Source organism: Pogona vitticeps, chromosome 2 (assembly GCF_051106095.1).
Source record: "Pogona vitticeps strain Pit_001003342236 chromosome 2, PviZW2.1, whole genome shotgun sequence".
NCBI lineage: Eukaryota > Metazoa > Chordata > Lepidosauria > Squamata > Agamidae > Pogona > Pogona vitticeps.
The window spans coordinates 180,960,538-181,196,342 of NC_135784.1; the positions used below are offsets into that span (position 1 = coordinate 180,960,538).

General features: G+C 45.0%; 6 protein-coding genes and 1 long non-coding RNA gene across 21 annotated transcripts; 3 read left to right on the forward strand and 4 right to left on the reverse strand.

Moving 5' to 3' along the window:
• The first annotated feature begins 10,140 nt into the window (after positions 1-10,140).
• On the forward strand, positions 10,141-60,648 carry SLC25A23 (solute carrier family 25 member 23). 3 transcript variants are annotated; one of them, XM_072991503.2, is made up of 10 exons: positions 10,141-10,875; positions 30,035-30,161; positions 41,472-41,559; positions 43,422-43,533; positions 51,091-51,249; positions 52,379-52,531; positions 56,341-56,448; positions 57,391-57,558; positions 57,821-57,971; positions 59,418-60,648. In XM_072991503.2, exons 1-10 carry the CDS (start codon positions 10,636-10,638, stop codon positions 59,600-59,602), a joined length of 1,491 nt encoding a protein of 496 aa, XP_072847604.2. In that variant the 5' UTR covers positions 10,141-10,635; the 3' UTR covers positions 59,603-60,648. The 3 variants fall into 3 exon arrangements, with proteins under 3 accessions (XP_072847604.2, XP_020654384.3, XP_072847605.2); XM_020798725.3 differs by lacking the exon at positions 10,141-10,875 and adding an exon at positions 10,886-11,245; XM_072991504.2 differs by lacking the exon at positions 10,141-10,875 and adding an exon at positions 41,110-41,153 and having other exon boundaries at positions 30,050-30,161.
• Positions 60,491-67,186, reverse strand: LOC144587122 (uncharacterized). The gene is made up of 2 exons (XR_013542308.1): positions 66,983-67,186; positions 60,491-65,784 (listed from the first exon to the last, which is right to left on the reverse strand). It is a non-coding gene; the product is annotated as an uncharacterized LOC144587122 (long non-coding RNA).
• Positions 67,187-72,379: 5,193 nt separating this feature from the next.
• On the forward strand, positions 72,380-103,778 carry KHSRP (KH-type splicing regulatory protein). 3 transcript variants are annotated; one of them, XM_072991505.2, is made up of 20 exons: positions 72,380-72,689; positions 88,012-88,108; positions 88,557-88,595; positions 88,829-88,874; positions 89,461-89,510; positions 90,658-90,729; positions 91,876-91,933; positions 92,300-92,471; positions 92,761-92,859; positions 95,530-95,628; positions 95,820-95,922; positions 96,681-96,781; positions 97,424-97,565; positions 97,647-97,807; positions 97,932-98,047; positions 98,952-99,040; positions 99,187-99,387; positions 100,359-100,436; positions 100,656-100,816; positions 103,044-103,778. In XM_072991505.2, the coding sequence occupies exons 1-20, from the start codon at positions 72,483-72,485 to the stop codon at positions 103,050-103,052; spliced, it is 2,100 nt and encodes a 699-aa protein (XP_072847606.1). In that variant the 5' UTR covers positions 72,380-72,482; the 3' UTR covers positions 103,053-103,778. The 3 variants fall into 3 exon arrangements, with proteins under 3 accessions (XP_072847606.1, XP_072847607.1, XP_072847609.1); XM_072991506.2 differs by having other exon boundaries at positions 100,659-100,816; XM_072991508.2 differs by lacking the exon at positions 89,461-89,510 and having other exon boundaries at positions 72,646-72,689.
• ALKBH7 (alkB homolog 7, RNA demethylase) lies at positions 103,524-170,579 on the reverse strand. Of its 4 annotated transcripts, none has more exons than XM_078386589.1 (8): positions 170,176-170,579; positions 165,932-166,105; positions 161,262-161,386; positions 115,082-115,146; positions 111,052-111,251; positions 108,265-108,378; positions 106,639-106,786; positions 103,524-105,486 (listed from the first exon to the last, which is right to left on the reverse strand). In XM_078386589.1, the coding sequence occupies exons 1-8, from the start codon at positions 170,491-170,493 to the stop codon at positions 105,428-105,430; spliced, it is 1,203 nt and encodes a 400-aa protein (XP_078242715.1). In that variant the 5' UTR covers positions 170,494-170,579; the 3' UTR covers positions 103,524-105,427. The 4 variants fall into 4 exon arrangements, with proteins under 4 accessions (XP_078242715.1, XP_072847610.2, XP_078242716.1 ...); XM_072991509.2 differs by having other exon boundaries at positions 106,592-106,786; XM_078386590.1 differs by lacking the exon at positions 108,265-108,378 and having other exon boundaries at positions 106,592-106,786.
• On the forward strand, positions 117,080-130,522 carry GTF2F1 (general transcription factor IIF subunit 1). Of its 5 annotated transcripts, none has more exons than XM_078386588.1 (14): positions 117,080-117,362; positions 118,728-118,790; positions 120,082-120,128; positions 120,642-120,714; positions 121,938-122,131; positions 122,694-122,864; positions 124,237-124,418; positions 124,736-124,880; positions 125,332-125,393; positions 126,924-127,052; positions 127,723-127,796; positions 128,722-128,860; positions 129,605-129,737; positions 129,955-130,522. In XM_078386588.1, the coding sequence occupies exons 2-14, from the start codon at positions 118,779-118,781 to the stop codon at positions 130,157-130,159; spliced, it is 1,566 nt and encodes a 521-aa protein (XP_078242714.1). In that variant the 5' UTR covers positions 117,080-117,362; positions 118,728-118,778; the 3' UTR covers positions 130,160-130,522. The 5 variants fall into 5 exon arrangements, with proteins under 5 accessions (XP_078242714.1, XP_078242713.1, XP_020654400.3 ...); XM_078386587.1 differs by having other exon boundaries at positions 117,089-117,370; XM_020798741.3 differs by lacking the exon at positions 117,080-117,362 and adding an exon at positions 117,771-117,837.
• A 936-nt stretch (positions 170,580-171,515) lies between the features above and the next one.
• On the reverse strand, positions 171,516-192,519 carry LOC110081750 (afadin- and alpha-actinin-binding protein B). Of its 2 annotated transcripts, XM_072991510.2 has the most exons (14): positions 190,880-192,519; positions 190,520-190,596; positions 188,742-188,914; positions 187,265-187,480; positions 185,525-185,635; positions 183,338-183,476; positions 182,318-182,393; positions 181,353-181,488; positions 181,167-181,251; positions 179,427-179,575; positions 177,270-177,443; positions 175,915-176,041; positions 172,606-172,786; positions 171,516-171,956 (listed from the first exon to the last, which is right to left on the reverse strand). In XM_072991510.2, exons 2-14 carry the CDS (start codon positions 190,566-190,568, stop codon positions 171,827-171,829), a joined length of 1,746 nt encoding a protein of 581 aa, XP_072847611.2. In that variant the 5' UTR covers positions 190,569-190,596; positions 190,880-192,519; the 3' UTR covers positions 171,516-171,826. The 2 variants fall into 2 exon arrangements, with proteins under 2 accessions (XP_072847611.2, XP_078242711.1); XM_078386585.1 differs by lacking the exon at positions 190,880-192,519 and having other exon boundaries at positions 190,520-190,717.
• Positions 192,520-205,003: 12,484 nt separating this feature from the next.
• CLPP (caseinolytic mitochondrial matrix peptidase proteolytic subunit) lies at positions 205,004-219,909 on the reverse strand. Of its 3 annotated transcripts, XR_013542309.1 has the most exons (8): positions 218,602-219,909; positions 215,716-215,817; positions 214,427-214,498; positions 212,377-212,473; positions 210,992-211,179; positions 210,693-210,798; positions 205,175-208,516; positions 205,004-205,125 (listed from the first exon to the last, which is right to left on the reverse strand). XR_013542309.1 is itself a non-coding variant. In XM_078386592.1 (7 exons), exons 1-7 carry the CDS (start codon positions 218,767-218,769, stop codon positions 208,344-208,346), a joined length of 906 nt encoding a protein of 301 aa, XP_078242718.1. In that variant the 5' UTR covers positions 218,770-219,909; the 3' UTR covers positions 205,004-208,343. The 3 variants fall into 3 exon arrangements, 2 of the variants coding, with proteins under 2 accessions (XP_078242718.1, XP_020654409.2); XM_078386592.1 differs by having other exon boundaries at positions 205,004-208,516; XM_020798750.3 differs by having other exon boundaries at positions 205,004-208,516; positions 218,619-218,751.
• Positions 219,910-235,805: the final 15,896 nt, after the last annotated feature.

Genomic DNA, 235,805 nt, shown 5'->3' on the forward strand with positions numbered 1-235,805 from the left:
GTGTATCCCCCTAATAGCTATAGCAGGCTGTGTTAAGAATTTAGGTATTAGCCTGTTCTACAAGGCTACACAGTTGCCATGCATGAACCAAGAACAAACCTGTTCCACACAGAAAGTTGTCTTTCACCAAGTCACACCACTGGCTTGCCTACCTCAGTATTGTCTACATTGTCAAGTGATACTGGAGTTTTTCCCAGCTGTGGCTGGTATAGCTGAAGGCTGAATATAGGTCATTTTGTGTGTCTAATGATATGTGCTCAGCCACTGGGCTACAGACCTCTGCTAACTCTCTACTAAAGCTTCTCATTGCAAGAGAAGGTCAGCAGTCCCTTTCAGGGCGGCATGTCCCTCAGCAGGCACTCGGAACTATTGTTACACGTGAACATCATTTTATTATATCTGTCATGGTTCATCTCTTCACAGTGGGTGCTGAAATGTTAGGAGGAATTTAATCAGATCTGCAGTCATTAATTTCAAAGCTAGACACCTAGCAAAAAGAAAGGTCACATGCCTTTTAAATAATATTATCAAGATGCCAGACACATACAAATTTGTATATAGTTCAAGATCTAATACAAACTAAGCACCACATTGGGGTGGGGGAAGAGAGATCATAGCTGCAAGCTGGACTGCTACAGATCCCTTGTAACAATTTGGATGGTATGACCTGGAGGCCTAACAATTACTGTATTTAGATTATTTTATCCCAAGCACAATCGCATGGAAGTACACTGTGTGTTGAAATCAGTGGCACTTAAGTTCCTTATAAACATGGCCAGGATCAGGCTGTAAAGCTGCAAACATAGCAGCCAAGTTGCCTGAGAGTAAATTCCTTCTAGGGACTATGTCCCATTCAGCTCCACTGGACAGAAATCACATACTGTAACTCCATCCATTCCCTCTTAAACTGGAATGCTGAGACAAAGGCCAACATGTTACTGCCAGGGCAAATCTATCAGCATAAATTGCAGCAATTAATTGTCACTATTTAAGAAGTCAGCAGTTTTGCATTTGTTGTCATGCTCCAAGTTATGGGACTCCTGTGTGAAATCAAACACAAAAAACACTGACTGCTTAACTAGTGGCAATTTGCTGCTGATACTTAAACTGAGGGTGAATACAAGGATTCTGGCCAGAGACGGGAAAGCAATTTCTTACAAAGAACTCATTCCTGTTACTTTTATAAGTGCTTGTGGTCGTAACTTGTAACAATACTGAAATAAGTAAGTTATTGCATTACTTGCATTGTTCACTCCTTTTTCATTACTTTCCATACTTTATTTGTGCAGTAGCAGAGAGTAGGATCAATTAAGAGTATAATCTAGAAGCTGAAAAAATTCCTGTCAAAAAGTCTTTAAAATGCTTTAATACATCCTTTGAAGGTAACTGCTGAAAGTAACTAGAAAATATTACATCAGTAAAGTACCTTTGAGCCTGCTCTTGTTACTACTTAAATGTAAATCCTCACTCTTTTTTTTTCTAAAAAAAAGAGAGCAAAGTTGCTGCTTATATCCTGCCTCATAGTGCTTAAAACATTTCCTAAGTAGTTTACATTTCAACTATCTAGGCTACACATTGCTCCCCCTGCAAGCTTAGTACATATGTACTCAATTTGCTGACCTCAGAAGGATGGAAGGCTGTGAACCATGAGCCGGCTACCTGCGATTGAACCCAGGCCATGAGGAGAATTTTGGCTGCAGTACAGTACTTTAACGACTGCACTTTAACTACACCCCCATTACAATAAGATAGTCCAAGCACCATACTGAGTTCTACCAACCAAAACCAAATATAAAATGTTGTGTGTATGTGTGCAGATTCAGTTATAGTACTCCATAAAACATCACACTAAGGTATGTACAAATCTATGTGTAAGTTACTGGATCAGGGATTCTAACCCACTGGTTCTTAACCTTGGGTTACTCAGGAGTTTTGGACTGCAACTCCCAGAAGCCTTCACCACCAGCTGTCCTGACTGGGGTTTCTGGGAGTTGCAGTTCAAAAGCATCCAAGTAACAAAGGTTAAGAACCACTGTTCTAATGCACCATTCTAAAACTGGTTGTCAAAAGCAAACAGAGCTTGGGAGAAGTTGTTTTGTGGGTGTGTGTGTGTGTGTGTTTTTTCAATTCCCAGAATGCTCCAGGCAATATGCTAACCAGTCAGGGAATTCTGGGAGATGCAGTCCAAACACGTAACATGAAACCAACACCCGAAGCAACCAATTTGGTGCTCCTGCTGTACAGATAAGGAACACTAATGCCCTGAAATGAGTGATTAGTACAGCTAGCCATGCCGGAATTTTATTTCTTGAGATTTTACTTGCTCCCATTAATATGTATATTGGGAATCGAAACCCTTGGAGATCTATTCCAGATCAGCTGCTACAGGACTACCAGTGCGAGATCATAGTGTGTCTTCTGCCTACCCAAGCAGTAGGATATTATCTATTTCCAACAAGCCAGAGTTTCAGGCACCCCACCATGGAACGAACTCAACATTGAATCAGGCTGCCCTGCAGCAATCTCATGGAGACTGCTTGGCAGTACGTCCCACTGACATCCATGGGGAATAAATATGCAAAGAGAATGGTTGCTGAGGCACCTGAAACACGGTCAAACCAGGTTTTGTGGAGCATAGTCCACTTGATGAGAAGCTTCTGATGAAGTCCGTGTTTGTGTATGGAAAAACTCATGCCACCATGACTACGTTAGTCTGCAGGACTCTTGGATTCACAGCAAGAAGCTATAATGGAAACTTTCCGGAATTGGCCCTCAGGCTGCATTCCTCAGCACCCTGAACTTACTCATAGGACTGGGCTGTAAACACACTTGATGGCCAACTGGAGGTCACAACGACAAGGTATAACGTGCATTCCTGATGGATACTCGACCAGGTGGTTCGCATGAGGGTGCAATTTCTGATTGAGATCTCAGGCATTCACAGGTTATTGCTTCATATTGGACAGATATGCGATTCTCTATCTTGGGGAGTACAAAGGAAAAAAAATGCTATCTGATGTTGCACAAAAGGAAAGCTGGTATCATTAAATAGTTAGGGGTGTGCATGTCTCCCAGGCCTGCTTGCAGCTCTCAAGGCTGCTTGTGCAGCTCCTGTGCCACCTGAGCCCCGCTTTTTCAGAGGGAAAAAAATGGGAATGTCCCCCCTGCATTATTTAACACCCGCAAATAGCAGTTTTTCAAATGGGAAGTAGCCTGGAGGCAGAAGAAGGCCCTCCCCATGCCCAGCTCAGCATCACTGCTAACCAACCAAGCAAACAACCAATCTGGGTTGCAGCGTTTTTGTTCAATATGTTCAAAACAGTTTACAGGTACGGTATTCTTGTCGTCCCTGCAACAACCCTGCCAGCCTTTAACAGTAGGAATGAGGAGTGTTTGGCTCCTCAGAGTACTGTACGGGGTCCCTCTATATTGCTGAGCTTCAGCCCTTCATCAGCCCTAGCTACTCTGCCCAGCAGTAAAGGCACAATGCAGCCACGAGACTGAGAAATGAATTTACTTCAGAGCTGCCCAATAAAGGTCATGAAGACTGGCTGGATAGGTTTAAGTGTCTGGCGGAGGTTGGGAGTTTGATTCTGTACTTGACAGGGACTGGACTGGACTGGGAGTGTAGGGTCCCTCCCAGCTCTGCAGTTTTGAGATTCTTTTTTAAGACAGACACACGAATCAAACTTGTGACTTGCTGATCTGCAGTGAAGTCTCTTCCACCACAACACGTGCTCACTGGCCACCGCAGCAGAAAGACAAAAGAGTACAAGCTCCAGTCATTTTTGACATGACATGAAGGTGGAGAAAAAAAATTGACATGTGCCCCCCCCTTAAAACTGTCACCATTCCCACCAGCACAGCCAATGGTAAAGAGATGGCACCACTGCCAGGGTTGCATGTATTTTAGATCCTGTTACCATGCCTTGTCTAGTTTGGGACAAAAGGTAAAATGGGATGAGATATGATAATTTACAACTACCCATTATAGAGAAATACAGTGAATAAATATGTGTGTTTTTTTAAATAGGTTTATATTTTTAAGAAAGGAATATAAACCTGGAAATAGAAATAGAAAAGTCAAGTTCACACCCAAATTAAAAACTCTCCTCTGGTAGCCTCATTTATTATGAGAGGAGCTGACGCACTGAAAGCTCAGATTGGGTTATTTATTTGCCAATCTCAGGAGTAAGTTCTTCTCAGCACAAGGCAGCCTCCCGTAGAAATAACGGGCCACGGAGGCAAGGTCGTTTACGGACCAGAAGCCAACATGCTCCCCACCTTGGCAACGCAGAGGTGGAGAACCACCGGCCCCACATCGCTCGTAGAGTTAATCGCCCTTCCGGGGCTCGTCCGTAGATGGCTCGGGTCGGAAGGCAGGACGCGATCGCGCCAACCCAGAGCCCCAGCAGGCAGGCAGGCAGGCTTCGTGGCCAACGCCGGGGTTGGCGTTTCTCTTTCGGCAGGCACAGCACGGTGGCGGGGGGGGGGGGACGGGAGTGTGGTTCTTGCCAAATCTCAGCCTGATCTGCCCTCCGCTCCAGCCCTGCCCGAGCAGAGGGGAAGAAGGAAACAAACAGCCCATTCAAGGTGGGGGGAGATCGGGAGGCAGGGCATGTACGAAAGCAGGAATTAAAACCGGGACGTGCTTACGACACTCCCACGACAGCAGCAGGCAGGGGGTAAAACGGTACAGGCAGACCTGTGAAAACCTGGGTCGGGCTAATTGTGCGAAACTATTCTCTTTAGCGTCAGTGCACAGAGGGAGGGAAAGGGCCTCTAATGGGCTCAGCCGGAGCGAGGGCTGGATCCAGACTCTCTCCCTCGCCGCTTCCCTCCAAGACGCTCTCGCCCTGCGTGCTCAGGGCCGGTCGTGGGGGTGGGCGTGAGGAGGAGGAGGAGGGGGGGTGTATCATGGCCCTTCAGGTTTCACGAAGCCATTGGATGAGAACCTGGAGATGCTGAGGCAGAGTGGGGTCATAATAACCCTTATTATAACCCATAATAACCCAACCCTTAAGGGCTGGCCCAAGACATTTGGCAGCCTGAGGCAAAGCTGGCTGCTTCCCGCCAACCCACACACAGAACACTGACTTGCAGCTGAACACCGGCAATAGATTTTGTTGCAACACCACAATAGCAACAGCAGGCTAGGTTGTGGTTGTGTGGAGTGCGGGGGGGGGGGGCAGAGAGACACAGGTCTCTTCTCCAACAGAGAGAAGCAGCTTGGGAGTTCAGGAAGAAGAGTTGTGAGGCTGCTGTCACTGCTCCCCAGCATATGTTGTGTGAGGTGAAAGTTTTATTCTGGGGAGCAGTATAGCAAACTCTATAGTAGAGCCCTCAGTATTGCAGGTTTAAGGGATAGGAATTAGGTAGGCTTGGAGATACCCTTATCTGAGGCTTTCAAAGGCTTTGCCCAATCTGGCAAGCTAGTCCTGCATTAGGCGGAGCCAAGTTAAGGCTTTTTTGCTACCTTAGGCACAGCAGCAAAGAGCTCTCCGCTCCCATGTCAAAATTGAAAAGTCATACAGTACTGTGTGCAGGGCTGGCCAAATTATTTTGGAGCCTGAGGCCAATTTAAAAAGGAAAAAAATCAAGAGTTTGGCAGGAACAAATGCTTTTAATTAATTCAGTTTCCCAATATGAAGAACATACGTTGGGCTACTATTGTAATTTACATGCCAGAATCATATTACAGTACTTATGTATGCTGGTGTAAGTTAAACAATGTAACTCTCAGTAATGAAATGTTGTTATTTAAAAATTCAACAGTTGTATTTCTCATGCACCAGACAAGAAATGCAAGTGTTGATTACTTAACTGGTGGCAGTTTGCAACATCAGGGTCTGAATTGAATTCACCCATTCCTATCCATTTTAGTTCACTGACGCCCTGGATGTCAATGTTTATTCTTGCCATCTCCTGTTTGACCACATCCAGCTTCCCAAGGTTCATAGATCTTACATTCCAGGTTCCTATGTGGTACTTTTCTTTGCAGCATCGGACTTTCCTTTCACTTCCAGGCACGTCCACAGCTGAGCATCCTTTCGGCTTTGGCCCAACCACTTCATTAGCTCTGGAGCTACTTGTACTTGTCCTCCGCTCTTCCTCAGTAACATGTTGGACGCCTTCCAACCTGAGGGGCCCATCTTCTAGCGTCATATATTTTAGCCTTTGGTTTCTGATCATGGGGCATTCTTGACAAAGATACTAGAGTGGTTTGCCAATTCCTACTTCAGGTGGATTGCGTTTAGTTGGAACTCTCCACTATGTCCTGTCCGTCTTGGGTGTCCCTGCACGGCATAGCCCATAGCTTCTCTGAGTTACTCAAGCCCCTTCACCACGACAAGACAGCAATATGTGAAGGGGCAACAACAGCACCATTAAGTTATCTTTAAAATTACAATGGTGCAGCCTTACTAAGGAGTAGAGAAGAAATATTAGCTGGTTCAAGTGTTTGGTTTGTGGGGCTATCTTGGGCTCTGTATCCAACTGCTGACAAGGTTTAGAAGAGAACAGCATGTACTGCACGCAGTGGCTTGTAACACTGAGGTCTTTTGGGAGAGAAAAAAAAGCTAAAAGTGACAAAGATATACCATGTAAATGCTCATAACAACTAACTACTCGGGGGGGGGGGCTTGTAACTGTAATTAAAGTAGTTTTCCAAACATAATGAAGTTTAAAAACCAAACAACTTGCTACCTTTCCAGAGCTGCTTCATTTTGCTCAGCGAGAGCTATTTTACGCCCTCCGGGGATCTCAAGGCTGCCCATTAATTTTTCACTGATCATGAGATTAGCTCCATCCAGGAAGAGCTTGTTCCAAATATTTTGCTATTTGAAGAAGAAAAGACTGTAGAGTACATGCATTCTTTTACTGTACTTAGCTAATTTGCTTAAAGTATTCAAGGAGTCAAATTTGGGAGAATAACTTGGATGGTACTAAGAGAGTAAATGGGAGGTGATATATCAGCAGCTACCAAAATAGTATCGATTGTGTAACATTTTCTTTTGGAAATGTTCTGAAATAATTAGACAGGTGGTTGATGGAAAGAGCGATAACAGTTTATTATTCAGAGGTGGGATGAAGGCAATAGGGCAGGTATAATAACGTCACTGCCTCCCTTTCTCATTGGCCTGGTGCCTAGAGCTCTCAACGCAGTAAATTACTTCCCATCAGCCACAGAACACGGCTGGTCTGGAAAGGGAAGATGAAGGACATGTGATGCAGGCCAGCTCCTCCTGACTGGGTGGTAACAGCCAACAGGGGAGTCTATCTGAACAGTGTAATTCCAGCAGAATTGTCCTCAAATGTCCGCAACCAGTGCTGAACTTCATGGCAGGTCCTGCCATTAGGCAGAGGGGAGGAACTGCCTCAGATACAAGAGGGTGGAGGGTGGTGGTAGCAGCAGGCCCTCTAGCGCCCCCTGCCTGCTCAGAGGACCCAGCTGTGTATGTCACAGTACCTGTCCTCATACCCAAAACTCGTCTTCTCTTCTCAGGGGAGGTAGGGACATGGGCTGGTCACCATTGCTTAAGAAAGATTCAGCTAGTGAGGTTTTGGTGCATGAAATGGAGACAGTGCCATTTTGTCCTTTGCCTCAGGCAGCAAAATGTCTTGGGCTGGCCTTGTTTCCCATGCCTCAGAACTCACCATCTATCCAGAGTCTGGAATCTGGTTTCACAGATAATTTCTGTATTATAGATGTATCATCTCTCAAAGCCTGGTTTGAGATTTGTGTGTGTGTTAAAGCTGGTAGGTTGTCTCAGGTGAAAAGGGAGGAGACTGCAGGGTCAAAAGGCTGGATGTGGGGGTGGATCAGCTAAAGCAGTGGTTCTTAACCTTTGTTACTTGGATGTTTTTGAACTGCAACTCCCAGAAACCCCCCAGCACAGTTGGTGGTGAAGGCTTCTGGGAGTTGCAGTCCAAAACTCCTGAGTAACCCAAGGTTAAGATCCAGTGAGCTAGAGTAGCCATTCTAGAAAGCAAGGGGGGTGCTGCTCTGAAGGGGGACAGAGACTGGAAACTATTCTTCAAATACCACCTTATAAGGCTGGTTATGTGACTTATACAAGATATTACAATCTTGATTCAGCCTGTATTTTTTTCATATTGTGTTTATGGCTCTGGCTAAAAAAGAAGGTTGAGAGTGGCTTTGTTAGATGGTTTTGGGGCACTTGCTCATCTGTTCAAAGAGCTGTGAACTGATTCCGAAAGTAACTGCCTGTCCAGGTGTTGTGCTCCCAAGAGCAGCTTTCACAAGACATGACCACCAGAACATCCTCTGCCAGGCAGCTGTGCCATCAGGAACCTTAAAGGGTCCGTCCAAGCATGTAGTTGACAACAGCTGAGAAAAAAAAAAAACCCACAACACGGGGTTGCTCCTATTCTTTTAACGGCAACATGGAAATCCAGGCCTTTCACTCACACAGGTTCTTCACCCCACAGAGTGGGGATTGGGCAGGTTTGACCCTCCAGATGTTTTTTGGACTGGACTTCCCCTTGGCGGTAACTATCCCAGCCAGTGGGGGGAGGGATTGCTGGGAGCTGCCGTCCAGCAACAGTGGCAAAGCTGCACACCCCAGTCATAGGGATAAAAATGCATCTACCCTATTTCCCCTAAAATAAGACCTAACCTGAAAATAAGCCCTAGTAGGATTTTGCAGGATGCTCGTAATATAAGCCCTACCACAAAAATAAGCCCCAGTTAAGTGAAACCCCGCCCTCCACCCTCGTGCAGCAACCAGAAGATGACATGACTGTATTTGAATAAATGTAGATTGTTGTACATGAAAAAATAAAACATACCCTGAAAATAAGTCCTAATTTTTATTTTTATTTTATTTTATTTTATTGGAACAATTCATATAAGACCCTGGCTTATTTTTGGGAAACACGAAACGCTGTACTGCAGCTAAAACTGTGCTCACGACCTGGGGTTCAAATCCCAGGTAGCCGGCTCAAGGTTGACTCAGCCTTCCATCCTTCCGAGGTCGGTAAAATGAGTACCCAGCTTGCTGGGGGGGGGGGCAATGTGTAGCCTGTATAATTAAAATTGTAAACCGCCCAGAGAGTGCTTGAAGCGCTATGGGGCGGTATATACGTCCAATAAATAAATAAATAATAAATAAATTCAACATTACTGTTAGCTCAATGGCAGTGCATGTGTTGTGCAGGCAGAAGGTTTCTGGTTCAGTCCTGGGCATTTCTAGGAAGGATCAGGAAAAACTCTTCCTTGAAACTCTGGAGATCTACTACCATTGAGTGGACACAAATCAGGGTTGCTGGCGGATCGCGCAATTCCACAATGCAGTTCCTTCTTGCTAGACATAACGCCCAGCCCATTTACACCAGCATACTGTAACTTTGTTACACTGGCATGAACAAGGTACAGGTCAATGTTTCACTAGGCGACTGACTCAATATATAAGATACTTGTGGTGGGGCCAGCCCTGCTGTTAGGGGGAGTGAGGTGGTTGCTCCAGGCAGCAGTCAATGGGAAGGCATAGTAAAGTGGTGGTGGGGGGCATTCATCTTGCTTCCTCTAAGTTAGCCTGCAGCCTTCAAGTGTGGCTGAGGATGTTGGTTTCTCCATGTAGCACGGAGAGGGCGCCTTTTAAAAAGCTTTTCTATTTGGCCTGAGGACCGAAATATCTCGGGCCGGCCCTTTCAAATGTACAGTATCCCTCAGGGCTCCTTCAAATGCATCGCTACAGGGGTTGGTTGAAAAGTTGGCAGCCTTTCTCAGGCTTTAGTTTACTGCACAGCCCCACGGCTGGTTTCAGGTGTTCAGAATAACGTACACACCAACGTTACCTTGCCATCGTTGCAGCCGCCTTGTAACGCTGAGCATTATGAATCCCCTTCCCTCGCAGATCAGGAAGGGGCCGTGGCTCAACCAGGTTGCATTCACGTGGGGACAGACAGTAGCCGGGACAGACCCGAAGGGCCCCAAGATCTTGCCAAGCCGGCCTCTGCTCGGAAGGCAGCTCGGGACGGGAAGGGAACGAGTGGTTTTCTCAACCCTCCGCTGAGCTATACGAGGTGACGCGGGGGGGGGGGGGAGGGAACAGAGGCTTCCTAATTCTTTGCCACTACGCACAACACAACGCGGGGCGAACGGATTGCAGGAGGGAGCGGGGGGGGGTCTTCCGTAACGCCGGTCCGATCGGGTCATCCCGTCGTCTATCCTGACACGTAACGCGATTCGGCCGAACTCGAGATCTGCCCGTCTCTCCGCTTCCTCCGCCTCCTGGAGGACGGGTTAACCCTTCCGCCGCCCGGCCCGAGGCTTTCCTTCGTTGCTTCCTCGGGCGGAGGGAGGAGGAAATTGCGGTGGGAGGCGACGCCAACCAGCACATTGTTATATGCCCTGGCGCTGGCGGGGTGCTGCGCTTTTGCAAACCGAGCCTGGGGGAGAGCGGGCGGCCGCCAGAGTGAGGCGATGGAGCCTGGCCCGGGCTGCGGGGCAAGCCGAGACGCCAGGCGCTGCCCTGCGGGCATGGACTTGCTGCCGCTTCTGCCGCCGCCGCCCTTCCCGTTGTTGTCGCCGCTGCTCCTGCTCCTGCTGCCGCCGCCGCCGCCGTCGCCGATCTTTGCAGGGGTGTAAGTGGGAGAAGGCGAGCCGGTGCCATGCCGGGGTCCCGTGCAGGGTCCTCGGAGCCCTCCCGGCCGCGGCGACAAGAACCGGAGGAGGAGCAGCCGCGGCAGCAGGTGTCCTCCCCGGAGGGCTCCCGCGATCCGGATCGCCGCCAGCGCTGGGCCCGGCTCTTCGAGCAACTGGACACCAACAAGGATGGGCGCGTGGACGTCAACGAGCTGCGCGAGGGCCTGGCCCGCCTGGGCATGGACGCCGGTTCCCACGCCGAACAGGCGAGTCCGGGGCCCGGCGGGTGTGTGTGTGTGTGTGTGTGCGTGCGGGGCGAGGGTGGCCCCGAAGGGCATTCCTGGCAGCGAGGGCTGCTGCTCTCCGGCCCTCGCAGGGGAGCCTTCCGCGAAGCGAGGGGGAAACGGAGGCACGGAGGGGGCGAAAGGGGCAAGGCTGGGAAGGAAAGAGGGACGTTTATAGCCCGCCTGATTTCCGCCCCCCCGGGCTCCATTCTTCTTTTGCATCCTTTAGAGCCGGTTTGGACGGCCCGGTTGGACTGCAACTTCCAAAACTGGGGACGCTCAGCCAGGAATGATGGGACCTGGAGTCCGTCCATTTTTAGAGGACCACAGGTTGCCCTGTTTTAATTAGGGGGTAAGAAGTATGATATTCAGCCACCAGCTTTGGCTTAAGATGACCAGGGCGGCCACCAAGTCCTCGGCCACCGAGTTCTCACTTCGTTGTTCTGTGCTGACCATCTGCTCTCCTCTTACACAATATCCCTAACAGGGTTTTTTTTTTTGAGGTATGTGAGGCGGTCCAAGGAGTGCTTTGCCATTGCCCCCACAGCAGGCTTCCATGGCTGTGGTGGGGATTAGAACCCACGTCTCCTGTGTCCTAGTCGGTCCCTCTGTCCACCTCACCATGCTGGTTCCCATCAGGGTCTTCTGCTTTCTCAGTTCTCTTTCCCAAAGCTGGAAGAGTGGCATCTGAGGCTAAGGAGTATCTGCTTGAAAGGTCCACTGTCCCTTGTGGGGGGGGGAGTGCGGGTGAGGGGGGAGCGCCTTTGGTCACTCTCCAAGGAATGGACGGACTCCTCGCTCCTTGCTCCGCTGTCAAAAGGGGACCTTTTTGCACCATGCATAGCAGAGTGCATTAATGGTAGAGAGAATCCCCTCTTACCCGCACAATCCCCCGCCTTAAAAGGAGGCTTTATTAATGAGTCACCCTCGCTCCCACTCTGGCAACTAGAAAGCTCTCTGCCTCCACACATGCTCTGCACACACACACACACAAACCCCTTGTCAGAACAGTCCAACAATGTAATTATCCTGTTTAACTGAAAATGGCACTAAGGTGCAATTGCTAAGAATGAATCATTCTGAGCACAGGTATAGTCGCAGGAAGGTGCCTCTTCTGAGAGAGAAGATGCCAGGAGGGGGGATGCTGGAGTGGGCAGCTATAAAAGAGGAGACCCCCCCTCTTGTGCCCTTTTTTTAGCAGCTCTCTCCACCAGTAACTTTCAGTTGCCGCAGCTTCTCACCCCCACCTGACAAAGAGGAAGTCTCAACTCTTCCTCGCTTAGAGACTTCGTCCCTTCCTTGCACTTCATCAATTTGAGAGTAATGAATGGAGGAAAAACAGGGACATGAAAATGCCAAGTTTAGCACAGGGAGAAGACGTGCAGGCAGCCTCTCATCTGAGCCTTGGGAAATACGTTGCAGGATAAGAAAAATTTTGGTATAAATATGTGTGCAGCGGGTGACGGCATGGGGGCCTTAACGCACTGGGGGATTAGAAGCGGGCCTTTTGGGGTCAGCTGGTACTTCTTTCAGACAGGCTGCTGGTTTCGGGCGCAGGCTTCTGGAGGGGTGGCTGCTTTAAGCTTGTAGTGAAACCAGCAGCGAGTCTTAGGGCACCTTTGAAGAATTAAGAGATTTATTGTGGCGTAAGCTTTCTGTGGACTGGCGTCCACTTCACTGAGTGTACAAAGCCTTATCCTCCATTGACATATCTTGCGTGGGTGTGTGTTTATGCATGGGGGAGTAGGGGGAAAGAAGACGGTGGAGCTGAATGGCAGTGAGACAGAAAATATGATTCAATGAAAGTGGGGAAGTTTGGGAAGTAAGCACAATCATCATGAATGTAGCAGAATAAAGAGAATGGGGGTGGGAGTCCATACATTTGCCTAGCTCTGCTCGACTGGGTGCTTGCAGACGGCGGGCATCTGTTGTCATAATTAAAAAGCATGTGGAACTTGTCCAACTTTTCTGCTTTAATGGGAGGAAGAAGAAAGCATAGGAAAGCACTGAGGACAGATCTAGAGATTGAAGACAATCCATCCGTGTAAGACCTTCATGAATGAGGCTGTACAATTGCACTAGGACAATTCCTCTAGAAACACTCCTCATGTTCTAGTACTATCTTTTCCTCCCCGGTGCCTTAAGAGATTTCGAATGAGAACTTCCACAATCTTTATCCATTGGTCATATTGGTTGGGGCTGATGGGAGTTTACCAGGCAAGAGAAGCAGGGTATATTACCTCCACTCACAAAGAAGCCTTGATTTAACTTAATGGTAGTCTTAGAGCTTGACTGTTCTTAGTATTAGTCTCGAGGCATTATAATGCATAATCTCATTAATTTAACAACAAAGTCTATGAGTCTGATAAAGTGATCCGTAATCCATGAAAGCTTTTGTCACATAAAACTTGTTTGTCTTCAGGACTTCACATAACTTTTTATTGTTTTCCCTGTAACAGACCAACACACAGCTAGCTGGCCCTTGGAAGTGTCATTCAAGGAGCTTCTCCCCCAGCTCCAGAGCCTTAGAAATATCCATAGGAAGGCATGTGTTCTGGTGAAAAGTATAATATGTGTTTGCTGCCTGCCTTCCTTCCCTCTTCTTTCACAAGGATAGCTCCTTTTTGGTGCTGTGAAAGAATTGCATTGTTTGGTGGTTTCTGAAGGTTCAACTCAAAAGCGCATTAGGCTGCCCCCCAGGGCAGAATGTAAATTATTCTGGGAGTGGCTCTAGAATGAAGCTTTGTTTAACTCTAAGATTAAAAAAGTCATGCGGAATTAATTCTATATCTTTCTGGAACACACACACACCCGTGAAACAACTAGAGCCCAGCGTGAAGATGTGTCAGGGGTAGATGGATGGAACCATCCATTTCAGATTAAGATCAATTTGTGTTTTCAATATCACAACTGAACCCTTAAATCTGTGACACTAATTACTATCGGTTTAGTTTGGTTTTTCATTTTAGCAGCCTAATTAAGTATGTGAGAGAGCAGAGTGAGGAGCCTTTTGAAACAAACTGGAAGTTAGAAATCCTTGCTGGTCTTGTCTGAATCAACTAGAATCTACTAATAGTTCCAGGTCCACCTTTTGTCCAGCCCTACTGTATGAACATAAGAAGCTGGATTAACTGTGAGACCTTGGCTTAAACTCTCAGAAATCTTGGCCCAGCACAGCTGTGGGGAAGGCTTCTGGGAATTTCAGTCCAAGAACATCTGGAGACTCAAGGTTGGGAACCACTGCTGCAGATAAAAGGGACAGTCAGGGAATAGCAGAAACGGAAGTGCCATTATAGCAGAGAAAACCGTATTTATGCTCCTCCAAAAGGAAAGCAACACTAAGCCTTGTGCTACTCAGTACAGTCTCTGTCAAAAGTAGTTCTCCACTTTCAGGCTTCATAGAGCCCCAAACAGTGTGGCCAATGGCCAGGGTTTCTTAGAGCTAAATCTCAAAGCATCAAACTGAGAACTGCTGAAAAACAACTTCCTGTGTGTCTTTAAAACAAACAGATCTGACAGTTATGGATTACAAATGTCAGAATTATTAGGAGATAAAAAGAGTGTTTAAAGTTGAGGATTCATACCTGAATTGCCCTGTTAGAAAGAGGGCACATAGGGTCTGAATGTGCAAACGATGAAAACTTTTATCCAAGCATTGTAGTCCCAAAATATAATTTGAACAACAGTCCTGACAAATGTGAAGCCCACGTAAGAAGTTTTGCATTACAAACTCAATTGACCATGAACCACAATCACTGTGGATTAGCATCAGGGATAGTATTAGTGAAGAAGGCAAAAGGACAATTTCTGTAGTAAAAATAAAAGAAAAACCTAAGCAGATTACAGATGAAACATTAAAAATTGTAAAACAAAGATGAGAAGCAAAAGTAGAAGGTAACAGAAATAAGGTCAGCATTCTGAATGCAGTTTTCCAGGGACTGACATTTAGAGACAAAGATAGCTACTATAGTTGCCAGTGCAAAGGCATAGAAGAGAACAACAAAAGAAGAAAAACAAGATATCTCTTCCAGAAGAGTCAATAAATTAAAGGAAAAGTTAAGCCTGGGTTAGGAATGCTGAATGATCAGCAGGGAAACACACTGTCTAACCAGGAGAATATAAATACAGTATAAGGTGGAAACAGTATACAGTATATGCAGTACTGAAAATCTATACAGGATAACATAGCAGATTATGAAGAACCTAAGAAGTGAAGTGAAAGTTGCTCTGAAAGCAACTTTCTAGAAAGTGGAGTGAAAGCTGCTCTGAAAGCACCAAAAAGAAATAAATCACTAGGGGTAGTTGGGATACTAATAGAACTCTTTCAAGCCACAAATACTGAAGCTGTCAAAAAAAAAAAAAAAAGAATATGCCAACAAATATGGAAAACAGAACAATGGCCCACAGACTGGAAATGTTCAATATACATTCCAATACCCAAGAAAGGAGATGCCAAGGAGTACAATAATTCCAGGATCATTGATTTCATTTCCCATGCAAATAAGCACAGTATTGCTTTATATGGAATGATAAATGCATGATGTTTAAGGTGGATTCAGAAAAAGGAGAGACACTTGAGATCACATTGTAAACATCTGCTGGCTGCTGGACTGCATGCACCAAAGAATTTCAGAAGATTAGTTTATGTTTTATAGACTACATCAAAACCTTTGACTGTGTGGATTATGAGAAATGGTGGGTTGTTCTGAAAGAAATGGGTGTGTGCCTCAGCACTTGATTGTCCTGATGTGGAAAAGAAGCTATTATTAGGACAGAATATGGTGAGACAGAATGGTTTCCAATAGGCAAAAATTTTAGATAAGATGCACTCTTCTGTTCAATCTGTACACAATGCAAAGCATACAGAAAGCCAGACTAGATTTAGATGAAGGAGGGGTGGCAATTGATGGAAGAAACAAACTGATGTGCGGATGCACCATCTTACTAGCAGCAATGTCTTTTTGGGAAAGTGAAAGAAGAAAGTGCCAAAGCAGGGATGCAGATTTTTGAGAAGACGATAATCATGGCTACAGAAGAACTACACAGCTTTAGCATTGACAATAAAGAAATTGAAGTAGTGGGAGATTTTTGTATACCTCAGTCCAGTCGTGTATCCCAATGGAGAATGCAGCCAGGAAATCAGAAGAAGACGGAGACTAGGAAGGGCAGATGGGGACAAACGGAATCAGAACCAGAAAAATGGAGGAACCGGGTTGGTTCACAGTTTGGTTTGGGGATCACGTTTTGCCAAAGCAAAATCAAGCACTGAACTTTTTTTGTGTGGGTGTGGGCGTGCACTTTGTTTTGCTTTAGCATCCACTCCCTCCTCTGTGCCCCGGTCACCTCCCTCCCTAGTCCCTATCCTCCAAGGCAGCGGGCCCAGCTTCCCTGCCAGCTGGGTGGTGGCGCATACTTAGAGGCAGCAGCTGTCTGCAGGAAGCTGGGGGCCCTCTGCCTCGCAGGAAGGTGTCGGAGGTGGTGGCAGTGGTGGCAGAAGCAGGAAGGGAGGCGACGGATGCAGTGGGAAGGCGGTGGGCAGACAGCAGAGAAGTGAGAGGGCAGGTGGAGAACAGGAGCAGGTAGCCACCCCCCCCAGGGATGAAAGAAAAACAAACCACGAACCTGTTCGTTTTTTTCCAATGTTTCCGCTGGTTTCTGGTTAGTCACAAATCATGAACCATCATGAAGCACTAATTTTCCAGTTTGTGCCCATCTTTAATCATAAAGTGTAAGGATCTGTCACTGGAGCTGAAGACCAAGATCATCCATACTCTTGTATTCCCGATCACCGTTGTCTAGGTGTAAAAGCTAAACCATAAAGAGAAGTTGATAGAAAAACACTGATTCGTTTGAAATACTGTATGGTGTGGAGGAGAGCTTTGTAGATATCCTAGACTGCTAGAACAGGTGGGTCCTGGATCACATCAAGCCTGAACTCTCTCTCTCTCAAGGCAAATATATGAAATGTAGGCTTTCCTTCTTTGGGCCCATCATGAGAAAGCAATATTGTCTGTTGGAAAAGACAACAAGGCTGTGGAAGGTGGAAGGCAGCAGGAAAAGAGGAAGACCAAATATGAGGTGGATTGAATTCTTAAAGGAACTCACAAGTTTGAGTTTGACGGAGCTGTGCAGGACTGTTGAAGGCAAGGCATTTTGGAGATCTCTCATTCATAGCGTTGCCTTAGGTCAGAGGCAACTTGATGGCACAGAACAACAACAAGAAAAGCAACAACAGAGTCTGGATCCGGAAAGATGGGCTAGAATCCACAGATGTTTATCTTGATTCAAGACTTGTTCACCGATAAGGTGCCAGAAAACCCTTTTGGGATTTTCTGCTGCAACAAACTGATATAGCCATCACTGTAGAAATAGGATGTTGCTCGGACCATCCGTTTGAGACTCTTGATTGCGAGGTTCAGCTCATTCACTTGATGTTCCTGTTATGAACGCATGCATGAGCTGTTTTTTAGATAAAAGCCTAAAGTTACTTTAAAAAAAAAAAGATGCAAACATCATACAGAAAATCTTTATCAACTGCCCATTTGATATGGGTTGGGATGCCAGAATAGAACAGACTTAGTCATGAAGAGGATTTCCCTCAGACTAGAGAACTAGGTAGAAGGCAGCCCAGCAGAATTCCACTATCATAGTTTGAAGCCAGACTGTTTTTGGGCGAAGCTGCTCTTTGATAGCTCGTATTATTTGTTTTGCATTTAATATTTAAAGTAAGCTGGAGATGGTTGCCATGGAAACTAGTGACTTAAAAATGAAATTCAAGAATGCCTAATCCAACACATGCATAGGACCAACACCTATATCTTACCATGTGGCACTGTTTAAAGTAAAATACAAATTGGAATCTAAAATTGTAAATATAAGCAAGTTTTCTAGAACTTTCATTTCAAGAACAGGCAGCTTTGTGTGTTTTGGGCTTCAGGAGGAAGCAGTGGCTAGAAGAGACATACAGTTTTCCAGTTCTGCCAGTTCATCTAACAGGGCAATCTTGTTTATTCAAAAGTGCATGTGTTTAGGGTTTCAGCCTAATGGTTCAATTGTATATAAACCTTCTGCGATGATGGTACCATTTAGCTCAATGGGATTTATTCTTAGGACAATTACGTAGTATCTTGAATTACTTGGAGATTTTTACTGTTTTCTGTGTCTCTGTTACTGTAGCTTAGATACACACACACACACACACACACACACACACGTATATATATGTGTATGTATGTATGCATGTATGTATATGTATATATATGTATATATGTATGTATATATATGTGTATGTGTGTGTGTGTGTGTGTGTGTGTGTGTGTATTTATATATATATATATATATATATATATATATATATATATATATATATATATATATATATATATATATATATATATATATATATATATATATATATATATATATATATATATATATATATATATATATATATATATATATATATATATATATATATATATATATATATATATATATATATATATATATATATATATATATATATATATATATATATGTACACACACACACACACACACACACACACACACACACAAAATATCCCCAACAGTATAAGAGAGCTTTATTTATCCTTGTAAATGTTTGCAGCAGTCATCAGTAGCTAGAATTTCATGTCCCAGGAACGTGAGAAATTTGTGGTGGGACCTGAGCTGTTAGAAAGGGGAAGGAATGTTAATGGTGTTTATCCTCAGCATGTAGTCAAAGGCTGCAGAAGTGGAACTCAAGATGAGCTAAAACATCACCCTTCAAGCACGCTACAAAATCTGAGATGTAAGTTCCAGGGGCCCTCCTGTGCAGCAGTGTGCAGACCAGTGCAAGCGTACAGGCTGAAATGCACATGCTGTGTGGATGAATATGGACACGCCCTGCAAGTGGTACAGTCGGGAACTGACTTACACTACAAAGAGGATTTCCTGTTTACCAGATATACTTCATATCATCCCCAACAGATCCTTTCTCTCTGCTCGGACTATAACGTGGAACCAGTAAAGAAATCAGGGAACTGGACCAGGATTGTTAGGCCAGATAGTAAAACTACATGCTTCAAGCAGGGGAAAAAAAACATTATAAGGATTTTCCCTATGTTCTGTCCTGAATTTTTCGTGTGGTTGGAAAGGAGCCCTTTATAAAAGCACAGGAATGAATAAATTCATGTTCTGTATGCTCTGGCACAGTGGTTGCCAACCTTGGGTCCCCAGATGCTCTTGGACAAAAACTCCCAGAGGCCTTCACCGCTACCTGTGATGGCCAGTGTTTCTGAGAGCTGTAGTCCAAGAACATCTGGAGACCCAAGATTGGAAACCACTGCATCGCCAGAGATCTTGTGGTGCCCCTATCTACTAAAAGATTTTGATCCACAGAAGCTCACGCTGAAAGAATTATGTTAGTCTTTGGAGTGCCACAGTATTTTGCCCCCCATCCATTTCCCTCTTTAGTTTTACCAGCATGCAAAGAGAGATGAACACAGCTGCCTCTTTAGAGACTGTGGCACTCTGTATGCTGTTGGTGTACTGTTTGCATCAGCCACTGGTGAGAGGTGATGGAGTTGCAGTTCACTAATATCTGGAGGGCTGCAGATTTCCCACCCATGGGGTACAAACAGATGTTTTCCTCTGGACAGAGTGTCCTGGAACCTAGCGACTTTATGTTGGCAGCCTCTACTAAGGAAAAACTGCACAGTCCAATCTCGTGTTTTCTGCCTTAAACGTTAAGTAATAATAACAACTAGCAATGTTATGGTTGGCTGGGTGTGCAACATTTTCTCTTAAGCATGATGCCACAAATGTGTTGCTCAGCCCTTAGAACCTCCTATATATATCTTAGAAGTAATTATATAAAGGAAGCCTGCTGACAGGAGAAGTGCGGACCGATTAACGGCATGCAGTGCACAACAGGCAGTGTTTGCTCTCGCTGATGTTTATAAAGCCTGTTTGGGGCATTTGAACTCCAAATGACATTTCAGCCCAACTTAATGGAGAAATCAGATTAGTTTCTTTAGTAGGCATGGAAGGAAGACGTGTTAACCACATAGCTGTTCATTCTTTTCCAGATCACTAGATCCCACTTCTTCCCCTAAGTTTCAACCAGAAAGAACTTCTGTAGAGGTTTACAGTGTCCAGTGATCAAAAATAAGTATGGGATCCCACACCCACACATCCCAGCTTGCCTTTCCAGTTGGAAAGGCAAGGGCAAGGGGGGGGACCCTGCTGCTCGCCTGGGTCACCAGCTGGAGAAAACAGTGGGATTCTTTCAGTGACTGGTTCGACTTTCCAGTTGGAAACATGAAGTGGCACATAGAGATTATTCCATGGCTATAGCTGGGGGTGGGGCTGAACAGAGGCATTCCAGGACCCTCTACGGGCTAGAATCAGGTGACGCGGTAGTTCTCTCCCTGGTTTTAACTGAGACATTGCTGAAGAGGACAGAACCTGCCTTTAAGGCCTTTAACACAGAAAGTAACATAGCCTTTAACATACAGTAGAAAATAAGAGTAAAGTGGTAGAGGCTGCAGTCTTTACTCATTTGCTGGTAGGCCAGGCTGTGCTCAGGGCTCTAAGTTAACACATAAGTACTGTATAAAATGTGTGTGTTTGTGTTGTGTCACGTGGGTGTTTTTCCCCTTGCCGGTGAATAATCTGTATAAATCCCTTGTTTCTTGGAGTGGGAGAAGACGTCCCATGCTAGTTAGACAGCATGGCTTTCACAGCCTTGAGGCAAGAAGCTTTTTCTTCATTCTATCCATGTGTAAACACTTTCCATGCATGCCAACCTTTTCCGAGGTTATGTTTTCTGCGGGCGAGAGGGGTTGCCAGCTTTCCCCAGCCTGGCGCCCATCCAGATGGGTTGTGCTGCAAAGCTCACGCTGGATACAGATCATGGGCCTCGTAGTACAGCAAGCTGGAGGAGACTGCCCTACACCTAAATTTCCAAAAGGCTGAAGAGCCCCGAGCTAGCATGCCAGAAGGGCTGGACACGGAGGAATGAAACACCCAAACCAACCCAGGAAATTATAAATAGAGGGACGCTAGTGGCTCTCAGAGTTATTTTTAACCTGTCCCTAGTGGTGGCCTTATAAATACAACAACAACATCTTGGATTCCAAGATGACAAATGCGGAAATGGCTTGTAGAACTCTGGAATATCACTTCCTACTTAACAGAGACATTGACACACAAATGGCAGTTCATGGCCAGAACTTGAAAAAGTTACTTAGTTTGAACCACAACTCTCAGAATCCCACAGCCAGCAATGGGGTACTGGAGTTACAGTCCCAACAAACTCTTATGGCCTTTTATTATAACAGCAATAAACATGTAACAGGATGCAAGAGTACCTCTCTTTTTTATAACACTCACCCCTAGCTACTTCATCTTAATGTAAATGATTCCCCCATCCCAAGTGCATTTGGGGCTACATCCTGCATTTTTCCCTGAACAAATTAGGGTGTTTGTGTGTAAAATAGAAGAAAGTTGCTCTACCTTTAGTCCTTGGGATAAGGAGGGAATTTCAGGAGGTCTAGCTTGTCAAGCAGCAATGACCTGAAACAATTACTGTGGCGATCTACCTTGTTGCCTCTGTTTATTTTGGCCCTCACAAGAGATCACACCCTTTCCTTTCACGCTGCCACCAGGTATTTTCCTAATACCAATTGTGTTATAAAGTACTTGTGTGCTGCCTTCACTAAGGGTTATTGAACATAGGACAGAGGTTGAATTAACAAAGATTCTTTTATTGATAAATAAATCATAAAAGTAAATCAAGTAGGAACTGTATCAGGTCTTAACATGGATTGGATTAACTGCCTGTCTAACTCCGCCCCTCCTGCCCTATCCTTGGCTCCTCCCGCTTGGGCTTCTGTGATGGACAGGCAGGAATGACATCACCTTTCGGCATTTCGTTAAAATTACTTAAAACCGTTAAAGGAGAAAGTGCAAAAGCAGGGTTATGGCTAACCAGTAAGAAGACAAAAATAATGATTACAGAAGAATTACACAACTTTAATGCCGGCAATGACAACATTGAAATAGTGAACAATTTTCTACTCAATTAAAAATGGAGGCTGCTGCCAAGAAATTAGAAGACTAAGACTTGAAAGGACAGCAATGAAAGAACATGGGAAAAAATCCATAAAAATAAGGATGTGACACTACAGACAAAAATAAAGAAAATTTGCACTATGGTAATTCCTGAATACTATGTACAGATGTGAAAGATAGACAGTGAAGAAAACTGACCAAAAAAAGGAAAGCCATTAATCTTTAAGGTGCCATGCTGTTTTTGCCTTCTTAATTTTTTATTTTTCTTTTGTTTTTGCCTGATAAGAACAAAGTCAACTGATCTGAACTGTAATATCGGAGGAGAGCTTTGTAGATACCATGGACTGCCTGAAAGGCAAATCAATGTGGGCTGTATCAGATCAGTGTGGCAGAGTGGGTAAAGTGTCAGACTAGGACTCAGGCCTTGGTTCAAATCCCAGATTGACCATGCAACTCACAAGCTGGGGACGGCACTGATAAAACCATTTCTTGAACATCTCATGTCCTTTCAAAACCCTATTAGAGTTGCCGTAAATTGGACGCAAGCTGACAGCACGTAACAACATAACAGATCAAATGAAATCTTAATTATCTCTAAACTGAAACTGTTGTATCATGAGAAGAGAAGACTCATTAAAAAGCGAATTAGGATGGGAAAGGTTGAGGACAGCAGGAAAAGAGAAGGAACAAATGTGAGATGTGTTGACACAGTCAAGGAAGCCACAGCTTTGGATTTGCAAGATCTGAGCACAGCTATTCATGATGGGTCATTGTGAAGTTTATTCCTGACAGTGCCCATAGCTGCCAAACACACTTCCCCCCCCCCCCCCCGTAAGGAGAGTCAAAATATGTAGACTGCTAGATTGGTGCACATCAACAATTCAGAAGCAGATCTTTTGTAAAGTTAATGAATCTGGACTCCCCATTCAGAGCAACTCATCCTCAAATACTTTGAATTACAATATGGATGGCATGCAAAATTATACAGATCTTGGGAAAATCCAGCCCCACCCCACAGCTAAGGTCAGGGGGATCAGGAATTTCATGAGAGTGGCTAGCAAATGATGCTTGCATATTTAGAAAGTCCCAGGTCTTCAATCCTGTCTGTCTTGAGAGATGCAAGAGTGTTTTCCAGCCTTACCTGGAGATTGAGCCTAGAACCTACAGCGTACAAAGCATATGCTCTGCTGCTGAGCTCTGCGGTCTCCCATACATAGGATTCCTGGTCACCTGTGGCTGGTGCCTCAATACAAGGCTGGCTGGCTGGCTAAGAGAATGGTCCGTGTGCATGTTATTTTCAGAAATGAGCCTCACTAGCTTTGGTGGGACGTAATTCTGTGTGTATAGCATTGAATTCCTAGTCTCTAAATAAGCCTTGAACCAAAGCTGGAGTGTAGAAATTGCTTCCCCTCCCCCAGCACCTTTGCTGAGCATGATGTCCTCAGAAGACCTTGCCAGAACAAAGTAGAACGGGAAGCTGCCAGACAGCGCTGTCTCATAGATCCTGTTTTTCTCCACTCACGTAACATTTGGGCCAGTGGGGTAGATTTCTGTTGGTGTATCCTTTGGCTACTAGCTGGTTCTGTACTATAAGCCAAAAGCGGTCTCCTCCCCTACCCCGTTTCCTTTTCTTGTGCTCTTACCAGAGTGTGTTATCTCAGGAATACGTGCCAAACGATGCCATTTAAATCTTACTGCAGATTTTGCAGTTCTAAACTATTTGGTTTTGCCTGTGGTGCATCATGGAGACATTAACAGTGTGATGTTGTTTGTTTTGATGACTTCCTGTGTCTTAAGTCAGTCTGCAGGATAAGCACAGCTTGCAGCTGTGTCTATGTAGCACCCTTCTCTCTATGTGGCAACCTCACACATCCATGTGTGTTGATTTAAAATCTTTTAAGGGTTTCATCGACTCAGCTTGTGTGCCCCTTTTTATTTCTCGCCCCTTCCTTCAGTGATACTAAACCTTGTATCCAAGTATTAGCAGAGTTTTTTAAAAAAAGGACTAGGTACTCTTGGTAGGGATGTGGGTGGGTGATGGGAATCAGCCTCAATCTATGTTCTGTCTCTCCATTCATTTCAAAATATAGTAGCATGTGTCACAAGGTTAGGCAACCTGGTAGTCTTTAGAATAGGGGTGGGTAAAGAGCATCCGTCCAGATGTTCATCGTCATCATAGAACTGCAGAGCTCAAAGGGTTCACTGAGTCCAGCTCCTGTCAAGGAGACACAGTGGGGAATCAAACTCCCAGCCTCTCATTCCAGAGCCAGATACCTAGACCACTGAGCTATATTGTTGGAGTGTAGCTCCCATTAGGCCTGGAGAACATAACCAGTAGCAAGGAATCCTGTGAGTTGCGGTTCAGTAACATCTGGAGAGCTGCATTCATTGCACGTGTGTGATATTCAGTGGCTTATATCCAACTGTAAGTCACAACGAGAGTAGAACCATTAATTTGGTGAGTCAACATCTATGTGAGTTCCACTGATTCAACAGGCCTACTCTCATTGTAACTTACAGCTGAATTTCAGTCAATATGTAAGTCAGGGTTAGGCAACCTGGTACCTTCTAGAGCAGGGGTTTTAAACCCAATTTACCTGGGGGCCGCTAGAGACAGAGTCTGGGTGAGGCTGGGCCGCATCAGATTTTCCGCCAAGCAGAGCAAAAGCCCGAGGAAGCCGCCCAGGAGTTTCCTTAGCCGACAGACAGGTGGGCTGGCTGGCAGGCTGCAGTTCTGGATGGAGGGTGCAAGCGGTGCTGTCTTGGGAGAGAGCCGGCGAGCGAGGCAAGGCTTTTTTTTTTACTCTTGACAGCAGAGGATGTGTGGGCGCTTTGGGGGGGCAGGAAAGGCGAGGGCCACAAACTATCATCTGGGGGGCCGCAAATGGCCCCTGGGCCGCATGTTTGAAACCCCTGTTCTAGAGTCTAGGTGTTTTGCACTACAAATTCCATAACACTCGGGGAGCATGGACAGTAGCCTAGGAGTCTGGGCACTGTAGTGTAACAACAATTGAAGATTAGAAGCTTGCCTGCCCAGATGTACAGCAGCTTGCTAAGACTGTGGGTTAGGGCAAGGCTACATACAGTTTTATCCCAGGTTCAAGCAAACTTCTGTATACAGCACCCAGGAATTAAAACCATAGTTGCTGTTCACACAGAAATGTTTAATTATCGCAGGAAAGCATATTTCAACTGTACACACATCACACAGTTCCTCTTCCCCCTCCTCCTTCTCTACCCACCCCCTCTGCTGTCCTTCACACACACACCCTTTTATTTGGGGTAATGTTTAGCAAGTGAAATAGTGCTGAGCTGAAAAGACATGGTAAGCACTATACCATGCTGGGACAAAAAAAAATTTAAAAATACATTTACAAGTTGTATTGCAGTTTTTGTCCTTACCAGTGTGAGTGGGAGGTGAGCAAAAGGAGAACGTAACATTCACTCCCCACTTTGCATGTCCTCAGGGATGTCACCTGGACATGTCCAGCAGCTGCCCCAAAGGACTGATGTAGAAAATCACACAATCCAAAAGCAAGACTAAATAAAAGGACGACAAAAACAAAAACAAGCCTTGCTGGCTGAATAAACCGTACCACGTGCTCGTGCCGAAAGATCAGATTTACTTGTGATTAGCTCTAGAGTTTTGTAGTTGACACAATAACTATAAAAAAAACAGCAGCGAGGAACTTTGCACAAAGAGTGGGGCAAATAGCTGTCTAGTCACTCCGTTTTGTCAAAATATGTCTGTTATACTTACACAGACAGGTTTTAGATGGGTCCATCATCAATTGTGTTCAGCAACAGGATTTTTCAGAAAAATGTGGAATTTGAAATCTTCTAGTACCCTTAACCAGAGGCTGATCTGATTAAATACATATATATTTTTACTGAACAAAGTGCAGGTAGGCAAGGACCCATGCATTGTTACAACTGTATTTTATGAGACAGTGAACTTTTTAGAAATGGAAAATTAAATGCAGGAAGAATTTCCAGAAATTTGTCATTGTTGTTTGACCCTATTTGGCACCAGAACGGAGGAAATTACTTCCTGCATTCATTCACAATGTGCTAATCCAGATCACTGAATGTATCAGAAATTGTAACAATGCACATGATGTGATGGATGCTGTACAAATGAGAGCATGTTCAGGAACTGGAATGGAAGAATGCATGGAATCTGGATACCTAGCTTGGAAATTGTTCAGTCCCCAATGTTTTAAGGAATTTGTTTCAAATCATGTGGCGCTGGGCTATTTTCATACTTATGTGTTTACATTCTTGAAGTATGTCTGGCTCCTTTTCCTGTCCTAGTTGGTCATGTGGTCAGATCAGAAGTGTGTGATAACACTCTTAAAGGAAGAAAACTTTGAAATAAAGACCCTTCGTTTCAATTTGTGATTCACATACGGGAATCAAGCAGAAACACAACTTGAGGTTAGCCATGGAACTTTAGAGCCAGATTCTCAGACTGCATTCTTCACCTTTCTGTTTTGGAACTGGTGATCCCTGGATCATATCGACCAAGTTAGGCTTTCTCATGGCGATCCATCCTTATGAAACATAGAACTCACAGCCTCTGAATGAGGTTCAAAGATTCTCCAGCTAAGGGAGTAGTGTTATGGATTAAGTCAGTGGTTCTTAACGTGGGCAATAATGCCCCCCAGTGGGCGATTTCATTTTTCAGGGGGGCGGTAGAACGAAAAGGGGCGGCATGGGGGCGCTGGAGCAGAAGGGGGCGGTAGGGGGGCGCTGGAGCAAGCCAAACCTGTGAAGATGGCTGCAGCCTTTTTACAGTGTGCATGAATATATATTTTCCTCCAATTTTAATTTAGTTTCAGACTTTTTGTCTTGAAATTTTTAGTTCCTGCATTTGTTTTTATGCCCTTTTTATATTTCTTTTTGCATCTTAAAATTCACTTGCAACTAAATCATTAAATGTTACTTTTTGGGGGGCATTTCATTTTCTTGGAATTTAATTTTGTTTTCAGGGGTCATTGGATTTAAATAAATAAATAAATAAATAAATAAATAAAAAGAAAGAAAGAAAGAAAGAAAGAAAGAAAGAAAGAAAGAAAGAAAGAAAGAAAGAAAGAAAGAAAGAAAGAAAGATATCACCGTGGGGAGGGGGGCGATGATAACTTCCTCAATGGCTCAAGGGGGCGTTTCTTTCAAAAAGGTTAAGAACCACTGGATTAAGTGATGCCCTTGCTACTGTCCTGTATGTTCAACCATACTTTCTACGGTGCTTAGTAAGAATGTGCACACGAGGGCTGGGAAGACTTTAGCCCTTCAGATGTGTTTGTACATGGTTCTTCACCATGGCCCATGCTGGCTGGAACTTCTGGGAACTGAAATGAAAATTTCTGGAGAACCCAGTGTTGCCACATAGCCTGCACAACGTCACCTTTTGAATCTAGAAGAGAGCTTAACCTCAGAGGTTAACCTAAAAAAGGGGGGGTTTATATAACTGATGCCTCTTGCTAATTGTTCTTGTCTACCAGAGGTTCATTGAGCAAAATGGGGATGAGATTATGATTGTGGGGAAAGACTCCCATCACTGTTGTTGAGGGCTCTGGCAAATGCCCAAGTTTGCCACCCTCGGAGGCTGGCTTTGTGCTGTCTGACTGCAGTCCAAAGATTGGTAATTTGCATAACTACTTAATTTTGGGGTGGGCGGGTGTGAGGACAGTCGTCAGACAAGGCTGAGGCATGAAATATTAAAGAGGTGAAGAGGCAGATAGTGGCAGTTGGTGGGAGGCGGAGGCAAAGATATAAAGAAAGCAGCATAAAACTCCCAAGTAGACAGGATGCTCAGGAGGAGCTGAAAGCTCTAGCATCCATATCCCCTCAGTTATTACTGGGGAAAAGGATCAGAGAAGAAGCTGGTGGCAGATGAAAATATATCCCAATATCCAGGCCAAAAAAACCCCCCACAGTTCCAATAAAGAGGTATTGGCTGGAGAGAACAAGAGAGGGCAAGAGAGAGATTTACATGAATTGACATTTGGTGGTAAAGATATGGTCCTTGATGGCTCTCTGTTTATACATTCTAATTAGCAATTTACTCTTAATTGTTTTGATTCAGCTTGTATAAAGCCAGTGCCTAAGTGTTCCTGGCAGTCTTAAACACCACGACTGACCTGTCTTTCCTCACATCCACGTCCGGAGACCTGTATTAATTGCATAATAAACTCTTTTGCACAAGAGCTGCCTGCCTGTTTTGGTTTCATAAACAGCAGTTTATGTAATATTGCCTTTTCCCCTGGTGTTCTTTTGAGAGCCACAAAGTAGGTGAAGTCTTTCATTGGCCCACATTGTCCAGAATATTTCGCAACATTTTCAGTCTCCATCTTAAGTCTTATTTCAGTAATATATTGTGTTAAGCAGTGAGGAGGCAGGTTCCGTAAACCCATTTTCCCCTCTCCGAATATGTTCATAGCCACTGAGATGTGTTTGAATTGTCCTCCAGTGGAATTCGGAACATCTGGTGGCATCCTGAACTGCCTAAAACAATAGAAGGGAGCGTGTTACCTAAGCTTTGTTTGGAACAAAATGAAATAAAAATAGAAATCTTGCCATATAAGGCCAAGAAGAAGGGTGGCCCCTCTGTGAGGCTAGATGGGGAGAAGAAAAGGGGCAGTCTGTGGGTTTTTCTTTCTTTCTTTTGTATTGGCTTGTTGTCTCACCCAGCAAAATCACTTAGGGCTCAGGTTTCTTTACACTGTCCTGAAAGCAGTACTGTACTCTGAAGGCATGCCACAAGTGAACATGACACTTGCCTAAGCTGCCTAGATTGTCAGTAAATGAGTGGAACTGCAGCTAAATTTGGCTCCCGTAGGATTTACCATCTAGCCCTCAGCAAGATCCTTGAACCCAAGGATACCACCCTCTCTCCTCCAGCCTTAGACATCAGGCTCCTCTCTCCTGACAAGACAGGGAAAGGCTCTTTGACCTGTTTCTTCCAATGGAGAAAAGCAGCCGTGGGCACTCTAATAACAGCATCATCTCTTAACCCCAGGCAAAGCTGTGATCATTCCTCTGTGGACACCAAGGCAGAAGTAAGCCTAGACACTTCAGATTGTGTCTAAGGTATCATGGATTACGTGCACATCTGCCTGGAGGTGGTCTCAGGGGTTCACAGGGCCTTGTACCACAGAATGCTCCTCTGTGTAAAAAAAAAAAAGAAGTTCCTTGCACTTAGAAACTTAGCATGTTAGAAAGAAGGCCTTTGGCCCCAGTGTTTCCTTGACATTTTTGTGAACAGCTTTTCCTTAATACTCTCCTGTATCCATTGCCCAAAAGCCCATTGCATCATAGGGTGTAAGACAGAGCCATGAGCCAGAAAGTCCCTGGTCTGAATCTTGCCCTTACCATGAACTCACTTGGTGAAACTGGGCAAACTGTTCTCTTTCTCCGACTCACCTTCCCATCTGGATTATGGGGATAATAGTAAAGTTCTGATCTACTGTGTAGATTTGTTGCTGATGATATCAAGGTGTGACACACACAAAATTCTGAATGCTGTCGGGCAAGAAACTGGTAAAACTCTGTCCCGCCAGATGTTTTCGACCAGTTCCCACCAGCCCCAGACATCAGGATCAATGGCAGGGGATCATGGGAGTTGTAATTCAGAGCTTGGAGAGGACCAAAGTTTCTACATCCTTGCTCTGAAGTGCCACGTAAATGCTACGTATCATCAGTGTTTTCATAACCAGTTACGGAGACACCCTAATTCATGGTCGTGTTCTTTAGAGTGTGTAACTTTGGATCTCCAGAGAAGAGTTCAGAGACTTGATATGGAATGCAGGCATGCGCTAGCAAATCCAAATCTCCCTTCCCAATAGATTAGTCCTCAACTACACTCACCCCGCTCTCCCTGAGCGGAAAAGGGGGAGCATATCTTTTATAAGCAATGGGGTGGCTTGTGAAGGGAATGGTAACCTAGATAGAGGGCTCTCTCTTCCTAAAGCAGTGTCTGTGCAACAGCTCAAAAATTGTGCCCCATAAACTGCAGTTTTGCAATTGCCTTCTAAAACCCACTTTGCTTCCACTGCCTGCAGGATATCCTACGTGCGGGGGATACAGACCGTGACGGGGAGCTTAATTTTGAGGAATTTGCCCGCTATCTCCAGGAACGCGAACGCAAACTGCTGTTGATGTTTCACAGCCTGGACCGCAACCACGATGGTAGGAAACGTTCCTCAGTTGCTTTTAGGGCATCTCTTTGGGTTTCTCTCTGAGATGGTTCCTAGCTTTTGGTTTCCCTCAAACGCAAAGTGTGTCCTCCCCAAGGCTATAATCATGCAAGCTGCCCTTTCCTGATGTCACCTCTTCACTGTGGCTGAAAACCTACTCCCCTCAGCTCATCTGATGTGCCTCATCTGGTTGTCTGTGGAGCCTTCTTTCTCTGCAGGCTATGAGGCCTTAAGATCAGATCTCCCCGTTTTCTCTTCTGCGATCCTGATGCTTTTCATGCCTTTTTTTAGTTGGCATTAGCCCATCGATGTTGGGATCTTTGTTGCTCCAGCAACCTGGGCCGTGGACTTGCGGGCAGAACCCTCCCTCCCTCTGCGCCCTCAACCTGCATGGCAAATTGTGTCACAGGTCTTGCTGCACCCATCTTTGCTCTGCACCCCCAGGGAGCACAAGCACCAGAAAAGCTTAAACATCAAAAAAGCCTTCTGGCACTGTGTTTGCTGTTGTTTTTGCTGCTACAGGACTAAATGCAACAACCTCCTTGCAAATCCCTGGAAAAAGGCCAACTTCTTCCAGCCTCATGCTGAGATTTGCTAAGCCAGTGATCAGCATAGCCCAGTTTCTACAAGTGCTGTCCACCCAAGTCTGGCCCTGACATTAGGCAGGGTGAAGCAGTTGCCTTAGATTGGAGATGCTGCAGAGCAGCATTGAGATCCTGGAAGGCTGGCATGCATGTGCAGCATTTACTGTAGTATGTCCTGGACAAACTCAGCTGGCTTGTTGCCCTCGGGTGTGGTGGTGAGTACTGTCCCCTTGTCACTGTCAGAATGAGATTTCAGCTGCCAATCTTGCTGGGGTTTGTACATGCTGTTGGGAAGGGTGACAACTTCCCAGGCAACAAGAAGTCTCAGGCCAACTCTATACCCTCCCCACAAATTTGGCCCCAAAGTGAGACCAAGATAGATCTCCCTGGCAGTCAACCGTTGAAGAACAGAGCTTAAAGAATGCCCAGGGAATCTCTCTAACCCATTCTACCTGGGCACACCTGAAGACACCTGCACTTAGGACTTCAGTTGTGCTTTCTGCTAGTTACAGGAGAGGAACCTCTGGGGACAGGGAGTTTCTGTTCCTTAAGAGAGCCAGGAAGTATCTGTAGTGTTCCACTTCCTTAAATAAAGCATGTCTGGTTAGCAGCTTCTAGACAGGTCCAAGATGAAATCCAGGCCTACTTCTCGTTGCTCCTTGGCAGATTCTGCCCAAGGGAGTGGGTGGCCTTTTCCTCCTGCTTTCATGCTCCTGGCTCTTTCCAATTCCTACCCAATGACTGCAAACCCTTCTAGCTGGCTCTGGGCTCTTTTTGTACTCCAGGACAGTCTGATGACCTTCACAGCCTAGCTTTCCTACTATAATCTTGTTACTACAGACTCTCCAATTTTGAAGTCTCCTTTAGTGGTCATAGGGATGGTGTATATCTCTGTGGCTTTCCTATCAGTTTGGATATTTTCTCTCCTTTTTTTTTTTTTTACTCCAGCAATGTCCTCACATAAAGCTGGGTTGCCAACTCTTTACTGGTGTTTCTACTGCGCCTTTGAACATTTGCCTGCTATGCAGACATTAAGCAGGCAAAACATTTCCTGGCATTCAAATAAAGTGAAGAAAAAAGCAGCACTGTGACAAGGAGAGATAAAAGGATGGCGGGGGGGGGGAGGCCTGTTGGCAATCTGCCTTTCTTTTTCCTGGGCTGCTTTTGGGGAATCGCTGTTCTGCACATCATGGTGTATAAGTTTGAAAGCTGGTCAGATTTGCATACATGAGGCAGAAAATCCCATCCACACCTCACCTGGCCTTGGCAGAATTGTTTTATTTTTTTACAGTTGCCACTAAGTAAATAAAGAACAGTTTGCTCCCCTTTCATCACACGCCATACTTCGCAGCCTGTCCTGGCTGCCTTACTCTTTCTGGTGGTAGGGCCAGCCCTGAATGTGTATCAGTAAACAAAGGAATGTTGGTGAGGAAGGAGAACGCTCCGATTGTCCCCCACGATGCAGGCTGTAGCTTCCCACAAGCCTGGAATATAGCAAACTGCTTCTGCTAAGACCCAGGTCTAGTACAACCTGTTCCAAAATGCTCTGTCCTTCCCTCGCTCTGCCCTGGATCATATCTGCCCTGCTTTGCCCGCTTATGATACCTCTAAGCACTCCCTCCAGCTGATCACCCAAGACATGTTTGAAGAGGCCTTGCTTCAGCAGAATACCCTCTGAATGAGCCTGTTTACCCTAACCAGTGGTTTTGTTCTGCAGAGTCAGAAATCCAAGTTGAGGACATTTTCTCAATGGAGAATCAGGGGGGACGACAGCAGGGGAGGGGAGGGGGAGTAACAAATTGCAAAGGAGCACAAAAATCCAATTAAAAAGTTGTGGGTCAAATGACTTAGTGGAACAACTTCTGTTAAAACTTCAGTTTAATCAAAAGCGTAAAAGGTGATCCCCACCTGTGACCTGACAGTTTTTAGTTGACTCTGCAATAGTTAGAAGAAGGGAACCCCAAATCATTTCTAAGTTCCTCTCTATCTAGAAAACCTTGGAAGGGCAAGTTGCCCGAAGTCAGTGTTGACTTGGTGGCACATAATTATTATTCTTTGTCTGTCCAGACCAGAGCTGAGAAATATGTGGGTATCTATGTATTCTTGGGGACGTGGTGGCGCTGTGGGCTAAACTGCAGAAGCCTGTGCTGCAGGGTCAGAAGACCAGCAGTCGTAAGATCGAATCCACGCGACGGAGTGAGCTCCCGTCGCTTTGTCCCAGCTCCTCGCCAACCTAGCATTTCGAAAGCATGCTAATGCGAGTAGATAAATAAGTACCACCTCGGTGGTAAGGTAAAACGGCGTTCCCTAATCACACTGGCCACGTAACAATGGAAACTGTCTTCGGACTAGTGCTGGCTCTTATGTCTTGAAAAACGGGATGAGCACCGTCCCCTAGAGTCGGACACGACTGGACTGAAAATGTCAAGGGGAACCTTTACCTTTACCTATGTATTGTTGGACTCCAGGACTCTTCTCAGCTTTGGCCAACAGATCCCATGGTGAGGAATTAGAGAGTTGTATTTCAGTAACGTTTGGAAGATCAGGGCTTCTTGTCCTGGTGTAGCTCCAAAAGTTTTAACTATTTGGGTGCTGTTTTTTATTCTTTTCTTTTTTACTATACGTCATAGTCCATATTTATATTGGAAGCATATTTGTGTTTATTTCATTTTTTAAAAATTGTTATCCACTTTAAGTCCAGTTAAGAGCGTTGTAAAAAGAGAATCCGCAGGGCCAGTCAGGATCTTCAGTTTCCCAGTTCAATAACAGGACCGATTAGGTGCCTCTCGCTATGTACATGGTTAATTGACAAAGGCACTCACACATGGGCCCCCAAAAAGATAACTTATCAATAATTTATATGGATAAGACAAATTTAGAAATAATTACTGTAAATAGAATTTCATTACATTTTAGCAGAGTAGTAGGGGAGACTGTGACCAAGAGAACTTGTGTGCCTCTGCTTGGTCTCTTGTCCGGATGATAACGGTGGACAGATAATATGAGAACCCCTGCTCTTCCTTCAGAGAGTTCTTAAACGTGGCTTGGCCGAGAGATATTTTCAGATAGATTAATGGTGGGCAGTCCTGGAGTGTGCAAGGGCTGTTTCCACCACCCTAGACCGCCTGGGGGCCACCCCAGTCACTTCTGGCAAAACTGAAAATGACCAGGATCCCTATTTTTGTTAAGGCAAGCAGGCAAAAAATAAGATGTGAGGGGATCCTCATGACACGTTTTAGAAGAGATGTCTGGAGCTATGATTCTTCAGAAGAAGGGGGGGGGGACATTCTGATTTCTACCCATGAAATAGAGAATGACAGTAATATCATAGGACACACTGCCTCCAGACACTTCGCGTATGTGCATCTGACTCCTTGCAAGGTGCAGGAGGAGATTTTTGAAATAGGTTCTCTGAAGCTGGAGACAACAATTGCAAATGGCAAAGGATTTTATAGATTTTTGAAATGTGTACTAAACTTGGTTGTGAGCCAGAGGCTAAAGGAGAGTCAGTGTACACAATGTTAGACAGCATTCCCTTTTTCGAACTGCCTTTGGCGGTCTGGAAAAAAAAACTTGTCTCCAGTTGGAGACGAGAAAGAGGGAATGCGTTCTGGAGACTGAACATGTTCAAGGAAGTGGCGCTTATGAATCCAGCACAATGAATTCAATGTAAATGTACAACTGATTGTGTGTGTGTGTGTGTGTGTGTTAGCACCCCTTCCTCCTAGGTTATCTATTATTAATATCCAGAACACAGTGAACACATTTTGTGCTTCCAGTGTTTGAATACGGGTTTCCTTCCACTGTCTTGAGGGAAATCTGAGCATTCTACCTAAATGCTACCTAATAACCTCTCTTAGATAAGCACGGTCAGCTTTTCCATTTTAGCACCACAGTGTACTTTTTCTTCCACCTGAGGTTTTATGAGGTATTGTTTCTAGCTAAAGCAACCAATTTGCTTTTTTATTTGTTAACCTAATTTTCCTTTTACTTTGCTTTGGGCCAGCAGCTGAATGAAGTCTGTCTCTCTGGCCCCAACATACAGATGCTGCAGGAACACTTTAAATCAGGGCCGATGTTTTCAAACTCCAGATCCCATTGTGGCCAGACAGCCTGCTGAAGGAAGTAGTCGTTCAGTAACATCTGGAGGGCTAATGATTCTTTATTCCTTCTTCAGCTAGTTCTTGGTACAGTGTCCAGTCCTTTTTTTAAAAAAATGCTCCTTCATTATCTCATTGTTAATATTATTTATTCCTTTTTCCATTCTATAGGTCTGGGGAGAGAATTGCACAGAACTAGAGAATGGAAAAATCAGACTGCAGAGCACTGTGGGTATCCCATAACAGTCACTTTCCAGCACATTTTTGGCCTTGCTGTTTTGCAGGTCTTAGTTGGCTGTGGTGGGTTGATGCAGATGCAACACCTTTAATCTTTAAACCATGCACGAGAGATTGGGAACTGGTTGATGGACTGCCTCTTCCTTCCCCACTCTTGTACAAATCTCTTTCCCCTGACCAGCCCATCTTATCTGCAGCAAAGAGGTTGCATCAGCACAGCCGACAACTGCGGTCAAGGCGGAACAGACTGAGACTGTGGGCTCTTAAGGGCCTGGGAAAGTCCAGCCGCAACATGTAGGTGTGAAGATATCCTAAGCTGGCCCTCCCTAACCTCTTCTTGTCTACATGGGTTGAGCTACAACGTGTGTCCTCCACATGATGGGATGGGCCGTCTGGGCCATCTGAAAGGCAACAGCTTGGGAAAGGCTATTCCCCTCTCTAATTCAGTAGGGAGCTTGTGGAGTGGTACTCCGTGGCTTCCTGCCGGACTGATCTTCTATTTTTGTACAAAGAATGTCCTTTACCATTGAGCGAATTACCTTTTTCAGAGGAGCCTTTGGGGGAAAGTCATGCGTTTATAAATATATTTTTTAAAAATACTTCTTTTTTGGAAAAAAATTAAGTTTGCTAAGCTTGACATCTTAATCTATAAAAATTCAGAGATACGCCATGAATTGGATTATAACCTTGTCTGGGATATTCAGGGAGTTGTAGTCCTAAAAAAAATAGCTTTTCCAAGTTCTGGCTTGTACTACAAACACACTCTCATTGTGCAGTGTGTGAATCCAGCATTCACAGTCTAAAATAACTGGTACAGAGTGTGGCTTTGCTTTATTTGTAATCTTTGGCTTGAAAGTTCACTCACAGTTTGTGTAGGCATCGGTCCAAGCCCACTCCCCCTCCTCCTCCTTTTGCCGGTGTTTAACTTCCAGAGAAAAACCCCCACCTCAACAATTCCCCCAGTTGCTTTTATTCAGTCCTGTAGTCTCGAACAAACAAAACTCTGCTCTCGCCTCTCAGCTACCGGGGTGGTGGTGGTGGTTCCAGGGAGATTTTGTACCTGCCAGGTGGCTGGTTGCCAAAAACAGGTGGAACGAATGGGTGCCCTGCTTAGAGGACGTTGTCACCTTAATCAGCTTCGGGTTTTTCCTCTGAGGGTAGCGGGAGCTCCAGCGCAAAAGAAAGCTCGGACTTTTTGGCCCTTCTTGCCGATTTTGTGGCTCACGGGTGGGCCAAAAGGTTTCACTCCCACATTCTGCTAGGAGAGCAGAAATGTATGGGAAGGAGTCCTCTTCTGTGCTGTTCTTGTTGAAGGTTGACCCCTGGAAACAGGGAGTGGTTGGCAGGGGGAAGAACAGGTTCCTGCAGGAGTTTCCTTTGTGATGCTGAGGTGCATTTGTGCCTGTGAGAAAGAAACTCCCACGCTTAGCGATGACCCAGGAGCTGCCGCTGTGTCCATATACCCAACAGCGGCTAGTAAGAGGGCAAGATTCGAACACTTTGTTCAGAAGCATTGAGGAGGGTCCAGCCAACCGAGAAGCGAGGCAGAAGGGGCTAGATGATGACTCCATGTGCACCTGTCTTGCACTTTCCTTACACTCCTCCAACCCTTCTTGCTGTTTTTAAATGCATCGGTCTTTATCCCTTCCACCGACCGACCGTTTCCTTCCGTTGGATCCTCCGTGTTCCCTTCCTTCTTCCCCCTTTGTGTCTTGTTTAATCTTCTGGGGAAGTTCTGAGCAAAGAGGCTCTTTCAAATTATGGCTGGGCTGGGGCCCGTTTGTAGGGTTAAATTTTCTGGCGTTTTGCCCGTTCGCCCCATGAGCACACTGTCAGAGGTGTGCGCCAGGGTTCGTGCAAGGGCGGTTTGTAATTTTTTTGGAATGCGAGCCGCTTGGAATGGGTTTGGCCCCCTTTTGTTCCCGGGTGCTGTGCAAGAGACGTCTTGGCTGAACATGTCACAGCTGTGAGCTGCACATCTAGGTCAGCAACATAGGAGATTATAGGGAGCTCTCTTGCAGTAGCCTGCGGAGAGAGGCTATCATCTCTTTCTTCCCGCTCCTCTCTCTGAGTCATCATATGAAGTTGGGGCATAATCATCAGTAGCGTTATGCTGGAAAACTGCATAGAAACCATAACCTTTTAAAGTTTTGTAAACGTGTGCAAAACCCCTGCCCCCCCATGTTTCAAAGATTGAAATAACCCACCCACCCTGTCCTAAAGCAAGGGTGGACAACTCTTGGCTCATCGTAGGACTTTGCACTCCGAAGTGGTGAACGATGGCAGAGGCAGTCCAGCAATATCTAGAAGGCCACAGATCTTCTGCCCCTCTCCTAAAGACACGGATAAGCGACTCTATATTATTGCATTTTTATTTTGGCCTCCCTTCTTAGGGCATTATCTAGCTAATTAGGCTTGATCTTCACACCATCCCTGTGAGATAGATTGGACTGGAGGGAAAGATTGAGTGAGTTTTCCAGGCCCACATTATTCTGAGAATAATGTGGGGGGAGTGGGAGAATAATGATTTCAATTTGAATCTTCCCAAGTGATGTTCAGCATTGTGGTACTGGGGGGTGGGGGCATAAAACTGATCTATTTCCCTGGGCAGTGCTGTGGAGAAGGGTGACACGAGGGCCATGAGAAGCAAACAGCTGATCATGTGCAGGCATTCATATTCTTCAGAATGGCAAACTCTGCTCCCACATAACCCATCTGATAAGGCAGGTCCTTTTTTAGTGCCAATTCACCGTGGAGAGCATGATACTGTACAACACCGGTTCTCAGTCTTTTCTTAAAGGTAAAGGTAAAGTTTCCCCTTGACACTTTAGTCAGTCGTGTTCGACTCTAGGGGGCGGTGCTCATCCCGTTTCCAAGCCATAGAGCCAGCGTTTGTCCGAAGAGGGTTTCCGTTGTCACGTGGCCAGTGCAGCTATACACGGAACGCTGTTTACCTTCCCATGAGGTGGTACCTATTTATCTACTCGCATTTTTACATGCTTTCGAACTGCTAGGTTGGCGAGGAGCTGGGACAAAGCGATGGGAGTTCACTCCGTCTCGTGGATTTGATCTCACAACTGCTGGTCTTCTGACCCTGCAGCACACAAAGGCTTCTGCGGTTTAGCCAAAAGCGCCACCACGTCCCCTTGGTCTTTTCTTAAGCCCCACCCAAGAACCTGGATCCCAATACAAACCCTAGTGTTTCTGAGAATTATATTTATACCCCTGTGGGCAGGAGGAGAAGAGGACTAAGAGTGAAGTGGAATACCCCAGTCCTACTGACAGGTCAGGAGGTCAGAGATGAGCTAGATCAGAGAGAGCTGGTATAGACTGTCCTACTTGCAGGAGGCCATGGGAACGGAGGGAGAGTGAATTTGTAGTAATCAAATAGAAAAGTCTTGTGATCTTCCTAGACTTTCCTGTGGGTCTCGGCAATAGTCAGTGTACCGCTGGTCTGAGAATCTAGAAAACATGAACTGGAATGCTTGGAAGATATTTCATTCATAGGCACAGATCACCAGACAACAGGAATAAAGAAGGCAAGTGGAAGGAAGGGTTTTGGAATATAGATGACGTATCTGTAACTGCTGAGGACATGAGACATACATGGAACCATCCTTCCAGCCTTGGCATATCAAGTGCCTCTCCCTGTAGCTTATCTAGTATTGGGGCTGGGCAGTACGGCCCTGAACACAGGCCAGCAAGAACACCTTCACCCCATGTGTCAGATCCTGTCAGTGGTGTTCAGGCTGATGAAGGCCCATGAAATAGTTTGTGACTTTTTTTTTTTTTTTTTGGTTTAGCCAGAGCAGTATCTAGAAGCAAAAATGATGAAACCGAGGCTACTTTGGGGCACATCATGAGAAGATCCTCTGGAAAAGATAATAATGCTGGGAAAGGTTGAAAGCAGCAGGAAAAAAAGAGGAAGATCAAATATGAGATGGATTGGCCATCCCTTAAGGAAGCCACAGGCTTGAATTAGCAAGAGCTGAGCAGGGCTGTTCAGGACAGGACATTTCGGAGATAACTAATCCATAGGATGGCCGTAAGTCAGAACAACAACAACAACAGTGGCATCACCTGCCCTTGTCCTTTAGGTAGAAGCACCACGTCCTAAGTAAGCAGAGGTTGGAGTGGTGAGAATCTTCCCTTCTTGTTACATCCTCTGCTGATATGGGGAATCTGTTGCCCCCTCAAATATTGTTGGGCTACCGTTCCCATCAAAACTAGCCAATGGTAAGAACTGTGAAGCAATGAGAGATGCAGTCCATGAGCCATTGAAGGGCCACCGAGTTCTCACCCTTGCTCTAAACTCTGGCACGTCTTTAGTTCAGTTTTTTTTCCCAATGTTGCTGCTGCCCTCTGGAGATATTGGGAGGCATTGCCCATGTTGCTCAGGGACGGTGGCAGCTGTAGTCCAGCCAACCAGTCTTGAAGGCACCGTATTGAGGAGAGCTGCCGTCCACGGCTTTAGGCCAGGGGTCTCCAAATTTTTCTTTGTGGGGGCCACATCATATATTTTACACATTTTCGAGGGCTGAAGGAGGGAAGGGGGCCCCAAGCGATCCCGAAGCAAAGACAGTGGAGGTGGGGGATTGGTTAGGTCAGGCTTCCCTCCTCTTCCTACCCCCGCTTGGGCATAGGAAAAGGAGGGAAAGGGGACCCAAGTGATACCCCACCCCTGCTGCCGTTGCAAAGACAGTGCGTGTGTGGGTTGCTTGGGTTCCCCCTTCCCTCTTCCTATACCTAAGCTGGATAAAAAGACAAGGCAGGCCGGATGTGGCCTGCGGGCTGTAGTGTGGAGACCCCTGCTTTAGGCAATACAGTCTTCTTCTCTTTTTGGAGGGAGTAGCAATATATTCTGCATAAAATTTCCTGGCCACATCAATCCCTGGTTCAAAAAAGGGATATAGAGCGGTCAGCTCAAGAGACACATTCTGATGGCACCATCTACCCCCCTTACCTATACATCTTGTTTGTTTTGTTTTGTTCTGTTCTTTCTTGTTTTTTCCCTGTTTCGTTTTGCCTCCCTCTGCTCCTTTTGGTTCCCCTTGTAACTTTGTAAGTGTGCAGTAGAGAGAAGAGCTGGGAAATGAGGAGTGTATGTCATATGGTCTCCAAGACAAACATGTGTCAAAACAAATATTAAACAGGTGGAATGCTCAAAAGAACAACCCATTCACCCTTCCTGTCACTAGGGGTCAGAGTCCAAAGGTGACAGGGATGCATAGGTATTGATAGGTGTGGCAAGCAGGGGAGGGGGGGGCTAGAATGAATGTCTGATTTTTTAAATTTTATTTCATTCATATCCTGCCTATCTGGTCGGGTCAGGACCACTCTAGGCGGCTAACAGTCATAAAAAATACAGTAAAATATATAAACAATTTAAATAGTAAAAGCCATACACAAGGTAAAAGAAACAATGAAAGAGGAGGGGAAAAAAAGGCGTCAGGAATTATCTGATGGGAAGGCCTGCCGAAACATCCATGTCTTTAATTGATTCTTAAAGATACCCAGCGAGGGAGCCCTGCAAATCTCAGGAGGTAGATTGTTCCAGAGGCGAGAAGCCACCGCCAAGAAGGCCCGATTTCTTGTCTTTTCCTTCCGGGCCTCCTTCGGCGTTAGGCTCCTCAGCCTCACCTCCTGGCTCGCACGAGTGACACGGGTAGATCTGATGTGCAATGGTGTTTACTTTCACACACATACACCTCAAAATGCACAAGCACACACGTCACCACCACCAGTATGCTCATTGTCTAGCTGGCTGAGATAAAATAGCTTTCTTCCTTACATTTGCCTCTGCTTTCAGCTACACGGGCTTCACCTGACTCCCACTTCAGGTATCCTCTCCTGCCGCTTCCTTTACCTTACCTTGTCCAATCAATGGCAGCCCTGAAATGCAGATGCTTGGGTAGACGTGGGAGGCTTGGGACATGTCTCTTCTGGACTCTTGCAAGGTGACCCTTCTGACTACTTGGACCATGACGCCCATCTGCAGCCTTCTCTGTCTCTCTTCCAGGTGGGATGCCGGCAGGGGGCTCAGTATGGGAACCCAGAAGGCTGGTATGGCTGATTGCATGGCATCTTCCTCCCTGCTCTTACAGCATGCCCCCCTCCTCAGCCACCACTTAGATTGCTAACCCCCCACTCACTGATCCACTACTGTCCCCTTCAAGACATCCCTCAAGACCAGCCAGACCTTTGCTTCTCCTTTACACACCTCAGGGGCGTGGGCACGCAGACCCCTTTCCTCCCACTAGGGAGCCCCATCAAACCTTCCTGGCTCCTTAGCTTCCTCCGGACCCATCAATGTCCTGGGCTACCTCCTCTTTCCCCCTCACACTGACTGGCATCTTCTTTGTCCCTGTGCTTCTGCTGTAGGCCAGATCGACGTGTCTGAGATCCAGCAAACCTTCCACGGCCTGGGAGTTTACATCTCCCTGCAGCAGGCGGAGAAAATCTTGCACAGGTGAGGCCTTGACGATCTTGACTTTCCATTCCCTCTGCATTTGCTTGATGTTCCTGTTAACCCAGTGCCCAAGAGAAGAGGCTGCATCTCGGCAGCGACATTCAACTAAGGGGCAGTGGGGTGAGAGATTGGAGCTCAGAAGGAGGCCAAAGCTCCTGATTTCTCATGTGAGATCTTGGAGTGTGATTTTTTGTGGAATGTAATTCCCAGAATCCTAGTGTGAGTGGCACGCGCGTGTGCACATGCACACACACACAAACACACAATGTCCATGACAACAAGGAGAGTAATTGCTGCAATGTGTTCTTCATTGAAGCTGTGGAACCCTTAAAGGGCCAACAGGGCCCCAAACATAAAACTAACCACTCAGGGTGCCAGGGAGTTAGCTTCGCTCCCACCGCCTTTGGGGCAGTGCCCCTCAAAGGTCATTGACTGGGAGGAGGGGAGAGCCGCTTCTTCTATGAGTTCTAGGACCCTTTGGAGGTGGGCCAGGCACCTGATGGCGCAACAAGGGTGCTGGATGCAGGCGGTCCCTGGAGGGGACTGGTGAAGGCCCCTTCTCCCACTATACCTCCCTCCATAGTCCCTGCCAGTAGCTGCCATCCCATGGGTGCAGTAATCCTCTTGAAAGGCCTGGCTGACCTCTCCCCTGTAGCCGGGCACGGGGTGGGGAGGAGCTGGGGAATGACCTTCCAGGTAGGTACCCGCCGGCAGGCTGACTGCGGTGTCTCTGCAATGGGGTTGCTTGCCCTTGCTCTTTTCTCTGCCGGCAGGGGGCTCAATGATAGTTTTCGAGCCTCTGTGCCTCTTGGTGCTTGCCCTGGTCCTGACAGACCCAACTGGCTTCCTCTGACAGCACTAGCAACTCAACCCAGTGACCGGATTTGAGATCATGGCGGTGTCATTGCACTTTCTGGTGGTGACTGTACCTCCTTGGCCTCACATGCCTCCCAGTCCATGGTGTCTGCCCAAGAGTCCTCCTCTTCTGCTCCACTTTTCTCCTTCTTGAATCCAAGTCCTGCCATGACAACACTTCTGGCCTCAACACCAGCACCTGCTTTCCCCTGGCCAACGCCCCAATCCACAAGTCAATCTAGCCCTTGCTCTCTGAGAGGTGGTGAACCCACTCTCGTGGCAGGGGGAGGGGGGGAGAGACCTTTTTCCAGACCAGCACCCAGGGATTCTTGGAGCTGTGGTCCAAAAATGGTATTTCTCCCACTCTTAGCCTGCCGTATCCTGATTTATGACCTCATGGGGGCTGCTAGAGCCTCCGTGTCCCAGAAGGACCAAGCATGTGCTGACTTGAGCCCCTCCTAATATGCCCATCCTGGTTGCTCCGATCAGGTTTGGGCAGCTGGGTTTGATAGCTGGCATTTTAATTTTCCCACGATGCTCCTGACACTGCATCACTCTAGGGTACTGTAAGAAATTAAAGTTCTGCACTCTTGTGCAGTACCCAGCACGAACAGGAGTTCTGGGCTGCCTGCTTTTGACATCTATTCCCTCTGTTCTCCCCCCCCCACCCCCAAACAGAAGGATAAACTTGGATTCAGATCTTCCAGATGTGGGGCAGAATTGGGACATGCGAAATGATAGGCCTACCATTAGAATGGGGGAGGTGAAATGCCTCAGACCATAGAGCTGGAGTAGTATTGAGTACAGTTATTTACTTATTGTGTGGCTCTGGTATTTCTACTGCTGGGGAAGGGAGACGTGCACTTGAGGTGGTGTGCCTGAAGTACCCAACATGAATGCTATGGACCAGGATGATTACCAAGGAAGGGGAACTTGTGCTGCTCTTTCTGAAGTCTCTCTTTACTGAACCCTCACTTTACTGTACTATGTGTGTGTGTATGTCGCAGTATCGACAAGGACGGCACCATGACCATCGACTGGCATGAGTGGCGGGACCACTTCATCCTCAACCCATTAGAGAACATGGAGGAGGTTGTACATTACTGGAAACACTCAACGGTAAGCCACGTTGCTCCCCCAAATGTCTCGATTCTGAGAGCGGGCAGGGTTGGAGTCTGGAATTAGGCAGGACATAAAGTAAGTTGGTTCTCATTGCCTTGTGTCCTGTACTGGGGGTGGGCAGGGAATAAACTGTGAGGCAGAAGCATTACTTATACACCCAGCAAACCCCAGAATCTCACAGCCAGCCTGTCCGCGGCCCTTTGTGGCTGGGGGAGTCCTAGTCACAAAAGGGCAACTTTTCAGAGCACTGCTGTCAAGTATTGAACTTCAAACACCTGCTGAAAATGTATTTCTCCACGGAGGCATTCCCTGGGTGGTGCTTATTCTCACAGCTTGTTTCCTTGAATTGACTGTTGGAATGTTTTAAATTATTTTGTTAAGTGCTTTAAATTGTTTTATATTGTTCCTGTGCTTCTGTAGATGGATAGATTTAGATTTCCATTTCAGAAGGGCCCATTTGTATATAAAGTGGCAAATAAATATTTCAGATAAATAACTATCCCTCTGTAGAAAAATACAGTGGTGCCTCACTTAGCGATGTTAATCCGTTCCGGAAAAAACATAGTTAAGTGATTTCATCGCTAAGCGATTTTAAAAAGCCCATAGGAACATATTAAAACATGTTTAATACGTTCCTATGGGCTAAAAACTTACCTTAAAGCGAATTTCCTCCATAGCGGCGGCCATTTTGGGTGCCTCTACAGCAAGGCAAAATAGCGGCAGCCATTTTTTGTGGCGGCCATTTTGGAACCGCCAATCAGCTGTTTAAAAAAGTTTGCTTTGCCATGATCGCTTCGCCGCGATTATCGCAAAGCGAATTTTAGCCATAGGGGCCATCGCAAAGCGATCGCTCTTGCGATGGCCAAAAGTCCATCGCAAAGTGATTTCATCGCTCAACGGAGTGATTGCTAAGCAAGGCACCACTGTACTCATATTTTCCACATACAAACCACACCATTCAGACCAATGCAGATTTTTAAAAATCCCAGCTGAGAGAATACATAAAACAAGAAATTTTCAATGCTTGATTACTTATCCATAAATTAAAATGGTTATGTTTCAACAGAACTATATTAGCCAGCCAGGAAACTGCCCTGTGCTTAATCCCATCCATTCCTGATCCCCCGCTTACCCGCTCACCATTTCATCCAGAAGTGGAATCAAGGCTGAATTGTGTCTTAGCTAGTTGGTCGAAGATCCAACCTGCAGGCTCCTCTGCAGCAGGAAAGGACTGTACCAGACAAGAGGAAAGTGAAATCAGACCTAGTAAATTTGTACTCATTTGCTACCCAAGGTGTGAGGGACAAGTAGCCCTTCAGATATTCTTGGACTCCAGCTCCCATTATCCTTGACTATTAGCCACACTGCTGCCGGAGCTGCTGGGAGGTGGACTCCCACAGCATCCGGAAGACTGTGTATTCCCTGGACCTCTCTTTCTCCGCTAGAGATGAGCAGCCCTACAGCCCATGTGGCCTTTGACCTCATTTCAAACCATCTCTAGTGTAAATGATCAGTTCTGGCTTCTGTAAGCACAAGAGTGCCCTTCCTTCCCATCACCATCTACTCCATTAAGGTGATGAGTGCAGGAGCCAGAGATTGGTGAGGTGAGAAAAAAAGAGGTGGCAGAGAGAGTGAAAAAGGAGGTGGCAGAGAAAATACAAAAGGATTGGCCTCAGCCCGGGGCTGGCTTCAGCTCTGCCTGCTGCTGACATGGTGACCTCAACAGGAGATTATCCTCCAAGGGATTCTGGCCTTGACGGGGGGAAAGGTTGCAGTAAGGAATCCTCCTTGCTCCTGAAAAGCAGTGGGGTCATGTTCCGGATTGGGCTCTGGTTCAAGGTGTCTAACAATAGTTTGCTGGGGGAAAGGACGCTCAGGGTTAAAGCTGCTAAGTCCTTGCCTCCTCTTTGCAGAGGGACACTAGGTCACTCGGGGTTAAGGCATTATTATGGGAACGGCAAGTAGTGGGTTGGTGTTCAGTGACTACCTTTGTTGTAGACAGAGGCACGGTTTTGTAGAGCGATACCTACTCTTCCTTGTAATGCGGGTACCGATGCTCAGCTGAGGGGCCGAGGGACTAGAGTGCAAGTCTTCCTTACCTGCAGGACGGGACACAAACCTCTGCTCTGGATGAGAAGGTGTGGCCGGAAGGAAAGCAGGGACTTTGAATGAGGCTTGTGAAGAAGTCAGAAGTCAGAGGAAGGGGAGGTTTTCAGTCAGTTTCTGGGTGTTGAGGGTGTCTCTCTAAGGGTTTGCTTTAAAGGTTCTTAAAGCCTTCTTCCCCAGGCTTAAGGTGTGAATAAAAAGATCTCCCCTATTAAAGCTGCCTCTCACTAGCACTCTCTGCCCATAAAAAGAAGAAAAAACTTTCTAAAAGCTCCTTGTAGCTCCCCAAAGTGGGACCAGCATGAAACATGCCCTTGCTTTCAACAAACAAGAGTGGTCGCAATGACCAGATAGGTGGGGTAGAAATGAAATGAAATGAATGAATGAATAAATAAATAAATAAATAAATAAATAAATAAATAAATAAAATAAAATAAAATAAAATAAAATTAAATTAAATTAAATTAAATTAAATTAAATTAAATTAAATTAAATTAAATTAAATTAAATTAAATAAACCGAAGGTATCCGGCAAACCGTGATCAAGAGAGAGCCCATTCTGACCATCTCTGGCTTCTGCTTCCCAGCTCTAAAGGAGGTGGGCTTGGGGAAGAGGGGCAGGCCAGTAGGTAGGTAGGTAGGTAGGTAGGTAGGTAGGTAGGTAGGTAGGTAGGTAGGTAGGTAGGTAGGTAGGTAGGTAGGTAGGTAGGTAGGTAGGTAGGTAGGTAGGTGCTGTGAAAGTTCAGCTGCCCTGAGTGATGGGTGTTGGCCACAGCCTTCTTTCCTCACTCTCCTCTTCCAGCCAAGCTAATCTCATCAGCCGATCGGAACAGGGCAGATTAATGTTTATATTTAAACCCAGTGTCGTCCCCCTCCCTCCCTGGCCCCCACCAACCCCTGGTGGGTTGAAGGAGACGGCTATGCCGGTAAAGTTAGGGGTGGGGAAGGAGACGAGGCAGGGTTCGGTTAAGCCAAGAGACCTCATTCCCGCCCCTTTTGGTCCCTGCAGTGCTTTGGGAAAGAAGGGAAGTTGGAATTCTAGTGATTGCACCCACCCACACACACCCACACTCAAACACACCCACATACACCCACCCACCCACACCCACACCCACACCCACACCCACACACACACACTGAGAAGAGGTGGAGAAGTCTCGTGGTTAGAATGGGCCTTGTTGGATTTAGTCCCAGAGGTGGGTGGGTGCCACTGGCACATGCCACCTTGGGCACCAAAATGTTTCGGGTCATTCCCCCCCCCGTCCCCAAGACTTCAGCTTCCTCCTTTGCTCTTGATCCACCGCTTGATTTTGGACTGGATCCCTCTTCCTGCCCTGGGTCTTTAATCCAATGGGTGCCGCATGGGATTGGCTCTTCCACCAAAATCCCTCCCACCCGCCCGCCCGGCAGTCACTACTTAGCTCTTCAATCCCATTAAGACGATTGAAGGAGGGTTTATTCTGTGCCTCCTTTGCAGTACAGTACCTTCCTCGCCTTTCTGCAGAGTCCCAGCATGGAAGAGCTCTCTCCTGTCAGGAAGGGGCCTGAGGCCCAAAGGCCCCCAGGGATCCCTGGGGATGCAAAGCTGCTGGCCCTGGCTGAGTTGTGGGAAGCTGACTTCTGGCACCCCAGAGGCCTGGAGTCCATCTTGGGGGAACGTGACATGGTAGGGCGGATTGCCGTTGCTCCTCACAAGCTCCTTTCCCTCTTTTTTCCCCCCAATCCCACAGCCTGCCTTAAGTGACCCATCATCCCTCTTGATCCATGCTTCTCGTTCTGCCATCTCCTCCTCTTGCTTCTCTGACTGTGGTGTTTGGGAGCCAGAGCTTGGAGGCAGTAGCTCTAGGGCCAAGCTGAGCTGCCGTTCTCCGGACAGGGTGGGGGGTTTGAGGTGAAGAGGGAGGAAGGGATTTTCCCCAACAACAATATATGCTGCTCTAAACAATCCTGTATTCAGTCAAGTTGTTCTGGGGTGGTTTGGCACTGAATGGGCAATTCAGACCCATTGACTTTATGAGAAATGTACTCCTGGTGGAGAGCAAACTGGCTAGAACTGGCTGGATGATACAGATCAACAGAACTGTCTACATTTCTAGACTCTCTTCTTGGGGATGTGTCCACGGGAATGCTTGTAGTGAGTGGCTGCGCTTCAGAACCAGCCACTCAATTTCTCCTTTTTAAGTAACAGGCTCTGTTCCTCTTCTGTAGCCGAGGATCAAATTGGACGCATTGCTTTTTTTTTTCCTTATTCTCATCCTCCATCCAGCAGGTCAGGACGTTTATGGAATCCATGAATCGGCACAGAATGAGTTCTGCAGTTGTTGATATGTCACTTTGTGAGAAATGAGCCATCTCAGAGTGTGGACTTGTTAAGTTTCATAGTAACACACACACACACACACACACACACACACACACACACACACACACACACACACACACACACACACACACACACACACACACACAGAGAGAGAGAGAGAGAGAGAGAGAGAGAGAGAGAGAGAGAGAGAGAGAGAGAGAGAGAGAGAGAGAGAGAGAGACATAACTTTTCACCACCAACTGCCCCTGAAAGGAACCAGGGCTGCGCTATCTGCCTCTCATTGCCTCATCTATCTCTATGCTAATTATCTTTTTCACATAAAACATCCTGCAGAGAGTTTGAACAAATGTTCTGTTATATTTGATATTTCTCTCAGCATAGCTCTTCCTACTCCCATTTCTATCTACCAAACAGCCCTGTGGGGGCCATTTATCTGAGAGAAGCTACCCCAAGTCACTCATGGTTATGAGTGGGATGGAATTTCAATCTGGCTCTTCCTTCCTTCCTTCCTTCCTTCCTTCCTTCCTTCCTTCCTTCCTTCCTTCCTTCCTTCCTTCCTTCCTTCCTTCCTTCCTTCCTTCCTTTTGCAAAGGTTATTGGGTTTTTTTTTTAATATGAGAAATTTTATCTTCAAGGGTGCTTTGCCTGTATGATTGTTCTGGGATTTTTTTCCCTTCCCACAGTTCCATTTCATTTACCATCTCATGATGATAAAGCCTCTCAAGATTTGCTTTTCATCTTTTTGTAACCAGTTGTGCCTACTGTCCTTTGAAAAAGCATTTTGACTAAAACCACTCCAGAGAAGAGAAAGAATGTATATAAAAAGGAAGCCCCCTGAAGATTGGCACTGGAAATATAAGGCTTAGATTTTAACACTGCCTGGGTGTGGGTTTGTTGACCCTGCTCTCTGTTGTCTACAGAAACACAACCCAAAGTGATTGGGGCATTGGTGCCAAGGTTTAGACTACATTGGCATCACCCATGCTGTATGCGTGTGGGTATGTGATGTCTCCTCCATAGTCTTGATTTAATATCATGTGAGTCCTTGAGTTCTGGAATGTTTTCATTTTTAAAATCCAACTGCCCTTGAATAGGATCCATAGCAGGTTGTCAGCTGGCATAGCAAAAAGGCTTGGGTGACTTACTGGCTGTGAGTTACACCCACCATTTTAGTCTAGGAAGGGAGCTGTAGCTGATCTATGATTAAAATTATTGAAAGTGAGGAGGGAGTTGAGTATCACAGCAAGGATTTGGAGAAATGCCAAGAGGTAGAGCGAAAAATGGAAATACTTAGATCTAAGCAATGCATTGCATTTGAAATTATTTCAGTTTGCCAAATAAATTTAGGGAAAAAAAATGTCAAGAGTTCAGTCTGTAACACTGAAAGTCTGGAGCAACTTTTTTAATGATTTGTATTCTCGAAGGCTTTTCCGGCCGGGATCTGATGGCTGTTGTAGGTTTTTCGGGCTGTCTGGCCGTGTTCTTGAGGTTTTTCTTCCTAAAGTTTTGCCAGTCTCTGTGTCCGGCACCTCAGAGGACAGGAGTCAGAACTCTGTCTGTGCTCTGGTGCAGTTTTTGGGGGGTATAGTTGAGTATTTATAGCTGGGGGGTCAGCTTTTTGTCCTTTTCAGGAGATTGGGTGAATATAGTGATCAGTGTGTGGTTGTTGTTGTTGTTGTTGTTGTTGTTGTTGTTGTTGTTGTTGTTGTTGTTGTTGTTGTTGTGGGTGTATTGTTGTGATAAGGGTGACAGATGATCTGTTACTGTGATTGATGGGTGTTGTTAGCTTGTCTTTTGTGTGCAGTGATCATCGGTCCTTGTGGCTGGGTAGAGTTTGTTGATTTTTTGCAGACTGTATTTTTCAGTGCTGGGAGCCAGGCTTTGTTGAGATTTAGACTTCTTTTTTGTTGAAGCTCTGGATTTCAGTGGCTTCCCTGTGCTGTCTAATATAATGATTTCTGGAGTTGTCCAGTACTTCTGTGATTTGAAATAGAATTTCATGTCCAGCTTGTTTTAGGGCATGTTCAGCTTCTGCAAATTTTCCCGGTTGTTTTAGTCTGCAGTGTCTCTCATGTTCTTTGATTCTGGTGTGGATGCTGCATTTTGTGGTTCCAATATAAACCTGGCCACAACTGCAAGATATCCAGTATACTCTTGCAGTGGTGAGGGGGTCCATTTTGTCCTTTGCTGACCATAATATTTGTTGTATTTTTGTGGCAGACCTGAATACTGTTTGTAGGTTGTGTTTTTTCAAAAGCTTCCCCATCCGATCTGTGACCCCTTTGATGTATGGCAGAAATACTTTATTTGTGGGTGGCTGTTTTTCCTCTTCAGTTTGGGGTTGTTTTCTTGGTTTGATGGCTCTTGTCATTTCATTCTGGGAATAGCCATTTGCCTGTAGGGCCCGGTTCAGATGGTTGAGTTCGGTGCTGAGAAATTGAGCTTCACAGTTCCGATTTGCACGGTCTACCAGTGTTTTGATTATGCCTCTCTTTTTTTGTCCTGGGTAGTGGTTGGAGTTGTTTATGATTGTTCTTACTGAGTGGCTGTGCAGAAAGAGTAATCTCCGATTAAGTCTAGCCAAGGTCTCACCCTGTTTAATACCAACATACACAGATAGGATGCACCTGTTTTTTTAATTGCATTTGCCTATCATTACAATTCTGTTGCACAGTCTTCTCTTAAAAATCTGAAAGAAAGAAGGAAATTTTAAGCTGTTAAACCATTTTAGACTGTGTATGAATGTATTAGGTTGCCTTTTACTACGTCAGGGGACCTGCCCTTCCAGTCCAATAGGTCTGGGAACCTTCTTGCTCGTTTATCAGAGGTTGGTCCTGAATGTATGCCCTGAGGCCCTTCCTTGGCAGCAGGTCCGTGAAGAGATGCCAACCAGTCTGTTCTGTAAAAAGAAAGGAAAGAACTTAATCACGATGCTCAAGATATACTGTATGTTTCCTATGAAAATATAATAAAATTCAACCTGTGATGAAATTTGACATTATGGGACTTTGACAATATTTGCAAATTTGTTTTGATTCATCCTACGAGCTTCCCTGAACCAAATGCAAGGGGGGGAGTGGGTGGCTGCTCTTTCCGTTTCCTAATGAGACCACGTTCCTTGGCAGGTCCTAGACATTGGTGAGTGCCTCACTGTCCCAGACGAGTTCTCCGAGAAAGAGAAGAAAACGGGGATGTGGTGGAAACAACTGATCGCTGGAGCGATGGCTGGGGCTGTCTCAAGGACCGGAACTGCCCCCTTGGACCGGCTGAAAGTTTTCATGCAGGTAAGGGCTGCCAAGTATTGTACAAGGCGGGCAGGAAAGGGGTGTGGGGATTTGTTGTGCGGTGATGTTACGAGGGTGGCACTAGTTTTTTGCGTGGGAGCAATGATGCAGTAAAAGGGGCCTTTATTTTATCTCCCTGTATGCCAATTTGTGGGCACTGTGGACTATAGGTGAAGACTACAGAAAAAAAGAAGGCTGTCTTACCTAACATGAAAGGACGAAAGCAAATTCCTGGCACATTATCAAGAAAATTAACAACTAGGGTAGCCTGCCCAGTGTGTTGGACTATAATTCCCAGACAACTCCACCTGTGGCCTGCCAGCTAAGAATGATAGGCACCATAGTCTGACAAATCCTGAAAGCACCACACTCAAGTAGGCTGATGTGGAAGCAGTGATTTATTCTTCGAGACATAAACCAGAGTAGGTTTGTGCTCCTTAAACTGATATTCACATCATAGAGGAGAAGCTGCTGCTGACAAGCTTGGCTTACAACAGAACCATACAGTTTGCTGGAAATCAGAGGGAAATATTTTCCTAGAAAATATTTTCCTATGCTAATTCATAATTCTCCCATTTAACATTGTCTAGAATCCTGTTGCTTACGTACGCTGGCATAAGTGCAACAGCATAAATAGCAGCAGTGCATTGCCACCAATTAAGGAGTCACTGTTGTATTCCCTGTCACATGCCAGGTGTGTGACTTGATGTGCAACAAGAACTGTTACATAGCTCAGGGGTTTAGGTCTCTGGCTGTGGAGCCAGAGGTTGGGAGTTCAGTTCCTGACTGTGCTTCCTTGACAGGGGCTGGACTTGATGATCCATAGGGTTCCCTCCAGCTCTTCAGTTCTCAGATTAATACAAGCGCTGACTCCTTAACCAGAGGCAATTGGCCATTGTCCTAGTATATGTAAACAACAAGATTCTGGACATTACCTCTTTTGAGTCCTGAAAGAGTTTCACTGTTAAGCCTGGAAGAGCTTTTGTAAGGTTGCAGAGGATACTGGATAGCAGACAGTAAAGCTGTGCTTGCTTGTACCATCAAGCCAACCCCTGCTCATGGGAGAGAACGGGACGCTCTCTCTTTGCTAGCCAATTGACACTGACACTGTGATTCCTGCTTGCTGCAGGTTCATGCCTCGAAGAGCAACAACATGAATGTGCTAGGGGGATTACAGGGCATGATACGTGAAGGAGGCCTTCGCTCTCTGTGGCGGGGCAATGGCATCAATGTGCTGAAGATTGCCCCTGAGTCTGCCATCAAGTTCATGGCCTATGAACAGGTAACTATGGGAAGAAAGTGGATGTTGCAGCTTTGCATGGTCATGCCTGTACGTGTGTGTGTGTCAGCTTTTTTCAAATAGTGTTTCGCTAGAGACAGAAGAATCACTTTGCATTTCCCATCACGGTGATGCTGGCCTCACCTTTGGGCATGTCTTTACTCCAAACCTAGCAGTTCAAAAGCATGCAAATGCAAGTAGATAAATAGGTACCACCTCGGTGGGAAGGTAACGGCATTCCATGTCTAGTCGAGCTGACCACGTGACCACAGAAACTGTCTACAGACAAACGCTGGCTCTATGGCTTGGAAACGGGGATGAGCACTGCACCCTAGAGTCGGACATGACTGGACTAAACATCAAGGGGAACCTTTACCTTTATCTTACTCCAAAACCAAACCCATAAATGTCACCGCTTCTCTCCAAAGAACCTTTGGGGATGCTTAACCCAGAATAAAACTATGAGTATACTCCATGCTCCAAAAAGAATGGCTTTTAGGACTAGGTAACTAATTTGTCAGTCTAGTGTAATGGACTGGGACTCAGGAGAACAGGGTTCGAATCCCCACTGGGCCATGGAAACTCACTGAGGGAGTGGAACTGGTAAAACTACTCCATAATACATAACTTACCTTGAAATCCCTACTAGGATCTCTATAAGTTCTGACTTGACAGCACAAACACAACCAATTTGCCTGAATCTTAAATACCAAACCAAAATGTGCCACTTTGAACTGGGTTCAAAGGGGACAGGATTGGTCTGAAGCAGATTTGAGTAGTTTTGAAGTGATATGAACACTGAAATAGACAGATCATCTCTCCCAAGTTGCAGAATGGTACTTTATGGGGGAAAGACCAGAACGATGTAAGAGGGAAGGAGGAGGGCAGCTAGATTTTGCTCATAGACAGTTCTAGCCAAGAGATCTGTTGACGCTTTTCAGTCCCAGTGCTTGAAGAGGAAACATTTTGTTCACTCAGTTCTGTCATGCAGCTCTTCACAATTTGGACTTTATGTTTTCCTGTCAGTAGCAGATGATTGAAAAAGCTACAGCGAGTGTTTTGGTGGCTGTTGGTTCTCTTGTTTAGTCAGAGTATCTGTCTCTCCGAAATCTTTCTGTCTTGTTCATTGGAACCATTAATTCGAGTCATTAATTCAATTAATAATCTGTTTGCTTTATATGAATATTATTGTATTAGGTTGTGATACCTATTCTTTACTCCTTCCCCACCTTTTTAGCTTCCAGTCTGTGTTGGGCAAGAATCTTACCAGCACTCTTCAATTACAGGAACTTTAAGAAAAATTAGCATTTGGTGACAGCCTTGCTTTTACCATAGCTTGTGTTTCTCATTTTTTCAGTACATCAGCACTCCTAATTCTTTCTCAGTCCAGGCCTATCCTTCCTTACTTTCTATATTTATTGTTTATTTGGATAAATCTCTATGCTGCTTTGTGTGTTATTGTAGTATTTTTTTTTAAAGGTAGTGGCTTTTCCTGTATTTCCTTTGTACGGCCTTCCACACATTTTGTCCCTTAAGTTATGGTTGATTTCAGTCTCTGTTGCATAGTGTGTTTGTTCCCTTTTTACAAGGTAACTGTTCTGCACAAGCACTATGTGAAAGTCATAGTCACTATCACAGTGTAGAAAACAGGAAAGGGATTAGCACCCTTAGCATTTCAAATCAAATGTTAAAGTTAGATAGGATGCAGAAGCATCTGAACCTATCTGTGTGAAACTGGTGAGGAACAATCAGCTCTGAAGATACTATAGGGGAACCAAATTTCATATATTTATATGAAAAGAACATTAAAACTGTTTGTATGACACATCACCACCACCACCTCTAAAATCCTTGATCTATTTGTCTGGAATTTGGCAAGAGCAATCCCCTCTGAGAAGACTCCTGTATCTCAATTTCAGGCATTTCATTCTCTTTTTTTTTTTAAGTGGGAAAGAACGGGAGGTATGAAGATTCAGATACTGTGCCTGACCTTTCCAAACCCAAATTGCAACTCTGCATCCAGAAAGACTAAGATTCTGTAAAAAGTACATACAAAGTGGGTCCACCTGTGTCATTTCTGATTTTTTTGTGATTTCTTTTGCAATTATTTGCTACGTTTTCAAGTGCTATGGTAGGTATTTCACACTCAGATGTAAGCCCCACTTTGTTCACTAAGATTTGTTCCCAGCAGTTGCCCATTGGATTATAGCAGTTTTATTCTTGGTTTGTTAAGTCATGTATGGGCAGTGGTGGTAGGAGTATGACCAATGAAAGTCACTGAAACCTTCCCCCTTAATCAAAGGGGATCTTACTCATCTTATCCCTGTGAAATTTTAGTAAGCATTGGCTACGTTGGTTCAAGCTTTCTAGACATAAAGCCTAGAAATTCTTTCCCTTTTAAAATAAAATGAACCAAAAGCTAAAGTTTTTAAGAAGCAGGATTTCTGTGCTCCCTGGCAAACATACAGTGATGGAACTGAAACATGGAACTGAAATCTCCACAGTCCCACAACACTTGGTATCAGGGTTCCTGAAAGTTAAGGACAATTAAAACAATTGATCTGGCTGGAGAGCTCAGTGTTTTGGGTACCCACCTGCAGAGACACTTGTCGTGAGTTTGATTCCCCAGTAGTGTCTCCTACAAGAAGAGCCTTGGGCAAGCTGCCCAGCCCTAGAGCACCCCCAAAAGAGGGGAAATGGTAAACCATTTCTGAGTAATCTATGTCCAGAAAACTTGGCCGTAAATCAGAATCAACTTGGCAACACATAATTATTAATTATTATTAAGCCTTGTTTAGCCTTTATTGAAGATTGCAAAAAAAATCGCATAAATAATTGTTTGTCATTAAACAAAAAAGCTTATGCCAGCTGAAGAAGGAAAGTATAACTGAAAACAAAAACATCCCATTTCTGCAGACACTATTTCCCTCCTCTTTTCCGTCAGTAGTAAAGCAACCCTGCGATCCCCTCGTTCGCTTGCTAGAGCAAGGCCTGCTGGTGTTTCTGGCAAATGACATCGTTGGTCCTGCTCCGAGAAAGGCCCTGGAGCTGCATTCCTCTTGCCCTTCAACACTGGGAAGGCAAGCAACCCAAGCAGATCTTGGCTAGTCAGGGAGAAAGCCCCTGACACTCGGCTTCCCCCCCCTCTTGGCACCCCAGTTCCAAGCCAGGGTTGGAGAAGCATGGACCATTTTATCCTTCTGATTTTCTAGGCATGGAAAGCACTACCCAGACTCCTAACCATCTCCCCACCTCCTGAATATCAGTGTTCCTGCCATATCATTTCCAGAAAACAAGCAAATAGGACAGATACCCTGTCAATGTTCTCCCAAAGAGTAACTGTGAAGAGGCAGGCCTGGGATACCTGTGTCTCTCCAGATGCTCTCGAACCCTGGTTCCCAGCAACTCCAGCCAACCTGGCCAATGATGAGGCGTGGTGAGATAATTCTTCATCAACATCTGGAGGGATGCAGGTTCCCACCACTGTGTTTAGGTGACTCTCCTTAATAACATCTGGCATCACTTTGCTATAAAGCAGTGGTTCCCCACCTTGGGTCCCCAGAGGTTTTTGGACTACAATTCCCAGAAATCCTGGCCTAACACAGCTTAGTGGTGAAGGCTTCTGGGAGTTTTAGTCCAGGAATACATATCTGGGGACCCAAGGTTGGGAACCACTGCTTTAAAGTATTCTTCCCCTGGTGTTTAGCTATAATGCAGCTCCCCTTGCTCACACTCATTGCCTTTACTCTGCCTGTAAAGGTTTGGGAGGGATCCGTATTCCAAGTGTTTGAAGTCGTTATTTCTCCTTGCAGATCAAGCGGGTGATTCGCGGACAACAGGAGACCCTGAGGGTGCAGGAGAGATTTGTTGCTGGCTCACTGGCTGGTGCCACAGCACAGACCATCATCTATCCTATGGAGGTGAGGTCCATCACTCCGCTGAGATCGTATCCGATCTGGGTGGGAAACCCTCAGGGTCGGCCCTGCCATGAGACAGAAAGGAAAGAAAGTATTTGGATGCTGAACACTCTAAGAACAGCCACCCTTAGGTTTTATTTATTTATTTATTTTATTTGTACCCCGCCTATCTGGTCCACCGGACCACTCTTTTAACAGAGGGGGACAACTGTGGCCACAGAAGAAGCAGATTGCAAAGGAGGGAGGTCGCTGGGAAGAGGAGTCCATTGGCAGTGCAGGGGGTGATTTAAAAAAAGTCTTAAGCTAAGGGTTTGGAACAGAGATGAGGATACATAAGCCAGCTTGAGAAGCATGGCATTCCTCAAGCATCCTGGGAACTGTAGTTTCATGAAGGTGCTGATGATTCTCATTTCCTCCGCCTGAGCCCTGCCTCATAAGACTCTAGAACAGTGGTCCCCAACCTTGGGCCTCCAGATGTTCTTGGACTTCAACTCCCAGAAATCCTGGCTAGCAGAGATGGTGGTGAAGGCTTCTGGGAGTTGTAGTCCAAGAACATCTGGAGGCCCAAGGTTGGGGACCACTGCTCTAGAACATCTTGAGCAGGGGCAATGGCCTTTCCATCTGTGTAAACTGAAGCCAAAGCCAGCCGTTGGTGGGGGCCAAAGTGGGCACGGTCACCCTTCCACCTGCTTCCTCTCCCTGGCTTCCGGCTTCTGCCTCTCCCTGTGACGGTCTCCCCCAGTTCCAGAGGAGGGAAAGATGGCCGTTGCTAGAGGCCTGTACTGGGAATGGGCTTTTGGAGCTGGGCTTTCCCCTCAGTCCTTCTGTCATACGTTATATCCTAATTTTCCCTTGGATCCTACTATGTATATCAGGTGCCCGATGAGAGAGGGAATTAGGAGCCTAGGCTCATCCCCCTTTTTCTAACCCCCCCCCCCCCGCTAGGTTCTGAAGACCCGGCTGACTCTCCGTAAGACGGGCCAATACTCAGGAATGGCCGACTGTGCAAGGAAGATCCTTCAGAAGGAAGGGCTGCGTGCCTTTTATAAGGGCTACCTGCCCAATATGCTGGGCATCATCCCCTATGCTGGCATTGACCTGGCAGTTTATGAGGTCAGTATTTGGCCAAGGGTTGGTGCGAATGGGGGGGGCACTCCTCTGCCAGTGGGGCTGAGGATGGGTGCAGCCCTGGCTGTCTCTTTCCTTTGGGGCCCTTTTGAAAGACCACCCCTCCCTCCCTCCCAGTCCTGCCCCTTTGCTCTGCAGCAAGAGGGAGATCCCTGCTTCCTTCTCCTCTCTCATGATGTTCCCCTCCCCACTCCATGCTGAAGACAGGCCATCCTCTCCCCATCTCTCCTTTCTTTCTCTCCTGCAGACCCTGAAGAATACCTGGCTGCAGAAGTACAGCAAGAACACAGCTGACCCAGGTGTTCTGGTGCTCCTGGGCTGCGGCACCGTCTCCAGCACCTGCGGGCAGATTGCCAGCTACCCGCTAGCCCTGGTGCGGACCCGGATGCAGGCGCAAGGTGAGGTGGCCCTACGGTCTGTCTAAGGGAGGTGCTGAAGGGGTCTGTGGGTCGGGGCATGAATAAAGACCTGGGGTGGGGGGAGGGATTAAGTGGGAAATCCCTGAAAAGACATGGGCATGAAGGTAAGAGGAGAAAAGTTGGCATTGTGGGGAGAGAAAAACAGGCGAGGCTGGAAAGATTTTAAAAAACAACAGGGCTGCTTTGTAGGTTCAGAAGGAATAAACTCTGTAATTCCTAATGCTACATATTAGTGGGATCTCAGTTTGGGATGAATATCCATGATTCTACACTCTTTATAGCGTGGTACCGAGTGTGATGTCGTGGGCAGAGTGACGGACTAGGACTCAGGAAGCTTGGGTTCAAATACCTGCTCAGTCGTGGAAACTCACTGGGGGTGTGGAACTGATGAAGCCGCTCAGAGTGGTATAGATTTACCAGATGAGCGGGATATAAATCAAATAAATAAATAAATAAATAAATAATTCACCTTGAAAAGCCTATCAGGGTCACTATAAATCAGTTCGACACACAACAAGAACATGCTCTTTTAGTAGAGTCTCCTGGAAAAGAAGGCATAAATCATGAGTAGCTCTGAGAATCCAGGAGCAACTCCCCTTACCTGCTTGGGGTCAAGCAAAGGCCACGCCAATCCCCCAAAACAGATTTTAAATTTTAAAACTCATTTTAAAAAAAGATAGCACTGCAGCTCAAGAATTTTAGAAAAATTAAATGTTTTGTTAAAATGCTTGACCAGGGTATGTGTGTGTGCTGCAACTTGTTTTAATAAAATCGCCTGCTGTTGTGCTCTGGCTGTCAGTAGCTTGGCACTGTGGTAGGGAACCTTTTGCAGGTCTCATTAGGGTTAGAAAAACATAAATACTGTCCCTGGAACCTTGACCTTGACTATGACCTTCAACACGTTAAAACTCTTGTGGGTGTCAGAAAATACCTGACAACTCTCTTTGTGGGAGGTTTTGGGGTTTTGTTTGATTTCTTTTGTTTTTTTAACTGGTGCATGAAAGCTAACGCTGCAACTTTTGTATTTCCAAAATCTCTTGTGATTTTTGCTCTCTTTTGTTCACTCGCTCATTCTTTTTACAGACGATGTCACTTCCTCCTCCCCTGCCCCCATATTCTCCCCCCCATTTTCCTGGTGACCAAAAAACCCTCACTCCCATCTCATTCCATCCCACCCCTATCCCTCCCTTGGTAAGGATCGCCAGGATAGTCTCAGAGCCCCAGCCATCAGTGGTTCCCAACCTTGGGCCCTCAAAAGTTCTTGGACTTCAACACCCAGAAACCCTGGCCAACACAGCTAGTGGTGAAGGCTTCTGGGAAGTGCAGTCCAAGAACATCTGAGGACCCAAGGTTGAGAACCACGGACTTGACCCATCATGACAGCAAAGTCCCTGATCTCTGTACTGTTTCTGTTTCTCCCCATAGCATCCATCGAAGGTGCCCCACAACTCTCCATGCTGGGACTCTTTAGGCACATTATCTCCCGGGAAGGGGTGCTGGGCTTGTACCGTGGCATCGCCCCCAACTTCATGAAGGTGATTCCGGCCGTCAGCATCAGCTATGTCGTGTACGAGAACATGAAGCGGGCTCTGGGGGTCACGTCCAGATGAAGGGGATGCCCAAGCACGTGGGACCTACCTCTCAAGAAGGCCTGCTCCTCCGGAGAGGATGTTCGGAAGGCGCTCATAGGTGGGGGACGTCCTGCATCCGCTCTGGGGCCTTGGCTGCTGGGAGACGGAGGACTGAAGCGTGTGTAGGCGGATGGGGCCCATGCCATCTTCCTTGTGGCAAGAGCAGGGCATCCGCTCAGCAAGGGGCTCCAGAGGGAGCTGTCTTATTCACTAAACAGCCACATCTCTCCTGAAGAGGGCTGTGGCTGGAAAGTGCCATGGCCCCACTGAGGTGGACCTGTATCCCCCGTGGCTTTGACTACAGCTTCATCGAAACAGGATCGCTTTGAAGCCAGTACTCCTCCTCCCCTGCAGCCCGATGCTCTCGGCTCACATGTCGTCTTCCCTTTTTACAGTCCCAACATCAGAACCAGGGCTTGTTCTCTTGCTCTGCACCTTTCGAGCAGCCCCCTCAGAGCCTGGAGGAGAAGCAAGCTTGATCTGTTGCCAGATCTCAGTGAAAAGCTATCAGTGACCACAGCAGGAGATGCTGGGTCACCTCCCCCGATCTAGCAGCCATTTCTCAACACTGTAGACAAAAGCATTCAGGGACTGTCCATCACACTGGAGACCGTCACATTTTCTGAGTTGAGCACTGGGAGTTTGTGGATGCTGGTGGACAGGTTATTAACTCCCCCATAGTTCTGGTTGCAAACCTGAATCCCATTGGATCCATTTTCTGTTCTTCCTTATCCTGGATTTTGTAGGGGTACCGGAGCCCTATGTGATGATTTCAGCCCAGCCCCATTTTATCTGCCCCATGATATGGAATGTGTCTGTATATTTTGCACATGGACTACTTTTAATTTATAAGACTTTTTTCTGCACTTTCTACCTGGACCTCTAGGCTGAACTGAAGCCTTTTTGATGGCCACCTCATGTCCCCTTTCCCCCTCCCTTCCGAGGAGGTGGTGAATGCAGCAGGACATAGCAAGGGCTACCGTTTCTGTTGTCCTGATCAATAAACTTGGCCTGAGGTTCCTCGATTTCTTGTACGCCACACCTTTCTGCTGGCTGTGAGATATTTTCATTGTCCCTGCTGGCTGTGTTGCTTCAATGGCTGCCACTCTTCAGGCTCCTTGGAGCTGTGCTTCCTGATTTCTGCCTTGGGTCTTCATTGCACAGAAGAGATGGCCTTTCCTGCATCTATAGCTCTCCGTAGTGTGACTCAGGCTGTGCTATCCTAGGCTGTGCTATCACACTGCATCAAAACTCCCATGCCAAGAAAAATGGTGTCTCGTTTTTGCAAAATAATAGGTAAGGAGCTGTTCAGGGCACAAAAGCCTATTCCCCAGTTTAGTTGACACACTAGCTTCTGAGATCCAGCCCACAGATACACAGACACAGACACACAGACACAGACACACACACACAGACACACACACAGACACACACACACACAAAGTCTGGGTCCCACACTTTCATACATATCCCTGCTGCAATACGGACTGTAAGGTGTGGAGAATGAAAGCAAACGTTCTCAGGAAACAAAAGTGTTCCCAGCTCCTGTCCTGTGTATACTGTTTATCCACCCTCGTGTGGTGTTATTGCAGAATACATGTGGTATGAAGTATAACCACTAGAGGGGCCTAATAATGTGAAATGAAGCCGGTCGCTACAGATTGACTGTCATTTCCCAGAATGTCAACACTGGAATATGGGAACATCCTTATTTGTGTCTGTGTGTATTTGCAGTCAGGATTAAAACTGGTCTTGGAGACATGTTCCACCCTCATGCTAAAAATAATATGTCTGTAAATTCACGATTAGCTCCTGCTGTATTGGAACCGTATCCTCATTACTGCCACAGGGTAATTTGGTTAATCCCAGTCATGTGTTGAAGTCTGCCTTCCCTTCTTCTGCCTAGCCAGTCTGAGCTCAGAGGATAAGACTCTGATTTCTGGGTGGTGGCAAGCCCTGGGGCTCCTCTAAATTCGTCTATTTGTGCTGCATCGGGGAATTCATTCTCCTGGGCTGACGTTCATGGCTGTATGTCGGTAGAGAGGGACCGGACTTCTCAGCATGGGTCATGCCTCACCTGTGCAAATAAGCTCCCACCATCTCCAGCCGGCATGGCCCATAGTTCACAGTGGCTTGGGGGGGGGGGGGGGTAGACAGGACCTGTAGCCCAGGAGATGGATCTTCAGGGCACTAGGCGAGAGGAGTGGATAGAAAGCATACCATGAGGAGAGTACAGCATTCCGAGAATGTTGCTCTTAAGAATTCAGCCACGCAACCGCCTTCCTTGTGACTAAAAGTGCAATAAGGGAGGAGGAAGGCTTGTCAAGATGCCAATATGGGAGAGGTTGTGTGCCGTGTTCATTTTCCTGTTGCATGAATCTTCAGGGACTGTCTACACCACCGGTGGTGAGGATGGGAGGGGGGCTGGCTTTGTTGCAGACGGCCTGCAGCCGAGAGAGATCAATTTTTCACTCATCCAATGGGCAGGATGAACCCATTCCAAGCGAGAGGGAGCTCCTGGTTCCTTTTAAGAGCTCCAAGGGAGGCAGCAGGTACCTGGTCTTGGTTCTTTAGCAGCTGAGAGAGGAAGGGGGAGGGAGAGAGAGGCAGGGAGGCAGGCAGCGAAGTCTAAATACTGCAAATATTGTTTTTAAACAAAGGGAAAGCACTGTGTGAGAAACTCTGCCTGTAGGGTAGGGATGGGGAAGGGGGGGGGCTTCCAGGTGTTGCTCAAGTTGGACTGCTCCCTGCTGGCCACTTTGATGAAGGATGAGGGGACAGTACAACACCCATCTGGAAGGGATGTCTTAAACGGGCAAGAAGAGTTGGGGGACTCACTGGTCCAAACCTAAGGATGGAGAAGGATGCTGATTTGAGAATAAAGAAACACCTTTTCTGGGCTGCTTTTGTCTAGATGTTAAGACTGCTTTCGCTAGGTAGATGAAGCAAATGGCACTTTAGTCTGAGTAGGAAGGACAGGATAAAATTCGGGCTGCAGGGACGCCGTTGAGATGAAACTATTTCTAATCCAGGCTGACATCTCCAGTCCAGAGAGCAGCATCTCTCCTTCTGCTGTGTGGGATAACGGGGATGGAAAAGCAGGGTTCCCAAGTTGCTTCCTGTGGTGTATCTCTCTACTTTGTGACATAACGTTGCAGGGAGATATCTGAGTTGCAGTCTGGCCACCCTAATGAGATGTTGAATTGTTGGGTTGTTGTCTGGAGCACAGTGTCAATATAAAGAATCCAGATGCGAAGGCAAGGGAATGTTTGAGATAGCGCTCGGATCCATTTCTGCTGCTTCTGTTGCACAGGAGGGCCACCAACCTGCACAGCTTTAAAAGGAGGTTAGACAAATTAATAAAGGATATATGGGTAGGCAACGAGGGGATTGTAATTGTGACACTAGGCTACATGCTGCCAGCTGGATCAATGGGAGCATGCCTCTGAATATCATCTGCTGGGAAAACACAAATGGGAGGATGCTTTTGCACTCACACCCTGTTCAGGGGCTTCCCAGAGGCTACTGGCTGGCTAGTGTGAGAAGAGAATGCTAGCTTGGATGGGTTGTTGTTGTTTTTTGTTCCAGGAGGGCTCTTCTCATAGCTGAAGAGCGTATTAGCCACCTGAGTTCTGAATTGCCCGCTGGCTGGCTGATGGTGTTAATTTTTGAGCAGTGATAATACATTTGGACCATGATGATTAGATAAGCTCCGACCTAAACATTCTCAGCCATATATTTTAGCACCTTGACCTAGGTGGACAAGTGTGGGCTTCTTTGCTCTTATAGTGTCTTGGTTTTAGGGCCTGGACAAACCAAGAAGGTCTACCCACAGCTGCTGCATTCCTCTTTCTTTATCTACCTTGCCAGCTGTTTCTGTACAGCTGCTGCACTGTGTGTTGGTATTTCAAAGGGAAAACAAAACACAAGCTAATAAATTTTCTAAACCTTTTTGGCCTGTTATTTAAGAAATTATTTCAACCACATAGTGCAATATTTTACTAAAGGGGCCACCATATCTGTTTTGTCTTTGTAACAGGACCTGTCAGGAATGTATCTACCATGTTTCCCTGAAAATGAGACCTAACCTGAAAATAAGCCCTAGTGTGATTTTTCAGGATGCTCGTAATATAAGCCCTACCCCAAAAATAAGCCCTAATTGAGTGAAATCCCACCCTCCACCATTGTGCAGCAACCAGAAGAAGATGACAGGACTGCATTTGAACAAATGTAAATTGTTGTACATGGAAAAAATAAAACACCCCCTGAGAATAAGCCCTAATGCATCTTTTGGAGCAAAAATTAATACAAGACTCTCCAGAAACAGGGTAGCTGGCATTAGTAATGTTATTGAAGGCGACCAGGGCACCTGTGCTTAAAAGGCTACTCGGCTAACATTTTTCTCTCCCCCTACTCCATTTCTTTACAACTCTTGTTCCTAGAGGGTAGAAGACCAGACCATTTGCCAACCTTAGTTAAAAGAAGTAATTGTTTAAATGCTTGCTGTTCATATTTCAAACCCACCAAAGTTATGGCACCACCAAGACTGCAGAAATTAAACAGAGTTTAGATGTAAAAAATAATAGACTGAGCATCAGTAACTACCCGTGTGGCTGTCTGTCTGTCTGGCAGGGATGCTGGCAAAGTCTTTGGGTCTGAGTTCCAAGCCTGAGTCCCTATTAAAAACAAGATTCCCCACCACCACCACCACCACCACCAAGAAGAAAAGGAAGGGCTGGGTGGGTTCCAAGTTGCAAGTTGAGTCTGAGTCATTGGAAAATAACAACCCCTTCCAAGTCAAGTCACCGGTGCGACTTAACTCCAACTTGACAGGGAGTGGCACGATTTGAGTCTCCTTCCCTGTTGGCTGGCTATCCCCCAACGGTAAGATGTGTTTTTTAAAAAAAAACCCAAGAAGAAAGGTTTCTACAACAACCGGCATCAGTCGTGATGGCTCCCAGTCTGACTGGACAAGCCCATGTGCTGACTGTGGGCCTGTTTTGCTGGAGCCCCCATTGTTTCCCACTCTCTGGGTAATCACCGAGCCTTTGACTGCAGGGCCATGGACTTGGGCCAGAAGGCCATTCCCTGGCGGCATCGATTTGTCCCCTGCGTGCTCCATCTCTTTAAGGTTTTGAGAGGTACTGTGTAAGTAATGCTCCAGTTAATTTTCTTCTGAATCAACAAGCACAGGAGACTCATCACGTATGAGCTACAATATTACATAGAAATGTACTAGCAGAGCCTAGTGAAAGCAAACACGTGCTGATACAGAAGGAACAGCAGGGCGTGGGGACCCCACACAGGAAGAAATGGTCTCCTAAACCTCTTTCTTTGCCTTTAAAATTCAGACTACTTTCAGGGCTGGAGAAAGAATGAGAGAGCGTGCAAGCTTCCTTTTGTTAAATCCCAGAAGGCACATCCAGAAATGACTTCCGGGCATTAGCAAGTGATCATCCTAAAAAGAAGGATGAAGTTCTGTCCAAAATTCTATGACTGCCAATTCCATGTAGTATACAGTAATTTGAACTCTTTGGGATTAGGTTTACATCATTCGCGTCAGTGTTCAAGGACTTCCTGCTTAGGGACAGTGCCACGGACTGTAGTGGTTTCTGGGGTACGAGCAGTGATACCAAAATAGGAGATGCAACATTTAAGTGGTAGCAAGGTGAAATTCAGGTATAACAAACAAAACATAAGTCATATTACATGGGGAAATGCCTATGTGTACATGTACTGGATGGGAGAGCTGTCTAGAAGCTAGTACAGTATTGTTGAGATTTTTCAAAATAAAAGGTTGTTCCTTTGAAGAAAATAGTTTTAAAGCACAGCCCATAATGTCCAAGGTTTTAAAATGCCTTGGTTTGGTAAGAACTGAGAATAACATCTCTTCTTCGTGATCTCTGTGAATGCACACTAATGGGTTAATCTGCGCCTCCGCAGAGCAGCCTCGGAACTTTCCAGAGCTGGAGCACATGGTGCCAGGACCTCCCTCACGCTGGCTATAACCCCGACCCTGGCACCAAGTGCCTCAGTTCCTTTTTTGCTGCTGCCACTGCAGCAGCTTCTTCTAGGAAGTTCTGTGCATTTGCAAACTTCTTACCTTACCTTCTCTCCGACCTCCCTGGCATCGTTTCGGACGATCAACCATTCTTCTTTTCCTAAAAGAATAAAAATGGATTGTTAGTTGTATTAACCGGTTGCGGAGTTTATGGCCTCGCCGGGCCTCTTCAAGAGGTGCGAGGTCTGCTCCAACAAGATTCCCCTCTCTGATGGGCATTCCCGGTGCGTATTTTGTCTCGGAGAAGAACACCAACCCAACGGCCTTATGTGCTTTTTGTAAAAGCTTTACCAAGCCAGCCCTGAAACTGAGGCTTCAACGCCTGCACTCCTTCCTTTGGGAGAAGTCCCTCTCTCCGTCTCAGGGAGCCTCCATGGATCCCCCGCAGTCTCAGCAACATCCCTCGGTTGCAGGATCTCCACCTGCTTCTAAGGCCCAAGGGGGTGCTAAGATGGCAGCCAAATTTAAGACATCCTCCTCGAGGTCGACCACCCCAGCATCGACACCTAAGCCGCCCTCAGCATTGATCCAGAGGAAAAAGAAGAGGGCTCTGAAACCAGCGCAGGCGGCAGATGCATCGGCACCGATGCCGGAGGCATCCCGGTGAGATTCGGTATGCCTCAGCTTGCCTTTAGGGGATGAGGACATGCTTCCACCGGTGCCAGAGGTCCCGCCATCCCCGTGTGTCAGTGACTATCCTGACTAGGGGAACACCTCTGTGGAGGTGGCACAGTTGGCACAGGCTAGCCTGCAATCTTCTCCGGGCTCGATTGTGCAGCAGGCTTCCATCTTGCCACTGAAATCCATACAAGTGGAGGCGCCGCGAAAGAGGACCCACAAGGCCAGGCATTTGGAGCCGCCTGTGGAGCCCGAGCCTTACAGGTATCCATCAATGCTGGCTTGTGATTCTGCCTGATCTGCGGCTTTATTCAAGGGCCTACAGTTACGACCCGTACCAGCGGTATCGACATTACCAGCCCTATTCGCCTTCTCTCTCTCCGTCTCCCCCTTGGCACCGACAATTTGACGACTACCCTACAGGGGCTAACGGTGATTTCTATCCTCCGCTTCCACCTCTGCCCCACAAGAGGCATCTGCCTCTAGACCTTGCTGCCGCTGGGGATGCTAAGTAGCTGTCTCGACTGTTGTCGGACCTGCAGAGTGGACAGCCAGGTCCGGAATGTTCATGCCCTTCAGCTTGGGGGGGATGCGGGCACTCCGTGGACCCAGATCGATGTGGGTACTTATCACCCTTCATCTGATACAGGGCACTATTCCCCTTCTATTGACCAGGATACCTTGGACTCGGACTCTCTCGTGTTGGGGGGTGAGGGAGACTCACCCCCTAATGTTCCCACGCCAGCATCGGATGTTGTGGAGAATCATCCTCCTTCGCCGTCCGAGGACTATTCTCTTTTTCATTAATCAACTACAAACAAATATACAATACGAAATAAAAAAAATTAAAAAGAGAAGAAATGAAAACAAAATGGTGAAAAAAATACCACAAACCCTCCCCGCCCCCCTTGAGGACAGAGATTCAGACCTTATTGCATCCCAAATTTCCCAAGTTTCCAGAGAGCATTGAAAGCGAAAGAAGAAAAACAAAGCCCATCAATCATTTTGCCCTATCCTCAGATCTGTCTCTGGGCCCAAAGCATATGTTAAGTTCCAACTTTGTTTTGCATAGTCTCTTGGTTGTTCTCGTAGTGCTTCTGAAAGTGTGTCTAGTTCTGTAATGTCCAACAGCTTCTTCAGGAACTCCTCCATTGTAGGTATGTCTTCACTTTTCCATTTTTTGGCCCAGAGTAACCTAGCCACTATAAATATATACATCAAACAGTATTTAATTTTCTTATCAGTAATTTCTGGCATAATATTTAATAGTGCTATTTCAGGTTTGAAATTTAATTTCTTTTGAGTGATTCCTTTTATTATTTCCCACAAGTGTAACCAATAACCCCTGGCTTTTTCACATGTCCACCACATATGGTAATAAGTCCCTACTTTTTTTTTTTACATTTCCAACAGATATTGCTGCTACCTTCTGACATTTTTGCCAGTTTTGCAGGAGTGTAGTGCCATCTGTAAAACATTTTGAGGATATTTTCTCTTAGATTTACTGGCTTAATCATTTTATAACAATCTTTCCACATCATTGGTGAAAAGATACCCAGATCTCTCCTTCCTTCCCAAGGTGTCATTGTATTTTCACTTGAGCCAGCGAATTGTGCTGCCCACCTTTTTCCCAGCACCTGCCTCACCTCTAGAGGGGGCATTACACTCCTTAGACATTAAGCGGGCTCTCTCTTACTATGTTCATCATACTGCCACCTTCCGCACATCTTTGTAGCCTTCCACGGCCCCTCTAAAGGGGCACCAGCCACCTCTCAAACCATCTCCAGGTGGATTGTGGCCACCATATGCCTTGCCTACCAGCTGGCTCAGACTCCTCTCCCAGACACAGTTAAGGCTCACTCAACAAGAGCGGTAGCTTCTTCTACTGCTTTTCTTCGAGGGGTGAACATAGCGGACATGCGCAGAGCTGCCACATGGGCCGCACCATCCACCTTCGCGTGCCACTATCGCCTTAATGTCCGGGCCAAGTCTGAGGCTGCAGTGGGTCATGCTGTCCTGGCTTCTGTGCTCTCATGACGTCCCTCCTCCGGTTAAGTCAGCTTGCTAGTCACCCATTAGTGTGCATTCACAGAGACCACGAAAAAGAAAAAGGGGTTACTTAGCTGTAACTCTGGTTCTGTGAGTGGTCATCTGTGAATTCACACTTCCTCCCCGCTGTCCATCCCGTGTGCTATTGCATGCTGTGCAGCGGCGGACGTTTCTAAGAAACTGAAGCACTTGGTACCAGGAACGGGGTTATAGCCAGCATGAGGGAGGTTCCGGCACCATGTGCTTGAGCTCCGGAAAGTTCCAAGGCTGCTCTGTTCAGGTGCAGATTAACCCATTGGTGTGAATTCACAGATGACCACTCGAAGAACCAGAGTTACAGGCAAGTAACCTCTCTTTTTTTTTCCTGTAGAGTTCAAGCATGTGATAAGCTCCCACTTGCAGCCTGAAGTCATTCAGCTCATCCAGATGCAAAATTACCCGTCTTCAGGAAAAAAAGAAGCCCTTCTGCTGTGCTCATCACAAGCAGCCTCATATCATACATAGCAAGAGAATCACACTTTCACACCCCTTGTAGAGGTTTTTGGCACTTCAGGAAGCAATGCTATGCCAGATGAGAATACTGTATCAACTATGTTCCCATATTACCGGGTCAGATTTTGTTGGAGATAGATTTGGGTTATATTCCCAGCTCTTTATCAAGCTGTACTCTCAGGCAAATTGATGTACAGGATGTGTGCACACTGATAGCATGTACCCTCTATAGAGTACAGGATCTCATCCAAAACCACCCTCTTGATTTTCAGTAACCATTCCTATCTAACTTGAGGTCAGATGCAAGAAAATAGTCACACAGTTAGAACATCCTTTAACAATTTTTTCATTAACAATTAAACATTATACAGTACAAGCAAAACAAGAAGAAAAACATCAAAACCACACATGCCTTACAACAACTCAATAAACATAAAATTAGTGCGCTCATCACTAGACTCAATAGGAACATTTCCTTCAAACCATTGGTTAGGATGCCCCATATAACCCTTCCAAAATAAAATTATCTCTTGTTTTGGTAAATGGCCTTTTGTTGTTGTTTAGTTGTTAAGTCATATCCGACTCTTTGTGACCCCATGGACCAGAGCATGCCAGGCCTTCCACTGCCTCCTGGAGTTTGTTCAAATTCATACTGGTAGCTTCGCAGACACTGTCCAGCCATCTCATTCTCTGTCATCCCCTTCTCCTCTTGCCTTCACACTTTCCCAACATCTGGGTCTTTTCCAGGGAATCTTCTCTTCTCATGAGATGGCCAAAGTATTGGAGCTTCAGCTTCAGGATCTGTCCTTCCAGTGAGCACTCAGGGTTGACTTCCTTCAGAATGGCCTCTGCCTTCCAATAAATATCTTTTACCTTTACTTTCAGCACAATCTATTTTTGTTAATTGCAAGCCTTGAACAAATAGGTCAGCTATAGATAATAACCTATATTAGTGGGCAGGGGAAAGAGACATGGATATTTAAGGGCTGTTTCTCCCCATACGTTTAAGAGACTTCCATGAGATGGGACCATCGCTGATCTTGCATTGAACTACAAACCCCAACAACACACTTACACTGGTCTTCTAATTAGCATGGCTTTTGTTGAAGAACTTATGGTGTAGATGCTGTACTGATAATTTTGCACGTGACATGCTTTAAACACAGTTCTATCCCAGAACTTTGGAAGCATTACTTTTCTGGACTATCGTTCCCAGAATTACCCAACCAGCAGGGTCATGGGCTAGGTGATTCTAGGAGCTGCACTGCAAAAAATTAACTTTTCCAAGCTTTATCCAAGAGTGTTTCTAGAATAGCAAGTTACACAGATCTCAAGTTGCAGAGTGAAGAAGGACCTGGGCCTCAGACCTTCAGTTGTTGCCGATGTGGACAGCTTTCCTTAGCCTGGTGCACTTCAAATGTGTTACTACAACTGTCAATCATTACACACACACACACACACACACACACACACACACACACACACACACAAGGCAGCAATTAGGCATGTAGGCTCATTGGGATGGGGTTTCTAGTTCAATGCATCAGGAGGGTACCAAGTTGGGGCACAATGCTGGAGATCTTGTCTAGAATCCCTACATTTTGTGCTGAACCTCCTCGTTTCCCCTTCCTGCCTCAATCAATGGTTTTAAACCTACTGCTGGTTGTCGTATTAAATGAGAACTGATTTTGGCTGATGCTGTTGGGATACTTAACTTATCTAAACCACTTGTACTCTGTTCTTTGGCTTACAAGAAAGAAGGCAGACCTTGCTCAAAAGGTTGTTATCAAGGTAAGTAGATATAAGAGGAGGGGAGGCAAAATAAATAGCAAATAAATGTTTAAAATAGGCTAAGCACAGGTGGTGTTGGAGGAGGGCTTTGTGAATACCCTGGACTGCCAGAAAGGGGAACAAATCAGTCTTATACTGTATCAAGCCTGAAATATTGAAACTGAGTCTCTCCTACTTTGGGCACCTCATTGGAAAGCAGGATCCTCTGGAAACGACAATAATACTGGGAACGATAAGAGGACAGCATGGAAAGAGGAAGATCAAATATGAGATGGATTGACTCTTTAAAGGAAGCACATGCTTTGCTTTACAAGAGCTGAGTAGGGCATCCACAGTCCGAGCCAGTTCCCACGCTGAAATCCGAGACTTCCTCGCCGATTTCGATGGGCACCTCTCCTTTCCGCCCCGCGGGCGATGGGGAGCTTCACTGACCCCCGAGCCCCAGCCGATGGTGACGCCCCCCATATAGTCGAGGAACCGGAGGGCGGGAGTGGGTTTTACCAAGAGGTGCGCTCAGGGTTGTGTAGATTGGGATGCAATTCCCCAGAATTTCCCAAACAGCTGGAGGGGGGGGCTGGTGAGAATTGTAGCCCAACAACAGCACAAGTCTTCCTCGTCATCCTCATCTTAGAACTGCTGAACTGGAAATAACCCTTTGGCTCCTTGTCCAGCCGCTGCGGGAATCGAACTCCCCATCTCGAGATCCGAACTAAACCACTGAGCTATCTGTTCAGCACTTCTAAACACCTCCGGGTCTCCCTCTCTCCAGCTATCAATGCGGAGGCAATCCGAGACTATGAGGAATAAAAACATTCATTGGCTCATCCGCTCACCAGCGAGGCAATCACATACTGCAGCCTTACTTACTCACCCCCACCCACCCCCGGCGCCTTTTCAGCCAATAGACGGATAGGTGGCTTCGAGAAAGAGAAGGCGGAAATCATATTTTCATTTTATTTTTCCCGGTCTTCTCGCTACGGGCTCCGTCTTGGGCACGTGAGAAACTGCCTTTAGACCCTGATTCCTTTCTGTCAGTTTCGAGAAGAGCGTGCGCAATATCAAAGGAATTGAATTTATTATTATTATTATTATTATTATTATTATTATTATTATTATTATTATTATTATTATTATTATTATTATTATTATTATTATTATTATTATCATCATCCTCCTCCTCCTCCTCCTCCTCCTCCTCCTCCTCCTCCTCCTCCTCCTCCTCCTCCACTTTGGGTCCCTCCGTTCTCATTTCCCTTTAGTTTGATCCCTGCGTGCTGCTTTGAACCTGAACGGAGTGGCGAACTCCCCTGTCAATCTCATTCGCCTCCCGCCCTTAAAATCCTTAAATCGGAGAGCGGGACTCGAGACAGCCTCCAGGTAGATCTCCTGGATTGGTTGAGAACAACGCAAGCGACGGGAATGTGACGTCCTCCACGTTTCTCCAATGGAAATGTCGAAGCTGAGCAATGGCTGCACTCTGGTTGGCTCAGCTTATACTACCCGTCCCGACCCCTAAGCTTCACGAAGAGAAAGAAAGTAGCCATTGGGGAAACCTCCTGACACTTAAGCTGCGGGTCCTCCCGCCTTCGTTTTTCATTGGACAGGCGGGAAAGCCGCCTATTTCCCTTTCCGCTCATTGGCTTCGTTCTTCTGTCAGTTACCTCCATTCTACGAAGGATTGGCTTTGGAGGGAAGGCGGGAGCCATGGCGGGGAATCCCGCCCCCTGCGTTCCCAGCGTGCAGTGCGGTGCGTGTGTGTGTGGTGGGGTGAGGGGGGACAGGGAGCTTTCGGCCTGGTTCCCGCGTTGAGCCTTCGTTGCCGCCGCTGCCGCCTCACTCTCGGCCGCCATGTCGGACTATACCGCCGGCGGTCCTCCGCCGCCGTCTGCTGTGCCGCCGGGCGCCGGCGGAGGAGCTGGGACGGCCGGGCCTCCAAACCAGGGCGGCGGAGGAAGCGGCGGCGGTGGGGCCGGGCAGGCCGGCGGAGCGGCGGGTCCCGGTCCTGGCGGAATCCGCAAGGACGCCTTCGCCGATGCAGTTCAGCGCGCCCGGCAGGTGAGGAGGACGAAAGGTGCGGGGTGGGGGGCGGGCGAGGGAAGAGCGGCCGGGCCGTGAGGGGAACCGGAAAGAGGGCACGTGAGGGAAGGAGCGCGCGGCATCCTCTCCTCTGCCTTGCGGAACAAGGCCTTGGGAGAGGAAGGCTGGAGGAGGAGGAGGAGGAGGAGGCGGCCGGGTCCTCTGAGGGGAGTGCGTGTGTGTGTGTGGGGGAAACAAATTTCTGGACGGTACCATTTCACGATAAGGAAAGCGGGCGCGGAGGGGTCCTTGCTGCCTTCAAGCAGAAAGCTAGCAGAGCAGGTATGTAACAGCGACTGTCGGCGCCTTCCTCCTTGTAAGAAGAATTCATTTAAAAGTTCGACACGAGGAACTCCTGCTGCAGACTCTGATGTTGAGGGAGACTGATAAGAGAGAGGAGGTGGTGGGGCCACTTCAGGCTGTAGGAAAGGGGAACCAAGATTTTTGATGGTCAATTTTTTTGTGTTTTGTTTTGATCTTTCCAGATAGAAAGGTAGAGACTAAGTACTGTAAATATATTTAGTGTATACTTAAGTCATGATGTACAGTAGAGAGGCATTTCTCTCTCAGGAAGTGCACATGGAGGCCATGCAAGGCTTAAGTCCTGGCACACGAGCTGTTAGGGAAAGCTGAGATGATGGCAAGCCGTTGAAGCTTACCATTAAATGCTCAGTAATTAAAAAAAAAAATCCACACAGCCTAAGCCCCTTCATACAAAAAACAAAAAAAGTACCGTGTTAGGAAGAAATGCTTAACACAGATGCACTAGTTTATGAAATGCAGAAGTATATTTAATAAGGTGGGTCACTGTTTAAAAATACCCATCACTTGCTTTCTGAAATGATCCAGGTCAGAACTCTAGCTCAGTTTGCCCTTTCATTCCTTGGAACACAGGGAGGCTCCCAAGTTTAGTATAAGAACGTGGTGGTAAAAGAGTTTTGTCTCCCAGATGTTGCATGAGAAGTGTGCATACTTCGTGAATGCTTTATCGGTTTCTTTTTTAAAAAAAGCTTCACGCAAGTTTTTTCAGTCTATGCTAGTGAGAAAATCAGAGTTTTTAGTTTACCCTCCCCGCTGCATGCATATTCTGTGTTTGCACAGATTTTCTGTTTACACTGTAGTACATGTAGCATGCCCTTTCCCGCTAATAATTTAAAGTATTTCCTACGAGACAGTTTTCCTGCCCTGGGTTAGATTTAGCTCATTTTGTAGCACACATGCATCCTGGAGAAGGAGATGTAGACGGGAGGTAACAAAGATTGTCTCCCGTAAGACCTGCTGTACAGGATGAGATAAAGAAAATAGCTCGTTCATATGTAAAAATAAATCACGATTTGTGACAGCCCTATATTAAGAGATGCAAACCATATCTTATACTGTACAGTATTTTCCGGCGAGGATGAGCAGTTGTGACATTCATCTTAGACAAGGAATTTCCTGGCATTTTCAATAGAGTTTGCGTATTAGAAGAAAGGTCTTCATGCAGAATTGCTGATATCTGTGTAAAAGTGCCTTTTTTGTGCAGAGCTGCACAGTTTCTGAATTCATGTGCATTTCTTAAAATTAAAATAGTTGCTGCTTTAAGAATTTGAAGGACTGGATGAGTTGTTGCCATTGTTCCTAGTCTTTCTGAACTTGCTATGTTTCTGTGCTTTCTTTTTCAAAATAAAAGTGCAGTGGTGCCTCGCTTAATGGACGCTCCGTTTAGCGACAAAACCGCATAGCGACAAAGATTTTGCAATTGCAAAAGTGATCCCATTGTGATGTTTTAAATGTTTTTTTTTTTCGCTTTCCGATGATCAGTTCCCTGTTTCGCTTACCGATCATCGCAAAGCGATGATTTTTTAACAGCTGATCGGCGGTAGCCTACCTCTGATAACACCTGCATGCGGGTTAAGTCTCCTTACCATTAACAAACAGCAGCTAGACTTGGAGATATAATTTCCTTTACTGGATTGGATTCTCTAGCAGCCCTTTACTGAGTTGAGGTTTGGTTTAATTGTTGATTTATTTTAGTATTAGTTTGTTTGTGAGTAGTAGTTTCCTTGTTATATTTCTTTATATTGTTTTTACTTTGGATGTAAACTGTCCAGACTAGTACTCAGCACAAATTGGGCAATATAATAAATAAATTTAAAAAATGCACTCTGAAAGGATAGAATGTCCTTATACCAACATGCATATGTGGGCACGTTGCAGTCTCCTAGATGTTGTTGGCCTCAGTCTCTCATCATTCGTAGGTAGCACACCATGGATAAGAGGTGTTGGAAGCTACATATAGAAGATGATGAAGTATCCAGCTCTGCACTGAGATGCTCAAGATTCATGTGATATCTTAAGAGAATCTTGAAACAGTCTCCCTTGCTCAAGGCACTACAGCATTTTTCCTTACGTGGGGCCTTCCAGCAGTGTTGGAATACAATATCCATAATCCCTAGCTAGCATAAGCATGATATCTTGGAATGATGGGCACGATAGTCATCACCTCTTGAGGCCACTGAGTTGGGAGAGGCATCCTAACAGCAATCCTAACCAATATCCTCTTGCCTAAATAGATAACATTACATGGTGCAAACAGAATGGCATCCTTATCAGCCAACAGTATTGAATACAAACTAACTCCAGTACAACGTTCCTATGCTCTGAAGCTCCCTAGAGCTCCCTTTTTCCCTAGGAAAGATTTTGGAGCCTTAGGATGATAGGAAGTCTTTAATAGGAAAAAATGCTGACAGATTGCTTGTGGGGGATTTGGATCTGGCAAAGATGTCTTTACTATTAAAGGCTACCCTGTCTCAAGGTTACTAGAGGCTTCCCCAGGGAAAAAGAGCCCTAGGCGTAGGGAACCTCAGAACCTGAAAGTGGTTGATAGGAAACTTTCAGTCTGTTTAAATGAAATGTTTCTGGTGCTGGATGAAGACCTTATCTGGCTTGCACTATGTAACTTAATGCAAGAGGATTTTACTCTTTGCCATATCATCTGTGAGGGTAAAGGTGATCCTTGGGAAGATATGCATGTTTTTTTATGCATTGAATTACTATGGGTTAATTCAGGTGCTCATACCAAATAGCTTATTCTTTTGATTTGTGGCATGTGAGGAGACAGGCTTCCAGATGTATATAAACAAATCCTTAAAGGAGAGGGGGAATAACCATGATAATGATAATTACAGACAATGGATGTGTCAAAATATTTTCTACCGGCTTCTGAGGAAAAATCTAAATTTTACATTTACCTACTCTGTGTCAGTTGCATAGTTTTGACTTTAGAGTTACCGTATTTTTCGCTCCATAAGACGCACCTCTCCATAAGGCACACCTCATTTTTAGGGGAGGAAAACAGGAAAAATATTCTGGCAATTTCGGCCCACTGGGCCTGCAGGGGTGGAAGTGGGGGGAGCCTCAGAAGGGTCTGAGAGTGCCTTCCAGGACCCTTTGGAGGCTCCCTCCAACCCACCCCCGGGGCCAGCAGGGGCAAAATCGCCAGATTCCAGGACTTTCCAAGCCTCAGAAGGGTCCTGGAAGGCACTCTCAGACCCTTCTGAGGCTCCCCCTGCCCCCCGCGATGCCAGCAGGGGTTAAATCGCCAGCTTCCAGGACGCTTCAGAAGGGTCCTGGAAGCTGGTGATTTTGCCCCACGGGGGGTGGGGGTAGCCTCCGAATGTTCCTGGAAGGCACTCTCGGACCCTTTGGAGGCTCCCCCCATCCCTCCACTGGGCCCCGGGGAGCACTGTTTTACAGTATTCACTCCATAAGACACAGACACTTCTCCCCCACTTTTTTGGGGCGAAGTGCGTCTTATAGAGCGAAAAATACGGTAGGTAGCTGTGCCTATTCCATAAAATGGGATAGGTATTCAAATAATTCTTATAGAATTATGGTGACAAGGTTTATTGTTATTACAGTTTAAATTGTGTTTCCTGTTTATATTACTTTAGTGATGTCTGTTAACCACCTTACGTGCTATTTTTGGTGGGATTATAGTGTGCGTAATTATAAATTTTAAAAAATAGAATCATCTGATCTTTTCAGATGCATGGAAAATCAATACATCAGTATTGTGTTTAGCAAGGTTTCAAAATCAGTTTTTATATTTGTATGATCCCATGTTTTGAATGATGAATCCAGGTGGCAACTCTTATGTAACGGTGATTCTCTGTATCGGACACATGCAGACACTCTGAATAAGAAGAGATGTAGAGGAAACAAGGAGGTATAATAATGTGTGCCATCAAGTCAATTCTGACTTATGGCAACCCTTTTCTGGGTTTTCTAGCTAGAGGATACTCAGAAATGGTTTACCATTCTGTTCTTCTGGGGACACAGTGGGACTGTGCAACTTGCCCAAGGCCACAGACTGGCTGTATGGGCAGGAGGCACAATGGAGAATCACACTCCCCACCTCTGGCTCCATAACCAGATATCTAGTGTTTATCTGCAGCCTTGCACATTTGTCAAGTTTGATGGGTCTTTTTAACTCAAGCTGAGTGACAAAATCACAACAGCCCTTTCCTTCCTTAGGTTTGTCTTGAAAGTCTAAGTAGCTTGCTGACTTCCTTGTTTCAGACACTGCCCTGTGAATATTCTTTGTTTGTTCGGCCAAGTCATTTACAGTACTACACTTTATGTTAGTTAGGCATTTGACATAGTTCTGTGTTCTGATTGCATTAGCACTGAACTTGTTGCTATTAATGAGGATATGGTGTGTTAATTTAGATACAGTGCCAAACCATGGCATGTCATCACTGGAATCAGTCCATAGTTACACAGATTGCCTCTCTCACTTCCAGTTTAGTGGTAAACCATAATTTGCTTGCTTGGATGTAAATGGCAAACTATGATTTGTTCCTAAATAGTCAGTAAAGGAGGAACTGGAATGTGAAAGTGGGAAAAGATTGTGTACTTTCATTGGACAGTGATTGATGTTACATTTCAACTGCCTCAGCATCTCTACATTGTTCTGCCTAACCTTCTGTATCAGATCATTGCCAGTTTTTCCTCCAGCATGTTCCACATTGGTTCCATTTTTCAATAGTGGGTTCTGACACTACTGATAAAAAGAAGCTTTACATTGCAAGTAGAACTATTATAATTGGTATTGCTTGCTGTGAAAGTGGTTAAGCCAGCACTTTGCATTCCTTCTTAGTATCCCAACAGTGGGGCTTCTTAAGTTCTGTTATACTGTATCTGGAGATCCACCCAAGTCTGGAATGTTGAGTAAAATACTGTTTGTTGAAAACATTGTTAGTGTCCTCTTGTGGGAAATTCTGAGTGTGATAGTTTCTCTGATTCCAGTCTTATGTTGCGTATTATTTCTTGGCTGTTTCTGTTAGTGGTGTGCTTTCTCTTTCTTTGTTTCTGTCGCTTTTTCTCCTATTTGTTGACACTCTTGTCCTGGATTTCCTTGTAACTATATATTGCCCTGCCGGGGATGTTGATTCTTTTGCATAACAGTGTCACTTAAAGCCAATGACATTTGTGTCAATCTTTTTGGCTTTTCAGACTGTAACAGTTGTTTCTAATGCTTCTATGCAAGAAGCATTAGAAAAAATAAACTCCTTTTGCTTCTTTCTTTTGAACAATTTACTTTTTTTCCTGCCCCCCCCTTTTAATCTTGCTATTACCTTTCATTCTACCTTTCCAACTACAGTATTGACTCTACCTTCTTATATATTGGTCTGTCAAGAAAATTGTTAGAAGCTATCAGATCAGATAAAAATCAAGGAATTTTTAAAAATTGAAATAAATCATGGTGCAAATCATTATTTAAATTAAAAAATATTTAAATCATCAAAAATGATTTTTAAAATTTAAATCATGATTTAAATAAATCTGATTTAAATCAAATCCACCCTGGAAGCTATGTTGAATATAAAACAATGAATATTATGCGTTGTATTTTAAAAATCAGATTTTTTAAATGTCAGAACTATAAATCCTACATTTCTTATGCAGAATAGTTGCCATACTTTTTAATAATCTCAATATGAGCCTGTTAATCTTAAACGTAATCATTTCTTTCTGTCAGATATGTTGAGTTAAAGGAAGGTTTTATTTCTATGTAAACTGATTTAGACAGTGAAGTGCCTGTGGATGCCATTGTACATACTTGTACCTATAAAATGTTCCTTATACATTTTATTATTAAAATACAGTAATTGCTAAAATGAGTGGCCTTTATACCTCAAATTATTCCTGGGCCTTTGTGGACCCAAAGAACATTTTGGGAAGTAAAGGTTGGAAATGATAGAGGTGATGTTTCAAGTTGAAATGCACTTTATCTCCAAAAGGAGGAAAGAAGTAAACCTTATATGGCAGAGAAGTATTCAGGGTGAACTCATTTTGGGGCACAAGAAGGGAGTCAATGAAATGGGCATTTTATAAATGTAAATGCCCACCAAGCCAACCATATTATGGATGTCCCCTTGGGAGCTATTTTGTGGAAATACAATACATGGGCCACTTACTCAAAATTCCAAATGTGTGCATTGGCTTGGAAAGGTTGGTGTCCCTATCTGCTCTATTTGCATCCTTATTTTTTCAATAATCTACTAATTCTGATTTATGTTTTATCTTGGCCATTTGCTGTATCTTCTTTTGTACATATGTGTGCAGTTTATACCCACCACTTGTACAAAAGAAGATCTAGTAGATGACAAAATACGATTGAAGTGTCTGCTTCTGGTCAAAAATCTTATTATCAACATTTTAATTTGTTTTTAATTTTACCTATATTTCATATATATTGTGCAACAAGAATAAAGAAAGAACAAACTTATCTCTTGTCTCTTATGTGATATAGCAGTTAGGTAGTATTCTAAATAGTTTTTTTCTGAATGTACCCATAATTTATTCAGTTTATATTTCTGAATTCTCATTGGGACTTTAAGACCCAATGTCACATTTGAAGATACAAGTCCAAGGAGGTTTCTTCTCATTCACCTCCCTAGACATCTGATATTAGAAAATTTACAACACTGTTAGGGTTGGTCATGAAAGAAACTTGATTCCCACTTGGATTTCTTTTGGGCAAAACTTTGTTAGTGGCTTCCTTTTGCATCATTCCTTTAATTTACTGTAGAAGGGAGTGCCTCTTTTGAGTCATTTTAGTTCCATTCAGAGGTAGCAAGGGAAACTTGCTGCTAGGGTTAGGCCTATTTAAATCAGTGAAACTTGTGGAGGAGTTGACTTACCAAATCCCTACACATTGAAGAGGCACATGCTACTGCAAGTTACCTTGCTGTGTAGCAGGAGTTAAACCTATATCAGTGTTTTCCCTTTGTCTTCCACCCTTAAACTGAATATTTTCAATCTATTCTGTAGTATCTTTGACACTACAGCCACATTGAATATGAATCACGTTGAGAATGTAAACATCATAGGTAATGCTGATTTCGTGTTTAGGAACCATTTATGTTCAGCTTTGACAAATCCTGATTTATTAAGTTGTAATCTTAATATGAAAATGCAACAGATTTACTGCTTGTGTGTACGATGCCAGGATATCTAAGTGTCATAGATATAAAATAATTCTTTAATGTTAGGATTTCTTCTTGCTGTAATATCTGGAACCTGATAAAACAAAAGGATTCTGAGACAACAGATGTCTGGTATTAACTTCAGTGTTGCTTTTTAAACAGCAGAACATTATCTCCCATTCTAGCTGAAAGATTTTCATCAACTGAATCTAAGTGGAATTCCTACAAAACTCAAACTGCTCCAAATGTTTGATTTTAAAAAACCCAGCCTACCCATTTCATCTTGTCAAATGCTTTCCCTATGCAAGACAAAGCAGAAACATAATGACGTAGTCCTTTTTGTCCTCATGGTTGCCAGTTTAGCCTCCATCCTCCATAAATTTCCTCTTATTTTGCAGAGCAGTCCAGTGGGGCTGGGGGAGAAAGAAGGCCAATGGAATTGATGCTCCATTGAGCTTGTAGTGGTAGGGGTTTTGGTTTGTTTGTGGGTTTTTTGGTTTGTTTCGGGTTTTTTATTTATTAAATTTTGGGGGGTGGTTTGGGGATTTTTAACACTTCCTGTCATACCTCTCAGTACAGGGGAACTAAGCAATGCAAAGGTTGGCATGATTCTACACTCTCACACACAAACACTACAGTTGGTTTTTGGAAGACTATTGCAAGAGCCAACCTCTGTCCCCACAGGCATAGAGAAAATATTGTTTTACCTTGTACACCACGTGGATCAAACTCGAGGCCCGTGAGCTGAATCCAGCTCGCCAGGCCATTTCATGTGGCCCTCACAGTGTTGCCTCCTACTGTGCAGTATACAATACGCGGGCATTTACTCGGTCACCCATAATGCTCCACAAGGATGCTGGGAATCCATCTACTGGGACTTCTAATCCCAGCATTCCAAGCAGCGAAGAGTCAGAAAGTGCAGCCACTTTGGCGGCGTACAGCACCTTGGGAATGTAGTCCTCGCTATTGCCCACTCCCGTTCTTACATTTATATAGTCTTACAACCGGCCCTTTGAGGACAACCATAATGTTGATGAGGCCGAAGATGAAATTGAGTTTCACAACTCTGTTGTAGCATTGTTCCCTAAAGCTGCCAAAATTACACTTAGTATTTAGACATGTTTTATTAAGGATACAGTGGGGGCTTGACCTACGGATTTAATCCGTATTGGAACGGAGTCCGTAGGTTAAAAAGTTTGTTGGTCGAAAATGCATTCCTCATAGGAATGCATTGAAAACCTATTCATCTATATCTGGCCCAAGAAAACTCCTCCCCACACACAAAAAATTAAAAATAAATTAAAAAGCAAATACCTTTCTGAAGTCTTCAAGGAGTCCGCCGCTGCCATCGCTGCTGTTGGAGGACTCTGAGGGCTTCGGCGCCGTTGCCAGAGGCCTCTCCAAGGTCCCCCGCCACCACTGATAGTGCTTCGGAGGCACTATCGGCGGTGGGGGGGGGGGAACATCCAAGAGGCCTCCCATGGTGGCAGGAAAGGCCTTCAGAGGTCCGCCGCTGGCGGGAGCTGAGTGTCGCCTGGCTATCCCAGCCATGGTTGGACTCCCGGGAGTCCGACCATGGCTGGGATAGCCGGGCGTGGTGCGGCTCCAAGCGGCGGCGGCAGCATAGGGGGTGTCCGGATGCCTTCCAGTGCTTTGCCTGGAAAAGGCATCTGGACACCCCCCTACCCTGCCCCCGTCGCCGGGAGCCAAGCCGTGCCCGGCTATCCCAGCCATGGTTGGACTCCCGGGAGTCCAACCATGGCTAGGATAGCCAGGTGCAGTGCGACTCCAAGCAGCGGCAGCGGCAGGGTAGGGGGGTCGGATGCCTTCCAGTGCTTTGCCTGGAAGGCATCCGGACACCCCCCTACCGTGCCCCCGCTGCTGCTTGGAGCCGCGCTGCACCCGGCTGGAGTCCAAGCATGGCTTGGCTTGCCCCGGCGCGGCGTGGCTTCCAGCAGCAGCGGCAGCAGCAGGGGACCTGTGGATGCCTTCCAGGGCTTCTCCGCCACCATGGGAGCCATCTCGGAGGTCCCTGCCGCTGCTGATAGTGGCTCCGAAGCACTATTGGCGGTGGCAGGGACCTCCGAGATGCCTCCCATGGCGGCGGAGAAGCCCTGCAAGGCATCTGGAGGTATGACCTACAGCCTACGGACTGGAAGGGGAAAGCGCCAAATTTTAATTTGGCGCTTTCCCTGCCTCCCTGTTCTGGTCTGTAGGTCGATTCTCCAGCTGCAAGTCAAAGTAAAATTTTGCGGCCGGAGAAGTCCGTAGGTCGAAAAGTTCGTAAGTGGAGCCGTTCGTAAATCGAGACTCCACTGTATTGGTTGATAGGGCTGAAGCAATGCTGGATCTTTATCTATCTCGTGCCCCAATAGTTCCTTATGTTCTTCTGGCAGGCCATTATTTGAATCAGTTCCTCACAGTCATTGCCACAAGTAGATATTCTGCCAGGGGACAAAATCTTCAACAGAAGTGTGAGTGGTTTTTAAACAGGCTTCCATGAATGTTCTCACAGTGGCAAGTGATGCAGTTAGGACATGTCTGAGACTGGACTAAGTTTCCCAGTTTTTCCCCCCTGTTTCCTGGCAACCGAGGTAAGTGGGTAGGAGGAGGTTTGTGGCTTCAGTAAAACCACATCCTCTCTGTATCCACCATCCAACCGCAGTATGCCCCTTTGATTGAGGTTGAGTATTTTAGCCTTGAAATGAAGCCATCAGGTGGATGTGTGATGTGTGAGTGAGATATCATATCTTCCTTTTCTGAGACCAGGTGCCAGTGTCCTCAGGATGATGTCTGATGAAACCTGCGGATGCTGTTCTGGAACAATGGGATTATATCTTAACATAAACAAAATATACAGGTTTTTTTTTAAAAAAAAAAAAGCAGGATGAGCAGAGAATCTGGTATGCATCGAGAGAGGTCCCCAATGTACCATGCAATCTGGAGTTAAGCATGTCCACTGCTCTATATTAATTTCCTTCTCTCACCTTTGTCAAATCTATTTAAATTTTAAATAGATTTGACAAAACACTGCTGGTTTCTTTATTCATTGTTGATGGGTGTTTGTTTATTTGTTTCTGGCTTGTGGCTTCTTGGTATTCAACTTGGACATTGTTAATGCATTAAAGACACTTACTAGACAGCAACTGTTTTAACCATCTCTTTTAAAAATAAACCATTTGTATTCTGTATAAAGACAGAAATGCACCTGCCTTTTCTTTGGAACTGCTTTCCCCTGTACTGAAATTGTCAGCTTTCCTAGCATGTTCTGTCCATTGTCGTAATTATTGTACAATATTCCTTTCTTCTGTTCTTTTTATTGGTTTTATTCTGTCAGCACTTCTATTGGCATGCAAGTGTTTGTTTCCATTTATTTAGTTAGCCCCCAATTCTCTCTCTTTCATGTCCTTCCCTATATCCATAAGCTCAACCTCAGCCAGGCCTCCTTACCATTAGAATATTTTTTAAATGTTCATCTGTTTTTGTGCTGTCTTAACACATCATGTAACTCGCTTGATTTTGCTAGTCTTTTTTTTTTGTAAGGCAGAGATCAGAACCCCATGCCCTTCTGTTTGTTGAATGATGAGCATTCAATTTACATAGGTTTGATGGGGCTGCTAGAGCATTACATTTTGATACTGTGTAAGAGCAGTGGTTCCCAACCTTTTTCAAGTCATGACCCCCCTCCCCAAGTAACCTGTGTCCCGTTTATGCCACCTTTTAATGGGGTAAAGTCATTCCTTCTCTGAAAGTAGAGGATTCTTTCTCCCTCAAAGGGACTGTTTCTCATGCATATACATACAGTGGACCCTTGACTTACAGACGGCTTGACTTACAGACTTTTTTAGTTACAGACTTCTCTGGCCGCAAAATTTAGGTTTGACTTGCAGACTGAGATTTGACTTACAGACCAGAAAAAAACCAAAATGGAACAAAAACAGCCTGTTACGGGATTAATCGGTTTTCAATTCACTGTAGGTCAATGGAGACTTGACCTACAGACTTTTTGACTTGAGAACTGCCTTCCAATACGGATTAAGTTCCCAAGTCAAGAGCCCACTGTACATGCCAAGTTTAATATCCCACTGTGAAAGGTCAAGGAAGAAATTATTTAACAAGGGCTACAAGACATATAAGGTGACCCAAGACCCCCCAGAAACACAAGGGGCCACAACCCCCAGATTGGGGAACAGAGGTATAGAGGAAACTCAGTGGATGTATTCTTTGCGTATCCTTACCTGAAACTAGACATGTTGCCCTTCATACCTGACTTGATTTTTGCCGAGCATTCACTGCGTAGTCTTGAATGTTGTTGTGTGTATTTCCCTCCTTTTGACTCGATATGTAATATCCTGACATCTGATCCTGTTGGGTCTAAGCTTAATAACTTGTGGAACTTCAGCAGCTGCTTTGTCTGTTATGGTGCTTCCAGTTTCAGAAGTTTCTTAAAGGAAGCTGAAAGAGAGCCATTCCTAGTCTGTGCACCTCTAGTCTTGATGGAAGTTCCAGATGGAACTGAAAATCCTTAGGGTAAAGTTGTTGGTTACTTCATTTAAGGAATAACAACATGCTTTGTAGTACAGGTGTAGAATAGTTTTTCATGTTAAATGTCTTGCCATTTGAAGCTTGTCTGGGGAATGGTGGTTTTACATTGGACAATTACATGTCCAAGGTGAATGTCTGAAACCAGTTTCTGTTTCAGTGTTGTAAAACATAGCAATCTAACTTTTTGACAATATAAGTACCACTTCTATAAAGAAACTGCTTTTGACCTCTTTTGTAAAGAGAAATGCAAATGTGAATTCTAAGGAACATGAACATAGATTTAGGTAATATGAACTTGCAAAATAGAGCAACATCCAAGGCTCATCCATTCTTTTAGAATGGCTTTTGGTGCTGGAGGGCAAGAAGAGAAAAGCTTAGGAAAAGGACTCAGGCTGCCAGCTTGGTCTAGGCATTAGTCTGTGAAGCCAGAGGTTAGGAGTTCGATTCCCCACTGTGCCTCCTTGACAGAGGCTGGACTCAATGATCCACAGGATCGCTTCCAGCTCTGCAGTTATGAGATTATTATTATGGTCTTATTGCTAGTTTTATGCGCTTTTAAAATATCTTATTTTTCCCTCTGTCTCTTTATTTCTGAGTTTTAGTCTTTCCATGCTTGTGCTTATATAGCAAAACAACACCGTGCATGAGAAAGAAGCAGAATCAGACCCTGGGTAATCTAAATTTTTGTAGATTCCCCACACCCACACACACGAACACCCAAAAAAGCTGAAAACTGCAATAAACAGACTGATTGGCAAGGAATATTTTGTGGTGACAGAAAACAGCAAAATCCTGACTGCTGATTGAGGTTAGGGATAAAATGAAGAGGGTGGAAATATATATATATATCAAAGAGACATGATTATTCTAAAAATACAGAAGAAACATTTATTTACACATGTATAGTCCATCTTTTATAGAGAGCTATGCAAAACAATTATAAAACAAGATAATTAAAACAATTTAAAATCAGTTTAAAAGACACTTTAAAAATTAAAAACATTGTATTAAAACGTACACAATCCTCAACCCCAAAATGCTGTAATAAACAAGTATGTTTTGACTTGGTGCTAATTGAGCCTCCTACTTCATTATCCAGATAAGTCATTCTATCATTCTAACAGCCAAGATATTTGTAAATGTCATCGGGGGGAGGGGGAATGAAAGCTTACCATAATCATCATTGAAGAAATATTTTTTAAAATGTGGGTTGAAATTGATACCTAAGCTACTCCAGCAGCAACAACAGGAGTGAGGAGAGATAGAACAGAGCAGCCCAGTGAGGACTGGCGGTATTGAGTGGAAGAGGAAGCTAACTAACTGTAGGAGAGAAAAAGACTGAGGAGGAGGAATGGTAGGTAGTGACTGGACATATGAACAGAAACATTATGTGTTGCTGTATTTCACTATAGTGACCCACTTGTCCTAAAATATATTGAGAGCAGTTTGCAAGATAAGATCAATAACACATTATAATATACAAATCCATGCTTTTAAAAAATCAGCAGCCACATAACAATTCCAAGGCAATAGGAGAGAGTAGCAAGGCATAATAATAATAATAATAATAATAATAATAATAATAATAATAATAATAATAATAATAATAATAATAATAATAATAATAATAATAATAATAATAATAATAATAATAATAAAAACAGCAGCAGCACTACAGCGAGATTAAACATGAAGAGGTAGGGCACTAATGACACAAAGCCAACTAGCACAGTCAGCTTTTAAATATGTGTCTAAAACAGGGGTCTCAAACTCAATTTACCTGGGGGCCGCTAGAGGCAGAGGCTGGGTGAGGCTGGGCTGCATCAGATTTTCCACCAAGCGGAGCAAGAGCCCGAGGAAGCCGCCCAGGAATTTCCTTAGCCTGGCTGGGGCTCCGAGGAGGAGGAAGAAGAGGGGCGCTTCTTCACTACCACCACCACCGGCAGCAGGATGAAGAAGCAGAGAAGGGAGGGAGTGCCGGTGACCACCTAGCAAAAGGGGGGGGGGGGAGAAGCATGACATAAAAATAAAAAAAACCTCACAGAATTTGCCTTGCCAAAGGAGAAAAGCCCCCACCGGTACCTGTGAAATTAAACAGAATGGGGGGGGCCCACAGGTGCACGCATGCAAACAAACACATGGAGGTCCAGCAACCTTCCTCTGAGGGCCCCCCTCAAAAAAAAGGCACACTCAGCAGCAGCTACCCCCACCACTGCAGGGGAGCAAACTTTGCGAGGCGAGCAGTGCTGTGGTGGCTGCTGGCCGGGCTGGTGCTTGGGGTGCTGAGAGAGAAAGAGAGCCAGAGAGCCACTTCCCTGGAAGAGGTGGTGGCGGGGGCAGTTGCTGTTGGCGGCTTGGAGGATGGGCCGGGAGTGAGCTCTGCTTGGCGGCGCAGGTTGCAGTTCGGATGGAGGGTGCAAGAGGAGCCAGCGAGCAAGGCGAGGCTTTTTTTTTTTTTTACTCTTGACAGCAGAGGGCGTGTGGGCGCTTCGGGGGGGGGCAAGCAATGCAGGGGCCACAAACTATCGTATGGCGGGCCACAAATGGCCCCAAGGCTGCATGTTTGAGACCCCTGGTCTAAAAGAATAAAGTATCAGAACATGGTATGTCTTCTTAGGGAAGGTATCTGTCTTTCTTAATGTTGTTGCAATTGGTGGTGAATTTTTGGCGTGGGCGTAATTGAGCCACCATGGCACTCAGGACAAGAGCTTGGGTGGTAAACAGATCAGCCATAGAGGCACAAAAGAAAGAAAACTTTGGTACCCTGTTCCCAAGCCATGGCAGAATTGAAAGCAAACACCTTTAAAACCCAGAAGAAAATAACAACAGTGAAGTAAAATGGTCCAGTCATCTAATACAGTGGTTCTTAACCTTGTATTACTCAGGAGTTTTGGACTGCAACTCCCAGAAGCCTTCACCACCAGCTGTCCTGACTGGGGTTTCTGGGAGTTGCAGTTCAAAAGCATCTGAGTAACAAAGGTTAAGAACCACTGATCTAATACTAGTCAATGAGCTACTGCAAAATATAGTCAAATTAGGTTTCTGGGTAACTTGTTAAGGGCAGTCCCACATATACAGTATCACATTCCAGTTGTCTAAACGGACGGTAACTAGAGCTTGAATGAATATAATGGGAGTTTGTAACTGGGATATTTATGTAAGCGACATTAGATTTAAGCCACAACCTTTCTTGAATAAATGGCATGTGTTATGTATCAAGCTTGATGTTCCTAGGGCATGCGGTTTCCTTCTAATAAGTGTTGTTTCAATTTTGCTTTCAGATAGCAGCTAAAATTGGAGGGGACTCGGCCACAACAGTGAACAACACTACTCCTGACTTTGGATTTGGTGGTCAGAAGAGGCAACTGGAAGATGGAGGTATGGTGTGATTTGCTCTGGTGTGCATACACTTGTGTGATCTCTCTCTCTCTCTCTCTCTCTCTCTCTCTCTCTCTCACACACACACACACACACACACACACACACCTCTTCCATATACAGTACCAGCTTGAAAAGTTAATGTAGCAAGTTTTGCATGGGGCCTGTCCCTCAAGCATGGCTGCAGAGGTTTCATTTGGGGTTAGCTTAAGAATCCAGAACGGACCACATTGAAATAAACAGAATCTGCACAAATCTGCTCTTTCCACCAATTGCCTATAAACTGCTGTGGGTGCATCAACAGCTGTAGTTATCATATCGTATGACAAAATGAATCTTAATCATACCTGTAGTCTTGGATGTTAAGTGGAAGTCTTGAAGGAGAAAGCTGGCTATCTTTTAATCGCTGAAAGGCATTTAGATGCATTTTTTTCATTTTTTTTAACAGACCAGCCAGAGAGCAAAAAAATGGCCCCTCAGCCTGAACGTAAGTATAATTTCGTTTAAAGAGCTTGAGAGGTATGTGTACTAATGATCTGCAGATTGATTTGCATTTTAATAGTGAAGTGGGAAGAGATATAAAGTTAATTTTTGAGAAGGGATTTAGGGAGGCCAGGACTGTGTTTTAATTTAAAAACAAACAAACAGATTCGTGGCATAGGCTTATACCTTGCATTTTACAATATGAATTCATAACCAAACCCTTGCTTTGCTTTCCAGCCATGCCACCACCCCCTCAGCTTGGACCGATCCATCCTCCTCCCAGGTAAATAAGCCATGCACCCCCACAGGATTTTGCTGGTATGGTTATATCTGAAGTTCTCACCTGTCGTCTGTCGGGAGGACAGTTTTTCAGTGCCTCCCCCCCCCCCCCCAATCCCAAGAGAAAAGGCTGCTTTGTTAGATTTGGGTTGGCATCCAGAATTGTGAGAGGCATGCCTCAGGAAATGTCTCTCATAAATCTCACACTTTATATGACTTGTTAGGTAGTTAAGGGCTGTGTTGCTTGGCCATTACTGAGGTACTTTTAAGGTTTTGTGTAGCTTCTGGTTTCATAGCTCTGGTTTCCAAAACCTGTGCCTGAAGACTCGTGTGTGCAAACTCTGGTATGGTGGCTTTTGGGCCACTTGATGGGGCCACTGGTTTTGCCAGGCTGCAGTGGTGTATGCTGCACTGTTGCATGGTGATTTCCTTAGAGTGGTGTTTTAATTGCTCAGCCACTTTCCTCTCTGCCTTTCCAGGACAAGGAAAGCCCCCCTTCTTTTTTTTCTTGATGGATGCTGGTGAACACCAGGTCCATTTCTGTAACCCTCCCACTCCTTACTTTAAGCTGCTGACCATTTTCCTTGCAGGTCTACAGTGACTGAAGAGTACAGAGTACCTGATGGCATGGTGGGACTCAGTGAGTATTAGACAGGGAGGGGAGAAACCTGCTGCTGTTGTAGCTGGAAGGTTGTCACTGTACCTTTACTAACCCATGCTTTCCTGACTCCTCTTCACCTGTTGCCTGAGCTTCCCACAGGGAAGGCTCAGGCAAGTTGGCTGGTGACTCCTTTGGTGTGGTTTTGAAGAGATTACAAGCATTTGAGTTTCCGCTGAGGGCTCAAAGCTGTTTATGGAATGTAGCTCCAGAGGTACAGGGTGGGAGTTCTGCTCCATAAAACTGCTCAGGCGAGGTTCCCATTCATTAAATGGTAGGGTCTGGTTTCTAAGGTCAACTTGGAGGCAAGTGCCATGGGAACACTTCCCAACATGTCAACAGAACTTGGGGGATTTGAATAGCAGCACAGAGCTACTCTGGACACTTCAGAGTCTCAAGCTAGGAGTGCTGCAGAAGTGTTGAGCTCTTGTTCTGGATTGTTTGTGGTCTCAGCTTTTAGATTAATCAGTTTTGTGTGAATGATCCTGTGTAGGCCTTTGCCAGAAGGAATGGTGGCTGCCAAACATTGCCTGAAGCCGAGTTTTAACTACGCAGGAGAGAATCAGGTCCAAGGAAGGCAGTTTGTTTACAAGCCCTGGTTTTAAATTGGTTTGGTGTTCAAGCTCTGAAAGCTTAGAAGAGACATTGGCTGAAACTAGGGTGCTGTGGTACCTCTCTGACATCGCTGGTTCTTGAACACTATCTTGCCTCAGTGGCCTCCGAGATCCTGAGTATTTTGTTTCCTCTTACTTGAATTGCACATTGAGGAGGAACAGTTCTGTCCCTCCCTCCTTCCTGTTGCATTATATGAATTGCCACTGAATGAATCCTGGATTATTGTTCCACTCAGTTACTGTTCCTACATCATATATACAGAACTTTCACATGTTGAATGTACTGTTAATCTAACTTACAGAATGTCTTATGGCTGCTGTGCAGGGAGCAATTTCTCCATGCTTTGGGGCCTGTCTATTTCTGCCGATTATCCTCCCCCCTCCATAAGTCAGAAGACTCCTACTTGTCTCTTGTGAAGAAGAAGGAGAGAAACCTGCCTTTAAGTCTGCCTGTTAAAGGAGGACATTCCTGTTTTTATCTTGAGTTTCTTAGTGCCCCTCTCCTTACTTTGCAGTCATAGGAAGAGGTGGAGAGCAGATCAACAAAATACAGCAGGACTCTGGATGCAAAGTACAGATCTCACCAGGTATGTGTGTATGGTGGAGAGCAGAGTCTAAGGTGGATTTAGCTGGAACTTCCTGGATATGGAGCCACAGCTGCCCCTTGTTCCTTCCCAGCCTTTATAATAGTGGGTGAGCATACTTAAATTGGTATAGTTGTAATAAAGCAGTCTAGTTTATGGCAAGGAGGGTCAGAAATTAGAGTGGTCAAAGTGACCAGATAGGCGGCGTATAAATAAAATTAAATAAATAAATAAATAAATAAAAATATCACTAGTAAATCTTTGGAGGATTTGAGGAAGATTGGCAGTAATTTCTGACTCCTAGTGGTGGGTTGGAGTGAAAGAAAAAGACTCAGCCATAGGATTGGGGATCCAATGGCCCATTTGATAATGTTCAGCTTTCAAGTCCATGAGTGTTTGCTAGCGTAGCCAGTGTCCAAGCATGACAGGATTTGTAGTTCATCAACAATTGGAAAGGCACAGGTTCCCCATCCCTGCAGTAAATTGCTAATGTGAAGGGACCTTGGGTGGTGGAGATGGTACCTGGCCCATTTTCACCTAGGAGGCTTTTATGTATTGTCTGTAGCACTCATCTAATTTCTGAGCAGAAAATCCTTTAAATTAAAGTGTATTTCTTCTGTGTTTGGTACTAGTTGACTGATTTTAGGCACTTAGCAAAACGGATCCCACAAGCTTGGTCTGTCCTCAGGGATGAACACACATGTTCGCTTATTGAAGGTGTCTTACAGGTGATAGATGGCACATTTTCAACATGCTAAGTCGCTCTTGCTCAATCATTATAAAAGAAAATATTCTGGGACGTGAGTGTGCCAACAGTGTTTGGGTGAACAAGGGAATCCCCCTCAGCTTGGGGCAAGCTTATTTTCTCTTGTAGGGATTTACTGTTTCACCACCTATTAGATTAGGAGGAGTGTTCTATTCGTGTGCTGCTTGCAGGTCATCAACAAGCTCTCGCTGTCAAAAGATGCAGGCAATTCTTTATAGTGTGTTTTTATTTGAAGGACCTGCCCTTCAACCAGTGCCAACTCCTTTAGCCCTTACATATGATGTGTGATTGGAGGGAGAGGTAAAAATCTCTGGGGAAACGTGTTTGTGTGGAGTGAAGTTTTAATAGTCTTGTTTCCTAATGGCCTTTCTTTGCTTTTGCAGACAGTGGAGGATTGCCAGAGCGAAGTGTATCTCTCACTGGATCACCAGACTCTGTCCAGTGAGTAGACTTTTGTCCTTTCTCATGTTGCTGTTCCTAGAGGACATGAGACAGTGGATGATAGAAGCCACCATGTTTCAATAGAACATGTTTGCCAGACAGCGTAATCCAGGGTTGTAGCAAAGAAGCAAGGCATTTGTAGTTCACTAGTAAATGCTGAGATCCCATATTAGAAACATTGGCAGTAAGGTGAGCTGAAGAATACAAACCTGAATCCATCAATGAGAATTTGGCCAGTGAAGTTTGCATCAGGAGACCAGTCATGGCAGGAGACCAGTTGGTCCCTCTCATTCGTCAGATTGCCCCCTCCTCCAGGCTTGTTCTCTTATTTGCTCTCTTGCTGTTTGTGCTTCTACATCTATGCAGAAAAGCAAAAATGATGCTTGATGATATCGTATCTCGAGGGCGTGGTGGACCACCGGGTCAGTTCCATGATAATGCCAACGGGCAGAATGGTACAGTGCAGGAAATCATGATCCCAGCTGGGAAAGCTGGTCTGGTGATCGGCAAGGGAGGAGAGACCATTAAACAGTTGCAGGTGAGATTGTTAAACTGGAACCTGTCTTGGGCTGCAGAGTGAGGTAGAAATTTGCACCAGTGTGCACCACCAATTATGTATCATTTCCAGCTGGATTTCTTACCTTGAGATTGATGCTTGTTTGCTTAGTGTTTCTAGTCATTTGGCCTGCAGAGGGACAACGCCGATCCTCTCCTATCTGTGGTTTCTGCAACTGAGACCTTTTGAAATTCAGATTCTTTTGGACTGAGAGGTTTCCAGGAACACTGAACAGTCAAGCAACTGGACTTTTCTCTTTCCTTTTGTGTAGGAGCGAGCTGGAGTGAAAATGATTTTAATTCAGGATGGTTCACAAAACACGAATGTAGATAAGCCTCTTCGGATAGTTGGAGACCCTTACAAAGTACAGGTAATGTGTGCTGTCCGGTTGATTCTCTTCTTCAGTCTCTCTGAGGCACTGGGGTATCTGCTTAGGTTGCCAAGTACCAGAGATATTCAGGTCCTCTCCGTTTTTAGAGCTGTATGGAACTGAATCAGAAATGTCACAGAGGAAGTATGAGAGGGTGGCTAATTTGGCAAGGCTTACTTTGTTTTAGTTTGTTCATATATATTGCACTGTTTTGACATAACTTTTTGTGGGTTTAGTTGTATTTTTAAAAAATGTAAAACTAGTTGAATAAATATATTCTCTTATTAAGAGCAGGAATGAGTAAGCTTAACTTCTGGTCTTCGTGGTGTCAGGAACAAACTTACTATTTCATAATTTTTAAGGATGTGCCAGTTGGTTTTTTTCCCCACATTTCAACCCTCAGAATTTTGGTAATTCCACTTCACAGACCCACAACCTTCACACTGCCTCAGAGGCTGCATTCTAGACTTCACTTCCTGACACAATGCTTTCTGGGTGTTGTAGTACTGCTGCCCTTTAGATTCTATCAACAGTGCCTCCTGAAGAACTATTAACACCCAGCAAGAATTGCAACAGGAAATGAGGCCTAGAATGTGGCCTCTAAGGGGGGTGGGTGGAGATAGGCCTTGCTCTAGGTGAGGGAAATACAGATGTCTGAAAATGTGGGCCTGAAGTTCAAAAAATCCAAATGGCACATCTCTATTAATTTTACTTTTACTTTTGGGGTGATTGTTACCATGCTTATTTCCATACAACTTTTTTTGTTTGATGATATCTCTCATTGAGCTACAGCTAATAAAAATTGTTTCATATTTTGTTGTAGCAGCTGATTATATTAAAATACAATTAGTCAAGAAACTTAAAACCAGAGGTTCTAATGTGGGTCTCAGATGGGGCAGCATAGGTCAGTTCAGGAAGGCTCAAGTGGAGAGATGTGCCTTCAAAAGGCACTCAAAGCATGTAGCAGTTGGTGCCTCCCAGATACTAGGGCAAAGACTTTCCAAAGGTTTTGGCGGAGGGGCGCACTGTGGAGAAAGCCAGCTTCTCTGTTTCTGCTGAATAGCTGTCTGCAGATTGTAGGGCAACATTTTAACATTACAAAAGTTTCTGTTGGCCCTCTGCTATAGATGAAGGTGACTTAGCAAGGCTACTGCATACAGTTGCCTTTTGCTTCCATTTTGCTTTGTTCTAGAACCAAAAAATGTGTCCCTTGAAATGAAATTAACCAGCTGATTTAAAGCAATCTTTTAAAGCTGACACTTCTTGATGGTTACTGTTCCTCTGTTGGGGAAAAACTCACTGAGGCATGGGTGGAACTGGTAACCACTCTTAAAATATCTCATTTAATATGAAAGGCCTATTAGGGTTCCTGTAAGCTGGTTCCAGGGGAACTGCAGAAGCCTCTGTGCTGCAAGGTCAGAAAACCAAGCAGTCATAAGATCGAATCCATGCAACGGAGTGAGCTGCCGTCACTTGTCCCAGCTCCTGCCAACCTAGCAGTTCGAAAGCATGTAAATGCAAGTAGATAAATAGGTACCACCACAGTGGGAAGGTAACAGCGTTCCATGTCTAGTTGCGCTGGCCACATGACCATGGAAACTCTCTACGGACAAATGCTGGCTCTACGGCTTGGAGACAGGGATGAGCACCGCACCCTAGAGCTGGACACAACTGGACTAAATGTCAAGGAGAACCTTTACCTTTACCTAAGCTGGTTCCAGGGCGACATGGTGGTGCTGCGGTTTAAACCGCAGAAGCCTCTGTGCTGCAAGGTCAGAAGACCAAGCAGTCATAAGGTCGAATCCACATGATGGAGTGAGCTCCCATCACTTGTCCCAGCTCCTGCCAACCTAGCAGTTCAAAAGCATATAAATGTGAGTAGATGAATAGATACCACCACGTTGGGAAGCTAACGGCATTCCATGTCTAGTTGCGCTGGCCATGTGACCACGGAAACTGTCTATGGACAAACGCTGGCTCTACGGCTTGGAGACGAGGATGAGCACCGCTCCCTAGAGTCGGACACAACTGGACTAAATGTCAAGGGGAACCTTTACCTAAGCTGGTTGCAGCTTGATAGCATGTAACACAAGTATTTAAAAATAAGGACTCATTGTGACAACAAAAATTTTGAACAAGATCAGATGTTCTCTGTAAGGGTCATGTTTCAAAAATATTTTTCTGTTAATTTACAATATTTTGCTGGTTAGGTATCCAGATTTTTTAAAAAACATGTCAGATGCCCAGTCCTACTATGCAGTATCATAACAATTGTTTTGCTTTCCCAGTTAAAACTGGTTTGTCCTCCGCTGGGCTCTCCTTTGCAGTCTTCTCTTTGACTTTACCTCACTATATTTCTCATCTCTGTCAAAACCTGTGCCTTTCCTATTTTGCTTTTCTTTGTCTTCTTTTTCCTCATTGTGTCCCATCTGGTAATTTTTGCTCCTTCAACTAATATCAAACTTGGCCATCTAAAAGTCTATTCTGTTGCTATACTGTAGTGGTGACTAGGAATTGTTTTCCTCCTCCTCCTCCATCTTGCTATTGAACTCAGGTCCCTGAAGGATTTAAGCTTTAAAAAAGGCCTCTTTGTTGGAAATTCTTGCATAATCTGAGTACCAGGGGAGATGTTCAAATAATTCAAGAATTCATGTTCATGTTTCTTTGCAGCAAGCCTGTGAAATGGTAATGGATATCTTACGAGAACGGGACCAGGGAGGCTTTGGTGACAGAAACGAATACGGTTCCAGAATTGGTGGAGGAATAGATGTAAGAGGCTACGCTGGGTTTGTTGGGTCAAAGGGACAGTAGTTTGGGGGAGGGGGAACTTCACTGCCCTCCCATGTTAACATGTCAATGTTGGAAAACAAGGAGCTGCTAAAAGCCCCTTGTCATAAACTTCCTTAGTAAATTGTTTTTACCTATTCCTTGTTTAATTTGTCCTTTTCCAATTGGTTCAGGTCCCTGTGCCTAGGCATTCTGTAGGCGTGGTCATTGGACGCAGCGGTGAAATGATTAAAAAAATACAGAATGATGCTGGAGTTCGGATACAGTTCAAGCAAGGTCAGAAATGCAAGTCTCTCCTTTTCCCAAAATGCTCATGCAGCTTTTTCCCTTGTGCTGGCTCGCTCGCTTGTTCCTATTGGCCTGATCTGTTTGATTGCTAATGTGGAATTATTTTCTGCGGAACTGTGTTCTCACAATCTGGTTTTAACATCTTTTCCTAGACATCTTGGTTAAAGGGAGACTTTACACAACCAGAGACCCATGTAGGTTTGTTGCTGTATTTAGATCTGTGCCTTGGCACAATTTTATAATGGCAGTTTTCTGAGCGACAGGGTTACCTGTTTGGCTTTTTTCTTCTTTACTTCTTCGTATAAACGATATATCTTCTTTACCCATTGAACTGGAATGATTTATTGCTGCTGATGGAAAAAGCCACATCAGAGGTTTAATCAATTCCTGAACCTGTTGAGAGTGGGTGTTTATATGTTGTCCATAGTTTCTGTACCCAGACTCAAGAACAAGTGGCTTCTTTCTGAAACTCTAAACCGGGTGGGCAACATGGATCCCTCAGCACCCCCACCTCAAAGCAAAAAACCCTTACAAAAACAAACAAAACAAAACCCCAACGACATTTATTGGAAGGGAAAAAGCTACCCTGAGGGTTTTTTAAAAAAATTGGCCACTAGCTTTCTGGAGTGGAAGGTGAGAAAAATGGTGGCGGAACAGAGCCAGAGGGAGATTCCTGTCAGTTGCCCACCCTTGCTCGAAATGAATATAGAAACATGCAGAATTCTTACTTTGGGTTCTTGTTGTAGATGATGGAACGGGTCCTGAGAAGATCGCCCATATCATGGGTCCTCCTGACAGATGTGAACACGCTGCCCGGATTATCAATGACCTTCTCCAGAGTCTCCGGGTATGAAATGTTCTCTGCGGGTTTGTCTCTAGTGTTAAGGTGCTAGAATTCCCATCTGTCCTCTTGGGCACCCAAGGGTAGCATTGGAAAAATTGAACGAGTTGTTTGGTTGAGCTGGCTGGTTGGTGTCAATCATGTATGGCCTATATGTTGTTAACAGTATCCGTACTTTACCTCGTTGTAAATGTCTCTGCATGTTTTAAAGAGAACTGTTGACCTTGAAAGAAAATTTTTTCCCTTTAAAGTGGTTGAATTCTCTTTCACACAAACGAGAAATCACCTTTTTTCTTGACAGCAGATTTTCAGGCTGTCTACTTTCAGGGAATCCTTGTCATGTTACCTTGTTTGCTGATTCCTTGTACATTATTTTGGAACGTCGTCTTAGCAGATGTGGAGTAGTAGTCAGGCTTCTTGGATGTTGTCTGACTTGAAGTCACTGTGAACACACACAATACTTCTGGAGCTGCACATTGCAAGGAAGCTGATTTTCAGGGATTCATCTACCATTAATTATCATTTCCTTTTTCTGTAGCACTCATCCTTTCCCCAGTACATGGTTCAGAAAAACGCATGTATAATAAAAGCCTTATAAGTGTTCTGATTTGTCTTCTTGTAAACTTTAATTGTGTTCCTGCCTTACAGAGTGGTCCACCAGGTCCCCCAGGCTCAGGAATGCCTCCTGGAGGCAGAGGGCGAGGCAGAGGGCAGGGTAACTGGGGGCCTCCTGGAGGAGAGATGACCTTCTCTATCCCTACTCACAAGTGTGGGCTGGTTATTGGCAGAGGTGAGTGCCCTTTGTTCTTCCTGTTTGCCCAGGCTGGCATAAATCAAGGCCCCAGCTGATCACTTCCACCTTTTCTTTCAGGTGGAGAAAATGTAAAGGCCATAAACCAGCAGACGGGAGCCTTCGTAGAAATATCTCGGCAGCTACCACCCAACGGAGACCCTAATTTCAAACTGTTTATCATCCGTGGCTCACCTCAGCAGATCGATCATGCCAAGCAACTGATTGAGGAGAAGATAGAGGTAGCTACTTGCTGTTCACTACATAGCAAGCCTCCCGGAGAGGGGATCTCGTCTGCCATGATTTTTGTTGTTGAATAAATTGGGGTGCTGCACTCCTCACTTTAGGAATTCCTTCCTTCCTTAGGGTCCTCTCTGTCCAGTTGGACCAGGACCTGGGCCTGGGGGACCTCCTGGACCAGCACCCATGGGCCCCTTCAACCCTGGGCCTTTCAGTCAAGGGCCACCCAGTGCACCCCCTCAGTAAGTACCAAGACTCCTCGATGAGGCCTACCTCTTTGACCAGTTTGCCTTTTTTCTGGAAGTATTTTTATTCCCTTGAGAGAAATTAAAATCAGGAGTAACCCTACGTAAGAGAAATCCAAGTATTATTCTTAGCAGAATGTCCCTGTGATATCTGAGGTAGTCCTAAGCAAAAGCAGGAAACCCTGGAAGGGGTACGCATGTGCAAAGTCTGAATAGTTAATATGGAAACAGCCCACATATCCATAAATCACTATACGAGGCAGCTTTGTTGTCATATTGTTAACATTAGATCAAATACACATTTTTGGGAGGAAAGTAGCACAGAACACTTCCTGGTCATTAGCTCATCCTCATTTAATGAAGGCATGTAAGTTTAGGAGTCATACTCTTTTACTGACCCTGGCTCTTTTCTTCCTGATGGTGTTAGTTCAGGGGTTCCCAAACGTTTTCAGCTCGCGGCTTCCTAGTGCTGTGGTGGCAGCAACAGAGCAGGAGGAATGGTGAGGAGTGGGAGAAGGCCAGGAAGCAAAGGAGCATGAAGGAGCCAGAATAGCAGCAGCAACAGCAGTGCTGGCTCAGTGGAAAAACAGAGAGAAAATCTCCCTGCACTGCTAGCTGGGTTTGGCATCAGCACAGGGTGCCATGCCACACCCTTTGGGTGGAGGCCTTAGCATTAGTTGATGCTGTTCCCTTTACTACTTGGGTTTGGCCTCAGCCTAGATTCTCTTGCTATTTTAATGTGACATGTTATTTTGTTTTTTTCCAGCACTTACTTGCTTTCTTGAGAGTGACTTAGGGTCGTTTGGTGATGTGTTAGGCCACAGATTGCTGAGCAATGCTTTCTTCCATCTTTGCTGGTGCATACACTCCTAGTGACCTTCTCCTTTTTTTCTTTTTCCAGCCCTGGAGGACCACCACCTCCACAATACCCACCCCAAGGCTGGGGAAATGCCTACCCTCAGTGGCAGCCTCCTGCTCCTCACGACCCAAGTGAGTATGGCCTTTATATCGTTCTTTGGCAGTCACCTGTCAGGCTATTTTATGTGGTGCTTTTGTGCATGTGAGTTCAATCGGAGGTGGTGGTGCTCAAGATCCAGCCACGATGATCCGCATCTGCTCTACTGCCTCCCTTCCAGGTAAAGCAGCAGCAGCAGCAGCAGACCCCAACGCCGCCTGGGCAGCCTATTACTCGCACTACTACCAGCAGCCTCCGGGCCCAGTTCCGGGGGCACCGCCAGCCCCCACAGCACCGCCAGTGCAAGGAGAGCCACCCCAGCCGCCCCCCACCGGACAGTCCGATTACACTAAAGCATGGGAGGAATATTACAAAAAACTAGGTAACTGACTTCTACGGGGATTTATTCACCCCTTTTACTGAAGAAAAAGTTGAGGAATTAAAAAATTGACTGAGAAAGCAAACTGGGCAACTTTTTTTCTCAAATCTCCTTTATTATGTAAATAATATAGAGATTTGGGGTATGTGGTGATTTCTTTTATTAAATGGTTGCTGCATTTATTTTTGAACACTTGTCATGAGAAATATTGCTGATTTGGATTGCATGTTCAGCCAGTGCAACTCTTGTTAAGTGGCACTTAAGTGTTCATGAGCAAGCAACATTTCTGCATTGAAATACTAGCACAATGTTGAATTTAGGCCTCTGATTGTATCAGCAATGCCATGCTGTGTGGCCCTAATAGAGCTGTAGCCCCACGGTGGATTCTAGCCCTTTTCTTACAAGCCAGCATGGTTTGCTTCTGTTATATGTACAGTGTGAAGCCTTGCCTGCATAGCATGTTTGTCTCTTTGTAATGGTTTATGGTCGTCTTCAGTTTGGATCTGTTAGCGTGGCTTCTGGATAGACAAGAGCAGAAGTCTTCCCTGTGCTGAAAACCACAGTGCAGGCTGGGTAGGGAGGACTCCTCCTTTGGAAACCCTGTCAAGTGGTTGGAGAGGGCTTATTCTGAAGTTCCTTATTGAGGTGTTCCTTTGTCAAGGGCATGGGGTGCCGCCATGTGGTGATTCATTATGGAGGATTATACTCAGCTCTGATGAGCCTCCCTTCCAGCTTGGCTGCTGAGGCTTGTCAGGCTTTGCAATGTTACACTTCTGAGTTGCTTCAGTTCCTTTGAAGCTCAGCCCTTCCTCAGTCAAGATCCCTCTTGTCCCTCCCCTCCCCCACCAGTTTTCTGCTCACCGTAATTGGTGCCCAGCGGCCACCAAAAAATGTTCTTTTAGAGTTTTGCGTTCTTGTAGATTAGTGGTTAGTTGAGGATTCTACATAAACTTGTCCTTTGATACTATTTACAGGCCAGCAACCCCAGCAGCCTGGAGCTCCACCACAACAGGACTACACAAAAGCCTGGGAAGAATATTATAAGAAGCAAGGTGAGTCAAGAGGGCTGAATTGGCTTGGAGGACCTTGCCTGTATCATCCATTCAATCTGAGTTTGAAGGGTCTCCCTTGAGTATTTCAGGCTGTGGCCTTGTACACATGGACTTGTGACACTGTCTTTCATTGAAGTCCAGTGGGGCTTCCTTCTAAGGACATGTGTATGGGCTTATGTTGCGAAGTCCCCCCCTTTTTTTCTTTTTTTTTTTTGGAAGCAGCTCAGGTAGCTACTGGGGCAGGGCCAGCAGCACCACCAGGACCTCAGCCAGACTACAGTGCAGCCTGGGCAGAATACTACAGACAACAAGCCGCCTACTATGGACAGACACCTGGGGCTGGTGGCCCAGTACCACCACCGACACAGCAGGGACAGCAGGTGAGTTGCAGAATTGTAGCAAAGGGAATATTCTGTTTTGGAATAAGTGTCCACATGTGTGCGCGTGCATGCACGCACACACACAAACACATGAGAGTCCAGCTTTGAGTAAAACCCCTATGAAAACTGTAGATGTATTCTTTTCCAAATAGAGAGTCCCTTGTGTGTAAATTTCTCTCCTGGCCTTTTAATTAAGAGTTTTAAAATGCTTAATTTAGAATATATTAGCCAAAATATTCTTCTTAGTATACTGGCTGGGAACCCATTTTTCCCTCTCAGTAATGTTAGTAGTGTGTTTGCTTCAGGAATACAGCTGGAATTCAAGGGTTAGCATTTTGTTCAATTGCAAGGGCTGCCAGTTCTGTAACAAGGACGAAGGCATGGGTAACAGTTTTCTGCTCCCTGCCTAGCAGAAGTAGTAGTCATCTACTTTCAAGAATGGGGATTGCCCTCTTGTCATTTACTTCTGATTCCAAACACTGTCGTCTTTAGCACGGGTGAGTTGGGAGACTGAGCCATAATCTTTGGCCAAAAGCACTGTCAAATTGGGTTTGCTTCAAGCTGGGCAGCAGAAAAAGACAAATTTGCACAGGATTTGGTCCCTACTTCGCAGCATTTGTCTTGCATTTATTTCACAGTTAAGATTAATTGATAAATGACATGTTTCTGAGCTATGTTGTGAGACGTCTGAGCCCTTTGTCCTCTTCCTCTGTGAACCAGTCACTATAGGGCATGTGATTTGTGCAAATTTCCCGTTACAGAGTTGTGTTAATATTTGTAAATACCGGCATTTTGTGATCAGTAAACAATGCCATTGAATCAGTCAGCAAGTAACCATGACCTAGTGGGAGTTTTGAGCAAAAATATTAAACAGTTCTGCTAGTAACATGATGGAGTACAAGCTAAAGAGCCAATACCCTGCTGTCTTCTGGATATGTATTACATTTCATCACATCCTCTGTTAATTATCATAATTATATGCTGTCAAGTCAATTCTGACTTATGGCCACCTTTTTCACAGTTTTCTAGGTAGAGAGGACTCAGAAGTGGTTTACCTTTCCATTCTTCCGGGGTGCCCTGGGACTGTGCAACTTGCCCAAGGCCACACAGGCTAGCTCTGCTCACAAGAGGCAAAAACCACTGAGCTGTTCAGCCACCTTTCTGTTAAGATGTCAGTTGAAAAAATAGAGTGATACAGTTTTGAATGAAAAATCAAAATATCAGTTTTGTGAACACCTGAGTGGTATCTGTGAGTTACTGAATGCTGAGTCATCTCTGACCATGCAAAACTTTGTTTTTCCTAATTAAAGACAAAAGGGATCAAAACCAAACCTGGGAATATAGGCTACTTAAAAATGTTAAGGAAATTTGTGTTGGCGTGTCTCTCCAGAATTCTGCTCCTGTTTTATTGGAAACATACACACCCCGGCACCTTGTTTAGATTTAAAATCAAAGATGCACTTGCCACAGTACTTCTATTGCTTATATTTTCAGGTTAATTTTCACAATGTAAGAGCTGAAATCCCACCCTGAAACCCCTGCTAGGTTGCACTGTGTTACCTATAGTGAACTCAGTCTGTGTTGACTGTGAGGAATGTACAGTGCCTCCTGTGCTACTAGACAAGTCCAACCTGGCCTGTTCATAACATTACTTCTTGATAATTATTACCGGATCCCTACAGTGGATGCGTTTGTGAAAGTGGTGTTCCTTTATTGTGGTAGTTCTTCAGAAACAAGAAGCCGTTGTCTAGAGAGCTTCCCAAAAGAATAAGCTGTAATAACATTGAGCAAGGTTCAGACTACTCAGTCAGCTCAATAACAAGGTTGGTGGGTCGAGCTGAATGGGAAGTGCTCTCACAGCATGCTGTTTTCATTTTGTTTCCAGGTAGTGAAAGTTTAAACCATGAGGACTAGAGGTTCCTTTAAATGGAATGAGGGGATTGGGGGTTGTAAGACGAGGAGACAGTAACAGGTCAGAAATGCTTAATGAAAGGCACATTAAGGAGACATTTTGACCTCTTCTGGGTTTGATCTATGATTATATACTATTGTATCTAGATAATGATGGATAATATTTGAGTTCTTTAAAAACTAACAACCAAGTGCCAGACAATTCTGTCCCAGAGATCATGTATTATACATCCTTGATGCCTTACCATTTTACTTTCTGTTCTGAACTTCAGTAACCGGCTTCTCTCATGTTTTTTTTTTAATATATTTTCAACAGGCTCAGTGAGTTGAATGTGAACCTCCCCATCTCTGAGAACCTTTTTGTTTTGGAAAGAGAGGTGGCTGCTGCAGGAAGTGACGGGCTGGGAAGAGAGCCGGCCTGTGGCTCTTGATTGCTGGGTTTCTTCTGGAAATCTTGGCCATGCCGCCTTCAAGTCTTTCGTAATATAAATCCAGATCTTCAGACCCCTAATGTTGAGCCTGCAGCTGTAGAAGATACCCAACTAAAACCGCCGCTGCCCATCCTGCCTGACACACACCTCAGTTTTCAGGGTAACACTTCCTTTTTTTCTTTCTGTTTTGTTTTAAAAAGAAACTTTACAAGGAAAAGTCACTCTGCTTTTTAGTTAGAGTTGGAACATTCCTCGGACAAAGGTGTTGGTGTTTCAGACAACCCCTTCCCTGCCCCTCCATTTCTCCACTGCTAGGACTGATCTGTCGTGTTTTTGTCTGTTCAAGAAGAAATTGAAACAAACAATTGTATGCTCAATTTTTACTTTTTACCGCTCGTTTTTAACTTCACAAATAAATGATAACAAAACATCCCCCCGTGTCTGCTGGGTGGTGTCTGTCTTACTCTTTCTGTCCATAGGGTTTTTGAAGCTGATGTTTGTTCACAATATAGCTGTTGTAAAAGCCTGATAATGGTCATGAATTAAGAGCTTCCTGTGTTTTTATAGTTTGAGCAGGCATTTGTGCATTTTTGTTGAATAAAATGCTTTTTTGTTTTAAAGTCTCTTGCAACTGTGTGTGTTTCCAAAGGTAGGACCTCTGAAAATGATTCCTGCAACAAGAGTCAGATTCTTACCCTTGCTTATCAGCAGACTGTACTCATTGACCTTGGGGTGCTTTTAGATTCAGTGCATGCATCACAGCCATGTCACCTCGAATGCCTCTGAAACTACTGCAGTATTTTAAATTTCCAGATCTAGAGGTGGCTCTGTAGGTGGTAAAACATTTTGGTTTACTGCAGCAGCTGCCACCTGTCTTTTGATCATTCACATTTCATAGCTTGATCCAACTATCTGGCTAACTCTTTTGAAGACATTTTGCCAGACCTGAAAAGATACTGAATATCTTTATGCATTTGTTAAGTACCTTTATGGATACTTCAAGCAGAAAGGGTTTTTTTCAGCTTCTTTCTATGGCCTGCTGCCTTCAGGGAGGACTTACTTGAGCAGAAATGTTGCAGATCAGCTTTGGGACTGTTATATCCATACCCAACAACTAACTATTACTCATTGAGCTGTTTTCCAATAATAATAATAATAATAATAATAATAATAATAATAATAATAATAATAATAATAATAATAATAATAATAATAATAATAATAATAATGTGTGAATACTTTGATTGTTGATGCATTATTGTAAGTATTTTTAAACCCACCCACCCCAAAACTGAAAGTCCTAAACCACTACTACCCCCAGTAGAGTTTCTCAATTAATTGGATTCAGTAATTGTCTTACTTCACGAATGGGGGAAGCTTGTGAAGAACAGTTCAAATGTTTTTTTGCTGTACCCCCTCTGGTTGGCTATATTAATTCGCTTTTTGCTCTTGCTGGACACTTACCAAACTTGAATGGGGTGCTAGATAAGTGGTGGTTTGCTGTTAAAATGCTCTATCCTGTGTTTGTCCCCTGATTTCCTGCTTCACATGTTCAATTTTTGAGTCAGCCAGGTGCCCAATTTATTGGTAACAACAGGCTCATTTGTGCGTGCTCTTTCAGTGCCAGCTGTAGACTCAGTTAGCCACCGGGAAGCTTTGACAACTACTTGTCCTGGAGCTCAGTGTTACCATGTAAGAAGGTTACAGAAGGATTTCTGGGGAAAGATAGAATAGACTATTAAAAAATATAGTTACTTTTGGGAGAAGAACCAAAAATAGGAGTGTGTGTTCTTAAGAAAAAGTGAAGGTTGTTAATATTAATAGACACTAAAAAAAAAAATAGAACTTCTGGTATAGATCAAGTCTTCATTTTATAGCGAGGATACTGTTGCCCTCAGGTCTGCCATATGGATTGGGCATTTTGTCATCTGTAACCTTTGGCTTGCACTAGACTTCAGTTGTTCAGGACTATTTACAGTATGCATGTTCATGGATTGATGACAGCACATTAAGTAATACAGTAGTTATGATTATGTACATGTGTGAACGCCCAGTCATACCACAAATGCACCTTCTGTTTTTTCAGGGATGTCAGTTCACATACAAAGCTGTAAGCCAACAGGTAACATGTCTGCATGTAGGAATCAGCAATGAGGCTTTCTTTCTTAAGAGTTTTTGAGGAGGGCATTGTAATGGACCAGCAGATTTAAATCTTTATTTGAATGTAGAACTAAAGGGCTATGTAGTCAAGGCAGCTGTTTTGATCACCTCATCGACAACACTGCAGCATTTGGTAAAGACTGTATCCGGAGGTTCCTCCCCAATGATCTGTAAATATAAAAATACAGTGAAGGACTTTTGAACCATCAAACCCCCCTTCCTAATGCAAAAGAGCTGTGTAAGACAGTCCTGCTGCACCAGTGAAGTTTTGCTTAAATTCACAGATATGTAAAGTGTAAGGCACAAAACCTTTTAAGATCAGTGTGTCTCACCAGTGCTGAACAAAAAGTACTGTACAGTGGTGCCCCGCATGATGATAATCCGTCCCATTGAAATCACTTTTTAGCGAAATCATCATCATGTGAAATCCGTTTCCCGGTTGAAATGCATTGAAACCCGTTTAATGCGTTCCAGTGGGGAAAATACCTCGTCCAGCGAAGATCACCCATAGGGAAGCCATTTTGCAAGCGCTGATCAGCTGTAAAAATGGCTGTCCTGCGAAGTGTGGGTCCAGAAAACACAGGGCAGCTGTTTTGCGAAGCCGACGATCAGCTGAAAAAATTGTCTTGTGAACAAACAGTTCGCGAAGCACGGACCTAATCAAGGTCCAGCAAAAATCCCCCATTTGAATGACTGTTTTGCGAATCATTATAGCGATCGCAAAAAGTCATTGCTATGCGGATTCGTCGTTTAGCTGGGTTGTCTTGCGAGGTACCACTGTACATGGTTAGACCAAAGTATACATGGTGTCCCACAGTGCCCACACAGACCATGTAAATTTGTACACTATACTGGTGCCTGTAGGGATGAAAGTTGATTTAAAATGTTTTAATAAATGGATCTGTTCTAAGCATAATTAAGCCTGAATCCAATCTACTGTACTGGAAGTAGACGCCAAATATCTCATCCTTCCCCTGCTGTAAGTTTTTTCCCCTTGACTTCTTTATGGGCCTAAAGGTCATTCCCAAATGCCATGCAGCTCCAATATGGCCCTACATACAGCTTTAATTGTCTACCTGAGTCTCATCTCTGTGTAAACAACCCTGCAAGTGACCGTGTGAACAGTCTGTCTGAAGACAAATTATACTGGCAGCTTTCAGGACAGAATCAAATTTGACCTTAGTTGCCCTTTGGCAAGGTAGTGAGGCCACCCTGCTTTGGCTTGGTGGATATGGGCAAGGGAGGGGGCCTTGCTGGGTTCACAGGGACCTACGTTCCGGAGTAGGCTCTTCTGGAGGTAGTAGGTGAGGACAAGCTCACACTGTGTGTAGTGTGTCTGCAGGCGTTGCCGGATGATTCTCTCATGGTCGTCCACCCTCTCGCCCATTTGGCTTCGGAGCATCAGTCGCTGGATCATGGTCTCCGTACAGCAGTCAAACACTATAACGATGTTGGGTGAACGCCCCACCTGTTGTACGAAATGGCCAACTCAGCTCTTGTATGATTTGGGTCCTGATCTGGCCTAGTTTCACTGTTTAAAATAACGAAGCATGCTTGCTAAAAGAAACAAGAGCCTTGCTCAGTAGCTTAGATAAGTGGGATTTACGTCCTACATTCCGTTTCCATTCCTGACCAACCATAAGTTTCCAGAAAGTCCAGAAGCAGGGTATGAAGGCTTTTCCTTATTGTTGTCATTCATGCTGCCCAACAACTGGCATTCAGAAGTGTGTTGCTTCTGAACATGAAGGATCCAGTTAGGTGTCATGGCTAATATCCAGTAATTTACTCTTTACTGCATGAAATCTGTCTGCCTCCTAATGCAATTCTAGCTAGAAGTCCCCATCATTTCAGATAGGGTAGGGAATATGTGGCTCTCTAGGTACTACTCGATCAAAACTCGCAGCCAGGAGTTCAGCCCAAAACAGGTAGCTGCTATTATAGTCCAGATTACTGACCAGCCATTCAATCCATCCTGTATCAATTAACAAATTGGCAGAGCAAAGGAACTTCTTAATGTGGAAGCGTGCCTTGTAACAATCCATTTGGAAACATTGGCACCTTTGAGTCAGAATTACTAGGCACACAGTTTGTTTTCTAACTTCACAGGGGCAGTAAGAATGCTTATCACAAACTCAGGGGTGTCAACATTTCAGGGGTTCTGACTGTTCAATATCTAAAAATCCTAGCCACATGGGACCACATTCCAGCAGGTAAGCTGGATATCTGACATTCATACTTTTAGATGGACATTTTATTGAAAATCTGACAAGCAAGCAGAAACAGTGACAAACGGAAATCAGAAAGAGAGTGCTTATTTATAGGTCATTAGAAAATGCCAGTCTCTCTTCAAAGCTTTGAATAACATGTTCTCATAAATAATGTGCTAATTGGCTTACCCTATGCCAGGCTGTTCATGTAATCTGCAACAGTGTTCTGATCAGCCAGCATTAACACTCACTGTCAGTGGTTTTTGCATTTAATTTTCATCTGGCCTCATTATCTAAAAGCACACCCCATGGATGTGTACTTCCAGATGACTGATGGAAATGGACTGTAGTCCACAGAAACAAACTACAACGTATTAAGGCTTTCTGCTGCCATAGGACTCCTGATGTTTCAGTTACAGACTCTGTATTCTTGCATTTCGGCTGCCTGTTCAGAGCCAGTTCATTCCAATCTCTTTCCAGAGTTGGAAAGGGAAGTGACAACCTATGACTAGGCAGTTGCTAGCCAAACTTCAGAGAATGGCTGAGACTGATGGAAGGTGTAAGTGAAAAGATTTAGAGGCATCAAGTTGGGGAAAGCCATGTTGGGTTATTAGCAAGCAAAACCTTCCCCACAGGTTGGTTCAATTAACTCGTAGGGAGCTTTAACTTTCCCAGCCCTTTATAGGGAAAGGCACCCTTCCAGTCTTCACCCCGCCACCCACCCAGGAACTGCACTTACAACTTCTTCAAACAGCTTGGCCTGGTTGACGTCCCGGGGGAAGCCCTCAATTATGAATCCTTTGACACTGTTGGCCTTCAACATGTTGTTGATCAGCAGGTCTACAATGTAGCCCTAGGAAGACAGGCAACTCAATCCTCAAAGAGCTTGATTACACCAAAGAAAAACTGAATACCACCCTTCCTAATGCTATCTTCCCTCCCCCCCCCCCCTTTTCTCTTGTTCTGGACAAATCTTAACCTTTGGTCACATTTCTGCTATTAATTCAAGACTGGCAGGCACAGCCTATCTTGAGTCTGGAAACTAAAACCAGCCTAGAGCAACAGTTTTGTCACTCTTACTGTTCCTCCTAGCTGACATCCTGCTCATGTGCTGCACAAGCAAGCAAGCTACCCGTCATCCCGAAAGCAGAGATGGGAACCTCCAGTTTGCAGGCCCCTTGCAACCCATGGGGTGGGATTTCCACTCAAAAAAATTTTTTCTGCTCTTTGTCCAGCAACAACAATGGACAAGCTGACATGCTTAATCTGAGCCTTCCAAATTCTGTTATTTAGCACAATCCACATTCATTGCTGTTATGAAGCTTTTTAAAAAGGAAAGCAAATGCCAAAGCACTCAAGATGATGCTTTTGCATCTAGGCAGCTGTCCCCCTCTTCCCTGGTCACTTCCAGTACAGTACATGCCACAATCTAGTTAGAGCAAGACAGGGTAGACTAGGGTGGTCCTATGGAAATGAGTGAGCATTGCTCTCTTGTGTGCTTCAGGAAGCATACAAATCTGGGTTGGCTGTGGGTGCCTAATTAGTCCTGATATACCACAGCACAATTTCCACATTTTAGAAAACTATCACTCAGATTTGACTTTTGGAATGATGAACCTCTTAAAGAAGGAGAAAAGAGCCCTTCTGTGTCAGGCTGAAAGTGCTTCTTTCAGCTCTGAGCCTCCAGATGTTTTAGCCTTAAACTCCTAGAACTTCCAGGCAGTGTGGCCAAGGATCAAGGATGCTACGAGTCTACCATCCAAAATATTGTAAGGACCAAAAGCTGGAAACCACTTAGACCAGGCCAGCTATTTCATTTTCCCACAGAGTCCAAATCATATCATTTGGAAAAGTTTTCAGATGATATGATTTGGACTTCATACTACCTCAGTTTGGAGGTTTGGCTGATCACAAGCTTTAATTTTTTTAATTCAGTTCATGCCTAGGGCAGGACTGGGAAATGTTAAAGATGTTAACTCCAGATGTTGAAGAACATTAGTTAGTTGGTTTTATTATTAGATATTATTAAGCATGCTATCCTATTGTATTTTACCATTTATGTAAGCCGCCCAGAGTAGACTTTGTCTAGAGGGGCGGGGTATAAGTCTAAATAAAAGTAAAGTGCTAGTTTCATGATCCTTTGCCCTTGACTAGGCCTGATTGGAATCCCACAACATCTGGAGGGTGGCATGTTCCCCAGGGCTGATGTAAACCAAGATTTGTATATACCAGATTGCTGCAGTACACTTTCTTCCATGCAGAAGCACAAAAAGTCAAAACCTCTACATCATCCATAGTTTAGAAGATGGAAACCATCCAAACCAGAACAGCTTGTGTTTTTTTAATTACAACAAAATCCAGCTGCTGAGAATGAGCTTAGAATCCTACCCACCTCACTAATTCATTCTGCCTTTCCCCCCTGTGTATCTACATATCAGCTACATAAAAAGTGCAAATCATTTGCTGTCTCTGAGGGGCATCTTATTGCAGAATGCTTTGCCTTCCCAATATTTTGGACTTCAATTCCCAGAAGAGGGGGGAGACTCCCTGTGCAAGTCTTGGTATAAGGCATAGTAATGTGGAAGTTTAATTAGAACAGATCTCAGAGGGCAGCAAAATAGAGAGCTGATCCCAACACTTAGAAAAGGAAGTCTTATGGGTGAAACTGCCAAGAATCCCAACATGGTTGTGGATTCTGGGAGCAGTGGTCCAACAATTCATTTACACTCAATGGACCGAACCTCTCACTGGTATGATCATGGCACTGATGGGGAAATTAACAAACAATAATCTAGTTTTGTGAAGAACCACTAGCAGTTTTGTGAAGAACCACCAAGCAAACAGTTTAGAATGAGTAAGAGCATCTACTTAGAAGGAAGTCCTTCGTTTTTAATAAGGCTTATTCCCAAGTAAATGCGAATAGCACAGGCTAGCAACTTAAGGCATTATGGGTATTGCAGTCCAGCAACATCTGAAGGGCCACAAGTTGCCTACAGAACAGCAGCCTTAGCATTGGATGGAAGACATGTCAAATCAAACATATTCAATTGTGAATTGTTAAAATAATTGTGTCTATGGGATTTACTGCAAATGAGCTATATTTGTTCCTTTCCTCTTTCAAGTGTATTACGCAGAATCACATAAAATGCAATGAACATAGCAGACTGAATACACACTAAGTCCTTTCTTAGTTCCACTGAAATCAACAGCATTTAGATGAGTCATGATAAACCAATTCCATTGATCCCAATGGGACTGAAGCAGGAGTTGGTAACCTCTGGGTCTCCAGATGTCATTGAAGTGTTGGGTGACAAGTCTCTCCTACCCTAGCCACGACAGTCAATGGTGAGGGCCAACAGGATCGGTTGCCACCCAACAACATCTGTTGCCACCCAACAACATTTGGAGGCTCTCCTTTTGCCCCCCCCCGAAGCTAGACTCAGCCCTGATCTGACTTAGATGTTATAAAAGCTATCCGATGGAATAAACTTCTGCCAAAGAACGGGTGCAAGGAGAAAAACCTTACCGAGGGCACCAGAGCTCCTTTCAACATGATGTCCCTGATAGCTCTGCCCCTGCGGTTGGCCCTGCTAGCCTCTACCCGCAGCAGATCCCCAATAGCCACATGGGAGAAATTGTACTTCTGAGCCATCTGTCTGCTTTGTAGCCCTTTGCCAGAGCCTGGGCCTCCGATTGTGAAGATGATGATGGGCCCCTGCAGCTTCTCTGTAGAAAAAAAAAAGGTGGGGAGAAGAAGGGGGTGGTGGGGAAGGCAGGTAAGTAACATACCCACCACAGGTTCAGCAACAAGATGCAAACATCCAATATTGGCAATAGTCTTTATTTCCCAGGTCTTGTCTGGTGACCTCAAGGCAGCCCATGGGGCTCCCCCTCCTCATCCTCCTCGGAACAACCCCGCGGGTTGGCCAGAGGAAGAGCGATCAGCCCCTGGTAGCCCAAGGTCAACCAGGGAGCTTTCTGCCTCTGTGAGGACTTCGACCCGAATCTCTCCAGTCCCAGCCCAGCACTCCAACCGCTGCCCTACCATGACTTTCTGACATGGAATCTGACTGGCTGGCCTCCCGGGGTGACCACCTCAGACTCCAGGCTGTGACTGCCATCGCAGGCAGCAGAGCGGGAAACGATCAGATCTGACCCAAGGGGTGGCACAATCCACTGCTATGTCCACCAGTAAAAGCGCCCACAGAGAACAGACAGGAACTGCTTCATAAATCAAGGCTAGACTTCCTCGGCACACTAGAACATACGAAGCTGCCTTATAATGAATCAGAGCATCAGCGTGGTTGGCCCTACCATTAGTCCAAGAAAGCAGATTCCAAAGGAAGGAGTGGCAGCCTCCTGGCTGTGACATCCAGATGCCACAAAGATTTCCCTCTGCCACTCAGTATGCCCTGGGTTCCCTTCCCTTCGCCTGATGCCTCAGGAGTCTTGGAGGATGCTCCCCCATTGTCTGTACTGTCAGCCCAGCTACCACGGGCAGAAGAGCTGCACGTTGGACACACAGACCCTGAAGAATGGGCTCTCCCTTTTAGCCTCTTCCATGCACCATTTTCCCAAATGAACCAGATACTATATTGCAACATCCCTTTTTTGGTTTGTTCCTATTGCAGAATCCAATCTGCTGGGTCTGAATGCTCACCGGCCATTGACTGCAAAGTTTTTACTATAGTTCTCATGGTCCCATTGAGGAACAGAGGTCACAGACCTTACAAAAGCAAGAGCAAGTGGTACCTTTATGGGGCCACTAAAGGCATTACCGGCCTTGCTTGTATATTGTGTAAGGACCGCATGGCTTTGCTTGTGTTTTCAGATCACAGACATAGACTTCTGTGCTCTAGAAGATGGGTTGGGAATGTGTGGGCTTCAGAAGTTGTTGGGCTGCTGCAATGCCCAATCGCCCGAAACAACATAACCAATGGTGAGGGATGACAGGAATTGCCATCTAACAATATCTGGATGGCCACATCTTCCCAATCCCTGCTCTAGAGCAAAGTGACCTGAAATTGTGGTTGATCTACAACTCCCAGAATCCCTTATCATTGCCTATAGTGGCAAGGCATTCTGGGCACTGTCTAGAAACCATTTTTAGAAGGTACAACCTGCAACATTTGGAAGGGGACAAAAAGAATGGTCACTAAGATGAGCTGGAGTCTCTCAGGATGGACCTACCTATCACAGCTTGAGACGTATAAGTTTAGGAAAGCCTTTACTCTGGCTAGATGTGAGGCTTTCCCTTCTGCGGTGTCGGAAGGCAGATTTAAGAAAATCCCAAGGGAACAGAGATTCTGCCCTTGTGGATCTGACGAGATAGAATCTATTGAGCATATGATGCTCAGATGTAACAGGCATAATAAGATTCGAGGGAAATATATTACACCTCTCTTAAAAGATATGGCAGGTCAATTGGATTCGGACAACTGTAATCAATTGTTAATCGACTAAAATCGGACTACTACAGAACTGGTAGTGAAATTTTGGGCGGCATGCTATAGCAGCCAGAATAAACAGCTAAACCCTTAGACCTTGGTCTTACATTGCTATATTTGCTGTTTTAGATATTTTACTTTTTGTACGTCTGGTATGACTGGCATGTAGTGCATGCCCGTCTTTGGAATTTTGTATTCAATTTTGTATGGCTTGATTCTGTAACAATAAAGTATGTATGTATATATGATGGATGCAACTACATTCTCAGTGTGGATCCCAATGGCAGCTTCCCCTCACTGGGCAGTCTTCTTTTGTGGCTCTGATTGAAACAAAGTAGCATGAAAGGCATCAGGAACATGGCTTTCTTTGTAAATAAAAAGATGTCAACAAGATGGTTGCTCCACAGGAGCAACTGCACCACAAACAAGATGGTGGTTTCTTTAGACGGGGTGGGCAAAGTGCAACTCTTCAAAAGTTGCTGGACCGCAACACCCATCAGCCTCACCAGCATCACTAATAGCAAGGCGTGCTGGGTGTTGCAGTCCAAGCCACGCTTGCCAACCCATCTGTTAAGGGGAGCAGAATTGGGGACAAACAGGTCTGACCCACATGGGGCCGTTTATAGGGAAAACTTGTGTGAATGTGAGCCCTATTGGAGGAACTGGAAAGACTTTCATGCAAAGGTTTCTACCGGCTAGGACCATGGAGAGGGGCAGGTGCTAAAGAGCAAACATTACCTTTTAGATCCCGCCTCAAGGGTTTGGTGGTTGTGGGAAGGCTTCCCTGGCAATTCCCCATTCTGAGGGCGACACCCAGGGAACTCCAGGCATGGGTCCAGGAAACTTCAAACTCCTCTACAAAACTAATATGCCCATTTCTGCTTGGCTCACATGTGAACCCCTCAGCTCTCTTTCTGATGTCACAGACATCTGATGTCATGGTTGCTCTGAACCTGACATAGGCAAAGCTGGCATAGGTGGGTTGCTTTACCCTCATGGTGAGATGGTTGTTGGCTTCTTATTAGAGTTGGCAGAGCGCTGGATAAGAAAGAACTCTCACTGTGTCGAAAACAAGAAACCAGTCTTCCACACGTAGGCTGGGTGATTTAATTAGGCATTAAAAAAGATAAGGTAATTGGTCTAATTTAGAGTTTGCAAGCAGGGAAGAAGGAAATCTCTCTCTTCTTTGCTTTATAATTCTTTCAGGAAACAGAAGGGAAAGAGACTGTTAAAGATTCTGGCGATTGCCATCAGTGGGAACATAAGGAGGAGTGATTATAGAGGTAGGTGTCTTGTTGAGGTGACCAAAGCCTTAGCATCCCCCTCAGTTGCTTGTGGCTTGCAAGACTGATCTTTCTCGGGGACGTTTATTTCACCTGCAGAGATTTCTTCCCACATATAATTTTTTTAATTGCCAGGTAACGGAAGCTCCATCCCTCAGGCCAAATGTAGGGGAGTCTTCAACAAGGCCCAAAACTTCTTCTGCACAAGATATTAGGAGTTATATTTAAAGTTTGGGAAGCTGTCGCATGGAAACAACATTAAATGTTCAAGCTGGGAACCTGAATGGATATTCACAAAATTGAGCTGCCCTTTGTATGTGTGAAAGCTATTATGCTGGGGTTTATTCCTGGAGAAATCTGAGCTATACTTTGTAAGCCAGGAGTAAAAAGGCCCAAATTAGCAGATCTAATTCTGTCCAGTTTACTGCAGCCACCACCCTCTGCCCCTTGCTTTGCCCATTCCTATAAGGTGACCCATAACACCTTTCCAAAATTAGCATTTGGTTCCCAGGCCAAATCACCATTCCCCAACCTTGTTGTATAAGAACCAGCTTAAACATGACCAGCTATAAAGGTGACTGAGAATATAGAAATACAGTAGTCTGAAGTAAAATTAGCCTTGAGGTAGGTGTGTGTATGTGTATGCGCGCGCGCATGCACCCACGCACGCACACACACACAGAGGGATGCTTTCCTGCAGGATGTCTCTGTGCACCAAGGAAGACAGATCCCATCTATTTATTAAATTCTTCTCCCCTTTTCACTATGAGTAGCATCAAGGCAGCTCACAGTGAAATATAAAATAAAAAATGAAATTATAACTAACCATCAATGGAGAAAAAACACAGAGCAAGCTTGTCCTTTCTTGGCAAAGAGTCCACAGACAGACAGCTGCCAAAAAATAAAAATAAAACAAGTCAAGCTTTTCCACTGAGTTTCCATTGCTGGCAAACTTGTAATCTTCACATCAAAACACACTCAAGTCCTAGAAAACAAAAAAATTAACATTTAACAGATTGTCATTTGGATTCTTCAGTCCAACAGGTACAGATACAGGCAAAACAGCAAAGCCAATGTGGAATAATGGTTAAAATTAAATCTTGATCTTGGATTGTTTTGAGGATTAATCAGAGTAAAGGGGTCTGGAGGACTAGTACAACAAAAGTATTCTTGAAGGAAAAGTAATTGCACAAATTTTATAATTTGGTTTGATTGTTCCCTTAACTAACAGACAGTAAATTGTTGTAAATAAATTAATTAGCGTACGTAGCCGCTTGGCCTCCTGGGTCTCTTCCACCCCTTCCTCCGGACCAGACCCAGGCGTCCGACTGCCTCCCCGTCCCTCCTTACTGCAAGGTCAGTCCCGGCAGGGGACCCATTCTATCACACAAATGTCAAACTGTGTGATACAATGTAATATTTCACATGACTTATGGCTATCCCAGTGTGGTATAAGTGGACAAAGTGACTGACTAGGACTCAGGAGGCCTGGGTCTGAATCCCTGCTTGGCCATGGAAGCTCACTGTGGGTGCAGAACTAGTAAAAGCACTCCCTAAATGTCTCACTTACCTTGAAAGTCCCATTAGGGTCACTATAATTCAGTTCCAATTTGATAGCACAGAACAATGACTTAAGAACCTTTGACACTCAGTCTTTTTAAGTGAGTCCTCACCTTATCTCCCATATTATACATCCTATTTCCACTGTTTCTCTTTCAAAGCTGGTTTTGTAGTCCCCCCACCCCCAAAAAAAAACCAGTGACATTCAGAGTGTCCAGACAGACTTAAATGTTCTGGAACAGGTTTTTGTGTACTGCCATTCCAGGTGTCAGATTTATGTCCATTAATTATTTTGCACATACTGTACAGCACATTGTCCTGTTTGTCGTATGTAGAATGACATTGTTAGCAAAGGATGGCACAGAATCCACAGAACACTTAAAAACCTGTTTTGAAACATTCCTGTCTATCTGGACACTTTCTGAATGACTTGACAGCCACTGCTTTTATAACAAACACACACTACAAAATGAGACTTGAAAGAGAGAGAGATGCGGTACAGATGCAATCAAACCAGTTACCTCGGAAGTTGGTGAGTGCTCCAACACTGGAGGCATTAAAGAAAAACTTGGATAATCACCTGGCAGGTATGCTTTGATTGTATTCTTGCACTGAGCAGGGGATTGGACTTGATGGCCTTGTAGGCCCCTTCCAACTTCACTTTTCTATGATTCTGTGCTGGAGACTCCTTTAAAAGGACTGAATATTAATCAAGGGTTCTTAAGTCATTACCAAGGCTGAAATGCTACATTCATTCAGTTTGCCACTTGTGTCAACTATGTTACTATTACCTGGTAGACTGACAATTAACATGATTCACAGTCTGTTTCTTTACCAACGAACCATTGTCACTTTGTCCATCTGTATCTCCACATATTCATCAGTCCATGTATAAAAACGTCAGTCACACAATCTCATTCTTCTGTCTGAGGAAACACCCTTGATCCACCAAAGCTCGTATTAAAAAATAGCAGTTAGCCTTTCAGGTGCCACAACCTTTTTGTCCCGTTTTTTGTCTTGATATTATTATTATTAATTATTATTAATTATTATTAATTATTATTAATTATTATTATTAATTAGTACTCATCCACTATGTGGTTTAATGATCTAACTTGGGAGTCCCAATGGAAAGCATCACATCTTCGTAAGAGCATCTTTTCCGACTAAAAATAGATTTTGTCCTGCCCTCCCACCCCTCCTTCGGGAGCGTCAACTGTACGATGACACACAAACCCACCCTCCAACTTCCGGTAAAGGAGACGATATTTCCGCTCTTGCTCGACTAGTGGGCGGAGCTGGTTGACGCTAAAGAGATCCAGCCCCAACAATAGCGCTCCACAGAGTCATGACTGCCGGCTCCTGATCGATTCATCCATCCAACAGGAGACTAATAGAAATACGCAATAATCAACGTTAAGTAGAAATGGGCAGAGGCTTCTGTTGGCGGGTCTTGAAATAATAACGCTGCCAGAATGGCAAGCGGCTGTTTTGTTAATGGAGAAAAAGATCGGACGTAGGACGGCTAAAGTAATTGCGCTTGTGCGGCAAGAGGGTACGAAGAGCTTGATTCCTACGTGGGCAAGAAACGCCGCTGGGCTGCGCTTGGGAGTCCTTCTGGCAGGGTTTTCTGGGTTCCGTCATTGCCGTCACGCCTAAAGCGTTTTTATAGGAGGCTCTCCTCAGTTCTAGCCCGACCAGAAAGTGGCCTTTCTGAGCCGAGATGCCAGATCGGGAGTTCATCGGGTGCAGAGGCGCCTCCTTCGTGTGGCATTGCAGAGCACAAGAAGCCCTGGCCAGAGCGGGTCCTGCTCCTGCTCCTGGTCTCCTTCTTGGAGGCTCGAGGGGCTGGCCGCCTCCGGTCTCGCCTTCCTCTGCCCCTCACATGGAGGATGCCGCCCACGCGGCCGTCGGGCGCCTGAGGTTGAGGCGACGAGCCGGAAAGACCGCGCCCCCTTGACTTGCTCCCGGGTTCCGACGCATGCGCGGGAGAGGAGAGGGGGGCCGCCGTGATCTACCTGGGTGAGAGTGAATGACTGGGGGAGGCGAGCGAGGCGTCCCCGTGCCTCGTGGTGTCGCTGCCATCGACGGAGCCGCTCGGGCTCCTGGGCCTCTTCCACCCCCTTCCTCCGGAGCAGACCCAGGCGTCCGACTGCCTCCCCGTCCCTCCTTACTGCGAGTTCAGTCCCGGCAGGGGACCCAGGCGTCCTGGCTTCCAGCTTCCCTGCCCCACCTCGATGCCTTGCTTCCAGTGAAAAGCCCCCGGGCTCCGCCACCCACCCAGAATATCCTCCTCCTCGCCTGTTGTCAGAAGGGGAAGCAATGAATCCCCGTAACAGTTTTGTGTTTAGCCTGCTGTTATTACTCTGCTTTCTATAAGATGTTCTCTTTAAAAAAAGAAATGTAAAGCTGGGAGCTTTTTCTCTGGAAGGTCTTAAATGTGTGGCCTTCCAGCTGTTGGTAGACTGGCTGTGTTGGTTTAGACAGTGATGGGAGTCACGATCCAGCAGACCGGGAAGTCCATGTTTCCCACCTCTGTTTTAATACAGGGAGCATTCTACACATGATGAATGGCGGTTGTTGTTGTTGCTTCCCTTTTATTTGTACTGTGTTTTTTTTCCTTTTAAAACAAAAGTGCACCTCTGCATCAGAAAAGCATAGTGCTCTGTAAGGATCAGGAGCATTTTGCTCTTTTAAAATAAGCTGTATAATTGCACTCTGCACCAGTGTAGAAACATTATTTGGATGCCACAGTTTGAGCAAGAAAATGTGGCAGGCCTAAGTGGAGGGCTTTTCTTGCCACCCTGGTCCTCAGTAGTTTTAATTTGTCCTTTTCCCCTCCAATGATTTTATTCCTAGAGGTTCCGTTCTTTCTTTTTGAAGTGACATATTTTATCCTTTTTCTCCCTCAGACTAGCAGTTTTACAGAGACTTGGCTGTACATCTCCTCAGCACGTCCAGAAATGACTTCTTTGGTGAGTTCTGGTTCTGTTGGGATTCAAGCAGTCTTGTTCAATTCATGTCTGTGACCCTCTCCAATCCTGTTTCCTGAATCAACGCAGCTGACTCGTTGATTTGTTGGTTTCCCAAGCACAGTACTGAAAAAGCTTTGTAGTCTGTGTTTCTCATCCTCTTACACTGTTACCTGTTCAGAGAAGTGGCCAGGCTAGCTTCAGTGTTGTTACCCCCAAACGAGACTTGGCAAGCCAGATAATCTTTTCTGCTTTTAAGCTCTTCCCCTCACTTCCCAAGGCAGCCAAAAATATTCCTCTGAGCAAGGGCACTAGGCAGTGAGAAGTGCAGCTCGCTTTCTTTCATGCGTATCTTTAAAAAATGTTTCAAAAGTGTTCCTGAAAATTGTGATGTGTATTTGTGTATTTTCCTGAATCTATATTTGGTGTCAGGCTCCACCTGCTTGCACATTAAAATGCCACGTGATGAAACTAGTCCTCGGTGGTAACGCATCCTTCTTGTCTGTTAAGAGTAGCACATAGACTGGGTTGTTTATATGCCTGAGCTGGGAATGCAGAGAGAGGAACATGCGTTGCTCTCTCTTATCACCTCATGATTGCCTTGTCTGGTGATGACTGGAGAGTGTATACTGGCCTGCCCAACACAGGAGCATCTAGATGTTTAGGATTATAATTCCTATCCTCCCCAGCCAGCATGACCACTGGTCAGTAGTGATCAGAGTTTTACCACAAAACATCAGGAAGGCATCACTGATGGTTGTTGGATCATGCTGTTATTTTGAACCTGCACCCACATGTTCATAGTTCCTGTCTTACGAAAAATGCTCAGCCATGCCATAGCTGAATGTATGGTTGTAAGAGGCCTAGGACCACGTAGGTCAGCAGCCACAGACATGAGCTTGCCTTGTGTCTTAATTTGTTGTAATTTTTCAGCTCCTCCTTAGAATTTTTGATGCTATGCAACAAGGGGGTTCACAACCCCCTGCAAGAGGATGTCAGGCAAAATCGGGTGTGCAGCTGTCCTTCCAGATGTTTTTGGACTGTGGCTCCCCTAGGCTTTCACTTTGGGCTGTGGTAGCTAGAGCTATAGGCCAAAGGCCTTTTGAGGGTCACAGTTGCTCCCCTTTGCTCAAAAGAGAAGAGATGCTGCCCTTGACTGGTGCTCATCTTGTTGCTTCCTAGGGCTCTTGAGTCAGACTCAATGCCACGGAGGCTGTGAGGTCATCCCCCTTTTCTCCTTCCTTTCCTTTACTGGTACAAATTCCTATCCTGTTTGTTGTCATTGTCACTATAGGGGACCAGCAGCCAGACAGCAACTGAATATGTGGTCCGTGTTCCCAAGTAAGTGTCATTAGCTTTCTTTCTTTTTAACACATCATCTTGATAATTTTTAGTTCACATCATCTTGATAATTTTTCCAACTGGATATTAAACAATTGAATATTAAGCAAGGCTGCAGATAAGGACAAAAGGGTGCTCTAAACATTTGTAGTGAGAGTGGGTTTCACTGTGGGCCCCACGAGCAGATGGAAGTTTTGTGGGCTGGTCTCCTGAGCCAAGATTGTTGCTTAAATTGTCCAAGTGATGGGGTGGTCCCTGAAGCAGATTCTGCAAGACACTTGGAAGGCTTTTGTTTAATTGGAAGGAGCAAGAAGATCTTGGAGCACGCTGAGCTAATCATGCTTCTCATTGATAGTGGAGTTTTAGCATTGTTGCCCTGGTAATGTTGTATAGCATTGTAAAATCACTGAACAAACCACAGGCAGACAGAGACTATAGGGAAACATTTCCTTTCTTCAGAAACGTAGAGTTTTGGGCACTAATTTGTCTCAAGTCTCCTTGCTTTTTCCACAGAAACACCTCTAAGAAATACAACATTATGGCCTTCAACGCTGCTGACAAGGTCAACTTTGCCACCTGGCACCAGGTAGGACTTTATTTTATTTATTTATTAAATTTATACCCCGCCCCTCTAGACCATGTCTACTCTATCCAGGCTACTGAAATTCATTAAAAATGGTTGATTCATTAAATATTTGTCCCTTCATATTTGTCAGTTCCAGAGACCCCCAACGGATGCGAATACGAAGGGACGAATATTGCCCCATTTTTATTTGTCCCCTATAGGAAAAGGGGGAAGGCTACCCTTACCTTTCTGCCGATAGGCAGCCAGCCAGCCCCACAGCCTATACCCCACCCCCTTCCTCTCCCTACCTTAGCACTGCCACCATCCACCACTGGCCAGCGCCACCATCATCCATCACCGCCACCATCTCCAGCTGGCTTCTGCTGCCATGGCCTGCAGAAAGGGACACTGGCTGCCCTTTGCAAAGATGGAGGCTGTGGCTTCATTTAGGGTAGGGGAGCTGCAGCCTCCATCTTTGCAAAGGGCAGCCTGGATTCCCTTAGCCTGCAGGCCGTTGCTGCGGAAGCCAGCTAGAGACGGTGGCTGTGGCAGCAGTCTGGGGGTGGTGGTGTGGCAGTGGCCACTTTGGTAGGGAGGCAATGGGGCAGGCTGTGGGGTGGGGATCACCTTTGTTTTTCAGACAGCCTCTGGCTGTCTAACTCCCCCCCCCCCCCCCACGAACCAGTGAATAAATTTGTGCTTTTGTGCTTGTCAACTTTGACAGATCACGAAGCGGGACAACTTGCCAAAATGGTGAGTTGTCCCCATCTCTAGTTAAAACCAATGTAAAATAACATCAGCTGTTAAATAAGATGGCAACATCATAAAAACAATGAAATCCAAGGTCAGTTTGTAAAGCCCAGAAAATTGAAATGAAGGCAGGATAAGGGAAATCAATTTTAAACTCATTCACTGGTCCTACAGTTGTAATTGGACTGCAGCTTCCTTAGCTTTAACAACAGCGGCAAATGGAGAAGGATCCTGCTAGTTGTGGTCCAGGAACAACCAGAAGGCCACACATTCCCATCCCTGATCTAAAGCGACATAGCACTGAGACTTGCCGAATTTTGACTAGGGGGTTGTGCCACAGCAGCTGCCTGCCAAGCAGCCAAAGAATCCAGGGCCTTATATATTGAACCAAACAGAACATGAAGGTGGACTTCATTCTGTACAAGGTGTACACAAAGACCCCCCTTCCCTTGACCAAGGACTGCTGTGCCAACATTTTTCTTGCTTCTCCTTAGGCAAAGATGGAGCGAGATCTCAGCAATAAGAAGATCTACCAGGAAGAAGAGTTGCCTGAATCAGGAGCTGGCAGCGAGTTCAACCGCAAGTTGCGAGAGGAGGCACGGCGCAAGAAATACGGCATCATCCTGAAGGAGTTCAAGCCAGAAGATCAACCCTGGATCCTGAAGGTCAATGGCAAGGCTGGACGCAAGTGAGCCCTTGGCAGTGTTGCTATTTTCCAAATGTGTTTGGGCTTTGCAGTTTTGGCTACCCCATTTCTCTTCTATTTTTTCACAAAGAGCCACTCCAGTTTCATGGGTGGTGGTGGTGGTGGTGAATGGAGCAACGTATTCCTAAGGGAATATGACTACACGCTGGGTATGATCACCAGAGAGCAGCGTAATCTAGTAGCAGTTCCAGGAAACTGGAAAGCAGGACACGATAACACCCTTCTGCTCCTGTTCCCTAACAATGGGACGATGGCATTTTTGTAGGGCTTTCGGCCAATTAAAGGTCTTTTGATTAAAAATACCTGACAAATAGTGTGAATAAGTTAATTACATCCACCTATTTTAATTTGACCTTCTGGTTTAGAATGGATGTAACAAATGTTCTGTTACAAGTTTTATTTCTCCATTTATAAAGTCGGGGGCACAGATTCTTCATGGGGTGTCTTCATCCTGATCCTACCCCACTCCTTTCTGGATCTGACTCCTCTTCATGGTGCTTCTGCTTTTAAAGTCAGAGGCAAACACCTGTTTCTCCTTTTTCAGGTTCAAAGGAGTGAAAAAGGGTGGTGTGACTGAGAACACCTCCTACTATATCTTCACACAGTGTCCAGATGGTGCCTTTGAAGCGTTTCCAGTCAACAACTGGTATAACTTCACACCCATCGCCAAGCACCGCACGCTGACGGCAGAAGAAGCTGAGGAGGAGTGGGAGAGGTGAGTGCCAGAGATGCTCATTCCTCCCCAAGATCCATGTTCATTCCTCCTAGGAAGCTAGTGTACTGTCAGAGGGGCAGTTAAATGCATTTCATTGTCATGGGCTACACTGGGCAGCACCAGAAGATGGTGAGGTGTCACCAAACAACTGGGAAAGCAGATGTATGGTTAAATCAGCCACGCTGCTGCAGAGCCAGCCTGAAGTCCAGTCTTTGAGTGAGTGAGTGAGGGGTTCACAGAGTCCAGTGGGCACAGACTTGGCAGGCTCCCAGGATTTCTCCTCTTTCCAGTCTGGTGAGTCTGCTTTTATTACTTCCATGGTGTTTTCATATACAGGAAGCAGTGGCAAGCAATAAAGACAGGTCCTTGGCCTGAACGGCTTTCATTCATAAATGTGCCACCAGGGAAGTGAGAGCAGACTGGGGAAGAAATATAGGTTCAGCATAGTTACATGCACCTTGGTTTACCGTATTAGAGACCCTCTAAGGTTTGAGGAGGGTCCCAGCTGGATGGTGAGCCTTTGATTTCTGTTCTGTTCATACTGCCACTGTACTCTAGGGTTCATGCCCCAGGGAGATCCTTTTAGTCCTGTTAAGGGTTTACATGCACCCAGCGGGCTCTCTTCTCCTCTGAAGAGCAGACTTCTATGTTGTACCATTTCCCTCTGTTTCAAAAACAGCTGACACGAAGGAAGAGGGACGTTCACATAACATATATAGGAGGCTGCTGTGGGCACCCAGGACTAGGGTAATAAATACAGTGGTGCCTCGCTTAACGAGTGCATCATTTAACGACGAATCCGCAAAGCGACTTTTTTGCGATCGCAAAAGCGATCACATTGCGATGTTTTTAATGGTAAAACATTGCTTTGCGGCAATCGGTAAGCTGTTTCGCTTACCGATTTTCGCATAGCAATGTTTTTTCTAACAGCTGATCAGCAGTTCCAAAATGGCCACCAGGTTAAAAAAAGGCTGCCCGCTGTGTTTTCGCGCCCTTTCCTCGCTTATCGGGCAACAAAAATGGCGGCCGTATGGAGGATTTCTGCGGAACGGTGAGTTTTTTGCCCATAGGGACGCATTAGACGTCTTTTAATGCATTCCTATGGGCTTTTTTGTTCCGCATAGCGACAAATCCGTATAGCGACGATTTTTTCGGGACGCATTATTGTCGCTATGCGGGGCACCACTGTACTTGTGCATCTGCATAGCACTTTAGAGTATTCAAAGTTCTTCATGTTTAGGATCATGGTAGTCCACAGTGTCATGCTGAGGCAGATCATAGTTACCCACCTATTACTACTACTACAGGTAGAAGATGGCTTGGCAGGCTTTTTTCCCAGTCAGTCTGGCTGAGCTTAGCTCTTCCTTTGCAGGCGGAATAAAGTCTTGAATCACTTCAGCATCATGCAGCAGCGGCGGCTGAAGGACCAAGGCGAGGAAGAAGAAGAGGAGAAGGAGAAGAAGGGGAAAAAGAAAGGTGGTGATTTGAAAATCCACGACCTGGAAGACGAGCTGGAGATGAGCTCTGATGACAGCGATTTCAGCGATGCTGATGGTGCGCGGGCTTGAGACTGAGAGACCTTGTATGGGGATCCTTGAGAGGCAGTCACCTGATTGAGGAGAGGCACTCCCTTGGGCCCCGCTGAGCCTTCCTTCTTGTACACCTGGAGAATATGGAGAAGTGCCCTGGGGAGGCTTGGTTTGAGTTAACATGTAATGGGAACTTCTGCTCCTCCCACCCCTTGTGACAGGGGCCTCTACCTTTTCCTATATATTATATAAAGCCCTCCCTTCCCACACTCACCCTTTGGATTAAACCTTTTTGCTCACTGAGAGAAAATTGATCGTGCTGTTGTTGCCTCTTGCTGTTAGGTGAGAAGCCAGCCAAACCCAAGAAGAAGGCACCTCAGACCAAGAAGAAGAAGAAGGCCAAGGGATCAGACGACGAAGCCTTTGAAGACAGCGATGATGGGGACTTTGAGGGCCAGGAGGTTGACTACATGTCTGACGGATCAGGGTAAGTCCCACCACAGGTGAGGAGGAGTCTGTTCAGCTGAGTGACTGTTATCTGGCAATTTCCTGTGCAGTCCACCTGCTAGTTCTTTTACTGCTTCCTATTTTTCCTGCCAGTCCTCAGTTTTTTCCTTGTGTTCCTTGCCATTACTTTACCTTGCAGCCAGGACTGGCCTTAAGACCTTTTGCTGCTGAAGCGAAAAGGTAAAATATCCCCACCTACTTGAAGCTGAACATACAGGCTGTGAAAGTTCAACCATGGTGGCAACACAGGATCCTCCATTGCACCGGACAGGAGCAGTCTAGCAGCAGATGGCTTCCTCAGCGGTCCCTTTGCCCCTTTGTACCCCCTGCCTCAGACAGGTGCCTCACTGTGCCCCAAGGTTAGGCCTGGGCCTGGTCATCCCACTAGGCCTCCTCATTCACATCTGGGGCTTCTTTCTTTCCTCTTCCAGAAGTTCGCTAGAAGAAGTGCCGGACAAGCCAAAGGTGTCCAATGAGGAAGACATCCCCAAAGGTGAGCAGGTGGAGAAGACTATTTTCATTCATTCTAGTAAACAAAACCTAAAGGCAAAGCAGCAGCCAGGCAGAGAGCCCCCACCCTAATGCCTGTTGTTGTTTGTAACTCTTTGCTGTGCTCGTTTTGTTTGGTAGGTTGATTGTGGGTTGGGGTTTTTTGTTTTTGTTTTTGGTCTGGTTTCTTTTCAGGCTACCTGGGTTGTATTTTGGTTGCCTTGGGCTTTATTCGCAGTTCCCATGCAGTTGGGGAACTCATAGAACCCTGGAGATGCAGCTGTGGCAGTTCAAAGAAAATGCATTCATGGTATATTGTTGCCCGCACCCACAACATTGGGCAAACCAACAGAGGTGGGCAAAATATACCCTTACAGAAAGACACACAGAGAGAGTTTCAAATCACAGAAGTGGACTTTTATCCACTTCAATCCCCCCTCAATTTTTTTTCCTAATCTTTGCAGCCTTCTACTTTGCCCCCAAAAAGAACCGCAGGGACAAAAACATGGCCCCTGCACCTCCAGTAGCTGTCCACACAAAAAAGAGAGATTATGAACTTAGATGTTGGACACGGAAAATTCATTTTTTAAATTACCAGCAGTCTGTCCTCAAAAACAATGGGCATCTTGTGTAGCTCCATTGTTTGGACTATTAGCCTCTTCTGTGCCCCACCCCCCCGGAGAGAATAAAACAATTACTCAAGCCTAGAATTTCATTTTTGTAGATGGGTCAATTTACTTCTTTCTTATTCCTACTTACTGTATAATATAGATGCACCCTACATCTTTGGCACCAGGCTTGCTTCCTGTTGGAGAATATGGGAGGGAGTAACTCCCATGCAGTTGGGTACTATTCTGTCTTGAGCCCCCACATTAGATAAACAACGATGAAGCAGTAGGTGAAGGTCTACAAGGGAAGTGGCAGAGTTTTCGCATTCCATACAGAAGGTCCCAAGGAAGGCTAGGAGAGAAGCTTGCATGAAGCCCTGGAGATACCCAGTCAGTCAGTTAGAGCCGACAGCTCTGGGTGAGATGACCCAAAGGTCTGACAAGGGCTTTTAAGGTTCCTGTGCTCCAAGGCACAGTTACATTGCAGCAGCATAGCTGTTTCATGTCAGTTTGACTAGCATGACTTTCTCCCAAAGAATACTGGGAATTGCTGCTCACTCTTTGCTATGAAAGAGTCTAGTCTTCCCTCTCCAGAGATGCATTTCCCTGCAGGAGGGAAGCAACAGCATCTCCCACAGAAACAGCCACACCCCTTGACCTGAGAGGTTCCCTTTTTAAGAGGACATGAACAACAACCACTGGGAGACCAGCCAGACAGATCATTGCCAAGAGCAGCCACCCTGCTGAGCATCTGCCCCATTCCTCCTCCCCACCCCCCGAGTACTTCTCTGTCTATGTCTGTTGCTTTGAGGAGGGCACAGTGAACCACCATGAGTTCCTCTGGGTTCTGATCAGACGGTGCAAGTCCTGAAGTAGGTTCTCTGAGAAGAAGAATTAACAAAGGCCTTGGTTTGGGTTTTCTCCAGGTATAGACGAAGCCAACGAGAGCAGTGAGGAGAGTGAGGAGGAGAAGCCGGTGGAGGAGAAGGAGGAGGAGGAGGAGGAGAAGAAGGCTCCGACTCCACAGGACAAGAAGAAGAAGAAAGGCGAAGAAGGTTGGGGTTCTGAAGCCAGAGGTGGTTGGGGAGGGAAAGCATGAGTCAATCGTAGGAAGAACAAAAGACTCAGTTGGGAGGAAGATATGTGTATGATTTCACAAAAGCAGAGAGTATGGAATTAGGGGCATATATTGACTTTTCTAGAGGCCTGTTTTTGACTTGCAAACAAGTAGATGTAGGTTCCAGTCCTTGTAGATGCAGAAATAGACATTGTCAAAGTGTATAAATAGTGTATGTTTGAAGCAGGGCTCAAGTGCCTCTCAAGCAACTTCTTCTGGTAGCTAATACTATAGAATAAATTATGTTGTTGTTGTGCTTTTTAAAGTCACACCTATGTGTCCAGTTTTCGAGAGGTTGCACAATTCTGCTTTCCTTGGTGAGCAAATTTCCAGGGACACAGCAAGCTAACTAAAAATCCAGAATGGTTCAGAGCTTGAGTGCAAAAAGGCGAAGGACTGGCCTTGGTGCTACCTTGGAGAAGACTTAAGTGACTTATTTCAGGAGTTACACAGCCTTGATGTCACTGTGAGGTACAATTCCTGAGAAGGTCAAGGTGATGAAGCAGTAGCCTAACCACATGGAATCCAGGGGTCTGATGGCCCATGTGACTGGTGGCCATGAAAGCAGCCAAGCCCAGATTGATCTCTTTTTCCCCTCTGTGTTGCAGACAACAGCGATGAGTCGGAGACATCTGAGGACAGCGACATTGACAGTGAAGCATCTTCAGCCCTCTTCATGACGGTAATCCCTGATGCAGCTTTTAGCAGAAGAGGCTGGGGATTGAAAAGTGTTTCAGACCAGTTGTTGTTCCTGGCTCAGGTCTGGTCTCCATGTCTGCAGCTTTCTTTGTAATGGGGGCATCCCTTTTGGAAAGATTTTCTGCATGCAGAAGATGAGCACTCAACACAGATGGGCCAGGGCAGTATTGTTCCTCCCTCTCCTGAAAGCAGTCCCGTCTGCATTGCTACCTCATGATACCCTCTGCTTCATGGGGCAATAAGATCTCCATCTCTAGCTATACTGTGTTAAAAGGATCAACAGCATCAGCATGAGGTAGCAAAGTAATTAAAATTCTAGCTAGCCATCCTTTCCCAAAACTGTTCATAGAACAGGGAGGGTTCATCTCATCCTGTCAGGACCCCTCTGTGGAAGTGCTACCAAAAGTTCCCCACTAGACTTGGCTTTCTTGTGGCCATAATCATGCTGTGACTTGCAGAACATGTATTGCAGTGTCCGTTCCTGATGGTTCTGTTTCCAGTACCTCTTTTTTCAACTCTATTCATTACACTTTTATGCTGCCTTCTCTTGGTAAAGGAACTCCAGGCAGCTCTAAGGGCTCGTTATTACCGGTAAAGCCTGGGTCCAGGCTATTTGAAGAATTATATTACCACCAACACTCCCATGGAAGGCCTGTAAGCCCAGAAGGATGCTAACAGGAAGCTTCCACTCATGGATCCTCAACAATAGATATGCAAAGTGCATGTCCTCAAAAATGCCCCTGAAAGGGTGTCAGTACCCTGAGAGAAGGCATATTTCTCTGCTGAGAAGAGAGCTGGCAGATGGCTCTTTTTACAAGCAGACTGCTGGTTTGGTTTCTCTAATTCAGATTCTGGAGCCTATAAGGGGAGATGTGAGCGCTACCTAAGCCTCTGTTTTGTCCTCACAGAAGAAAAAGACCCCTCCCAAGAAGGAGCGCAAGGGATCCGCCAGCAGCTCACAAGGGAACAGCCGTCCAGGGACACCCCTGGTGGATGCTGGCAGTACTTCCTCCACCCTGCGGGCAGCAGCCAACAAACTGGAGCAAGGTATGGCAGAGTGAGGATAACATGACAGGGTCATGCCTGGCCCTGGGGTGGCCTTGTGTATACTGGCAAAAATCTGTGGCACTCTTTACTTAGCAAAGCACTTCCTGAGGCCATCGGTATTCAGAGGCAGATACCGGAAAAAATGCCAGCTGTAAAAGAATCTGGAGGAGGTGACTGTGTGCCAAAGGCTCCCAGTTTGAGGAGCCTCCTTAGTACAGCTGAGGGGAAAAAAGCCGTGTGAGACCTTATGGAGGCTTAGCCTGGCATAGACAAGCATACCGAGTTTAGATAGTCTGATTCAATTGATCAAGCAATAGAAAGGAACATTTTTTAGCCAATGGATAGGATTCCATTTCAGACACATGGTGTGGAGAGGCACATTTCAGTGGTGTGCTGAGAACTAAAGGCAAAAACTTGGAACCAGGTGTATTTTAGCTTAAAGCTCCTCTTGTCAGTAACCAACCTTAGGAGAGGCATTTTGATCTTCTCGAACAAGGAAAAGTCTTGTACAAAAGTCTGGAATGATTATGTAATGAGGAAATTTTGAGGAGGGGGGCACCGAGAGCTCTGAGGTTCCCCACTCTCAGAGGAGGTCACTTACTCTAATTTGTTTGTGTGGTCCAGTTTTCTTGGTTACTTCTGCCACGGGCAGCACAAAGCAGGCCTGGCTTGGGTGCGAGGGATGTGGTGGGCGCGCTCCTCCGACAGTCCTGAAAATAGCTGGCTTTCCTTTCCTTGGGCCAGGTAAGCGGCAAGCAGGTTCTGGGGAGCTCCCGGCAGCGAAGAGGCTGAAACTGGACGCTGGGCCCCAGCCTGCTCCAACATCTGGGAAATCTACCCCGCAGCCGCAGTCGGGCAAGTCAACGCCCAGCAGCGGGTAAGCAGCAGAACACATAGGGTGCAAGCTGTTTGGCACCGGGGAGGGGGGAGGAGGAGTGTGGGGTCTATCCTGACACTGACTTCCCTCTGTGAAAGCTGGGTGTTGTGTGTGTGTGGGTCATAGGTATGACTATCCTCCTTTGTGGGCCTGTCCCCCACACTTAAGGTGTGCTGCTTTAGCTGCCGCATTCACCGGCCTCCTTTCTCCTTTGCAGTGATGTCCAATTGACAGAGGATGCTGTGCGGCGCTACTTGACCCGCAAGCCCATGACAACCAAGGATCTGTTGAAGAAATTCCAGACCAAGAAAACGGGGCTGAGCAGTGAGCAGACAGTCAATGTGCTGGCCCAGATCCTTAAGCGCCTCAACCCCGAGCGCAAGAACATCAATGACAAGATGCACTTTTTCCTTAAAGAGTGAGGAGGGGCCAGGCTGGGCCAGACTGCCATTGACCTTGGGTTCCCATCATCCTGCCGGGCAGCCCTGAACTCTTGTGTTGGACCAGTTAGCAATGGTAGCTAGAATCAGAGATGGGGTTGGTTGGCATTGGCATCCTTGAAGGAAAGAGGAAGAACCACTGTCCTGCCTTCCGCCAGCTGGGTGCTGTCTTCATATTGGGGCTGGTGGATGTAGGCAAAAGACTGGCATGGCCTATAAAGGGGTATAGAAGATAAGATCTGTCTGAGTGGAGGGTGTTGGTGTTTTTTTCTTTTCCCAGTTTAGTCGGGCAATGCACTAGTGAAATGCTGCCATTTTTGGAAATAAATGGGGACATATTTTTTACGCCTTTCCCTGTGATTACTTTTACACTAGAAGACCTTGACAGGCATCCCACTCTCCACTGTGTGTTTGTTGCTACCTGGTCTGTTCTTCTGTCTGTGCTTCTCTTACTCAAAAGCACAAAGATTTGGCAAAAGCTGGTACACAAATACTTTCCCACATAATGTTTTTTTTTTGCACGGTCTGAAATATGCTCTGGCCAAGGAGAAAAGGATTCAGCTCAGAACACCCTGCTGTGACTGGTTCCTTCCAGCTGGAGACACACCATTGTTTTCTGTCTGCCAGGAAAAAAAATTGGTCGTATCTCTACTTTTTCAAACTCAAAATTTCAGTCTCTGGAACAGATGGAAATTCTGCAAATTGAATAGATCTGCATATGTATGTACATAGTTTTCACGTACTATAAGTACTCTGTGCTTAGATATTTTCTCTTGCAGAGAATTTGGGAGCAGAACAGAAATTCTGAGTTAGTTGACAGTTTTGGGCAGGAGGGACATACAGTGGTTCCTCGATTTAAGACCATAATCTGTTCCATAAGATGGACATAACTCGAAATAGTCGTAAGTCAAAGCACCATTTCCCATTGAAATGCATTGGAATGCAATTAATCCGTTCCGCCCTGCCCCCCCAAAAAAACAACCCCCAAAGCCCCAAAAATAAAGCACACAGCAGCCCTGTCGGAAGGTGCTGGGGCTTTAAAAACAAAAACAATAAACAGCACAGCAAGCCCCATTTGGAAGGCGCCAAAAATACACACACCAAAAAATAAATATATCACAGCACAGAAACATAACCCACACCCAGCCCAAACCCACCGTGCAAAACCCTGTAAATGTACTTGCTCAGAACCAGAAATCAGCACCAGGCAGTCCCAAGACGCACACACACTAACCGTTGGGGCGAAAGAGCTACAAAGAAGCTCTTCCCCGACCAGCAGTTAGTCCTCTAATTTGAATTCTCAGCCTTTTTTCCCTGCCTCTTTTGATCGCAACTCGCAGCTCCAGCTGCAGGTCGAAGCAAAATTTTGCAGCCGGAGCTGGTCGCAACTTGAAATGATCGTAAGTCAGGATGGTCGTAAGTAAGGGCACCGCTGTAATTTGCTAAATTGCCAGCCAGTCTCACTAAGACTCGTATTTGCAGCACACCTAGCCCAGTAGTGCAGAAGTTTAAATTCTAGCTTTACATATGAGATTGACCTCATTGCAATTAAGATATCTCTGGATAGGTGGTCTAAATGAGCATAAAGGTGTTATATTTTTATTTTATTTTTATTATTTAAAATACTTTTACCTACCTTCCTCCTAAAAAGGGACCCAAGGCAGCTCACATCATTAAAACCAATATTAAAAGCACAATACAGAAAATTATTCAGATATTTAAAAAGAATTAACATTATATTTAAAATGTTAGGTAAAGCATTACTAAAATTAAATTGGTGTACAGTATGTGTGTTTTGTGCTATCAAGTTGAATCCTCCAGTGCTGCCTGGAGGCTGTACTGCAATGGATGCAGGAAAATGGGCTGAGGCTGAACCCAGACAAGACGGAGGTCCTGAGGGTGGGTGGCCCCTCCATTGGTGGTTTGGGAAACTCTTTCTTTTGGGGGAGTGACTCTCTTTGCGGAGAGTGAGGTTCGCAGCTTGGGGGTCCATCTGGATCCGGTGCTCACTATGGAAACCCAGTTGGAGTAAGTGGTCTGCTCCACCTATTTCCATCTGTGGCAGATTGCCCAGCTGCATCCCTATCTTGATGTTGGGGCACTCACCACTTTGGTACATGCGCTTGTAATCTCGAGATTGGACTACTGCAATGCACTCTACATGGGGCTACCTTTGAGATTGATGCAGAAGCTTCAAATGGTACAGAATGCGGCGGCCAAACTTCTTAGTGGAACAAGAAAATATCAGCTTATTTCCCCCACTCTGGCTGCCTTGCATTGGCTGCCCATTTGTTTCCACAATGATTTCAAAGTGTTAATGATGACATATAAAGCCCTAAATGGTTTAGGATCTCGATATCTAGTAGAACGCCTCCTCCCACCTAGATCTACCCGAATCACTCGTTCTAGTCAGGAAGGGCACTTAAGGGGCCTAATGCCGAGGGAGGCCCGGAGAGAAAGAACAAGAAACTGGACCTTCTCGGCAATGGCCCCTCGTCTTTGGAACAGTCTCCCCTCAGAGATCTGTCTGGCTCCCTTGCTGGGTGTTTTTAAGAGCCAACTTAAGACCTGGCTCTTTTGGCAGGCTTTCCCTCTTGTCATCACTTGATTACTTTTAATTTTTTCCCCATCTTGAACTATATTATTATTGTTGCTTTTTATTTTATTATACTCTTTTTATTCTACTTTTATTGTTGGCCACCCAGAGTAGACATCTCTCTAGATGGGCGGGGTATAAATTTAATAAATAAATAAAATAAACTTGTAGTGACCTTAACAGGTCTTTCAAGGTGAAATATTTAAGGATTGGTTTTATTAGTTCCACGCTCCCAGGGAGTTTCCATGACCTAATGGGGATTCAAACCCTGTTCTCCAGCATCACTACACAACACGGGGAATCTTTTTCTTTATTGCTTCTAAAAATAAATTTAGAAGCAGCAAAAGACAAACCATCCTCTTTTAAAACGTCTCCTAGACAGCTAGTCACTTAAGGCAAAACCAATAACACACCTGTAAAGGTATTGGGAACGAGAGAAAGGCCTCCCTTGATGGTCTGAACACCTGGGCAGGCTCATAAAGTAAGCATTGGCAGAGGAGCGCCTGGATTACACTACTTGTCTCAATTCCCAGTGGCTATAGACCAATTAATAGCGTTTCTACACAGGGACCTGCAAACATAAGCTCCACTGCATATCAGCTCGGAATGGGCATCTATATGTTTTCGGTTGTTTTTTTCCCAGCATGAATAACTTGCTTTTGAAGATTAGAGCCAGTTGGAATCAGTCAAGTTAGTCTAATCTTCATCCCTCCTGCATACGTTTGTACCTCTCGTGACCCTTATGACCCAATGAATTTTTGTGTTCATTGGTTATTTTATTCCATGCTTTAACAAAGCTTTGTAAGCTTTAACAAAAGCTTATAAAAGGAAGCAGCTTAAACATTAGAGCAAGAACAGCTTTTTATTGCAAGTCACATATTTAAATTGAAGTAACATAGCTAAATAAAGTTTATGTTTTTGTATTTATGAGAGTCTGAATGTATGTACTCTACACTGTTATAGCAGGGTGATGCCATTTGAACCGCCATGACTCCCTTCTTTCTGTTTTATCTTAGTTTTTGAGTGTAAAACACCCAGAGTGGGCTTGTATCCAGGTGGGTGGTATAGAAGTAAAACAAATAAATTCTAAAGAATTGTGGGACTTCTAGTTTGGTGAGATGGTGGTAATGAGAATTCTCTGTTGTGATTCAGGGAAGACTCACTAAAACTTTTATCTAACAGAATTTGGCCAACTGCAAACTCCAGGGTTCTGTGGCAGTTCAAAGACAATGCATTCATGGAATATTGTTGCCCACACCTACAACAATGGACAGACCAACAGGGGTGGGTAAAATTTACCCTTATAGAAAGACACACACAGAGAGAGTTTCAAATGGACTCGGTGGCCAGGGGTGCCTTCCTTCAGCTGCGGAAATTATACCAGCTACGGCCCTACCTGGACGAGCGGAGTCTCATGACAGTTACACACGCACTGGTAACATCTCGTATAGATTATTGCAATGCGCTCTACGTGGGGCTGCCTTTGAAGACGGTACGGCGATTGCAACTGGTCCAGAATCAAGCTGCACGGCTGGTGAGTGGTGGGGCCGCTAGAGAGCACATCAAGCCGATTCTGTTTAATTTACATTGGTTACCAGTTGCTGCCCGGGCCCAATTCAAAGTGCTTGTTTTGACATATAAAGCCCTAAACGGCTTGGGCCCTGGATACTTGAAGGACCGCCTCCTTCCATATGAGCCTACCCGGCCGTTAAGATCTAGCCAGGGGGCCCTTTTGAAAGAGCCATCCCTCAAGGAGGTAAGAGGGATGGCTTGTAGACAAAGGGTTTTCTCGGCAGCTGCCCCCAGACTATGGAACACCCTCCCAACTGAAATTCATCTGGCGCCGACACTGATGATATTTCGGCGCCAGGTCAAAACCTTCCTGTTCCAGAAGACTTTTAATTGAAATAACATCAACTGTGGGTCTTGATGATGGCAATTTTAATTGTATTTTAATTGTATTTTAATCATTTTATATTTTATTGTATTGAATTTTAATTGTTGTAAGCTGCCCAGAGACCTTTGGGTAGAGTGGGCGGCATATAAATTAAATCAATCAATCAATCAATCAATCAATCAATCAATCAATCAATCAATCAATCAATCAATCAATCAATCAATCAATCAATCAATCAATCAATCACAGAAGTGGACTTTTATCCACTTCAAACCCCCCTCATTTTTTGCCAAATCTTTGCAGCCTTCTATTTTGCCCCCAAAAAGAATCCCAGGGACAAAAACGTGGCCCCTGCACCTCCAGTAGCTGTCCACATAAAAAAGAGAGACTATGAACTTAGATGTTGGACACGGAAAATTCAGTCTTTAATCACCAGCAGTCTGTCTTCAAAAACAATGGGCATTTTGTGTGGCTCCGTTGTTTAGACTATTAGGCCTCTTCTGTGCTCCCCCACCCCAGAATCTGATACTGTCCTTAGCCTGACATAGAATTCTGCAGAATCTGAAAGCTCTCCTTGTTTGTAACTTTTTAAGGAGAGAATAAAAGTATTACTCAAGGGGGTCAATTTACTTCTTTCTTATTCCTTCTTACTGTATAGTATAGATGCACCCTACGTCTTTGGCACCAGGCTTATTTCCTGTTGGAGCATATGGGAGTGCCTTCAGCATGGCCGCCAGCCACTTGGTGTGACTCTCGTCCGCTTCAAAAGCTAGCTAGCTAGCTGGTGGGCAGTGGCCTTGTTGTGCCAAGACTGGTTTTATGAGCACCTGCTTTCACAAGTGTCACCCAAGCAGGAAAAAGCATTTGGCTGGGAAGACACGCTCTCTGTGCCAAACAGGGAGTCAGGCACATGGCTAAGGGAATTCCTTTTGGTAGCTCTATGACCAATGCTGTCATTAACTTTCACCCAAGCAATTTGCCTCTGAAATTCCTAGCATGTTATGATAATTTTTCTAAAAATGCCAAGCATTGCCTGCCAAGCCACATTTCCCTGCACCCTGTGATTTCCTGTGGGAGGGAAGGATGGCAGTACCCTTGAGCAATGGCTCCTTAGCATCACCATCTATGACAATGGCAGCAACATTAGGAGTTGTCTCCACCCAGTCAGTGGATGAAAGGAGAAAGTCAGACATACCCTCAACTGCTTTGTTACCATCACACTGCCTCGGGGCTTCTCTTAATTATAGCAGCCCAAGTCAAAACATGGCCTCTGTGTATGGGGAGGGGGTGGCTATTTAGGAGGTTCTGTTTTGTGCCTTACCCCACCCACAACACAGACTTGGACACGCTGTAAGTTGTGCAGAGAGAACAAATGCTCTCAGTGGGTCCATACAGTACCAGCAGAAGAATATGAAATACTGTACAGATGACATAAATTCCTTCCTCTATGCTGCTTATATTTCTGAGAAAGGAATGAAACATTCTAACAAGTAACCTGATCAGAATAAGCAGGCACACTGGAAAAGGTTGTAACAAGAAAATTAGCCGCTTTGGTCCAGTAGTTCTCCCTTATTGCAAGGACAGAATTAGAGAAATTTTTGAATGCTGAAACCATCTATTGATTTGTCTAATTCTATCCTTGCAATATAAACTGTGAATTAATTTAAACATTGAGATGTGTGGGGAATGCTTGTTCTTGGTAGCCAGCATGCTACGGTTCAGTCAAAATAAAATGTTAGGCACTGTTTTGTTTCATTTCCTTTGTTTTTTAATATCAGGTTGTCTGGCCAGTTTCATTTGGAATGCTGGTTTCTGAGCAGCTAGAATCCTCTCAGATTCCCAGAAGACAGCTTCCAGCAGTGGATGTTTTTGCCGTCCCAGACAAAGCCTGCTGATATTTCTTGGCTGATCGGGAAAGTGTGAGAGGGCCTTCCCACTCTCCTTACTCAGGGTGCCTCTTGTCCTGAGGGAAATCCTGGCTCACAGTGACCATTTAATCAGATATTATAAATATGGACATTTTCAAGTCCTTTGGGACAAGTTAATAAGTCTCCTGCCACCACAAAATATATATTTTAAGGTTTGGTAGGTCTTTTATTTGATTGTACTGTTTTGCTTAAATGTTTTAAGTTGCTATACAGTGGTGCCTCGCATAGCGAGGCTAATCCGTTCCGGATTAACCTTCGCTATAGCGAAACATCGCTAAACGGAAATTAAAAAGCCATAGAAATGCATTGAACTTCGTTCAATGCGTTCCTATAGCTTTAAAACTCACCGTTAAGCGATCTTCCTCCATAGCGCCGCCATTTTCGCGCCCTCGGTAAGCGAGGGCAGGGCGCGAAAATGCGGCGCGGACCTTCCGGCGGCCATTTTGGAACCGCCGATCAGCTGTTCTCCCACGCTTCGTTATGCAATATTCGCTAAGCGAATCGCTTAGCGAATATCGCAAAGCGAAAAAACGCCATAGGGGCCATCGCTGAGCGAATGCTCCAGCAATGGCCCAGAGCCCCTCGTTAAGCGATTTAATCACTCAACGGGGCGCTCGTTAAGCGAGACACCACTGTAGTTTCTTCTTTAACTACTACTTCACTCAAAGCAAAGCAAAGCAAAGCGTGCTGCTTATATACCGCCCCATAGTGCTTCATGCACACTCTGGGCGGTTTACAAGTTAATTATGCAGGCTACACATTGCCCCCTTCTTCATGGATTGCTGCCTTGTCGTGGCGAAGGGGCTTGAGTAACTCAGAGAAACTATGGGCTATGCCGTGCAGGGACACCCAAGACGGACAGGACATAGTGGAGAGTTCCGACTAAACGCAATCCACCTGGAGTAGGAAATGGCAAGCCACTCCAGTATCTTTGCCAAGAACGCCCCATGATCAGAAACAAAAGGCTAAAAGATATGACGCTGGAAGATGGGCCCCTCAGGTCGGAAGGCGTCCAACATGCTACTGAGGAAGAGCGGAGGACAAGTACAAGTAGCTCTAGAGCTAATGAAGTGGTTGGGCCAAAGCCGAAAGGACGCTCAGCTGTGGACGTGCCTGGAAGTGAAAGGAAAATCCAATGCTGCAAAGAAAAATACTGCATAGGAACCTGGAATGTAAGATCTATGAACATTGGGAAGCTGGAGGTGGTCAAACAGGAGATGGCAAGAATAAACATCGACATCCTGGGCATCAGTGAACTAAAATGGACAGGAATGGGCGAATTCAGCTCAGATGATTATCATATCTACTATTGTGGGCAAGAATCCCGTAGAAGGAATGGAGTAGCCCTCATAGTCAACAAAAGAGTGGGAAAAGCTGTAATGGGATACAATCTCAAAAATGATAGAATGATGTCAATACGAATCCAAGGCAGACCATTCAACATCACAATAATCCAAGTTTATGCACCAACCAGCATTGCTGAGGAGACTGAAATTGAACAATTCTATGAAGATTTACAACACCTTCTAGAACTGACACCAAAGAAAGATGTTCTTCTCATTCTAGGGGACTGGAATGCTAAAGTAGGGAGCCAAGAGATAAAAGGAACAACAGGGAAGTTTGGCCTTGGAGTTCAGAACGAAGCAGGACAAAGGCTAATAGAGTTTTGTCAAGAGAATAAGCTGGTCATCACAAACACTCTTTTCCAACAACACAAGAGGCGACTCTATACATGGAAATCACCAGATGGGCAATATCGAAATCAGATTGATTATATTCTCTGCAGCCAAAGATGGAGAAGCTCTATACAGTCAGCAAAAACAAGACCTGGAGCTGACTGCGGTTCTGATCATCAGCTTCTCATAGCAAAATTCAAGCTTAGACTGAAGAGATTAGGAAAAACCACTGGGCCACTCAGGTATAATCTAAACCGAATCCCTTATGAATACACAGTGGAAGTAAAGAACAGATTTAAGGAACTAGATTTGGTGGACAGAGTGCCTGAAGAACTTTGGATAGAGGCTCGTAACATTGTCCAGGAGGCAGCAACGAAAACCATCCCAAAGAAAAGGAAATGCAAGAAAGCAAAGTGGCTGTCCAACGAGGCCTTAGAAATAGCAGAGAGGAGAAGGGAAGCAAAATGCAAGGGAGATAGGGAAAGTTACAGAAACTTGAATTCAGACTTCCAAAGAATAGCAAGGAGAGACAAGAGGGCCTTCTTAAATGAACAATGCAAAGAAATAGAGGAAGATAACAGAAAAGGAAAGACCAGAGATCTGTTCAGGAAAATTGGACATATTAGAGGAACATTTTGCGCAAAGATGAACATGATAAAAGACAAACATGGGAGGGACCTAACAGAAGCAGAAGACGTCAAGAAGAGGTGGCAAGAATACACAGAGGAATTATATCAGAAAGATGTGGATATCCCGGACAACCCAGACAATGTAGTTGCTGACCTTGAGCCAGACATCCTGGAGAGCGAAGTCAAGTGGGCCTTAGAAAGCCTGGCTAACAACAAGGCCAGTGGAGGTGATGGCATTCCAGTTGAACTATTTAAAATCTTGAAAGATGATGCTGTTAAGGTGCTACATTCAATATGCCAGCAAGTTTGGAAAACTCAACAGTGGCCAGAGGATTGGAAAAGATCAGTCTACATCCCAATCCCAAAGAAAGGCAGTGCCAAAGAATGCTCCAACTACCGTACAATTGCACTCATTTCGCACGCTAGCAAGGTTATGCTCAAAATCCTACAAGGTAGGCTTCAGCAGTATGTGGACCGAGAACTCCCAGAAGTACAAGCTGGATTCCGAAGAGGCAGAGGAACTCGAGACCAAATTGCTAACTTGCGCTGGATTATGGAGAAAGCCAGAGAGTTCCAGAAAAATATCTACTTCTGCTTCATTGACTATGCGAAAGCCTTTGACTGTGTGGACCACAGCAAACTATGGCAAGCTCTTAAAGAAATGGGAGTGCCTGACCACTTTATCTGTCTCCTGAGAAACCTATATGTGGGACAGGAAGCAACAGTTAGAACTGGTCATGGAACAACTGAGTGGTTCAAAATTGGGAAAGGAGTACGGCAAGGCTGTATATTGTCCCCCAGCTTATTTAACTTATATGCAGAATACATCATGCGGAAGGCTGGACTGGAAGAAACCCAAGCCGGAATTAAGATTGCCGGAAGAAATATCAACAACCTCCGATATGCAGATGATACCACTCTGATGGCAGAAAGTGAGGAGGAATTAAAGAACCTTGTAATGAGAGTGAAAGAGGAGAGTGCTAAAAACGGTCTGAAACTCAACATCAAAAAAACTAAGATCATGGCCACTGGTCCCATCACCTCCTGGGAAATAGAAGGGGAAGATATGGAGGCAGTGTCAAATTTTATCTTCCTGGGCTCCATGATCACTGCAGATGGAGACAGCAGCCCTGAAATTAAAAGGCGCCTTCTTCTTGGGAGGAAAGCGATGACAAATCTGGACAGCATCTTGAAAAGCAGAGACATCACCTTGCCAACAAAAGTCCGAATAGTCAAAGCTATGGTTTTTCCTGTCGTGATGTATGGAAGTGAGAGCTGGACCATAAAGAAAGCAGACCGCCGAAGAATTGATGCCTTTGAATTGTGGTGCTGGAGGAGGCTCTTGAGAATCCCCTGGACTGCAAGGAGAACAAACCTATCAGTTCTAAAGGAAATCAACCCTGAGTGCTCACTGGAAGGACAGATCCTGAAGCTGAGGCTCCAGTATTTTGGCCATCTAATGAGAAGAAAAGACTCCCTGGAAAAGACTTTGATGTTGGGAAAGTGTGAAGGCAAGAGGAGAAGGGGACGACCGAGGATGAGATGGCTGGACAGTGTCTGCGAAGCAACCAACATGAACCTGACACAACTCCGGGAGGCAGTAGAAGACAGGAGGGCCTGGCGTGCTCTGGTCTATGGGGTCACAAAGAGTCGGACACGACTAAACGACTAAACACACAACACACACACATTGCCCCCCCATTTTACCGACCTCGGAAGGATAGAAGGCTGAGTCAACCTTTGAGCCGGCTACCTCAATATTTTTTCTGGTATGACCCCACTCACTCGGTCCTGTCTCCATTTTCCTGACAAACATGGATCTCACTGTTGTGGAGTCTTCTAAGGTAGACTAGGGTGGAATAGAGTGATGGCTTCAATTAGTCGGCCAGTGACTTTCATGACTAAGTGAGGTCTACAACTGGGATCTTGAAAGCCTGTCCAATATGCTAGCCACTGCGACCACTAGGTCCATCCCTGTGGGATTTTGAAGAGGAATTAGAAGTGGTGAGCTTTACACATGGGTTAGGTAGTCTTCTTAAAGGCATGTTCGGCAGTTCTAATGGAAATGTTTTATTTAATAATAATAATAATAATAATAATAATAATAATAATAATAATAATAATAATAATAATAATAATAATAATAATAATAATAATAATAATAATAATAATAATAATAATAATAATAATATAATTTATTGTCATTGTAAGTATATACACAGTATACCATACAACGAAATTCACAGAAATTCTTAATTTCTCTGATTTCCTTTTTAAAAGCTTTAATTCAGTGATTGTCTTAATGTGATACCATGTTTTATTGTAAAATGCCCTGTGTTTCTAGCTGTATCTGTTTTTTAAAATATTTTTAAGCCACTTTAGTTTTCCTGGTTTTCCATTTTGGGAGAAAGGTGGGATGTAAAATAAATAGAATGGTCTCCTCGTTCTTAATCTGTGTGTAAGTGGTTCAGAGGAACTAATGCACATTACTTGCCTAGCTCCATAGACATTTTTAAAGGTGTGAGTCCTCCAACTCTTGTCAGAAAAGTCTTTCGCATATACTAAACTGCCCCCCTCTGCCCCCCAGGCTTCGCTTCCTGGTCTTCCAATACCTTGTCCTCATTCATCAGCCATTCAGGAGCACCAAGGGAAGAGTCTGAGGGTGATTTATGTACAGCTGATCTCCCATTGCCCCCTCCACACATATACATAGCTTGGAGCAGACCCAGCATTCTTCAGATTGTTCCTGGCATGCCACTACCCACTGTGGTCTCTTCTGGCAGATAAGAAAAGTCTTCAGATGTCCTAGTTAAAAATAACTTTCATCAGATAACAACGGCCCAGAGGCACTGGCAACCCAACCAGGCTCTCTTCAGGTTTGAGTTGTATCTACAGGCCAGTGGGTCACTGTGCTGTATTTCCCATGATGCCCAGGAGACAGGAGCAGGGGTACAGGATCAGGGACCCCAATCCATATCTGAATCATGCAGAGTTTCCTCAAAGGACAAGGCAGAAGGAGTTTCCTAAACAGAGAAGACCATTTCTCTGTGATCAAGTCATGCTGGCAGTCAGTAGGGAGGGTGTGGAGGAAAATGGGAACTAGTAAGCACCTCCTGTCTCCCACAAGTGGTCTTCAAATTAGCTTAGGCTCTTCTCAGGTGACTATAGATTTTATCCTTACTCCTACTCCTCAGAAACAGGTGAGTCATAGTGACACAAGGACAGTGCCAATCTTAATGATCAACTACCTGCATGCAATTTTGCTCTGATTTCATCTGAAGCTCAAACATTGTACACCATGCATCTGAATAAGGGGACTATAATTTCAAAAACTACTCAGTGTGGTGATTAGGAGTCAAGAAGCCTGGGTTCAAATCCCTGCTCAGTCATGGAAACTTGGCCACAGGGTGTGTGGAACTAGTAAAACCACTCTTAAATAACTCACCTGGAAAGCTTTATTAGTGGATTCTGACTTGATGGCATATATCAATAACGATTTTTAAAAATCCTGGTTTCATACTATAGTAAGTTTATAGTAAGTCTATCTGTTAGTCTTAAAAGTGTCATAGAACACTTCAGAATCTCTTCAGTCCCTCACAAGAACTACCATATTGCATAAAGCCAAATATCCACCAATTCAGCATCTCGCTTCCAGGAGGGATTAGAGATGGTTGCTTCCAAGAAACTTGTAAACAGGGCATGAAGGAATGCACAAAAGGATAAGGGAGGGGATCTTTTTTTAAAAAAAAACAACAAAAGGGAATAAGAATGTTGCATCCCACACATTCTTCTGTTAGTCTCCTCCTTTCTTTTAAAATGACAGCTCTCTCACAAGCATCATTTTACTCCCACCCTGCAGTTTTCACAAATTTCAAAAATGGTGTAAAAATGGTAAATGCTATGTGCAGTAAGAGGGGTTGCAGTCCCATTTTATGGATTACCAGTAGCCAGTCAACAAAGGCTGTGAGAATTCCTCAGCCTTGCTCGTCCTTAGCCCCTGTTTACAGGGCAGTTGATCTCAGAGCTGTAACTAGGGCAGGGCGGTGAGGGCTTCAATCCAGAATGCTGAAATTTAGAAGACAAATGTGTGGCTAGAGGGGCTCAAAAGAACACAATAACCCAAAATTTGCCCTGTGTGCTGCCTATACTTCATCCAACTGCTCCTCCCCAAATAAAACGAAACAGGAAACACGAAACATGCTGCTTCAGCACAGAATATACATGGCTATTGCACACTCAGGCCAAGGCAACCCCCATGGACTCACAATTTCTCCTTCTTCTCCCTGCCCATGGCATTCTCACATAACCCAAGTTTCACCGAGGCTTGGGCACCAAAATGGATAGTTATAGCTCTGCCTGATCCTTCTTGGCAAAAGACAAAAAGGCTGCCAGTCATTCAGCATCTCCCTGCCCGCCACTCCGTTGCCCTATATTGAAAGACAACAGCTCCTTTTTGGCTGAGCATGGGAGCACACAGAAATGTGGCAGACCCCTTATCATAGGTATTGGGATAAAACTGCTGAATAATTAGCAGCCTTTTGGTCTGAGAGGCATTCCAGTTCACACTACCAGAGGTGAAATCCGAAAATTGCAGCCTCCATTTTGAAATGTGCTTGAAGCAGAGAAGCCTGGCCTAGACCTGTAGTTTTTGGACTTTTTTTTTTTGCACCATGTGCACAGACCTCTGGCGCCCAGCCTGATAAAGACCTGTATGAGTCAAAAGCTAACTTCTGTGTATGAATTTTAGTGGTCCAATAAAAGAATCGCCTGCCCTTGCCTTTCAAAACCCCAGTTATTTGAGAATGAAGTCAACTATTCTGGAGACATTTGCTATTTGTCCATGTATGTCCCTGAGTACAGTTCAATGTATTAATGCTAATATGTTTATTTTTCATCTCTTTGAAATCAATGAGGCAAAAATAGGACCAGAAGAAGGCAAACTTGCCAGGGAGAAAGTCAAGAGAAAGAAAAAGCCACCACCTCTTACTTCTTCCATAGCTAGCATATATAGAAAGTGACAATGCCTCTGCTCTCAGCTTTCCTCCCCTCAGGACTGATGCATTTGTTGTTTTTATCTGTCTGTTTTAAGCCTGGGTCTGCTACTGCATTTATGTGCATTTTTATTATATAATGACCCAAAACCTCTTACCTAGCTATCCTGGGTGTAGCATAAACCATGTAAGTATTGCAGACAAATCGCTCCAAGTGAAGAAATTGTTGTAAACGTTATCAATTGCATACACAGTTGCAACAGATACAACTGTCAATGTCTATGGTGATTTCCTAACTTGGGCAATTTTCTTCCAAAATTATCCTATTTGCATCGCTGTGCAAGAGGATTTTGGCCACTATAACATATATAACACAACATATATGTTTGAATATATAACAGTTTTATTTTTCTCAAACAGCTGTATGCAGGTACGTACATTGAACTGTTTTGTAATAAAGTATTCTTAGCAACAGCAACAACAAATACTGTACATGCCTTCAAATTTATTCTGATTTATGGCACCCTTCTCAGGGTTTTATAGATACAAAGTAATAAGAAGTGGTTTACCCTGGGGCACCCTGAGACTATGTAATTCGTCTGCGTCGACACAGGCTGGCTTTTCCTCTATGTCACAGCAGTTCCCAACCTGTTTGGAGCTGCGGACCAGCTGGGGGGAGCGAGCTCCATGTGCAGGGGGGCACCCCCGTGCAAGTGCAGTGGGCGTGTCATGGTTGCGTGGGGGGGGTGTCGCACTCATGGAGGGCATGACACTCCCATCACGCAAGTATGACATGCCCACCACACGATCATGACATGCCCACTGCGCGTGCATGCAGGGGAGGAGATCTGTATCCACGGCCCAGTTCCAGCAAGCCCACGGACTGGCACCGGGCTGCAGACCGGGGGTTGACAACCTCTGCTCTAGGAGGCACAGTGGGAGATTGAAAACTCAGCCCACAGCTATGTGCTTCAACTCATTGAACTATCCAGTCATCACGTTGTTATGTGTGCTCAACTTGCCAGTTGCCTCCAAGTTATAGCAACTCCATGAATGAGATATTTCCAACATGTCCTGTCCTTAACAGGCCTGCTAAGCTCCTGTGTTTGGTCTTCCTTCTTTCCTGCTGCCTTCAACCTTTCCCAGCATTATTTTCTTTTCCAGAGAATCTTGCCTTATGTTGTTGTGCTCAAAGCAGGACAGCCTCAGTTTCATCACGTTAGCCTCCAGAGATAGTTCAAGCTTAATTTGATCTTGTTCATCTTTCTGGCAGTCCAGGGTAACTGCAAAGCTCTCCTCCACCCCCTCCCCATATCCTTAGGCTGTAAGCCTTTGTCTGAGACCCTGCTGCTCAGCATAACAATTCACAACCAGAGTAGGTGTTAGTTATGAATCAGAGGGGATTTGAGGAGTCAGCTTCTCTGTTAAGTTGCACTGATTTTAGTTGTGACTTATTAAACTAAACAACTGGATTACAACCTTTGGGTGTCATCAAAGGGCTGGGTATTGTTAGTTATTTAATTTCACAATACTGTACTGTAGTTTTACTGCCATTACCTAGCTATATATAGCAATTTGTTGCTTTGCCTCTGGCAGCAAAATACCTTTTGCTGAATCTGGTGGGACTTACCAGATCACTGTACAGTAGTTCAGAATGCTGGGAGGAAGGACAGGAAGAAGCCAGGGACCATTTCCCCCCCCCCGCCCCCAGAAAAACAGACTCCCCACTAAACTATCCTCTGTACTATAGGCCAGTGGTCCCCAACCTTGGGCCTCCAGATGTTCTTGAACTACAACTCCCAGAAGCTTTCACCACCAACTCTGCTGGCCAGGATTTCTGGGAGTTGAAGTCCAAGAACATCTGGAGGCCCAAGGTTGGAGACCACCGCTATAGGCTACCTACTGTGAGAACTGGGCCAGGATTCCATCCCCTCACACACACACTTTGTTTTTTAAAAAGGGGAATTAGGAGATTCAAACAAAAAAACTGGAGTTAGTGATAAGAGTTCTTTTGGATGTTAAATACATAAGTAACACTAACAATTTCAGTTTCAAGTCTTTCCTGCTTTCCCCCACAATTAAATCAACTCTGTGTCCCTTATAGCGATATGGGAATTCGTATTACAGTATTTGGAGCATTTGGCCTACTAGACATTTTGGCCTACAATTCCCATCAACCCCACCCACTGCGACACATGGGCAGGGATTGTGGGAGCCAGATGGCCCCATTCCTGTCCTAGTCATTGGCCATCCTCACTTACCACTGGCCTGTTATTCTCCCCCCCTCCCCAGCCCTCCAGACTGTTTCCACTCTTGCTAAGCTTCCACCAGGGTCCTGTTGTGTTGTTCCCCAAGCCAAGTGGAAGGAATGTGCTTGGAGACACCAGGCGCAGACAGCAGAGATCCCTCTTTGTCGACTTGAAGGTGATTTATCAGCTCTGTTGTGCCACATGCAAGCCTTTCCAGCCTCACAGAGGCTCAAGAAGATGTTCCATGCACCACAGGGCTAAGCCGAAAGCCAGACGACGACAGCCTGCTGATCTGCTCAGAATTCCTCTTCTCCCTTTGTTGACCTTTCCCTCGGCATCCCAGGAACGCTAGCATATATGAAGGAAGAGGATGTGGAGTCCCTCACATGCTAGGCCAAAGGCAGGGAAGGCTTGTTGGAGCCATTGGTAATCTGTGATCCCCTGCTGCAGCAGCAGCTTAGCAAAGGCAGTAGATAGCCAGTCATTTGCAGTGGTTGTTGTTCTTGAAATAGTCTCCAGAGCAATGTCAAGCTGCAACAGCCAGAAGGTCCTACATGCGTTCTCTCTCTCTCCTTAATGAATTTCTCTTGCAGCAGTAGTTGCTATTGCTACTTTCTTCTAGCCATTTCTGTCCTCATGTGGGCAGGATGTCTTCCCGCTGTTCCCGGAACTTGTAGTATGGCAACCCCAAGCACTCTGCCCTGAACACACTGAAGGGAAGATAATCTGTATGCCATTTTCTTGTCTTCTTGAGGAATGAACACCCATTTATTCACTGCATGTTCCCATTACATTGCTCTAATGTGGGCATATTCATCAGATGACCATACAGAGATGCATTAATTAGCCAGAATCTAATAACAAGGATGGATTCTACAATTACTGCACCACAAAAATGTCAAAAGGAGGCAAACATTTGAGTCCTGCAAGACTCCTAACCAGGTTAGGTCTTGCAGAGCTTGTCAGTGGAGGGAACAAAACACTTTAAAAACTGTTGTGGCTGGATGGTGAGGCTTCAAGATATGTATTTAATTCTGATTTCCTAAATGAAGACTGCATTCATAAAGAATTAGCCTAATCTACAGTATGCTGGTAGTATCTTTCTGGCCGAAAGCAGCAATGACTTGAAACAACTTTTAGTGTAAGTGAAGAAAGAAAATGGCAAAGTAGGACTGCAGATGAACATCAAGAAGTGGAAAATCATGACTACAGAAGTACACAAGAAGTAGGGGAGATTTGTGTACCTTGGTTCAATCATCAATCCTAACAGAGACTGCAGCCAAGAAATCAGAAGGAGATCAAGACTAGGAAAGGCAGTAATGAAGGAACTAGAAAATATCAAGTGTCAGGATGTGTCATTGGGGATAAAGACAAGATCATCCATGCTATTGTATTTCCAATCATCATGAATGGGTGAGGATAGTGGACAGTAAAGAAAGCTGACAAGAAAAAAATTGATTTGTTTGAAATGTGGTGCTGCAGGAGATCTTTGTGGACACTCTGGGTGGTCAGACAGATGAACAAGTAGACGATAGATCAAATCAAGCCTGATCTCTGGTGGCAAAAATATTGAAGCTGATGCTATCTCACTTTGGGCACATCATGTGAAGACAGGATTCTCTGAAAAAGACAACAATGCTGGGAAAGGTTGAAGTCAGGCAGTAGGAAAAGAGGAAGACCAAGTACGTATGAGATGGATTGACTGCCTAAAGGAAGCCACAGGCTTGAGGAATTGAACAGGGCTGTTTAGGACAGGATATGCTGGAGATCACTCATTCATAGGGTCACCATAAGCTGGTGGTAACTTGAAGGCACATAACAACCAAGAAATACCAGCCCCACTGAGGGGGTCAGCCTCTGCACCCAATACTACTCTATAATTTGGACAGCAGTTAATGAAGCCAACCACTGAAAAAATCAACTGCTTTAGGCCCAAGGTCTTGACCAGGAAATGAAAAATGCCAAAGTTTCTGATAACTAAAGACACGTACACTAAATCTGCTTAATGTTTTCCTAAAACTAAGACATGGCAGAACTTATGAGAAGTGTGAAGTAGGGGCAGCAGATACACAGTTTGAGTTCACTATCTGGAAGGAGGAAAGCATAGTTTTGGGTACACGTGCTTGTGGAGAGAAGCTGTGACATGAACATGGATATGTACACTTCCTTTACTGACTACAAGAATGCTTTTGACAAAGTCTTATATGGTAACCTGATTTAGTTCTTGGTAAACAAGAAAATTAATAAAAACAGGAACCTCTTCTGGGAATGAAAGGCTGCTATGAAAGCTAAATATCAGAGACAGAAGACATGGAGGATAAAGAGAAGTACAACAAAGAACACAGCCAAACAGCCCTAAAAACCCACAACAACCAAAAGATGTTTGCTCTCATCACGGCTTTTGCATTTGTACTCCAAAAACACATTTAGAGAAGCACTTGCAAATGTAAGTGATCTATCAGTGTGAACTGAGAAGTACAGTGGTACCTTGACTTATGAACATCTCTACTTACAAACATTTCGAGTTACGAACAGCTCTGTTCGCAAAATTTTGCTTCGACTTGCAAACGGAGACTCGACTTACAAACAAAAAAAAAACCCCTTTCCTGTCCTTTTTTTGACCTAAGTTCATCTTGGGTCAAAAGAAGAAAAAATTTAAAAAATTCTCCCCCTAGTGGCAGAGTACAGATTAACCAACTTTGCATTAGTTCCTATGGGAACTAATGCCTCTACTTGCGAACAGCGCCTCGACATAAGAACGAAAAACAGCCAGAACGGATTAAATGGTTTTCAATGCATTCCTATGTGAAATTTTGCCTTGACTTATGAACTTTTCGCCATACAAACGCCGTTCCAATACAGATTAAGTTCGTAAGTCGAGGTACCACTGTAATCAACAATGTCTAGTATGCAGAAAATACAGACAAGAATTTAGATGGCCTGTGAACATTACTCTATAAAGCGAATGAAGTAAATAATGAACACTGTTTAAACATGAATTATTTCCTAATAGACCAAAGTTCTGCAGGTTTTCAGCCATGCACTTCTCTCCCATTGCACTACCTTTAAAGATTTAAATATAATTCAGCCTGTATGTAATCAAAATTATCCATATGTTCTCATAATGGCCAGAATCCTATTTAGAGACACCCAGTAGTGCAACTCCTTCAGTGTACATTTCTGTGACAAGTTATCAGAATTTGAATAATCAGCCTAGGCATTTACAATCACACACTAGTTATGTGATGTAGTTACACCAGCATAAATATGTAATAGGGTTCTGGCCAGTGCACTTTTAAGGGTACAGAGATGAGCAGGTGAACCAGAATTGTGCACGATGGGATTCATTCTCAGCCTGCTCCTCAGGGTCTACTTTGAATGCTAAAAGAAAGAGCTTAGTGTGCAGTGAAAAGGACCATTTTGCTCCCTGAATGATGAACAAAATGGATTTTCCTCCTCCATTTTTGTCTGTTTTTGTTCTTTCACTCCTGCCTTTTTCAGGTACAAGTAGGAGAACAGAGTCATCAGAAGACTGGGGTATATTTAAGTACAGTTGGCATGAACAAAGTGACAAACATGAGGATAATTTGTGAAGAAGAGACAAAGATGTATTCTTTTTCAGACACTATTTATTTATTTATTTATTTATTTATTTATTTATTTATTTATTCATTCATTCATTCATTCATTCATTCACTCATTTATTCATTCATTCATTCAATTTACATCCCGCTCCTGCTAATGCCAAGGCACTACAAAAAATGTAATAAAAAACAAAAAAATAAGGATAAAAACATTAAAAGCAACTACAATTAACCCTTAAAACAGATGGCACAGAGTAATCATCTAAAACCAGAGCAAAAAGAGGAAAAGTAGTGTGGGGAGGTGATAAGCTAGGGCTGCTGTGGAGGAAGCCAAAAAAATTACATTGTAAAGGATCTGAGAAAAATTATTTTGCAAAATCTAGAAAGGAACTATTTTTGTGGGGAGCAAATATTGAAAGAATGCTAAGGAAGAGGAACATAAGCTAATGAAGTTGTTCACAGTGCTGAAGCCTAGAACCTTATTTTTTTAAAAAATCATTTTATAGGAAAGCAGGAGAAATTATCCTTTGTATTATGCATGTAATTCCTGTTTCCTGGAACACTGAGGGAACATCCTTTGTCATTAAAATTTTAGGAGGTGTGACACTTTTTTTAAAAAGTGATGTGATTTGAATAAAAAGTGAAATGGATGGATGAGGAATGTGTTTCCTTGAAAGGTTGCTGGACTAAAATCCCCTTCATCCATAACCATCAACTATATTGTCTAGGGGTGAAGGACGCTGCCTTCCAACAATGTCCAGATATATATTCACGAAGGCTTTCATGGCCTGTCCATGCTCTGTTGCCCGAAAAACCCACAACAACCAATGTCCAGATAGCCACATGTGTCCCACCCTGCTGGAAATGAGGGGGTTAAAAAAAAGAGGAGTCAGTACCACATTGCACTATTTTTTTCCTGTGGTCCTCTACACAGTCATCTGTATTTTTCATGTGCCACAACACTCTGGCATTCAGGCAGCTGCAAATTATTGATGGCCAGGACCTAAAATGAGACAAATATCTGCATCATGCCCTGTTGATGGTTAATGCTCTGCTAGCACAAGGACATGACAGAAGACTTTCAAATGAGACATTTCCTGCAGTCTTACGAAGAACATGGCAGCAAAGGTAAAAAAAAACCTCACCTTCCCTCAGACTACACTTCCAAAGGACCATCCCACATCCCTCTGTTTAAGAGAGGACAGCTGGGTGGTCTTCTTTCCAAGCCATGGGAATGGCCTTTGTTCCCGTCATGGTCCCTTCAGTTCTGTGTCCTACCAAAGCCACACTATGGCGCGTAGCACTATTGCCAGAGCAGAAGCCTCACCGCCCACTTCCAGTTCTCTCAAAGAGGAAGTCTGGCTTCCAACTCTAGGCCATCCATCAGCACAGAGAAAGGGAGTCCCCCTTTCCGGACAGCCTGTCAGATAGCTGCAAGCTGGGACATCTCTGAGGCAAAGGCCAAGCCAGTCAGTTCGGCATGTTCCATAAATCTGTAATTTACGGAACTGCCCTTCCTTCTCTCCCCCTGCCCCGCCACTAGTAATTCCTCTTGAAGGCATTTCACCACAGCAGGTCTGGCATAATCAACTCCAAGAATTTCCATTCAAGGATTCTAGACTCTTGAAAGATTTAACCATTTCAGATCGAGAGGCAAGGGCATCACTTCACATAGAGCCACTCTATCAAACCACACTTTGTAGGTTGGGATTTCACTGTCCTGTGCATAGACACTGTGCCATCTAAGGGAGGTGGCCCCAAACCAGAAAGGACACCAGATGAGACATGTCTGATTGTGCACATCTGCAAAGAACCCACGTGATGCCTTGAAAAGTGGAGTGTTGTATAGGAGCCAACTTCTTCATTGACTCCTTCGGAATAATGCCATTAAAAGTGATACTTTGGATTAGTGGTACAATCAGGTTGGCAGAGAGAGTGGAATGGATGCCTGACATCTTCATTCCCCACCCCAGTCCCAGGGAGGTCTCGAGGCCATAGACTGCTGGAAATAGAGAGCAAGAGAGTCCACCTTCTGCCTAGGGATCTAATCAAAGCAACAACTATGATTTATGTGTACTTTCTCAATTGAGCCTTTAAACCCGTAATGCAAGATAGTCCACTAGTGTGATCTGGAATAACTTAAAGGTGCAAGGGTTAATACTATTTTCCTCTTGCTAGTGTACATGCTATTCCCCCTCCCGCCACCCTTCCAAAGAAGATATAAATGAGGGGAAAGGAGTCATCATCCCTATAGAATCTGGCCCTGCTAACTGAGGAAGGGATGGGTACACCTCAGCTTGTCTCCAGCCTCTCTCTCATCGTCTTGATCCAAGTCATTCCTTTCCAGCCCATTGAAGGTGGCAAGAGTCTGATGATACCGAAGTTGAGGACCGGGAACAAAGATGCGTTACAGACGCTGCTAGGTAGGACAACCCTTTGGAAACTTGTTTGAGACTCTTGTTGTCTTATGGCCCAAAAGATGGATTTTGCCATGTCCAGGGATGGGAGCAGTGGAAAAATGGTTGATGTGCTTGAGGACAGAAATGCCCAAAGCACTATCTGGAATTCAACCTTAGTTGATATGCCAGCTCTTTTGCAAACTCCCTGCACGTGTGCTTCCCTCTTGACCATGGGCCTCCCTGCATTGTGCAAAGTAGGGAGCAACCAGAATTTGGGAGTATTAGCAAAGAAGAGTAAAATCCACAAGGAGCATCTCAAGCTTTCTTCCTCTGCCACAAAAGGCACCGGATGGCACAAGTTCTGGGTCACTCACAATAACATGAAAAGTGATCCAAGAGTTTGTCCCATCTGCTTCCACTGTGAATGGTGTCATTTTAAACTACTCCATGGCAAACCTCTTAAATTGTAAGCATTTTGAGCTGAACTGGAATAGCCCTCCCAGGGCTTCCTAAACATACGATGAAGCCTGTTAAATATTCAAGTAATCTAAGGCTGGAAATAACCCTGTCTCTTTAGCATCATGGCTGGGAGCCAAGAGTTAGTTTGATGAGCATCATCATGTAAAAATTTAACTAAAGCCAGGGCTGAAAGAAAAATAATGTTCAGATCAGAATTGGAAGCCTTCAGTGCATCAGATTTTTTTTTTTTTTGCTTCAAAATTTTGTATATCTTTACTATTGGCTATGCCAACTAGGACTGATAGGACTAGAAGTCCAAATTATGCTGGGATCTGATATCATGTCTGGTTTATCCTTAAGAACAATGGTTTAAGTCTCACCCGAATAACAAACATACTGAGTGGCCGGCTTTGAAAAAGCTCTATTTTCTCAAATGCTTCCCTCCCCCAATACAGGGATAACAATACTAGCTTACTTTTACAAGGTTATTATAAACAGCATGATGTGTGAAAGATGCTTTGAAAACTCTACATCATATCAATGGTGTTGCCCTGAGGTCCGAGGACTGAGTCCCCACCTGTTTGTCTTGGGTTGCTTGTGAAGTTGAAGATCCAGGATTGAGGTTCAGAGTCCTTGCCCACCTGCTTGTCATTTCAGAAGGGAAGGGCAAGAGAGAAGAAATGTGGACATTTGACTCACTGTATTAGTTGAAACTGCAGACCAAAAGGATTAGAAGGGGCATATATTACTGACCTCTGGAATACATGGAGATTCAAGGTAAAACTGATTGCTTTTGTTGCTCCTTGATTGATACCTCACAAAATAACCTACTGTGCACATACAGTGGATGTCGGGCCAGAATAAATGGACTGACCTCTCTTTGGGATTTCAAAAAACAGCAGGTGTGATCCTCCAAGGCCATTCAGAATCTTCTTCCCTAACAGCCAATTGAATTTATTATTGATCCAACTGAAGGCTATGCACAAAAATATCCAATCTCTCTGCCACCCTTGTTTTCATTTCAGAAACAAGGACCTTGAAAGGAGCATCTGTAAATGCTGCAGGCCTCCACACCAGTCCCTTAAGTGATCCACCCAGCTCATTCCCAAGTCCATCCAGGAACCGTCCAAAGAGACGCACATGGGAAAGACCTGAAGAGCATGAATGTCACCTACGAAGCCTGCTGGTTCCCATCAAGGACCTGGGCTTAGGCTACAACTCCGAGGAGACCATCCTCTTCAAGTACTGCAGTGGGAGTTGTCCAAAGGCCCGCAGCAACCATGATCTGACACTTTCAGTGCTGCTGCAGAACAGTGAGATCCCTGCCATGGGGGACCCCTGTTGTCGCCCTACACACTATGAGGATGTGGCCTTTCTGGATGACAACCACCAGTGGCATGAAGTGGAGAAGCTCTCAGCCTCTGCCTGCAGCTGTGCAGCCTGATGGCCCATGAAGGAGAGAGGGAAATGGACACAGAGACTTGTAGGGCAACAGTAGAGCGTGGTGTACCTCTAGGTTTAAAGGAAGCCACCTTAATGTTGCTCCAGTCCAGGCTACAGCTCTAACATAAGCTTTTAAGAGCAACCCCTAGTAAGAAAAATGCTGCATCACCAGAAGCCAAGGTCACTTGCATCTTCACACTGTACATACAGAGCAACCTCTCACAATAGCTGCCAACTGGGGGCAGACAAAATTGGGGCGTTTTTGAGCACTGTCATACCCCCACAGTCCCCATCCCCAATCTACACCATGTTACAAACAAACATGCTTTTGGTTTGATTAAATCCTGTCTGAATTAGGTCTGAGATGCTGGGGCAACAACATGAGAGCTGAGCAGTCAGAGATATTTATGGATTGTTCCTAAGTTATTTAATTTATTTCTTCCCTGAATATGAGGAGGGCCTGGCATTTGTGCTACCCCTTTCCTAATCTGAGTTCTCTATTTTTTTCCTTGTGTATTTTTGCATATTTCTCTCATTCCAGCGCTGTTAATTTTCCTGCATTAGTGTTAGAAATGGCAATGTATATATTAATGTCAAAACAATAAAGACCAAGCAAGGACATACACAAGAGTCTCCAGTTCTAATAGCCATTCATTGAAAAGAGGTTCTTTGCTATCTTCACAGCAGCAGGGACTAGATTCTTTGTCACCAAGTCAACTGAGAAGTGTTGCACTTTGACCCAGGAACAGAGGATGAAACGAGATGCTTTATGAGTAATATTGAAGCGCCCAAATCATATTAGACAAAGACAACATCAGAAGCAGGCTCCAGTCAGAATCCCACATTTCAAAAGGAAAAAGGAATACTGAGAGAAAAACTACAGTGGTGCCCTGCATGATGATGATAATCCGTCCCGTGAAAATCGCTGTTTAACAAAATCGTCGTCATGCGAAAACCCTTTCCCCATTGGAATGCATTGAAACTCTGTTTAATGCATTCCAATGGGGAAAATACCTTGTCGTCCAGTGAAGATCGCCCATAGGGAAGCCATTTTGTGAGCGCCGATCAGCTGTAAAAATGGCTGGCCTGCGAAGCATGGGTCTGGAAAACACAGGGCAGCCATTTTGCGGAGCCGGAAAAATTGTTGTCTTGCGAACAAACAGTTCGCAAAGCACAGACCTAATCGATGTCCAGCAAAAATCCCCCATTGGAATGACTGTTTTGCGAATCACTATTGCGATCGCAAGTCATCGCAATGCGGATTCGTCGTTTAGCGGAGTCGTTGTTTAGCAAGGTACCACTGTACAAAACATTTCTCAGTCACCTTCAACAATACAAACAAAATAACCCACTTTTAGTTTTCACAGAGTATATGTGTAATGGTCAAATTCTATGTTTAGAAGTATCATCAGGTAATAATTTAATGCTTCTTTTAAAAAGAGAAGGAAGAGAAGGACAAAATCACACATACAAAAGAAAAAAGATGGCCATATACAATAAATAATTTAAAATTAAATCCTCTGTTCCAGGTTGAAGTTATGACAAAGGTTCCTGGCCAGAATCAATGGAACATAGTTGGTCTGGCTCCAGCTTTTATCTGAATTCTACCTCATTCCAAATCACTCAAGGCTTAGGTGAACCCAATCTGTTTATCTCAATTCTCAGTGCTCTCTTCTTACAGTGAAAATCTCTTATCCATTGCATTTCACTTTTATGTCTCATTTGCTTGCTGTCTTCATACTTTTTTGGTGCTACAGATGAACAGCAGAAATTTTCACCAACTATTTCTACTCTTTGCATATGAATCCAGAGTCAGCACTTCAGTTTGGGGCATCCTGAATTAATATGAGTTATGAACTGTTTTCAAATTGTACAAACACTTAGGCTGTGGTTGAGCAGCTGCCATGCCAGCACTGCCAGAATGTTTAGACATGGAGCACTGCATCTAGTTTAGACCCTGTTCATATCTATGAGGCACCAAGGATCCAGTCTGTGATTCTCTTTCTCAAGGCAGCAACAGTGCAACACTGTCTGGGGATGATGGAAACTCTTCTTCAACATACTTGGAGGGCATCAGGTTGGGAAAGGCAATGTTTGAGAGCTTTTTGACCCCCTTTTAAGAAACATTTATTCAGCTTCCTTTGCTAAGCACTCGTTACTCATGAGAAAACCTATAAGATGGTAAACCAAAGGCAAGGCAGAGCACGTCCATGTTTCATGCCAAGGTACTTATAAGAAACTAGACCTATGTTTCACTCATTTTTCTCAAGAACAAAACTGCACACTTGAGCCTGCCTTGATTTCAGCCCTAACTGCTGCTGCTGCAGCAGCAACAACAAACATTTCAGAAGAAGCATCCAGATTTTATTGCTCTGAGATAAACTGTACTTCAGTTAAGTATAATCAGGTCCATTTCTTCAATTCTGCCTTCTCTTCATCTGTTAACAGCCAACTACCAAGAATCTTTCTTTAGATCTTGAATATCCTTAGATTCCTTCCAGCTCATAAGGGCCTCCATCACTTCCTGCTGGTCGGAAAGCTGAGCCTTAAGGCACAGTAGGCCAGACACACACACCCCTGCTTCACTTCCATTAAAAGAGCAGGTTACTTTCCAGGTGGAAACAAGGGTCAGTCTTCGAAATCTCAACCTGCAATTCTATGATGGGTCTGAAGACAAGGGTAGGTTTCGGCAGATGACAGAGATCCTTCGTTCCCGAGTGATCTTCCTTCCATTGAAAAAGGATTCCTCATCTTTAAGGATCTCATGAGTGAATTCATAACGAGCTGGTCCTCTTCACCGAAAGAAGAAATTACAGATGTCAGTACATTATTATAATTTAAAAGGACTCTTGTTCCAGGAAGAGAAACCCATAAAATTAGAGGCTAGAAAGAAACCTTTGTATTTCACAGTACCAAGATGCTGTTTTTTTCCTATCTGGATTCCTTCTGAAACAGAATCTCAAGTTTCTGACTGCAGATATAGTTTACAGTTAGACATGCTAAACACACTAATTTATATTCCATGCCGTTTCATTCACATGACAGTATTGCTCTTCATAATCTCTTATAAGGTAGTAGAATTATGATTATGTTGTGGTTAGTTTTATTTGTATGCCGCATTTTTCCCAACAAAGGGACCCAAGGCAGCTCACAGCATTAAAATTCACACAATGAAAACACATTAAGTTAAATATTAAAAGACAAATTAAACATATAGGATTTAAAATAAAATTAAAAGATTAAAACATGGAAACATGAAAAGATTAAAATTATATGCTAAAATGGGATTCATTGATTCAGTTATAATTTTGAAAAGCCTGGTTGAAGAGATGGGTCTTGAGCTTTTTTCGGAAGGATAAAAAGGGAAGGGGCCATCCTAATCTCCTAAGGGACAGCATTCTATAGCTTGGGAGCTGCCACAGAGAAGGCCCTCTCCCGTGTCCCCATCAGCTATCCTTGTGCTGGCAATGGGTCCAAGAGAAGGGTCTCCTCTGCTGATCTTAATCGCCGAGAAGGCACATATAGGGAGATAAGGTCCTTCAGGTAGCCTGGACCCAAGCTGTGTAGGGCTTTATAGGTAATGGCCAGCACTTTGAATTGGGCCCAGAAATGGACTGGTAGCCAGTGCAGTTCTTGTAACAGCTGTGATATATGCGCCCTGTAACTGCCCCCAGTCAGTAGTCTGGCTGCAGAGTTTTGCACCAGCTGAGGTTTCTGAACCATCTTCAAAGGCATTCCCCACAAAGAACATGTTACAGTAATCCAAATGGGATGTAATTACATCATGTGTCACTGTAGCCAAATCCGACATCTCAAGGAACGGACACCGCTGGCACTCCGGGCCACTACCGAGACCTGGGCATCAAAACTTAGGGATGAATCCAGGAGTACACCCAAGGTGCGGACCTGAGCTTTCAGGGGGGAGTGTAACCTCATCCAGCACAAGTACCCCTATTCTCTCATCTGCCTTCTGACTAAACAGGAGCACCTCTGTCTTGTCTGGATTAAGTTTCAGTTTGTTTGCCCTCATCCAGCCCATTACTGATGCCAAGGACTGGTTTAGAGTCAAGACAGCTTTCCTGGAATTAGGTGGAAAGGAGAAATAGAGCTGAGTGTCATCCGCATACTGCTGACACCAAACCCTAAAACTCCGGACAACCTGTCCCAGCAGTTTCATGTAGATGTTAAAAAGCATGGGTGACAAAGCATAACTCTGAAGAATGCCACAGGCCAGGGCATTAAGTATGAGTCACCCAGCACTACCTTCTGAGTTTTCCCCTCCAGGAAGGACTGGAGCCACTGTAAAACAGTGAGACAGCCCAGAAGGATACCATGTTCAATGATATCGAAAGCCACTCAGAGCTCCATCAGAATCAACAGGGACACACTCCCCCTGTCCAGTTACTTGCATAGGTCATTCACTGAGGTGGGAAGATGTCTCTGTCCCATAGCCAGGCCTGAAAGCAGACTGGAATGGGTCTAGATAATCCAATTTCTCTAAGAATCCCTGGAGCTGAGAAACCACCACATCCTCCAGAACCTCATGGGGCAGTGGTAAAACTGCTGTACTACAGCTAAAACTGTGCTCACGAGGGGGGGGGGGTTGATCCTAGGTAGCCAGCTCAAGGTTGACTCAGCCTTCTATCCTTCCAAGGTCGGTAAAATGAGTACCTAGCTTGCTGGGGGGAGGGGCAATGTGTAACCTGCATAATTAACTAGTAAACTGCCCAGAGAGTGCTTGAAGCACTATGGGGCGGTATATAAGCAGCACGCTTTTACTTTGCCCAGGAATGGGATGTTTAACACTGGCCAGTAGTTATCTAGTACATTGAGATCCAGGGAGGACTTCTTCAACAGTGGTCTTATTACTGCCTCATTTTAGTAAGCAGGGATCCTACCCTGCAGCAAGAAGGCATTTGCCACTCCCAGTACCCAATCGGCCATTCCTCCTCTGGCTGCTTTTATGAGCCAGGATGGGTAAGGGTCCAGTGCACATGTGGTGGCATTCACCTCTCCAAGAATCCTGTCCACATCATCAGCTGAAAAGTATCCATTAAAACAGGACAAACAGGGGCCAAAATTTCATTCACAGGGTCTGTATCAATTACAGCATCCAAATCAGAGTGCGAACGAGCGACTTTATCTGTGAAGTATTGTGTAAATTCCTCACAGCAGGTTATGAAGTGGTCAATATTTTGTTCTTTTAGTGGGGCATGACCACCCAAAACAACTCGACTGGATAACTTTGTGCAGATGCAATGGCAGCAGCAAAGAATATTTCCTTTGCTGCAGCCACTGCAATGGAATAAGCTTTCAAATGGGTTCTAGCCAATGTTCAGCTGGATTCACCGAGTTTTCCTCCATCATAGCTCCAGTGTCCATCCCACTCGTTTCATCACTACCAGCTCCCTGGTGAACCAGGGGGCTTACCTGCCTCTACATTATGGGAGGGGCCGCTTAGGAGTGATTGTGTCCACCGCCCTCATTTCCCTATTCCAGAGATCAGTCAGAGCTGAATGTTCATTATGTTCAGACATAATTTTTAAAAAAAACGTTTTTGTTCATCAATGTGAAGGGACTGCTTCTGGTGCCCCTTGAGGGTGGTCTGCCCTTGTCCCAGGCCATCTAGAGGACCTGATGGAAACTGTGGCTCCTGGGCCCCTTGGGGATGCAGACATGGGAATATGGGCTACAGGTGGAGAAGAGGAAGTAGAGGAGGATGTGATCTACTTGGGCAAGGAAGTGGGCCTGGAACCCAGGGAGAGGAATCCAGGATAAAGGAAGGGGAGGAGGAGGAAGGTGGTGGCTACAACATATATGACTCAATGAGGTTTGAAGGTGAGGAGTAGGGAGAAGTCAAGGAAGAACTGGACCCCTGTCTTTTGTATTCCTGGGGTTGCGGCTATACGTATGTGCAGGGGTCAGGCTAGAGGTCCCAGTAGCCAAAGAGCACAGCAGCCCCCATCTTCAGCCTGTCAGTGTTGCCCACCCCAATATCAACTCTATAAAGCCCTCAGCATCTTGAGAGGGAAGAGATTGGATTTGACAGGGCGTTAATGGAGCTAATTCAACTCCTCAGTGGACTGACAGGATACAACTGGCACCCTCCTTTTCTTTGCATTCCTTTCCCCTACTTTAATAAAATCAAGTTCAAGTAACTCTGGGAGTTTGGAGTTTATGGATATCATGTCCAAAGAGGGATTCCCAGCTCCCGCCACCTTAGGCAGGGGCAGCAGTACTCTCAATGAACCAACTTTGGGTTTATGCACTGACCTATTTACTCCTCTTGAGTGGCCTAAGCAGGCTTGAAAGCTCTCACTTTTAAGCAAAGTGCAGCTTTCTGTTAAGCCACAAAATCAGGATACTGTGGTCTATTAGAACAAGTCAGGATTCAAAACCACACTTTGATCCTGGTTTGTTCTAGCAAACAGACGAGAATTCCCCAAATTCAGATCTATCAGGGACCTATGGTTTATCTAAAAATAGAAATGGCATTTTAATTGCCTCTTACTACCATGTAACAAGATAAAGTGGAGCAGCACACACAATTCAGGTTTATGCAGGATCTTTCAGGCAGCAGGAAACCGTATCTCTGTTATGTCTAAACGGCACAGGATGGATGATTAACTTATGGCAGCCTAACACAATGTAGCATTGCCCATTTCTTTTGAACTGCACTGCCAGCAACCCCAATTAATATGGTCAATGGTGAGGCATGATGGGAACTGTAGTCTAAAAACACAGAGAAGAATTAGGTTGGGCAAAACTGATATATGGAAATAATAGATACAAAACATTTCTGTAGCACAAAGAATTAGCCTTATTCACAGAGGATAAGCAATCCCCATTCAGTGACCATATGCCTCCAACAAAAGTTGGAGAAACACACTGCCACAGAGAACTGTATTAGATGGCTTTCTGGTCTGATACAGCAGAAAGCAGGACTGGCATCCTTAGCGGCTACTGTACAGAGTCCCCAGTGTTGAGAGCAGGACAGATGCTAAAAAGGGAATGTGTGTTATGCACATCTGGAATGATGGTGGCAGAACTTCCTTGAGCAATAAGTCCATCAATGGTCCTAAATATGATAGCTAAATAGAATGTTGTATAAAAGCCTAGTGCAATGTGCTCTTTCTTTTCAGAAGCAACTGGTAAGCCAGCATCAGATAGAAGATGCTAGATGATATGGACTCTTTCTCATTAATCAAATGATTCTTATCTTGTTTATATTACCTGAGAATGTAGAGAGAGCGGCGCTCCAGCAGTAAATCTAGCCAGTCTTCTGGATTCTGCTCACTGACCAGGTGCATCACACTTGAAGACAGCAGGGAAAGGCCTGCAATGGTGCAGCCACAGAACTAGCAGAGAGGAACGAAAAAATCATGAAGGCCAGAATGGCATGAATAGATATATCTATCAAACTTTACATAGCTGGGTATTAGCCCTCATGTAGCACTAGCACTCCCATGATAACATTTTGTACAAGAAGCACCTCATCATGTGAACCTTAATGCACACTCAAATGATACAGTCCAAACATGAGCTTGCCACCTCAGAGAAAGATCGTAAGCAGTTAGGGACCCATAAAAATTTATGTCTGTACAACAACATATACCATTGCCCTTCATGAAAAGGTAGTATGACCTCATAGTCAGTGCTGTGAATTGTAAGGCTATGCCACACCATCAATTTTCAAAAGCCAAAATGTCCCACAGAAGTACAGAACTCAGGGAGAAGTTTTTAAAAAATGCCTACCAAAACATTTATCTTAATAACGTTAAATGACTAGCTGCATCATTCTGTTGTAACAAAATCTCACAGAACTAATAACAATCCTTACAGTCCTTTTGCTGGCAGGTGAAAATCTTCCTTTTAAAACTGGTCTTTGATTTGTGAACACTGGCAGGACTGAAGTTTTTAGGTGAGGTGACTTTTAAAAATTATCAAGTGTTTTAAATTTGTTTAATTATGTTTTAATCAGTGATATTTTGACATTATTTAAGATTAAATTTAATACAGAGAACTTAATTTATTGTAATTTTCAAGATATGGCTGTGGCCACCTTGAGTCCCTTTGCTGGGAGAAAGGTGGGATATAAACATGGTAAAGAGATGGTAAAACAATAATATTTCATTTGATTTAACCCAGGTGTGGGCAGCTTCTAGAAGTCCAGGGTTGCATGTGTCCACTCCTGGATCTTCCAGGTACACTCACTCCCCACAAGCCAAAACAATTTTTCATATATTTTTTAAATGGAAAGTATCCCCTTATGCCCTCTAGACTAGAGGCAAAAATATTTTGGAATGTGGAGAAGCCCCATGCCTGGCAAAACTGCCCCAAAGTCTTTAAAGGAGCACAAGAGCCTTTTGAATGAAAACAAATTAACCCCCCCTTTTTTAAAGGGCCCTGTAAATATTGGGGCCACATTCAGCCCATGAACCACATTATCTTCAATCCTGATTTAATATTTTCCTTAACTACAAATTCAAGTCTACAGGAATCCCCCCCCCCAACATGGGTATTCTCATTTGCAGGGAGGGACCACAGAAAAGCACTGTGTACACTGGCCTCATGGATTTTGCAAACAATAAACCACCTATGTGGAACAACCGACACAGTACTCCCCTGGGATTCTTCCTTGCTAGTGACAATCATTGTGTGCTGTCAAGTTGATTCTAACTTATGGTGAACCTTTCTAGGGTTTTCTAGGTAGGCAGTGCTCCAAAGTGGGTTATCATTCTCTTTCTCTCTGGGTGCTCTGGGGGACTATGTAGCATGCCCAAGGCCACACAGGCTGGCTCTTCTCCTAGGAACTGAACTCCTGATCCATGGCTCTACAGTTGGGAATTCAATTCACTGAGCTCTCTACAACCTCTCTTTCATACCAATCCCCCTAATTACCGGAGTGACTTTCCTCATGTTGAAGAAGTTGCAAGAGAAGTTGCATAACCGAGACGTGGCTTAATGGGGAGGGTGGACCTCCTCTGGCTCTCATCTGCCCGCCCGGTTATGATGTCCAGCACCAGGGTAGACTGGAAGGGCGGGGGGGGGGGGGAGTAGCCATTGTCTATAAATCCACCTTGGAGGTTACCAGGCGCTCCTCGGCGGTAAGGCCGGGTCTAGAGGCCCTCCACGTGTCGATTGGGGCCAGGGATGGAATTGGGATTTTGCTGGGCTACCGCGCTCCCTGCGGCCCAGCCACTTCCCTTCCGGAGCTGGCTTGTCTCCGCGGCACTGTTGGGATCCCCGAGGCTCTTGGTCTTGGGTGATTTCAACGTGCATGCGGAGGCAGAGGTTACTGGGCCAGCTTCTGAGTTCTTGGAAACCATGGCTTCCTTGAACATGTCCCAACATGTCAACGGCCCCACCCACGTGGGTGGTCACACACTGGACCTGGTCTTTTCCTCCAATTGGGGCGAGAGTGGTCTGATGGTGACGGACCTGGTGTCAGTCCCCTTGTCATGGTCAGATCACCACCTGATTAAATGTAACCTCACAGTGGCTCTCCCCCCTCGCAGGGAGCAGGGGCCTATTGCTATGGCCCGCCCTCGAAGACTACTGGATCCGATTGGCTTCCAAGATGCCATGAGAGGGATTACCGCTGACCTGGCTAGCGCTCCTGTCGACGTCCTGGTGGATAGCTGGTCCACCGCTGCCACCCGGGCAGTGGGCACGATCGTGCCCAAAGGCCCTCTCCGGCGCAGAACTCGTCCGGCGCCCTGGTTCTGCCAGGAGCTCCGAGCGATGAAGCGAATAAGGAGAAGGCTAGAGCGTAGATGGAGGAAGAATCCGACGGATAATAACTAGATAGCCGTTAAGGTCGCAACTAACCTTTACCTGAATAAGGTGAAGGCTGCCAGTAGATCATTCTTCGCTAACCGGATAAGCGAAGCATCCAACCAGCAGGCGGAACTTTTCCGTATAGTGCGCGACCTATCCGGAGTTGGCCCGGGAGATCGGCCTCCCCCTAGTTTTTCACTGGACCAATTTGCGGCATTTTTAAAATCTAAAGTGGAGGCCATCCGCCGGGAGCTCTCTCCCTTTTTGAATACAGTGAATCGAGCTGAGATGTCCAGCGCTCCGTCTTGCCCGGTTATTTTTAATTCTTTTCAGCCAGTTACGCCTGACTCTGTGACCAGAGTGCTTGACCGCTGTCGGGCCAGCACCTCCTCCTTGGACCCTTGCCCGGCCTGGCTAATCAAAGCAGCCAGGCCAAAAACAACTGAATGGGCCACAGCTATAATAAATGGGTCTTTCCTTGAGGGCAGATTCCCATCTGCCCTCAAGGAGACACTCATTAGGCCCATACGAAAGAAACCTAGTTTGGCGGCGGACGAAATTGGCAATTACAGGCCCGTCGCCAATATTTCTTTCATGAGCAAAGTGGTGGAGAGGGTGGTGGCAGACCAGCTTCAGGCACTCTTGGATGAAACAGATGCACTGGATCCGTTCCAGTCGGGCTTCAGGCCACGCCACGGGACAGAGACGGCATTGGTCGCCCTGTATGATGACCTGCTGAGGGAGGCCGACAGGGGCAAAACGTCTCTGTTGGTCCTCCTCGATATTTCGGCGGCCTTTGATACCGTCGACCACGGTATCCTCCTGGGGAAGCTCTCCGAGCTGGGAATCGGTGGCCTGGCGTTAGCCTGGCTCTGCTCCTTCTTGGAGGACCGCCCCCAGAGAGTTCAGCTTGGGGAGAATGTCTCGGCCCCGTGGAGCTCCAACTGTGGGGTTCCACAGGGATCGATTATCTCCCCAATGCTATTTAACATCTATATGAGGCCGCTAGCGGGGGTCATCAGGGGGTGTGGAGCGATGTGTCACCAGTATGCTGATGACACTCAGCTCTACATCTCCTTTTTACCAACTGCAAGTGATGCCGTCCTGACCCTCCAGCGCTGCCTGGAGACTATACTGGAATGGATGCAGGAAAACAGCCTGCGGCTGAACCTGGACAAGACGGAAGTCCTGAGGGTGGGGCCCCCCGTAGCTGGTGGCCTGGTTGGCCCTCTCTTCTTTGGGGGGGGGCGACCTTGGCCCCGGTGAGCGGGGTCCGCAGCTTGGGCATACACTTGGACCCGACACTCACCATGGAAACACAGGTGACGTCGGTCGTCCGCTCCGCCTACTTCCACCTCTGGCGGATTGCCCGGCTGCGGCCCTACCTCGACACGGGGGCCCTCACTACCTTAGTACACGCACTCGTAATCTCAAGATTAGATCACTGCAACGCGCTCTACGTGGGGCTACCTTTGAGGCTGATACGGAAACTTCAGATGGTGCAGAATGCAGCAGCCAGACTCCTCACCGGAGGGAGAAAATATCATCACATCTCTCCCATCCTGGCCAGACTGCACTGGCTGCCCATTTGTTTCCGTATCGACTTCAAAGTCTTAATGCTCACTTATAAGGCCCTAAATGGTTTGGGACCTCGATACTTGGCGGAACGCCTTCACCCACCAAGTTCTACCCGAACCACCCGCGCGAGCCAGGAGGTGAGGCTGAGGAGCCTGACGCCGAGGGAGGCCTGGAGAGAGAAGACAAGAAACCGGGCCTTCTCGGCGGTGGCTCCTCGCCTTTGGAACAATCTCACTCCTGAGATTCGCGCGGCCCCTTCGCTGGGTACATTCAAAACTCAATTAAAAACATGGCTTTATGTCAAGGCCTTCCCTCCTGCCAGCATCTAATTTAATTTAAATTATCTCTCTCTTCCTTTTCTATTTATTATTTATGATTTATTATGTTCTATTATTGATATTTTGGATTTATGTTATTATAACTGTATATTTTTGTGTTAGCCGCTCAGAGTGGTACCGACTTACCAGATGGGCGGGATATAAATCAAATAAATAAATAAATAAATAAAATAAAGAATGCTTTCTAGCTCTTTTGTGACATGTTACCTTGACACTGTCCACATGAGGTTTTATGTAGCCACTTTTATGCAAATCTAGGACATGGACTTGAGTAAGCTGTGGCATGCCTGGGGGAAAAGCTGCATCTCGGACCCTTTGCAAAATCTCATGACTTTCTTTGCTCCAGTGTGACTTTTCTGTCTCACGGTACTTATGGATAGCCTACAGAAGAGAGAAGAGATATTTTAATTTCAGAAAAAAAATGAAACAGTTGTTGACAACAGCAGCCAGGTCACAATTAACAGTGCCACCATTTGGTGATCATCATTACAAGGTGATTTTCACATGTCAATTTGTTACAAACAAAATATCCCTCTGTATCAGTATAAGCACAATATTTTTCAGTGAAATCAGTTCGCATATCAAACACAGAACAATCAAAAGATATGAGATGCATTTCTGGGCCAAACATGGGAGGAAATGAATCTTTAATCAAAGGCCATGTGGGAAGAATGCAGAACTGGTCTTACCATTTGGCAGTCAGGCAACTAATGTGGAACAGAAGGTACAGACCCCAGTTATTCTTACTGAGCCCCTAGCCCACCCTAGTTATTGGCCTTTCATGGAGTAAATAACTATGCATATCACACAACCCGTCTCACTCTTAGCCTAGACTACTGCTCTTAAGACAATTATCCTGTTCCAAGTGTTGAAGTGAGATGTACCTGTCAACCCGGCTGATGCCTGTTCATCTTACCTTTTGTCTTAGGCACCAGAAATCTTTAAGCCAGCCCTGTGGGATGAAGCTAAGCCCCTTAAGAAAACAGCTCAAGGGGAAAGACTGGTTTTCATTTGGAATAGCTTTCATCTAACCAAAAGCCTAAGTAGAGCAGCATCTGGCCCCTTCCAGTGGCTGATCAGAAACTTTGGGGAAACTCCTCAAGCAGAACAGAAGTGCAACAGCCTTCTCCTGCTCTGGAGGCTCAATGACCACTTCTCTCAGGCAACACACAGCCATCAAGACTAGAAATGTTATCCATCACTGTATTTTCAACAGTGTAGCCAGCCAAATGCCTTATGGAAATTCATGTGCACAAAGGCAAGGAGTTGTATCTCAGATAAAGGGAATCTGTCCTGCACAACATTCCCTCTAAAACAGGGCTCTCCAAACTACAGCCCATGGCCCACATCCAGCCCACTTTGCCTTTTTATCCAGCCCCCACCCCCGCTGTCTTTACAACAGCAGGGGTGGGGCATCGCTTGGGTCCCCTTTCCCTCTTCTACCTATGCCCAAACAGGAAGAGTGAATCCTGATCTAAGCGATCCCCCCACCTCCGCTGTCTTTGCAAAGACAGTGGGGGTGGAGGATTGCTTGGGTCCCCCTTCCCTCCTTCAGCCCTCAAAAATGTGTAAAATACATGTGGCCCTCATACTGAAAAGTTTGGAGACCCTTGCTCTAACCCATGTGGACATGTACAGCACTGCACTGGGACCACACAACCAGTATTGCTGCCCATTTGCTTCTGGTTGCAGCCAGAAACCCCCAGGCATAAGATGGGGTTCCCGCTCCAGAAAATTAGAAAGAACTGGCCCTGTTTGCAGAAAATTCCAGGTTCAGTCCATGGTATCTCAAGTTTAAAATTAGGAAGCAGCAAGTGATAGTGAAACTTTAGCTGAGCAGTCAAAATAGATCGTACTGGGGTAGGGCAGCTTTCTATGCTCAAATACTTTCTTCTGAGCACTGTGGCACTGGAAAAGTACACTATATTTAAACATGGAAAAAGACCATAATTCCTCCATAGCTGCTAGCAGCCTTCAGCAGTCTACACCTCTATCCACCCCACGCCCTTTACAGGAAACCGATCACATCTGTGGCAGCAAATTCTGGAAAGAAGTATTTTCTTTTGCTTGGCCTAGTCTAGCACCAACCAAGTACTTACGATCGTCCCAACTTACGACCCGACTCATGACCGGCCGGCAGCGTACAGTAGCCAAGGCGGCAGTGGCAGGGCCAGTCATGGCAGAGGGCGAGGCCAGGGCGACTGGCTGGAGCGCCCCATCCAGGAGGAGCCTCCCCTTCCAGTGCCTGGAGAGGTGGATCGCAGCGGAGGGGGGCAGGCACAGCCATGACGGCGGCCCAGGCCAGGCTCAGTCTCCCGGCACTGGGATGCTGACACCGGCCCACGCTGTCCCCATTCCCAGAGGAGCCCGTCAGGCAGCAGCGGCACTCGCCTGGCCACGCAGCTGCCTTTGGCGGCGCCTCCGCACCGGCCAGTCAGGCCTGGCGGAACCTCTCACCCTAAATGTGGCAGCTGAAGTGTTGCGTCGACGGCGAGGCCCATGGGAGCCCTGACACCAAGGCCCGACACGGCCACCCCAGGGGGCAATGTTGGGCACCCCCGGCGGGTGAACCACCTGCTGCTCTTCCATGGCCACCTAGGAGCCGACCGCCAGCAGAGAAAGGGAGCCACCCCCCACGGTGCCAAGGACTGAGCGCGGCCCCGCCAGGCAGCGGTGGAGGAGGAGGCAGCCTAGGGGGCGAGGCTTTGGCGGCGGCGCTCAACTGGCCACGCGTGACCAAGATCCTTCCTTTCAAACGAAGGGAGTGATGTCAATGTATATAAATTTTTTAGGGGGTAAAGGGTAAAAAAGTTCCCTGACCCCTGGGTTAGAGTGTGCGTTTGGAGGAGGCTTTGGACTGCCTGGTAAGGTGCTGGTTTCTGCTTTTTAAAAACTGCCTGTTCTAGGTGGGTTTTGCAGCGTGGTTTTGGGCTGGGGAGGTTATGTTTCTGTGCTGTGATGGGTCTGGCAATCTTTGTTTTTTTGGTTTTTCCCCCCTGTTTCCGATGGGTCTTGCAGGATTTGTTTGCTTTTTCCCCCCAATGGGTCTTCCAAGGTTTGTTTGCTTTTTGGGTTTTTTCCCATTTCTGATGTGTCTTGCAGGGTTTGTTTGCTTCCCCCCCTTCAGCTGGAATGGATTAATCGCATTTCCAATGGGTCTTACAGTAGTTTTTTTTTTTTGTTTGTGGGTTTTTTGGTGATTTTTTTGCCCAGCCAGAACAGATTAATCGCATTTCAATGCATTCCTATGGTAAATGGTGCCTCAACTTATGACCATTTCAAGTTACAACCATCTTCTGGAACGGATTAAGTTCATAAGTTGAGGCACCACTGTACCTGCAAAGATGGAATTGGGGGTGGGGGAGGGAGTTTACCCACTAACCAATGTTGCTTTTTACAGTAGAAAGTTTCAATGAAAAAGATCTGAACATCAAATGAAGTTATTACTAGGCATGAAATACCACATTAACTCACAGTTTGCAATTTATGTCCACTACCCAATCACTGTCCCTTTATTTTGGAGCCATGTACAAAAATTTGCCATGTAGTCCCACTCTAGGAAGGGGACTTGATCCATGAAAGCTCACATTAAAATATAGCAATTAGTCTTTAATGTACCATGTTTTTTACTTCATTAATTTTGTTTGTTTTTGGCCCAATATACTAGCAGAGATTAACACAACTACTTCTCCTAAAACCACCTCTATTTATGCTCTCTCCTATACAGTGAATGTTTTATAACTATTGCTGGATTCTTCCACTTTGCTAACCTATTATTAATTATTATTAATTATTAATAATTATAATTTATTATTAATAATTATTAATAATTATTAATAATTATAATTTATTATTATTTATTATTATTATTTATTATTATTATTTATTATTATTTTTTATTATTATTATTATTATTATTATTATTATTATTATTATTATTATTATTATTATTATTATTATTATTACTGCTGTTATGTGCTATCAAGTTGCATCTCATTTGTAACGACCTTAATAGGGCTTCCAAGGTAAGTGAGAGATTTAAAGGAGTGGCTTTACCAGTTCCATGCACACCCCAGTGAGATCGTGTGGCTGAGCCCACAGAATGGGAGTTGTGGAGGAGTTATGGTCTTTTTCCATAATCGCGTGGCTGAGCCCTGAGAACTCGAACCCAGGTCTCCTGAGTCCTAGTCTGTCACTCTATCCACCAACAGCACACTATCATGTTTTCATTACAAACTATTAGATCAATTTCTAACCTGCTCTCTTCTCCCTGCTCTTATCTTCCCAACAACAGCCCTGCAGGGTAGGTCAGCCTGAGAGAGATTGACTGTAGTCAAGGTCAAGCAGGGAGTGGCCTGGGTCATGGCGGACTTCAACTTGGGACCTGCCAGCCCTCTTCTAACCACCACACCCGAACCCCCCCCCCACACACACACACAAAGGCCACCCACCCCGTCCCAGTGCCCGTCTTCGTAGCGGCGGCGACGGAAGTGAGGCTCCACTTCCTGAGCCAGCAACGCCTCCTCTGCCTCGCTGAGGAAACCCGGCACCACCGACGCGCCGTCTGCTCGCAGCCTCTGCCATAGCGCTTCACTCGACGCCCGGACCTCCGCCGGCAGGGAAGGCGGCCGTGGCCGTTGCTGCGCTTCCTCGCCGCCGCAGAGCCGCCGCCGCCCGCTCGGCCCCCAAAGCGGCCACAGCTTCTGCCGCCGCCCTGCAAACACCGCGGCCACCACGCAACGGCCGCAAGGGGCCCCGAACAGCCCCATTTTAAAGCCAGAGGGAAGGCCCCGCGAGGCATGACGGGAAGCCGACCTTGGCTTAACTTGGCGTCTCCGGGTGTTCTGCGTCTGCGCGCGCGCGCGCAGGGCCGACACCCCACGTGGTCTGGGAATGGGAGTGACCGTTCTCTGCTAAGACGGGGGCGTGACCGCCCTCCGCCTGGCTTCAGCCGCCCTTACTCTTAGGCATGAAAGGCGGCCGGGGTTCGCGTGAGCTTTCCTCGCTTCCGGTTTCCCTCCACGCGCGATTATTGTAACGTGTGAAGGCAGCCCATGGGCAAGAGGAGGTGGCCTCGGCCTCCTCCTCCTCCTTTGATCCGCAAACACAGCACCTTTTTACAGTTAAATTTCTAAAGCGAAGGCGATGCCGCAGTTGAACCCACTTCGACGTCACAAGAAGGACGAGAGGGGGTATTGAGGGCAATTGTGGTTGTGTTCTTCTAACCACAAGATGCTGAAATTCTCAGGGGGCAGTCGTGTGAATCCATTGCAGCAAAACCGTCAAGGAGTCTTGTGGCATCTTCAGATATCTTCAGATATCTGAAAAAGTCCGGAAAACCTTATGCCAAATACTGTAAAACTTGCAAATCCTGGAGGTGCCACCGGACACCTTACTGGTTTTTTTAAGTATTTTCAGGTAATACTGTATTTTAATACTACACCGCCCCCTAGAGGTGTGCTCGGCAATTACATTCAACACAGGTGGATCTGGGCTCACCCCATTACAACGTTTGCATGTACAGTAATGAAGTCCTAGGACTTGGGGAGCCACACCCTTTTATGAATCCTTGTGAAGGCACTTGGGGTTCATTTCTCCTCAGTTGCACTGTAACAGACATGGCTTCAGCCAGCATCTCAAGAAAATTTGGACATACCGACTCTCGTGCTGCCTGGATCCTACCTGTCAGGATTAATCTTCAATGGGCCAAAATGCCGAAGATTCAAAGAAGACCCTATCTTGGTTGAAAGCATACAACAGCCTTTCTCAAAATAAAGTCAGAGACCACACCTCCTTAAAAACAATTTTTATTTCTGCTCCTTAAAGAGCAGTTCCCAGTATAAATATCAATGACGACAAACAACATTGTATACATAGTTTAACAGAGACAACATAATACTACTAACACCTCCCAAGTACAAGCAATAAATAAATGTTGGAATTCCATATGAAAGGATGTTAATTGAAGTTCCTATTGAACCAACATTTCTACTCCACCAACATTTCAGCTTCCTATTACAACACCACCAAAATAACACTGAAATGGCATTAACAGAATAAAGTGCATTTAAAAACAAAAGTATTCTGGAAGATACTGTATCCCTAGAGGAAGCTGTCCAGAAATTGATCTAAGAGCTCACCCGGAGGGTCCTCTTTCATGAGTGTATCTGTTTGGCAAGCGATTTCTTTGTGGCTCTCCTTAACTTGGCTGAACAGTGGAGGAGAAGCTGGCCTAGAGGAAAGAAATACAGAATAGGTGTGCATACAGGAGGCACACACAATTTCTTTGTTCCTTGTGCATGAGCCCTTTGATATCTAAAGACCCCTTTTGCCAGGTCTGATTTGTGGATAAGCAAGGTTTGATAGAAGATTTTCCGTAACAGGTGCTTTTCCAACATGGAACCCACATTTGCATTATTAAGTCTTTCTCACACTGTTGTTTTGTCTCCCTACCTGCTACAAAGAATCACCTCCTATGGTTTGTTGCTCAGGGCATGAATTACATGACTGTAAAGCCAAGCAAACCCCAGCTTTGTCTTAGGAGCGATAACTAGCAAAATCTTTACACAGAAATACAACATACAGTTTTTGGGAGGCGGCTGTTATGGCCAGTGAGGTTGGGTGCAGCTAAACTAAGGAGCTGGACAAGCATACGGTCTGGAGGGCAAAATATTTTTAAAGAAATCATAATGCCAAGGAAAAAGTTAAAATATGGATAAACTCAGATGACCTATCTGCGCAGACAAAGACTTGTGTGAACGCAGATACCTTGTCTTGACCCACCCAGAAGGGATTCCTAAGCCTGCTTGAAGTAGATCAGGTTTCTGGACCACCCTCACCCTGCCGCCTAAAACATAGTCATGAACACAATAGAGTCTTACCAGTTTTCTGCAAGCAACACTCTCTGCCTACTCGTGGTGGGTGTGGCAGGGTTAAAGGCAAGCTGTCTTCTTCTGAAAAGCTCACCGGAAGTACGACGTGGAGTGAAAATGACCTTTGGCCTTGGGTAAGGGGTACAGACAGGTTTGACCCTCCTCCTTATATTGGGAAGGTCTTCACGCTCTGTGGCCAAGAGAATAAGTTAGCAGTCAACTACAGAACAGCTGAGTGTGTGGGCCGTGTCCTGCTCTTTCAAACAAATAATCTATCCATCTGAGCATCCTGCTATGCTTTAATGGCTAGCAAGATATCTCCAGGAAATCAGAGAATGAACACAATAGCAACCCCTTGATTGCTACCAATCCCCTTCAATTCTCCATCTGTGCTTGTATTCAGAAGCATACTACTGATAGTCGATTATGGATACAGCACCCATAAACTTGACTAATCAAGGTCGCCTAATCCAGTAAATGTCACATCTTATTGTGCCTCCCCTACATAAAATTCTGCACATGTAAAGAACGTTTCTAGAGTTTTGGACTACAAATCCTAGAATCACTCAGGTGGGGTGGCCACTGGCTAAGAAATTCTAGGATTTGTGTCCCAATGGAGTAACTTTTCCAAGTCTACATCAAATTCATTTGCAAAGCAAAGCGTGCTGCTTATATACCGCCCCATAGCGCTTCAAGCACTCTCTGGGTGGTTTACAAGTTAATTATGCAGGCTACACATTGCCCCCCTCCCAGCAAGCTGGGTACTCATTTTACCAACCTAAGAAGGATAGAAGGCTGAGTCAACCTTGAGCTGCTACTTGGGATTGAACCCCAGGTCGTGAGCACAGTTTTGGCTGCAGTACAGCAGTACAGAGGTTTAACCACTGCGCCAGGTGGCTTTGGTGATCCTTATGTGAAGAAAAGCCTTATCTTCCACTTTATATACGCATTGTCCAAAATCCTGCTGCTGCTTAGCATAGTAAATCACACTAGATCAGAGTAGGCCTATTGAATCAACCAGTATTTGCTGAGTCATCTCCTCCATACGACCATTTAATTCAAATGAGCCTACTCTAACCGTGACGTACTGTAAGCATAAGTCACAACAAGAATCAATGGAATATATAGAGGAGTAGACTAACCAAACCCCTATTGATTCAATAGGCTTACTTTGATGCAATTTACTACACTAAACAACAGGATTTTGGCCAATGTGTACTCATTATTTTTTGGTAATTTCCTCTCTTTAGAGTTAAAAAAGCCTCATTCTGCTTTTTTAAAAATTGAATAAAAATATGATCATCGTACACAATCTGCAAACAAGAGTGGGCAAATATCATTATCAGATCACCAAAATCTCACAAACAGGCAAATTTTCAGGTCCTGCAAGACTTGTCATCAGGCTGGGCCTTAAGATGAATAAGACAGTCATCTACAACCACAGCCAGGAGATTTACCCATTGCACATGAAGGAGTGCACCAAACCGAGGACTACATTTGCCTCTAGCCATTGGCTTCTGTACAAGGCAATGGGAAAGCTGCTGAAGGATTGGCAGACTCCTTTGACTCCATTTTGGATCGTACTGTAAACAATAGCCAGGACTCAACATCTGGCCAGGACAATTTGGGGGATTCTTTTTCTGTCTCATCTGCACGCATACCCTCTCCAGCTCTGTAATGTCCAGACTGAGGAAAAGTCCTGCTTGCCTGTTTGTGAGATTTCAGTAGCCAAATGGCTTTCATTTTTCTTTTTCCAGCCTCTTGGTCATTTTGATTGACTAATGAAATTTAAATAAAAACAGTTGTCAGAGAGGTACTTAGAATACAGCAACACGTTAGAAGGGATGGGGAGGAACGAGAAGGGAGGTGATGCTCCAGTTGAAGCAGAGGAAATGAACTGCTGTTGCAGGAGAAGCAGCAGCACTGAGATCAGCAGGGTGTACAAGGGAGAGGAGCCACAAAAATATGTTGGAGACCATATCTGACCCATGTAATACCCCTGGACAATCGCTGACTCTCTGGAGAGAATGGCAGTGATTGTGAACATTCCACAGTTAAATCCTGTGGAAACAGAACCTAAGAAGAGCAGTTCTAGCCCACCGTTCAGCTCCTATCAGCAGCCAACAAGATTTCTGTGGGCAGTCCATAAAAAGGGCATGACTGCCGCTTCACCCTCCTCTTGTGCCCCCCCAGCAACTAGTAAAGGGAAGCTTACTGCCCCTGCTGCTGAAGAGGGTGCATAACTGGTCACAACTAGGCATCACTGACAGTGTTATCTATGGAAGATTTATCTAATCTCTTTTCAAAGCTGTCCAAATGGGTGGCCAGCACTACGTTATGTAGGAAAATGGGGAAGAAAGTAAGCTCAACCGCAGCTAAACCTGTGGGATGGCTGCTGACTTCACAGCATAATCTCGTGCACTTTCAAATGGGACCGGGAGGGGGGGGAGAGAGTAAGTTTTTCAAAGGCAGTCTTTCCAAAAACACTCTTGTCCAATTGTCTGTGGTGGCAGCTTCTCCCTCATGCTGAAAAATGGCCTCATTCAAATTCTCCATGAATTGCAAAAAATATTTTTTTAAAAACCCACAAACCTCTTAGAAAGAGAGAGAGAGAGAGAGAGAGAGAGAGAGAGAGAGAGAGAAAGAGAGAAAGAGAGAAAGAGAGAAAGAGAGAAAGAAAGAAAGAAAGAAAGAAAGAAAGAAAGAAAGAAAGAAAGGAAAGGAAAGGAAAGGAAAGGAAAGGAAAGGAAAGAAAGCAAAGGGCATACCTTGTGATGCTTCTGCCTATGGGAAATTCCATCCCGACAGACAGACACATGTGTGCCACCTGGAGACCCTGAGGGAGGACTGAGGAGTAACTGATAACTAACTAACTAACTAACTAACTAACTAACTAACTAACTAACTAACTAACTAACTAACTAACTAACTAACTAACTAACTAACTAACTAACTAACTAACTAACTAACTAACTAACTAACTAACTAACTGGTCTGGCTATTAAGCCAAGCCAAATCTTCACAGACATATGGAGCTGCTCTGCTTTCCTAGCACTTGAGGAAAGCACTTCCTCTTTCTTTCTTTCTTCTCCCAAGAAATGTGACTCTGTTTCCCGTGATGCGCTGTTGCTCTTCCAGGAAAACAGAAGACCAGAAAAAGAAGACTATTCTTTTGGAGTCCAGTGTTTTCTTCTGAACATTAAAACACACCCTTACTTGACATTCTAGAAACATGTGATAGGCAAGAGTTCGTGTCGCTGCAGCAAAAACACCACAGTCCTCCAAACAAGAAGCTGTTTTCAAGAGGAGGAGGATTACCTTGCTCCTCTCTGGCACACACTGGTATAGAAAACCTACGAATAGGATCTCTAGAAGCTAGCTTTGGAAATGACAAGAGGAATTCTTGCTTCAGGAACTGGGCCTTCTCATCTTCAAACTGCTTTCTCTGTTTAAGGTGGAAAGAGACAGATCAATACTTTCAGAATTCTACTGAACGATCCCAGCCACTTCAAGGGTACTTAGGATTTCTTGCTACAGATCCAGTTCTCACAGAGGCAATAGATCTATCAATTTGTAGCACCTCAAAGTGTAGATGGCAGTTCACATAATTCAATATTTCTGCATTAAAGAAACAAAACCAAAATAACAGTCCTTCACAGACAAAATATGATGATGAGAACTTGGGTTCCAACATAGCCATATGTGTTCGCATATGGAGATGGAATTGGTTTGTTGTTCTTCCTGTAGAAATAAAAATGCATACTATGGGCAAATTCCAAAATCCCCAGTCAGGCAATACCTTTGCTAGGAGAAAATCGAAATATTCCAAATTAGCAAAAAAGTACAGTATCTGAGTTCCCCAGGACTCATTGCCTGAACAGTTGTGAAACAGAAGCATAGGAGGTGGAAAGAAAAAATGTTGTGGCTTCAGGCAAGAGCCACAAAAGCTGCATTTAGTCAAGACAGAAGCCCTGTCAGGCTTTAAAATGTGTGGAGCTCACATGCACTGAGGGGAATGAACCAGCCATGGCCTTTCCATCATGTCATCTCTTTAATCGTGGAAATGTAGTTATCTGCAGAGAAACAAACTACTCTGTCCATGTCTTTTCATGTGATCTGGAAACCTGACTTTTGGCAGGGGTGGGTGGGTTCTGCTCATGTGGAGAAAGGATCTAAGTCCAGCAATCTCTTTCCAGACAGGTACACTTCCACAATTAAAAAGATGATGGGGGGGGGGGTTCTGGCCCAGCACTCTCCCCTCAACTCACATGGGCTCACAGGCTTGAAAGCATAATTGAATTGTGACTGAGTGCAGAAACAGATAAGACATGCCTTCGAATACTGTTAAGTCATATAAAAATGCAATAAAACTCAATTGTCACCTAGAACAGTCATTTCGGTTGGTCCTGACAAACGTATTGCCTGACTTTGGCCTTTTCTCTTATGAATCTCCTTAACTTCTTTTATTTATTTATTTTGTATGCACACAGATATTCTCGAAGTGAGAACCTAAAAAGGCAATTAACCGCTTCCAAGGCAGGATTGCTGTTTTTAATTTTTCAGACTGCTCAGGAGGAAGGATCCTTGCAGGCGGTTTAAATACTGTAACGCACTGGTTGCAAGGAGCAAGAGCCGTTGTTGATTGCTGTTGCGCTAAGAAGCAAACCGCCTACCTCCCATCCCAGCCGAATAGCTGCCTCAGTGAAGTTTTCCCGTTCTCTTTCAAATGCCCGCTTCTGCTCCTCAAACAAATCCTGCTCCTCCTGAAGCCGCTGCTGTTCTTCCAGGAAGTAGGAATCCTTCAGGTGGGCTGGAAGCTCTGAAGTGGTCACAGCAAATAGCTGCTCCTGAAAACAGAAAATGTGTCACTGTGGGTGGACAGAATAATGCAAAACAACCCTGCTTAGAAATCAAGCAGCGGGACTCAGAACATAACCTCATCCATAAGGGGAATAAGAACAAGTATGTCTTGTTTCTAATTCATTTTGATTGCATGCCAAGTTAACGGTCATGGCTCCTCCTCCAACCAAATCTGATATTCGTGGTTCAATCAGGGTGCCAACAATTCTGTAGGAAAAGTCTTTATTTTTTCTCTCCAGCAGAACTACAGCCGCCAGGATTCCTCGGAAGAAGCGAAGACCAGCTACCAGTTTGCAGCACAAACGTGCTCTGGGAGGTTTCAGCCACCAGAGGGAGCCAGGAGGCCAGCAGACAAGCCACAAAACTTTAGGAAAACTTTCCTCTACTGGAAATTCACTAAAAATAAGAACCCGCTTTTGGAGCACTTGGAAGCAGTCGAGGCTGGTGGGTGACTCTGCTTTCTGGGGTGAGGTCCCTGAATCGGATTTGGGTTCCAATTCAGACTTTATGGCAACTTTTCAAGGTGCTGAAACCCCCCTCTGCAAAATACGTCTTGCATGCTGGATAGCTCCATTAAAGTTTGGAGTAAAGCCCAGAATGGCTTCATCAGTCTGTCCTGCCGGAAGCACATTATTCAGAACTCATCCACATCCCATAAGCCTTGGCAGCTTACAATATTCCCCTCCCTGCCAATGATATACTGTACTTTCAGCACCTGCTTCTCTAGCTATTCTGGGTACATTTCAATTTGCGCACCTGGAATTCCTCAGAGAGGAACCAGCCATCGCACAAGCACTCAACAATCATCCTGCCTCATTGATTAGGGCTGCAGGAGAATTGGATGAGAAGGCAGCGAGAGTGGTGAGAATGCCACCTTCCAAGACGGGGTGATTCCTGAAAGTTTGAAAGAGGTGGCAATGAAACCCATAGGGATATATCTCACCACCACCCCAATCCTACCGGACTGCAGAATTTCTAGCCAGTCACCACCCTCCATTTTGCCAAAATGCTCAAACATGGGTTGGCCCTCTCTACTCTCTTCTTTCCTGGAGAGTATTGCCTTAGTTACGTAGATCAGGAATGGTGGAACATCATTGGGCGAGGAGGCTGGATCCCACCACCTCATGGGCCAGGTGACGTCTTGGAAGGAGATAACAGCAGGATTCTTGCTGTGTACTCTCCCAATTTCCCCATCTCAGAGGGGCATGACTTGGAAGCATGGGTTTCGATGTTGTTCTGGGCCACAAAGTTGGAAGTGATTTATCCTGACCCTAACAGGGCTTTCAAGGTAAGAGAGATATTAAGGAGTTTAAAATGCAGCAACCTCTGATAAAATATCTGCACTGCTTCCAGTCTGCTTCCAAGTGCAATGACATCCAGAGCTCTTCATTGTTTGGAGTCAGAATACCTGTGAACCTGCCCATCTACGACGATTGTCCCATATCCTTCCCGTCTGTCCTGGCATTGCTAGAATTACACCTAGCGGAAATGTGAATATCTAAGGGTTTTTCAGTGGGCACCTTTGGACTCCCTCTCAAGGGAAACTCACCTCCTTTCTTCTCAAATTAATCTTGATACTTCTCTTTCCTCAGTATCCTCTCTATTCTGTTTTAGTAGTTTTATTACTGGTTTATTGCTACTGTCAAACAGTTTACAGAGTGCTGTCCTCTGAAGATGCCGGCCACAGAGACTGGCGAAACTTTAGGAAGAACAACCTTCAGAACACAGCCAAAGAGCCCGAAAAACCCACAACAACCAGTTTACAGAATAGTTCAGTTACTGTTTGGTTTTATGTTAACTTGCCTTGGATTTGTTGAGGAAAGGTGGGTATAAATATTTTAAGTAAATTAATTGTTGTTCACCACATCACTGAGTTCTAGACTAAGCCACCAATACAAGTGTTTTGCTTCGGCTGTTAAGCATTAAAACAGGTGAAGGAGGGGGAAACCCGACCAACAGGCATGTTGTACCTGTAAACACTGCTTCAGTTGCGTGATCTGCACTCTGCTCTCCTCAATCTCTCCCTTGAGCTTCATTATTTCCTTGTCGTGATCTGTCACGCTGATGACAGGGTCTTCCCCTTCTTCCTCAGACATCTGGGAAACAAGGGTATCCACAGCTGTGGGAGAACCATGGAGGAAAAGTTTGGCTGCCTTAGGACTGAACTTTTCAGCTCTGTGAGGTCAACTTGGGAAGATTCCTCTGAGAGATACAGCTTCTGGGACATTTGATTGTTGAACGAATTAAACTGCTGAACTTCTACAGCAGTTTCTAATCCGAAAGCAAAACTATCTTTAAACATTTTCAACATTCACAACCAGTGTAGTTTAGTAAAGAGAGATGGAAGTCTCAGTTCCATTACTCTCAAATAAGCCACTCTCTCAGCTTCAATTCCCCCACCTGTAGGACACGAGCAGTGACGTGACTTTGACAGTGGCTGCAGAGACTGCCCAGAAGCAGTAGCTTGTATATTTTCAACCTGTAAACTAAGCCTTTTCATTTGTTGTATATCTAAAACACCACACCTTTGCCTTGCCACAACATCAACTCTGACTGTATCCTCACAAGAATATTTGAACTATGTTTTTGTGTGAGGAGGTGCCTTTGTTTTCAGTAAACTTGGTTAACTGGGAGGTAGTACAGGAGGATTATGATTTGAATTGGGCTCAACTAGAGTTAAAGCACACTAAAGAAATACAGGAGTAAAGCGCTTAACACACATAAACCCAGTAAGTTTGAATCCTTCATGCTCTCCAGGTGCCCACAGAGTCTCACAATTTTTTTAAAAAAAATTCTGGAAGAATATTCAACTCAAAAAGTACTTTTGTGCCCACAAGAAGGTATGGGAAACAATTTTGCGGTGTTTTTTGAGGGGCTCCCAGCATGCTCAGCTGCCCTCTTAATTTTGGGGAGGTGGGGGGGGAATTCAGCTACTAAAACATTTTTGTATGAAAAAAATTGTGGCGGAGGTAACTGGAGTGTCCCTCTGGGGTTCAGGGACAGATGTGTGCAGCCCGTGGACTTCCTGAGATCGCCCCCCTCTCCCCACACCCGCTTTTAGTCCTTCATACCTCCTTTGGAAAATGTAGCTTGAAATAAGTAAATCCTGTGCTCTAGACGAGCTACAAAGGGGCATTTTAAGTGACTAGGCATGAATGACCAAGCTTTGGGTGTTGTGTGCCTCCAGTTTTCACACTATGCCTTCCACGTCTTCTTAGCCCACATTCAGGGGCTCAGTTGTTTAAGAGATCATGACGAGGCTGAACACAGGCAATGCCAGGGAGATTTGCAACACAGAGTTGTAGCATCCAGTGCTACTGCTGAGGTTCTACCCACTCCTATTGGGTAACGCTAGTGTTCTAAGTTATGCAACAACACTAAAATATGAATGGAAGACAGAAAGTCAGGAACCAGTGGATTGAAGATGACTAAGAGGTCATCTAGTCCAACCTTTCACTTCTGGGTGCCTCGGTGAAGTGTCCGAAGAAGTCATGAAAACAAGCACCCTTCATCAACAGTTGTTCTTGTTCGGAGAAGTGACTGCCTCTGTACATAGAAATTCCATTTGTTTACCCTGTTTCCTCCATGAATTTGTACAATCCCTTTTGAAGCCAATGCAAGTTAGTAATAGTGTTTTATCTCCTGTGTCAGAAAAGGATCTGGGAGCTGGAGGAACCAGCAGGAATTTGCAGCAACATCCAAAACCATACCTTGCCAACCAAGCATCTTTATCCTGTTTTTAAGGCTGCGCCACTGTTCCTGAAAGGTCTCGTAGGGACAGGTTTGCTCCATGCCCTTGAGAAAAGAAAGCAGAGCAGGGTCACCAAGGAGGTCAGAGGAGGTCAAACTCAGCTGTTGCTGCCCCTAGGCAGAAGCCCCACCTCAGCGGTGCTCACCTTGATGCGCAGCAGTTCCTCCAGATCATGGCCCACTTCATTCATCAGCTGCTTCAGTTTGGCATTCTCTTCAGCCAGGGCCTGTTCCCGCTGTTCTTGCTTGGCCAACTGGACGCGGTAGAGTTCCTCCTCCTTCCTACCATGCAGGGGATTGGGGGGGGGGAGATAAAGTCAAAAGAAGTAGGATATTTCCTGACAGTATCTTAATATTCCATCTCCATACCAGATTATATACCACCTTCTGATCTTCAGCAGCTACCCTATATACCAGGCAGTTCCCACAGCACCGTGGTGCTGTTTCCCCTACTCAGATGATTCCTGCCTCATTCAGTATCCTCCACGTTCAAACGGCATCTCTTTGCTGGTGTAGCTGGGTGTAGCTGGAATTGTTGCATGCATTAATAGTGGGTATCGTGGGAGGGGTTTTTATAGCCTATGGTGATAGTTCTTTGCCACCCTTTTTACTCTCTTTTTCCTCTGAGCATCCTCTGAGAAGCATGCATGAATGTTCTCTCAATGTCTGGAGGTGCCATCCCCCCAACCTTTTCAACTTCTGACTGTAACTACAGACGGCAACTGAGGGGAGTACTTTTTCTACTTTAAAATGGCTTCTAGAGTGACTTCTAATTTGCAAAGACCTAGCTTTGTGTGCAGCGGGGGGGGGGGGGGGGTTAGTGAGACTGGGCTGATCCTTCCACATTTTTGTGTTTTTGTTTTGTGCTCTGTTAGCTAAAGGAATAACCAGATTCCTACTAGACACATTTTCACCAAAATCTCCATCAGGGATTGGGGAAGAATTGTTGTCTTAAAATCTGGAAAGCTGTCGCCAGTACAAGCGGTCTGACTTGGTTCCTCCCTGTTTTCATACAGAGCTCGCCAGCGTCTGCACAGAATGATCTCTTCAGCCATGCTCAGCCCCACCTGCCTGAATGACACGGGGGGGGGGGGAGAAGCCAACTCCTTACCTGCCAAGAGACTTCCCAGTTTTCCAAGTTCCTCTCCTGCCATCAGCCCGAGGCATGGCATTGAGGATGTCAATTGCTAGGGACAGCAAAGCAGAAGCCTGATCAGGTGTTTCTGCATCCTTCACGTGCCCATCCCCCAGACCTTCCTCAGATACCCCAGTAAAAAGCACGCACACACTTTCAAAATGCTCACAGCTAAATTCACAGGGTGCTGGAGTGGTAAATATTCCCAACTGCAATTACATCAGTTGCAACACCAGGTTTAAAAACTCCAGTCCTGGATAAAACATTGCACTTTCCACCTTTATTATTGTTTGTTATGTTACAATCCATCAAGTTGCATCTAACTTACAACAACCTTTATAGGGTTTTCAAGGTACGTGAGATATTGAAGGAGTGGTTTTATCAGTTCCACTTCCCCAGTGAGATTTCAAGGCCAGGTAAAGATTAGAAACCAGGTTTCCTGAGCCCTAGTCATTCACTCTTTCCACTCTACCATGCTGACTCCTTCATTATCTTTTTCATTATCTGTTTTTAAGAGCCAATTAAAAACTTGGCTCTTTAGGCAGGCCTTCCTTCCTGTCAATACTTGATTTTATTTTTATTAGAGTTTTCTGTTTCCCCAACTTGAGCATTACTTAGCATTACTAATCACTATTGTTTTGAATTGTTTTTAACTGTTCTAACTTACAATGTTTAATGGAACCCGCCCGGAGTAGACTTTGTCTAAAAGGGCGGGATAGAAATCAAATCAAATCAATCAATTTAGTGTTACATCCTCTTTTTCCTCTGCTGATGTCAAGAGGGCATACACAGATCTACTCCTCTCGTACTTTATCTCCCTGACATGTTAGCTTAAGCTCAGAGAGTGTGACTCACTCAAGGTTACCCAGTAAGATTTCTATCTCAGTGGGAACTTGAACCCAGACCTCTTAACTGCTACACAACCCTGGGTCTCTTCTTCAAGCACACTGGCAGTCTCATTGCCACTCAAACCTCCCTCCCCAAGAGGCTGTTTACTTCCTCCTCTTTGGTGCTTCTTGTCCATCGTCAGCTGGTTCATCTTTTCCTTAAGCCGCAGTAGCTCTTGCTCCTTCTTCTTCGCTTCAATGAGGAGCTGGTTCTTCTGCGTTGCAAGGGCATTCTGGAGCTTGGTGATCTATGGGAAGAAAGGATCATTCAATGTTAGGGTAGCAGCTGGAGCCCTGTTCCAATTCCCATAGCCTGATTTTCTATGTTTAGCAATGTGTGTATAAGAAAAAAAGGGTCAACCTTCCACAAGGTCACTTATTTTGACGGGCAAATGTTGGTAAAAACAGATGTATCCAATGTCAGACTGCGGGTACTGTTAGGAGCCCGAAATAATCTAGAAGATGCTTGCAGTCAGAAATCATCACACAGTAGTAGGAGAGGATTTATTTTGTTCCAACTGTACTACTGTCATAATATTTTAATTTGGTCTTCTCTTCCACCTTAGACCATTGTTTTATGGCTTGCATTTGGCTGGCAAATCTCTCTGCTTTAGAGATTCATTAATTAGATACTTTCATCTTTTTACTTTAAATATAAGATTCAAGCTTTTCCTTATCTCTAAATTCACACTGTATTCCACTCCATCCCTTGCATGCTCTTTATTCTTGCTGCTTGTTAAACTTTCTACCTCTTCTCACATTTCATGTTTTCATGCTTTTGCCATTATTGCTCTTTATCAACATAACTCTGTCAATCAATACTCATCTAACTGATTCTCTTATAACTTCAAGACACGTTTATTTCAGGTTTTCCAATGCCCAGCTGTTTCCATCCTTTTCTTTATTCAACCACAAAAAAAATACTTTTTAAAATTATTTTTACTGAAAGTACATTATAAATCCATAGGAATGACCCTGGTTTTACATGCTCTGTACAGTAAAGGTAAAGGTAAAGGTTCCCCTTGACAATTTTTTTTGTCCAGTCGTGTCCGACTCTAGGGGGCGGTGCTCATCCCTGTTTCCAAGCCATAGAGCCAGCGTTTTGTCTGAAGACAATCTTTCCGTGTTCACATGGCCAGTGTGATTTAGACACGGAACGCTGTTTACCTTCCCACCGAGGTGGTCCCTAATTATCTACTCGCATTTGCATGCTTTCGAACCGCTAGGTTGGCGGGAGCTGGGACGCTCTGTACAGTACTGAAGTCATTTTGATGGCTCAGGGCTAGAGATGGGCATGAACCAGAAAACTGGTGGTTCATGATTTTTTAGAGCTTGTGGCTACCTACAAATGGCACACTATCAGAAACACCACCACCACCCCCCAAAATGAACCAGTTTGTGGTTCTTTTTGTTTTGGGTTCATGCCTACCTGTCAGTTGAGCAGTGGCCGCATGCACACAAAGCAGCAGGCCTGGCTTCTGTGCAAAGAGTTAGGCCTGCTGCCTCTCAGGATGGCGGGCGATGGCAGCAGAGGCAGAGGCATCCCGTTTTGTCAAAGCAAAACAAAGCACAAAGGAAAAAAAATTGGCACTTTATTTTGTTTTGGCAGAATGGGATCCCCTAACCACAAACTGAACCAAGAACCAGCTCTACTTATGTTTGTTTCTGGTTTGATTTGTGCCCATCACTACTCAGAACTACTAGTTACCATCTATTAATTATTAAATTGATCTCCATCATCGTCAGATGCAAGTTAGATAAAACTAGGCAGTGATTATATCCCAAAATCCTAAATCACTGAGCTCTCCATCAGTCCTTCATTTCTGTGAGAGAAATGAAATACATCCTAGGGCAGACCTGGGCAAAACGCGGCCCGAGGGACACATACGGCCCGCGAGCCGCTCCTGTACGGCCTACAGACAGTTTTGAACATCAAAACCATTTATAAGCTTTTTGTCTAAAGTTGATCAGTTGCTTATCTATAACATTACCGCAAAAAAACCTCTTTAGTATTTGTGAAGATTAGCAAGTTTAAAATAAAAAGAATTGTAACATCACTGTTTCATTTTATTTTTAAGTAAAGTTGGTTCGGCCCCCGGAACACAGTTCAGATTTTTCATGTGGCCCCCCCTATAGAAATTAATTGCCCACCCCTGTCCTAGTGAGTTGCTCACAGATCTTGGAAAAATGCTATAACTTTTCCACGGGTGGAACTAAACCCTTCTTAAATTTATGGGAAAGGGGATGCCAACTGGACTTACTACCTCCTGCTTCATAGCTACCCCAATTCACTCACCTCATCTTTTTCTTCCTTTAGCATGCTAATTAGCTGCTTGTTCTTACTTTGAAGTTGCTGCTCTTTGTTTTGTACAGCTGCAATTTCCTTTTCACAACCTTCCACCTGGTCCTGAAATTGGGGGACCAGGGAGAGGAAAGAAACCAAACAAGAAATGAGGTACTGTGGTGCTGCTCTCCCTCCCCCCATGCACACACACACACACACACACACACACACACACACACACACCCCTCTTCCCCAAAGAACATAAAGTACCCCATTCATTATAGTATAGAGCAGCACCATCAGGATGATATTAGTTATTAACATATACAGACGCATACAAGCATATCTTATAGGCACCGTTTTTTTTATTGGTGGTTTTTCAGGCAATCACCAGGCTCTCAGGAGAAGGAAAGACAGGGAGGGAGAGGGTGGAATGGAAGAAAAAGAGCTAGATCAAAGGGGCAGGCGTAATGGAGAACATTTGTGACAGCTCCAAGACACAGTATTGTTGGGGAAGGGGTGCTTGCTTCTCACACTGGTAGTCTGGGAAAAGAATATGTGTATGATCCCTGGGAAACAGTGCCCCCAAAAGAAACCAACCCCTTCCCCTTTCTCCCCATAAGATGCAGTGGTTACCTTGCAGTCCTCAAGATACTGGCCATGGCAATGGGAGTTACAATCCAACATCATCTGGAATGCAACAAGTTGCCTACCCCAGTGTAAGACAATGGACTGGTATTTACCGGTATAAGAGCTTTGTGGCACAGTGCTTAAACTGCTGTACTGCAGCCAAAACTTTGTTCACTACCTAGATTCAATCCTAGGTAGCCGGCTCAGGGTTTACTCAGTCTTCCATCCTTCCAAAGTTGGAAAATTGAGTGTCCAGCTTGGGGGTGGGGACAATGTGTAGCCTGCATAATTAAATTGTAAACTGCCCAGAGAATGCTTTAAGTCTTTTGGGGTGGTATATAAGCAGCACATTTTGCTTTTACAGTACTTCATTGTTTTGGCATGAGAAGATGGAAATGGTAAGTAACAGTGGTTAAAAATGAAATCTAAAAAATAAATCTAAAAACACGTTGCGAAAACTGAAATATTGATGTCAAAATCTCCCTTTTGAAGTGTAGTTTCAGAACACAAATCTGATATCAAAACCACCTGTGGTTTTATTGGTTGCATTACATATTTTTAGGTATAAACACAAATAATTTGCCAAATTTTGTAAAAAAAACTGGCTGAAGCTTCTTATCACATGCATCCCACAACTGACTGTCAGACAACACATAAATACTGTCTGTTTATGATGTGCAGCATGTGTTCAGTAGCTGCCTTGAAGTCTAAGGGGTATAAATGGAAAGGACTATTGGCCAGGGCTATGTTTAAAAGGAAGAATTCCTGGCTGGTTGTTCCCAATGGCCAGATCTCTGGAAGGCTGAACACAGACTGCCTTACTATGAAGAGAGGTTCTAAGGTGGGCTGGATACTCTCAAAAAGTAAGAGGGTCAAAAGCAGATAAACCTGCCCAATGAGCAATGGCACACAATTTGCTCCACTCCATTTCAAGAGAGTTTGGAGAAAGTATTTCCAAATGGATTGTTGCCTGTGCTTTTAATGATACCATCTGCATTTTGTTTTAGGGTGTTTTTTTTAAAGAATCAAATGTCAGAATGTCTTGGGTTAGTTCTCGTGAAACTATAACAACTGCACAAGATGCAATGTGGTACAAGCAATATAGAATTGGGAAGCTCTAACCTTGAGTTTGCCATGTCGCATTCTCAGGTAATCCAGTTCTCCAGCCCGCCGCACATCCTCTGCCTCCATGTCACCCAGCTTGGCCATTGCTGCTTGATACAGATTTAGCAGCTCACTAGTGCCATTCACCAAGGCCAGTAGGTCAAATCCATGCTCAGCACCATCTCCAGAACCATCGTCCTTATATAAGGCAGGGATCCCCAGCATCACCAATTCCTAGTCACACAACGAGTAGTTGAAACATAGTAGAGTTACTCGAAGAGTCCAGTGACTCTTTGCCTCAATCCACTTCCTTCTTGTTTCCTGCTCCTCTGAGCACAGATGTGCATTAGAATCTAGCTTTTAAAAACAACTGGGAAAAACTTCCCAGTTTAGGGATACAAGAGGCCTAAGGTACAAAAGAAGTGCATGAAATTATGGGATGGTGTTGAGAAAGTGAATAGGCAGAGGCTTTCTCTATCTGTCTCTCCTAATATGAGAATGGAGTGGGCAAGTGTGGCCTCCAGATGCTGCTTACCCGCCACTCCCAGCATTCCTCATTATTGGCTATGCTGTCCAGGACGCATGGGAGTTGTTGTCCAACAACATATAGAAGACCAAACTTTGCCAACCCCATAATTTAACCTGGGATGAACCAATGTTGTTCATGGTTGTCGGAAGATAGTAGAAAGTAGGCATCTTAAATGACTTTAAAAGAGGATCGAACAAATGCCGGGAGAATAAAGAGGCATCTGGTGGGCCGCTGCACGGACAAAGTGCTGGACTAGACAGGCCTTTAGTCAGACCCAGGAGACCCAGGCCTGACCCCTCCTCTCATATTTAAGGTCCCCTGCATAGTAGTGCCCTTACCTGCAAACCTCTGCCTTGGTTCCCACCATATTCCCTTTTTAACATTTTTTTAAAAGTTAATTTTTGTTGTCAGTAATGAAAGGGAGGTTGGCATGCTGCAAATGGGCATGTCAAGCTCCAAAACTGTCTTTATTTCAAAGACCCTTCCCGGGCACCACAAAGGCATTTTTATAAATGAAAAGCAGTGGGAAAGTTGTAGCTCAAGTCATTGTGTTGAAATGCCTCCTGCCACATCATGCTGAAATGAAATATTTGGTGGCTGAAGGTGGGGTGGGGGGGGTAGCAGTTGGGGGAAGCTCCCTGAGGGGCTCCAGACAGGAGCAACATTTCCATCTCCAGGTCTCAGCAGATTATTATTTCATAAGAGAGACAGAGAGAGCTCAAGCTGAAATTCTGAAAGCTTTCCTAGGTGTCTCGGGGTGCAAAATGAGCACAGGAGCACATGAAACTTGTCTGCTCTAGGCAGGTTTTTAATTATAAGAAATTGCATAGGTTGTGACTTGTGCAGCGTGACTTACTGTAAACAGAGCACCAGCGAAGAGTTAGAGGGAGCGCATCACTGCATCACGAAGGGTCACTCTGTATGCACACATAGGTCAAGCCACCCTGCCCAAAATTACCTGCTCACCTTGTTCAGGTAAGAGATGCAGTGATCCACATTGTCACTCCAACAGACAACATCACCTAGTCCACCAAGACCCCCCATTAGCTCTCCAGAGTCCGTGAAGTAGGCTGGACTGCACCCGCCAGCTGGCGACAAGCCAAGCTCAGAAGCGTAGTTGGCTACAAAGACTTGTGCATCTGCAGGAAGGCAGGAAAGAGCCAATTAGAAGATGCAAGCACGCCGTGCGAAGAGGACCAAGATAAACCCAAGAGACAGAGGTATAGTTGGCGTACATAACCAGTGGGTCTACTGGATTTTTGTAAAACAGGAAAAGTTGAAGCGTATCTGGCCAATTAAAGCAACAACAGGCAACATGTAGCCCTCCAGATACTGTTGGAAAAAACATTTGCCAGGATTCCTCACCATTCACCCGGCAGGCTAGGGCTCATAGGAGCTATGATCCAGATACATTTGGAGGCCAACATGATCCTTAAAAGAAGTATGTTGGGGAGAGAAATGCCAGCCGTTTTTTCTCACACTCCTTGCTCCCTCCTCCATGTCTATGCCCTTTTAAATACAAGTTTGAATGCGAATCAGACATTCAGAGAGGAACAGCCTTTTCAGTGGTAGCTATTGCATATCTCACATAATGAAAGCCAGTCAAAAGGAAAAGCCTAATTTGTTCAGGTTTTAGACAGTGGAACCAGAAATCCAGTTCATTTTAGACTAATGGCTAAAAATTTTCCTTTCATTGGCTGAATCCTGTTGCTTAGCATAGTTAAGTCAGAACTAGATGTGGTGAGTCAACTCCTCTGTAAGTTCCATTCATACAATGAGTCTAGTCTAGTTGTGATTTAAAGTGTGCTAAGCAACAGCATTTCAGCCATTAAGTTACACACATTAGCTAAATAGTTATGTAGTCTTAAAGCAAGCCCTAGGAAAAAAATGGCATAAATCAGCTAAAATCAGCACTGTACCCTCCATGACCTTTCTCTGTTCACTTCTTCAAAGTGACTTTCTCTACCTTTTAAGTTGGTTACCTCATCTTGGAATTTTCTGGACATCTTAACCTAGAAATCCCTCAATTCAACTGATTTTTGTGGACAGTAGGATTTGTAGTCTACATGGAGAATGGCAGCCAAAAGCACGGATCAAAGCACCTGCTGAATTAAGTTTTGCCACTGATCTACACCTCCCTTTCCTTCTCCACCCCCAGCCATTACCACATACTTTGCACTCACTTTCAAACATTTTTGGAATTAAAAATGATTAAGAAAGACAAGTGTCTTTACGTCCAGTAGAGGACAGCCAGCTGCTGCAGTTATAAGGGGCTACAAAGATCCTTAATCAGAATATTTAAGTGCCTCTGAGCACATTCAGAATCCTTTGAATCAAGAATTAAGCATGGGCAATGTTTACCTCTCTTGTATATGCCTCATTCTTTCCACCACTTTACTGCTGGTTATAGCCCCAGCAAAACAGATTGATTCCAACCATTAAAGCTGCATGCAAATGTTGAATGATTAGGACCTAATTATCATGTTAATGGCTTTTGGTCATCATTGGTTTAGAAGTTACAATATTAGACTAAGTACTTAAAATAGTTTATTCAAAGTGCTGGTTGTTTCCACAATGGGCTTATTGTGAAAACCAGAAAATGTAAAGAGAAAAATGTGCTGAGCGTCCCCACCACATGGCGCTGGAGCAAAGCATATAATAAACAAATAAATGAGCAAATATAGTGAAGACCATGGCAAATATTTCTCACTCAATTGCCTTCTAAATTGTGATTACACAGTTACCTGTGAATGGCTCTGCTCCTGGAGTGCCTGGACCAGCCAAGGGTTCCATTTTCTATTGTAAGATCCTTTCAGAAAACCTGAATAAAGAAGCAACAGAAGCCTTTTACAAGCCCCTGAATGGTCCCCAGATTAAATGGGAGAAAGCATGTGATCTCTTCTGCACCCATTTGGCTGTCGGATAACAAGCCACATAGATAAGCTTCCACTTTAATAAATACCAACAGCTGCTATTAGGAATCAAGTCATTTTTAACCTGTACCCAATGCTGAATGTTCTTGTCTGGTTGACTAAACATCATTGCTCTTAGAGTTCGTGTCTTACCCTGTTGCTAACATCCACCAAATTTCTGGCAAACTTTACCGTAGTTGTAGAGAGAAACCTCCTGGAAGCGCTGGGTGCCTTTAGAACAAGCCACATGGCCAGTTTTAAAGCAGAAGTGCTTGTTGCTGGCGGTTTTATCTGGATGTGCTTCCCTTCTGCAAATTACAGGCACAAATCCCATCAGTTGGGGAGTCGGCCATGTGCTCCCCTCAACTCCTGAAGAATCCCCACCTTGTGCTTAAAGATATCCTCATAATATACAAAACAACTGATTTGGTCTCTGTCATGACACCCAAACCAGCAGCCTGAATCGGATGCTGATCAGCCGTTGCTCGAGAAAAACCATCCCTTGATAATCATTGCTTCTTATACTGTACAACCCTTAAAAGGTACAGAAACCCTGTGTTTCCATCCACCCTTCCCCTGACATTATGAATGTTAAGAGGTTATTAAACTAATCTTCACCGGTCCTCATACTTGAAATAAATTACTGATCAAAGGGGTTGTATGTGGATCATACTGTATAGGCACAAATACACTCTCACCCAGTTTTTAAACAAAGTGTCCAGAAATTTTTTTAAAACTTCAAAAATTAAATTTAAAACATTAGCTGGCCTTGGTTGCTGGGTAAGTTTAGTGTGTGGCAAATGGGATGGGATGGGAAGGACTCCTGCAGATACTGATGGCTATGTTCCCTTCCTGCCCCTGCCCCCCCCATCCCCCAGTGATCAGGGCTATCCTCTGTGGCAATTCCTACTGATACTGTACCCTGAGGAACTCCCTCCCTGGATACATCAGCTGGTATCATGAAGAACATCGGCAAACCAGAACATTGATAGAACGCCCCTGAAGATGAATGTCCATTGTTTGAACCACGTGGGTGGGGGTTGCCAGCTCCACAAACCAAAAAAGGTGTCGAAGGTGCTACTGTGTGCCATGCAACATCACTTGACCCTGGAGCACAGGGTGTGTGGCTGTTATCAGCCCTGTCTCCCCCAATGTGTACAATTTGAATGTGAGGGGGAAAGTCTTTCAGGGTTAGGATCCACAGAGGGTAAATTACAGGACCACGTAGCCCATGCATAGTTTGGGTCATGAGGGTGTAGCGTTCTCCATTTATTAGATCTATGGTTCTTGTTGTATTATGTAATGATTTATGAATATTCATATTGCTTTGAGGCGGAGCTGGGAGAGATGCTATAAGATGCGGAGTCAGAGAGAGAAGAGGAGATTAAGTAAGATGGAGTCAGTTAGATAAATGTAAGAGTTAGGCAGGAGAGAAGAGCCAGACTGAGCCAGACTGAGTAATAGAGTGTGCAGTTTGGGAAATTTAGATGTGATTAGTTACTGAAGATATTTATGAATCTCTGTAATCAATAAACAAGTTTTATTTTAAAGAAATTGAAGCATGGACCTGAATCTTTCTGAAGTACAGTAATGGTGATTTAGAGATCACCTAGTGGCAGCAAGTGAGTGCGACAGAAGCACAGTCTTGGTATATCTCAGCCATCTAACTTCAGTTTCATTTAAATGTTCAGGTACCTGTTGAAATAATATTTCTTTTCTTTCTCCCTCATTTATACTCTGTGATGAGCTTACTATTAAAGAGGTATAATTTATCAGTCCAGGTACCAAACATGGATCCTGCAGAGACTGGAGACTCATATATCAAAGTTACATCCTTTCCCATTGTTTTAAACATGTGGTGTGCATGTCGTGCCCAGGAGTTACCATGTGTTCCTGGTCCAATAACTGGTGAGAACAGTATCACTCCCAGCACAAATAAAAGCAGGCAACCCATTTTAGTCTACACTTCTGCGCCTCTTCAGCTTTATCTTGAGAAGATCTGGCGGGTCTTGGGAACACGTCCACTGACTAGAATTCTTCTCTGCTGGAGCTGGCATCAACTTTGTCCATGTGTGGTGGGTCCACCCTCCTTCGGCCTTAAGTAACCAGACCTGGTCATCTGGCATAATCAACGTCTCTTCTCTTAACTGGGCTCCCTGCTCCTCTGCTAGCTCCAGAGCTTCAAGTGACAGAATACTGGGGGAGCCAGTAACTGCAGCTTCTTTGGCTAAGGTATCAGCCATTTTATTCTCTTGAGCCTCCATCGAGTTCCCTTTAGCATGTCCTGGCACATGAATGACAGCCATCCGTTCAGGCAGTAATAGTGATTGTAAAATTTCTTGTAACAGTTTTACATGTGCTACTGAATTTCCTCTTGAATTTATCAGTTCCCTTTCTTTCCATAATTTCCCAAATCCATGTACTACACCAAACATATATTTTGGAGTCTGTATATATGTACAGTATATCCTTTTCCCTTCAGCTAACTGTAGCACTCATTTTAGAGCAAACAGCTCCGCTGTCTGAGCTGGCATGCTTGGAGGTAATGACCCAGATTCAATCTCTTGTCCCCCTTTCTCTTTACATATAGCACAAACATCCCGTTCCCCTGACTTTCCTTCTCTTGATACCATGCCCGTCCTGGTCCCCTACAAATCTTCCTCTCTCTCATCCCCTGTCAGCCGCATTCACCTCCCTCACTGCTTGCACCATCAGCCCAACCTTTCTTTTGTCTTTCTACAAATTCATCGGTTTTTTTCCTCCTTCTTTTGAGGGGCTCCGAAAGCCTTGCTTATATTTATCGCCCTAGGGATAGATTTAACTAGCCCCTCAAGCACTCGAGCTTGATACTCTGCAGATGTTTCTTTTCTTAGGGCAGTTTGGACATTTAAATTCAGGGGTTGTTAGTATGGTATTTCTGTTTCAGCCTCTAAAGGTGTCCTGTTTGCCCCCCTTTTTTTGAAACCCATAATTCACGTGCTTTCTGCACTGCCCCCAAAAACTTCTCATTGCTTGTGACTTGCTTCACTATAAATATAAACTCCTGGATTGAATATGTTGATGTCCCGAGCATTCTCTCCTAGATCTTTTACAAATGTCTACGGGTCTTCTGTTAGTTTAGGTAACTGGTTTCGGATAGCTCTTAGTTCCGTGGAAGTTAAGGGGGCATCTGCATACCCAATCTGTCCTCCTCCATGTGGGACCTGACAGAGTGGATTTACGGCTCCGTCCTCCTTTCCTTCACTGCCTCCAGTCCCACCAATGTCTGTGGGACCTTCTTCCCCAGTTTGGAAGGATTGACCATCTCCATGATGGCCATTTCCCTCTAACACACCTCTAACTTCTCGCTGCCCCACCCGTCCTGATACAGCCATTACTCCCAGTGGATAAGGTTCCATTATCACATTTATCATTGTGGCACCGACCCTGTGGCGCAAATTGCCTCTGGCCCTTCACACGCCCCCCCCCCCCCCCGGTGAGGGCAAAGGCAACCCAAGTAGACATATATGCTTAGTCATATCCTCCGTGGCATATTTTTCCCAAAGCGATGAGGTCAGCCAGCCCAAGGGGCTATCTCGAGGCACCTCTACCTGTTTTCCCTATAAGGAAAACAGGTAAAGGTTTCTCAATTCCACCTTTAAGGGCCTTTTTTTTTTTTTTTTTTGAAAAACATGTTTCCCATTTTCCTCATTATTGTGTTCTAACTTGACCAAGCTACTCAACCTTAATTGGAGATTTGGAGTTTCTCTTCGCCAAACCCTGAACTATAGGTTGCTGTAGTCCCTTTTTTTTCACAATCAGGATTCTTGCAGTACAAGAGATGGGCCTTACCACAGCAAGGGCCAACTCAAACTAGTTGTTGGGGGTGCCTCCCTTCTAACGGCAGCGAAACCTTCCTCCCCTACTCCAATGGTGGAACAATTACTTAAAATCTGTTCCCCGACTCAATAGAGCAATATCCCACCTGTGACACCAAATTGTTATGCGTGGTACTCTTGTTATTAACACACACACCAAAGACTTACAGCAAGCAAGTTTTATTTCATGGAGAGAACACACCTGGGGGGTGGTCTCTGCTATTCAAGCATTCAGCAATACATTTTATACCCAATGCAACACAACCCCTCTCTGTTCCTGTGACCATTCCTGACCAACGCAGAAAGCTCACAATCTACCTGTCACTCAACACAAAGTGCAACTACTACACTAACTCTACACTGACTCATGTTTCTTAACTTTCCCTTTCCACTTTCGTTTCACAATTCAATTCTCTGTGAACTTAGAACTATTGCTTTACCTATCCATATCAGGGGTGCCCCCTGCGCATGGACCCCGCCCGCCAATCGGTCGGGAGAAGGTTGGGAACCACTGTCGTAGACAATGAGCAGACAGACAGCAGAGGGACATGGGCAGAGTGCCTTTGTGTAGCTGTGCTGCACCTGACTCAGAGTTGACTAACCAGACCACTGGTTCTTAACCTTGGGTTACTCAGGAGTTTTGGACTGCAACTCCCAGAAGCCTTCACCACCAGCTGTCCTGACTGGGGTTTCTGGGAGTTGCAGTTCAAAAGCATCCGAGTAACAAAGGTTAAGAACCACTGAACCAGACCATTGCCAGCATAAAGGTGCAAGGCTCAGGCAGGAGTTCTTACTGAGATTCTGTAGCTCCGGTCAGATATGGCTAAGTGGCTTGGGAGCTGCCAGTGGAAAAGAGAGAGATGGGGAGAGACAGTCGTCAAAAACACTAGCATAGTATGGAAAGAAGAGGACAGGAGGCTTTTGCTTCTTTTGAAGTGGTAGTGCGCTGCAAATGGCGCTGCTGTGGGGAAGGCACCGGAGAGGGTGCCAGGGGAGATGGACTGACCATGGGCTTTGCAGTCTCCCTGAAGTCTCTTGGGCACATGAAGTTTCAGCTTTCTCAAAGCAACTTCACTTCAGTTCTAGAAAGCACAGGTGGGAATGGGTGTTTCTTTCTCAGCACAGCTGTTGGCACTCCACTCATGAGTCCAGGACAGGGCTGAGAGGGGAAAAAATCAAGCCTTCTTTCTTGCTAGTGAGAAGCACTCTCATGGGAAAGACAAAGAGTTTGTGTCTTAACTCATGCACCCTTCCAGACACTCTGCCCAGTGGGAGGCTACTTGCCTGGAAGGGGGCTGCTGCTTCTTGCCCCAGTTACTTGTAAGTATATATGTGTCCAGCTGCTGGGAATTAGAAATTTTAAAGTACAGTCTATAGTCCTTTCACAGACATAAGTATCAGATAATTACAACTGGAGAAGGACACAAACTGGAAAACCAGCAGTTAGCAAAATGCAGCACCATGAATAAAAAAGTACAGCATTTTGTTGGGCAAAATTGGATCCCCGAACCAAACCATGAACCAACCCACTGTGGGCTTTATTAAAAGTCCATGGTTTGGTTCATGCCTATCTTTAATAACAACACTGCTGTTTTACTACTTTCTCCCCTTCATTTACCTGGGTGTTCTGTTGGGAGCTGGAAGCCCCTGGTTTCCGGATGTGTTTTAATTTTTGTAAGCCGCCCCGAGTAGACGTTGTCTAGGGGGGCGGGGTAAAAAGTGAATAAATAAAATAAATAAAATAAATGTTTATTTGTTGCTGGCAGCTGTATTCTGAGAAGGGTGCACCTGTTAGGATACTAGGCAGAGAGATGTTAGAAAAGAGGACTTACCTGCTTTGTTGTTTTTTTGCTTTTTGTTTTTGCTAAATCCCTTTGTGGATTGTTTTATGCCACAAAGTGTAATTTCCCATATTGAGCTACCACCACCCAAGTGTCTGTAAGTGCAAATGGTGTATATGTTGTGGACTCAGAGAGAGCCCCTAGTGTGGATGTTGTCATCTGAGTGAGGGCTCCTCTTCCATCTGTGGAACAACATCAATGGGACAGGGCCCAAGACTCTATTGTTTCCGATCTCTGTTGTTTCTAATCTCTCCTGGATAATGTCACTGATTTATTGGTTAGAGAGAATTCAGACAAAGTAAGGGTGTCATCAGCCTTAGAGTGTCTTGTATCCTTGAGGTATGAATTGTAAAGACCAAGACCGATTCTTCACTCTGTTGGATCTGCCTCGGGTTTAGTAAGATCAAAGAGCAGAGGAGGGTTTGGTTGTTCTGATGCATCAATCAGGGCAAAGGAGCCGCCTGCGTTTGTCTTGTCTATAATACATATAGGTGACAAGGCTACTATGGATTTTCTTTCAGAAACTGGAGAGCTATTGATCTTAGCCACAAGCTGAAGGTTAGAGTTGCATGCAATTTCTGAAAGGCACAACAATGGGTTGGGGGAGCTTTGAATAAAATACATTAGTCCATTCAGAGATTTGGAGGGTAGATCAGATGAACCCTATGCTTCTATATCCAGTATAGAGACAGCCAGATAATCTAGATCAGTGATGGAGAACACGTGCCACAGCTGGCATGCAGAGCACTTTATGCTGGCACACGAGCCATAAGTCGCAAGATCACTCCTCTCCCCCTCCTCTCTGCAGCCAAACCTGAGCAGGCGGCTGCAACTGTGGTGCTGGTGTCTGAACAGGCAGCAGGTCAGGATCCAGAGCTGCTGGTGCTGGTGGTGGATCCGGAGTGTGGTCTCGATACACCTCTGTGCCAAGGATTCCCCCTTCTGCAGCCACTACTGGTTCCAGACACACCACCCCCTGTCCCCCCCCCCATGTTGGCACGCGAGCCCAAAAAGATTCGCCACCACTTATCTAGATTATAAGGAGGCAGAAGCAACTGATGTTAACACAGCATTGGGTTTAGGTTCGTTAATGTAATAGCAGACGTGACAGGTAAACTATTCACTGAGCAACTGCTAAAATGTATTCACGAAGGCTTTCACAGCCGGGATCTAATGGTTGTTTTTCGGGCTCTTTGGCCATGTTCTGAATGTTGTTCTTCCTGACGTTTCGCCAGTCTCTGTGGCCGGCATCTTCAGAGGGCAGCACTCTGTGCTCTGGTGTAGTTGGCTTGGGAGTTGAGTATTTATAGCTGTGGGATCAACTTTTGTCCTTTTCAGGAGATGGGTGATTAAAACTTTATCTACAGTGGGGTCTTGACTTGAGAACTTAATCCGTATTGGAAGGCGGTTCTCAAGTCAAATCTGCATTTCCCATAGGAATGCATTGAAAACCATTTGATCCGTATCTGCTCTTTTCTGTCCATAGAAACTAATGGGAAGCTGCTATTCTGCCTTCGACCACTAGAGGGGGATATTTTGTTTCTTTTTTTCCTTAGGTCAAGAAAGGTTCAGGGAAGGCAGGGAAAAGACAGTCTAGGCAGTACCAGGCAGTCCGAAGACTGTCTCCCAATCCACTCTCTAAACGCTGGGAAGAGTGAGGAAGCAGACAGGCACCCTTTTCACTGGCCAACAGTTAACTGAAAGTTCAAATTTTGCACTTTCCCTGCCTCCCACTTGGTTTTTTTTCAGTTCGTAACTCAAATCTAAGTATGTAAGTCAAGTCAATATTTTCCTATGAGAGCGGTTCTTAAGTCAAAATGTTCTTAACTCGAGCCGTTCTTAAGTCAAGACCCCACTGTATTTTAATTTGCTTCACTGCCTTGTTGGGGCGGGGGCGGCCTGGACTTGACCTATGCTGTTTATTTCCCATTATAGTTGATTTTTGGTCTGCCACACAGTGTTGTAAAGCTGTAGTGTGTCTAATTGCAGTTTCCAAACAATTTATATCCTCTCCCCAGCAACTGTCTTGCCTCTGTTGGACCAGCAGAAAAATTAAAGCAAATAAATACGCAAGAGTAGCATGGGATTCCCAGGCTTATCTCAACGACAGTTTCAGTCTGTCTGACAGGCTCTCGGTGCATAAAAGTCTCACTATCAGTTATCTTCTTCCAGAAACAGGAACAGCAAAAAAAAGCTGTCAAGCCTCCCCATAAAAGGTTATTAAGATTATTAAGGTTATAAAAGTTATAAAAGGTTAAAGGATTAAAAATTAAAAGGTAAAAAAGGGAGTTGAGCTCAACACAATTTCACAGCCTATCCTCAGCCTTATTCCAGCGTAGATTTCAAGGAATTCCTCACAAGAAAGATACTGCCCATGTGGGTTGGGGGTACCCAAAATTTTGTCCTATGCTCCTTTACATTGATCAGTCATAATAACATTAAAACCACTTACAGGTGAAATGAATAGCATCGATTATATTCTCACAATGACCCCTGTCAAGGCATGGGATATACAGTATTAGCAAGTGAAAGGTCCGTTCTTGAATTTTGTGTATTGGAAGCAAGCAAAAGTATATGGGCAAGCAAAGAGATCTGAGAGACTTTGACAGGGGCCAAAGAATGATGCCTAGATGACAGGGTCAGAACATCTCCAAAATGGCATTTCTTGTGGGGTGTTCCTGATATGAAGTGGTTAATAGCTACCAAAAGTGGTGCCAGGAAGAACAGCTAGTGAACTGGCATCAGGGTCCTGGATGCTCAAGGCTCATTGATCCACGTGGGGAGAGAAGGCTAGCCCATCTGATCCGATCACCCATAAAAACTACTGCTAATGCTAGCCACGATAGAAAAGTGTCAGAACAGACAGTGCATCCCAGTTTGCTGCATAACTTCAGACCAGTCAGAGTGCCCATAATGGCCCCTGTCCACTGCCGAAACCATCTACAATAGGGACGTGAGCATCAGCACTGGATCATGGAGCAATGGAAGAAGGTTGCCTAGCTTGATGAATCATGTTTTCTCTTAGATCAGGTGGATGGCCAGGTGCATGAGTGTTGTTTACCTGGAGAAGATATGGCAACAGGATGCATTATGGAAAGAAGGCCAGCCGGTGGAGGCAGTGTTATGCTCTGGGCAATGTTCTTCTGGGAAACCTTGAGTCCTGGCTTTCACGTGAGTGTCATTTTGACATGTACCACCTACCTAGAGTTTGTTGCAGACCATGTACATCCCTTCATGGCAATGGTGTCCCCTAATGGCAGTGGCCTCTTTCTGAAAGATAATGCACCCTGACACACTGCAAAAATTGATCAGGAATGATTTGAGGAACATGACAAAGAGTTCAAGGTGTTACCTTGGCCTCCAAATTCCCCATATCTCAATTCAGTTGAGCAAATGTGATGTATGGAGGCCCACCTCACAACTTGCAGGACTTAGAGGATCTACTGCTAATGTCTTGGTGCCAGATACCACAGGACACATTCAGGGTCCTTGTGGAGCATGGGAGGATGGCCATCCATCTTTGCTCAGCTCACCAATCAGATAAGCAGTTTTCCTGGAGGGGAAGCAGCATTTCCAGCAAGGACTATGATAAAGTCCACATGCAATCCTGGGAATCAAAATTAAGCATCAATTCATTTATTTCAAAGCAAATAAATGATGCCATGAACATCCCTGTGGGAACCCTGTTTAGACAGTGTGGAAGTTGTGATTTTTATGGGACTTTAACTTGAGTAAGGGTGGGTTGTGTATGAAAAGAAACAGTTCCTCTTATGGAAATAGGATCTGGTAATCCACCTGACGTCAGTCTTTTCTGCTGTACATAATCCTGGTAGGGACAACAGGGGAGGAGTACAGGAAAGGAGGCAGAGAGAGGGCTGCTCTGTTTCTTCTACATTCATATACGAGTAACTGGCTTACCTGGGTGAAGTTCCCCACACTTCTGATCCTCCTGTATGGCAGGTAATCCCCCTCGGCCAGGGGTGGGGGAAATCCATAATCCATCTTCCTCTTTGGTACTTACCAGAATCCAACGGCCCCTTCCAAGTGCCGCTTTGCGGTGAAGAAACAGCTGCAGCTTGGACACCATGTCTTACAAGTTGGAACTGCCGTGCCTTTTCTTATAGAAGTACATACAGTACCTAACTCACCCAAAGGCTTGAATCATTTTCTCTCTTCATGTTGGTACGATTAGGAGATGCCACCAGGAGACTAGGAGCAATAACTCACACAACAGGCTAGAACACAAAATCTTAAGGCAAGTCATGCTAGATTGGACCATCTCCATTTCCCTCTCCTTATTCCAAAGGTAGACTGAATATAGGAGCTCCCTTTATCATGTTCATAAACTGGGTGCGACACCTGCCACACTAGCTGTGATGAGGTTGACCAAGTGCTACCTATTTTTCCTGTAATGGAGCTAGAAAGGTGGGCAGAAATCATTGGGCACTTGCCAGACAATCCCATCTGTTCCCCAAGTTCTGATGTTGAGAAGTCTGGGGGTGTATGGACTAAACTACGGCATCCTTACTACCCCCCAACCTTTGCATGACAATCTCTGTCATTGCCCTAGGTCTGATGTTGAGGGGACATCTAGGGGTTGTTTGGCAGGTGCGTGGGTCAAATGAGGGCATCCTTTCCTGTTGCTCATCTGAGAAAAGAGTGCCTTTCCAAATCCAATGGAAGGTCAGAAGTCTAGTCCTCCAGGCTGCTACATAGGCTCTCTGAGGGTTCCATATTCATCGAATCCTGTAAATTACAGAGAAGAATGAACTGGAAGTTCAGACACTCACCCTGAAGCCCACCTATCTCTTTAGTCCAAAAGGTGTCCCCATCTATGATTTCTCCCTGGATAAAATTGGTTCTCGCTTTAAAACAAGGGAGGCCTCTTCAGACAAGAGACATCCAGGAAATTAACTGGGAAGACTCTTCCAGTACATTATGTATAATATACAGCAGCTTGGTGTAAATGTAAAGGTAATGGGGCAAATGAGATGGAGGAGCCACAAGAACAAGGAAAAGATGCTTTCATCTTCTCTCAAGAACCCTATTTGCCAGTGGAAGGCCACCCACCGTCCAGTTTCTCTTCCTCCATATGCACGTCGTGTGCTTGAAACAGGCTTCAGAATCCTGCAGTTGGACTGAAGCAACATTTAGAACAGGGGTCTCAAACATGTGGCCCGGGGACCATCTGCGGCCTGCCAGATGATACTTTGTGGCCCCCGTCTTGCCTGGCCCCCCTGAAGCGCCCACGTGTCATCTGCTGTCAAGAGTAAAAAAAAAAACCTCGCCTCGCTTGCCAGCTCTCTCCCAAGACAGCACCTCTTGCACCCTCCATCTGGAACTGGCCTGCAAACCAGCCCGCTTGTCTGCTGGCTGGCAAGCTGCAGTTCCGAATGGAGGGTGCAAGAGGCGCTGTCTTGGGGGAGAGCCGGCGAGCGAGGCGCGTTGCCGGCTCTTTTCCCCAAGTGCTTGAGCCATCACCGAGCGATGCCTGAGAGCGGAGCTCACTCCCGGCCCGTTCTTGAAGAGCGCCGCCAAGCCGCCAAGAGCAGCCGCCGCTGCCACCTCTTCCAGGGAAGCAGCTCTCTGGCGCTCTTTCTCTCTCAGCACCCCCAGCACCAGCCTAGCCAGCGGCCACCTCAATGCACAGCGGTGCTTCCTCCTCCTCCTCCTCCTCTTCGTCCTGCTTCAGCCGCCTTGACTCTGGAGGCTGCCTGGGCTCGCCTTGCAAAGTTTGCTCCTCTGTCGTGGTGGGGGTAGCTGCTGCTGCTGAGTGCACCTTTTTTTGAGGGGGGCCCTCAGAGGAAGGTTGCCGGACCTCTGTGTGTGTCTGTGTGTGTGTGTCTGCGCGCACACCTGTTCTGTTTAATTTCGCGGGTACCGATGGGGGCTTTTCTCCTTTGGCAAGGCGATTCTGTAAGGGTTTAAAAAAAATTTATGTTGCGCCCTCCTCCGCCTCGCTAGGCAGTCACCGGTGCTCCCTCCCTTCTCCGCTTCTTCGTCCTGCCGGTGGTGCTGGTGGTAGTGAAGAAGGAACCTGAGGGGGTCGTGGCTGGCGATGAGGGCTTGCGCGCCCCTCCTCCTCGGAGCCCCAGCCGGGCTAAGGAAACTCCTGGGCGGCTTCCTTGGGCTCTTGCTCCGCTTGGCAGAAAATTTGATGCGGCCCAGCCTCACCCAGACTCTGCCTCCAGCGGCCCCCAGGTAAATTGAGTTTGAGACCCCCCGAAGAGGGGGAAGCAGAGGGTAGCTGGCATTTCTTTGTGGCAATATCTTAGCTGACACTGAGATGAGAAGACACAACAGGTCAGAAACTTGAGGGCATAAGAGCATCACGGGATGAAACCAGGGCTCCACCAACTAGTCCTGACTCTTGTTTTCCAGAAGTTCTCCATGAAAGCCTCCAGCAGACCACGCAATCCACCACTACCTCCCATTCTTTGCTCTCCAGCAATTCATAAGCACTGAGCTCCAGGAATCAACCAACAGAAATGATCACTACATATCTACAACTTCTAAAAGTTACTCTCTTTTTTGGACAAAGATTCCTAGTATTCCCAAAACAGACTGGCAATGAGGTTGGGGAACTGTAATCCAAAAAAGTAACTTTTATGAGCTCTATAGGTAGGGCACGATCACCTTTAGGAATAGAGGAGGGATTTCCTGAACCTGGGATCTCCATTTCTGAAAGACTGCGGAGGGGACATTTTGGAGAGCTGCTGCCAATCTGAAGTAGGCAATCCAAGACTAAACTCCCCACCATGACCCCCAGACAGATACAGCGAAAGGCGAATGTTCACAGCCCCCCTTCAGTTCCTCATGTCACCTGGCAGCCAACCTGAGAGCTTCCCAAGAAAGCACGGGTGATCCTGAACATATTTTCTGTTCTAAAACCTTCTCCTTTAGGGGAGAGACGCTTCGCTGGAATGAGCCACAGTGGACTGGCCACAATCTGGAAGAGCTTCAGGGCTTACTTGGAACTCGGGTGCCAAAGGAGCACCAGTCCATGTCTCTGAAGAGCTGATGAGAGGAGACCCACAACAGCCCAGCCATCTTGAGTCACTCTCAGAGCTGGGAGAAGTTGCTTTGGGGGAAGAGAACTCCCAACAGCCTAAAGACGGCAGGGCCAGATAGGATCTGCTTAGGGTTCTCCGTGTGCCTGGAGTTCCCCCCACCCCACCTTCTCCTTCATCACCCCCAAGTCCTCCGCATCCTCTGAAAGACGAAGGAAGTATGAACGGTCCCGCTTTTTCATTCCGTTTGTCACTTCCTACCCTTGTGTCCTCTCCCTCCCTTTTCCCTGTTGATTGGAAATGCTGTGGGTTTAGACTGGAGGCTTCTTGAGGGCAGGGACCTGGGTTTTGGTTGGCTGTCGGAAATGTCTGTGGCAGCAGCGCATTGGCTTTTTGGGGTCCTGCCTGGCTGGTTCAGGAGCAGGGGCTTCCTCTGTTGGGGTGCCTGTGCGGCGGGAACACAGGCACCTCCTCCTCACACGCTGGAAGAGAGAGAGAAGAGCAAAAAATGAACGTTGTGAGAGGCAGAGCTGTGTAGGCAGGGTTAGTGCCGACCTGGACCCTTGCCAAGAGATATGTAGTCCGGCAGCCACATCCTGGCACAGGTGCTTCGAGCAGTTAAACTGAACCATCTGTACCTTGTCGCTGTTTTTTATTCAGAGGTTTTATGTGCAGTATCTGAAATATCTACGGGCTTGGTATCTCTCTCTCATTCACACACACATACACACAAAGTGTATATATAGTGTTCATTTATATATAAATATATATTTGTGAGTCTGTTTATATGTGTGTATAAACACACATTAAAATGCATCAAGGTCTTTATTTGGATTGGGGGGCTTTCTATGGATGGAGGTTTCTTCACTTTTTTGATTGCTTTATTTTTATTCAATTTTTTAAAAAATGCTTTATTTTCTTTTGCTTTATTTTTATCTGAAACCTGTACCAGCTTGTTATGTTTTCTTTCCCTTTATGGGAAGTGGGGGAAGGTGATACCCTGCATTATAGGTGGGAACAATCCTGCCTCCCTACTTTAAGAAAGGATAGGTGCTTACTTGGCCTAGTAATTTTTTAAAAAACTTTGAAAATGCTTGGATGCATTTTTAAGGTGTTTTTAAAAAAAAACGTGGCTACACTTGTTTTGTAGGTGGTAGTAATCTCCTCCCCCACTTTTATTAAAAAGGTAAGTGGCTGCTTGGCCTAGCCATATTTTTTAATTTTAAAAATGCTCGGGGGTCTTAAAAATATTTTATGGCTTTATTTGCTGTCAAGAGGTTACCCTCCTTAGCCTGGTCACTTGGACTATGACTGACTCTTATTCTTCAGCCCTCTGTTAAAAAAAAACTGCTTTTGAGGACCCTTGGATATACATTGATATTCTTCCCGTGTTTATTAAATAGGTTTTCTCTCTCAATAATACAAATAAAATATATTAAAAATATAATCAAGTTGTGCTTGTAGTGCTCTGTTTCCCTCATTATTTTTAATTTTTAAAGAAATCTGTTTATGTATGTACGTCACAGAGGAGCTGCCACTTCACTCTCATTCACACTCTTTACACGCTGCCACCAACCACACACATATCTGACTCCTCAGACAATGGTATGGATTTTAAAAATAAAAATGATTGTTTATTGATACAACATAAGTAATAGTAAATCACTGTATTAACTAAATAAGGCAATCAATATAATAAAGTATCCCCTCATACACTCTCTCTCTCAGACCTTCACTAACACAGTACCTCATAACATGCACATGCCCTAAGTCCCTAACCAGACCCTAACCAAGTCCCTATCTAGTCCCTATCTGACTCACACATCATTCACTCCCCCTTATATACCTTAGCTCCTCCCTCTGAAGTCCCACCTCTTGTCCTGCTATAGGCAGATGAACTCCAGCCATCGCAATGACAGGCAGGTGACATCATCGCAGCCGTCACAGGTGTGCATTCCTATTCCCACCCCCAAAGAAGCCCCTTTTAATCCTTTGGATTATTAGCACTGGTGCCCTCTCTCTTTCATTCTTTCTAGGGCCAGCACTTGGATTTACACTCCTGTGCACAAGGTTGTTTCAGGATGGTAGGGAACAGGATGGTGCTGGGGAACTCAGAATAATAAATTTTTGATGGTTGAAAAAGGAATTAATTAGAAATATAGTAGTCACAGCAAGAATAATTACAGCAATAAAACTGGAAAGTTAAATATAGCTTTCAATGAAGTGAATGGTATAAAGAAGCATGACATTTTGCCATAATTTGACGAAACGATAAATCGACATGTGAGATTAAAATAAAAAAGGGCTTGTTAAAAATGAATTAATTTAGCAACCTCCAAAAAGCTGACAAATCCACACCAGAAATGGCTGGAACGGGAGTCCCCTCTCCTCCTCCTCTGGTCAGTCTGCTCTCTGCTGGCTGGGGGGCAAAAAGAGGAGCCCCCTTGCCCTCTACTCTCTCTCATAACCCCTCCTGGTTATACTTACTCTGAGCTCTCCAGACATGGATCTCAGCCCCACGGTGGATGTGCTGATGATGCTGGAGAGCTTGGTGGAAGCCAAAGTCTTGCCCCACCAAGAGCCATCAAGCGGGAGAGCCCTGGAGCTGCTTCTGTCCCTGACCTGGTCCAGAGCAGGAATGACCAGTGGCCTTGGACTGGCTTGGAATTGTGTTGCTGCGGCAACCACGTAAACACAGCAGGCTCCGGAATCCAGCAGAGCAACCACCCATTTTTGAATGAAAACTAGTCGAAGCATTCACAGGGCTCAGTGGAGCTGACGTAGGCCGGGCTGCCAAATGCTTTCCTGGCCCGGCTCCTGTGCCTAGAGGCAGCCTAAGGATCATGTTCACTTCTCACAAGCACAAAACACCACTTCCTCTTGGCTTCCCTTCTCAGCATCCTGGGCCACGTTGCTCTCCTTTTCCCCATTCACTACTAGCCCACCTGGGAAGTTAATCCCCCAGCATCTCGCAGAAGGAAGGTTTTCTCTGGTCAGCAGGGGGCGATCGTGGATAGGTGGGCTGGGTTGAGGGGGCGGAGCAAAAGCTTTCCCAGGGCAAGTGGAACTGCCTAAACTTTTCCCCTCTGTCTTACAGCATGAAAGGAAAGCTGAGCTAATTGGGCAAAGTCTGTGCATGAAGAAAGCCATGAGGTACCAGTGGGTACACAAACATTTGCACACTAGTGTATTGGGGGAACAAAAGAAATGATAGAGCAGGACCCACAAGGTATTCCGAGACACTGGTCAGAACCCTGTTGCCCATTCATGCTTATATAAAGAACTATATCTTATATAGAACCATATGCCTCTCTCTGTGTCCTATCTTTCTATTTTTTTCTATTCCACTCTCTCCTCTCTCACTTCCCGCAGAACAAAAGCTTTTTAGGTGAATGATAATTCCTTCTCCGCTCTGCCTCTTCTCTTGGTACCAACCATTCATGAGTCAAGAGGTTCTCCATCCAAATCTATTCCCATCCCTTGGACAACCTACATCCCTCTTTTCTCACTTCTACTATCCTGGCTTCCACTTCTCTCGATTTCCCTTCCTTCTCTTCCCTCCTTTCCCCCCTTATTTATGTATATCACCCCCCTTTCTTTTCCCCCCTCTCTTCCTCAGCTTTTCCTGCCTGTTCTGTTTTCTGTAAATCTTTTTGTCTAACAAGGTCCTTCTCCTTTTCTTCCTTTCCCCCCACTGGCGTGCTGGTGACTTGAGTTCCCTCTACTTTCCATGGGAGAGGGGACAGCACTCGGGCAGAAAACGTGGTCGTTCCACCCTCTTCCACACAATTGGCGATAGGATTCTAGTCATTAACTACCATATCAGAACACGGATGCCTTGCTCCTCTAGTAGCTTGAATTTACCATGAGTAAAGAAGCAGGGTGACCATGCCTGAGGTAGCAGAGCTAGCAAAAGATACAAAGGTGCCTGTGCTACTTTACCTCATGCATGGGAAATATTCTGATCACAGAGGTGCTTTTCCCACCATTAACCTTATCTGTTGTAATCTAGAATACTGACCCTTGTGTTTTTTTCCAAATGTGAGAAATCTAATTTGCAATGGGGGCAGGGATTATACTTGATGCCCAGCATCAAGTATAAAACCATGAGCTGAGGGGACATCCTTGTACCTACAAAAGCACTGGAAAGATGGCTGTGGTCAAACTGTCAGAGTGTTAGAAAGTTATTTTTTGCAGTATTATTCCAGAATATCCCAGACAGCATGACTAATGGTTATACTGGCTGGGATATACGGAGAGAGTTGAAGTAGTCCAGAAAAGTAACCTTCCTCAACACTGGACGACTACAACACTATCTCAGAGAGAGCGTCTAGGCTGATATGGGCAGAGGATGTGTGCATGGCAGGCTGGGCTTTCCCCACAGCAGTTCTGTAGAAACCAAGTTTCCAGAGCAGCTGGAGGGTGAAAGTTAAGGACAATGCAGGATACAAAGTCCAGTTAACTGACCAAAAAAACCCACCACCACACATTTGTGTAAACTGGCCCCTCCTGCAGTTTTGTACCTTGGCAGGTGGCAAACTTACAACCTGCAAACCTGAGCTTCCAGCTGGTTACAAGGGACAGAAGTTAAGGGAAGCTCAACACACAAAGATACGAAAACAGAAATGTCCACATCACAGAGGTAAATGTTTAATTCAAATCCCTCACGCTGCTAAAGAATCCTATATAACTGCGGAAAGAAACACTTAGCTAAAGAGAGGTTAATAATGAGATCCTACAGAGTAAGTGGGAAAGAGGCCAGCTCCTAAGAACACAGCTGGCCAACTACTGGCAGGACCTTTCTTAAGAGATAGTCCGCTGCCACTCAGTCTCCTTAGGCAAATCTAGACCGTCTGATCAGTCAGTCTGCTATTGTCACTTTGCAACCACTGGTGCTGCCGGAAGAATCTCCAACAGGACAGGGATCCAGAAAAGGCTGCAGACCCCCTCAGGGCTCAGCTGAGGAAGATGATGATGGTGGGGCTGTAGGAGGAGTTTCCTTCTGCACTAGCTCTGGTTCATCTTCTCCATCATGTGGAGGGTGGACGAGCACCTTGTCCAAGATGCCAAAGTCCTGGGCTTCCACTGGGCTCATGTAACGATCTCTCTCCATGGCAGCCTCTGCAAAGATGACACCACTCGGAGTTAAATGACTTAACAACGTTTCTCAAGAAAGTGCAGAAAATTACTAGCTACCCAAGGTTTGTACGGTGGCTCCAGTTACCACACAACTGTGCAAAAATGAAAACAAAACAAAAAGTACTGCAGCTACAATTAATAAATGCATTTCAGTGTGAGCTTTCATGGATATAATCCACTTGTTCAGACGTGTGGAACACTCCATAGGATGCAATTATGTTTGATGCGAGGTTTCCATGTTGTCTCCTCAAAAGAAGCAAATCAATCCCAGAGAAACAGAAGTTGTGCCTTTCCCCTCTAGACCAGCGATTCTCAAACTGGAATCCCCAATGTTCTTTGACTGCAATTCCCAGAAGCCTTCACCATTTGCTGTGATGGCCAGGATTTCTGGGAGTTGCAGTCCAAGAAAATCTGGGGGGCCCAAGTTTGAGAATCACTGCTCTAGACCAGTAGTTTTTACCCTTGGATAAGTCAAGTGTTCTTGGACTGCAATTCTCAGAAGTTTTCACCACCAGCTCAGCTACCCGGGGTTTCTGGGAATTGCAGTCCAAGAACAACTGGATTACTCAAGTTTGTGAACCACTGATCTAGATCATTACACCTTGTTAAAAAAGCTTTAAGTTTCTACTTGAACCTTTTTCCCAAGTGGGCAATGTAGCATTGCAACTCTGTGGTGAAAATTGTGGTTTCCTAATACATTCCCCGTATACATATATCCATGCTAGTGCACAATCTTCATCAGGATGGAGTGGGAACTAAAAATAGGAGGGGAGGCAAATTCTCCTCCCATATGAACACATGACCTTCTGCAGACTCATTGTCATCAAGGTGTCTGGCGGCATCTCTTAAAGTCCTTACTACCCCATCCAAAGCACTGGATGGAGCTTTTCTTAAGAGGGAACAACCCACCAAAGACATCTTGAGGAAAACTGAGCAAGCTCAGAGGATGTGAAATGTCAGGATGAGGAGAACTGGGGAAGGGGGGGGGGGAGAAACACTCCACAGAGCAAAATTTTGTTGCAGATTCCATTACGGCCAAGTTCAAGAGTTAACAGCATTTACAAAGCATCAAAAAGTCCAGTAACCTATCAGCACAAGTCCAGTTATGTGCTTGCTCTCCTAACGCTCCTCAAGCTGACTGGAGATATCAAAACATTTTGGGGACAGAAGTTGAGAAAGAAGAATTCTGTCACTGTGGAACAATGCTCTTCAATAAACTCTTTGTGTGTTTTTGCTGCTCATAAACAGACTATAATAAGAGATCAGAGTGATGTACTACTGGACTATGACTAGGGAGAGCCTCATGGTGTGGTGGTTAAACTACAGTACTGCAGCCAAAACTCTGCTCATAACTAGAGATCGGCACGTCTGAATGGGTGGCTGATGGAGAAGGCAGAAAAGGGAAGGGACACTGCAAAGGGCAAGAGAACAGCTGTGCTAGGGAGGTGGGGGAGAGAAGCATGCATCACTCCAGGAACAGGTGAACGTGCAGGGGAGGGAGGAGGGTGCCATGCCCACACAACACTGGTGTGAGCATGGTGATGAATTGGGCCGGACCGCCGAACCAAGGTTTGTGCCCACCTCTACTCATGACCCAGGTTCAATCCCAGGTAGCTGGCTTGAAATTCACATCCTCACAAGGTTGGTAAATTGAGTACCCAGTTTACTGGGGGGCAGTGTGCATCTTGCATAACTGAATTGGAAACTGCCCAGAGAGTGCTTTAAGTGCTATGGGGTGGTATATAAGCAGCACATTTTGCTTTGTACTCCTTACTGAGCCAGGAAGCTCACTGGGTGGCCTCTGGCCACATTCTCTCTCTCACACACAGCCTACTTCAAGGGGCCGTTGGGAGAGATCAAAATGAGGGAAAGCACCATGCATGCTACCTTAAATTCTCTGGAGGAAGGGTGGAAGAAAAATATAACAAGCAAAAAAAAAAAGTTATCAAGGCAGGACTCCTGCTTGATTATATTGCAGTGAAAGAAAGTTACACTCTAAGAAAGAAACAAATTCAAACAAGATGCTAAGCTAGAAGATGTCTTTCATGGTTATCAACCCTTCCCTTACTGTTTGCCACCAACCCATGAGATTTATTCCTCCACTTGCAGTAGGGTTCAAAATCCTACTTTTCTCCTCTTGGGAGCACAGCAGACTTACCAATCACATCTATGGCCTGCTTAGTGTGTTTGGCATAAATGCCATTGATCTGTTTCTTCAGCTTGAGGATTTCCTCTGCCTGGATGGCAATGTCTGTGGCTTGGCCCTAGCGGGAGAAAGCCGGAGTCAGATTGAAAGTTTCCCTGGTCACCCACGGAGACGTTTTTATCTCCTGGTAAAGCACTGGGCAGAGAGACAGATACCAGTGCATCTTTCCCCTTGCAACATTCTATTCACAGTGAAAGCAGCTCAAAAATTAAGACAGCATCCATGATACGAAGCAGCTAGGACAGACTTACCCGTGCCCCACCTGAGGGCTGGTGGATCATGATGCGAGAATTTGGCAAGGAGTGGCGCATGCCTGGCGAACCTGCAGCCAGCAGCAGAGAGCCCATGCTGGCTGCCTGCCCCACACACCAAGTGCAAATGGGGTTCAAGATGTACTGCATGGTGTCATAAATGGCCAGTCCGGAGGTCACCGTGCCACCTATAGAAGGAACAAAGAGCTAAGAGTAACTCTGTGGCTCTCCAATATGGATATAACAAACCTTCCTCATCCAAAAAAAGGATGTGTGTGAACAAACCCTCCTAATCCTAAATCAGGGGTATGGCAAATTGTTGGATGACCCTTATTTTAGCCTGAGAGTATAGCCACTGGTGAAGAATGCTGAAGGATGCCGTCCGGCAGCATCTGGAGGGCCACACTTTGCCCATTCCTGCCTTAAATCATCCCCCCAAAAAGCCAAGCAACTTTGATAATAGCTCAGAAACGGCAATACTGACAGATGCTTAATCCAGAGCCATTACTCCAGAGAGATAATGGAAAGGGGGTAGATCAGTAACATCTGATTTAAAAAGTTATAGCCTGAAAACACTCATACCATAATACATTTCTTAAGTCTCTAAAGTGTCTCAGGAATCCCTGCTATTGTAGACTTCTTGACTCCAGGACGCAAGGATCACATACATATACCATCAACTATTTTCCACCAAGGTCAAAACTAAGGTGCATGCATATAGGGACCAGAAACCAGTCCAATAATCTTGGAGGGAAGAGAGCCTTACAAACCCGTAGAGTTCATAGCAGCATTACTTTTGAAATGTTGTAGTAGTAATGAGATTTAATACCATCTCTTACCAAACGATATTCTGATGCTGCTTATGCTTAGGTAAAAATATGTCTACAATATTGGAAGGGCAAGAAGTAATTCATTCTTTCAGGGGCTACAGCTAACGAACTGAATGTTCAGTGACAAAGATCATGGCTTTTATCCAGTGCAACAAAGGTTCCGAAATAACTCCAGCAGAATGGAGAGTGGGGCAGATCCACCAAAGTATCCAGCAGAGCAACAACACTGGGGACAGGGACAAGCCAAGGCCTTGACGGGAAAAGAACAGATAGGGGAAGGAAACATTAGTTAACCTTTAGTCCTCCAGATGTTTGTGACTTTAATTTCCAAAAGCCCCAGCTAGCACAGCCAATAGCAAGTAGTGGTATAATACAAAATGTCTGGCGAGCAAGAGGTTACCCATGACTACTTCAAAGGGGCAGGTGCCTTTGAAGGTGGGAAAGCTGTTCATATTTGCTTCAAAGCTTCTCTTCTCTGAGTGTAGTGGAGACCCTTCAAAATGCTGAATACCTGCTATGCTCTTATGCTGTTCCTTGCTTCTTGCTGGCACTCACCTGGGCTGTTAATATACATGTGGATGGGCTTCTTGTTGCTTTCTGACTGCAGAAACAGCAGCTGTGCAATGACTAAGCTGGCCACATTGTCATCAATCTGTAGACAAAAAACACAAGGCAGCGCCTGAGAAGTCCTTGTTGCAAGAAACCAGTCTTGTGCTGAAGCAAAGAGCAGGTCCAACACACATACCCCACCACCCACCAGGGTCTTTTCTTTCTGTGAAAAGACTCATCCTGGAGAAAGACAAGAGAATCCTGCTAAATCAAGCCTGCTCTCCCTAGATGTCGAGCTGGACAGACGCACTGGCAAAGCAGCTACCATGTTCTCTAGAGTATGGCTTAGTAATAAGCTGATGACATCTACCAAGATCCAGGTCTATAGAGCCTGTAGTCCTGAGCACACTCCTGTACTGCAGTGAGTCCTGGACCCTTGTGCACGGCAGGAGAGGAAGCTGAACACCTTCCATATGTGTTGTCTCCGACACATTTTTGGCATCACCTGACAGGTAAAGGTAAAGGTTCCCCTTGACATTTTGTCCAGTTGTGTCTGACTCTAGGGTGCGGTGCTCATCCCCGTTTCCAAGCCAAAGAGCCAACATTTTGTCCGAAGACAGTTTCCATGGTCATGTGGCCAGCGCAACTAGACACGGAACGCCGTTACGTTCCCACCGAGATGGTACCTATTTATTTACTCGCATTTTTACATGCTTTTGAACTGTTAGGTTGGCAGGAGCTGGGACAAGCGATGGGAGCTCACTGTCGCATCGATTCGATCTTATAACTGCTGGTCTTTGAACTTGCAGCACAGAGGCTTCTGCAGTTTAACCCGCAGCAGCACCACATCCCCGTAGACACCTGGCAGGACAAAGTTCCAAATAGAGTAGTCCTAGAATGAGCTGGAATTTTTAGCATGTATACATTACTGAAACAGCAACTTCTACATTGGCTTGGGCATGTTGTGAGAATGGCTGTCAGATTCCAAAAGATCTCCTGTATGGAGAATTAGTGCAGGGAAAGCACCCCAGAGGGAGACCACAACTGCGATACAAGGATATCTGCAAGCGGGATCTGAAAGCCTTAGGAATGGACCTCAACAGATGGGAAACCTTGACATCTGAGTGTTCAGCCTGGAGGCAGGCAGTGCATCATAGCCTCTCCCAATTTGAAGAGACAGGCCGACGCAAAGAGGCAGTCCTGAAACCAGCAAAATCAGGGAGCTGGACGGGGGACAGATTGTATTTGTCTTCAATGTGGAAGGGATTGTCACTCTCGAATTGGCCTTCTCAGCCACACTAGATGCTGTTCCAAGTCCTCCATTCAGAGCACGATACCATAGTCTCTCGAGACTGAAGGATGCCTACATATGTACAAGAAAGGGGAGGTGGCTCCATGCCTTGGGCTTTGGAGACAAACAACGCACTTTACTAAAATGCAAGGGAGAGTCAGAACATGGTCAGTTCTTCAAAATCAAATCAAAAACTACTTTGGGCATTTTCTCATATTGTACATAATTTACTCTTTGCTTTACACATTTCTCGTTGTTTAGTTGTTAAGTCGTGTCCAACTCTTCGTGACCCCATGGACCAGAGCACGCCAGGGCACGCCAAAGAGAAATTTCTACATTATGAGTTTTATTTTGATTATGTTGTGTCTTCCTTGTTTTAACTGCTCAAATTGTCTATTTTTAAAATTTACACTATTTTACTGACTATACTACATTACAGGATCTTCAGATATGAGGCAGGACAGAAATATTTTAGTCAATAAATTATTTATACTGGTTTTCTTACCAATGTTCATAGAAGCTTTTTTGGGGGGGGGGGGGCTTCTAAAAGCCCTGCCTCCTGGAAATCTTACTAATTGCTGTTCCAGCGATTAAAGTGTCAATAGGCATGTCTCCCATCCTTTCAGCCATAAGGGTAACTTGTTCCTAAATGTAAGTACAATAATCCTGCATACAAAAACCAATTCAGAATGGGAAGCAGCAGGAATTGGACCCAGGAGAGGCTGGCCCTGTTGTCACATTGGCAGGAGTAGTTTGCGCACTTACCGGACCCATCACGCAGACAATGCGCTCCCTCAGAAGGCGAGAGTAGATGTCATAGGCTCGCTCACCACGACCCTAAATGAAGAGGAAGTCAGCATGAGTGCCCTCAAGGCTTTGGATATAATGGCAGAGGCAAAGCCTCAAGGTCCTATGACTGTCCTCGAAAGGAAACAGCACAGCAAAATTCTGTTTTACACTGACGCTCAACGTACCCTCTAATATTCAGCCCCACTGGCATGGCTCCGCCTCTCTCTCCCACACTGCTTCACCCCTGTGTGCGCCTGTGATTCCAACCCCCGTGCACTAGGTTCCATTGTGACCGGAACCTAAGATGATTGCTGCGTGGAGGAAGAAGACCACTGCACGGAAGGAAGTGGAGTCATGCACGCACCCAGCTTAGCAGGAACCTTGCTGACACTGCATTCATTTAAAGTACGGAACAGAGTTAAACTGTCTTTAAAAGCAAGGCTGGCCTTAGGTATTTTGTTGCGGAGGTGAAAATGCCCATCTCAATTTCGTCTGTTTAATTTGACTAGACCAGCAGCTGAAACTTATTTCAGCACTGGTGATGGAATAACATTCCCTACCACATCTACGGCAAGAGCATTTCAAGGGGTGCAGGACCAGAGAAGGGAAAAGACACAGGCTCAGAAGCAATAGCTCTCAGTAGCTATTCCCTGAAGAAGTTGCCTCACTCTGCCCAGTGGTGCGGCCTACCCTATTAGAAGGGCCTGAGAAGAGTGCTGATGAAAACCAAGGAAAGTAGTGATGGAAGGTTAAAGCATTAAGCCACGAGCACACTGGGGAATGTCCTTTCTTGACATGTCCAGCTTCCAAAATATGCATTACATTATATTAAAACTAAGAAGGGTCTAGGTCAGGGATCTCCAAACTACGGCCTATGGGCCACACCCTTGCCTTTTTATCTGGCCAGGGCACAGGAAGAGGAGGGAAAGGGGTGGGGGATCTGCTAGGGGTCCCCCTTCCCTCCTTCGGCCCTCAAAAATGTATAAAATATATGATGTGGCTCTCATATTGAAAAGCTGGGACACCCCAGGTCTAAGCCTTAAAAAGGCACATATAATAAATTGCAGTTGGAATTTTACAATCATGGATATATAACGTATACACATGTGAGGACATTTGATCTCTCCTCCCCAATTTCTTACCCTAAGTAAAACCATGGCAAAAAAAAAATACCTATCATACTCCCACCCTTTTGCTCCTTAGCCTTTTTCCTTTCATGCCCGTACACAGAGAACGAGGCACCCTCCCCAACATGCTGTGCTTACTGTCTGTTCCACCACAATAGGGATGAGGGGGATGTGACTCCTCGGAGATTGGTGAAGGCTCCGAGAAACAGAGAGGACGTGGCATCTGAGCCGCAAGGGGTGCTGAGGAGAGAAAAACGCTTGGTTATCCCACAAACCCTCAGTCCTCCTGGTAACTGCTAGCACCACCTCTGCTACTTCTGAACTACCCTGCCCCGAAAAGACTAGGCCTCTCCTACCTGAGACAAGTCCGCTTAGGTAAGCTGACATAATTAATTGTTCTTGTGTGGTCTCTTGTTAAGCACACCCGGAAAGCTCAACTGTTATTCACTTATTTGTGACATTTCTGTCCCACCTCTCCTCAACAAGCTGAAGGTGGCTCTCCTGCCCGTTTGTTTTATTCACATGACAACCTTGTGACATCAGTCAGGCTGCAAGACAGGGATTGGCCCAAAGTCGCCCAGTGGGTTTCATGGCTGGCTCTGTCTACATCCAGTACTCTGTCCAGTTAAACCACAATGGCTCTATGGACACCCTGTCACCCTCACATGCTCAGTACACACCGAATACAGGGAGATCGCTCTCCTTTACCATTATAAACAAGAAAACAGAACCCGATTGTTTCAGGTAAGGGAAATGCAAATTAAGGGACAGGCTCTTCATACTGCCATATGTTACTTTTATAACCAGGGCAATCACATTTAGCATGCTTCTGTCTCTTTTCAAGTGTGCAAAATAGTGTGTGCACTATCAGTAACTCCTAAAAAAACAGCCCCCCAAAATGAGATCTGGTATTACCCCTACCAGAAATCAACTGTGAGTGCTCACTGGAAGGGCAGATCCTGAAGCTGAGGCTCCAATACTTTGGCCATCTCATGTTAAGAGAAGACTTCCTGGAAAAGACCCTGATGTTTGGAAAGTGTGAAGGCAAGAGGAGAAGGGGATGACAGAGGATGAGATGGTTGTACAGTGTCATCGAAGCTACCAACATGAATTTGACCCAACTCCGGGAGGCAGTGGAAGACAGGAGGGCCTGGTGTGCTCTGGTCCAGTGGTTCTTAACCTTTGTTACTCGGATGTTTTTGAACTGCAATTCCCAGAAACTCCAGCCAGCACAGTTGGTGGTGAAGGCTTCTGGGAGTTGCAGTCCAAAACTCCTGAGTAACCCAAGGTTAAGAACCAGTGCTCTGGTTCATAAGGTCACAAAGAGTCGGACACAACTTAATGACTAAACAACAAATTACTCCTACATTGGGACTAGCATTACCCCTGTGTTGTTGTAGAAGTATAAAAGGCTGTAGTTTAAGGATAGCAGTTTCCTCATGGCTTCTAGTGAGCTCAGGGTTGACAAACAGGGTTTGTTTTGTGGGCTTCTCCTTTTTGCTGCTATTGCAGCTCTCAAACAAACCGCATCAACCAGCCCTCTTCATCTTGACATCATGTGGCTGCTCATACCACTTTATATTCTATCAGAAATATGTGCTACAGAATCCCTGACAATGTCACAAGCAACAACAGGATGCAAATGTCATCAGGTGAGAGGAACATGCCCCGGACTTCATCCAACTCAGTGGGTTGGAGCATGTGACTGCACAGCCAGAGGTCTAGAGTTCAAATTCTCACTTTTCCTCCAAGAAGAACAACTAGCCTGGGTTGTTTTGAGTAACTGTGTGGTTCCAAAGCACCAAAAGAAGGAGGGACTCGCAAAACCACTTCTAGGTTATTTTATATCTAGAAAACTCTGGGAAGAGTCACCATAATTTATAATTGACTTGATGAGATGTAATTATTAAATATTGGCATCCCCAATAAACCACTTGAGCAGCCTGCAGTATGCATCTTGACCTACTATGTACACCTCTGCCCTTCTCCTTTGCCTTCATTACATCACACTGAGGAGATCACCATTTGAGTGTGGGTGTGTTATGGGCCTCCATAAAGACAGACAAGGCACTGGTTTTAGGAGGCTTCCTAGGAGAGAAAGCTGAAAGCACTGGAGTTTCGCTTAAGTCAGTCAGCTGCAGGGACAAATGGGGGGGGGGGGAGCTAGGTGTGAGGAACATGATACACATTTTTAAAATGACTAACTGCTCACATAATTTGCTAATGTTTAATATTAATTACTCTCCATCCCTATTAACATTGAAACAAGATAACCTCTTAAAACAATCAGGATTACAGTTGATTTATAGCTTAGAAAATAATATTGGTTTACATAGAGCCAGCAGAACGTAGTGGTAAGAGTTACTAGTCTAACACTGGGGAGACCAAACTCTTTACTTGGTCATGAAGCTCACTGAGCAACCAGGGGCCAGGCAGTCCTCTTAACCTTCACTGGTAACATACATCTGATCTCAGGATTAGACCCATGTATGCTACCCTGAGCTTGCAGGGAAGGCAAGATATCAATCCAACAAATAGTAATCTATAGTGTTTAGTGTTAGAAGATGGGATGATGATCAATGACTAAGACAAATTTGCGGGGTGGGAATAATATCTACAAGCTGTGACAGCTCAAAATCGAGCTCCTCCCTCCTCCCCATAAAGACAGATTGGGACAGGGCCTATTGTAGGAAGATTATCAGAAACATCTGACTGGTTTCTCTGCTAGACACAACATGTCGGGGGGTGGGCTTGGTCTACTTTCACAGAGCTTTTTTGTTTGCTTTTTTCTTTTCCTCTTTTCTCGTGTGGCCTGGTGCGGTTGCTTGTTTCCACCGCCTCCCTAATTGAACCTGAGGCCGGGTGAGGAACATGTACCGAGATGTGTCTTTTAAAGATGTACCCCTTTAATCCCCAGACAACCCCATCCCAAGCACCCACGATCACCGCTGACGGCAGCCTGTTCTCCCTCCCACCCAGCCACCCCCATCATCATCACCATCATCATCATGAAGCTCAACCCACATGTGCGCCCCCCTCACCACTATCCTTTGCAGCATTCTGCCCCGGAAGAGCCTTCTTTCCACCTTCCCACGTGGGTTTCAAGCGAATGCGGGTCACATGACAGCACGGGCTGGGCGGGAGCTCAGGACAGTAATTCCCAGCCGACGCCACAGAGCCGCCGCGGTGCATCTTGGGACATGTAGTGCTAGATCCTTCTAAATTCCGCTGGCTACGGGTTTTTCCTCAGGGCGCATTCGCTAACGTTTCACGGATGGGAGTAGGCACGCTGTCACGTACCTCTCACGTTGCTCTTCTCGTGGTGAGGATTACTGCCCGAGCCCCCCGTCATTATGTATTCCTAAGGATTCTGACCTTAATAATCTTTCTAAAGTAGGGGTGATTAACATAATGCATGCTTGCAGCCTGATCCGTATGTTAGTCAGTTTACTCAGAGGTAAACGTGCACCTGATCACAGACTTCGCTTAAACTAGAGCTGCTGTCGCAACTGTCTTTTCATGTCAAAATGTTCTTGAGGAAGCGGATTGTAATCTCCTAAATCGCATGTTGAAATAAGTCTGTTTTTAAAGTACCACAAGGATTCCCTTTTTATTTTCTCGAGGTAAATAAGCAGTGATGCAGGGGGAAGTTGATAGCAGCAGGAGAAGAGGAAGACTAACTGTGAGACAGATTGACTCAATAAAGGAAGCCATGGTATGCAAGATCTGAAAAGGCCTGTAAAGGACTGGATCTTTTGGAAATAACCAATTCATTGGGTCCCCAGAAACCGAAAGCAACTTGAGGGCATAAAACGACAACAAATTAACTAACTGCCATTTTATGATATATACATACTATAGAATGCCCATTGGAAGAAAGGAGACTTGCTGTCCCTTAAAAGGCAGTCGTTGAGTGGATGAGGTTAAATAGGGACCACTGAAAGGATGTTGTAGTATTTCAATCCTACAAAATACAATAGTGTTTAGGTGTCCTGAAGCAAAGTGGTAGGTTATCTAATAATCTGATGTCCCCAGTTTCTAGTCTGACAAGAGTTCTCAAACTGTCCATCCTGCATGGTGCAAATAATACCTGTGACATGGAAAAGCTTTAGCTGCTGATTATATTTTTAGGGTAGGTTTCCTGTACATTTTAACGACTATGTCACAAGTAGAAAGTCAGCCAGTAGCAGAGCTGTTCATATCACTTTGTGTTTTTGCTGAGAAGACTGTTCAACTGTTTGTTGAACAGTTATAAAAGGAATAGAAGTGGTGTCAGTGAAAATAGCTAGCAACCCTTCATTAGCCTGCAAGAATTAATTGTTTACAGAACAGTCATTACAAATACCCACCTTAAAAGTGTGAGTTCTACAAGTAGGATTTCCGGCAGCCAGAAAAAGTTTGCCTTCTCCATGCCTGTGCCTTTAATAGTACAGTAGCTCTATCTACAATATGGAAATAGCAAGTGAAGACTCACAGCACACAGAAAAACCTTACATCACCTGTTCATGTGCCTTTGGGAAAAGAGGCAGCTCATCAAGGTAAGTATAGATCAGATCATGCTGCTGATAAAAAAAAGGCACAAGGGCAGGAGCTAGGTAACATGTTTGCCACCCTTCCAATGGGAGATATATTTCAAGCAGAATAGCGAAATATCTGCCACAGTGTATTATTCTTGTCTCTGTTCTCTGCTCACATTTTGGCACAGAATCAAGTGTTTTTTACAGTTTGTTTTTAATCTTTGTGTGCATTCTGTTGATTTTACTTAAACTTCCTTGTTTGCTTTGCTGTAAAACAGAAAGCATATTTATATGAAAATAATATTAACAGCGAGTTTGTCTTTCCTCCAAAGTTGTTCAATGTGAGTGTGTTACAGGATATACCAGAACCCGGCAGCAAGTATTAGCATTGCCACAGAATCTATGCTGTGACTACTTCTCTGGAATCCAACCCTACCACCCCCCCTTGGCTTTGTCCTTACATGCTTCTGGTGGTTGGCTTTGTTATCCTTGCTTTCAGACTCATCCTGTTATGCTCAAAGGCTGCATTTCCTTGACCATCCACGTTGTGGCAAGAACGGTAGAGAAATGGCCTGTCAGCAACAGCACTGGGAGTGCTTTTTTGTCATCATAAATAGTTAGAGAAGGAGAGCACTCCTTCAATACCCTCCAAGTACACATATCAAGAAATTAGTCATAGCAGAACAGCAATAATAAAACAATCCTGTATGTAGAAATTTCCCTCTTATATCTGGTATTCATTTAGGCATCAGGTGAACCTTTTATTCTGCTAGATCTAAAGCATACCTGATTTTTGGTCCTTGGTCTACTTTCTAAGTTAAATATATACAGTATATACGTATGTGTGTGTAAAATCTATTGGTTGGTTTTTGTTATGTGTTTGAGCTTTTATTTTTCCTTTTTAATTATATTGATGTAAACCACCTGGGGCATCACTGTCCGCAGTGAACAATTGTGATATAAACATTATAAACACAGAAATATGTGCATGAAAAAAGGATCCTATAATGTTTAACGAGAAATTATGATTGCATGCCAGGCAACAAGCCCTTGTAATTGTTTTGTAACAGCAGTTTCCAGTCCACACATTAGCAGAGATAATTAGGACCTGGAAAAATTAATAATGCCCACATTACTGGGATGAATTCTGAACAGTCCAACAACAATAGTTCCTCAAGGCCAATGCCTACAGTATTTCTGTGCGAGCAGAGGAACAGCAGAAGGGCTACATTGTTTTGGTAGGCCGTTCCTGGCAACTCAGTCTCACTGAAATGTATGTACAGTAGTAGGCTTTACAATACCTGATTGTAGTTTGCCAGATAGCTGGCAGTGACAGAAGATGCCAACTCAGCTTGTATACTTTTGGTTTGATGTAGAGGAATCAGCAGATGAAGTTTTTCCGAGCGTGTTATAAAATAAGACTACACCTGCTGTTATCTGCAGATCAAAGTGCCATTAAGGGACAAGTGCACGTGCTACTTCAAAATTTGACAAATATAATCACTTGATGGCAGAAATACTTGACACAAGCAGTTACATAATTCCCTATAGCTATCTCAAACTGGAGAGAGAATCGTGAGATAGCGCCTAGAGTAGCCACTGTTTTTCTGTGGTAAACTGGATATGTTCTTGGAACTGCTGTTAGTCCTAAGATCATTAAAGAAACAGGAGTTCCTAGTGGGGGGAAAAATCTGGCGAACCTACAGTATATGGATTTCTGCTCTTTGGCCAAAAAGTCCTTTTCTTTTCTGAGGAAATAAAGCACACTATGTAGTCAGCACTCACAGCTGTCTTTTTCCTCAGCTTTGAGCTGAGCAGTCCTTTATTGAGATACACTGAGGTGGTGGGGAGTGAATAATTAGTCAGATATGCTGTCACTATATCAGAAGAATACCTGCCACATCTTTTATGGCCTTCCCACCACCCTGATCTGCTATGCTGGCTGGGTTTGATGGGAGTTGCCATCCAACTGCATCTAGAAGGCCACCCTTAAGTCCCAGGTCATTCTCCAAAAATGAAGAACACCTGTGCTGTAGAGATTCACAGAATAAATTGTTTTGTTATTCTTGTTCTGTTGTTTGGATTTTGCCTCTTAACCTGAACTGACTATAATAAAGAGCTGCGAGGAGAAATTTACATGATGCAAACAGGAAGAGAGCAAAATGGCCACCAACACATTGTCAAGAAAAAAGAGGAATTTATTTATTTATTTTTATTTGTTCCATTTTTACCCTGCCCATTTAGATTTGGGAACCTACTCTGGGCAGCTTACAAAATATAAAGATAAAAACAGCATTAAAATAACTTTGATAATGAGAGCAGAAAAATCAATAAAGAAAACAGGATCCAAGATGGGATAAAGAAGCTATGTAATGGGAGGGGGGCAAGGCCTGCTGGAAGAACCAAGTCTTCAACTTGTTATTAAAAATTCCCAGTGAGGGTGGCAGTCAAATCTCCAGGGGTAAGTTGTTCCAAAGATGAGGGGCCACCACCAAGAAGGGTTTCTTGTTCTCTCCTTCTGGGCCTCTCTCGGGGTTAAGCCCCTCAACCTTCCGGTCTGGCTTGTTCAAGTGACATGAGTAGAGCTAGGAAGCTAGCTAATATGCAATAAAGGTAAAGATTCCCCTTGACAATTTGTCCAGTCGTGTCCGACTCTAGGCAGCAGTGCTCATCTCTGTTTCCAACCCATAGAGCTAGTGTTTGTCCGCAGACAATCCTCCGTGGTCATGTGGCCAGCGTGACTAGACACGGAACGTCGTTTACCTTCCCACTGGTAAAGGTAAAGGTTCCCCTTGACAATTTTTGTCCAGTCGTGTTCGACTCTAGGGGGCGGTGCTCATCCCCGTCTCCAACCCGTAGAGCCAGCATTTGTCCGAAGACAATCTTCCATGGTCACGTGGCCAGTGCAACTTAAACACGGAACGCTGTTACCTTCCCACCGAGGTGGTCCCTATTTATCTACTTGCATTTGCATGCTTTCGAACCGCTAGGTTGGCGGGAGCTAGGACAAAGCAACGAGAGCTCACTCCGTCACATGGATTCGATCTTACGGCTGCTGGTCTTCTGACCTTGCAGCACAGAGACTTCAGCGGTTTAACCCGCAGTGCCACCACGTCCCTTGCATGTGCAATAACGTGTTAATTCATGTGGAAAGATACAAATGCGTAAATAATTGTGATAGATTATAGAGCTGCAGTATATAATAGGGAAGATTGTCCAGGCGACCTGTTTACATGCCTGTTCTGTCTGTACCTGGATACTAGATATGAATGGACAATTAAAGGAGGATGCCATCAGGTAGAGAAGATTGTGTTCCAACAGATTTCCAGACAGAGAACTGTCCTCTCTCAAAGAAGGCACAAAGAGGCACACAAGCACCCTATAAAAAAGATGAAGAACCCATAATTCCTGACATTAGTTCTTCCCCCATGAAATCTCCCCAGCCTTTTATTTTATCCCATCTTTCTCCCCAAACTGGCAATCAAGGCACCTTGTGAGAAGATGAAATTTAAAAGTTACAAATAAAACCACACACAGTTATACTATTAAAACACAATTGAACCAATCCAGTACCAAAGCAGAATCAAATAAAAAACAATTTAAATGCACAGCAAGGAAGTATAGCACCAACCTCTTTAAAAACCCAATCCTCAGCTACCCATCAGTACTCAAAGCTCACCTGAAGAAAAAGTTCTTTCCCTTCTAGTGGAAGGACAACAAGGACAGGACAACATCTATGTCTCTTAGCAAATATACACATTTTACAGATAAGAATAGGCCTTGTTTAGTGAGCCAGGTATCTGGGTGCAGAGCCAGAGGCTGGGAATTTGATTCCCCAGGGTTCCTCCTGGGAGAAGAGCCAGCTTGGATCGGCTTGGGCAAGCCACAGGATCCCAGGGTGCCCCCAGGAGAAGGGACTGGTGAACCACTCTGTATTTAGGAAATCCTGGAAAGGGTTCAACTTGATGGCATGAAATTATTATTAATGTATAGTGTTGCCTTTGCTACCCACTGGGAGACATCTGCCTGCATGTGTCTCCATAAATTAAAGGGCTGGAGATTGGTTTTAAAATCAGGGATGTGTGTGTGGATGGGATGACTGTTTCAGGAAAGGACATCCGTTGGTGCCATGGAACATAACCCTGGTTGCACGCTTCATCCCTTGTCCAGTTCCCATCCTTGACAGTCAAGGCCAAAAAGAGCTCAGAAGTTGCTGGCAGCATCCCAGCCCTTTCTTTGGGCTGCAGATTCAGGACAAGGGAAGCAACACTGTAGTGCAGTTGGCTGCCCACACACCATGTAACATCTCCTAGGGAGGGACGCGTCAAGCAGGCTTTTTCAGACTGCAACAATTCCTGCCTGTTCTTGTATGTCCTGTCCAAGCATGGAACACAATGACAATTTAAATTCTGTGTTGATGGGGGTAGGGGCCAGCACCTGTCTTCTAATATGTCACGACTGAATTAAGAACACATGCACAATAAAGCAATATTTATACACCCCTTTTCTGCTCCCCAAGGCCCCCCAAGTGCTAGATAATAAAGTGGTTGAAATCCTGTTATTTAGTGTAATTAAGTCACACAACAGTAGGCCCACTGAATTGGGGGATTTGATGAGTCAGCTTCTTCGTAAGATCCACTGATTCAAGTGGACCTACTCAGGTTGTGACTTATTACACAAACCAACTGGGTTTCAGCCAGTATATCTAAAATATATTCCGTGTAAACTGACAGACAACTATTTAAAAGCCACTTTGAACAACCAGCCAGGCTAATACAGTTTTGATTGCTAACTTGAGAACTTAAGAGGAACCAAGCAAGCCTGAATTCCTTCAGGAAAGAGTCCCACATACGAGGGGTTCTGGTTGTCTAGAAAGCCCTGCCACAGATATTCTCCACCTTCACCTCTTGAGGTGGGGTCGGGGACAGATCACAAAGTCGCAGGTAAAGATCTCAAATTCTGGGCAAAGTCCTACAGAAGGAGGCAACCTTTCAGACAATCGGGACCAACTCGTTTTGTTTGCACACCCAGATTTGAAGGGTTGGCCAAGGCAGTTTGGGTCCTGAGGTGAAGCGCACGAGGGCAACCCCTCCTCTCTCCAAAGGCAGAAGTTGATGAGACTGGCATTTGAACTTTAACTGAATACTGATGATGGGATAGCAGCATCTTCTACCCTGTTTCCCCAAAAATAAGACAGGGTCTTATATTAATTTTTGCTCCAAAAACACATTAGGGCTTATTTTCAGGGGATGTTTTATTTTTTGTCATGTACAACAATCTACATTTATTCAAATACAGCCATGCCATCATCTTCTGGTTGCTGCACAAGGGTGGAGGGTGGGGTTTCACTTCACTGGGGCTTATTTTGGGGGTAGGTCTTATATTACGAACATCCTGAAAAATCATACTAGGGCTTATTTTCAGGTTAGGTCTTATTTTTGGGGAAACGGTACCACACCTGAGGTAACAAGCTGGTGTAATGGACCTCAGACAAGTTACGAGGCATGCACTCTTCTGTAAGAGAGAAGAATGCACCGAAAGATAATGAAAAACAACTAACTAGGAGATTGCCAGTGCCAGTTGTGACAGGTCCATTGGGGCAAATGGGGCACTACTGTACCTCAAGTTTAGGCTGTGCCTGGCGAGGAGGTCAGGGACCCATCTTTGCCTCCAAGTAGGAAAAGGAAGGAAGGTGGAAAGGGCAGCAGCAGGAGGTAGCAGTGGCCTGCCATCTCTGACTCTACTATTAGGCTGCTGTGCCTTACTTCCCGCTAGCCACAATGGGCACAGTCACCGCTGGCCCACGGCTGCCCAAGGCACCTGCCTTATCCTGCCTAATGGCAAGACTGGCCCTGCAAAATTCCCTGCTCTAGCCACCTTGGCTAACTACATGTGATGATCTCTAATGACTCCCCCATGCTTGAGCCTAACATTTACTGTCTAAATATGCTGTTGGGAAAGATGCCATTTCTTATCGATGTAATAACACAAATAATTTAATGGAGCTGATTAAAGACACTAGCCTCGTGGTATTTAAACTTTAATTAAGAAGCAAAGATTGGGGTAAGGAGACTGAGTTAGGAGAAGAGTCCATTTTAGAATGGTTATTATTTTTATTATTGCTTTCCTCCCTCTAATTGGTTATTTCCCATTGGATTGTATTAACAGAGTTTTGATTTTTTTTAAAAAGACATCAGTTTTTGTTAAGTAGCTGGGTTGTGTCCAAAGCAGTATGCTGTGTTTTTAATGGCATAGACAAAATAATAATAATAATAACTGCTACAGTTTGTAGCTGAAGCTGCTGGTACAGGGCAGAGAAACAAGAATTAGCATTACATGATAGATGGTGCAGAACAAAAATAAAGAAAGTTTAATCTTAGATGTTTTTCAGACTTCAGCATCCATTAGCCTTAGATAGCATACCCGATTATGAGAGATGATGGGAGCTATAGTTCAATATCATCTGGGAAAGCCACAAGTTGTTTGCCATTAACTTTGTTGGTCACCAAGCCCTTCTAAGACTATTGGATGATGCAAGGAAGAAAAAGTACAGTAGCAGCACCTTTAGTGCCAAGGAAGAAGGGCAGGAAAAAGCTTTAAAGATGCAAACCACAAATAGCCATTGGTCCATCAGAACATTCCATACAGCAGAAACAAAACAATACCTTTCTGAGGACTCATTTTAAAAAACCCATGAAATACTATGTAAGTCCTCAATGCATCTAAACTCTTCTTCAAATGGGATTCTAACAAAAAAAATAGTTTTAAGAGCAATTTATGGGGGTAGAATCTGTACCTTGTAACCGGCTTAAAAAGGAGTGGCATTTGATTCTGCTGGGCATAGAAAGATCTCAGGTTGCAGAAAGGCAGGACTGGTACAAAAGGGTAATGAACTCTCTCTCGACCAAACTTGAATAGATGATCCTTTTATATTTTCAAACAGAGAAGGGGCTATTGTGCCATTGCAACCGGAGAACTTTTCACACTAGGCAAAATGAAGCAGTGCAATCCTCATCTAGTCAGTTCTTTTGCATTGAATGGGAGCGACTTCCAGGTAAGTCTGTGTGAGACTGCATCCTTGATTCATCTTCAGTTCTATCCATAGTTACTTGGCAGTCAGTCCCTCTATGAAATCAAAAAGACAGTGCAGTGCTACAGTATGTGACTGCAACCTTTCTTTTAAGCCAGTGGTCAGGGAACAGGGGTAAATTACCCCAAATGGGGTAAAAATGAAAATCCTGGGGGTAATGAGGATGAGCAGAGCCCCAATATTGATGCTCTCATATCCAATATGAAGCAACATAATTTCTCCAAAACCTGAAGTTTTCAAGTAAGTTGAAGCTTTCAAAGTAATTTTGAATAGATTCAATAAGATTTTGAATTCAAATAATGTATGATTTCCTTCCTTTCAAATCAAGGGGGTAATGTCGGTGTATATAACTTTTTTTGGGGGGTAAAAGGTTAAAAAGTTCCCTCACCCCTGTTTTAAGCAACTGTGAATAAGATCAAAAGGCCTCATCCCTTTCATTATAACACTCTTATGAACTGCAGACTTTGGACACACACACACACACACACACACACACACACACACACACACACACACACACACACACACACACACACACACACACACACACACACACACACACACACACACACACACACACACACACACACACACACACACACACAATAGCAATGAAAAAGAGTACTAGTGGATTTAAAGCCTGCACCACTGCTTGGTGGGTTGAGAAATGACTTCCTAACACTGTGTGGAATTAATACATCTAACCCTTATTAATTGTAGCCTGCGTTCCCTCTAAGCTGCACACAGAGCTCCGTCGGGACTGCACACCAGCAGCCAGTGTTGCCCCCTGTTTAGTGCTGATTTCGGAACGACACCCCCTCCCCCTGGGGGCACAGGCATGGAGCGAGGCTCTTGTGCAAAGGGGCCGAAAATTTGAGAGAGCATTGATTGTGGCCAAAGTAAATTAATAATAATAACCATAGGCCAAATCCTGTTGCATAGTGTAGTAAATTACACTAGAGTAGGCTCACTAAATTGACAAGAGATTTCTTGGGTCAACTCCTCCATTGATTCACTGGGGCCTATTCCAACTCCATAAGTTGCAGTTAGAGTAGTGCTCTAAATTAAGTTTACGACATAATTAAGCACGGAATACTTGGCTCCCCAGAGAGCGAGATACTCATTTTACGGATGGAAAGCTGAGTTAACCTTGAGATGGCTCCCTGAACTTGTCGAGATAAAACTTAGATCAGGAACAGAAGCTCGAGGGCAGTGCTGCAGTTTAATCAGTAGGGCACAGAGCTCAGTTAAACAGAGTTCTTCAAACAGAGGTTAGAAGGCCACCTGTTAAGGATATTTTAGTTGTGGGTTTCCTGCTTTGTACAGGGGGCTTGACTTGGTGATCCATGAGATCCCTTCCTCCTCTACAGTTCTATGATTCTGTGGATTATTTGTCCACGTTTCCCCATTTCCTCCTATACTATCTGTTAAGGAGGATAAAGAAGCCAACTGTGGTGCAGGTATGCTGGACACCTTTGGGTGAATGCAAGCACCCTTCCTTTGTTTAAAGATCTCCTTGTTTAAACATAGCGTAAGATCATAAAAGTGGCTTGTGTTAGAGCAAGTGGGGAATGCTTTGCCTCACCCAGCCCTGTTTCCTGCCTCATTTGCAGGCCAGGTTGTTTGTTCAGAGGGGGGGAGTAGAGATTGTTTACAGTCTGAGGTTCCTAATGTCAGTCGTCTCCAATACATTTTGCCTTCAAAGAAACAAAAAGGAAGAAAGAAACCAAGAAAGCAGCCATTCCAAGTTATCAATGTGGGTAGAAAAGGTCTTTAAAGGGAGTGTTTGCCATGAGAAATGATGTGGTGTAGTAGTTAGAGCATCCGCTGGGCCTTGGGAGATGCCAGTGCTGTATCCCACCGCCTGACCCTTGGCCAGGTACTCTTTCTCAGCCTAACCCACCTCCCAGGGTTGTTGCTGGGATGAGAAAATGGAGGGGGCAGGAGCCGGGAGTCAGGTTATGTATGACACTTGAAGCTTATTGGAGGAAAGATGGAACAGAAACATAGCTGATAAATTATACAACTGAGTTAAACATTTTGTTCTCAAGCGCTGATGAACTGACCTTCAGAGTGCGTGTGGCTCAAGAAATTCTCCGTGTGTTTATTCTTCTGTACCAGCTTCTGTCCATATTAAGAATTTTATGACCATACTGAATGTCACTCCAGGTAGTTCTGTAAAATACACACCCTCTTATTTAGGTTTCATCTTGAACTGAAACTCATTTTCTCTGTTTGCATCAGTTCTGACTTCCCTGCTTACCTTTGGCTTCATGCACACCCAACCAGTGGTTTGGCCTGTGACAGACGGCAATCTAAGTATGTAAAGGTCACTTCCTGGACAAGAAGAAAAATCTCTCCACTCCCACGAGACCGAAAGTGTGACTACATTGGAGAGCTGAATCAGAACATTTCAGCTTTCTGTGATTTGATTCATCACCTAGATTACACCTGAAATCACAATCAGTGCTTGCACAGCGATTGTGGATTGATCTGAGCATTCACCGTTCATGCTGGTTGCTATGCAAGTGGCATTCCAATCCACAGCCTCCCTTCTTTCTTTGTTCCTCTGGTCCTGCCCCTGTGATTCTTTGTGTGAGAAAACTAGAGCCAGGAAGGGGATGGGAGGTAGGGATGATTCTGTTATTGGCCAATTATGAGATGTGCCTTTTTCGGGGGTGGGGGGAATCCCAATGTATTGTGTGTGTATGAGTGCATGCGCACATGTCAAAGAATGCTAGAAAATGTCTCACAAAGGAAAATAGTTGGGACATTGAAATGCACACACACACACACAAAGAAACACTTTGGAATTCCATCATCCCCATACCTCTCCCTATTTGCAGGGTAAGTCCCTTGGTTCTCTCCATGATCTTTCATCTGAACTTCTGCCAAAGTTACAAAGCATTCAGAGTGGTGGTGGTGGTGGTAATCAAGTCCCAATGTGTTGCGTGTCTCTGTGTGTGCGGGCACACATCCATATTTCAACGCCCCAACTGTTTTCTCTGAGTGGGATATTTGAAACCAGACCCCAACTGTAACACCACTTATAGACTGTAGTGTTCACCCTTATTATGTTAAGTAGTTATGAATATTCATATTTCAGGCTAATGTTGCTGAGAGGCGGAGCTGAGAGATATGTAATAAAGAGGCGGAGTCAGAGAGTCAGTGAGTCAGAGTCTGAGTGAGAGAGTGTGGAGAGATAGAGTGTGGTATTTGGGAGATCTGAGGTGTGATTAGAGTGAAGAGTAAATAAGAACTGTTATGACAAATAGAAGGTTGAGATTGATGATAATTAACCCTGTAGAAGTTACCTATGATTAATAATAACATTTGTAATCAATGAACAAGTTTTATTTAAAAGACAGTGAAGTTTGGACCTGCATCTTCATCCTTCCATAATTAACGTTGATTTAGTGATCAACTGGTGGCAGCGGGTGAAAAGGAGTATTCGTTTGACTTCGTGTGCTCTGTGTTTGGGGAGTCAGGCAATGGGCACAAGGAGCGAACGCCACATAGACTTGTCCCATATTCACAAGAACATCCATGGGGGGGGAGCATAGTTGAATTCTTCCAGCTTGAAAAAGCAGGAGCCCTCTCGAGGCAGAGAAAAAAGTTGTTTTGGCAGCAAAAAGATCTTGGAAGAGTTGAAGCAGTCTTTGAGCTATGGTAAATGTATATTTCAAATTCATCCGTTTTATAAATGGAGCAAATACCACCACATTCAACCATGTAATTGCACTCAAAGACAGCTTTTATAGAGGTTCTGTTTTCATGCCTCTCCAGAAAGGGGCAGTACTGCAAGACTTTGCTTGTTGGGCTCAACTCCCAGTCTAGCTTCTCACTGCAGTCGCTACAAAGCGGGGTGAGGTGGAGTGGAGTGGAGTGGGGTGAGGTGGGGTGGGGGGCTGTTGTAAAATTAACAGGAGACAGGGACTGATGCTTTGGGGTTTAATTAACTCCCTCCCAGCTTTTCCTATGCAATTTGAGCAGTACCTCCTATTTCCAGTACAAGATAATCATAGGCAGAGAAAGCTTGCCCCAGTGTTAAGTGCTGACTATCTATAGCTTTGAAAATATAAGAATACCAGAAAAATCCTGCTGGATCAGCCCAGAGTGTCCAACCAATGCATCAGTCAGATCCCACAGTGGCTAACAGGGTTGTCCGCACAGCAGTGTCCCGTTCCCTGAGCTTTCAAGGTCAACACTTAAGGCTAAGGGGCTGGCCCCTTCTGATGCGATGGGAATGGATCCTTCAGTGACAATTTGCAACATGGGGCGCATGTGACAGAAAATGTAGAAACTCAAGTGATAAATTTAAAGGTCATGTGAAGTCCAGCAGGGGTGACGGTGGCAATGGCAATAACTCTGGAGCATGCAAGGTACGGTAACAAAAAGGACAAGGGTGCTTCTGAACATGTCTGAATGGCATGTCTTGAAGCCATGAGAAATTAACCCCAAAATTGTGAGTTGCCAGATGTGTGTGTTTGTTTCCCTTCTAGATGCCTTTCACCCTGTGAGGTGACCAGAGGCAGTTCACAAACAGTGCCTGAGATTTAAGGTCTAAAAACTGAGAAGAATGGACATGAATGTTGAGTGCCCTGGCCAACCAGATGCACATGAGAAACCTACAACCAGGACATAAGTGCTGTGGCATCTTGCTTCCTGTTCTTTCACATGTTTTATTTTGAGGCTGCCTCCATTTGCAGAGGTAATATGTAGCCATCATGTTGTTTAGTAGCCATTACAGAATGAATCCCTTGCATTAAAGCAGTGGATTTGAGGGGCAGTAACTCATGCTCCCTTGCAATGAGACATGAGGAGGCTCCACAGAACTGGAGGGAGTCAGTGGCGGTGGCGAAGCTTTCTCCCTTCGCTCTGCAGTACAAAGGGTTTTCCGACACCAGCACTCATTACCTTCCAGAAAGTGGTTTTACTAGTCAATCCAGTAAAATGATATTGACAATTCAACTTCTTTTCTTTGCACCCCACACTCCACCGTGATGAAACAAGAGCCTTTTTGCCTCGTTCAGCTAATATTGTTGACAGACTTTTCCCTCTGTTGCTTGAAAACAGAGGACTGAAGAGGCCGAGGCAAAACTGTCAAGGCCAGTAATTCATCCATCCCCATTAATTATATTTTATTGTATATAGCATACCGCATCAAACTCATCAGCATTTGATTGCTTACAGAAGGGAAACCTGTTGAAGGGGATCCTTTGTGAAGTGAATCCTGTTAGTTCATTAACTCATTGCTCATAATAACATTCAGTACTTCCTAAAATTCAGACAGGAGAAGAGAGTGTGTCTACCAGGGCCACCAGTGACTAAAGCTCAGACCCAGCTCCTACTGTGCCCTGTAAACTGGTGCATCCGTAACATACCACCATTACTGTGTCTTTTAGTAAAGTAATCTGTCACAGATTGGGAAACACCTGAAGGAATCCCTGTTGGATCAGTTCCTCTAGGAAGCAAGAGAAGCAAAGAGCAGATGTGTAACAATTCCAACTGTACTAAGCAGAAGAAAATAGCTCAGTAGTTACAACACTCTTCCACACCTCAGGCTTTGCAGTGCCAGCCTCATGAAGCTTCTTATGAGGACCCAAAAGCTGACTTTTATATTGTAGCAGGAACAATAAAGGTATTACACAAGCTTCTTTTAAAGTTTTGCTCATGAAGGACACGCCTGTTAAGTTTCCAAAGTACAAAGCCTAAAGAGCCAGCCTGTTACTGCAGAGATACAAACTGTAATTTTAAACTATGTATTCATTCAGCTAGGCAGCACTGCTTGCTTGCTTAAAGATATTTATACACCTGGTTTTGGAAACACAAGGATAGCCAAATTTGACTTTTTGGATAATGGGATTTTTAAATGTTTTATTCATTGTCAGTTATCAGGACTGTATTGTTCGCGTAACACCTCATGAAGAAAGAGGATAAAAGATCTGTATAACATTTTAATTTATATAAATTCAGTTTTAGAAATAATTACTATAATGTAAATAAAAACACAAAACATTGTGACAAAATGGGGAAAACTAAGGATAGATCACACATTAAGGCAAAGCATTTTTCCTCTTATAACAATAACTTTGCAGGTATGCAAAACTTTCAGAGCAACATACCGGAGACATCAGATGTGAAAATAAATCTGCGTTATCTCTCCCTATGGATCCATTACAAAAGTAACCTAATTTACCAAATGTAGATTGAGGCAGGCTTACATTAGAATAAAACAAAACAAAAGGAACTGGTACATCCACAGAAGTCCAGGTTATAAAAGAGAGAGAAGTAGATGTAGAAAATAGAATCCAAGTTCTTTCTTCTGTGTTCTTTAAATGAGTAGTTAAAAAGCTCTGGCTCAATGCATTTCAGTGAAGCCTTCTTCAGGAGCGAGCTTTTTTTATACTCTCTGCAAAAAAGAGAAGGCTTTGCTAAACGCATTGAGCCAGAGAACTCGATTCTATTTCTGAGACTTTGTCTTACATTAGAATAAACAGACTACCTTTTAAACTTAAGTCTAAACTGCCTTCTACAAATTGAATCATCACCTCATGAAAGGGAGGGGCCGACCCTGTCCACAGGTGAACTGCACGGCTGCTTGTTAAAGTGCCAACTATTGATAGATAAAATCAAGGTTGATTAACTTCAAGCCAGATTTTGTCTGGAGAGCTCTTTGAATAGAGAGAGCACTATCAAATTGAGGATGTCCCATCAACATTTCAAATACGCAGGAATATTTAAAATTGTAGGACACATGGCCACCCTAGCTCTGCATGAAGGTAATGCATTCGGAAAAAAGGAAAATTGAATTCTTCCACTTTGTATACATTGTCCAAATCACACGGGTATACATATTTTGTTACAGTTGGCATAATTTGCTATGTAATTAGGTATTGTTATTGTTTTATTGTCCCTGTTGTAATCACGGGTACTGACCTCCCATCCTGATTTTCAGGAATAGTAGAAGAATGGAGTTGGAAGGGGCCTCTAAGGCCATCGAGTCCAACCGCCTGCTCATGGCAGGAATCCAAATCAAAGCAGATCTGACAGATGATTGTCCAATTTTCTCTTGAATGCCTCCAGCGTTGGAGCGCTCACCACCTTCCTGAGGTCATGGGCTTCATTGTCATATTGCTTCTATGAACTACTCTTTTCAGCTTCTGAGGTTTTACCAGGTGTTGTCCATACCCTTTCAAATACTGTACATCTTTACAACCATAAAGGCTAGAAACTTACCTTTTATTCTGGAAAATCTGATTCCTAAGAAGCCAAATACAACAATGCAAGGAATACATTCTGTGACTTCTATGCCTTTGTAGCCTAAAGTTAGCAGCCTGCGTAATTAGTTCAAATGATATGACTTTACACAATATTGTGTGTTTGTTGTGTTCAGTAGGGCTTCCTCCCATGTAAGCGGGCGTGGAATTGCAGCCTGACAAAAGTGAGGTTGCTAGAGCAGAACGGCCACCAGGGACACTTAATAATGCTTCAAGTCTACCCCAGTGTCCTGACAGGACATGAAACAGTATTTTTTTCTTGTTGAAGCAGAAATGTTGAACATTTGGTAGCAGCAATTGTACTTATTTAATAAAAGTACATACTTGTGTTTTCTGCTTACAAAAGTGTGTTTGTGCCTTGCTGTGTTACTCAGACCTTTCTGGATTTTCTCTTTGTACTGTCTTTCTGGCATTTTTTCCTTCACATTCTGAAAAAACAGTATCAGAAAATTTTAGCCCTCTGTTTGAAAACTACCGGTACTTTCCTACGTATATAAAAAAATAAAAGTCAAAAAAGTGTTGGTAGCATTATTTAGACTAATAGATTTATTTCAGAATGAGTTCCTGTGGATTACATAATACTCCTTCAAACTCTTCTATGCCTGAGGAAGTTGATGATAATCCATGGGAGCTCATATGAAATATATCCATGAACCTTAAAAATGCCACAATACTTGGGGGGGGTGTTTGTGTGTGTTCTGTTTCGATTTTGCTGTGCATGTTAAAACTAACCAGACTACCTCAGAAGATGGCTAATTTTGCCAAGTGATTTCTGGCTTGGGGAAAAACAATAGCTCTTCATTTTATTGTGAAAGAAACTGAAGCACTGCTTTGTCTAAAAGCTCTAGAGGACTCCTTATCTCCAATTGTATGCTGTAGAACATTCTTGCAGCATTTCCGAAAAGAAACAATCCATAGTCAATCCTATTTGAATGACTTCTAATTTTTGCTGGCACAGGCAAACTCAAGCATCAAGGATTTGTGCTTGGTTGAATAAAAAACAGTGGCAAACCATATGCAAAGGTGGTGTAAATTGTTGCCTTAACTCATCACCAGTGAAACATAGTAGTATACACTCATTCCTACAATTTTTTTAAAGGGCTGATTGTCTTTTTGTCCTGGAGTCTGAACACCCAGAGACAGAACCCATATATGATAAGTCGAAATTTGACATATAAGAGGACAAAAAATGTCTTGTAGTAATTGATGTTCCCATGGCAAAACTCAAGGACCAAAGGTTGAAAATTTTACTTTTTTGGGCTCTTCCTGAGGGAGCACCCCCCCTGCCGTACTGATTGGTGCCACTTGGTACCAAACAAGCACAGATCTAACCATATTTAT

Coding starts and splice junctions, on each gene's coding strand:
- CLPP (XM_078386592.1), bottom strand. CDS start 218,769: ATGCACCGCGGCGGCTCTGTGGCGTCGGCTGGGAATTACTGTCCTGAG. Junction 212,474..214,426: donor TTGTCTGCGTGATGGGTCCG/GTAAGTGCGCAA, acceptor TTTTGTCTACAG/ATTGATGACAATGTGGCCAG. Junction 211,180..212,376: donor CATGTATATTAACAGCCCAG/GTGAGTGCCAGC, acceptor TTCCTTCTATAG/GTGGCACGGTGACCTCCGGA.
- ALKBH7 (XM_072991509.2), bottom strand. CDS start 170,493: ATGGGGCTGTTCGGGGCCCCTTGCGGCCGTTGCGTGGTGGCCGCGGTG. Junction 166,106..170,175: donor AAGACGGGCACTGGGACGGG/GTGGGTGGCCTT, acceptor TCTCTTCTGTAG/GCTATCCATAAGTACCGTGA. Junction 108,379..111,051: donor AAGGAGCTCTGGTGCCCTCG/GTAAGGTTTTTC, acceptor CTGTCTTCCTAG/GGCTACATTGTAGACCTGCT.
- SLC25A23 (XM_072991503.2), top strand. CDS start 10,636: ATGCCGGGGTCCCGTGCAGGGTCCTCGGAGCCCTCCCGGCCGCGGCGA. Junction 10,876..30,034: donor CCGGTTCCCACGCCGAACAG/GCGAGTCCGGGG, acceptor CACTGCCTGCAG/GATATCCTACGTGCGGGGGA. Junction 41,560..43,421: donor GCGGAGAAAATCTTGCACAG/GTGAGGCCTTGA, acceptor TGTATGTCGCAG/TATCGACAAGGACGGCACCA.
- LOC110081750 (XM_072991510.2), bottom strand. CDS start 190,568: ATGGAACCCTTGGCTGGTCCAGGCACTCCAGGAGCAGAGCCATTCACA. Junction 187,481..188,741: donor GCATCTCTTACCTGAACAAG/GTGAGCAGGTAA, acceptor TTGTGTGACTAG/GAATTGGTGATGCTGGGGAT. Junction 183,477..185,524: donor TAAAGGAAGAAAAAGATGAG/GTGAGTGAATTG, acceptor TTCTTCCCATAG/ATCACCAAGCTCCAGAATGC.
- GTF2F1 (XM_020798740.3), top strand. CDS start 118,659: ATGATTTTATTCCTAGAGGTTCCGTTCTTTCTTTTTGAAGTGACATAT. Junction 118,791..120,081: donor GTCCAGAAATGACTTCTTTG/GTGAGTTCTGGT, acceptor TTGTCACTATAG/GGGACCAGCAGCCAGACAGC. Junction 127,797..128,721: donor CTTCAGCCCTCTTCATGACG/GTAATCCCTGAT, acceptor TTGTCCTCACAG/AAGAAAAAGACCCCTCCCAA.
- KHSRP (XM_072991505.2), top strand. CDS start 72,483: ATGTCGGACTATACCGCCGGCGGTCCTCCGCCGCCGTCTGCTGTGCCG. Junction 88,875..89,460: donor CCGATCCATCCTCCTCCCAG/GTAAATAAGCCA, acceptor TTTTCCTTGCAG/GTCTACAGTGACTGAAGAGT. Junction 90,730..91,875: donor CAAAGTACAGATCTCACCAG/GTATGTGTGTAT, acceptor TTGCTTTTGCAG/ACAGTGGAGGATTGCCAGAG.